The sequence below is a fragment of the Molossus molossus genome, unplaced genomic scaffold, assembly GCF_014108415.1.
Source record: "Molossus molossus isolate mMolMol1 unplaced genomic scaffold, mMolMol1.p scaffold_m16_p_15, whole genome shotgun sequence".
NCBI lineage: Eukaryota > Metazoa > Chordata > Mammalia > Chiroptera > Molossidae > Molossus > Molossus molossus.
In genome coordinates, this window is record NW_023425350.1 from 55,610,352 (window position 1) to 55,898,709 (window position 288,358).

Below are 288,358 nucleotides of genomic sequence, written 5' to 3' on the forward strand. Positions count from 1 at the left end.
TGACTTTCAAACTCTGTAAGGCATAGGTTATCTTAGTCTTCTCTCCTCGTCCTACTCCACATTAGCTAGTACCAGGCAGGTGAGTGATGCTCAGCTTCCAAGGCAGCGGCACTATGCTTTACCATCCGCCATCTACCTTTCCACTCTGCCCTGTGCCCTGGGAAGTTGACTGGCATGCACTATATCAGTGGGCTCCCTGCCATCCAGCTGCTGGTTGGATTTAGCAATAAACAGCCCCACAGGAGATGGACGGGAGAGTGAAGGCAATGTATTTATTTCTCTCTTCCTGTGGGATCGACACAGGGGACTTTACTTCTTTGACTAAAGGTCTCAGCTCTTGGCAGGTCCCCTCTTAATGTAGTCTCCTCATCTTTGGGTTCCCTTAACCCCACCTTATCTTACCCCTTCAGGCCTAAGGGTGGGATGGATGCTGTTTCTGACTTTGGGACACTGCACCATTCCTTATTGGGTCCCTGCCCCTTGCCTGCACCTTTGTAAATAATCCATTTACTAAACTACCTGCAAATTATCCATAATTGATGTGCCCTCTCAGCGTAGTCTGCTGGGGCCCTGACTGATAGAGGTACCTTGTGTTTGGCTGTATCCAGTGGGTTCTAAATAGGAAGAAAAGTGATTAAGCAGCACCCATGGCTGGTGTTAGGGCCTTCAGCTATGCCCAAGAGGGCTCACACGGAGTGGTACCAGGGCCAGTCGATCCCAAGCTGTCCCATAGAGCAGAAATGCCAAGGGCTGTGTTTTGATAATGACGGCACTTGGGACCAGGTGGAGGAAGGCTAAGGAACCTGGGAAGTGAGATGCTCCTGGGTGTGCTTTAGCCCCTGCTGACCAACAGAGCTCAGAAGGCTGTATTGGATGGTGCGCTAGGTCAGTGAGAGAGCTCTGTGCTTGAGGAAGAGTTGATCCTTCTGGGGACTTGGGAGTGAGGAGGTGAGGACTCTAGGAGGGGCGGAAATGAAGGAGGTGAGGTGGACTATGGGAGAGAAGCTGACCAGGACATTTCAGCTGCAGGAGGACTGGGCTGTGTTGTAAGTAGAGTGCATTAACTTTTTTTTTTTTATTCCTCACCTGAGAATATTTTTCCACCTATTGTCAGATAGAGTGGGAGAGAGGGAGGGAAGGAGAGAGAGAGACAGAAACATCAATGTGATACAGTCATATTGACTGGTTGCCTCCCGCACAACCTGATCAGGGCCAGGGATGAACTGCAACCGAGGTATGTGCCCTTGACCATAATCGAACCCGTGACTCATTAGTCCATAGGCTGACGCTCTAACCATTGAGCAAAACTGGCCAAGGCAGAGTGCATTAACTTTAACACCATTATTTTGGTTGTTTGGAGGCCTTGATGCTCATATTTTCTCAGATTTGGCTTTCAGCTGTATTCTAGGTCAGTGAGGTTACCAGATGGTCCACGTCCAGGGTGGGGATTTGTGCTCTACCACCGGAAGAGACGTGGCTGCGGGGGGACTGCGGGAGCGCAGACGAGAGCCCGAAGGTGGCTTCTGGCTTTGCTGACTGTGTGTTTTGTCTTGTTTGCTTCAGCACGCTCCACAGATGTCAAGCGTTTTACAAACTGAAGGCGAGACCCTCTACTAGCAAAAAACGACGACTTGCTGTACTGTGACACTCACTTTACTGTGATGGTCGGGAACTGAACCCACAGTGTCTCTGAGGTACACCTCTGTATTGGGTCCAGGATGCGACCTATGGCATGACCAAAGAGTTAAAAAGAGGCTCTATGGGCAGATGACAACCCTGGCAGGCTGAACCCCAGCCACAGTTCTATGGGGGTCCTGGGCTCCTCATTTGGAGCCCTCCTTGGTACCCAAACCACCCATCTCTGTTGTTTTTAAAATTTATTATTAAAAATTATTTATTTATTTATTTGCTATCCTCACCTGAGGATATTTTTTCTATTAGTTTTTTAGAGAGAGTGAAAGGGAGGGAGAGGGGGTGGGGGAGAGAGAAAGAGAAGAAGAGAGAGAGAGAGAGACATTGATGTGAGAGAGACACATCAATTGGCTTCCTCCCACATGCACCCCAACCAGGGCTGGGGATCGATCCTGCAACCAAGGTATCTGCCCTTGACCAGGAATTGAACCCTCAGCCTTTTGGTGCCTGGGCCAATGCTCTATCCACTGAGCCACACTGGCCAGGGCTATTTTTTAAATTTTTAATCCTTACCCGTGGATATATTTATATTAATTTTGAGAGACAGAGGAAGATGGGGGAGGGGAGAGGGGGAGAGAGAGAGAGAGAGAGAGAGAGAGAGAGAGAGAGAGAAATATTGATGTGACAGAAATATCCATCAGTTGCCTCTCATGTGTGCCCTGGCCAGGGATCAAACCCGCAACCTAGGTATGTGCCCTGACTAGGAATCAAATCCACAACTTTTCGGTGTATAGGATGACGCTCCTACTAACTGAGCCACCTGGCCAGGACACTGATCTCTGTTTTGTTTTGTTTTTATGTGCTCCATTCTTTGTCCTGCACTTTGGTTTCTTATCTGACTCTTCTATTTCTGAGTCATATACATATATATTTCAATACCTTCCTGGTTCATTATGAATCTAGCCTTCATGGTAATGCCACAAACAAATCACTACTTTGGCTCTGATGTCTTGGCACTTGCTTTGGGGATCATGAATTCACTGGGCTGGGATAAAATCACAGGGGACAGCCAGTGGTTTATAAACAGAGATATACATCCCACAGACGGTTGAGTGGTGAAGATGCAGCCAGAAGGTTGGGAGAAATATGAGGTATAATTTTTAATAAAAGGCTGGTGCTACACTAGCAACCATCCATTGTTGTCCCAAACTCAGAGCCCCAGTGAGTGAGCAGTGGAGCATTGACACCATCTTTCTTCATTCTGAGAGAAGAAAACACAAGTCTCTGGGAGGAAAGATTTATGAACTGAAGCAGCCCTGTCTGGTTTGGCTCAGCCATTAGAGCATCAGCCCGCGGACCAGAGTGAGCTGGAGCAGCTATGAGAACAGGATCGTCCTTGAGATGCTCTTTGTTTCTCCTCTAACCCTATTGGCATTGCCGATGGCCATTTAAATCCTTTAAGGAATGGGTAGGGTTGGGTGGGGGCAGCAATGCAAAGATTCTGAGAAAACTTCTGAATTTTGCATTATCTATAAAAGAAGAAGAGGTCCCTCCATTGTTTTCTTGGTAGGTTCCTTTTTAGCCACTACCCTCCTATGAGCAAGTGCTGTCCTATGGGCCAGTTCAGGGACTTTCTGGGGAGTCCTGCAAGTGGATCTGTTAGCTCCACCAGGTGAAGACCTGGCTCAGGGTCACACCACTGCATTCAGGGCCCAGGTGATGAGGGGGCCCCCATTATCTTCCACTGCCTAGATAATTTCAAACAGTCTACACCAGCGTTGTCCAGTAGAACATTATGCAATGATGAAAGATTTCTGTCTGCCCTATTATGAGTTTTTCCTAATATACCCTTATTTGGGTTGGGGACCACAGTGGGTGCTTGCTAGTGTACCATCACCCATTTTTTAGTAAACCCCATGTTTCTTAGAATCTTCTGATTCATCCATGACCACTACCTCTGGCTGAGGTCCCTAGTTGTGCCATTTGAAGCACCTGTCTCTTCTATTTCACCTCATACTTCAGTGGCCAGTGCTGCCAGGTTTCCCATCAGAATTGAACTTCTGCAGCCATGCTAAGGACTCCAGATAAACATGCTGCCTAGGAGAAGATGTTTCCAGATGCAAAGAGAAAGGAATGATCCCTGCTATCTTTAGGACTGTGCAATTGATCTGATACTCCCTTCTAAGCTTGAGAGGCCAAGGTCAATGGCAAGTCATCTACACTTGCTCATGGCAGAGGCTCAGGCTTTTCCCTTCTATCAGCCAAGATGATGACAAGGTGTGGGAGCTTCCTGGTTAGTCGAAAGCATCTAGTGATGTCAAGATGTGCTTCATGAAAAATTATGGTGCTTTATTTCTCACTTTCCACACAGTCTTTTTTTGTAACCAAGATCCTAAAGAAAGAAAGGGGTTGTGGGGTGTTGTTCTGTGGTTGCAGATTTCTGGTGGCTAAGGCAGCTGAAGACATATAGATCCTAACTAATTCTAGTTTTCCTGACCCCACTTAGGCTTGCATGGTCAAGGCCAAGCAAAGCCCTCAGCATTGCACGGGGAGCCATATTATCAAGGAAGATCCCAGGTCTGGCCATCTCCACCCTGTAGCTTCTTCTCTTGGGAACGGGTCCTGGGAGAGGTCAATTATGAGGTTTGAGGATGGGAGTTGCTCACTGTCCAACTTGCTTCCATCTTCCAGGGAGTCTGCCTTGAGGGTGCCTGGACCATGGCAATTGGGGAGCCAATCTGGATCTGGAAGTTCTGCTCAGACCAGCCATGTGAGCCATAGGGTTTAGCTTCTTGAGTTCACTCTTTATTATGTGTGTGTATGTATTTATATATATTAAATATGATATATATATATTATATATTTTGGATGGTGAGGTCATGTAGGAAGAGTGGGAACATGCAGTTAGACACTGTATATGTTACCATCTTATCTGAGGTCAGGAATATGTAATATTAATATTTTTATTTATGGATTATTTCAAACAAGTATTTATTAAAAACTTAAAAGTGCACCACACTGTGGTAAGAATGAAGGTAGGCTGTGGAGCACAGAAAGGTATAAAGGACATGTGCCCTGTCTTCTAGGAGCTCAGATTCCATGAGGGAGATAGACATGCAACTTATCACATTTTACACCTGAAAAAAAATGGTCAAAAGAGAGGTATAAACTAAGTGTTGTGGGAGTTTTGAGGAGAAAGGATCAATTCCATCTGTGGGGATGAGAGACCAGGCCCCTGAGGAAGTAACCTTTGAGGTGGCCTGGAGGGATGAATAGACTATCTCTTCAACAGTTATGGAAATAGTCTTGGCAACAACACTCTTAAGAACTTATATTTGCATGGCACTTCCCTGCTGACCCAGTAGCCTCCACACTTTGTTGTGTTTAATTGGAACAGTAGCTTTGCAAGGTTAGGGGATTTTTTTTAAGGTCACATTTTGGCTTAGAGACCTTTTATACCTTGCTTCAGGTGACCTGGAATGGGGGGAGTGTAAATATGGAATCAATACCCTCTCTCTTGTAAGTTCTCAGGGTTGTGTCTTCTCTTTTGTGGGTAAAATCCATCCCTTTGTGTTTTGAAGCAATGCATAACTTTATACCAAAGCTCCAAGAACTGAAGAACTGCAAGAACTGAAAGAGCCCCTTCCTTGCCCACCCAGGCTATCCGGAGGTGCCCTCCAGCAGACTGCCAATTGTCGGTCATTTACAACCTTACTAACTAGCCTCTGCGACCACCGGTGGTTCTCAAAGTGTGGTCTCCACACCAGCAGCAGCAACATACGAACTTGTTAGAAATATAAATTTTCAGCCCCCATCCCACACCTGCTGAGTCAGAAATGCCACAATCTGTGTTTCAAAAAGCCCCAAGTGATTCTGTTGCAGGTTCAAGTGTGAAAACCATTGACATGTATGATATAAATAATACAACTTTAAGGATTCTCTTGAATCAAAATAGATGATATGAAACCATGAGAACTGACTCTAAAAAAACAAACCCCAAAACCCTATCATAAATAAAGGTAAATTATGTTTTTATTTTCCTTGCCTGAAGGTTTTTGTCATGTAAGGTGACGTGGTATAGGGATGGAATAAATTTGTTATTAAAACTGGGTACATGTCTTTTTCATTGAGGAAACAGGTACATTCAAAGCCATGGGACTCAGCCTGAAAAAGTCAAGGTCTCCCGGAGCTTTGGTATAAAGTTATGCATTGCTTCAAAACACAAAGGGATGGATTTTACCCACAAAAGAGAAGACACAACCCTGAGAACTTACAAATCCGCTCTTGAGAAGAGGCAGTTTTGAAAGAAATTATGTTGACAAATGAGAGAGATCCCAGTGTCATGGCATTTCATTTTTTTGAATAGTTTGTGAGAAAAAAAAACAAGAGAGATGAGGGTTTTCTGTTACCATGACAACTTGGAGAGGCCCAGGCTGGCCGATGATACTGTGGAGATGACAAATCTTGGCATCCTAATTCTAGACGATAAAAATGGGGGCCTGGGGACTGGGTAGAAATGAATAATTTTTTATTTTTTTACAGTTCTGCCTCATTGCCTGATTTAAAAATGTATCCCGTTGAATTAAACGGCACGCACAGTACTGTGACTGATGAACATCTATTCGTGCGTTTCCCCTTACCTGGAAGGCACACCCTCTCCTTTGTCTAGAGTCTATCTGTGCTTCATTGAATAGCTCCAAACTCATCCTCAGGGAGGGTTTCCTCACCCACTGATCCTCAGCCAACCACAGCACTGAAGGGCTTCATCACCATCCAGTCTCGCTTCATAACATTTTTTGGTACACATAAACTATCTTCATCAGGGGAAAAAGACAATAAATGTTATTTCCTTGTGCCTTCGGGGTCTAAATAGCAAAGCTGCCCATAATCTTTTTTGTTTTCCTTCTTTCTGTAAAATAAAAACAGCAAACAGTTATTGAGTGCCTAGTGTATACCACCCCAGTGCTATTTATTTTACTTTTTATTGTTTTTTTTTTTTCAATCCTCACCTGAGGACACTTTTGCATTTATCTTTAGATATAGCAGGAGGGAGAGAGGGAGGAAGAGAGAGAGAGAAACATCAATGTGAGAGAGACACATTGAGTGGTTGCCATCCATACAACCCCAACCGGGGCCGGGGACAAACTGTAACCAAGTAGGTGCCCTTCACGGGAACCGAACTCGGGACTCTCTGGTCCACGGGCCAACACTTCAACCACTGAGCCAAACCAGCCAGGGCTCAGGTCATCTATTTAACAATTGTTTCCTGCCTATCTCTGTCACTAAACTGTAAGTTCCATGAGGGCAAGGACTATGTCTATCATGTTCATCACCGTGTTGTATGTGCCTGGCTGTGGCAAATGGTGTGTATAGCTCTTTCTTCCTCCCTGGCTACTCTACATCTTCCTTAGTGATTGAATTTCAATTCTGTTTCCAGGGTACTATGCCCATCCCCAAGGGATGAACCATAGCTGTCTAAACCAACGAGGTAATCCTGTTCTCTTTTGCCAGTGATTGGTCTACAGATGGCCATATGACCCAGTTCTGGTCTTCTGGAAAGATCTCCCCTTTTAGTGAAAACAACAATTCTGATTTTTTCCTTCCTCCTTAGAATCTTGTCATATATCTTAGTCTGCTTGCACTGCCATAACAAATGTACCATAAACTGGGTGGCTCAAACAACAAAAATGTATTTCTCATAGTTCCGAAGGCTGGAAAATCCAAGATCAAGATGCTAGTCAATTCAGTTCCTGGTTTGCAGATGGTCACCTTCTTGCTGTGTCCTCACATGGAAGACACACACACACAGAGAGATTATCTCTCTCCTGTCTCTTATTGTGAAGGCAGTAACCCACTCAAGTGGGCTTCACTCTCATGACCTAATTACTCCGCAAAGGCCCTAACTCCTAATCCTGTCACATTGTGGATTCAGCTTCAGTATATGAATTTTGAAGGAGCACAAATACTCAGTCTAGAGCATTATATAAGGTGTGATACTTGGAGCTGTGGCAGCCATTTTGAAACCATGAGGATAGACAGAGCTGCCTCATGGAAGCAGCAGAGGAAGGAGATGGAAAGATCCTACGCTCTGCTGGTTGGGTTGAACAGCACTAGTCTTAGCACTGCCTAAGTTCAGACTTCTGATTCTGTGAGATAATTGATGGTCTTCATCAGTTAAGGTACTACCCATCAGGGATTTTGTTGCCCCCAAACCAAAATATTAACTAGCACAGTGTCTCTGGGACATGGCAGGAATAAATACTTCAGTTGACAAGCATGTCCTCACCACAACCCCAGAATTCTCTTAAAAAGGGAAAACCTTACACACAGCCACACAGATCTTCTGCATTCTAGACAGAATCCCCTGAGGACTGGCAGTAGCTGAGGAAAGTCTCTATCATTTTGACTTTCATCACAAGGAGGGGAATGATTCCATTATGGATGATTTGGATCCTTCAAAGCAAATATCCTATTTAAATGTCAAACACTTCTACCCAGTTGATTAGCTTTCTCTGCCCAATTTCCACTGGAGTGTTTGCCAGCTGGGAACTGTGTGCCATCTGCTGAGTTTCAGGCAGATGCAACCAAAAAACAGATACTTTATCCTAGAAAGAGAGAGCAAGGCGACAGTCTTGGAACTGTCTTTGGAAAATTCCTCAACCCCAAACCTTTCTCCTACAACTACAGAATTGAGGACTCTGCAGGACACCTAAGCACCACAGAACCAACCAAAAAGATGCGGGGCTTCTTGGGGGCTTCAGAAGATGCAGAATGCCTGTGAGACAGGTTGGTAAGCCAGAGCAAGAGGAATAGATAAACAGACAAGATAGTTAACAGCCATCTAGTAAGTTGTAAAATCTTATCTTTCCTAACCAAGGACACTTGAGAATAAATGGTTTACACTTTTCCTCCCCAACCTGGGTAAATAACTTAAATCACCCTACTCAGGGAGATATCAGAAATCCAATTAGTGCCATTTGTGCCAACCATACCTAAGGATGGATGAAGTCAGGGGAATATATCTCATTTTGGTTTATCAGCATAAAGCTGATGAATATTCTATTGAGAGCCTACCCCTAAAACCTCCCCTAAACTCCCAACCTTTAAAAAGCCTCAAGACAAAGACCCAGTGTGGGCTATCAGGAGTATGCCCATGCCTTTCTCCCCTCTCAGGCATATATCTTTATTTTTCTCTTTTAAGCTCTAAGGTCCCCATGAGGCTTGCAACCAGGGGAGCAATGGGCAGCGGCAGCTTGTCCCATGCTAATCCCCTGAACCTGTCTCCAAGGCCCCTTTTTCTCTGACTTTCCAGTGAGCTGACAGCAGCCCTTCCTTGGCTCACTTCTTTCATTGTGCCTTTTACTTCTCAGAGAGTCCATGCAGCCCACATGTCCCACTTCTTTCCTAGGACGTTTCTAAAGAGCCAGAGAGCAATGCTTAGGCTCTTTCCTGTTGCTTCTTCTACCCTAAAACCTTCCTTTGTTTCACTGTCCCAGCTTTAATAAGCATACTCTCAAAATTACCTGCACTCATGCTGTGAAATATTTTTTGCATGAAGTCAAAAACCCTTACTCTACTGGCCAGCCCAAAGTGGATCCTCTCTGGACCCAGTTCCTGTCCGGCGACCCCTGGAAAGCCTGTTTTAGCCAGGGATGGGTGGCTCAGAGTGCAGGCCAGTTAAGATTCATCCCTACAATCACCTTTGTTGACCTGGGTCCCAACAAAAGTCTTGCCCCTCAGGGCACTGCATATGGTACCCTTCCTCTGACACTCTCAGGACATTGCTCACTTTGATCTCTGCCTGGCTCAGGCTATTCAAAGGATGGCTGTATTCATTACCAATCCAAACCTGCCCTGGAACTACAGCTTACCAAACGTCATGGTCACAGACCCTACTTGTCGTATAGGTATGTGGCCATAACCCTCTCTTGGGGGTGTGATAGCCTCCTGAAGAGGTCACACTTTCCTAGTTTCAAATCCTGTTCCACTTGACCTCCTCCACATCAGCTACAGCTGGTGCTCTTTGGTATATTTTCCCAAAGCCCCTGCTTTCAGACAGGGGTCCTTGGTTTCAATTGCAGTGGGATTCCTTTCCTCTGTGCCCCAGAGGAAGCTACTATGTTACAAATTCCCCTTGTGTCTTTATTCTGAATGTCCTTTCCACTGCATTCCAACTCTGCCATGTCCTTGTGTCCACTGCCAACACTGCCCCTGCACTACATTCACACACCAAGCAGACTCCTCACCTTGATCCTCCCTTCCCTACCTACTCATGTTTCTACTCCTCGATCTTCAACTCCCCGGTTTCTCCATCTACCAAGTTACCAAATGGGTAACTCCTACTTTCTCTCCCTCCCTTCAGACTGAATGATCCCGTTACGAACTGCTTTCTTTCTCTCAGATCCTTTTTGGAACACAACTATAACTGGTACATTATCTGCATGCTCTAGTCATTAATAAAAGTCACCACTTTGCTTGGATTTGGTTTGAGTGAATCCAACTTTCTTCTGGCCTTCCCCTTGGGCAAGATATCAGGCAAAATAGAATTTTGAGACTTGCAAGTTAAAGACTTATTCCTGGATTTTAGGGACCCCACAAAAGTGTCATCAGGTAAGGAGGCTTTGTCTACATGCCCTGTCTGTTATCTTCCATCCTCTGGATGTTACCCAGCAGAACTGAGCCTTTATTATGAGTAATAAAAGCAGCCATTAAATTGAACGCATCTTTAAAAACTTTATGCTTACATGATTGACAAGAGAGCCTACACCTGGGGATGATGAGGATTCATCAAGACTGGTCCAGAAAAGGAGGCTCTATCTAGTAATAGAGGCAAGAAGATGGGTTATCTCTGGAGAGTAGGGATTTTAGGGAAAATACTATCATATGAAAATGAAACCGTATACATGCTGCCTTCAAGTCATCTAAGGAAGGCAGCTTGGCCACATGCGTCAGGAGCTACAAAAATATTTACATTTTTTTTAGCACTAAAATTCTACTTGCAAAAATAAGTTAGGAGAAAGTAATCTCAAATAATAAGCTCAAAAGTGTTTATTGTGTCCCATTCTTATTATAGTAGAGAAATATTGAAACTAACTTAATTATTTGACTATAGGAAAATTAATTAAATCATACTATATTTTTCCTTGATAAAATATGCAGTCGTGAAAATTTTAATTATGAAGATGGCAGCAACAAAGGAACATAATGATGTGCAATTTTATACATAATGATGTCATCAAAGAATGGAAGGAAACATATAAAATGGGGAATAGTTGTGTTAAGCTTGTGGAATTATTGGTGATTTAAAAAATATTCCACCCAGGTAGAGGATGTGAAAATGGAGGCAGAGTGAATGGAAGCTACACAGATGATCTCCCAGGACCAAATGGGAATTACAACTAAAATACAGACAAATCCTCAGAAAAAAGCAACAGAAAAGCAGCAGGATAGGACCATATAACCAGGGACACTGGCAGGATCTGCAGAGGCACAAGAGGGTGGCAGGCTGGGAGCCCAGGGACAGCAGCAGTCTCAGCTGTGAGTTGCACCCTTGGGGAATAAAGACCAAGCCTGCTCCACAGTGCAGAGAGCAGGGACAGAGTGCTAACATAGCCAAAGCCACTCACCTGGGGGCTCTGGCAGAGGGAGGGAAGACTGGGCTGGAACTCTGTGGGGACACCCAGTATTTGGAGGGCACTCAGAGTTTTTGCTGAGTTGTGGCCACAAAGGATGGTGACCAGTGTGTTCCTTCCCAAAGCTGTGGGGAAAAGCAGCAGCCCCCGCCCCCTTGGAGATTCAGCCTTTCCCAGGTGAGGCAAAGAAATGCAAATTGAGGCTCATTAACAACCAGAATCTATCCCACCCTCTGGAAATCCTCTTATGCAGAACACCAGGGCTACATTCCAAGGTATGGAGTAACTGAGAATACTAGCCTCCAGGAAAAAGCTAGAGGATAACTGAACCTTTCCTGGGCTTGCAAATCTACCCAGCAAAGTAAGACTTGACAGTGGTGTTTAACGTGGGCCCACCCAGGCTCATCCAAACTCAGTAGAAGGAGCCACAAACAGTAGAACACCAACACCCACTGGGAAAATTTGGCAGGCTCCAAAACCCACTGAGATAGCCAAAATGGTGAAACAAAGAAACAAATCCCAAATGAAAGAACAAGAGAACTCTATTGAAGATGAGATCAATGAAATGAAGAATGATATAGCATACATAAAGAACACATTGGAAGGACTAAACAACAGAGGAGGAGGCTGAGGACTGGATCAGTGAATTAGAAGATAGGGTAGAAAAAATCAACCAATCAGAAAACAAAAGGAAAAACCAATTAAAAACAGGAAGATAGCTTAAGAGAACTGTGGGACAACTGGAAACATAATAACATTCGCATCATAGGGGTCCCCAAAGAGGAAGAAAATGGGAAGGGTTAGAGAATATATTTGAAGAAATAGTGACAGAAAACTTTCCTAACTTGGTGAAGGAAGAAGGCATTCAAGTTCAAGAAGCACAGAGAGCCCCAAGTAAGAAGAACCCAAACAGGTCCACACCAAGATACATAGTAATTAAAATGCCAAAAATTAAAGGCAAAGAGAGAATCCTAAAGGCAGCAAGAGATAAGAAACAGGTTACCTACAAAGGAAACCCCATAAGGCTCTCAGCTGACTTCTCAACAGAAACACCACAGGCCAGAAGGGAAGGGCATGAAGTAATCAAGGTCATAAAAAACAAGGATCTGAATCCAAGACTACTCTATCAAGCAAGGCTATCATTCAAAATAGAAGGTCAAATAAAGAGCTTCCCAGACCAAAAAAGGCAAAGGGAATATGTTAACACCAAAACCAGCACTGCAAGATACGCTAAAATAACTGCTGTAACTAGTAAAAGAAATAGGAAGAAAAATAGAACCGCATTAAACAAAAATGGTAATAAATAAGTACATATCAATTATCACCTTAAATGTGAATGGTTTGAATGCTCCAATAAAAAGACACAGAGTAGCTGACTGGGTAAGAAAGCATGACTCACACCACCTCACAACAGAAGACTCACATAGGTTGAAAGTGAAGGGATGGAAAAAAATCTTCCAAGCAAACGGAAAGGAAAAAAAGCTGCGGTAACAATACTCATATCTGATAAAGTAGATTTCAAAATTAAGACCATAAGTAGAGACAAAGAAGGCCACTACATAATATGTTGGATCTATCCAACAGGAAGATATAACCTTGGTAAACATATATGCACCCAATAGAGGAGCACCAACATATATTAAAAATCTTCTGGAGGACTTCAAAGGACAAACTGACAGCAATACAATCATAGCAGAGGACTTCAACACCCTGCTGACATCACTGGAAAGATCACGTAGATAAAAAATTAACAAGGAAACACAGATTCTAAATGAAGTGCTAGATCAAATGGATATAATAGATATCTACAGAGAATTACACCCCAAAACTGCAGAATCCACATTCTTCTCAAGTGCACATGGGTCATTCTCAAAGACAGACCACACGTTAGGGCACAAACTAAGTCTCTCAAAGTTCAAGAAGATTGAAATTATATCAAGCATTTTCTCAGATCACAATGGCATGAAACTAGAAATCAATTGAAACAAGAACATGCAAAGACATTTGAAAACATGGAAGCTGAATACCATGGTATTGAATAATGAATGGGTTACCATGGAGATCAAGGAAGAAATTAAAAGCTTCCTGGAATCCAATGAAAATGAACACACACCAACACAAAATCTGTGGGATGCAGCGAAAGCAATTCTGAGAGGGAAGTTCATAGCACTACAGGTCTACCTCAAGAAGCAAGAAAAAGTTCTAATAGACTATTTAACCTCACAACTTAAAGAACTAGAAAGCAAACAAACAAAAAAACAAAAAACTCCAGAGCAAGTAGAAGGAAAGAAATAATAAAGATCAGAGCAGAAATAAATGACATGGAAACCAAAAAAGCAATTCAAAGATCAATGAAACAAAGAGCTGGTTCTTTGAAAAGATAAATAATATTGATGGACCCTTAGCTAGACTCACCAAGAAACAAAGAGAGAGAACCCAAATGCATAAAATCAGAAATGAAAGAGGAGAAATAATAACTGACAGCACAGAAATACAAAGGATCGTTAACAAATATTATGAACAATTATGCGGCAACAAATTCGATAATCTAAGCAAAATGGACAAATTTCTAGAAATACATAGTCTCCCAAAACTGAACCAGGAAGAGATAGGAAACTTGAACAGACCAATAACAACAAAAGAAATTGAAGATGTAATCAAGACTCTCCCAGCAAACAAAAGCCCAGGCCCGGACGGCTTCACGGAGGTGTATTTTAGTGCATATTCAAAGATGAGCTAATACCCATTCTCCTCAAACTATTTCAAAAAATTCAAGAAGAATGAAGACTTCCAAATTTGTTTTATGAGGCCATCATAATTCTAATTCTGAAAACAGAAAAAGACACTACAAAGAAAAAAAGTACAGACCAAAATCCCTGCTGAACATAGATGCCAAAATTCTGAACAAAATACTAGAAAATCAAATCCAGCAATACATCAAAAAAACTATTCACCATGACCAAGTGGAATTCATCCCAATGATGCAAGGCTGGTACAATATTCGCAAATCAATAAATGTGATACACCACATAAAGAAAATGAAAGATAAAGATCATATAATCAAATCAATAGATGCTGAAAAAGCATTTCACAAAATTCAGCATCCATTTCTGATAAAAATGCTCAGCAATGTGGGAATAGAGGGATCGTATCTCGACATAGTAAAGGCCATATATGAAATACCTGCAGCCAACATCATACTCAATGGGCAACAACTAAAAGCATTTCCCTTAAGAACAGAAACAAGACAAGGATGCCCACTTCTGCCACTCTTATTTAACATAGTACTGGAAGTCTTAGCCACAGCAATCAGACATGACGAAAAAATAAAAGGGATCCAAATTGGAAAGGAGGAAGTGAAACTGATATTATTCGCAGATGACATGATACTATATGTAGAAAACCTCCAAGACTCCATCAAAAATTTACTAGACTTAATAAATGAATTTGGCAAAGTAGCAGGATACAAAATTAACATCAAGAAATCGATGGCAGACTTCCGGTCAAGATGGCGGCATATGTAAATGCGGTATCACGTCCTCCCACAACCACATCAAAGTTACAACTAAACTACAGAACAACCATCATTCAAAACCGCCTGAAATCAAGCTGAATGGAAGTCCTACAACTACGGAATTAAAGCAGCAGCCACATCCAGACTGGTAGGAGGGGCGGAGGTGCGAGGGGCGGCAGCGGCACGATGGGCTGGTCCCACACCCAAGTGTGGCAGATAAAAATCAGGAGAATACCTCAGCTGGGAAGGTCCTTCTTGAGGACTGAGGGGTCCCCGTCCCACACCAGGTGCCCTGCTCAGGATTCCAGTTCCAGGAAGAGAAGTCCCCATAACTTCTGGCTGGAAAAACCAGCGGGAACTGAGGCTAAGGGAAGGTGAAGCGGCTGGAGCCCCAGGCAGCTCCTTAAAGGGCCCGCATGAACTTATCAGACTCTTTCCCTCTAAGCTTGGAGGGGAGGCAGCTTGAGGTGAGCCAGAGACATACAGGGAAGAACTGAGCTGTTTGGCACTGGAGCGAGGGCTGGAGAGGGGGCTTTCTCCGGGACAAACGTGCTGTCAGAGGCCTTTGTTCCTTTGGTGAGCCCTTCCCTGGGGCGGCAGACAGAAGCCATATCTGGGACTCCAGCAACCTGGCTCACACTGGTAGCCCCGCTCTGGTGACTCCCTGAGACCCCGCCCCACCCCACCCAACTTTCAGTCCCACCCAACTTTCAGTCCCACCCAAGCTGTTGCCACTTGCTTAACCATAGGATTGGCCTGGCTTGGATCCTGTTTCAGGTTTTTCCTAAATCCTTTCAAATGAGCAGCATCTGGTCTCAGCTAGCCCCATACCTCTCATTAAGTAATACACTGAAACAAACACAGGGAGACAGCCAAAATGAGGAGACAAAGAAACAGGTCCTAAATGAAAGAACAGAACAAAACCCCAAGAAAAGAACTAAGCAAAATGGAGATAAGCAACCTGACAGATGCTGAGTTCAAAATACTGCTTATAAGGATGCTCAATGAACTTAGCGAGAACCTCAGTGAACTTAGTGAGGGCCTCAAGAGCATAAAAAAGGACCAGTCAGAAATCATGGATGCACAGTTAGAATTGAAGGAGGCATTAACTGAAATAAAGAATAATTTACACAGCTTCAATAATAGAGTATGTAAATCCAAGGAACATATCATCGATTTGGAATATAAGGAAGCAAAAAATGCCCAATCAGAACAGCAAAAAGAAAAAAGAATCCAAAAAAATGAGGATAGTGTACGGAGCCTCTGGGACAACTTTAAGTGTGCCAACATTCGCATCTTGGGGGTGCCAGAAGGAGAAGAGAGAGAACAAGAAATCGAAAATCTGTTTGAAACAATAATGGCAGAAAACTTTCCTAACTTGGTGAAGGAAACAGACATACAAGTCCAGGAAGCACAGAGAGTCCCAAACAAGATGAACCCCTAGAGGCCCACACCAAGACACATCATCATCAAAGTGCAAAAGGTTCAAGACAAAGAGAGAATCTTAAAAGCAGCAAGAGAAAGGCAGCTAGTTACCTACAAGGGAGTTCCCATAAGGCTGTCAGCTGATTTCTCAAAAGAAACTTTGCAGGCTAGAAGGGAGTGGCAAGAAATATTCAGAATAATGAAAAGCAAGAACCTACAACCAAGATTACTCTATCCTGCAAAGCTGTCATTTAGAATCGATGGCCCTATAAAGAGTTTCCCAGACAAGAAGAAGTTAAAGTAGTTCATCACCACTAAACCATTAGTATATGAAATGATGAAGGGTCTTTTTGAAGAAAAAGATAAAATATATGAACAAACAAAATGACAATGAATACATATCTATCAACAATGGAATCTACAAACAAAATGAACAGGTAGAACAGAAACATTCTCATAGATACAGAGAACATTTTGTTGGTTGCCAGTTGGGAGGGGGGTTGGGGGAATGAGTGAAAAAGGTGAAGAGATTAAGAAGTACAAATTCATTGCTAGACAAACCTCAAAGGGAAAGGAGTTGGGGGGTGGTGGGAAGAAATAAACCAAAGAACTCATATGCATAACCAATGGACACAGACAATATTGTGGGATAAGGTGGGAGGGGGGCGGGAGTGGGGAGGAGGGGGTCAATGGGGGAAAAATGTGAAACATCTGTAATACATTTTACATCCAACGATAAAGATAAAAAAAGAAAAAAAGAAATAGATGGCATTCTTACACTCCAATGATGAAGTCACAGAAAGAGAAACTAAAAAAAATCCCATTTACCATCGCAGCAAAAAAATTACGATACCTAGGAATAAAATTAACCAAAGAAATAAAGGACCTATTTGTAGAAAACTACAGGTGATTGAAAAAAAAGAAATAGAGGAAGATATAAAAAAGTGGAAGCACATACCTTGTTCATGTATTGGAAGAATTAACATCAGTAAAATGTCCATACTACCCCAAGCAATCCACATCAAAATACCAAAGACATACTTCACAGAACTAGAACAAATACTTCAAAAGTTCACATGGAACCAAAAGAGACCCCAAATAGCCACAGCAATTTTGAAAAAGAAGAAGAAAGTTGAAGGGATCATATTACCAGATTTCAGGTTATACTACAAAGCCACTGTAATCAAAACAGCCTGGTACTGGCACAAGAACTGGCAGATAGATCAATGGAACAGAATAGAGAACCCAGAAATGGACCCAAGACAATATGCTCAATTAATATTTGACAAAGTTGGTAAGAACATACAGTTGAGTAAAGACAGTCTCTTTAATAAATGGTGTTTGGGAAATTGAACAGCTACATGCAAAAAAACAAACAAACAAAAAAGAAACTAGACCATCAACTTATACCATACACAAAAATAAACTCAAAATGGATAAAAGACTTAAGTGTCACTCATAAATCCATAAAAATTCTAGAAGAAAATGTAGGCAACAAAATTTCGGATATCATACGCAGCAGAATTGTCACTGATGCATCACCTAAGGCAACAGAAACAAAGGAAAAAATGAACACATGGGACTACATCAAACTCAAAAGCTTCTGCACAGCAACAGAAACAACCACCAAAATAGAAAGGCAACCCACTCTATGGGAAAGCATAATTGCCAACAATACATCAGTTAAGGGGTTAATTTCTAATATATATAGAGTGCTCATACAGCTCAACAAAAGTAAGACAAAGAACCCAATTAAAAAATGGGCAGAGGAACTAAATAGACACCTCTCCAAACAGGACATATAAATAGCCAAGAGACATATGAAGAAATGCTCAACATCACTAATCATCAGAGAGATGCAAATTAAAACAACAATGAGGTATCACTTCACACCTGTCAGAATGGCTGCCATCAACAAATCATCAAACAATAAGTGTTGGCGAGGGTGTGGAGAAAAGGGGACTCTAGTACACTGCTGGTGGGAATGCAGACTGGTGCAGCCACTATGGAAAACAATATGGTGTTACCTCAAAAAATTGAAAATTGAACTGCCATTTGACCCAGTGATCCCACTTCTAGGAATATACCCTAGGAAGCCTGAAACACCAATCAGAAAGAATATATGTACCCCCATGTTTGTGGCAGCACTATTTACAACAGCTAAGATCTGGAAACAGCCCAAATGTCCATCAGTAGAAGAATGAATAAAAAAGCAGTGGTACATATACACAATGGAGTACTATGTAGCTGTAAGAAAGAAAGATCCCTTATCCTTTGAGACGACATGGAGGGACCTGGAAAGTATTATCCTGAGCAAAACAAGCCAAGCAGAGAAAGACAAATATCACATGATCTCACTTATTTGTAGAATATAATGAACATAACAGTCTGAGGAATGGGGTAGTCCCAAAGACGTGGAAGTGGGGTACAGACTGAGAATCCCCAGAAGGGGGGGTGGGGGGAAGAGATAAACCACAGAACTTATATGCATGTATGCATGAACAGTGGACATGGACAACAAAGCTGGGGACAGGGAGGGGAGGGAGGTGGAGAGGGTATCAGTGGGGGAAAAAGAAGAAACATCTGTAACAAAAATAAATAAATAAATAAATATAAAACTTAAAAAAAAAAACTAAAAAAAAATATTCCACCCAAAGTAATGTTACTATGTTCTTTTGTAATATATAAAATAAACACATACAATGCAAACACTCTGAGAATGATTAAGAAATGAGGTAAGAACTAGCATTCATTGAGGGGTTATTATGTTTCAGCTACTGGGCTAGATATTATTCTACATATATTATCTGATATAATATTCTTTTGTCTCCTAAGAGGTACTGTATCTCTTTTTACATTTTTACATATGAAAAAACTGACGCTGAGAGAAGCCGATTGAGGATGAATAGAAGGTGGGAAGCGGGCGGATGAATATTCAGCATGATTCATACCTTTCCCAGCAGCAGGACAATGGAGGAGTGTCAGGGATTAGAAAGCCTATTTTATTCACAGGCTACATTAGATGACGAGGGCTAGTTCTCTCTTTGGCTTATTTTCTTTTGCAGCTGTCCTGGCAGGGAACTAAGGGAGACACTATTGGGAGTACCTGATGACCTCTGCGTTGCTGTACATCTCTGAGTACCCTGGGGAGCCTCCATCCAGAACGGGTGGGCATCACGTCAATACTCAGAGAGACAGAATGTGGCTAAAAAGTCCCCCCATGGAGATGGCCCCAAAGTGGTGATGCAATAGGTATCTTGACATACTTAGACCCGGGGCTTATGGGGTATCAGTTGTGGGGCCCGAGAAAAGAGGAAAAAGCGAGCTGAGGAAGTGATGATAAAGAGGAAATGATGAAAGTCAGACAGTAGATGAGGTGACAGCGAGGGCACTGAGAGCTGGCAGGACAGGAAGTTATGGCTGGTGTTCCAGTTTCCAGATGATGGCATGTTCCAGGTTGTGAGCCTAGAAGTGTGTGACTGCTATGGACTGAACTGTGTCCCCCTCCCTCAATCCATATGTACCAGCTCTAACCTCCAGTGTGACTATATTTGGAGATTGGAGGGCATATGGGTGGGGTCTTAATCTAATAGGACTGGATCCTTATAAGTCCTTATAAGAAGAGGAGGAGACACCAAAGAGCTCTATCTCCTCATGCACACAGAGGAAAAGCCATTGGAAGGTCCAGCTCTCACCAGAAACTGAATTTGCCAGCACCTTGACCGTGGATTCCAGTATCCAGAACTGTGAGAAAATAAAAGTCTATCGTTTAAGCTCCAACGTTTGTGCTATCTTGTCATGCAGCCCGAGTAGACTAATACAGTCTCAGTCAGAGTGGGCTGGGGGAATCTATGTATGTAGCTAAGATGGTCAAACTGTAAGACTAATGTGTGGCGTGGTTCATCTATTTGGATAATAAAAACTGCCATGAAGATGACTAGAAAATGAGTAATAATGTGAGCTAAACTTACCGGGCACTTATGGGCCAGGAAATTGAAGCACTTTGCATCCAGGACCTCATTTAATCCTCTCTAGTCCCACGACACAGGCTCTGCTATTTCATCCCTATTATACGTGTGAAGGTGTTGAGGCACAGAGGGGTGAAGCAGCATCGAGTCACAGGGGTGCTGCTTGAGCCGCACACTTGGGCTATGGAGCCCACACTCTTAACCTGTTCTGTACAGTATGTGGGGAATGCCGTGATCCTGGGGCCAAAGAAGGGAGATGAAGGAAGAAGGTTCACCAGACTACTCTGCCAGGCCAGCTGGGCAGGAGTGGGTGACAAGAGAATGACAGATGGGAGAAGATGACCTAAAAACCTAGCGTTGAATTCAAGGGATTCAAGGCTTTTGTATGAGAATTACTATGATAAAAGGATCCCCGTAAGAAATAAGGAAACTATGTGGCACCCTAGGGCTGAGGGAGAGGACCCGAGAGAGGACAAACTTGGAAGGAATTCAGACCTCATTGAAGAAGGTGTGATTCAGCCCAGCCGAGAGCAGAGAAGTCCGAGGTTGGTCTGGCTGCTGGGTGGGCAATGAGCTACCATGCTGAATGCAGGTGTGGGAGCAGGCAATCAGCTGGTGGTGGAAAAGACAAGCTGCAGAGGCTGGACACTGACAGGGGTTGGAGGCTTTCAGAGGATGTGGGCTGCATGGGGGTTTGCAGGAGGAGTGACAGCTCTGTGTGGTTACAGGTGCAGAAGTCCTCATTACATCACCAACCAATGGAACCTGGTCAGAAATCCAGGAGCTGCGTCACTAGATGGTTTTGGCTCAGGCTCTCTCATGTGGAGAAATCAGTAAGGATGTTGGCAGGGCCTGTGGTCGTCTGAAGGGAGGAAGGTGGGGGGAGGAAGGAGAGAAGGAAAAGAATGAAGGAACAGAGGAACAAAGGAAGACAGGCAGCACTCAATAGTAGCCAAAGACCTTGTTTTTCTCCTTAAATATTTGATTTCCATAAAGTCCCTGGCTCTTCTGATAGTGTCCCTCCCATGTGTTATGGGTTGTTAAATGGTGGAAATGGATAGACTCAGAGGGGACTGTGCTCTGTGAACAAAGGCACAACTATGTAAATTTAAATCAAACTAAACCCGACTCTGAGTCCCCATCCTGCTGAATGAGAGAAATTAAACCTCATCAACACTGGGATTTTTAAATTTATTTCTTCTTTGTCCCAGAATGGTATAAAGGAGCCAGGGGCTGAAGAGATGGGGAAAAGGGAAGATGTTCAGTGGGTACAACATTTCAGCTTTGCAAGACGAAAAACTAGTGATCTGTTGCACAACAATGTGCAAATACTTAATACTACTCAACTGTTCTGTACACTTACAGATAGCTAAGATGGTAAATTTTGTGTTATGTATTTTTTTAAGCACATTTTTTTTTTTAAAGAGAAAAATACAAGGAGATGTGTTACTTAGTTGGTCTCCGAGTCTAACAAGCACACTGAATTGCTTGGTTTAATAGGACATTTTCAGTCTCCAAATAGTCTATCTGGGGGGAAAAGGGAAAAGGAATTCTCTCCCAGCTCCAACCCCGACTCTGTCTCCCACTGGTCAGTCACCCCATGGGTGTAACTCCACCATACTCCAGCGTGTGGACCTGGCCTCGCCATGCAGTGGACTGGTTTGCAGGGGCAGCCCTGTGTCTGGAACATTCCAGTCTGTGGCAGTGGGGACAGCAGCAGTGACCTGGCTCCAGAATCACCAGGACCAGGAAGCAAGGCATGTGGGTGAATCTCAGTGGCACAGAAACTGAGCCCTGTACCGTCTTCCCGTGGCCTCTGAATGTAAGCTGAAATCAGAAAAGGAGTTATATGGGGACATAATTGTTGTCGCTAGAAATGAGAAGAAAAACATAAAATGGCACATTGTATGTTTGTGTGAAAACTTTAGTTGAGGAAGCCATACATCCAAAAAGCAGACAAGTGATGGTTATCTAGGTGAAATATTTTCTGCAGAGGAGAAGCATTTTGATGGTATCCACTCAGAGTTCTAAGCAGCAAAAGAAAGGTCTGTACTATTGGTGAGTATTCTACTGTGGCTGTAGTAAACCGTTTATAAAACTCAGCTAATGAATGGAAGAAAACTGCATTTATTAAAAGGGCATGGTGTTGAGGGGAAAACATTTTAATTTTCAAAATATCACTTCGGAGAGTAAATCCATCAGTGTAAGACAGCTGACTGGAGTTGAGATTTTGTTATTCTTCACTCTTGGGAAATTGGCAATAAAAAATAGGGTCAAGTTCCTTTTATTTGTCTTGCATTTGCATTGTGCTCTGGAGAACAGATTGCCACACTAATTAAGCCAAGCCAATTCTTGTGAGAACGGCTTGCCTTTATTAGCAAGCACTTATTAATCCGGAGGCTTTCCCTCCATTTAGTCAGTTGTTACAGCGACTGCCGGGTACAGCAGTTATTTCCCTCTCTATTCCGAAGTGAAGAAATGGACTGCAGGTCATCTAAATTGAATGAGAACTAGAAGAGATAATGTCTTTTCTCAACTATGGTTTAGGGTCTTGTAACACAAGGAGTCCCTAGAAGAGTGAAGCGATTATTAAGACAATAAAATTGTCGTGAAGGTGCAATTTGTCTCCTCTGCCTTTTTTATTTCCCTGTTCACCCCCGAGATCTCCGATGTGTCCTGACTTTGAAAAAGAACCTTCTTCTTCCCCAGCTCCCATGCAGCTTTGCGGCTCCCAGACAGCAGCCGTGGGCTCAATGTTTGCTCCTTCTCCATTGCCTTTCCAGAGAATGCTTCTCTGATGATAAGGCTATAATAGATCATCAGCTCATCTAGACTAAAAACAAATCCTCTTAAAGTTTTATGTCTCCTAGAAAGCAAATGAGCTCAGAAGTAATGAGCTCCAGGCACTGTTATCAAACCCGGGTGAGACATTTATGGCTGGTTGAAGGGAAGGACACCCAGTGCCCCTGTGGCAGTTGTCAGGACACTCCTCTCTCCACACCTATCCTATCCCTTCACTCTTCCTGCTCACTTAATGTTCTGGTTTACTTTTGACTGCCAGCACCTGCATTCCTTGCCTGTGAGCTTTTCCTGTGCAAGCTGCAAGTGGCCTCAATCTCAGCAGCCCTCGCACAACCGATAGGAGTTGATGTACATATAAATACCCCAGGTCCCCTTCTCCTGGGGTGGAACAACGTTGGCTCCCATAGTTCCACAGTAGAATCGAGCTCCAATGGCCATCATGGTGACTTGTTGATAATGCCTCTTTTATTGGCGTTCTTCCTCCCTCAGCTCACTTCCCCACTCCCTAGTGTTTCCTGAGATTGTTACTCAAATAAACCACTTACTGGGAAATCTTGCGTCAGGTTGGCTTCTGGAGGAACCCAAATGAAGAGCCTGTACAATCTGAAAACAACCTTCATTTCCCAGAGAGGCCCTGTGATGCGCATTCCCTTCGGCTGAGCTCTGGTGCCTGCCTATGACTTTGATTTGCCCACAGTTGAAGAGAATCTGGGTGGTTGGGTTCCCCATACCTCATTATTTTTCAGAGTTGTTTTCCAAAGTAGTTCTCTTTGAACTTACCTGAATGAGCTCTTTTTGATATAAAGTTTAATTGCTGTATTGCCTTCTATGAGAGAAACATGAGCCTGAAATTTAATGGGTAATCTTTTTCCTGCCTTTTTTTTTTCTTCTTTCTAGTAATAGGAGTATGTTAGCATTTGGCTAAATCTCATACACTTTGATACGTCATTGAAAATATAAAGATAGATGAACTACGAACTTAACTCCCCAAATTAGAAAAGATGAGAGCAAAGCACATTCAAGGAAGCAGGAAGAAGACAGGAAAAATAAAAGCAGAAATTAATGAATAAAACACAAAATTATATAATTGATAAATCAAAGAAAAAACTATTTTTTATTTATTTTTACTTCTTAAAAATATGTTTTTATTGATTTTTTAGAGAGAGAGGAAGAGAGAGAGACGGAAACATTGATTGGCTGCCTCCTGCAGGTCCCCTACTGGGGATTGAGCCCACAACCCAGGCACGTGCCCCAACCAGGAATCAAACCCGGACCTCTCAGTGCATGGGGCGATGCTCAATCCACTGACCCACACCAGCTGGGTGAAAGCTCTTTTTTTAAAAAAACAAATAATGATGTAAACCTCTGGCAAGTTTATTCAAGAAAAAGAGAAAACACAAATAAAGTTAACTAGTACAATACATCGCATTAGTCGATCCAAGGATGCTTTTTATCACAACCATTTTCAACATTGTTTGGGAGTTGTTTTCCAGGGTTAGTCTAACGTTAATCTGTGAACACAGGTTTTACACACAGTGGTGCCTATGGGGTTTTCAGCTAGGAAAGGCTAAAAGGACACACATAGGCTTGTGGGTGGAGATAGTTGCGTCTGGGACTGCTCTTGCCCAGCATTACATCAGTGGGTGTTTTTGGTGCTCTGGGCACACTAGTGATGCTAGGTTGGATACGTGTAACTAGGTTTCTTTACCGTATAACTTTTAATGCTCTCAAGTGTAACTGTGATGAAGAACATAGCATTTTCCAAATTCATGGTGCACTAGGTTTCTGTGGACCATAGATTGGGCAATACTGTTCTAGGGCATACAATGAGGCACGAACTAAAAAGGAAAACAAAAAAAAATAGCTATAACTTTATTTACAAAAATAAATCATTTCTAGATGATGTGATTATTTCTCTATAAAATTTAGGAAAACCCAATTGAAAGACAATATGGCCAACTACAACATTAATGGTTTTACAATATATCAGCAAAACCAGTTAAAAATAAAATAAGAAAGATATATTTAAATACTATTAAATATAATATTAATAAAAAATGTACTTGATTTGTATGAAGAAAACAAAAAAGTGCACCTAAAATCAGAAAAGAACAAATTAGGAGCATTTTCAAGGAAGTGAAGATGTTAATTTCTGAAATTAATCTATGGATATAATATAAACATAAAAAATTAACAGAAATTTTAAAAGAAATTTAATACAATAATTATAAAAGTTAGCTAAGAGCCTTTTTATTTTAACATTGTAGTTTTTGAAATAAAAATGGGTATGTATCACTTTTTAAGGAGAAAAAAATATAGCTATGAAAATTAAATGAGTAGCCTGGCTGGTGTAGCTTAGTGGATTGAGTGTTGTCCCATGGACTGAGAGGTCCTGGTTCAATTACTGGTCAGGACACATGCCCAGGTTGTGGGCTCCATCTCCAGTGCAGGGCATGCAGGAGGCAGCCAATCTGTTTCCCTCTCACATCGATGTTTCTATCTCTCTTTTCCTTCCTCTCTTTCTAAAAAATCAATTAAAAATATTTATTTACTCATTTATTTTTTTAAATAAAAAATATATTAAAAATATTAAATGAGTAAATAGAGCCAAGAAATATTTAGAAAAGAAGTTATATGGGAAGGACTTACCTTACCAGATAGAAGTATAATATATAAAAAGACTATAAAGATATAACAATTAAAATTTCACAGTACTGACTCAAGACATGAATAGACTTCCTTACTTTAGAATATAACATAGCTTAAATTGTAGTAAATGAAACATTACAAATCAATAAGAAAGAGATAAATTACTTAATAACTTGTGCTGAGAAGAAGATTGGTTCTTTTCAAAAGTAATACCCTTAAAAAGCTTGAAAACAGATGGATTACCTAATCACTGAACAGGTAAGAGATTTCCAATGGAGAAAACAATGGAAGGAATTACAAAGGAAAAAACGTAGATCTGCTCACATAAAATTTTAAAATATTCCACCTTCCAAAACTATGTAAAACAGAAAACAAGTGGGGATTATAATTTTTACTCATAAGAGTGATTTAAAAAATTCCAAGGCTTCAGTTGAAAAATTAACAAAGAATATGAAGACAGGGAATTTGGAGAGGAGAAATTATAAGTGTTTAAGAAACATATAAAAATACACATTAACTTCAGCATTAATGAAAAATGCACAATAAAACAATAATAAACTGCCAACTCTTGTTAGAAATTGGGAACTGTATCCTATCTGAGACAGAGATAGCCTACGGTCACCTCCCCCATTCCAAACCCGTGTCCTTTCCCCTCCATAGTGTAGAACTGGGAAGTATTGAACAGACTGGGTCTACATATTCCAGTAACCCATGTATTTGGGTGCAGCCTTGTGGCTGGGTTCTAGTCAGTGACACATTAGTGGAAGTGATACATAAGCCTTTTCTGGGCCTGGCCCATAAAATCTCCCATGCAGAAATACATCATGCTTTTTGTTGTTCTGGCTGGCCAGAATAGAGGTAACCCCCCGAGTGACTTTGAGAGCCAAAAGTTAAAGAAAACAAAACCTTGTCAGTTTTGGGTCATGAAAGAGCTGCCAATCTATTCACATACCTACTACTGTTATGTGATCAAAAAATAAACTTCTACTGTGTCTGAGCCAGCATGCATTTTGGAGTCTATTTGTCACAGTAGTTAGCCTACCATAACCAATCTAGCATCCCAGGAAACTCTGGGCTTTTTCTACCTCAAGAGACTGTGTGCTGCCAACACATGGGGCTCAGTGGGACATATGTCTATGCAACTACTCAACGCTGCCATTGTGGAGTGAAAGCAGCCACAGACAGTACGTTAATGAATGGTTGTGGCTGTGTTCCAGTAAAACTTTATTTACAAAACAGGTATACCTGGCATGATTTGGCTCCAGGGGCTGCCAGAACACCGCTCTATCCCTTTGTCCTGTTCTATTTTCCTTCAGGGCACTTACTACATGACATATCAGATATGAAAGCTCCCTAGGAAGAGAGACACTTTCTGTCTTGTGTACTATTGCATTTTCAGTGTGTAATTACTAGCTTGTAATTGGCCCCTGATAAATATTTGTTGTAGGTTTGGTAAAATTGGTCTATTCATCTGCTGTTGCTATAATTGTTCATTTTTAGTATCATATTTCTGTAAAAAAATGTGATTTATCAAGAATCCTAAAATATTCTTGCCCTGGCCAGTTTGGCTCAGCGGTTATTGCGTCGGCCTGCGGTCCGGAGAGACCAGGGTTCGGTTCCCGCTAAGGGCACGTACTTCGGTTGCAGTTTGTCCCCGGCCCTGGTTGGTCGTGCGGGTGGCAGCACTCGATGTGTCCCCTCACATTGATGTTTCTCTCTCTCTCTTTCTTCCTCTCTCTCCCTCCCACTCTATCTGTACAAAAAATGGAAAAATATCCTCGGGTGCGGATAAAAAAAAAAGAATCCTAAAATATTCATTGAGTTTGACTTTTCTACTTCTAAGAAAAACAGAAATGCTTATCAATTCATTATTTATAATAATAAAAATTAGAAAAAGAAACCTAAATAGGCTGACGGTTAAGCAAATTAGAGTATAAACCTCTAGATAAAATATCTTGAAAATATAAAATGATTACAAAGAATTATTTTTATGATATTGAATATGTGATTTATTTTTTTCCTTTTTATTGAATTTGTGGGGTGACACTGGTTAACAAAATTATTTCAGGTGCTGCCAAAAATTTTTAATGACAAGAGAAAAAGTTTGTAACTTAATTTTAATTGAAAAAGAAAGATACAAGACTATATGTAATATTGTTCTTAAATACATATTTTAAAAGTGTATCATCAACCTGGCCAGTATGGCTCAGTTGGTTGGGCGATATCCAGTGCACTGAAAGATAGAAGTTTTGGTCTCACACTCACATTGATGTTTCTCTCTCTCTGTCCCTCTTCCTCCCCCCCTCTCTAAAAATAAATAACAATAATAAAAATGTAGCATTGGATGAGAAGAGAAAATGGTGGTTATTTTGTCTGTGTGTGACTGAGTCCTCTTCATGCTGCCCCTACTACCCAAGTAGTGGGAAAAAATTAGCATTTCTTCCTTTTCTGGTTTAGGAGGGTGCCAAATGGGACAATCCTCTCTCCTCTGAGCTAAATCTTGGGGAGGTAAAATCAGGACGAATCTCTCAATTTTCACTTTGTCTTTCTTTCTTTTCCCACAATGACTTGGGCCTGTGAGAAGTGGGCAGCTTCTTTTTTCTTCCTGCAGGAATCTCTATGGTCTACTTAAGATGCGAAGTCTAGACTTTGATCTTTAAAGAGAGAGGTAAAGAAATGCAGACTCCCTGTTCTCTGGGGACTTCCAAGGCTTTTGTTTTGCTCTGTAATCTTTTTTTTTTATGTGTTGGAAAGATTAACTCATTTTTTCCCTCCGAGTTCTCATCTGTACTAAATCTTAGATTAGGCATGTCCTGAGAAGGCAAAAGAGAAAAGTCTATTAATCATTTTCAAAACATTACCCTTCTAACAGAAGTATATGTGCTAGAAAAAGAACCTGGAAGAAAATACCCAGAAATATAACTAGAGGTTATTTCTAAAAAATGACATTATTTATTAGGAAAATAGATGCCTAAATTCTTCTTTTTTAGGTTTTTCTGCATTTTAAAATTTTCCAAAATGAATATATATATATATATTATATTAAAATAAAATAATTTTAAAAATAAAACATGGATTAGAAACGAATAAGCTATTTGATAATTTTATTGCAGTTCTTTTAAATTCTTGTGGAATTCTTCTGATACTACTATGTATACATGTTCTAAGACTTTAAAAAGTAGAATTCTCTTTCTTAAGTTAGTGATTTCATCCTTTGGAATTTCACAGACCTCCTTCTCATTCCCCCAAATAATTCAAGAAATGACCCACAGTGGTCAACATTCTATTTCCTTCAAGTAACACCCACCCCACAAAAACCCTCCAGAATCCCAAACTAAACCTTTATTTTACAAATTAATAGAAAAACAATAGACATAATCTCAGAATAGAAAATAATTAAAAAAAAAAAACTCAACCAATTTAACTTTAGGATAAACAACTACATTAAAAATTTTTAGTTTTTACTTTATCTGAGTCAGGGGCGACTTGCTCAGGAGTAATGATGGCATTTGGGAGCCCAGGGTCTGACAGCTTTGGGCAAAGCGCTGAGCATCGGAGGGAGTGAGGGTTCAGCACCCAGGGAAGGGCAGCGCCAGGTTACCATGGGCCTGGAGAGACCTGGCGCCACATTTCCTGTTTGCGCTCTTTCTGCTCACGGTTCTCTCTTTAAAACTAGTTTTTGCTGCCTTTCTCCTTTCTCTTTGTTCATCTGACCTTATTGATGTAACACACGCTGTATACCTGCTACCACACAGTAGCCACACTGCTCAGCATCGTCTCTGTGAAAAAGTACAGTTGTCACAATGATGACCGTTCTCTTGCGTCTTTACTGAACTGAACACCTGGTGTGCAGGGATTCGGCTACAAAGGGGGATATTGGACATTATTCTGCAGAACTTCAGTTTCTGTGGGGTGATCACTCTCAGGCACAAATGACAAAATGATACCATTTGAAATAAGCAAAAAAAAAGAAGTTTTTTTGGACAACCATTTTATTCCTTGTATCCCAGGCAGGATGCCTCTTCTGCACCAACAATGTGCTCACCTGGTGTGTGCTTATTTACCTTAGAGAAGGTGGAGCCCACCCTTGGCCCCCTTCACATTGTGTAAATGCCTCTCTCTTGCACTCAGACTTTTGATACGTTAGGCTCCCAAAGACCAGAGACTCTGCAGTTGTAGGAGTTGATTCTTTTTCGATGCTCATCATATCTGAGAAAGGGAAAAAAAAGTTCCTGACATCCACTGGCCTGACCCAATGAGCTTTGGTGCTGTTAGGAGATGGCTGGACACTCATTGCTGAGTCACATTCACCTGTTGGACATAAACAATCTACAGAATGCGACATCCAGACGGGGCCACTCTGTGAATGGGATGATATCAGACAGAACAAGGCCACTTCCTAATTCTATGTAAACTCAGAGAAGAACAAGGCCACCCACGTAACTGCAAACACCCCCTTATCCTCGCCCATAGAAATGACTGTTGCTTCCTTCCTAGCTGCAGCTATGTCCTAGCCTGCCCTCCCTGTAGATCAGATATGTTGAGATACACTATCACAGAATTGCCCGCACTTTCTGACTGCTCTCTAACGCTGAGTGAACCTCTGCTTCTTTAAACCCTCCCCCAAATCACCAACCAAAGCCCCAGTCCTATAATAGGTTATTTCCAACACCTTCTTACCAAGATGCCCCATGGTTCCCCGAGGAGTGCATTCTCTGTCCCCTGCAATGACATAATAAACCCAGTGTTCTACTACAGGCATGTTCCTGGCGGTCTTTGGCAGGAAGGCCAACCACCAGAGGAGACACACACCTAAAAGAGATGCAGTGCCTTACTAGAAGGGAAATGGCCAAGTTGCATTAGGCCCTGGAGCTCTCTGGAAAATTCTTAAAGCACATCTCAAATCTAATCTACCAATTTCCATCCTTGGAATTCTAACAAGCTACATAATTGCATGTCGATAGATCCACAGGCCATGTACTAGGAAATGAGGATAGTTTTACTCCTTAAGACATGTGGAACCTCAAAATAATGCTAACCATGATGGACTGTCTCCAAGCTGTCCCACGGGATCATTAGGACCTCCTTGTAAAATGATTTCAAGCAGTTTGAAGAGAAACCTCATAGACAATAATGATGCAATTGCATCCAGGTTGGTGTCTCTATTGTCAGCCACCCCATTAATGAAACATGCTTGCTGATGAGCCATAGTTGAAACAGCTAGCCCAGCAGCCACAGCACCTGTCTCTGCCCTCCCTGGTTACAGGTAGAGAGCTCAGGCTAATTATTCTGAGCAAACCTCAGCCATGAGCTAGCAGGGTTACCCCCGTCATTATTCCTAACTTTTAGTGAAAGGCTGCTGAAGGCTACAGCCTTGTGTTAGTGTTTTGGGGGTGAGGATATATGTGGGGGATGCACATGAGGTGTGAAGCAGTGGGCCCTGGGTTCTGGGCTTCGATCAGAAACACAGCTGGAGGCCTAGGTCTGTGGCTGGGGGATAGGAGAAGCAGACCTGGCTTGGCTCACCAAGGCTTGACATGAGACAAACCTCTACTTCTCACAAAGACACAGTTCTAGGAAAAAGCGAGCCTCCTAAGTATGTTGGGGAAGGTGAGCAATAGTGGGCTGATCATTTTATTGTGATATTTGATGGGGTGTCTGGGTTACACTTACTATCCGTATCTTTGCTCATGTTGTTATCCCTGCCTGGACAGTCTGTGGAGAGCTTGGATAGAATAGTACTCAGGAACCAGATTGTCTGGGTCCAGAACCCACCTCCACTACTTATACAGCTTGAACAAATCTGACTCTTCCAAGTCTCAGTATTCACATCTGTTTGTATGGGGATGGCAAATAGCTCTTACCCCACATGACTGTTGTGGGGCTAAATGCAACAATGATGTGTGTGCTTTGGGTAGAGACAGATGCAGGTGTTCACTAACTGCCAATCGCTATCATTATTATTGACATCTCCTATCTTTCTTTTCTACTTATGGATTACATCCATCCTTTAGGCTCAGCTCACATGCCAACCTCATGGTTGTCTTCTTTCTACTCTCACTTCCATGACCATATAGTCCTGTGGCTTTAAATACAGCTATAGTCGGATGCTTGTCAAGTTGATAACTTTGCTCTGACTTCTCCCTTGAAGCCTATATTCATGTAACTAACAGCCTACTGCCTATGTGATGTTTCCACTTGGATCACTATTAGGCATCTCAAATTTGATGTGTGTCTTACACAGAACTTTTGATTCTTCGTCCTAACTATGCTCCTTCTGCAGGCTTCCCCATCTCAGAGGATGGCAGCTGTGTTCTCTAGTACTCAGGCAAACTGTTTGCAGGCATCATAGTCTCCTCTCTTTCTCTCACACTAACCTCCAATCCGCCACCAAGTTCACTTGGCACTATTTTCAAAATATATCTAGAAGCAGACCACTTCTCTCCACCCCCACCACTCCCAACCTGGACCAAGCCCCTTTTTCTCTCTGGGTTTTTGCAGAAACCTCATCATTGGTCTCCCTGAGTTCACCATTGTGTCCCTACACGCTAGTTCTTTTTCTTTTTTCTATATTATTTTGGGGAAATAGTGTGTTCACAGTGCTTGTCTGGGCCCAGAATTTGGGGGGCCTTGGAGACTGGGACACAGGCTGCATGGGGTCTGGATACTTTAAGAGATGAGTCTTTAAGTAGTATTTAAAATAATTGCATTGATTTTTTTCCCCTGGTTATCAAAGCAGTTTACATCCACTGTAACGTGTTTGAAAATAACAAATACATAAAGAGGAAAATTAAAACAACCTGTTATTTTGCCTCCCAACAGCAACTGCTATGATCATTTTGCTATATTTATTCTATTGCCTTTTAGCTGTTTGCCTACATGCTAATTCTTAACATGGCAGCCGTTTCGTGACTTCTCAGGGTGTTACACCTTTGCTCAAAATATCCTGGCTTTCAGTCTTGCTTGGAATAAAAGCTCAAGTTCTTAGAATGTCTGCTCTCCAAGGCCCTACGTGTTTTAGTAGTCACATGAGTGAATCTCACAAATATAATGATGGAAAGAAGGCAAACACAAGAGAATACATATTATATGCTTTTATTTCTATGAAGTTGGAGACAGGCAGGACTTACGTATGGAATCTGAAGTCAGGATGGTGGTCCCTTTGGGAGGGGTGATGATGAGTAGCAGAGGGGCGTGCGGGGAGTTCCTGGGTGCTGGCAATGCTGTTCCTTGACCTGCTTGGCTGTTGCATGGGTGTGTTCACTCTGTGGCAGATCATCCAGCTGCAGCCTCACCATCTGTGCATTGTTCTGTGCGTTTGTTATACTTCAAAAAAGGACTTTAAAATCCTCCACCAGGTTTTCAGATCTATAGGTAGAAGGATTCTTATTCAGGGCTGTAAAACCTGTTCTGGTGACTTCTGGGTATGAGGCTAAAGGTCAGAATTGGCGAAAACACGTCACGTGACAACTCCACTTGGCGGCGGTGCCTGGAGCACTGAGCAGAGAGGGACTTGCACGCAGCTCCTGGGCTCAGCCGCAGCAGAGTGCTGAGGCGAGAAGACACGAGTGTCACGATCAAGGGAGAGAGAACTGGCTGCACATGCGCCTAGTCTGGGCCAATCCCACTGACAGTACAGTCATGTACTAGCCAATTTCTGTCTTGTGAAGCAGACCCTGACTTGTGCCAACACAGAACTGACTTGAGATTTCAGAAGCTCCACCAGGAGCCATAGACATCCCCTCGCTCTCTGTTTCTGATTTCTTGGATGATCCATCACTTTCTAAATCCTGCCCCCGCCCCCCCAAACACACCCTGTATCACTGCAGTGCTGTGAGATTCTGGCAGCGCCACCCTGAATGGCAGGCATTCAGCATTTCATCTCCCCCAGGCCCAGCCACAGCTGCCACACCTGCAGCCCACAGCAGACCCCTGACCTGCATCCAGCTGCCACCTCTGCCTGGGCAGCCAGGAGGCCCTGCAGGTGCCACCAGATAGTGGCAGATGTCCCCACCAAGGCACAAATCAGGGAGAAATGGGTGCCCATGATGCCTTTCTTTCTGTTCTTCAACACAAGGGATTGTTTGCTTCTCAGCATTTTTGCACTTGCTGTTACTTCTCCTCATTTAGGTTTAAGCCTTAAAGCTGCTTCCTCCGGAGAGGCCTCCTTTCACCTCTCTTCGTCATTCAGTTTCTCATTAATTTGTTCAACAAATAGTCATTGGGCACCTCTGCGTTGCCAGGCGCTGTTCTCAGTGCAACGATGCAGCAACGAGCAAACAGATGAAACCGTTAATTCTCTAGGAAGCAGATGTCTAGTGGAGAAGACTCAAATAATTGATCAGTAAACATAGATGTTGCATCAAGGGTGACAAATACTACGAAGATAATTCAGCAGGGAAAGGAGAGAGGAAATGAGAGCAGGGAATGGAGGCAGCTTCCTTTCAGGTAGGTTAGGGGCTGGCTCCTTAGTAAGGTGGCAGTTGAGTGGAAAAACGGATAAAGCGAGGAAATGAGCAGAGGGAGTTCTGGGAAACAGCATTCCAGGCAGAGGGAACAGAGTGCAGTGGCCTTGAGGAGGGAGGGCTGCCTCCCCTTTATTATACCCTCTACCGTGTTATCCCATTTATCTTCTTCAGAGCACCTTTTACTCTTTGAGATTATTTACTCACTGACTTATTGTTTATGTTAAGGAGGCTCTGAGAGAGCAGGGAGCTCGCTGATTGTCACTGCCTTATCCCCCGCGCCTAGAACTGAACTTGGTTTAAAAAATATGTATATATGCCCCATAAAGGGGAATGACTTGTTAACTTTATGTTGAGTTGGGCTCTCTTAGTACAGGCCACAGAAACTTCCACAGAAAAACAAAGCAAGGCAAAACCAAAAAGGAGTTTATTGGAAGGAGGTGAGAGCTCATAGAATTGTAAGCAAAGCGGGAGAGCAGGAAAACAAGGCCTTGCAAAGCACAGGGCAGCAACCACAAAGTCCCTGAGTTCTGGTGGCAGGAATGAATGAGTGTCCCCATGGAGCTCACTGAGGGCAGGGCTCAACTCTGTTTCTCTCCCCAGGACTTTCCTCTCAGGAATCCAGTGGGCAGTGGGGCTGGCCTCATGGGCATGTAACTGTGCTTTGAAGAGCCCCTGCTTGATTTAATGCCCTGCTGTTGCCATTTTGACAGTGTATTTTCATTTTACTGAGACTTTAGTTTTTTTTTTTTTTTTTGGAAGCAGTTCTAGTTTCATAGCAAAATGGCTCCATGTGCAGGTTTTCGTGTGGACATGTTTTCAACTCCTCTTGGTGAATACCAAGGAGCGCGATTGCTAAATAGTACGGTAAGGAACGGCCAGAGTGTCTTCCTCGGTGGCCGCACCATTCTGCACTCCCACCGACAATGAAAGGGAGCTCCTGGAGCTCCACATCCTCACCTGCATTTGGCGCTGTCAGTGTCCGGATAGGGACCCAGCCAATAGCTGTGTACTGGTACCTCACTGCCCTTTTTGTGTTCGCTTCCCTGATTTGTATGTTGTGCGGCATCTTCTCGTGCTTATTTACCATCTATGTCTCTTCTGAGGTGTCTTCTCAGGTCTTTGGCTCATTTAATAGGATTGTTAGTTTTTGTTTCTTATTGTTGAGTGTTAAGAGTTCTTCGTACATTTTGGGTAATCCTTTATCAAATGTGTATTTTGCACATTTTTTTTCAGCCGACCTGTGGCTTGTCTTCTCACTCTTTTGACATTGCCTTTAGAAGAGTGAAAGTTTTAGATTTTAATGAAGTATTTCTGTCATGGATCATGCCCTGGTGTTGTATCTAAAAAGTTATCGCCATACCCAAGGTCATCTAGATTTTCTCCTATGTTATCTTCTGGGAGTTTTATAGTTTTGAGTTTTACATTTAATGAACATAACAGTTTGAGGAATGGGGTAGTCCCAAAGAAGTGGGGTACAGACTGACAATCCCTAGAAGAGAGGGTGGTGGGGGAGAGATAAACCACAGAACCTATATGCATGTGTGCATGAACAATGGACATGGACAACAAAGCTGGGGACAGGGCGGAAAGGGAGGAGGGGGGATCAGTGGGGGGAAAAGGAGAAACATCTGTAACTAAAAAAAAAAAAAAAAAAAGAATGCTAGAAAGGTGCCATTTCTTTTGTCTGGATGGCAGTGATTCTTCTGCCTTTTGCTTTCATTGGTACACATGTGGAAACAAGAAAATGGTCTATGGACCCACATTTTAGTAACTACAAATGTATGTTTGAATTAAACACTTAAAAATACATTTGTGATTCATTTTGAGTTTTTGGTCAGGCTATAAGGTCTGTATCTAGACTCTTTTTTTTGCATGTGGATGTTAATTTGTTCTAGTACTTTTTGTTGAAAGGTTTGTTCCATTATCTTGCATTTGCTCCTTTGTCACAAATCAATTGATTATATTTATGGAGGTCTATATCTGGACCTTCAATTCTGTTCATTGATCCATTTGTTTATTTCTTTGGCAATACCATACTGTCTTGATTACTGTAGCTTTATAATAAATCTGTTAGTCCTCTAATTTTGTTCTTATTCAATATTATGTGAGCTATTCATGGTCTTTTGTCTCTATATAAACTTTAGAATTACTCTGTGGTTATCCACAAAAGAACTTGCTGAAATTTTAATTGAAATTAAAAGCAAGAATCTGTAGATCAATTTGGGAATAACCGACATCTTGACAATATTGGATCTTCCTATCCATGAACATAGAATATCTTTTCATCTTTCTATGTATTTAAATATTCTTTGATTTTTGTTCATTAGATTTTCATACTTTACTCACATAGATCTTGTATATTGTTAGATTTGTACTATTAAAGATAAAATCACAAGCCCCAAATGGCATAATTCATACTAAAAGTTTATGATTTGAAACCTATATTTAATACTTGATCTAATTGTATTTTCAACCTGTCTGAGAAATGTAATCTTAACCAACCAGTCTGGAATTTTCTGGCCCAGCACCAGTAAGGTAAATTTGTCACATGGGTCCAGTCTATCCTCCACAGAAAGAAGAGGCAATTTCTACGATAAATACCCTTGCCTTCCCCTACTCCACCCTACCCCCCAAGAAGATGTCCTGGGTCTAAAAAATAATCCTTTCTTTTCTTTTGTTAATAGTTCCCTTGTCCTATGCTTCTTCCTATAAAAACCCTCCATTTTTATACAACCCTTTGGGGACCACCCTTCTAGTTGCTAGCTGGGATACTGCCTGATTCATGAATTGCTTAACAAATCCAGTTAGATTTTCAAATTTATTTTGTTGAATTATTTTTCAACAAACTTAAGAATTTAATTTTGAGGGAATTTTAATATTAATGGTGTTGTGTTTTCAATGTCAAATTTCACTGTTCACTGTTGGTATATAGGAAAGTGATTGATTTGTATATTGACTTATTTCAGTGCCTTTTCATTTCTCACTGTAAATTATGTGGCCATTCTTGGGGCCAACTTGCACATGCACCTACCCCTTGGTCAGAGGAAGGCAGGGCCAATATGCCTGGCAGTTTCCCCAAGATTTCACCAAAGGCAAATGGAGAGGAGCTAGCTGGACAGGGCTGGGAGACAGGCACATGTAGCAGCCATGCTAGAATTCTGCCATGTACTTGCTTTGTTAGGAGATGAAGGGAATGGAATTGGCTATGTATTTCTAACTCAGGAGGCAAATCACATGTCTATTTCCAATCTCATCTGTAAATGCTGTTTTCTCCATGACAGGCAGTGTTTGGAAACCTGCCGTTTGTCCCTCTGTATCTGTGAATAATTTCCCCAATTGTCTCATGTTAAGATGCTATTCAGAGAGGGAGTGCCTCTGAGTTCATGTATGTCTAGTTTTTGTTTGTATATTATATATAATGTAAACATTTTTTCAATCAAATATTGCTCTTTCTATTTCATAAACACCACAAAAGAAATTTATACAAAAAAGGAAAAAAATTGGTCTTAACTGTGTATTATTTTAACTCCCCCAGTGATTGCATCACCGCTTCTCTATGATAAACTTTTCGATTTCCAAAAACATATTCCTGTGGGTCTCTTTGTCCAGTATCCCACTGATTAAGCACTTTTAAAAGAACATGCTACTGTTCTGCAAGAGGAAGCCAGCAGAGCCAGGCTAGCTGGAAAGTTAATTATATGGCTTGGAGTTCTATTACTGCATGGTTTGGGGGTATTATTGTTACATTTGATAGGTTTTAAAAAATATAACCAGCTGAGTCCTAGAGACCTAAAAAACTCTCACCCTCCTTTCATTGTTAAGTGATTCTCTCAGTTTTGGGTTCAGTATTGTCAGTGGAGCACCCGCATTGACCTCCTTGCCCTCCTCAGATCCTGTTGAAAAAGCCAAGAAAAAGAATGCATCCTCAAAGGCACTGTAAAATAAAAAATTCCTAAAAGATAGTAGGTAGACATAATCAAATGATGGAGAAACCAACCCAGAGAAAACGGCAACTCCGACCAGGCTTGGGTGTGGGTGTGCAGAGAGGTGTCAGCCATATTTCCGCAGGGAGTCTGAACACGTCTTAGCTCAGAGGCCACAGTGTTCACCACATTAGTGATGGGGAGAGGAGGGGGAGGAGGGAAGGTTGTGAGAAATACTTGCAACTTACACAAAAAAAGATACAAATCAACATACACATATATAAAGAGTTCTGCAAGAAAAAAGTCAAAATGCTTAGTAGAAAAATAGGTGAAGGTTACTAGCAGAAAAATTACCAACAAGGAAATAAAAGATGCTTAGCAAAACCACCCTATGAATGACATTGAACTTCACTAACAATCAGGAAGTTGCAAACTGAAACTAAGCTGAGACTTAATTTCTCACTAAATAGGTGTATTAGTGAAGGTTCTCTAGAGAAACAGAACCAATGGTGTGTGTGTGTGTGTGTGTGTGTGTGTGTGTGTGTGTAACAGATTTATTTTAAGGGCTAATATGTTTGTCTGGAGGCTGACAAGGCCGAATCTGCAGGGCAGCTGGCGGGCTGGAGACCCAGGGAAGAAGTGATGTTGCAGTTCTGGTTCAAAGGCAGTCTAGAGGCAGAATTCCCTTTGCCCCGGGAGACCTCAGTGTTTTCTCCTAAGGTCTCCGACTTACTGGATGACGCCTGCCCACCATATGGAGGGTAACCTGCTTTACTCAAGTTCTACCAACTTAAGTGTCAATTTCATCTAAAAAAAAATAATACCTTCAGAGTGACATCTAGACTGGCATTTGATCAAATATTTAAGTACAATGACCTACCCAAATTAACACATAAAATTAAACATCACAATAGGCAGATACTTTTTTAAAAGATTGATGTTAATATACGTTACTTATAAGAAATGAGAGAAATGGATATTCTTTTATGTTGTTGGTGGAAAAGTATATAGAACAGCCTCTAGGAACAAGTGAAACAGCAACTTGGCAGTTTCTACAGGAATTTAAAATACACAGACCTTTCCATCCAGCTTGCTGGTTGGCCTCTGCCTGGCTGTGTTGTTCCACCAGAGGTCAGCTCCTCTCTTGGCAGCCCTTGTCATACAGCCTCTCGTTCTGGGTCCAATAGCTGCTCCCTCCTTTTGTGCCTTCCATTTCCAAATAAAATGGAAATGGAAAATCAGTACAAAGACAAATAAGTGGAAACTAGTATTCTAATGATAAGACAACATCGGCCTGTGTGTGAGACCCAAAGTGGACTGCTCATTTCCTGAAATGCAGGGATAAAAGGCAAGCAAAAGACATTACACCACTCATGATCAGGAAGGAGGAAGTATACCAGTTTCCCAAAAGAGTTGAAATTTTTCTGGCAATAAACTATAAAATAAATCCGCATGCAGAGATGAAAAACAGTGTGATAATGTGGATAAATGGATTAATAATAGGCTCTTCCTCCTTAGGGAGATGTAAAGATTAAATGAAGCTAAACACCAAAGCCCTTAGAATTGTGACTGGCACAGTAAACTCAAATATTAATTATCATCGTTATGATTATATAAAAATTATATACAAATTACATAATAATAAACATTGATAATATTCACAGTGACTTGCAGCAAATGTAGAAGTGGATTTTGTTTAGTTGATTCTTGAAATAGCTCTACCAAGAGCTTGCCATTTACACAACTCAGTGAAGATGGCCAAAAGGAGCCACAGCTAAGGTGGTCCAACTGCGAGGTTGTCTGGTGTCCTCACGGCACCAAAGAACAGAACAGATGGGACTTAGAGAAAAGGCCAGATCATACACCTCCTAGACCAGTCATTCTTAGATACGGTTTTTAGTCATTGAGTAGGGAACAAATATAAAAATCCAAGTTCTTATAGGTAAACGGTGTGCAATTCCATAAATTTTTAGTAAGCTGCTTACTAGTAACTAGTATGTGAATTATTAAGAGTTACTGCAATTTGAGATCCAAACACCTCACAGTCACACTCTACTAGAATTTCCTGAGGATTCTAATTCAGCATTCTATCAAAAGGTCTGGCTTCTCCACAGTGCCAATAATGCTGTAAAGACCAGAGAGTGGGATGGCTTGTTCTTGGTTCATCATTAGCAGAAGCCCAATAGCAAAACTATTCTTGATTTTTAAAGTATTAATTTATTTTTTTCTTAGGATTGTTCATTAACCCTACAATGGGTTGTGACTTATATTTGCATCAACAATATTGCTAAAGTTAATGTCTGCACGATCCCCTCAAAATGTGCTTGTTCCAGTGTTTTATCCTCATGGCTCTTGTCTATTGGGTAGCTTTCTCTGACTAAGTGACAGTCACAAAAGTTTGAGAACCACTGCCTTAGATTCTGTTGCCTGGATATCATTCCGTCAGGACTGACCAGAGCTGAGAGGGCTATCATTGTGTGATGCTATGAAAGCCTGCAACGATGGGATGGGTTTGACTTCCTAATGTGTATGTGGATTCTGTGATGTTCCACATGACTGTAGTTAGTTGATATAATTTTATTAAAATCAGAAGCTTTTCTCTAGTATCATTCCTCGGATAGGGGTCAGCCCACCTAAGGGGATGAACTATGGAGATACTTTTAAAAAAACCAGATTTTTTTTTTTGGAAAGAAGTTTGATCTACTCTAACTCCTTAATTTAGTCACCAAATTAATTTTCCTCAGACAGCCAGTTATTAAACTTTTATTAGCATACCACTGTCTGTGGACCATGTAACGTTAAGCTATGTAGTCTCTTTGTGTCTCTTGAGAACTCAGAATGGGTTTTACCCATCTTCAGAAAGGGTAACCAATTATTTCCTCCTAATTATAGAGTCATTCCCTTGCTAGTAATGTTAAATTCCCCTACTGGCCTTACTCCAGAGACACACTTCAAGACTGAGTCTCCTAATTGAATATTGAGTATGAGGAATGAAAAGATTTTAAAGGCAGCTATAATATTATTAACCCCTATTAAACATCATTTTATCCCAATAGTTTATTCACTCATTTATTCAGTAGATATTTATTCAACATATTTAAAGTAAAATCATCCCTCTGTGCTGATAGTGTGCTAGGAAATGGGTGTATAGTCTATGACAAAACTAACATGGGCTTTTCACAGGATTTACAATCTAATAGAGATTACGAACTTGAAAAAATTATGCAAATAATTTATACTTGCAAATTGTGATAACACTGCACACACACACAAAGAACATGGTGATGTGAGAGAGAATAATAATGCAGATCTATTTTGGGGATCCATTCATGTTGGGAGTGGAGAGTGACATTTCTGATGAGGTCACAGCAAAGAAGGAAGGGAAGTCCATTAAGAAATTGACTGAAGCCAAGTGAGATCCTCAGTAGAGTTGACTGATCTGTCTTTAAGCTTCAAATTTATAGACAGAAACAATTTATGTGTCCAAAACATATGATATTGGCATAGTTACAATGCTTTTTCAAAACCTGAACCATTGTTCTTCCAAAATTAGATTGGGTAAAGTTGATTTTGATCCATCTTACTTGACATTTATAGTTAAGTATTGCATTCAGTTTTTAGATGAATTGTGTACATACTCATGTGCTGTTGTTATCTTTGGATGAGGGTCATACCTTGGAATTCTCATAGATAAATTGGGTAATAATTCTGTAATTCATGGTAATTCTGGAACTGGAAGGGTTAAGTACAGTGAGGCATGGTCCTAGGAACAAAATACAATCCTAGTTATTAGAACTAGGGCCTAAGGTCAGAATAAAAGACTAATTCAAATTAATGTTGAGTTGCCTCAGAACTGAATTCAGATTAAATTTTGTGAAGGCTCAAGAATGGCTCCTGAGTGTAGCTACTGAATTATCCACAGCAAAGGATAAAAAACAAAGATGAAAAACAAACAAACAAATGGCTCCAGAGCTGTACAGCAGTTCAGAACTGTCTCTCCAGAATGTGCTACTTTGGCATACGGATTATTTTGAAATGAAGACAGTTGAGGTCCAATAGACCCAGGGAGAGCTTTTACCTCTCCATTAACTGCATAAAATGATTAGATAGAAAGTTTAGCCCAGGAACAGAACTATCACCAGAGATGACTATGAAGAATATGAGCCAGGTGTGGTGGGACTGGGTGAAATTTAGCAAGGTCTGTTTGTTCCAAGTCCTCTCTGTGTCCTACTGTCTCTGCATGACACAACAAACATTTGTTTACCAAGCATTTATTTTTCCATTTTCCTGCAATTTTTTTTCTCCCTTTGAAGTCCTAGACTGCTAGCCCATCTTCTTACCTCAGATTAGCATATAAGTTTTGATTGACTGATGCCTATGGCCCTCATATTCTCATGAAGCCCCTATACATAAAAGTTAAACTGAATTTTCTCCTTTTAACCTGTCTTGAGTCAATTTAATTCTTAGACCAGTCATAAGAACCCTCCTAGGGGAGTGGGCCATGTGATGATCACACAGATGATCATGTACACCAGTGCCATCTCCTTGGAAACATTGCTTTTGTTCATTCTTGATGGTGAATTTCACATGGGGAGGGGAAAGGGGACATGTCCTGAAATTCTGGCCATTGTTTCTCAAAGTCTGTTTCCTGAATAACCTGTGTTAGAATTAGCTTCATTGTTTGTTAGATCTGGGCCCTGGCCAGGCGGCTCAGTTGGTTGGAGCATTGTCTTGTACACCAGAAAGGTTGCAGGTTTGATCTCCAGTTGGGGTGTGTATGGGAGGCAACTGATGATAGATGTTTCTCTTTCACATTGATGTTTCTCTCTTTCCTTCCTTCTTCTCTCTCTAAAAAAAAATCAGTAAGGGTATCCTCAGGTGAGGATTAAAAAAAAACAACACACAAAACAAATCCAAATTTGGCGGCACTGCCCCCGAACAGCTGAATCAGGGTTTCTGGGGAATCTGCAGTGATGATTTGAAATCTACATGTTCTCCCATCCACGATCGTGTAGCCTAGTTTCACAACCTCTTGCCCTATTACCAGTAGGTGACCCTGCTTTCTGCTTCTCAGAGAAAATGAAAACTATCATCTAGAGGTATTCCTCTGATCTCCAGCTTTCGAATCTCTTAATCTACCTTCATTCTTTGTCTCTCATTTTCCAGCTGTGCTCTTCACATCATCCTGTTTTCTCAGAAAATGGTTGCTCTCAACTGTCTCCTCTCTCAACTGCTCTTGCTCAAAAGGATCATTCCTGTAGGCACTGAAGTATGTGCATGTCTCTTCTATTAAACAACAAATACACATACCTTCCTTGGTCCCATATTCTCGTCTCTTTCTTGCCCTCTAAACGAGCCTTTGGGTGGAGTTCTATAGGTTTGGGTCTCTCTTTCTTCATCAAACATTTCTTCCTTAGCTCGCTGTGTTCTGCTTCTATCTCAGGACTCCACTCCAACAGCTCTTGCTAAGGTCACCATTGATCTTTTCATCACTACACCTAGTGGGCATTTCCATGTCCCCTCTTCCTTCACTTGTTTGCAGCATTCAACATCTCAGAATTCTCTCCTTGAAATATTTCCTTTCATGGGTTGCCAAAAAACCACATTTTCTGTTTCCCCCACTCTATCTCTCTAGGCACTGCCTAATTCCTCTTCTACCCAACTATTAAATATTGCAGTTGATTACCCAATGCTATCACACTTGGCAAGCTTATTTGTGCTCATTGCATCAACTACCATCTATAATTGACTTGCAAATTGATGTCCTCAGCCAGACTGCTCCCTGAGCTCTAGATCTGCATATCCAACTGCTTACTCGATATCTCCTTTCATGCCTCCAAGTTATCTCACATTCAACATGTTTAGGATCAAACTCATAATATTTCTGCCTCTCCCCTTTCCCAAGTTTGGTATCCCAGTGTTTCCTGTTTTAGTAAATTGTGTCATCATCAAACTAGTTACACAAGTAAGAAACAGCAAATCCACCCTTGAAAGCTTCTCTTTCCCCACAACCAGTGCAGCTCATTACTAAATAAATATTTATCATATGGCAGTTTCTAAAGGCTTCTCAAATCCACCCACTTGTGCCCATATCCACACCCAGCAATTTAGTCCAAGCCCCCCTCTCCTATTTGAACCATAGTAATCAGCTTCTAATTGGTCTCCCTGCAGCTGGAGCGATCTTTTCTAAAAGCGGACTGATCCTATCATTTCCTAAATCCTTGAGGGTCTTGCTTTGCTTTAAAACTAAAGACCAACATTCTTATCAAGGCTCCTATGTTCTCCAAAGTCCTCTGCCTCCCTGTTTTCCATCCTCATCTTCCACTACTTTTCCTCCCTCTTCCCTCCAGGCACATTGGTCCTGTTTTCAATACCTTAAATATACCATATTCCCGCTTGTCACGGCCTTTCTCCACCCAGTCTCAATGCTTGGAGTGATGTTCCCTCCTTCTGTCCCACTCCTCAGGGCCTCACTTTTTCAGAGAAGACTTCCCTGGTCTCAGATGCTGGGCCCAGTTCCTTTGCAATAGGCATTCACAACGCAGTGCCTCTAATCATCCTTACCTCAGTTTTTAACTGTACTCTCCTTTGTGGGATTATTTGATTCACAAGTCTTCCTATTAGCCTGGAAGCTGCTTGCAGGTGGGAACCATGTCTGTTTTCCCTCTGGGGTTTCCCTGATGCCTGGCACAGGACATGACGTACTGTAGGAGATCAAAGAGGGAATGAATGAAGAGCCAGGTACTCTCAGACCTGAAGGAAGCTTCGTATTTCTTGTCCTGAGGACCACTGGAGATGATCTCTGGAGTACCAGGGCATCAAGGTCACTTCTGTGGAAATCACTCAGCACTTGTGAGGGAACGTTTCCTGGGATTCAGTACATGTTGGTTGGAAGAGTGAGTTTCAGGGAAACTTACCATTAGCCCTGCTCTGACGATGTAACCAAGAAAGAACATCCCAAGAGGTTGTCAGCCACATCCCAACATCTAATGAAACACCACCATGTCTGTTATCTAAAGAAGGATACAATTAGAGACAGTTGTGGTTTATAGTTTCTTTACTTATTGTAAAAATAAAACATATGCAGCTCCTGCAGCTTTTGTCTTGGTTATATTTAGACCTTCTTTCCCCTTTCTCACTGTGTACATCAAACACTGCTCCAGCACACAGACTTCCTTGGCTTGGATATGAATCTGAGCTGAACATAAGAGGAAAGTTGTAAATAATTAAAGAAGGCAAAACATTTGGATTCAGTATTCAGACTGTATAAAAATAAAGTGCTTTCCCATAAAATGCTCTGGGAATTGTTTAGGAATTCAGGGAAAACAAACTATTCCATGCTAGGCTGGACGTAGTTCAACAATGGGGCCTCCCAGGAGTTGGCAGCTATGGTATATGACTAGAAATCTGGAAAGTGTAAACTTTGTACGTTAATTCTGACTTTGAAAGCTAGCATGAAGGAAGACTAAAACAGGGGCAGGGGGTGGGTAGGGAATAGTAAGCTTCTTTATGTCAGATGGAATGTTGGAAGGAAACATCGGTAATGAGGGCTCAGACAGGGCACACAAGAGGTGGATTGAGTCCTAAATCCCTCCCACATCTCTTCCCATTGTCCTGCTCACCTCTTGCAGTGCTGACCCTGGGGCCTTACTCCCAACCAGCTTCTCAAGCCCAGTTCTTTGAGAATCCACCTCAAAGCCTGTGGGTGAGAAACCTTCTCCATTCACCTGCTTATTTTTTATTTTTTAATTTATTTTTTTGTTACAGATGTTTCTCCTTTTTTACCCCATTGGCACCCCCCTCCCCACCCCCATCCCCATCTCCGGCTTTGTTGTCCATGTCCATTGGTCATGCATACATGCATATAAGTTCTGTGGTTTATCTCTTCCCACCTGATCTCACTTATATACAGAATATAATGAACATAACAGTCTGAGGAATACGGTAGACCCAGAAACATGGAAGTAGGGCACAGACTGACATCCATTCACCTGCTTATAATGCTTTTTTCTTCTTCTGTTAAAACTCCTCCTTGTTGAATTTCCAACCTGTTTTCTGTTTAGGTTTTGCCTAGTCCAGTGGTTCCATGGGTCATCTGCATTATCATCATTGATATGCTTGTTCAAATACAGATCTATTTGGTTAGGATCTCTGGAGATGAGACTATGAATCCAGGCCTGGACAAAGCCCCGATGTGATTTTTATACCCATTGGGGTTTGAAACGGTTGACTTGGTTCCTCCAGTTTTCACCTCCTTAGTTCCTTTGTGTGGGTACTGAACGCACCTTCCTTTCCTGACTCAGCAATCCTGTGGGCAGTGTTCTTCCTGGCCCTGGACACCCTCCCTTTGTCTGCAATTTTTATAAGCAGTCCAGCCATCCCCCACCATCCATCCTTGCCTCCAGTTTCTAGATGAGTCTGGCCTTATTGCCAGGACATGGACACCTAAATTGTTAGTTGTAAATATAAGGTATTCTCCTTCCCAGTAATGTTTCTGAAAGGAACTGTCAACCTCCAGAGAAATGCATATCTGGGGATTCTGTGCATCTAAGGCAAAATGTGTCAAGGTTAATTATTCTTTATAATCCATTCTTCAGATCTTAGTTAGAACCTTACCTCATGTCCTGCCTAATTGTAAGGATGATCACAGAGACTATGAAGACAACGTATCCTTTGCAATATTTTTCTGATGAGTTAATGGGACTATGAAAGTGTGCAGCTCCTGGAAGCACCACCTCTTGAACTAGCCTTTTGGTAATGTGTTTGAGGTGGTCACTCCAGCCTGGGCTGCGGCACCTTTGAGAGAAGGATAGAGGCTTAGGAATATGATGAATAAAGGAGAGAGCAGGTTTTTGCTTAAAACCTTGGGCTTTGGAATTGGGTTGCTCTGAGATTCAGTTCTGGAAATGGGATTTCAGAGAAGTTACTTTTATGTCACATTGTTCTCATATTAATTGAGGACAACAATAATATTGATTTCACACAAAGTGATTGGCACAAAAAATCCAGAGTGTGATGCTCGTCATCATTATTATCATTGTCTTCATTATAGCATTTGAGGTGGGGAAAAAGAAGAAGCAATTCTTCTATTTTTCCAAGGCTTCATATTTTTCTGGGGCACACATTATTGCCCATGAGGTTTTTATTGATTTTTTTTTTATAGAGAGGAAGGGAGAGAGCAATAGAAACAGCCATATGAGTGAGACACATTGATGGGCTGCCTCCTGTATGCCCCCTTCAGGGACCTCTCAGACCATGAGACGATGCTCAATCCACTAAGCCACACGGGTTGGGCTCCCACTCCATTTTGTATACAGATGCAATTCAAGTAACACAAAGATCCCAGGCCAAAGAGGTCTCAAGCTCTTGGGGAACAAGGGAAAAAGACAAGGGTTGTCCACTCCTCTGGCTTTGGTAATGGCTGGGAAATGCATTAATCCTGGGGTACAACCTCAGTGTTGTCTTCTTTTGGAAAATTAGCTAATAGAATTGTAATTTGTTCAGGCCTCAGGACCCTGAAACCAGTGCCATAGAGCGGCCTTCCACCCTGGCTGGTGGTAGCTCAGTTGGTTAGAGCATCGTCCTGATACACCAAGGTTGCATGTTCGATCCCCTGCAGGGCACATACCAGTGAATGCATAAATAAATGGAACAACAAATAAATGCTTCTCTTTCTAAAAAAAAAAGAGGCTTCCCAGAAAACAAATCTAGGGTGTGAGATGTGAGTCACCATCTTTTGCCTACTCCAATCATCCTTTTAAGGATTTTTTTGCTAGTTCCTCAGGAGACACAGGGACTGATTCTGTATTGGAAATCTACAAAAAGAAAAAGAAAAAATACAACAAAAACAAAACAAAGCCTATGACAATCACCTAGTAAGGTTGAGAAGCTGGAGAAATTTGGTATTCCTGAGACATGGCATACAGTTCCAAATCCAAGGCCAGTGTGGTTTAGAGCCAAGCGTGGCCCTGCTAAACCTAAAGTATCCAGCACAAAATAAATGCCTCCTGCCTCATAGGTGTTGCCCCAGATGGCAGCTGAGCCAGCCCCACCACAACCTGGCGTCAGCAGCAGCATAAGAAGCAGAGAATATTAAGTACTATGCAGCTGTAAGTACTATGTATCCTTTGAGATGACATGGAGGGACCTGGAAAGTATTATCCTAAGTGAAACAAGCCCAACAGAGAAAGACAAGTATTATATGATCTCACTTATTTGTGGAATATAATGAACATAACAGTCTGAGGAATGGGGTAGTCCCAGAGACGTGGAAGTGGGGTACAGACTGACAATCCCCAGAAAAGGCGATGGTGGGGGAGAGATAAACCACAGAACTTATATGCATGTATGCATGAACAATAGACATGGACAACAAAGCTGAGGACAGGGCGGGGAGGGAGAGGAAGGAGGGAATCAGTGGGGGGGGGGGGGAGGAGAAACATCTGTAACAAAAATAAATAAATAAATTATATAAAAAAAGAAGAAGCAGGGAATCTTGTTGTTTCTTCAAGATGGGGCCTTGCATGGCATTTCTGGGTGAGCTGTTGAGAGTCTGTGCCCCCTGCTTTGCGTATCTCCAGGTAGAGGACATGGGTCTCCACTTCTCACTCCCATTATGACAACTTGTACCAGAACATTAAGAACAGCACAGGGGCATCTGGGAGTTGACAGAATGCCCATCACAGTCAGGAATGCAGGATCTTTATATCAGAGAGAAGGGAGGGAGAAGGGCATGATGGTTCCATTGTGGAGCCCACGGCCAACTACTCCCAGGATTGGATCAGGAGTTCTTGTGGGAACAGAAGCGGAAGTGATTATATGTACATGGCGACAAGTTCCTATTTCCAGGCCCTGCAAGTTCTATTGTGTATCTTCCTTTCTCTAAACCAATAACCCAAACAACGCCCAGGCGTGAGAAAATCATGGTCATGGCACTGACTCATGGGCCATTTCCAAGTGAGTCCCCCTGCCCCAGCTGACAAAGAGCTATAGCCTCCTTGTTTGGAACTGCATTTGAATCTTTAACCTCCAGAGGGCAGCAGAGAGCAGTCCTGTGACCCTAAGGTAGAACCCAGAGAATAGTGGGAGTAGAGGTGGTGGTCACATTCTATTGGGACAGCTGAGGGACTGGATTTTAACTTGGCAGAATTAAAAATCAGCACTAGACTCAATTAAAAAAAAAAACATTAATAGGGGGATACATGGTTAAGAAATTTAGAACTTCACAAGGCTGAAAAAGCAAAGTTGTCCATCAGAGAGAAAACTTAGGAGGTTTTAGAAGTGAGGGCAATAGGCAAACATTTTCTGTTAGAGTGTGTGCATTGCCACAGAGGGAATAAGACCTGGTGGGCTTTTAACATGTGCTGGCTGTGACATCAAGAACGCTTCCTGGCATTTCTGCTTTCATATTCCTCCCACTGGGCTATGGAACATCTGTCCACCCTTTGGATTGTGAACTTTTTGAGGTCAAGTACCACGTGTTACCGAAATTTATTTTTACAAATCCCCTGAACAGTACCTGCTATATCTTGGGTGCCAGGCAAATGTTCAGGGGATGAAGTTGAATGAACAGCTGTCAAATCCTTATAGGATAAAATAACTGAAAAGTCTACATCTCTTCTTTGGAAGTGTTTGGATTATCCTCAAATTTCTGAGGTTAAAACAGAATCAGCCCCTGGCTGGTGTGGCTCAGTTGTTTGGAGCATCATCCCGTTCACTGACAGGTGGTGGGTTCAATCTCCGGTGAGGATGTGTAGGGTAGGCAACTGATCGATGTTTTTCTCTTTTTCTCTCCTCCCTCCCCTCCTAAAATCAAGGAAAAACATATCCTCAGGTAAGGATTAATCCCACCCCACAACCCAAAATAAACCAGAACCATGTTCATAATGGTCGCTAACAGCATCTGGTTTTGGCTAGATGGACTGGCTCCTGTGGCTGCCATCTTTGAGGAGTAGGTATTGCCCCTCCAGACACTTGTACCAAAACAGGTACTTCTCCAGGTGGTGGTTATGGAACAAGAGGGCAATGGGCATGGATCAATGAGTTAGCAAAGGGCAGAGGAGAAATCAAACCTAGAAAGACCTTCATGGGCAGTGAGTGTGCCCTGCCTCCTCCACTCTGTCATTGGCCTCCTCATGCACTAACGTTGTTCTTCAAATCCATGTTGGCACAGTTAGGAGACAACACCAGCACTCTGGAATTTGCTATTCTCCTTACTCAGCCTAGAGGCTGGATCTGTTGCTTCAGCTTCTTCTTATAAGTGTTTGAACAAAGTCAGGAACCCTTCTCTGAGAGCCATCTCAAGTTGGGCAAGTGGGTGAGTGTAGGAGTTGGGGATTAGGGATGAGGGGAAGTGTGGGTGGGCATACACCAGAGGTGAGCGATGAGGGCCTTGGAGAGATGAAAAAATGGGATTTGCTAGGGATGGTGGCCTCTAACGTTCATACTAAATCCTCTCTTTATGAGTGAGTGCACCAGCAAGGCATCCAGCTTAGTAGAGAGAAAACCCAGAGATCTCAGCAGGGACAATGTTGGGAGAGGCTTCCCAGAATGTGATCAAGGCTAGACTAAAGAGTGGAGGACAAAAGGAAACTGTATATAAGAAGAGGAGAGAAGAGAGAAAGGACACATGTACACACAGTACAGAGGACCTGGGTTTGAACCTGTCTAAGGAAATCCTCGAAGCCGGCAGGATGTACTGCTACCGTGCCACCCGAGAGTGATGGGGCCAGGGCAGCCCTCCCACCAGGCTCAGTGCTAATGTCCTTCAGTCACTTGTTTGTAATTAGCAGCCTTTTTCTCTGCTAGCTGCTCTGCTTGAGAGAGAAGCCGGATCAAAGGTCGCAACCACTGGATGTTGAATGTGCAGCTGGTGAGGAATGCCGATCCAGGCCCACTCCTCCTCCCTCCTTCCTGACTGGGTAGATTCACATGCGGGCGTTTCAGAACTTGGCCTGTGGGGCTCAGGAAAGCAGTTTCTGCAGTCAGATGCCGCCTTCACCTTTGAAGACGGAGGAGAGGCATATGCTTGGTGTGTTCTACCTTGTTCACCTTGGCTTGGGGCTTTGATGGAAACCCCCGCTCTGGGGTTCCAGAGCTGAGGACGTCAGGTACGCTCCATGAAAGGCATTTGCGGAACCACAAGGGGCTTTATTTCCCAAGCCAGGGTGGCTCCTGAGGCCGAGCAACCACGGTGTGTAGTCTGTGCCTACCCGGAGCTAGGGGCGCCCTTGCATTTCCACGGGAACACCCGCACCCCGCAGCTGGAATTACTTTCTGACCTATAACTCAGCCTCGTCTTTCCTCAGCTAACAAGTAGGTATCTTTCCGTGGAGAAGAGTGAGCACACCTTTTAATCACGAACTTGGTATTTTTACTGCCACAAACATCCCTAATGACATTCTGCAGCTTTAACTCCTGTGGCAGCCGGAGGTGAATTATGATTTTTTTCCAAAGCTGTTTCCCGGCAGCCACTCGGGTTCTCCTCGGGCTCATCGACCTGGCGCTGTGCTCTGCGGTCTCGGGGCTCCTCGCCCTCTTCCACAGACAGCGCAGCCTCCCTCCATCGCTGGAGGGCCAGCAGTGACGGGGTTCTGAGCAGACTCGGGCTTTGCACCCCTTGCTGCGTGTGCACATGCACGTACGGTTTTACATATGATTTGTAGGGATCTTGAAGATTTGTGGATTCATTGAGGCTTACCCAGGTACCCAGTTTAAGCTGCCTTAGTTTACATAGAAACATCTTTACTATTTGTTTCTAATACAGAGTATGTTGGGTAGCCGGATGTGTTCTCACAACTCCCTCTATCAACGCCTCTACAGTCTTTGGAGAGGCAAGTCCGCTCACAGCTGCTCGTCGCTGTTTTGAGGGAGTGGGCTTGAGAGGGGTGGTGGGACAGGGTGGCCCCAGGAAGTCGCATGAAGGTCGTCAGGGCTGACAGAGATGATCATTTAAGTTTCAAATCCTACCAAGGGTCTCCTGCCCTGGTTTCCAAACACAGGGCCCTTGACCAAAGCTCTGGTGGCAGTGGGGGGCCCCTGTCCAGGTATCCCTACAGGAGAGACCCAGCGGTGGGAGTGCAGCCAGCTGCTGTGCCTTCGGGACCCACCACGGTGTTCAAACACAGACCACTCCCTCCCCAGAGCGTGCCCGGCCGGTGTACCAGGCCAGGCCCTTTCTGTGAGCGTGGGCCTTCTCAGTGGGCACCGCCGGCAAGCTGAGGCTTTCTCAGAGCGGCACTGCACCCCAGGTTCTCCCTGCCCACTCCTCCCCTCCGCTCTCTCCACAGGTGTCAGGTCTGCACAGTGGTCTCAGCTTCCCCTGCCTACTCCAGCTTCCTCCCCACTTTGTCTTTCCCGGGTCGTCCCCTGATAAATCTCCTGCACTCCTAACTCTGCCTTGGTGTGTGTGTCAGGGAGGATCTGACCTGACACCGTTCTTCTCACAGGTGACGTCATTGTCACTTTACACAATCCCACGTTCTTTTCCCTGCCTCCCACTTGGAAACAGTCCCCACATTTTGTCAACTCATTTTGCCACAGAGTTAGGAGATTGTTGGGTGCTGGTTTCCATCCTTCCGACTATGCAAGTTATTAGGGTTCAGAGTACCACCCCATTCAGACCCCTGTAGGGTGCCGAAGGTCCCTGGAGATGAGACAGAGGCATGAGAGAGTCAAACACATACTTTATTTCTGTATGGAAATTCTTTCCAGGATCCCAGGCTGGGAAACGGAAACCTCAGGAACAGCCCTGCTCCACATACAGGATTCTTCCCAGAAGCCAAGTCCAAGGGGTCAGCTCCTGAATCGCCTTTCCCTAGAAGTTCCCTCGGTCCTTCCAAGAGAAAGGACCTTCCAGCATGTCTCAGCATTACAGTATGGTGGGGAGAGGACAAAGACTCCTCCCCTAGAGGTTCCCCTCCGCACCCTCGATTACTATGGTTTGACTGTGAGTCCGTGATGCACATCAGCTCCTCTGAAGGAATGAGGAGCAGAGGTTGGCACAATACAGAGAACACGTTGACAGCAACTGGATCCCATATTTTGGAAGTAACATAACAAAGATTGGCCCCATGATGTCTTATATTCTATTACTAGTGAACCGTACACCATGGAAAAACACTTAGGAGATAAACACAGGGTGACACATTTCTATAAGAATGAGCCCCATGCACAGTGCAAATCATGGTGTTTCTCACATGTGGGAGCTGATGACATTTTTTATAAGTTGAATAGGTGTTGGAGAGTGGGTCCGGGGAAGGCTTGCTGGGCTAGTTCAGAGGGGATGTTTTGCCATATTTGAAACTGCTCAGTACCATCCTACACTCCCTCTAAATATGTGCAGCGATGATGCTGTCCAACCATGTGTCACTAGGCCCCTGGACTGACTGGTGGCTCTCTTTAAAATGATCTCTGAAGGTCTCAGCCCTTGGCTCGATTGCACGAATTAAGTGTGGGTCTTTAAAATTATGTGGAGAATCTGCTTCTTCATGCCTGCTGGGTGGCTGTGGCCCACTAAGACTGGTAAGTTAGCCATGGCCCTTAAGAGTTGAAGGAGCTGTGTGTCCCCAGATCAGGGCAAAGTCTAGAGCAGGTACTCAATAATCCTTGTTGAATTCAATTCCAACCTCTTCCATAGAGAGGATGTCCCCAAATTCTTGACACTTTCTTCTTAAGTTCTTCTCATAAACATGCCGGTTCTTTATAGCCTTCTGAAGAGAATCACCCATACATAGCATGATTCTTTATTGGAAGCCTGACTAATGCTTTCGGCACTGACTTTTGATGCCCCCAAATTATGTCTTTCATTCATGTATCTGCACTGAGCTGGCTTTACTTAATTTATTTGATCCTTCCCAAGGGGCTTTGCACAGTATGGTTCTCGTGTACTTCTGGCTTCTACTGTTGCTATACAACCCTCCCCACACCCCTCCCTGCCATGGCCTGGCAGGGTCAGGGCAAGCTGGGCTGGTGAGGCTGTAAACCCTGGGGCAGCACTGTTCTCCTTCCATACCATGGATGCAGCACAGGTGCCTTCTTCTTCAAATGACGGGGAGGACATTCGTGGAGGTTACATGAGGCTTCTGCTCTCAGCCACGTTGGGACAAAGCACAGATCTGGGAGACAGGAAGGAACTGCATGCTCACCTGATAGAAACACCAAAGCTGTACTGGGACATGAAGCATTAAGTTTGTGGCTCTTGGTAGGTGAACTGTCCTGTAGGGTCGGTGTCTTGCCCCATGGGAGCAAGAATGGGGAGATTCGGAGAGTCTAAAGGGAAGATGCAAGGTGTCCTCTTCCCAGAGGTGCTGCTGCCGTGTGCAGTTCCTTTGTTCACTGGGCATCTAAGCACATGCTGGATGCTAGTGTAAAGGTAGTGCCTTTGTCCTAAGACCCCCAAAAGGCCAGAGCCAGGAGCTCACACATTTGTTTCCCTGATGCTATCTCCAGCTGCCAGGTCAGTCTGCTAAAACCTGGTGGAGAGATGCAGGCGTTGACACCACGTCCTCAGCTCTGTTAAAGGCTGAAACCTTGCAGGAACAGAAAGCACGCACATTTTGGGATGAATCAGAGAATGTCTGGTATGGACACATGGTCTTAGCAGTTGCTACTTCTTCAGAAGCTTGGTATTCAGTCATTAGACTCTCTTCTATTCTTTCTCAGACCACTATTGTGTGTGTGTGTGTGTGTGTGTGAAACAAACATAAAACTCATACAGTCATTGAACCATTAAATGTTAAAATATGAAGGGACACTTAGATGATCTAGTTCAGCCCCACAGTTTTACAAATACGAAGAGAGAGTCTCCGACAGATAAAGTATGGTACAGTTCTTCTGATTCTTGGTCCATGGTGGACATCGGCTGATATCAGTGGACACATTCAGCCTGCATCAGCAGCTCAGGACAGTCACTGGGGACATAATGCAGATGAATCTGAGGTTCTCTATCCCTTGAAGTTTAAATGTCCTAAAATATTGAGATGCCAAAAAGCAGATTTGTGTCTTCTTTTCACAGGTGCTTGCAAGATGGGGTTAAATCTCTCATTCAGATTTTCTGTGGTTCTTTCTTTTGTTCACCCTATCAAGTGAAGGTGTTCCCCAGCTAAAGGAGGGTAATCTGAGCATGATTAAGAATGACTTTATTGGAATAAGACAGAGGCTCCAGGCAAACAGATCAGTTGGGTCTGTTGCTGCATTGCAGAATTCATCTTGCAATGAATGCTCCACATACAACCAAAGTGTATTCTAGAACCATGAAATGGACTGTAGAGAACATTGAACCCAACCTTCCTATTTTATAGAATCAGAGAAGTTTGACAATGTGCCTTGGGTCACACAGCTTGGGGGTGGCAAGAACATGGAAGAATCCAGTTTTTTTTTTTTTTTTTTTTTTTAACTCCAGGATGGAATGTTTTTCCTAAAGCATCCTGACCCTTTCACAAGCCCCAGTGTTAGGGTGTTTCTGATGGTTTCCAGATCAAGGAATTATCCATGCATGAAATGAAGCAAGACAAAGACAATGGTGGCTGCTCCTGCTGAAGGCTCCGGGGTCTAGGAGAGCATGTTGGAGTAGAAGCTGAAGCTCTCTGTCATGGTTTTGGAGTTGCTGCGAGAGGAGCCATTGGAGGTCAGGTCCAGGGATGAGGGCGTGGCCTTGGGGCCGTCCTCCAGTTCTTCCTCGTGGTTACCCACCACTGTGGAGACAGTAGTTTCCAGACGGCTGACTTTATACACACTGCCCTGGGTCTGGAGGTACCGGGCAGATTTCATTTCGAGCCCTTCATAGTCACCTGCGCTGATGAAGGGGCAGCACCGAAAGGCATGCTTGAAACCCAGCCGGAACCTGGAGAGAGAGCAGGTAAAGAGGTGACTCTGGGGGACAGTCTGCTTTCAGAGGGTCTTCCCACCTTTGCATCAGCTCTTTAACACATAAATACACCTAAGCATGACTCTGCGTTGTTATTTTTAAAATTAATTGAGAACTGGAGACAGTAAGGTCAAAAAAATGTGAAGGTTGGTCATTAAAGTCTAATCCAGTACTAAAACCCAAGTTCAGGTGAAATATGTCTTTCCTGAAGGCAGCCACTGAACTATGCTGCCTCTACTGGTACAGGTTCAAGCAACTTTGGGTCAACTCAACATAAAAATAAAGCATCCACCAAGGGTTTCCTATGTGAATGATACTGTGCTAGTCACTGTGCAGTAAAAACATATAAAAAGAGTCAGTCCTTCCCCTCAAGTAATTCAGTGCACAAAGGATGACTTTCTGCCAATCATGTTCCTTCAGTGTGCCTCACTCGATCTGACTCCCACACTCGATCCATCTCTCTGTCTCCATGCACAGCCCTCTGTGCAATGAATCCATAGGGCAGAGTAAGAAAACTCACAGGCCACAAACTGGATCCATCCCGTGTACCTGCTTTATACACATCAACCACAGAGGTTATTTTTTCTTATCTGTACCCCAGCCCCCATTAACTTAGTTGCCAGTGTTTGAAAGTTAGAAGGTATCACACAAAAATATGGATTTCTTGTTCTTCTTGGAAAAGAAAAATATGTACCCCTCTAGGCTTATCTTCCTGCAATGGTGATAATCAGTAGGGCTTGAGTAATGTGGTGATTAGTTTGCTGCAGTCCCTACCACTCCCTCTTGTCTCACAGCCAGGTTTGCTCATTTAGGTTGGCTGCTTGGTGGTTATATAGACAGAGTCTGGGGCATGGGGTCCTCACCTGTCATTGAGGCAGCAGTAGATGATAGGGTTATACATGGTGGAGCTCATGGCCAACCACATGATGGCCAGGTAGACCTGCTGAATAAACTTCTCCAGGTAGAGATCTGGGTTGATGTAGGGCAGGAGGAAGAAGATGTGGAAAGGCAGCCAGCAGATGGCGAAAGTGCACACCACAACTATCATCATCTTGACCACCTGGTAAGAGGGCGAGACAGTGAGACACCCCAGCACATTCTTTTTTTCTTATAGTGACTTTCTCTCTTCTCCTCCCCCTCCACTGCCCACAGTGCAGGATGAGGTGGCAACTATTTATAACAACCCTATTTGAGGAGGAGGAAGGACCTTTTACATGTGGTACCAAAGGACTTGGGTTATGTCAGTGGTTCTCAGAGTGTGGCCCCAGGACCAGTGTCATCACCATCACTTGAAACCTTGTCAGAAATGCAAATTCTTGGATCCCACCCAGGCTTACCAAATAAGAAACTCTGAGGGTAGGACCCAGAATTCTGCATTTGACAAGCCCTTCCTTCCAATGATTGTGATGCCCACTCATGTTCGAGAATCACTGTGTTATATCATCCTCTGGGCAATGACTGGAGAAGCCAAGGGAGATCAAATTCATCAGCCAAGGGGAATGAGGGTTCAAGAGGGAAATACCCAGGAAGTGAGGAAGCATCAGAGGGAAGAGGCAGTGAGCGAGGGCAGGGTTCTTGCTTGGAGTCTCAGTGGGAGGGAAGGAGAAGGGACAGGATTTGAACAGCTACCACAGGGAGAATCTGATGTTTAAAAGGGATTTACAAGGTTTTCTGAACACTAGGTGATATAACCCCTTCCCTCTTTCCCCAGTAAATTGGTGCAGAACTACCTAGCCTCCACAATGAAATACTATGCAAAGCTGTACTGGAAGAAAGAAAAAAGGAGAAAGCTCTTTATATATTGATTTTTGAAGGTCTTTTGGATATTAGGTGAAAAAAGCGAAGGGCAGAAAGTATATATTTACTAATTACCAAAAAAAAAAAAACAGAGGAAAGAAGATAATTTATATTTATTTGGCTTACAAATGCATTATAATATTTGGAAGGATTAATAAGAAAAAAAATAACAGTGGCTACCATAGCAAGTGTGCATTATGTACTTGGGAGCAGGCGGATAGAGGACCTAGAAAGGTGGGATCCTTTTCATGGTAAGATTCTTTTTTTTTTAATCCTCACCTGAGGATATTTTTTCCCCCATTTATCTTCTGATAGAGTGGGAGGGAGATAGAGAGAGACATCGATGGGTTGCCTCCTGCACGACCCCGACCAGGGCTGGGGAGCGAACGGCAACCGAAGTATATGCTCTTGACCGGAATCAAACCCGCAACTCGTCGGACCGTAGGCCGACTCTCTAACCATTGACCAAACCGGTCAGGGCATGGTACCGGTCTGGGCATGGTAAGACTCTGAATATTTTTTTAACTTTTCATTTTGAAATAACTTAAGACTCCCAAGAAATAACAAAAATAGTACAGAGAGTTCCCAGTCTCCTCCAGTGGCACCGTGTAACATAACTACACCACATGATCAAAACCAGGACATCGCCCTGGCCAGTTTGGCTCAGCGGTTAGAGCGTCGGCCTGCGGTCCGGAGAGACCCGGGTTCGGTTCCCGCTAAGGGCACGTACTTTGGTTGCAGTTTGTCCCCGGTCCTGGTTGGTCGTGCGGGTGGCAGCCACTCGATGTGTCCCTTCACGTCGATGTTTCTCACTCTCTCTCCCTTCCTCTCTCTCCCTCCCATTCTATCTGTACAAAAAATGGAAAAATATCCTCGGGTGAGGATAAAAAAAAAAACAAAAAACCAGGACATCGGCGTTAATGCCGTGCTAGAAACTGAACTGCAGACGGTGCTTGGATTTTGCCTGTTTTCACACGTGCTCATTTTTCTGGTATATAGTTCTAAGAAACTGTATCACATGCACGGATGAGTGAAAACACCACCACAATCAGGATACAGAACGGCTCCATCACCACAAAGAAGCTCATGCTGTCCCTTGATAGGCAGCCCATATGAACCTGATCTGTTTTCCACCACCATAATGTTCCTTTTAATACTTGTTGATGTTTACACCAAGTAAATGCATTATTTTGCCAAACTTTAAATAAATAATAAGAGGACTAAATAATTCTTTAATGCTTTTGTAGTTAAATAATGTGTGTGTGTGTGTGTGTGTGTGTGTGTGTGGTGTTTTAATGGCTTGATAGGCTGTAATTACTCTTTTATTTTCCAATTTTTATTAATTTATTTTTGTTACAGATGTTTCTCCTTTCTCCCCCAGACACCCTTCTCCCCATCCTGCCCCCCTACCTCTCCAGCATTGTTGTCTTTGTTCATTGGTTATGCACACAGGCATATAAATTCTTTGGTTTACCCCATCCATCTCCCCACTCCCCTTCTCTGAGGTCCGTCAGTCTGAACCGTACTCCTTTCTATGTCTCTGGGTCTATTTTGTTCATCAGCTTATTTTGTTCATTATATTCCACAAATAAGTGAGATCATCTGGTATTTGTCTTTCTCTGATTGGCTTATTTTGGTTAGCATAATGCTCTCCAGGTCCCTCTAAAGCAGTGGTTCTCAACCTTCCTGATGCCACGACCCTTTAATACGGCTCCTCCTGTTGTATGTGGGCGGATCTGCATGTGGGCGGACCCGCCTGGAGACGGATAGAGGAGCGGTGTCTCGGTCCCTAAGACCATCGGAAATATGTGTTTTCCGATGGTCTTAGGCGACACCTGTGAAAGTGTCGTTGGATTCCCAAAGGGGTCACGACCCACAGGATGAGAACTGCTGTTCTATGGCAATTACTCTTAATGTGTGGGCAGACCCAGGTTGCCCATACATTGAAAAAGGATCCCCTCCCTCCCCCTCCACTCTCCTGTCCCCTCTGTTGTTCCCTAGATTCAGGGATGTTTTGTGCCTCCTGTTTCTGAGCCTCCTGAGGCCCTGGGCCCATAGGCTTGCCAACCTTTTGCCTTTGTCAGGTGGGTTCACTGCTGCCTGCCCCTTGCTCACCTTGCGCTTGGCAGAGACTTGCTCGTGGTAACGGTCAGAGGAGTCCCCAGGGATCTCACTGGCCCACAGCGTGATTCCCACAATGGTGTACGCATAGCCGATCACCAGCAGGGGGAGGAAGTAGATCAGCACAGTCACACAAATGTGGTACCTGGAACAAGGTAGATGGAAGGGGTCAGGCTCAGAAACAGCAGGGGTGATCAAGGTTTGGCAGCTACCTTTCTCAGCATTTGCCACTAATAAGTTTGGGTGACAAGACACATCCCAGGGAGGCTTGCCACCTGCATTGGACAAGTGGGTGATACATTAACGCATAAACTTGAGGAAGCAAATCTCTTCAACTTATGTTTTTCTAGTAGACTTTTCCTACAATGAAGATTCCTATTCAGATTGAAAAAACAATAAACATTGATTAAAGAGAACCAAATCCGTTATATACCTATGGCAATTTTAGTTAATGTTAAGTTCAATATTGTTGACATTCTCCCTCCAAGAAAAATAAAGAATGCAACTATAGGCATCATTAATAGAAGTATATGCTCTAGTCAGCAGTTCTCAACCTGTGGGTTGCAACCTCTTTGGAGGTCGAACGACCTTTTCACAGGGGTCGCCTAAGACCATCAGAAAACACATATTTCCGATGGTCTTAGGAACCGAGACACCGCTCCTCTATCCGTCCCCAGGCGGGTCCTCCCACATGCAGATACGCCCACATACAACATGAGGAGCTGTATTAAAGGGTCGTGGCATTAGGAAGGTTGAGAACCGCTGCTCTAGAGTGAAGGAGGTGACTGCACCACTCAGTTCATACCTTTCAGATTACACTCAGGCTTGACTTTGGTGCAGGTGGCAGACCAGCTAGTACCTTCAGATGAGAATCACTACGATGGTGATGAGCCCTAATCCATTCCAGATGACAAATGGAGTCACAGATATAAGAGTAATTAGCTTGGAGGAGAGAGATAAGATTTATTTCAGTCTATAATCAATAGGAAAAAGCCATAAAGTGTAAGCTACTTCTATGTCTGGTTCTTAAAAATAGATCTCCAGATGGGGGCTGTCTTGGTCTCTGAGTCACCACTTGGAGTTTCAATAGCAACTGACTTGAGTGTGACCGGGACTTGAGCGGTGCTTAACACTTCGCAGGGTTAAACCGTTGAGACTTTTGGGGTTTGCTAGAATCGCATAATTTATCATATTCTGTTTCAAACAAGACTCCTTCTAAGTAGGACATTCAAATATGGTTTTTGAATTTTGAGAAAGGATATCTTTCTCAGGGGGTGGTTGGCATGTCTGACTCGTTGTAGCCCTTTCCCCAGATGTGAGTTTAATGGAGAAGCTCAGCATTCTTAATGGTAATAGTAATAGTAACAGCAATAGTAATAGTAATTGTAATAGTAATAATAACAGCTAATATACTGAGGAACTCTACATCACTGTGCTAATAATGTCAATGACAGTATTCATAGTATTCACAGAAATGGGAGTCGGACCTCACTGTGTGACCAGCACAATGCCAAGCACTTTGCTAATCCTGAAAACAAATGGCTGGGTGGGTACTATCACGATCCCATTTCGTAAAGGAGAAAACCGGAGTTTAGAATTTAATTGAATTGCTTAAATTCTTAGCTGGTAAAAAGAGGAGCTGGAATTAGAATACAGACCCGAGAATCAGCTTCTTGTCACTGAAGAAAAGTCACCCAGTGATATTTTCTTCCATTCTGTTGGTGTTTATTCTCCAGAGTGAAGTTTTTTTTCCATAAGGAAAACCCCCTCATTCACTCAATTTCTCCTTTCCCAGCTCTCCATTTGTTTTCGAAGACTTCTTCACAAAGTCAGGACTCTGAATGTTAAAATTTGCAACTCGAAGACACTTCCGGTTTGTAAGTAACAGACCACAGACTGAGCCACGCAGGGAGCTGAGCGCCCTGTTCCCTGAAGACAGGCTGCTCCCGCCTCACCAGGCGTTCCGGGTCCCCCTGCGTTCTCACTTCTTTCGGGAGCCGCTTGTCTTGCTCAGATAAACTCCCTTTACAAAGAAATTACAAACATTCTATTCAGAAGATGTCTAAGTTATCAAACATTCTACATGATTGTAGGCCAAATGAATGAAATGCCATCATGGAAAAATATGAAAATGAATGCGTTTATTCCCCCTTGATACCTGTTTGAATTTTTTTTTAAAACCATATCCTTGTAGTTAATTGGAAGTAACTCTGTTCTTTTATTTCTTGCCAAAATTATTATTTTAGAGAGCTGGTCAGCGAACCCTGTGTAATCTTGTTTTGTGCGGTTCCTTGCACTTTTTGGCTCTTGAATCTAATATTTCTAGGTTCCTGCCAGGCAGAATGTTATCAGTTCTCAGTTAATACGTGTCTTGGGAGAGGAGATCGGGGTCAGGAGTGCGTCAGACATGAGCCAGAGAAAGCATCAGGAGTGACTGCAAGGGACGGCGACAGGAGAGACCGCTCGGTTCCTACCTGATGAGACGTGCCCTGATTTTGCTCATTAAATCCTGCCAGTGGACTTATCAGTACTTTCAGAAGGACGGTACGAGAAACAGCTTCATGTCTTTGTTCCCTCCAGTGGACTCCTCTGAGCAGCAAAGGGAGCTCGGCACACTTACAGGATAAACTTGCTGAATACAGACGGTGCAGCCCCAGGTCCTGCAGGCTCCCTTGTTCTTAACCCCTTAATACCTTAATGCTCACGAATCCAGGTTCACTGAGGGCTCCCTGGGCTGAAGTCACCTCACCGTCCAAGCAACAGCAGTTCTGGTTTCTGAAGCCATCCTCAGCATTTGAAATGGAGGTGGACACGTCTATTAAGCAGTGTCTAGGGTGCCTTCTAATGAACTTCGTGGAGGCTCCAGGTGCCGTGGGGTGGGGACAGAAGGAGGCCAAGAGGGCAGGGCTCTGTGTTCCCCACCTTCAGTCTAGGAGGCAGCTCTGCTTTGCTGGGTTTATAGATGGCCTTTCTGCAGATAATTTTGTTTGGTGGTGGTGGTAGTGGAAGATTTCAGCTGTTACAGAGAGGTCAAAGGGCATTGATGTAATCCCAGTCCCCGTTCAGTGTAAAAGCCTTGTCTGCAATCTCCATATGTCATAATCTTCTATCTTTTTCTTAAATACCTCCTGTGACACACTAGTCACTTGCTATAAAGTCTACTGATCCTGGACTAGGATAAGTCTTATCTCTCTCCTCTAAGCTAATTATTCTATATCTGTAACTCAATTTGTCATATGCAATGGATTAGGGCTCATCACCATTATGATGGTTTTCTGAGGGTACTAGCTGGTCTGCCTCCCTGCACGAAAGTCGAGCCTAAGTGTAATCTGAAAGGTATGAACTGAGTGGTGCAGTCACCCCCTTCATTCTAGAGCATATACTTCTATTAATGATGCCTTGTTATAGTTTATCTGTTTGACTGGATAATATTGTCCTTGGAGGCAGAGCCCCATGGCATTCCTCTTTAATCTCTTTCACAGAACCGGCACCAAGGAAATACTTCATAGAAAGACATCATCTTAGGCTCTGGCCAGTTTGCTTAGTGGTTAGAGCGTTGGCCTGTGGACCGGAGAGACCCAGGTTCGGTTCCTGCTAAGGGCACGTACCTCGGTTGCAATTTGTCCCCGGTCCCAGTTGGGGTTGTGTAGGTGGCAGCCACTCCATGTGTCTCTCTCATGTTGATGTTTCTCTCTCTCTCTTCCTCCCTCCCACTCTATCTGAAGATAAATGCAAAATGCCCTAGGGTAGGATTAAAAATAAAAAAACAAACAAACAAAAAAAGAAAGACATCATCTCAGGCTTTGAGGAACATCAGGATTCTCGCCTGGTCCATCCCCAGCCAGGAGGAAGCCTTCCTCACCCTCCTCCACAGGAGTGTGTCGGCAGCTGCTTGAACACAGGCCTGTGGGCAGAGAGCCTGGAGGCCTGAACATCTCTTATTTCTTCATTTTTTAATTAACAGTTATCTCACCACAAGTTTTATCTATTCATTGTGGATTTGAAATCATAGACACGCATTAAAAGAAAACCTTCAAAATCTTCTATAATCCCATCACTTAGAAATAAATTTTAATAAGATTGATTAATATCTTCCTATATCTTTATGTATCCAGACTTATATTTGTACATTCACAAGCACATTTTAGATTACTTTATTAATCCTCACCCAAGGATATTTCCCCATTGAATTTTAGATAGAGTGGAAGGGAGGGAGGGAGAGAGCGAGAGAGAGAAGCATCAATGTGAGAGAGACAAATCAACTAGTTGCCTCCTGCACAACCCCAACCAGGACCAGGGATCAAATCTGCAGCCCAGGTATGTGCCCTTGACCAGGAATCAAACCTGCAACCCTTCGGTCTGCAAGCTGATGCTCTCCCATCGCGCCAAACTGTCTGGGGCTTAGATTACTCTAATAACTTAACATTATGTCACAACATTTTTTAGGTCAAGAAATACATTTCTTTGACAACATTTCTAATGACTGTAATACTATTCTGTTTTATGGAGGTCATTTGGCCAATCTTCTAATTTGGACTTTTGAATTACTTACTATGTTTTGATATTTAATTCATGCTATGATTATAATATTCAAATGTATATCTTTGCTCCCATTCTTATTTGCCAAGAATTAGTTGGAATAAAGTGTCCTTAAGGGTTTGGTATATATTGTCAGTTTTCAGAAAATGTGTGTCAGTTTCTGCCACCAGCAACACTGCGTGAGGTTTCTTTTCCCTTTGCACGGCTGCTCTGGGCATCAGCGTGTCTTTTGGTCCTTCAGCAACACAGTCGTGTATGCATGGTTCCCTACTTCACGTTTAATGTTCTTGATCCACTGTAAATAGAAAATTTACAATTATGCTGTTTTGTCATTGTCATCTCTTCTTTTGTGACTTGCCTGCTTATATAATTTATGTTGGGGGGTGTTCATATTGTGCTTATTAATCGGTAAGGACTCCTTATGGCTTCTCTCATATTATACTTAGACTGCCTTTTCCATAGCCAAATCATGAAAACATTCGCCTAGACTTCCCCCACTTGTTTATTTGATTGTTTGCATTTATCTATTCCGTCTCTCAGGGATTTATTTTCATGAGTCTTATGAGAAAAGGTTCCATGTTTTTCTCTTCCACAGTTGTTTACAGTTTCCCCAGCACCATCGTGGGACCCGCCGTCCTTTCCTCGCTGATTTGAAGTTGCGCGTGTACCTTACGCACTCACGTAGGTACTTGGCTCCATTTCTGGACTTGTTCTGTTCCCTTGATCTCTCCCTTATTCCTGGGGCCAGCTCTGCACATCTCAATTTCTGTGGCTTGGTAGTACATCTTTTATCTATGGCAGTGCAAATGTTTTATTATTTTACTCAGTTACCAAAAATAAAATATCTCCGGATCTGCACATTTCAGGGTCAGGCGATAAATTCAGTTATTTGCAGCCAGGCTGCAGCTTCTCTGAAGATATCAGATGGCCAATTCAGTGGCTCAACCCAGCTTCCACGCTCATGCTGAAATTTAGTGGTGGATGCTATGGATCTGCCCAGGGCCTTATGTCCTTGTTTCAGATTCTCTCTTGATCAGCATTATCAGGCAAAGACAAAGGTCCTCAGAAGGATGTGTGGCTGGACATGGCTCCAGAATTTGAGACTTCTCGAACAAGAGGTCTTTAAACCCTGGACTCCAGCAGCAGACACGCAGCTCCCTTACCCATACCCCTGCTTCCTCAGTCTGCGGGAGGGGCAGGGCAGGGATGGAGATGAAGGCAGGTAGCTAACACTCCTGTCTGAAATGTCTATTTGGTGGACGTGTTAAAGGAAAAACAAACTCTGAGTATAAAGCTTCTGCAGGCTTTGTATTGCTGAAACATAAGAACAGATTAGATGGTGGGCTGGTTTGGCTGAGGACATTATTGTGTTTTGGGAAAAGGAAAGATAGGCTAGAAACATACTTTGCAATGGGGTGAAAAATGCTGAATTGGTCTCTGTAAGAAAAAAAATATTAAGAGTACAGGTAATAAGAAAGAGAGAAAGATGAGAGAGAGAGAGAGAGAGAGAGAGAAAGAGAGAGAGAGAGAGAGAGAACCCACAATTGAAAGCAGAGATTTGAAAGAACAGTCAATAAACAATTTCTTGTGGTGAGGACTGCCCAGTATACTGTAAAGAGGGTGGTACATGAGAGTACATTCAAAGACAGTGTGATCCTGTCCCATGTGTAATTCTCTTTCTCCAGTCACACCCAAAATCTTCTGTAAGATGTATTTCAGCTAACAGTTCCATGTCAGTGGGCTTTGAGGTCATGAAGGAGGAGGGCTGGTTTCCTGAGTGGAGCTGAGTCGCTGGCCCACTGATGGTATTGACCACAAAGTTCCCATGGTGGGTTCAAGTTCTTAACTTGGAATAGGCAATGTGGTGAAGAGGGAGATCTTGTGTTAAGAAGCAGGAAGACAGTGAGGGAACCTCTGAATCTGCACTCTGCTTCCTGATCAATCTTTCCAGTCTAGCAGATGACATCAAATCATGTAATCCCCATGGTAGTTCTGGAAGCTCCAACCAGCCACACGGCCAGATACTGAAGTCTGAAAGACAACCGCCACCAGGTGGCGCCAAACTGCAGCTGGCACCTGGCCCCATGAGAATGTACTTCATTTAGCTTACTGGCACTTCATTGACTCCACAATAAAGCAGCATGCATTTTATGTGCTTGCATACATTGTACGCTGCACCCTCCTCCCCCAGTCCCTTACTGTGTCAAGACGCTGTTTTCCAATATGTACCTTGATCCAGTCTTTACCAATGTAGCATGAGCTTTGCAAAGTTCCTTGGATTATTACAAGTTATTGAGAACAAAACTGCATTTTATCTGTGATATGTTTTCCTGATTATCAGTGGGCGCTGATGAGTGTTTTGCTGATAAAACTCACCCACCCTTAACTCCTCCAAATAGTTCTTAACTCTATTGTGTTAGGCTCTGCTTGAGGTTCAGTAGCTGATGTCACCGCAGTGGAATTCTCCTTGTGGGGTGAGCAGCCAGGGACAGAGCTGGGGTGACCTCCTGCCCTCGTTACTGCAGCCTGTGATGAACACTGAGCCGAGGAGAGCTCAGATGCACACAGAGAAGTGAAGCTTGTACTGTGTCATTCTTCTGAGCATTTACAATATGGTTGTTTTGGTGAGGCATTGTTTACAAACTGCTTCTATCGATGCCAACTGATATCAGTAAGCATTTTCTGATATAAATTGTAGCATAAATGTGTCTGCAAAATATTTAAAATAATCAAAACAATTCTAGTCACAATAGCCTGTGACTAATGACCATCCATGTCCCCCAGTCTGGATGAGGTGCCCAGACTCATGGCCCTCGTGCTGAGTGCCCAGATCGTTGCTGTGCACTGAAGGTATTTCCTCCACACAAGGCAAATCTTAGCACAACATCCACTAATAAATTGCCAGCTAGTGACCGCTCTTTTTCCTTTTGATGAACTCTTCTGATGAAATTTGGTATCAAGTGTGGTACAACATAAACAGCCACTGGCTCGTAGAAGATGTAGCAATTGCACATTTTCTATGTGCAGTAGTTTCATTGTAAATGTATTTCTAGAAAGTGGATTTGACTTCATCTCATCACCTCTGAGATTTGATATAAGAGAGAGATTGCTTACCCCATTTTAAATGGAAAAATTAAGGCACAGGGAAGGTAATTGCCTAATTGAAGTCACTCAGGGTTGAAATGGGAGCAGAAAACAGATCTGTTCTTTTCTCATTTCAACCCTTTGCATTTCTTTGTCTTTTTGCTCAGATAAGCTCAGAAAAAAGAATGGATACATGCCACTCAGAGCAGGGAAACCACAATTTTCCAAGAATGAACACATACACCAAACACAAAAATTGTCCACGGCATTCAATAATGGCAGATAATTTATTGAAAAATAGCATCGCTTAAACCATCAGACACAGAATTCAATGCCGTTGACATGTGTAACTTGGAATATGGCCAAGTCTTGGATTTCAGTTTACATCTGGATGCATGCTTGTACTTCCACAGCTTTTCACTGTCTTGAACCCTGAGCACAAAGAAACCCTCGGTTGGCTGAAATATGTGAGAAAGACAAACACCACGCTATCTGTTCCTCCGCCAACAGTTTCTCAGCATGAAAAATAGACCATTATGCTGTGAGCCACACAGGTTGCCAGTCTACAGTTTCCATTAACAAATTGAGCAATGCAATTTTGGTCTCACAAGAAATTATCGAGGAGGTTCCATTGATCAATTTGAAGTCTGCTGTGAGCTGTATGTAAGAAGACAAACATCTTTAAAGTGGAGTGTAGACATATTTTTGTACCTCCCCATGCTGGCCAAAGCGAATCTAGTAATTTCTGAACCATCTTCCGTGCAATCTTATTTTCTCACGAGAAAGAGGTCTTTATTGACAGAAGAAAAGTTAAGCTGATCCATACAATAGAGACAGAAAGTCCATGTGGACTGGATGTTTTGGTTGGGGAGGGTGGAGGGGAACGGCAGTGGGTTATGAGAGTAGGAGCTAAGCAGAGACAGGTTTTTTTGCAGTTCTGTAAACAGTTGCTCTGCGTATTTTTAATGGAGTTTCTGTTTTATTATTTTTGCCTACTTTTGCCTATTATACTAGGCTTCCTGACCTTAGATCATGAGTCATGTAGATTTCGGCTTTATAAGGGTTGCATGTGTTAGTGAAGTAAACTGTTCAGGCTGGAGGTCAGCCCGTGTTGAGATAGCACCTTCAGTGATGGGTGAGGAGCATGTGAAAGAAAGAGCCATGTAGTTGTCTCTGGGCTCCACTCATTCAGCCACCAAACCCCAACTCTGTGCTAGATTCTGAGGATATAGTGGTGAGTAAAAAAGACATAGTACCCACCTGTGAGAAGCTTAACGTTTAGTGGGGAGACAGATTAGAAACAAATACACTAGCAAATAAATATAAAATCATAAATGTGCTATGCATATAAAGCAATCAAACAGAGGTGGTGGTAGGGAATCCGGGGCTCACACTCAAAGACTCTTTGAGTGACCTGAAGGTAGAGGCAGCCACGGGAAGGGTGCAGGGTAGGTGGCCTGTGTAGAGACAACAGCAGACATAGGATCCTGAGGTCCAATTGAGCTGGGCATATAGGAGGAGCACCAATAGGATAGTGTGTGTGTGTGTGTGTGTGTGTGTGTGTGTGTGTGTGTGTGTGTAGATAGACAGATTTATTTGAAGGAGTCAACTCACACCATTGTGGTGGTTGGTGAGGCTAGAACCTGTGGGGCGGGAGGCAGACTGGAAACTCAAGTAAGTGTTGATGTTTCAGTCTTGAGGCAGAATTCTTTCGTCTTCAGAAAACCTCAACTTTTGCTCTTAAGGCCTTCAGCGGATTGGATGAGGCTCACCCACATCACAGAAGGTAGTCTGTTTTCCTTAAAGCAAACTCATTGTAAATGCTAATCACGTCTACAGAATACCTTCGGTGGCGCATCTGAACTAGTGTTTGACTAGTAGCCCAGCCAAGTGGACACATAAAGTTCACCAGCACCAGGCACAGCTTGGCTGGGGAGAGCTGGGAAAATTCAGGGTGTGATTTGGGGATAGTATAGGCAGGACAAGCAGATGGGAGTGGGTGTGAAGGTGAGGGATGCCCCAGCCACAGCCTCTGACCCAGCCTTGCTGCTCCTTCTCTTAGTAAGGACTCCCAGCCCCAACACAATAACTGTATTTAGGAAGAGAAGGGGCTTAGTGGAGCTAGCATCTAGGTTAAAATGCTAACCCAATGTGGTAATGATCCTGGTTAAAGAGGGCCCAGGCTGAATATGGTTTAAGGAGTGTATGTGTACTTTTTACTAAGTGACTAAATTTAAGTTATTAAGCCCTTTGTAGTACTTAAAGGTGTTAGGTAGATAGCTACTGATGACCTTCAAATCACCATCATCATGATCATCACTCTCTTCACCACCATCACCATCATCATCACCACCACCATCACTATATATTAACAGCTAACACTGATAGAACTATATGCCAGGCACCATTCTAAATGCTTTATTTACACACACGATTTACATCTCTCAATAGCAGTAGATGATAAAACTCAGGTACAAAGATTACACAAAGACTGAACTGAGGTACTCAGCACAACTCCAGGACACCATTCACAGAGACTGTTGACTCATCAGTTCACCCTGACAGAACACAAGCAATGGGCCCAAGAATTCCATGTTGTAGAGATTAGCATTGTCTTGGGTGGAAAGGACTGTACAACTATATGGGAAGGGATGCCATGTGTATGGTATACATACGTTTTAAATTATGAGTATATAAATATTTATTAATATAGAGTTAAAAATAACCATTTTATTTTAGAATAGTATGATATTTAAGGAATAGGTATAAAGATAATATAGAGAGTGCCCATATACTTCACAGCCAGTTTCTCTTACTATTAACATCTTATTAGTATGGTACACTTGTCATGGTTAATGAACCAATACCAATACATTATTACTAACTAAAGTCCATGTTTTATTCAGATTTTCTTAATATTTACCTAATGTCCTTACACTGTTTCAGGATCCTAACCATGGTTTCTCAGACTTTCTTTGACAGTTACAAGGCTACTGGTCAGATATTTTGCAGAGTGACCCTTAGCTGGGATTTGTCTAAAGTTTTTCTCATGATTAGACTGGGGATATGGGTGGTTTGGGTGGAGACCACAGAGGTAAAGGTAAAGTATCATTCTCATTACATCATATCAAGGGTACATGTTATCAATATGGCTCATCACTGTTGATGCTGACCTTGATCCCTGACTGCATTAGCATTGGTCAGGCTTAACCACTCTAAGACACTCCTCTCCCCCACCGCCCAGCCAGCATTCCATACGGTGCTCTTTGGAAGAAAGTCACTGTGCACAGTCCACAGTTAAGGATTTGGGAGTTATACTTTCCTCCTTGGAGGTGGAGTTTCCATAAAAATTACTTGGAATTCTTCTGCATGTGAGATTTGTCTGTTCTTCATTATTTATTTATTTATTCAATCCTCCGTGTACATCAATATGGACTCATGTATATTTATTACATAATGTGGGTCATAACTGTTTAAAAATTTTACTTTAATTACTCCTGCTTTGCCCATCAGAAGCTCTTTCAATTGCTGCGGGTGTCTATTTGAGACCAACATTGTGTGTGTGTGTGTGTGTGTGTGTGTGTGTGTATTTTGAGTTCTTTCTTCGTTTCTAGAAATATAAGGAACTCCAGGCTTATCTTGTAAATTCACTGGCTCTGACCTTGAATCAGCCATTTCCCAAGGAGCTGTGGTTCATTTATTGGAGAATATTATAAGAAATCAAGATCTAGGCAGTGGGTGATAGAAGAGCGTGTTAGTTTTTACAAGTGCAATCATATTTATGTTGTGATTTCCCTCCCACACCTAACCTACAAAGTGAGTAAAATCATTCCTACTCTACATAAGAAGAAACTGCCCTCCAGAGGTCATGCAGCAGACCTTGAACTGGACCTTAAGTCTCACAACTACATACTTCAAGTGTTTTTCCAACCACACTATTTTCTGCCTCTCACTCCTCCCTGCCTCTGCGTAAGCCTCATCAGTTCAAGAGTTCCTACTCATTTAATGCTCACAACAACCAGAGAAGATGGATGCTGCTGTCTTTATCTCCAATTTGCAAGTGAGGAAGCTGAGACACAGAGAGGTAGGTCGTTCGTGCATAGCTGCACATCCGGTGAGTGCAGGTGCTGGTGTTACACATGGACCCAGGTCCCCTGACTCCACAGGCCCCACACCAGGCACCACAAACTGTCCCCCACAGGCTAAGTCAGCTCACCACCTGTTTTTATATGCTTTATGAGTTAAGAATGTTTTTTTTTTTCATCCTCACCCAAAAACATTTTTCTATTTTTTGTACAGATAGAGTGGGAGGGAGAGAGGGAGAGAGAAAGAGAGAAACATCGATGTGAAAGGGACACATCGAGTGGCTGCCACCCACACGACCAACCAGGGCCGGGGACAAACTGCAACCGAAGTACATGCCCTTAGCGGGAACCGAACCCGGGTCTCTCTGGACCGCAGGCCGACACTCTAACCGCTGAGCCAAACCGGCCAGGACATTAAGAATGGTTTTTAAAGTTGTAAATGAATGAAAACAATCAAAAGAAGAATATTATTTCATGGTATGAGAAAATGATATGAAATTCAAATTTCAGTGTTCATAAAAGAAAATGATCTTGGAACAGCCATGCCCATTCATTTAAGTATTGTCTGTGGCTGCTTTTCTGCTTCAATAATGACTCTTGAGATTTGTGGAGCCCTGCTCCATCACACTGCCAAGGGAGGGGCTGAGTTACAACCACTGCAGAGGAGAGCAGGGCAGGCCAATGCTGTGCCTTCAGAGCACTTACTTATATCACCTGGATGCTTTCCCTTCTTCTGGCACCAGCCCAACTCCTGCCCTTCTTCCAGGTTTGTCTCTTGCTGCTGGGAGTGTCTCTGGACCAATCTGGTCTTCATAATCCTTCCTGCTGATCTCCCAGACCACTTAACATCTACTTAGTTTTTGATGACTTGGTGCCTTGTTGGTTCTTCATTTCATGCATATTAGCTTTATCTTCCAAGTCACCTGCAAGCTCCTTGAAGGCAAGGGCCGTGAGTATCTCTCTTCTCCACTCCTTCCATGATCAACCACAGATTAAGTTTTCTGAAACCCAACTCTGACCATTGATATAAATGCCCTTCCTGTTCAGGTTTCCAACTGCCTACCAGATGAAGCACAAGCTCCTTAGCATGACATGTTCAGCCCTCTAGTATATAATCCTCACCCTCCATTCTTACTAGTTACCAGTGCCCAGGTTCATGCTGGGAGCATAGTGGTTACTCAGAAACTGTTCCCTCCTGCTCCCTCACCTTGCTTTCTCTCATGCTCTTATCACATTGGAAGAGAATGAAGAACAGACAACTAGATTTGACAATGTTGCTCAATGAGGTCACTCATGAGCAATTGCAGTGTCAGGATGGGAACAAAATCCAGAAAGCAGGAACAAAAAAAATGTATCAATGAAAAAAAATAACCTCAGCAAGCATAGCATAGAGGTTTGTGCTGAGAAGGAGGGATGCATGGACTGTTTAGTCCAGGGTAGAGCACTGCATGAATCTGTGGGTGAAAGACAGAGTCAAAGCTGTAAAGAGGGGGGTAGCTAAGGGTAACTCAGAGGGAGCAGGAAGAGGGCTCAAGTACAGGGGTGGGGGGAGCGGAAAGAAAGGGTGCACTTTCTCAATGAGGCTGTCATGAGTCATCTGATGAGTCAAGGATGCAGAGCAGGATCAGAGATCTGAGGAGACTGGCCACAAGAAGGCCACTGACGACATCAGTAAGAGAAGTGCTGGAAGCTTGCCACGGAGCATGACCTAATATGGCCACACTAGCACGGTTTCCTGACTTTCACTAGCATTCTTGAAAAATCCAGGTGTGAGAGGGGAGAAAATTCAAGAGGTATATGAGGTGGGAAAGCTGGGGTTGGGCATGGGCCACAGAGACCATTGAAAGCCTCGGTGAACAAATCTATTCAGCAACCTTTGATTTGGTACCAGCTGAAGTCCAGGAAACTATTGTTTAATTTGTTAAATTATTGTTGTTAAATTGCATTGCCCTGTTTAATGCCCACACCAATTCTGGGAAGGTGGGGTTTCACTATCTCAATTTTGCAATTAAATTTGAGGTTCAAAAAAAGTTCCTTGACTGATGTGATTAGAGCTGGGATTTCAATCCAAATCTATTTTTTTCTACTCTACCATTCTGCCTCATACTATGGAAATGGTCTCCCAAGAGGTCCCGGGGTGCGACAGATTAGGGGGAGGTAAGACTTGAAGGGCCGAGAAACCGTTTAGCACCCCCATTTCTATCGAATCACATGTCCTTCCTCATAGTGACATTATTCAGGTAACCCCTTCTGGTCCACCCGATCACACGGCTGGTGCTTGTGCTCTGCTGAACATGTCTTGATTAATCGGAGGCCGAGGGTTCTAATGCCATCTGAAGGACATGGGGGTGGAGCAGGCCACTCTTTGCCTTCCCCGCTGTCCAGTCCCAGGACATCAGGACAGGAAAGGGACCATCGAGGGTCCAATCTCAAGAGCCCCTTGACTATGACTCTCCAGAGAGACCCCACATTTGTGTCTAAATTCACATGTTAAAACTCGAATCCCCAGTGGGATGGTATTAGCAGGCGGCGCCTTTGAGAAGTAATTAGGTCATTAGGGTGGGTCTCTCACGATGGGATTAGTGTCCTTATAAGAAGAGACATGAGAGATGCTCTCTCTCTGACAAGTGAGGACACAGCAAGAAGGTGGCATCTGCAAACCAAGCAGAGGTTCTCACCAGGAGCCACATGGCTGGCACCTTAATCTGGGACTTCCCAGCTTCCAGAACTGTGAGAAATAAATGTTCTGGTTCAAGCCACCCAGTCTGTGGTATTTTGTTATAGCAGCCAGAACTGATTAAGAATCAGAGTTACTTCAGACCCTGAGGACAAGTCTCTGGTGAAAACCTATTTTGTTGCCAACTTGACAATAACAACAACACATGTTTCTAAGGATAAAAAAGAAGGCAGCTTCCTGGGTCTAGAAGGAGGATGAGAGATTTTTCTCCCACCATATGAAAACCTATTTGCTGTCTTCCATTTCCATGGCAGTTGTTCTCAAACAGAACGTTAAAAAAAAAAAAAAAATCACTGTGCGCACGATGGTTCTAAAAATTAAATTATAGTTGACATACACTATTACATGATTTTTCAGGTGTGCAACAGGATGATTCAGCATCTACCATTTGATGTGAGCACCACCATAAGTCTAGGAACCATCTGCCACTGGACAAAGTTATTACGATATTATTGACTGTAGTTCCAGGCTGTACATTACATCCCCATGACTTATTTCTTTTATAACTGCAAGTTTGTATCTCTTATTCCCTTTCACCTTTTCCACCCACTCCCACCGCTCCCTTCTAACAGTAGACATACTTTTAAAATACAGATTCCGGGGCCCAACACAGAGATTCTGAGGGGGGGGCTGGGAATATGAGTTTTAACCAGTGCCTCAGTGACAATGTGACAGGTGCCCCTTCTACATGTGAAGAAGACAGTGCTCTAAGAGGGAACCCAACTTCACCCCTTAAAACAGCTTACGTGTGAATGGCAGCTCGTTTAGGGCCGTCGTCCAGATTCCTTCTCAGAGGCAGATTCGCCAGTGAATTTGCTGCAGCTTGAAAGAAAATGGGTGTCTGTGGTGCACAGAGGTGTCTCCGGGGATAGCTGGCTGTTTGGGACCCAAAAAGACCCCTCCACAGGGCATTTCCCTTATTAAGTTTTCTCCAGTGCAGGGGCTGCCCCAGTCCTTGAGCCCCAGAACCCTCCTTTGTCAGCATGCACGGCCTGGGGGGCTCTGGCATGTTAACCACGTTCCCAGGAATCTGATTTGTAAATCATTTTAAGAGAGAAATACAGCTGCTAAGCCAACTGGCTGTTGGTGCTGGTCAAATCAATAGGTTGCAGATCCAGTAATCAGATTTGGCAACTGGAGGGTTGATTGGCTAAATCCAGGGCCTCCTGACATCAAACTCTGAGATCCTGGAAGGAGGGTGCACCCCGCTCCACAGTGAGGGTGGACATGTCTGCCCCCACCCTTGCACATGCCAGGCACACAGTTGGTGCCCTGCAGATGCCTTAGCCCAGTGAGACCATCTTCAGGACTCTTTCACCCAAATCCCCAAGATCTATGATGGCCAGACTTTGCATTTCATGGACAAACAAAATTTGGGACTGATGTTTTTCTTTTCCTCCAGTTGCTTATTGTGCCAAGTAAAGATCTGATAAGCAACCAGGCTAAGCTCAACTAAGCAAAGCTATTGGTTACTGTCATTACTACCATATTCAGTAAAAGTATTTTTTATTTATTTATTTATTTATTTATTTATTTATTTATTTATTTATTTTTGCAGTTACTTATAAGGGCTTATACATAAGGGTTTATCAGGATGAACTCTTCTTTTTATTTATTTTTAATCCTCACCCGAGGATATTTTTCTATTTATCTTCAGATAAAGTGGGAGGGGGAGAGAGAGAGAAACATTGATGTGAAAGAGACACACCGATTGGTTGCCTCCCGCATGACCCTGACTAGGGCCTGGACAGAACCACAACCAAGGTACATGCCCTCGACCGGAATCGAACCTGAAACTCATTGGTCTGTGGGCCGACGTCTAACCACTGAGCAAAACTGAACTTTTTTTTTTTTAAAGAATTTTTTCTTTATTTTATTTTTTTCCATAACCATTTGCCCTCCTATTCTCTCTTCCACCTCCCTCCACATCCCTCCCCTTACAGTTACTACTCTGTTGTTTGTGTCCATGAGTTCTTCTCTCTCCTTCTCTGCTCAATCCCTCCACCCCGCCACCAACACCCAAAGTGTATTTTAACGAGAGAAAATAAGTAAGGGCAAAATTTCACCATTAAAGGCAGACCTTTTTTTTTTTTTAATCCTCATCCGAGGACATTTTTCCATTTTTTGTACAGACAGAGTGGGAGGGAGAGAGAGGAAGAGAGAGGGAAACATCGATGTGAAAGGGACACATTGAGTGGCTGCCACCCGCACGACCAACCAGGGCCGGGGACAAACTGCAACCGAGGTACATGCCCTTAGGGGGAACTGAACCCGGGCCTCTCCGGACCGCAGGCGGATGCTCTAACCGCTGAGCCAAACCGGCCAGGGCAAAGGCAGACCTTTCAATGAAAAGACCTCACCATAGTACAAGAGAAAACCTCACAACCCACAGGACTGGTGTGTGGAACCCCAGCTCTGGACCACTGTCCAAGGGAAACTATTCTGCTTCTTTGCCTACAGCCAGCCTCCCGATGAGTTTCCATCCAACTGATTTCATTTCTACCTGCTCACATTCTGGTGCAGCCCCACCCCTCAGATCGCCCTAGTTGGGGTGTTCAGGTGTTCCCAAACTCGACGGTCTCGTTTGGACAGCCCAGCCCCCGAGGTAAAGCCCACTCCTGGGTCCCCTGCATGGAAGCTCCCAGCGCAAGCCTCAGTGGGTGGCTACTTCCAAGGAGAGGAGGAGAGTGAGGGGTGAGAAGGGGGGTTGGCGATTGGCCGATGCTGGTCACCAGGGCTTGGCGCCTACATCACTGGTCTGACCTCCCCTCTGAGAAAGTGTGTGTGACAAGGGGGCCAGTAAGGTAGCAAATGGTTTGAGCCTCGTTTCCAAGTGGGACCAAGGCCGACGAGAGACGAGGAGATAAAGGAGGAGGGCATGGGAGTCGGTGAGCACCCAGGAAGCTGGACTAGCCAGGGGGGAGCTGACACAGGCTCCTCTGTTTGGAGACCAGTCACGAGGGATGTAGGGTACCAAGAAAGGCAACCTCCTGCCGCTTCTTGAGACACTCATCCTCTGACCAGTTCGTGGCATTCTAGGTAGGTTCTTTTCCGGCAGCTCCACGTAGGAGTGGCTGCCTCTCACCAGGAGACCTATGGCTAAACGAAGCAAAGCTCCCAAACCACCTGAAGAGCTCCTTGTGCTGGGCACCAGGAGGCCTTTACAGAATAGGTTCTCTTTGGCTCAGCATTGAGGCCCTTTTGTACCCAAGGGCTTTGGACCTGAAGGCAAGATTATAAGCCCTGAAACAAATAAAGGACACCTGCAGCCCCCACCCCTGCCATTCTGTGCTCCGCCCACATCAAAACCTGTCTTGGAATTAAACGGCATGTACAGTGTCTGAGCTAAACAACACATACTAGATTTTTTATTACTGATTAGCCATTATTATTATTATTATTTTACCATTTATTGTGTTATGCTATTTACCAAATGGAGGAAGGTATCAAAATATTTTCACACCAGTGCCACTGTCCCCGTGTGTTCCTGCGGATGACAGCCCAGCGCACAAGGAGCACCACGCTTATTTGCAAAGTGAGAAACCACAGACACAAGTGTTGGCCGGTGCTGCTGTAACTTGTTGCAAAGGAGAAAAATTGACAGAGAGTGGGGAGGTTCCCGTTGTCTTTGTTCCCTGAAACTCCACCTCTAGTAAGAGCTCTGTGAAGTCTAGTTTCAGACAGAGGGCTCTATCCGGAGCTCCTGGGTGTACCCTGGCCTGGCGGGGGAGGGGCCGGGCTCAGACTTGATGTTCACACAGTGTGCCTCTGCAGCACGTGGCTGATTCTCCCAGCAGACTGGCCCTGGACCCTCTATCAGTTTTGAGATGTCTTTTTGAGACATTCCATTTCCCCAGCCTGGGGAAAGAGGGGCTTTTGGAAAAACAGTTACTGAGAAATGCACTAACATAAAATGAAATGTGATCCAGATTTTTCTTTTAAAGTGAGAAATACAATTATGTCACTTCATCCATCAAGAACAGGAATGGCCTCGTGGGGCAGTGTTTTCAGGAGAATGTGGCTTCAGAGGGGCAGCCTATAAAATGCCATCTGCCAGGTCTGTTATGGGCTGTGTTTGCATATTCCAGTCCTTGCATGGAATATAATGTTTTAGGACTAACAGGGTGGGGGAGCCTCTGTGTAGGCAGTGTGCCTAAGTGACCAACTTGTCTTGGTTTGCCTGGGATTTTCCTGATTTTAAAATGAAAATCCCGCATCCAGGAAACCCCCTCAGTTCCACGCAAACCACAGTAGTTGTTTACCCTGGATGTGGGCGTGTTGTGAGCCTGTTCTTTCTTTCATTGGCCTGTGATAGTGCTGACTGTCCACTATGTCAGAGTCATGGCTCTGAGTAAGATATCGTCCCATAGTTAAAGGCAGGTATCTTGAAGAGGGGTGACCCATTAAATCATTACAGCTGGAAGCAGGAGTGTATGAAGCTGACCACTCCCTCCTGCTCATAGCAACTGTCTTTTTCCTCAGGAAAATGCAATTAAGAGCACACAAGATAATATTTTACATTCATTAGACAGGCATCAAAGAAGTCTGAGAACACTCAGTGTTGGCAAGGACATGGAACAGCAGGAACTCTTGTTTACTGCTGGTCGTTGTGTAAATTGGTACATACACTTTGGGGAACAGTTATCTTTAAAAAAATTTTTTTTCTTTATTAATTTTTAGAGAGAGAGGAAGGGAGAGGGAGAGAGAGAGAGAGATAAAAACATCGATAAGAGAGAAAGAAAGAATATCAATTGGCCGCCTCCTGCATGCTCCCTACTGGGGATTGGGCCTACAACCTGGGCATGTGCCCTGACCCGGATATCGAACTAGTGACCTCTTGGTGCATGGGTTGATGCTCAACCACTGAGCCACACTGGCCAGCTGGGTGGGAAACAGTGATCTTATCAACATTAACTTACATAATTGAACATGTGCAAACCGAAGTTAATTGCACTTTAAGCCATATGCCCTAGAGAAATTCTTCTATTTGATCTTCAGGAATTATACACAAGAAAGTTCATAACAGCAAAAAATTGGAAAGCACACAAGTGATGACAAGGTAGAGAATGAATGAATAAATTATAAAGTACTTATACATGCAATAATATGTGGCAGTTAAAACCAATAAGCCACAGCTACACCAAAACATAATGAATCTCAGTGACAAAATTTTGAGAGAAAATGTTAAATTAATCATAAAAACTACATGCAGTAGGACACCATTTGTATAAAGGTGAAAATTAAGCAAAACTAAACAATCTATTGCTTAGAAGTGCATACAGACCACCTATGGGAGAGATGCAGAGAGGGTTTCTATGGCTTAATAAAGTTCTAATTTACAAGATGGCTGTTGAATTCATGTGTTTGAAATTATTACTATGCCCCATTACTTCCATATGTGTAATCCACTTGTAAAAACAAAAGTATATAATTAATGCTTTAGGAAAATAAAAAGGTAGACATAAAATATGTCAATCATCATAATACTTGTGAAGGGACTAAATCCACTGGTTAAAAGGTAGAGATGGTAAAATTGTATTTTATTTTTTAAAAATCCTCACTCGAGGACATTTTTCCATTTATGTTCAGATAGAGTGGGAGGTATAGAGGGAGAGAGGGAGGGAGGGAGAAAAAGAGAGGGGGGGGAGAGAAATATCAATGTGAGAGAGATATATTACTGGTTGTCTTCCTTACAACCCTGACCAGGGCTGGGAGCCAAACTACCCTTAACTGGAATTAAACCCAAGACTGTTTGGTCCACAGGTTGAGGCTCTAACTGCTGAGCCAAACCAGAGAGGGCTAAACTTATATTTTAAAAACAACAACAAATCCAGCGAAATTCTCATTATAAAACACACACACCAAACATAAGGACACAGAAAGATTGGAAGTAAAGGACAGAAGATATTTTAAGCAAGAGGTATCTACATTAACATCAAACACATAGACATTAAGGCAAAAATTAGAAATATTTAATATTCTACGTCCAACAATAAGAATCAAGAGTCTCCATAAAATTCTCATAAAGTTATAACTTATTTGAATCTGTATAATACAGCTTCACTAGGTATCAAGCAAAACTCATCAGAATTACTAGGAGAAGTGGATAAATGCACAACCATGGTGGGTGGGAGATTTTAACACAGCAAGTGAGTGGTAGACGTAGGTTTGTGATTGAATCTACCTCTGCTATTTTGTCTCTCCTAATTTCCCATGTGACCTTGAGTGAGTCTTTTCCTCTTGTTAGATCTCAGTTTCTCATATCTGAAAAGAGGGGACTGGACAAGATGAGTAAGGATTCCATGAAATACCCACAACCCATGCTTGGCAGTGTCTGGGAAAAGACCTTGCTGCATGATGGATGCTTCTGAGCCCAGCGGCAGCTGCGGCTCTTCACTCAGCATGTCCCAGAAGAATCAATCACTTCACAAAATTGCCCCTTCCCATGCCAATAGCTTTATACATACAGAGGCTTCTAACACTCTTTGTCACCTGAAGGGCTAACAGAGCAAAAGCAGTCCGGTAGATTCAGCTGCTAGGAATTGCATGTCTGGTTTGCTTCTTGAAGTCCATTAGGAGGTGCCAGAGGGAGGACGTCAGTCCTAACTGACCCTGCTGGGAGGCTGGCATTAACACAGGGCACATGCCCCTGGAAACATGGAAGGGGCATCTAGGAAAGCAGGGAGTGTGGCTTTCCTAAGTGGCAATTCCAAGAGCAGCATCAAGGGACACATTGAGCAGCAGTGGTGTGGTAACAAGAGCTGGGTTTGCTGGCCTTGGCAATCAACCGTTGGTGTAATGTTGGGCTAGCTGCTGCTTGTTTCTGCGTCTCTTTCACTTTTTTTACAGTGAGGGACTGGGTTCTACCCTCTGAAGCCTCCCAGCTCTGGCAAAGACTGAGAACTCTAAATTTTGGTGAGATAATTCTTTTGTTGATTGATTCTGTAACTCAGGAGGAAGAGGGAATTAACATTTACCAGGTGTCTACAAGGTACAAGTAATTTTATATAGTTCTCACCACACTCTTATTATTCTTTTAATTTTACTGGTGAGAATTGAAGCTGAGAGAGGGAATACTTCAGACAGTAGTCTTAACAGGATTCAAACTCAGGTCTTTTGACAACAGAGACTGCTTTATCTACTACATTCGGTCTACAGTGGCTAGGACACCTCTACTAAGGGGTCAGATGGTTCTGCTGTGCATTTTTTTTCCCTATAAGGTAGAACTCTTCCAGAAGGGGCTAGAAAGAAGGAGAGGTTGTTGGTAAATGGCTGACATAGGCATAAAAACCCCTACAAATATTGCATGATTGACATGGGAACAACAGAAATACACAAACATTCTGGTAAGAGATGCTTAGTGGGCTGTCATGAGACAAAACCTTGTGGTCAACAGGTTAATATTTGCATTCATTCGTCCCTACATCCATTTATCTAATACTCTTGAGCATTTACTGTGGGGCAGGCCTGAGATGCTGGGGGTACAGTGATGCGCAACACAGACCCAGTCTCTGCTCTTTTTAGTTCTCCTGCTGAAGTCTCAGTAGCTCAAGTCTACTGGGAATTCAGAGGGTCAGTGGATAGGGCGTTACAATATGGTGAGAAGGTGTTGTGATGGGAGAGTACATGTCATCGTGGGGACGTAGAACTGGCCCTCTCCCCGGGTAAGGCTCAAGGAAGGCTTCCAGGAACATAACCCATAAATGATCTTCTCCACTTGCTTCTCTGTCCGTCTTCCCATTTTACTGAGTCCCAGCTGTGTGCTCATCTCTTTCTTCCCACGATCAAACTGGAATCTGCGAACTCCCGTTGGAAAGCTCATTCATTTCTGTTGCCTTATCTCTTCTGGAGAATCTGCATTTTAACCTGGGACTCCTGACATCGAATGAACACATTTTCACTGGTGTGACTGCTATTAGTGGAGCAGGGTGATGTTTATAGATTGGGAAGGAAGAATCGTGGCTGTCAAGTTGTGATGATCACATGAATAGAGTCCTCGATAACTGAATCGGGAGTCCAGTGTCCTTGTCCAGCTCCCACGTGGCTTCCCCATTGTCTCATTTGAACTGGGAGTAATGGATTTCATAGGTTGCATGACTGAGTAATTTTCCAAACTCTCTGAATCTCGGTTTATATAGCTGTAAAGTGGAGATTGTTCTAGTCTTCCTCACCACAGGTTGTGAGGAGCAAACGGGACCACTCATTTAACATGCAGAGCATAGCACCTGGCTCATATAAGAACGTCATGAAAACTTATTATTATTCAAAATAATAATCATTTAATTTCTGTTCGTTTCCCTTTACCTCCATTTGATCATTTCTCCTTCTTTATTAAGATCCTCTTCTAGGCAAAATGTCCAATGGCATCTTGGTTCACTTTCCCACATCCCACCGCAACCTGCTCCGCTCACACTGTCCACGCCATTTCCGACATCATGGAGCACGTCATGCGACCAGGGCCCTGGGAGGGCTGTACTCAGGAGAACTAAGGATCTTCTTTGGTCATCAGAAAGGCAGAGAGTAATTCTAAGTGGTTTTGAAACCATGAATGTTCTTGGTTCCATTTGCTCACTTTCTGATAACACGCTGTGTGCAAAGTGCTCAGCACCATGCAGGTTCTGGGTAAATGAGAGATCTTTACTTCCATCTCCTGCCTCTCCCCAGCGTCTGTTCATCGATTTTGTCACAAATCCTGGAGGAGCTCAGAATTATAAAAAGGAAAATGTGACAAAATAATTCTAAAGTGTAAAGTGAACAGACATTGAATCATGTACCTGGATGCTCTCTGACAAATGTATCAAAGCATCAAAATCCTGTGTGGGTTTGATGCCCTACCAATGCCGGGGAGCTCACCACCTCGCAAGGCCACCTATACCATTACTTCTCAGTGACAATTATTCCTGAAGTTGTCTTTATGTGGAAGCCACATGACATGCCTTCATTGGTCCTAATTTTATTCTTTGGAGTGACCCAAAGTAAGTCGCACACCCCTTTCATGTGACAGCTGTTTACTCCCTCTGTCATATACATCCTTTTCTGTCTCAACACAAGGCCACTACTGGAGTGTTGTTGTCACGGCTGAAAGGGCTATTATAACAAGTCTCCTTAGTTTGTTTCTGTGTCCCAGTCTCTCCCTTCCAAACTATCTTCCCTACTTGCCAGATTTCCCTTCCCCAAACTGGGTTACTTTCTCCTGGTTTAAGTTCAAATGTTAAATTTGCACGTGAGCCACCTGCCCTGCCCCCTGCTCTCTACGGCTGGTCCTCACCTGCCCAACCTCTTTCCCGCCTCAGCTTTCACTGCACCTTTTTACAGTGGCACCGGTCACGTCTCCAGTCACTGGACAACTTGTTGCCGAGAATACCTTGTGATTTCCTACCGCCTTGTTTTCATTGTTCCCGATTATTCTCTCTCTGGAAGGCTCCCCCACCTCACCCTCTATGTTCAAAGGAGATTCATTGACAACGTAGGAAAGTCCAGGCTGTGCTTCTAGACCTAATACATAGTTTTGGGTCTCACTTTGGAGTAAGTCGTCTTTGGAGAGATTATTCTTCAGAAAGGTGGCCCACCTGTAGAAACCTTCTGGAAGATGATCCCAGGGAGGTCTTTGGGGTTATCTGGAGGGAAGGAGACTGAATGTGGAGGAACTGCTACATTTCTGAAGCAGCTGTATCATCTCTGGCTAGTTACTACATCACAAAGTGCAGACAAGGTTGTTGGAAGCTGGTTTTGAAGTAATTAAGCTGATCTGATCTGCCTACAATTCACAGCACAGGAGGAAGTCATTACTCTCCATTTCTTGCAAAAGACTATTACTTGTCTGTTACTTAAGGACGTTAAGATTTGGACAAAGGTAATTCTTATAGAAATTAGAAATCGACGTGGAATCCGAACTTTCTAATTAAGTTGGTATAAATATTAATGAGTATAATGCACATTTCAAAGGGCTGTAACACCCAATGTCTCTTTCAGTGTGCTCAGGAGAAAGAAGTAGTGCTCAGGCACTCCATTCTGGGAAAAGGTCAAATCCCCCAAAGGCTGAACACACACAGAGCACATACATCAAACATTCACACAGATGCAACCATCCTCTCTTCCCATGAGCACCGCTGTGTGCTCAAAAATAGCTCTTCGTTTGGACTTTCAGTATTCACACAATCACTGATTTATTGAGCCAGTCACAGCTACATTTCATAGTTTTATAGCTCCTGCCTTTGGAAATATGTTGCATTACCCACCATGCAAGAGCCTTATTCGCTGGCTCTGGAAGCTGTGGTGGCGTCTCGAGCCATCACTTGGTTTAGGAAAGAAAGCACTTGCGTTTAGAGGACTAAAGACCAGAGCTTTAATTCTGGCTCTTCTAGTCCCCAAGCCCATGAGCTTGAGAAAGTATTTTATCCTCTCCTACCCCCAGACAAGGTTAATAGGAGCTCTCTCTACACTTAGGGTTGTTATGAAGATATATAGAAATAACGGATGCAAAAGTATTTGGGAAAGTGGAAAGACAACACACCCAGTTATAATTGTTGTGGATGTGATTATTGGTTCACCCTAGCAGCTGATGGGGCAGCACACGTATATGTAATACTCCCTAAGCTATAAAACCTGAATGGGGAACGTTGTAAGGAGGGAAGCCATGGGTGGGGACCGGATGTGAAAATAGGGGAGATGGCATAACAGGGTGATGTTGTCAGGAGGAGTTAGGAAAGGATCATCTTCATAAAGCCAAATGGGAGATTGCTATTATTTCGGGCCCCATGCAGACTGCGGAGAGAATAATGACACGTCCGTCAAAGCGTGGGTCCTTCAGCCCGTCATACCTCAGGTGCTAGGAGGAATACAAAAGAGCCAGGTCTTCCCTGGGAGATGTAAACTCAGGAAACAGAATAACACTGTATAATAAATGATGTGGAATTACGTAAAGAGAAAGCACATTCGTGTTTCCAACCCAACCCTTACACCCAGGCGTGAGGGGGTCACAGTCCTGTGTCCTGTGCGAAAGGGGCCCCACTTAGGCCCTTCCGTGACTAGGCCCACCCCCATAGAGTGAGGAGTCTACCTCCTTCTTGGGGCTAAGAAGGCACACCCACAGATGACCCCTCCACCCTCACTGTGCTATTATACTTGGGTTTTTCTAGAGCCACTTTTAGGGCCTGCTTGGCCCTCTTCCTTCAGGCTAGTCTCCCCAGGGTGATAATACTGCCTGTTTGCCTGTGGGGTGCCAAGGGGCAACTGCTTCTGGGGACAGGATGTGAAAAAAAAACTTGGATGTAGGGATCAGGGTGACATGTGTGAGAGCCCTCTCTGGTAAGGGGCTAGGGACAGGGATGGGAAGGAAAGTGGCCCAGGGTGAGAGCTAGGAGCTGGATTGTCCTGCAAGGTCAGATTTCCACAAAGAACTCCCAGGAGCAAAAGTTCTGCTTTTTTGTCAAGGTAAGAGGATAGAAATAAAAAAAAAAATTTTTTCTTTATTGATTTTTAGAGAGAGAAGAAGGGAGAGGGAGAGAGAGATGGAAACATCGATGAGAGAGAAAGAACATCGATTGACTACCTCCTGCATGCCCCCCACTGGGCATGTGCCCTGACCGGGAATCAAACTGGTGACTTCTTGGTACATGTGTCGATGCTCAACCACTGAGCCACACCGGCCGGGCAGGATAGAAAATTTAATTAATGGTTTATTAGCTTGACTTATACCTTTCAATATTTAGATATGACATGCAAGCTGCACTCTGGCTTGCAAATGTGAGCAACAGGCTTGAGTGCAACTATAATTTGGAGAAGAGAGACATTTCCTAAGCAGCTGCTCTACGGACACGTCTGCACCGCCAGATGCGGGGAAGGAAGGTTGTTCGGAAGTAATTCAGCTGATCTGCTCGCAGATCACAGCACTGGAGGAAGTTGTTATTCTCTAATCTTGCAAATGGTGGTTCCACATTTATTACTTACACTTCAGGATATTAAGATTGGGAGGAAATTAATTCTTACTGAAATTAACTGCCAATGTCAGGGGGGACCTCCCCTAGGAGGTGGGATATGGATTTTTGCCTCGAAGTGTCTGTCCATGTTGGAAAAGAATTCCAAGGTGCACAAAACATTGAGCAAAGCCCTGGAGGTCATGAGGGTGACCTGGCTGCAGTCAGTCATTGTTGATTCCTTCCAGCCCCAACCACTCTCTGTGCTCGCCAATGTGGCTCAATTCCTGACCTTTTGTGCACATCTTACTGAAGCTCTGCTTCCTCCATGGAGCCTTCTCAGGTTTCTTCACTCTGTAAAATTACCTCCCTTTCCTGCTCAGCTCTCTAGTTCTTTATTGACATCATCAGCTCACACGGCATTTTTTAGAAAACTATTGTACATGGACATTGCCAGTTGGCACTACCCAGTCTAGAATTTAATTACAAACTAAGTTTTGGAGAGTTTATTTTGTCTCCCTTTAGTGATACACAGGGTGACTGAACCTGGGCCGTGACAAGGTCATTCTGACAGTTCTGTGTTGTTTGGGTTGAGGAGAAAAGGCAGAGGAGGGGGAGCGATTGTCAGTCTTTCCAGATTTTTTGATCACAGCTGCTTCCTGTAGCACTGGGAATGTCACCCCGCAGGTAACCTGAGGGCATAGCCCTAAGCTATGTGTATCAAGCCTGGACATTGATGTGAAGCCTCTTGTTTTATCTTAGAACGTTTGCAGGTTTTATATTCTACTCCATGCTACGTCTTTCTGTCTGCTAAAATAAAATTTTAAATTATTCATCTCTGAGTAAAACTGACTCTGTGGGAAGATTTATAATTTATCAGGTGTATAAAGTGTGGCCTGTCCTCAGGGCCAAGCACAGCACTTGGCACATAGTGGACACTTGGGGAATATTTGCTGAATGAATAAATGAACGAGCCGTGTTGGGGAGTCTCAGACGCTGGTCAGTTGCACTGTGTTCCCAGGTGGAAGGGTGTCTGCACTGGAGTAGCTGGGGTTTCATCAGTGTTTCAACGCCCCGTGTGAGGGAAAGGGCCTGGTTGGAAGGTTGGCAGTGCAGTGGAGGGACAGATACATGAGAGGTGCTTCCAAGGAAGAATGAATGAGACCCAAACCCTGACTGCAGACGGCTGCAAAGAAGGACAATAATCAGAAAGGGGGACCTTTCCAAAGGGAGGGAGTGCTTCGTTCAGCTTTGGCACGTGAGTTTGCGATAACAGTGGCAGGTTTAGGTGCTCCTGGGTCATCTTTCTCAGGATGACAGGAAATTGTCAATTCAACATGCAACAGGTAGAATCGCTGTCAATGTGACACAAAAATGTGAAACCTCAGGTGCTAGAAGAAACCACCACTGTTAATGGGGCAGCCACCAGCCTCATGTTGTTGATGAACCTTGAGATGTGGCTAGCTGGAATCCAGCTGTGTTATAAGTGTAAAATACACACTGCCTGTTGAAGATATACACACGTCCATACCCCAACCCCCCAAATATAAAATACCTCAATAATTTTTATATTGATTTCATGTTGAAATGAGATGGATAGATTAGTTTCAACAATATAAACTATTAAAATTAATTTCACCTGCTTATACTTTTTAAAAAATGTAGCTAATAAAAAAATCTTAAATGGCCTATATGTCTTACATTTGTAATTCATGCTATATTTCTATCAGGCAGTGTTGGTCTAGACTGAGTGTGAAGATGACTTGGTCACAGGTCCAGGGAAAGAGATCTCAGTGGTTTTTCCCTAAAGACTACCAAGGACCAGCCTTTGCAAACCTCCTTTTGCAAAACAATGTTTGTCTCTCTGCGGCATTTGGAAGACACTGTTAATAGATGGCTGCCAAGCACAATGATCATTCACCACATATATTTGACAGGTTTACTGTTGAGAAAAGCCATGGAAGTATAAATTTAACTGGAAACTAATTAAAACCTTTGCTTAAAAAAGCTCCATCAGTCCCGAACAACTTCAAGCCGAAATGTGTGATTAAACTCCCTTCTGTGTTAGTCAACCCTCTCCCAGCTGTATCTCCAGGTTGTCCCTGACACCCCCCACCCCTGGCCATTTTAGACAATAAATCATTGGACTTCTGTTTAGCAGCTTGTCATTCGTAATCGCTTCTTTCCTGCTGAGACCTGATCCTTTGAGTAACTTAGTCTGTCCACCTGGAGGAACTGAAACGTTTTCGATACTGTTATTACACCTCTGTCACAGTTCCAGCAGGTTCAGGATTCTAATTGCCTAGTTGTTATTTGCAGTCTTTTCACATAGCAAAGCGCTACATGGAGCTCCAAGGAGAGCTACCCGCGGACAAGAAACCTGACCCCCAATGGCAGGCATTCGGGGATTGTTTTTGGAATCCTGCCAGGGGAAGCTGTCCTCTGTGACGGGGTGAACTTCCTTCACCTGCTGTCCCATCACACGTGGTACTTGCTTCTCCAGCTGACCACTGCCTCCTAGTTTGGCCCTGCTGCCCAAAGCTCCAATGTACCTCTTTTGTGACAGATGGTTGAATAAAGACTCAAAGTGTCTATAGAACCAGTAATGCTTCGTTTGGTCTGTCTCTGCCCCTGTCTGCGGCCACACCTCTGGTCACTCTCTCCTGCATCCTGCTCTTGCCACCGTGACTGGCTGTGGATCTTGTCCTTGACCAGGTCCTGCTGCCTCCAGACTCAGGGTCTTTCCTCGAAGTGCCCTCTGCTTGGAATAGCAGCCCTTCTCTCCCTCTTCACAACCAACTCATTGTCAGGCTTGTCTCCTCTGGGCAGCTTCCTTGAAGCCTTCAGCCTTTTGATTGGTTCTCATAGTGGCCTAAGCCTGTCTTTCAAAGTGCTCCACACAGCTGATGATATATGGTTTATGTCCTTGTGGGAATATTTGATGTCTGTCTTTGCCACTTGATTTTAAGCACCTGGAGGGTGGGGCTAATCTTTGTTTTGTTTACTGTTGTATCTCCAGGGCTAGAGACTCAATAAATATTTGCTGGACACACTCATAAATGTGCTTGCCCTGTTCCTCCCGCAGACGGCTCAGCACTGCACTGGGGGAGCGTGGACCACGTGTGGGCCACGGTGGGGGAGGTGGGTCAGTCGTAAGTCAGACCTCGAATCGCTCCTCCCTTCTTCATTCTCTTGGCCTGAGCTACTTCTCCCTGGATTTCAAACCTCTCCCTCTTCGCTACAGCTCTCCTGTTTCAGCTGCTGGTGGGTCCTTCCCTCCCTTTCCACATGCGGCCCCATCGCCTGCTCGGCTGGCAGATCCCCTTGGGGAGCATCAAGCTCTCGGGACATGTGGAGGCAATTTTCCATCTGATTAGAGTGGTTTCTAGTTTTAACACACCCTCATAAGCCAGCGTTGGTTCATCGGCTACCAGGGAGGCTCATTACCTGCTCCTCTTTGGCCTCGCACACAGGGCTGGGGGCCAGGGACTGAGTTTCAGATGAAATCACTGGTTAGAGATCACACCTGCCACAATTTATGTAGCAGGTACATCATGACTTTCCTTTTTCATAAACACAAGATTTTTCACCAGCAAAATCTGCTAGCTCTCTCTTTAAAACGGGATCAAGAATCAGACAGCCTGGCTGGTGTGGCTTAGTGGTTGAGCACTGACCCATGCACCAAGAGGTCACCGGTTCGATTCCCGGTCAGGGCACATGCCCAGGTTGTGGGCCCGATTCCCAGTGGGTGGCATGCAGGAGGCGGCCAATCAATGTTCTCTCTCATTGATGTTTCCATCTCTCTCTCCCTCTCCTTCCTCTCTCTCTAGAATCAATACAGACAAAAAACAACAACAATCAGAGCACTTCTCACCTCCTCCTCTGGCAGCACCTTGGCCCAAGTCACTGCCATCTTTCCCAGAATTACTGCCAGCGTCTCCCTGCTCTGCCTTTGTGTCCCCACTTCAACACTGCATCCTGAGTGATAGTACTGACATGTAATTCAACTGTGGCCCTTCTCAGCTTCAGATCCCACAATGGAAGGAATTCCTGCCATTTCAGACAACACGGGTAAACCTTGAGGGCATTATGCTCGGTCAAATAAGTCAGACAGAGAAAAACAAATGCTGCGTGATCTCACTTATATGTGAAATCCTAAAAAACTAAACTCAGAGAAACAGTATAGAAGGTGCATGCCAGAGGTGGGGGGTGAGGGGGTGAGGGGGTGGGGAAGTGGGTGAAGAGGGTCAAAAGGTACAAACTTCCAGTTATAAAGTAAATAAATCATGGGCATGCATTGCGCAACATGGTGACTAGAGTTGAAAATACTGTATGGTATATTTAAATGTTGCCAACTAATATGGAAGTTGCTGAGAGTCCATCTTAAAAGTTCTCATCAGAAGAAAAAAAAATTGTGACCATCATGAGGTGACAGATGTTAACTAAACTTAGGTGGTTATGGTTTTGCAATATATATGTATATCAAATTATACTCACTCAGGGTGAAGGGGAAGTCCATGTAGTTGCCTGCTCCACTCTTGTTTCTTTTTATTTTTAATTAAGGAGTTTAATTAAAGAATTTGGATATCTTATTAATTAAGCAGTAGATTTTCTTTTCTCTACTAATTCTTATACGGCAAATTGCCAATTTGGTTCTAATACATTCTTGTTTTAAAAATTTATTTTTCAATCACAGTTGCCATACAATATTATATTAGTTTCAGGTGTATAACATAGTAATTAGATATTTCTATACTGTATGAAGGAGTCACTTTGGTAAGTGTAGTATCCATCTGACACCATATATAGTTATTACAATATTATTGACTATATTCCCTATGCTGGACTTCACATCCCCATGACTGTTTTGTAACTGGCAATTTGTATTTCTTAATTTCTTTACCTTTTTCACCCACTACTCCTGGCTTGTCTCCCATCTCCCAACCTTGTCTCTCTCTTTTTTTTTTATCCTCACCTGAGGACATTCTTCCATTTTTTTTTCCTCACCCGAGGACATTTTTCCATTTTTTGTTCAGATGGAGAGGGAGGGAGAGAGAGGAACAGAGAGAGAGAGAAACATCGATGTGAAGGGACACATCGAGTGGCTGCCACCCGCACGACCAACCAGGGCCGGGGACAAACTGCAACCGAGGTACGTGCCCTTAGCGGGAACTGAACCCGGGTCTCTCGAGACCTCAGGCCGACGCTCTAACCGCTGAGCCAAACCGGCCAGGGCCATTCTTCCATTTTTTGTTCAGATAGAGTGGGAGGGAGACAGAGGAAGAGAGAGAGAGAGAGAGAGAGAGAGAGAGAGAAACATCAACATGAAAGGGACACATCAAGTGGCTGCCACTCGCACGACCAATCAGGGCCAGGGACAAACAGCAACCGAGGTACGTGCCCTTAGCAGGAACCGAACCTGGGTCTCTCTGGACCACCGGCCGATGCTCTAACCGCTGAGCCATATGGGCCAGGGCCCGACCTGTCTCTCACTACTTCCCCTTTGCTTCTCCACTCTGGCATCACTGACTTCCTTCTGGTTCCTTGAGTGCGCCAAGACTGTTCCTGCCTCTGCGGTTTGCATTACTGTTTCTTCTACCTGGAATGCCATCTCTTCTGGGTGCACGTGGCTTGCCTTCATCTCCTCCTGGACTCTCCTTGCATGATCATGTCAATGTGTGGACTTTGCATCTTTATTTAATTTTTTTCTTTATTGATTTTAGAGACAGAGGAAGGGAGAGGGAGAGGGAGAGGGAGAGAGAGAGAGAGAGAGAGAAACATCAATGAGAGAAAACATCGATTGGTGCCTCCTTGCATGCCCCCCACTGGGGATTTGGTCCACAACCTGGGCATGTGTCCTGACTGGGAATCAAACCAGTGACCTCTTGGTGCATGGGTCGATGCTCAACCACTGAGCCACACCGGCCGGGATGGACTTTGCATCTTTACCCTAACCTTTCATTTGGCTACCTCTGATTTTCCTTTTCGAAAACAGCAAGGCATAGCATTGAGATTATGGTGAAACTCCAGCTGGTTGAGACCCTTTAAAGAATCATTGCTCTTTTTTGAGAATAGCTGATGACTTAGGAGAGACCATAGACACTAGGGCAATGGTTTTGAACTTTTAAAATATAAATGGAGCCCTTTGACTCAATGTAATCATATGTCGATCTTCTTTAGCAAGTTTCAGAGGAACGAAATGTGGACCATGTGAACACATTGCTGGGGGCGGAGGCTGTCACTGCCCTAGCTGACAGATTAGAAAACAGAGGTTATATTCTTAATGTGGTAGCAGGAAGCAGAGAAGGGACAGTGGTCTTGTCACCGCCACCACTTCATGACGCCCCCATCCCCACAGTACATAACAAGGGTTTTATGAATACTAACAAAATAAACTTCTGAGAATGACAGCAAATTACTTGGTATAGAATGCACCAACTATGACAGTTTTCATCATCTTCACCTTCACCAAAAGCATCATCATTACCATTCATCGAATTGTCTATATTGCATTGTTTTAGCCACAAAAACAGTGTGAGAACTCACCACCTGCATGTGCTAAGACGAATGTACTCCCCACTCCCTTCAGGTCTGCTCAGAGGTCACTTGTCATTGACATGAACATCCGACTGCAAAGTGCAACCCAGTCTTTTCCTCCTACCTGACCCCTCCTTCGTTCCACCCTGCTTGCTTTTTTTTTTTTCACATACTACTTTTCACCTTCTAACATGCCATATACTTTATGTATTTATTGTTTTTCTGTTGTTTATTTGTTGTTCCCCTCTGCTACAATGTAAGCTCAGCATGGGCACTGCCTCTGTCTGTTGCATTCTGTTTTCCCTTCGAGTTCCAGTCAGGTTTCAACCTTCCTTTTCGGCTCTGGTTTGCACGGATTCTGCCTCCTCGTGATCGCTCATGGAGCACATTGTTTACTCTGCACGTTTCAGTGCCTGATGCAATTCTTTCTGTAACCTTCTACTTATGTGCTCAGTCGTGGAGAAATAATTTCCCACTGGGCTTCCGCTTCTAACTCTGCCATAATTCAATGGTGACCTTGGGAAATTACTCAACCACTCTGGACCTCACTCTTTTCATTTTATAATAAGGACTTGAGTTAGATGGTATTCAAGTCCTCCCCAGATCTCACATTTTAAGAGATCACAAGCAGTTTGATAGCAGGGTCTATGTCCAATAATAACAATGGCAATTCTCATTCACAATTGCCTGCTAGCTCCTTCAATTACACAATTTCTCATCCTCTTAATAATTCTATAAAGGAGACGCTATTATACCCATTTTACAGATGAGAAAACTAATACTCAGAACGGGCTGGTCTCTATCTTGAATCTGTCTAACTTCAAAGCCTGTGTTCCTTTCCCTCTTCCCAATAGTCTCTTGTCTTATATTTCTTTTATAACACTCTTGGCCATAAGTGACAGGTCTGAGGTAATCTGATCTTTGAATTGTATTCCAAAATGCAAGAAGACAAATCCAATTATATGTTCTTGCTTGGCTGTGATACCTGAATGCTGTGTGACTGGGCTGGACCCTCTGGGTGGGTGGGGGGAGGGGGCGCTCCTTGATACTGTCATTTGGGTAAAAGGCAGCCACATGGGGAAGAAGTCATTCTTCCACTCACTAATGTATAAGGAAGGCTATATACATCCTAAAAGCTTCAGTTTACAAATTATTTTCTTCAATTAAATAAGAACAATAACACCTGCCTCCTAGGCTTGTTAAGAGAAATTTAAATGAGGAAATGAGTGTAACATCAGTGTGTGGGTTTTAAAATTTTAATTGTGGTAAAATACACACAATACTTACTGCCTTAACCATTTTTAAGTGTACAGTTCAGTGGTATTAAATAACTTCATTCTGCTATGCAACCATTACCACCATCCATCTCCAAAACTGAAACTCTATACATGGTGTTTGTTTTTGTTCCAACTCAACCTGGATGCAAAACTCAGCACACCTTTCATTTCTTGCAAAGGAAAACACACACACACACACACACACCCATTAGTAAGTAGCAAGATTTCCCCAATGATCTTGGAGGGTGATACCACCAGCTTTAATCTCTAAACTCATTTTTTTCCAACTCATTATGGTGTTTAGTACACTAAGTGTCTGCTGGTTAACAGGATTCACTTTCTTTGGGCAGCTATTGGGGTTATAAATAATAGAGATTATTTTCCTTGCACATTATCATCATCAAAAACTACTGTTGATAACTTAGAAGAGTGATGCATAGAGAGGTGCTAGAAATTGGGAAATAAAGACATTTTAATCCAATTTTCAAAAGAGTGATAGATGATCAGAAGAATCCAGTGCTGGGTGAAGTAGCTCTGGAACTCAGCCTCTGTGCTCAGAAAATGCAAACCAGCTATATCCACCAACTGAAGCTCGTCTGTCACCCCACACTGAATATAGAATGAAGACCCAGAGCCTCACCCAATTCCCATACCTACCCCATCTGACAACTCCTGGGTGGGAGTGAGGGGGTCTGTAATGACCACTTAGAACTGCCTGTCCTAGGGGAACAGAACCCTACTCCCTAGGCTGACATGTGGGGTCCTCCATAATCTGGTTCATGAGACCAGTCTCACTGATCTATACCATCATGGACTGTGTGCCTAAACCTACTATGTCAGTGTGATTACCTTTGTCTGGAGGTTTTCTTCCAAGAATTAAGTGGAAATCAAATTTATCTGAAAAGGGGGAGCCTGGAAGCCACCTGGAATTGTTGAAGAATGGAGAAATGGAATTAAAGCTATCGAAGTAAAAAAATTCCTGATCAAGAGACTTTAACTACTCCTTGTCGTCTATGGGCAAATTTATTTTATTATTTTTTTTCAAAATAGGTTTTTTTTTTTTTTTTATCCTCACCCGAGGACATTTTTCTATTTTTTGTTCAGGTAGAGTGGGAGGGAGAGAGAGGAACAGAGAGAGAGAGAGAAACATCGATGTGAAAGGAACACATCGAGTGGCCGCCACCCGCACAACCGACCAGGGCCAGGGACAAACTGCAGCCGAGGTACGCGCCCTTAGCGGGAACCGAACCCGGGTCTCTCAGGACCGCAGGCCGACGCTCTAACCGCTGAGCCAAACCGGCCAGGGCTCAAAATAGGTTTTTAATGATTTTTTTAGAGAGAGAAAGGGAGAGAGAAGCATCAGTCGGCCGCCTCCTACACTCCCCCCCCCCAAATGAGGATTGAGCCCACAACCTGGGCATGTGCCCTGACATGGAATCGAACCGTGACCTCTCAGTCCATAGAATGACACCCAGTCCACTGAGCCACATCAGCCGGGCCAGGCAAATTTATTTTATATGTGGTAAATTAAAGTAGTTTCTAATACCTTCCTGAACAATAAATCATACCACCAATGGGAGGCATAGACTGTGTATCTGGGCATGGGGTCCATTAAGAGTGCAAAAAAGGAAGGAACAGAAGAAAAGATGAGTTTCATTTTTATAATTTACAAAATCCTAGGAATGTTTAATCCTGATTCTCTTCTTCCTCATAAATTAATCCTCCATTTCCTCCTGCACGACTTTCCACAGATCAGAAAAAGGATTTCCTTGAATATTGAAGATTTTAATCTGCCATCTTTGCATAGTATCCTTGCAGGAAAGATCTCACAGATCTCAGGAGTTAGATCCTGGGCAATGACAGGAACCAGATTTGTCAATGACAGCTCTAAGCTGTGCTCTCCGAGCTAGATTTTCTCCATCATTAAACTTGGAGCAGAATGAATCTTATCTACTGTTAATCCCTCTGTGGAGTTCTCAACAAACGCAAGACTGTGCTGGCTAGTGGCACTGGAAAAATGGGTTGTAAGGTTGACATTGGAGATCAAAGGCCTTAATATCTGGGATGTCTATACAGGAGACTGAAGCCATTTAGTTTGTCCACCTGGAACACCTGTCTCTGCCTTGCATTTGGTGCAATGGTAATGCTAAGTCTTTGCAGAGTCATGACTGACACTTTCTGTTCGATTTGTAACACCTCAGCAACTTACATATGGGCTATTTGGCAGATAGTAATTTATAAGTAAGAGTTAAAAATCAATGTTATTTGACATTCTAACTGGAAAAATTTTATAACTGCCTTTTCTTAGTTGGATTTACCTGTGAAATAAGAAGACGAGAACCAAGAGCTTTGCCTTAGACTCCTGGGACATTAGCTATGACTCCGTTCAAAGCTCTCTTTCTGTAGATGAGGAACAAACTTACAGAAAAGCCAAAAACGTAGGTTATACAGCATGTTAGAGGTAAAGCCAGGCCTAGAGCCCAGGCCTTTCAACTCTCTCCTGACACTGTTTTCATGGCCATGTCGAAGACACACCATCTCATGGGCAGAAAGCACTGCATGCAAATAGCTCCTGAAAGCGTATTTGTGATTGATAATGACATTGCTGTTAGTGCTGATTAATTATAGGGTGCTAGTGTTCCAAATGGAAGGAATAAGGTTGAAAAATAAGACAGTTGAAACATTATTCCAGGTCCAAACTAAGTATTACATATATACTCTTTAAAAGAAAATAAAGAGAAGTAGGCTATACATTTTATTATTTTTATCCTCACCCTAGGACATTTTTTCATTTTTGTTCAGATAGAGTGGGAGGGAGGGTGGGAGGGAGAGAGAGAGAGAGAGAGAGAGAGAGAGAGAGAGAGAGAGACATCGATGTGAAAGGGACACATTGAGTGGCTGCCACCCACACGACCAACCAGGGTCAGGGACAAACTGCAACCGAGGTACGCGCCCTTAGCTGAAACCGAACCCGGGTCTCTCTGGACCGTGCAGGCTGATGCTCTAACCACTGAGCAAACCGGCCAGGGCAAGGCTATACATTTTATTGGGTAAAATATTAAGAAAGTTGAACCAAAGCTTCCATTTTCTTAATTTTTCTGTTAGATATGGAATTCACTAATCATAAGAGACCACAATGATATCTGATGTCTCCATGAGTGGCAGCTGGCTTCTTAAAGTAAACCTTTATAGTGTGTCAAGTCTATAGTTTGTGACTTCTAAACCCTTCTGTGGGGAGGATATCCATGATGTTGCTGGTGGTGCTGGTGGTGATAATGGTAGTGGTTGTGTTGGTGCTAGTGCTGGGCAGTGATAATGTTGGTGGTGGTGATGATGGAAACATTGGTGGGGGGTGATGGTGGGGTGGTGGCAATAGTGATGGTGGTAGCTATGGTTACAGTGATGGTGGTGATGGAGGAAGAGGCAGTGGTGTAGTGGGAGAAGTTGTGGAAATGATAGTGGTGGTCATGAAGGTGAAGAAGGATTGCCATCTGTGCTCAGCTTTCGAGGAGGCAGGATTTTCAACAGGCAATGATGTGTAGAAATGGAAATTCCAAGCTGAGGAAGCAGCTTAGCTGAAGTCAGTACATTTCTCAGACTGGCTGGCATGTGGGGTGACTGGTGTGTGGTAAGAGTGTTAAAGATAGCCTCAGAAAGGTACATCTAGGGTCATCTGGCAAAGCCTTGGATACTAGGACAGGAATTCTGAACAGGTATTTTTGCCCAGGAGAACAGCTATATGATGAGAATCACTCAAACGAAAACTGGTGAGGAACTCACTCAGGACAGTAGCCTGTAGGATAGAGATGTGAGAAAAGAAAGAGTTATTTGTGGATCAACAGCACTGGAACACTGACTGGGTGTGGGGATCCAGGGAGAGTCATGCTCTGTGCAGTGACCAGCTCTGTGAGGGCTTGGGTGGAATATCTGTTACTTGGCTTTTCCATAGGGTCTGGCACTGTGTCTAGTATGTAGTAGGTGCTTTAAAAATGTCTGGGGTCTGTTTAACTGCTATGAGTCACCCTGGCTAAAGGTCTGACCAGGTGGCCGAATTTTGCTTTTTTCCTGATCCCTTTATTCTCCCTGAGAGTGCACTTTTAGGCAGTGGCACCCAGACCTACTTTCCATGGCTCTGCCCCAGCCCCCAGTTTGGTTAGGCTCCAGGTAATTGATTGGGACGATAGCATTGCATACCTCCCTCCCCCACCCCTATGAGAGAAGGGAACTTGCTGAAGGGTGGGGAGTCTGAGATAACCTCATGGAAGAGGTTACATTTGCTCTGAGTCTTGATGAAGGATGAGGGTTAGATAAGCAGCCAGGGGAGGGTATTTCAGGAGGGAAGAAAGCAGGGGCTGAAGTTTAGGCATTGGGATGAGTGGAACAGTTTTGCAGAAGTGCAGGCATGGAGCGCTGTTGGATAGCCTCACTCTGGTCAGACTAGGGGAGGCCTCGAATCCTCAGGTAAAAATGCTGGGCTTGCCCTTAGGGCAGAGGCTGCTGAGTCAGGACAACTGGTGCTCATCCTATGTCCGCATGTTCTCCTTCATGTCTTGGTCTCCCCTGCAGTCACTGAAGCCCTGTGACTGAGCTCTGGCAAACAAGCATGTGAGCAGGAGTGACACATCTCTCCTGGCCGGGTGCCCCATGCATACCCCTCTGCCCCCCTGCAGTGCCCTTGGAAATGCCCCAGGTGGTGCGGCTGCAAGAGGGCAGAACCTTAATACCCAAGATACTGACGGTAAGGAGCAGGACCCAGGATCTCTACTGTGAGTGATAAATATTTTTTTGTTGTTATAAGGACCTCGGGTTTTGGATTCACTTGTTAGGACAACTATCCTAATAGCTTCTAAGGTTTGGGGTCAAGGAGAGGGATGGTGGGAGTTGGGGGCCAGTGGAAGGATATGTACTAGCCATGTACTTGCAAAGTTTCTCTCATGTGCAATCAAATGGCACACTGTTCTTCTGGACACTGGGGAGAACAGATGGTTATGAAATCCATGAAGGCCTCTCCTTTTCACCAGGCACGGTCCTTTTGCCTGTGCTGCTCTTTGAATACCTTGGAGCAGTGGGTTGACGTGAAGAAGTGAGATGCTTGAAATGAAGGGTGAAACTCTAGTTGAAGCAGGGGGTTAGGAGGCAGTACCCTTTAGTTCTCCCTAAACATCAGCCAGCCAATGGAGGCTCTTCAGAATTCCCAATGCAACTCAGAATCCAATTTGAAAATACCTTGGTAGCATGAAAGGCACAGGATCTTGGTTTGGAAGATCTGGATTTGACTCCTGGCTCCACCAGTTACTATTATGTGAATATGGGTAAATTTCTTAATCTCTCTGGGGGGGGGGTATTCTTTACGTGAAATTGGATATAATAATTGTATTTCCCACTACATATACAGGACTATTGTGTAATTAAGAGAAAGCAAATGTTTGAATGATGCTTGATGAACTATATACGATTCTGCAAATATGTTCATCATCATGCACGCATAACTACAAAGCTGTTTCAGTTGGGGCCTCATTGCTATCTCTCACATGGCCTGTGTAGAACTTCCCAGAACCTTCTTCTTTCTTTCTGTAGGTGACTTTGCCTCCCACTTAATTGAGAACATCAAAAACTTCCAACATGGATATCTTAACTTCTCAATACCTTTGTACATCCTCTCATTCATCCTGTTCCGGAGAAAGATGGCATTCTTCTCTGCTCCAGGGCCAAACCTTCCACTTGGGTTCACAGCCCCATTCTATCACACTTCCTTCAAAACTTCCCTCCACCCATCAGCCCCTATCCTGTATCTTCCAGTATTTCCATCTTCCCAGTCAGATAATGTTCTCAAGTCTCTTGCATCCTGAAAAAATTCCCCTAGCATAGTGTCTCATAAGGTTAAATCTTATCTTTCTCTCCTCTTTACTACATATATTTCTGAAAGAATAGCCAAGTTCTTCACTTCTTCCACACTCACTTGGAGTGGGAAGAGTGGGAGGAGGTATTTTCTGGGCACAATTACAGCCAGTTAACTCTTCACGAGTACGATGAATGTGGGCAAGAAAGGGAGGTGGTTCTTCAGTTTTGTTCTGAGTAGGTACACAGCACCCCCCACCCCAAATTTCAACCAAGGAACTAGATGAAATAACTCAGGAACCTCTCTTTGATCTTTTCTTACTCTGACTTTTCAGCAAAGCCCCTGCTTTATTGATTTTTTTTTTTTAAGTTTTACCTGTAGGTGATGAAACTATTTCTGTTCTGTGAACTGTATATCTAAAGATTTGAGCCAAACATCCTCTCACTTAATAAACAGCACATTCAAGATCCCAGCCAACCTGAATCTTTTCAGATGAGTGACAAAGACCACGGAACTCAATATGTGAAAAGCAATGACAGTGACAGACCATCACACAGCGGGCAAGAGCCAAGACTGTGATGGGCTACACCGGTCTCAGGTACCAGCTGACCCCTGTTCATGCCTGGGGTCACCCAAAACGGAGTCAGTTATTATTTACTCTGTAAACCTAAGAGACAGATTTTGTTTCTTCCTATTGCTCAGCTAAGACATGAACAAGTTGTTTCTCTCCTCTCTAAGGATCTGCATCAAGGTAAAGACAAATGGAACATTCAGTCTCAAATCTTTGCTTGCTCCTGAGTGTACCCAAATTTTCATCAGACGTTTCTGATGGTGGTGCACAGCATGTGGTATGCTGCCAACACCTGGCTCTCCAAATAAAATCCCTAAATGGTAGGTATCATTCTGTGGTATAAATACTTTTGCAATGGCCAATTTCAAGCTACAACATGATGTCACTGAACAGGGTATTGAGCAGAGACATACACAATTGGTTCTTGCAAGCCGGCTCCAGTACACAGCTGAATACACCACATATTCTGTTAACAATGTTGTGCACATACCTTAGGGAACTGGAAAATCATAGAAATGCAGGGCAGAATGCAGAGAGAAAAAATACTAGGAGCTTCAACGTAAACAAAAAAGACTTAATAAATTGATAAATTCCATTTTCAAGAAAGAAAGAAAATTATATGCATAGATTGCTCTCAGTGTTTCTTTTTATACAGTCATCATCATTATATTGCAGTTATATTTCTTGACGTAACATACATCTTTTCCTGTGTTATTACAAATTCACCCTAAACATTTTGGCTGAATAATATTCTAATGCACGAGTCAACCAGTTCATCTCAGAGTCTAACGTACAGTGACATCTTGGCTCTCAGACTCCACATTTCCAGTGAGCTTTCTCTCTCTTCTGCTTCCCTGGTCACTTCATCATGTTCCACTTTTGCTCCAGATTCAGATTTCAAACATTCCCTCCATAAATACCATGTCCATCTTCCTGGCTCACTTGCCCAAGTACCTCTATGGTCATAATTCCATCTCAATCGGAACTCAAATTGATGGAGCCTGCCACTTACTTCCAGTCCCCCAGCCTCTTCAGGTTTTACTTCCCTCCTTGTCCATGAATATAATCACACCTATGCAGCTGCCTCCAATTCCCTTATTCTTTTCACCGTCTGTGATATTTAACTGACAGCATCTCAGCCCAAGATGAACCCAACAACCACCCACATCCTTGTCCACTGCTGCCCCAGGTGCTGAGATATATTCACAGAGACAGACCAACTTGACGTTAGATTCTGGGGTCATTTTCTTCCACCCTTCCGAGACTCCACTCCCATGGTTCTCCTCCTTCCCCACCGGCCACTGATTCACAGTCCCCTTCTTTGAGTCTTCCTATGCTACTGACTTCCTTAGGGCTTTGTCTAGACCGTTTTCTCCTCAGGTGATTCGTCTGTCCCCCAGGTTGTAGAATCACCTATGAGCGCATAACTCACATTTTTATATCTCTACCTCAGACTTCACTCGTCAGCTTACTTCTCTGTCCACTGGGAGGCATCTCACAGGTATCTCGTGACTGCCCTCTTTCTGCAGGCTTTTATATTCTAGCATGTGCTCCCCATTGTTGTCAGGGTCAAGTCCAAACTCCTCAACAGATCTGTAGAGTTCTTTATGATCTCTAGCCTGCTATTTCTTCACTTATTCCTGCCTCACTCACCATCACCACACACACACTGCACACACACTCACCGCCACACCACACACACACAACACATACACCGTACCATACCATACATACACATACACCACACTACACATACCGTACCATGCACACACCCCCACACACATACATAAACTATACCAGACCATACATATACCCCCCCACACACACATATGCACACACTCACTAACCACACTAAATTTCTTCACAGAAGCAGGATGATGTAGTGGCTAATGAGTGAGCTCTAAAGTTAGACTTTCCAGTTCTGGTTATGCCACTTACTTGCTAAAGAATCTTGGACAACTTATCTACCTCACTAAGTTTCTATGAGGATGAAGAGAGGTGAGGCATATAAAGTTCTTGGCAGAGTGCCTGAAACACCATAGGTGCTTAATGAATGTTGGTGATTTTCATTTTTTTAAAACTCATTTTCTTAAGCATAACATATGATCTCTCTTTCAACAGAATCTGTTGCCTCAATCTGGAATTCTTTATTCCACTGAACCCTGTATACAACTTTGCTTCTCCCCACCCATATGTTGTCTAACTCAGACTTAACCTCCAGGACTTAGCTGATTACTTACTTGGTCTGTTGAACATTTCTTTTTTTTTTTTTTTTATCCTCACCCGAGGACATTTTTCCACTTTTTGTTCAGGTAGAATAGGAGGGGGAGAGAGGAACAGAGAGAGAGAGAAACATCGACGTGAAGGGACACATCGAGTGGCTGCCACCCGCACGACTGACCAGAGCCGGGGACAAACTGCAACCGAGGCACATGCCCTTAGCGGGAACCGAACCCGGGTCTCTCGGGACCGCAGGCCGACGCTCTAACCGCTGAGCCAAACCGACCAGGGCTGTTGAACATTTCTTAACCCCAGGTTCAGGACACCCTTCTTGGCACTCTCCTGGCACAGTGGAGCACCCACCTCTGTACTTACATGCCCTTTTACCCCTCTGATTGCCCAGTAGACTCTACGAGTATTGAGGGGAGGGAATGTGTCTTGGTCACTGGTGTATCTCCAGCATAGTACCTGTCATAAGGTATGTGTTCATAAGTATTTTCTAAGTGAATGAATGAAATGATAAACCACACAAAGTAACCGTGATTCTTTTGAGAAGATTTTTTTAAAAAGTTCATGGGAATTATGAAGTAATTTTGTGGTTCAGAGGAATGCAACCTTCAATTCACTAAGAATCATTGGTGATCTGAATGTGTTCCCTGAAACAGATTACTGCCAAGAAAAAAAAAAAAAAGAATACTGTTGAAATAGCTAATTTATATTCTCAGAAATAATAAGATGCTATCCTTAAGAAATAAAAGAAAATTTCCATTAAATGAGTTCCAACATCTAAATCTGGCCAACTGTGATGAAAATTGTGCTGCTAAATTAAAAAAACACACAATAAATAACATATTGAACGAGGCAGAAAGTTATTACAGTAGTTCCCCCTTATCCATGGTTTTATTTTCCATGGTTCCAGTTTCCTGCAGTCAATTGTAGTCTGAAAATGTTAAATGGAAAACTCCAGAACCAAACAATGCATAGGTTTTAAATTGCCACTGTTCTGAGTAGTATGATGAAATTTTGTACCATCCCATCCCATTCCACCCTGGACGTGAATCATCACTCTGTTCAGTGTATACATGCTATATACACTACCCACCTGTTAGTCACTTAGTAGTGGCTCAGTTAACAGACCGACTGTCATGGTATCACAGTGCTTATGTTCAAGCAACCCAACTTTTATTTAATGGCTCCAAAGTACAAAAGTAGCAATGCTGGCAATTTGAATATGTCAAAGAGAAGCTATAAAGTGCATGCATGCATGGGGAAAAATTATAGTATTTATAGGGTTTGGTACTATCTGTGGTTTCAGGCATGCACTGAGGGTCTTTGCAAAGAACATTCCTCCAGGAATAGGGAGGACTACTGCAGTCAGGCAGAGGATGACTCAATTATTTTCTGAGAATAATTTAGAAGAAAAGAAAAGAAATAGAAGTGAGAGTCTCAGAGATCCTAGCTAGTAACAAAAATATTATTTTGATCGCATTCCAATCCAAAGTAAGATTTGCTGATCTAAACCGTTCTGTACAGGTAAGAACAAAACCTAGTTTTAAAGATCCTAAAGGAGATGTCTTGATTTAAACTATGTGTATATCTTTATTATAAGATGCTGGAGGCTAGTGAGAGAAGTAACTGAAGTTTGAAGGGCTTGGGGAAAAATTTCAGAAAGAAATAGGAACAAACAGAGCCTATTAGAAGAGTAAAACTGAGGAAATTAGAGAAACATGGAAGATAAAACTGTAATGTCTGCCTTGTCCTTAAAAAGCTGTGATCAGATCTACCCAACTCTAAAAAGCAAATCACTTGTCTTTTTTTGCAAAAAAGAGAGACCAAAAATTGGGACTTTGGGTGCTGCTGGATCCAGAAACTCAGAAAATGGCAGAGCTTTGTCTTTTGGTCTTTAACTTTGCTTTACTCTTTGTGTTAGCTTTATTCTCAAGGGGAAAAAAAGATTTTTTTGAAAGAGATCAGAGTCATAGAGATGAAGCAATAAACCAAGATGCTGTATCTTTTTTTTTTTTTTACAAGTTTTCACAGCAATGGTGCTCCAAGGTCTACCATATTTGTTACAGTAATGAAATAAAACAACTTAAGAATTAGCGGCTGTCAGCATTTATTGGATGATTACTATGTACCAGACACTAGTCTAAAGGTTTCGTATACACTATTTCATCTAATCCTCACAACAACTCATGATGTAGGAACTAGTATTATCCTCAATTTTCAGATGAGGCTCAGAAGAGTGGTAAAGTGCTTCTCTCAAAGTCACATGGCTAATGAATGGTGGCCCTACTGTGGATTACTTTGAAAGTGATCCATATTGGGCAAATCATCATCATAATTCTGGAACTGCACCTGAGAAATAAATACCAGGCTCTCTTCAGCAACTGAAAGGAAAGCCAGGTACGTATTTTCTACCATATGGCTTTTTTGGCCAATGGCACATTCATATAGGTAGGGCAAGCAGAAACTTTAAAAACACTGGTGCAAGGAAACTTGTGCTCACTGGCTGCTTTTGGAATCCAGTCACCAGTGAAGAAGCCTGAACACTCCCACTGGGTGATGACAAGCACATGGTTCAGTCATCCTGGACACCCTGGTTGGCAATCTTCCAAGTGCCATGTATGGGAGTAAGAGTTCCTAGGTTATCCAGGAGCCAGATAATCCATAGCTGACTGAAGACGTATGAGAGAGTCCAGAGTTGACACAAACTAGACCAGCCAAGTTATACACAATAGAATACTATGCAGCTGTAAGAAAGAAAGATCTCTTACCCTTTGAGACGACATGGAAGGACCTGGAGAGTATTATGCTAAGTGAAATAAGCCAGTCAGGAAAAGACAAGTACCACATGGTCTCACTTTTTTATTGAATATAATGAACAAAATAAGCTGATGATCAAAATATATCCAGAGACATAGAAGTAGGGAACAGACTGACAAACCTCAGAGGAAGGTGAGGGGGAGATAAACCAAAAAGTTTAAATGCATATATGCATGGCCAATGGACACAGACAACAGTGTAGGAAAGGCGGGGGGGGGGGGGGGCGGTTAGTGAGAGCAGGGACGAGAGGATCAATGGGGGAAAAAGGGTAGAAAAATTATTACATAAATGAATAGTTGTTACTTTAAAGCACTAGGTTTTGGAGTGGTTTGTTACTCAGCAAGAGCTAACTGATACACTCTCCACTTGGGAGAACAAGTGTATAGAAATTGTCCCAGTGCAGAAGGCTTCAGGGTGATGCTGGGAATAGGTAAGGCTAGACCTCAAAACCGCTTCCATCCCTGGCCAGGTGCCTCAGTTGGTTGGGCATCATGCCCTGCACTGAGAGGTTGTTGGTTTAATTCCTGGTCAGGGCACATGCTGGGTTGTGGGCTTGATCCCCAGTTGATGTTTCTCTCTTCCTCTCCTTCTAAAAAATCAATAAACTACCCCCCCCCCCTTTTTTTTTTGGTTAAGCCTTACCCAAGAATATTTTTTACACTGATTTTCAGAGAGTGTGAAAAGAAGAGAGGGAAGATTGAGAGAGAGAGACTGATATGAGAGAGACACATGGAATGGTTGCCTCTTATATGAGCCCTGAATGGGGCCAGGGACCCGGTACATGCCCTTGACTGGAAATCAAACCTGAGACCTTTCAATGCACTGGCTGGTGCTCTAACTACTGAATCACAATGGCCAGGTCAATAAACTATTCTTAAAAACAACAACAACAAAAACAAACTGCTTTCAATCTTGGAATGTGCAGTAGTCATCTGGGTAAGAAACTGCCAGCTCAGGTACCAATGCCCAGCTTCCCATTGGCTTGAAAAGCTAGAGACATGATCCTTAGATCTACACATGATCGCTAGGACTAGGGGTGACTACAGGAGGAGGCAGGACCCTGAATATCTCTGGGCTCCTCCCACCACGCCTCCCCCCAGGTGGAGAGGAAGTTGGAAAGAGGAATACCATGGCAAACCCATACTTCCTTCTCTTCTCATCCATCATTGAAAGAGTTGAGGGACCCCTACAACTCTGAATCCACATTAACTCTGCACCCTAGGCTACACTTCACAAGGCTGAGCAAAAAGAGAAAATGATTCGATATTTGGCAGAATCGACAATGGGAACTAATCTTGGGAAGAAGGAAGTATTTCTTTGTGTAACATCTTACTTCCAAAACCAGCTGGAGTCTGGCTGGTGTGGCTCAGTGGTTGAGTGCCGACCCATGCACCAAGAGGCTGCTGGTTCTATTCCCGGTCAGAGCACATGCCCAGGTTGTGGGCCTGATCCCCAGTGGGGTGGGGGTGGGGGAGGAGGCATGCAGGAGGCAGCCAATCAATGTTTTCTCGCATTGATGTTTTTATCTCTCTTACTTTCTCTCTTTCTAAAATCAATAAAGGAAAAACAAAACAAAACAACAAAAACAACAGCTGGAAACCTGAGGCAATCCCTTACTTGTTTCTAAAACAGGATTTGAGAGGCTGTTGCATCTAAGTCAATGGCAGGAAACACCGCTTGCAAAGGAAAACATAATTACAGAAATAAAAATGCAATGGGAGCAGCAAAGAGCAGATCATCTCTTAATCTCCCAATTTCATCAGAAATGCTTGAGAATTCACCAGAAGCCAGGAAAAAAGATGAGAGAAATGCCAAAGATTAGTAGAACAGTAAGGGGCATGGACAGCAGCCTTGAGGAAGACAATTTGTTACATAGCACTAATTCTGAAAAGAGGGGCAGAGCAGAGGGCAGGCACTTAAAAAAAGTTTAAAGAAAATTTTCCTGGACTCAAGATCTGAATTTAGATTAGAAGGTCTCAGCAATGATAGAAAAACACAAAACAAACATCTGAATATCTATCTGTTCCGGTGTTTTTTATTTTTTATTTTTGTATAAAGAATGAAGAAAAATCTTATATGTGGGTAGGCAGAAATCACAAATTATCTAAAATGGAAAAAATCAAACGGCATCAGATTTCCTCAGAAAACAAAATGCCAGAAGACCCCAGATTAATGGCTAAATAATTTACAGAGAAAATAATTCTGGAACAGAGGCTGGAGAGCAGACATCCATCCCAGGCAACAGAAGCACAGACCATCAGCTAAGACCCATCACCAAAAACTACAGCAAAAGCTGAGCAGTAGTTGAGCACCATGGGGCAGCAACACTCCCCAGCCACCAGCAGTGGGACCTGGGGCTCCACAGAGGCCTGTGTGGTTCAGCAACACAACAGCAGTGGGAAGCCAGAGCCCCAGAGAGGCTGGTACGATCCAGCTGCTTGCCCATGGGACCTGCAGTGTGCGGGGGCACTAGAGACGCCTGTGAGACCCAGCAAAGACTGTGCCATCCAACTACCCGTGGGACCTGCCGGGTGCTGAAGCACAAGAGAGGACTGTGCAACCCAGCAGGGACTGTGCCATCCAGTTACCCGCAGGACCTGTGGGATGCTGAAACACCAGAGAGGCCTGTGAGACCCAGCAGCCCATAACATAGGCATAGAGCCAGGTCCCCAAAAGGACTGTGCCATCCAGTTACCCAGGGGACCTACAGGGTGCAGGGGCACCAGAAAGGCCTGTGCGATCCAGCTGTTGACAAGATAGGCATAGAGGATGTGAAAATGGAGTGGAGTGAACAGAGGCTACACAGACAATCTCCCAGGACCAAACTGGATTACAACTAAAATAAACTCAAATCCTTGGAAAAAAGCAACAGAAAAGTAGCAGAACAGGACCACATAACCAGGGACACTGGTAGGATCTGTGGAGGCATGAGAGGGTGGTGAGCTGGGAGCCCAGGGACAGCAGCAGCTTTATCTGTGAGCAGCGCCCTTGGGGAATAAAAACCAAGCCCACTCCACAGCCTAGAGAGCCGGGACAGACCACTAAAATAGCCACAACCACTCACCTGGGGGCTATGGCAGAGGGAGGGCAGACTGGGCTGGAACTCTGTGGGGACAACTGGGATTTGGAGGGCACTCAGAGTTTTCCCTGAGTTGCGGCCACAAAGGACTATGGCCAGTATGCTCCTTCCCAGAGCTGTGGGGAAAAGCAGCAGCCTTCCCCCCCTGCCCCCAGAAGATTCAGCCTTTCCCAGATGAGGCAAAGAAATGCAAATTGAGGATCATTAACAACCAGGATCTATCCCACCCTCTGGAAATCCTCTTATGCAGAACACCAGGGCTACATTCCAAGGCACTGAGTAACTAAGACTACTAGCCTCTAGGAAAAAGCTAGAGGATAACTGAACCTTTCCTGGACTTGCAAATCTACCCAGGAAAGTAAGACTTGACAGTGGTGTTTAACGTGGGTCCTCCAACACTCATCCAAACCCAGTAGAGGGAGCCACAAACAGCAGAACACCAACACCCACAGGGAAAATTTGGCAGGCTCCAAAAACCCACTGAGATAGCCAAAATGATGAAACAAAGAAACACATCCCAAATGAAAGAACAAGAGACTCATCAAAGATGAGATCAATGAAATGCAGTTAAGCAAATTATCAGAGGTAGAGTTCAGAGCCATGATCTTGAGGAAGCTCAATAACACGAGTAAGGAAATCAGCACCATGAGTAAAGATGTAGAAACATTGAAAACCAACCAAGTGGGACTTCCGGTCAAGATGGCGGCGTAGGGAAACGCAGTATCGCGTTCTCCCACAACCACATCCAAGTTACAATAAAACTACAGAACAACCATCATCCAAAACCGCCTGAAATCAAGCTGAATGGAAGTCCTACAACTACGGAATTAAAAAAAAAAAGCAGCTACATCCAGACCGGTAGGAGGGGCGGCGGCGCGAGGGGTGGCGGCGCGGCGGCGAGACGGGCTGGTCCCACACCCAAGTGTGGCGGATAAAAATCAGGAGGCTCCCGCGGCTGGGAAGGTCCTTCCTGAGGACTGAGGGGGTCCCCGTCCCACACCAGGTGCACCGCTCAGGTTTCCAGTGCCAGGAAGAGAAGTCCCCATAACTTCTGGCTGGAAAAACCAGCAGAAACTGAGGCTCAGGGAAGCTGAAGCGGCTGGAACCCCAGGCAGCTCCCTAAAGGGCCCGCGCACGGACTGGTCGGACTCTCTCCCTCTAAGCTCGGAGGGGAGGCAGCTCGAGGGGCACCAGAGAAATACAGGGAAGAACTGAGTTGTTTGGCACTGGAGCGAGGGCTGGAGAGGGGGCTTTCTCGGGGACAAACGTGCTGTAAGAGGCCTTTGTTCCTTTGGTGAGCCCTTCCCTGGGGCGGCAGACAGTCGCCATATCTGGGACTCCAGCAACCTGGCTCACACTGGTAGCCGCGCCCTGCTGACTCCCTGAGGCCCCGCCCCGCCCCGCCCCACACAACTTTCAAGCCCACCCAAGCTGTTGCTACTTGCTTAACCATAGGATTGGCCTGTCTTGGATCCTGCTTCAGGTTTTTCCTAAATTCTTTCAAACGAGCAGCATCGGGTCTCAGCGAGCCCCTTACCTCTCATTAAGTAATACACAGAAACAAACACAGGAGGCAGCCAAAATGAGGGGACAAAGAAACAGGTCCCAAATGAAAGAACAGAACAAAACCCCAAGAAAAGAACTAAGCGAAATGGAGATAAGCAACCTAACAGATGCTGAGTTCAAAATACTGCTTATAAGGATGCTCAATGAACTCAGTGAGGGCCTCAAGAGCATAAAAAAGTACCAGTCAGAAATGATCGCTGCAAAGTTAGAAACAAAGGAGGCTTTGACTGAAATAAAGAATAATTTACATAGCTTCAATAATAGAGTATGTAAATCCAAGGAGCAAACCATCGATTTGGAATATAAGGAAGCAAAAAACGCCCAATCAGAACAGCAAAAAGAAAAAAGAATCCAAAAAAATGAGGATAGTGTAAGGAGCCTCTGGGACAACTTCAAGCGTGCCAACATTCGCATCTTGGGGGTGCCCGAAGGAGAAGAGAGAGAACAAGAAATCGAAAACCTGTTTGAAACAATAATGGCAGAAAACTTTCCTAACTTGGTGAAGGAAACAGACATACAAGTCCAGGAAGCACAGAGAGTCCCAAACAAGATGAACCCCAAGAGGCCCACACCAGGACACATCATCATCAAAATGCAAAAGGTTCAAGACAAAGAGAGAATCCTAAAAGCAGCAAGAGAAAGGCAGCTAGTTACCTACAAGGGAGTTCCCATTAGGCTGTCAGCTGATTTCTCAAAAGAAACTTTGCAGGCCAGAAGGGAGTGGCAAGAAATATTCAGAGTGATGAAAACGAAGAACCTACAACCAAAATTACTCTATCCTGCAAAGCTGTCATTTAGAATCGATGGACATATAAAAACTTTCCCAGACAAGAAAAAGTTAAAGGAGTTCATCACTACCAAACCGTTATTATATGAAATGATGAAGGGTCTTTTTAAAGAAAAAGATAAAATGTTTGAACAAACAAAATGGTAATGAATACATATCTATCAACAATGGAATCTAAAAACAAAATGAACAGGAAGAACAGGAACATTCTCATAGATACAGAGAACATTTTGTTGGTTGCCAGTTGGGAAAGGGGTTGGGGGAATGGATGAAAAAGGTGAAGGGATTAAGAAGCACAAATTCATTGCTAGACTGACAAACCTCAAAGGTAAAGGGGTTGGGGGGGTGGGAAGAAAGAAACCAAAGAACTTATATGCATAACCAATGGACACAGACAATAGTTTGGGAAAAGGTGGGAGGGGGGCGAGAGGGGGGAGGAGGGGGTCAATGGGGGAAAAATGTGGAACATCTGTAATACATTTTACATCCAACAATAAAGATGTGGAAAAAAAAAAAAAAGAAAACCAACCAAGTGGAAATGAAGAATGACATAGCAGAAATTAAGAACACATTGGAATGACTAACCAGCAGAGTAGAGGAAGCTGAGGACAGGATCAGTGAATTAGAAGACAGGGTAGAAAAAATCAAACAATCAGAAAACCAAAAGGAAAAACACAATTAAAAAACAGGAAGTTAGCTTAAGAGAACTTTGGGACAACTAAAAATGTAATAACATTTGCATCATAGGAGTCCACAAAGAGGAAGAAAATGTGCAAGCGTTAGAGAATATATTTGAAGAAATACTGACTTTCCTAACTTTCCTAACTTGGTGAAGGAATAAGGCATTCAAGTTCAAGAAGCACAGAGAGCCCCAAGTAAAAAACCCCAAACAGGCCCACACCAAGACACATAGTAATTAATATGCCAAAAATTAAAGACAAAGAGAATCCTAAAGGAAGCAAGAGGTAAGCAACAGGTTACCTACAAAAAAACCCCCATAAGGCTCTCAGCTGACTTCTCAACAGAAACGCTACAGGCCAGAAGGGAATGGCATGAAGTAATCAAGGTTATGAAAAACAAGGATCTAAATCCCAAACGACTTTATCCAGCAAGGCTATCATTCAAAATAGAAGGTCAAATAAAGAGTGTTCTAGATAAAAAAAAAAAAAGCTAAAGGAATACATTACCACTAAACCAGCACTGCAAGTTATGCTAAAAAGACTGGTGTAATTAGTAGAAGAAATAGGAAGAAAAATATAACCACACTAAACAAAAATGGTAATCAGTTATCACCTTAAATGTGAATGGTTTGAATGCTCCAATAAAAAGACACAGAGTACCTGACTGTATAAGAAAGCATGACTCACATATATGTTGTTTACAAGAGACCCACCTCACAACAAAAGACTCACATAGGTTGAAAGTGAAGGGGTGGAAAAAAATCTTTAAAGCAAATGGAAAGCAAAAGAAAAGCTGGGTTGGCAATACTCATATCTGATATAGTAGATTTCAAAATGAAGGCCATAACTAGAGACAAAGAAGGCCACTACATAACATTGAATGGATTTATGCAACAGGAAGATATAACGTTGGTAAACATATATGCATCCAATATAGGAGCACCAACATATATTAAAAATCTTTTGGAGAACTTCAAAGGAGAAATCAACAGCAATGCAAACATAGCAGGGGACTTCAATACCCAGCTGACATCACTGGATAGATCTTCTAGAGCAAACATTAACAAGGAAACATAGGGTCTAAATGAAGCGCTAGATCAAATGGATTTAATAGATATCTAGAGAGAATTACACCCCAAAACTGCAGAATTTACATTCTTCTCAAGTGCACATGGGACATTCTCAAAGACAGACCACATGTTAGGGCACAAACTAAGTCTCTACAAGTTCAAGAAGATTGAAATCATATCAAGCATCTTCTCAGATCACAATGGTATGCAACTAGAAATCAATCACAACAAGAACATGCAAAGACATTTGAAAACATGGAGGCTAAATAGCATGTTATTGAACAATAAATGGGTTACGATGGAGATCAAGGAAGAAATTAAAAACTTCCTGGAAACCAATGAAAATGAACATACACCAACACAAAAATCTGTGGGATGCGGCAAAAGCAACTCTGACAGGGAAGTTCATAGCACTACAGGTCTACCTCAAGAAGCAAGAAAAATTTCTAATAAATTATCTAAGCTCACAACTTAAAGAACTAGAAAGCAAACAGAAAGAAAACCCCAGAACAAGTAGAAGGAAGGAAATAGTAAAGATCAGAGCAGAAATAAATGACATGGAGACCAAATAAACAATTCAAAGATTCAATGAGCTGGTTCTTTGAAAGATAAACCAGATTGATGGACCCTTAGCTAGACTCACCAAGAAACAAAGAGAGAGAACCCAAATACACAAAATCTGAAATGAAAGAGGAAATATAATAACTGACACCACAGAAATACAAAGGATCGTTAACAAATATTATGAACAATTATACGGCAACAAATGTGACAATCTAAGTGACATGGACAAATTTCTAGAAACACATAGTCTCCCAAAACTGAACCAGGAAGAGATAGAAAACTTGAACAGACCAATAACAACAAAATAAATTGAAGATGTAATCAAGACTCTCCCAGCAAACAAAAACCCAGGCCCGGACAGCTTCATGGGGGAATTTTACCAAATATTCAAGGAAGAACTAGCACCCATTCTCCTCAAACTAGTTCAAAAAATTCAAGAAGAAGGAAGACTTCCATACTCATTTTATGAGGCCAGCATAATTCTAATTCCAAAACCAGAAAAAGACAGTAGAAAGAAAAAAACTACAGACCAATATCCCTGATGAACATAGATGCCAAAATCCTGAACAAAATACTAGCAAATCAGATCCAGCAATACATCAAAAAAATTATTCACCATGACCAAGTGGGATTCATCCCAGGGATGCAAGGCTGGTACAATATTCACAAAGCAATAAATGTGATACACTACATAAACAAAATGAAATATAAAAATCATATAATCATATCAATAGATGCTGAAAAAGCATTTGACAAAGTCCAGCACCCATTTCTGATGTAAACGCTCAGCAATGTGAGAATAGAGGGATCATATCTCGACATAATAAAGGCCATATATGAAAGACCTACAGCCAACATCATACTCAATAGGCAAAAATTAAAAGTGTTGCCTTTAAGAACAGGCAACAAGACAAGGATGCTCACTTTCGCCACTCTTATTTAACATAGTACTGGAAGTCTTAGCCACAGCAATCAGACTGGAAGAAAAAATATAAGGGATCCAAATTGGAAAAGAGGAAGTGAAACTGTCATTATTCACAGATGACATGATACTAATCAGTAGAAAACCCAAAGGCTCCATCAAAAATTTACTAGACTTAATAAATGATTTTGGCAAAGTAGCAGGATACAAAATTAACATCAAGAAATCGATGGCATTCTTATACACCAATAATGAAACTACAGAATATGAAACTAAAAACCAATCCTATTTACCATCGTGGCAAAAAAATTAAGATACCTAGGAATAAAGTTAAGTGAAGAAATAAAGGACCTATTTGCAGAAAACTACAGGTCATTGAAAAAGAAATAGAGGAAGATATAAAAAAGTGGAAGCACATACCTTGTTCATGGATTGGAAGAATTAACATCATTAAAATGTCCATACTACCCAAAGCAATCTATAGATTCAATGCAATCCCCATCAAAACACCAACAACATACTTCACAGAACTAGAACAAATACTTCAAAAGTTCATATGGAACCAAGAAAGACCTCGAATAGCCACGGCAATCTTGAAAAAGAAGAACAAAGTTGGAGGGATCACATGACCAGATTTCTGGTTATACTACAAAGCCATGGTAATCAAAACAGCCTGGTACTGGCACAAGAACAGGCAGATAGATCAATGGAACAGAATAGAGAACCCAGAAATGGACCCAAGACAATATGCTCAATTAATATTTGACAAAGGTGGCAAGAGCATACAGTGGAGTAAAAACAGCCTCTTTAATAAATGGTGTTGGGAAAATTGGACAGCTACATACAAAGAAATGAAACTAGACCATCAACTTTCACCATACACAAGAATTAACTCAAAATGGATAAAATACTTAAGTGTGGCTCATGAATCCATAAAAATCCTAGAAGAAAATGTAGGCAACAAAATTTCAGACATCATACGCAGCAGAATTTTCACTGATACATCACCTAAGGCACAGAAACAGAGGAGAAAATGAACACATGGGACTACATCAAACTAAAAAGCCTCTGCACAGCAAAAGATACAATCATCAAAATGGAAAGGCAACCCACTCTATGGGAGAGCATGATTGCCAATGATATATCAGATAAGGGGTTAATTTCCAAAATATATAGAGTGGTCATACAACTCAACAAAAGGAAGACAAAGAACCCAATTAAAAAATGGGCAGAGGAACTAAATAGACACCTCTCCAAACAGGACATACAAATGGCTAAGAGACATATGAAGAAATGCTTAACATCACTAATCATCAGAGAGATGCAAATTAAAACAACAATGAGGTATCACCTCACACCTGTCAGAATACCCGCCATCAACAAATCATCAAACAACAAGTGTTGGCGAGGGTGTGGAGAAAAGGGGACTCTAGTACACTCACTGCTGGTGGGAATGCAGACTGGTGCAGCCACTATGGAAAACAATATGGTGTTACCTCAAAAAACTAAAAATTGAACTTCCATTTGACCCAGTGATCCCACTTCTAGGAATATACCCTAAGAAGCCTGAAACACCAATCAGAAAGAATATATGTACTCCCATGTTTGTAGCATCACTATTTACAATAGCTAAGATCTTGAAACAGCCCAAGTGTCCATCAGTAGACGAATGGATAAAAAGGCAGTGGTACATATACACAATGGAGTACTATGCAGCTGTAAGAAAGAAAGATCTCTTATCCTTTGAGATGACATGGAGGGATCTGGAAAGTGTTATCCTAAGTGAAACAAGCCAAACAGAGAAAGACAAATATCACATGATCTCACTTATTTGTGGAATATAATGAACATAACAGTCTGAGGAATGGGGTAGTGCCAGAGATGTGGAAGTGGGGTACAGACTGACAATCCCCAGAAGAAGGGGTGGGGGGAGAGATAAACCACAGAACTTATATGCATGTATGCATGAACAATGGACATGGACAACAAAGCTGGGGACAGGGCGGGGAGGGGGAGAAGGGGGGAATTAGTGGGGGAAAAGGAGAAACATCTGTAACAAGAATAAAAAAATAATTTTTTTTAAAAAAGAAAATGATTCTGGTCTAATAACTATACAATTAGCAAACTATTTTTTAGGTGTTAAAATATTCATTTTCATTTTATCTTTTTTTCTCCAGTGATTTTTCCCCCAAGGATAATATTTTTATTCGAGAAGTGGATGCCTTAAAAATGTTACATTACTGAATTTTAAAATGTAGTCAAGATAATAATTTATATTCAATTTGAAGAAACTTAAATTGCAGATAAGCAAAGAAACAAAAATCAAATCAAATGATCTGCAATTCCATTTCCAAAATGAAAACATTAAGCATTAAGCTTTGCTGCATACCTTTCTAGGCTTTCCACCTCCGCCTAGAGTATATGTATACACTTTACAAAACACACAGGTGGTGCTGTGCTATACATGCTACCTTTAAAGCCCATTTATTTACTGACCAGAGTATCATGAATATATGTTCATGTTAATTAACAGGCTGTGCAATGTTATTTCTTTATTTTCCTTCTTATTGAATTTATTGGGGTCAAACTGGCTAACAAAGTTATACGGCTTTCAGCTGCACAATTCTACAACACATCGTCTGCACACTGTATTGTGTGTTTACCACCCCAAGTCAAGTCTCTGTCCATCACCATTTATTCCCCCATACCATTCTCCACCTCCACCCGAAAATCACTACACTGTTCATGAGTTTTATTTTGTTTTATGTTGTTCAATCCCTCCACACCCACAGCCAGCCCCCTGACAACAGTCAGCCTGCTCTCTCTGAGTCTGTCTCTACTAGATTCCACATATGAGTTGAAATCACATGGTACTTGTCTCTCTGACTGGCTTATTTCACTTGGCATAATGCTCTCCAATTCCTTTTGTGCTGTAGCAAAGGGTAAGGTTTTTTTTTTTTATGGCTAAGTAGTATTCCATTGTACCACAGCTTTTTTATCCCCTTATCTAGTGATAGACACTTGGACTGCTTCCAAAGCTTGGCTATTGTAAAGAATGCTGCAGTGAACATATGGTGAGACTATGTTCTTCTAAATCTGTGTTCCTGATTGCCTTGGATAAATTCCCCAATGTGGGATTGCTGGGTCATAAGGCAGTTCCATTTTCAGTTTTTTGAGGTAACTTCATAGTGTTTCCACAGTGGCTGCACCAATCTGCATTCCCACCGGTAGTTTCCCTTTTCTGCACATCCTGCCAACACTTGTTTGTTGATTTACTGATGGTGGCCACTCTGACAGGTGTGAGGTGATATCTCATTGTGGTTTTAATTTGCATTTCTCTGATGAGTAGTGACGTTGAGCATCTTTTCATATGTCTATTGGCCATCTGTATGTCCCGCTGTTATTTCTAATGACTGCATAGTTTTTCTTTGTGTGAATGATTCATCATTGATTTCATTAGTCCTGTGTGATTGGGCATTTGTTTTTAATTCTACAACCTTATAAACAATGTCAACATCAATGTCTTGCATTTACATTCTTGCTCTTGTGATTTTCTAAGAGTATAATTGCTGATCCATATCAAGTGTTTGATTAAAAACCTTGGTAGATATTTTCAAACTATCCTCCTGAAAACAGTGTCCACCTTCCTCATAACCTTGTTAATAGCAGATTTATCAAGTTTAACCTGGTTTAGTCAAATAAAGAGAAAATTGTATCCATTGTTGGAATACAGCTTTTTATATTCTTTTATGAGATGTTAGGTTTTTGATCGTTCCCTTATTCTTATTGACTAAGAATTAGAGCTCCTCTGTGTTAATTGTATTAATGATTTGTCTCATACATTGTATTTTTCTCAGTCTGTCATTTGCAGAACTTCCTCATGGAGTTTCCTGATACACAGAATTTAACAAATATATCTATAGCTATGTCTGTATTCAAAATCAGCAATGTGTTTTGTTTTGGTTTTGCTTTGGGTGTTATGTTTTGAAAGCCCCAACTTCACCTCAGTTTATTTGGAATTTATACTGGTTTTAACTGTGAGAAAGAAATACAGCTTCATGATTATCTCAGAGTTCTCCAGAACATGTTTTATGGACACTATTTCTGTGGGGTCTTAACAGGGGTTAATTAAAAGAAGGATGCCATGATCAAATAAGTTTGGAACAACACAAGGTTTAAGAAAAACTGTTGTGTTTCTTTACTGCAAAACTTGTCAAAGTGGAACATATTCATTGCTATATAATTTGAAATAGCTAAACACTGGGAGCAGTCCAAGTATACAGTAATATCATACTAACTAAATAAGTTATTTTTTCCCATGCTGCTTTAAGAAAAAAACAAACTAAACAAAACAAGAATGCTGGCTGTTTACTGATCGGTAAGGACATCCAAGATAAATTGTTAATAGGAAAAGCAAGAATAGGGTGCATTATATATTTTGTGTTAAGAAAGAAGACAATGAGATTATATATTTAAACTTTTCTAGATAAGCATAAAGAAACAACAAAGGTCAGAGGGAGAAATCTTTTCCTGATTGCCTTTTTATACTTCCTGGTTTGTGTACCATGTGAATATATTACCTATAAAAGCAAGTCAACGTAATATATATATATTTTAAAATGGAAAGCATTTCAGAGGTTTCAATATACTAATATATTATGTGATTCTTCAAGTTAGGGTAGTGGTTGGTTATGCAGTTATCTAGAAAGTTATTTGAGTATAGAATCCTACAGAATTTTGGGTTATCAGGTTTCTGAAAAAGTTATGGAATAATCTTTATAGAATGTAGATTTGACATGTTATCTGTAGTATATACCAAATACAAAATATTATAGTCTTGTGTGTGTGTGTGTGTGTGTGTGTGTGTGTGCATGTGTGTGATTTCTATTCTGTTTTTTACTGACCAATTCAGCCCCCATTTATTGAGTATTTCAATATCTGGAAGGGCAAGTCACTTCTTACCATTCTTTTTCATTGTTTTGGTAATATCAAAACAAATTCTTGTTCAATCTTTTCTTGAGCTATTTTTATCCACTTATTCTTCCAAATGATTTTCTTCATTAACCACCAAAACATATTCGTGGGAACAATTTGAGAAAAACAGATAGCTTCATGGACTTAAGTAAATATAGAAGAGAGACTGCTTTATACCTGCAGATATTTTGAATCATGTGAAATATATTTCTCAAATATTCTCTTATGTCATTCAGTAAAGTCTAAAGTAGCACAATCACAATGCTTTCCATTTTTATTCATATAATTCCTGACTCTTTTTAAATTATTCTGTGTTTTTGTTTCTGTTGTAAAGGAGGTCTGTTACTCATTTGATTTTCTCAAGGATTACTGCTGATATAAGCTACTTTTTTTCTTTAATAGATACAACATTTTAACAAATTTATTTTGGCATTTATTGAGATGAATATATAATTTTTCCCTTTGACCAGTTAATTTGGTGAAATATAATAACAATCTAATGACTTACTAACCTTATTTGCCAGGAAAAAATCATGCTTAAAAACAAAGCATTGCTATTTTAAGACAATTTTGAATATTTTTTGGTGCATCTTTTAATTACGATGTTTGCATCTATATTTGTAAATGGAATTAATTGGCCTAAAACTTGGTTTTTGGAGTTCTTTTTGTCAGCTTTTCACACTTAGATCATGTCTAATGTGTATAATAAATTACCGAGTTCTCCATATGGTTCTGAACTCTTGAAGAGTTTATAGGGTATTTTGAAAGAATTTCTCGGCACAAGTGTTGATCCCAGTGCCTTTAAAAAAATTTTTTTCCCTCTATTGATTTTAGAGAGAGAAGTGAGAGGGAGAGAGAGATAGAAACATTGATGAGAGAGAACATCATTTGGCCACCTCCTGCAAGCCCCCCACTGGGGATTTGGCCCATACCTGGGCATGTGTCCTGACTGGGAATCAAATGGGTGACCTCTTGGTGCATGGGTCGATGCTCAACTACTGAACCACACCAGCTGGACCCCAGTGCCTTTTATAAACAGTATTTCGCCCTGGCCGATTTGGGTCAGCAGTTAAAGCATTGGCCAATAGACCAGAGAGTCCCGGGTTCGGTTCCCACTAAGGGCACGTACCTCGGTGGCAGTTTGTCCCTGGCCCAGGTTGGGGTCGTGTGGGTGGCAACCACTCAATGTGTCTCTTTCTCATCAATGTTTCTCTCTCTTCCTTTCTCTTTCCCTCCCACTCTATCTGAAGATAAATGCAAAAATGTCCTCAGGTGAGAATAAAAAAACCAAAAAACAAAAACAAAAAATCCCAGTATTTTCATTCCTCCCCACTCAAACTGCATCAATTTGATTATCTACAGTTTTGTGGAAAATCATCCATTCTGTCTTACAGTCAATAATAATGTTGCCCGGTGTGCTGTCTCTTACCCTAAGTTTAAGGGCAGCTGCCTCTGGAAGTTGATCGTGGCAGCTCAAAGGAACCCTTAGTTGGGTGGTCCCATCTTTCTCAGGCTTATACTTTCACCTCCTCATTAGAGGTTTCCAATAAGAATTGCTCTTGACAGTCCTTGGTGGCTGCTCTAGCTATACAATATCTACCAGAAATGGAGTGAAATTTGCATGCCAACCTTCCTAATTTGTGCATTAATATAGGCTTTTCTTTCTTTCCTTCTTCCTCTTCTCCTTTGCCTCCCCTCTCCTCCCCGCCACCCCACCTTTCTTCCTTTTTACTTTGTTCTCCCTAATTTCTTTCTGAGAGTCGGGGTTAAGGGCTTATTTTATGCTACCACCTCTCCCCGAAGTGTCAACAGCACTTTTCATTCCTGGTTTAACTGTTTTTCATCCACAGTGATGACAACACGAGAGGCCCTGAGCTATATCTGTAAATGCAGTGGGTGTCAGGGGAGGAGATTAATTGCAACAGCTAGCATAATCAATCCCTGTAATACAAACACGCTGACACTCCCTTGGCCAAGGCCTGGAGCAGCTCAGCAAAGAATCTATACTTCTTCTTTTTTTTTTCTCTCATTTGTGAAATAATCAAGATAATGGAAAATTTGAGAAGTTGTGCTACAGGTACATTTTCTAATATTTACTTTTTCCCTCTCACTCCCTGTCAGTTGATTTTCAATTTTCGTTATTATTAATTAAAGACTATGTAAAAGTAAAATATTTCAGCTAATTTCTGATGATGGGCCATAACACACAAAAGACAAAATGCCATAATAGTGACAATGGCATATTTTTATAGTTTTCTATTATAACTGGTGTTTATAGAGCATTGTATTAGAGCTAATATATTCACATTCATGTACACGCCCACAAAGTTTCCAGGTAATTAAAGTCATGAATGATCCTGTTCTCTCCTATAGCTTTTTTTCCCCAGTGTATTAGTAATATTTGCAATTCCAAATAGATATATCTTCATGCAAAAACCTACCACAATGTTATGTACATAGAAGTTTAATTAGCAGAAAATGACATATGACCAATATTAATAAATGATTAAGGGAAACTGAAATTTCTAAGGCTGTTTAAATCTCATTCTTGTGGGTGTCTTTCTCATTTTGCATCCTCATTACAGACTTATTCTTGACCTTGGTGATGGGCCCCCTGATAAAGAAATGTTGACTTGTTCATCTTCCTTGTCCTCAGAGATGTTGCCCTAGAACTGTCTGGGACCCCTGTAAACTGTTAGCCTGTTACAGCATTCTCAAGAGTGGGCTTGACTATGAATAATTTTGAAAGCTACTGCACACTCCTCAGAGTTTTTATTGTATTTTTCAATTATAGTTTACATTCAATATTATTCTATATTAGTTTCAGATACAGCATAGTGGTTAGAAAATCATGTACCTTACAGAGTGGTCCCCTGCTGTTTCAGGTACCCACCTGGCCCCATACATAGTTATCACAATATTATTGACTATATTCTCTATGTTGTAATCTATTCTGTAACTGCCAATTTGTACTTCTTAAACCCTTCACCTTTTCCACCCATACCCCAACACCTCTCCCTGTTTTTATTTTGTTTACTTTGTTCTTTAGATTCTACATATAAGGGAAATCATATGATATTTGTCTTTCTCTGTCTGAGCTATTTCACTTAGCATAATACCCTCTAGGTCCATCCATGCTGTGGCAGAAGGTAAGATTTCATTCTTTTTTATGGCTGAGTAGCATTCCATTGTGTATATGTAACATAGCTTTTTTTATCCATTCATCTATTGATGAGCACTTGGGTTGCTCATGAATGCAGATTGGTTCAACCATCATGAAAAACAGTGTGGAGGTTCCTCAAAAATTAAAAATGGAATTGCTTTATGACCCAGTAATTCCACTTCTGGAAATATATCTGAAGACACTTGAAACACTAATTCAAAAGACTATATGCACATCTATGTTCATTGCAGTGTTATTTACAATAGCCAAGATAGAAAAACACTCCTCCTAGTTTTAATAGAATAGGGCGGTTGATGCATTTTGCAAAGCCAAATATTTCTTCTTTATACTTTTATGTTTCTTTTACTGCTTTTTTCTCCACAGAGAAGAGTTACTCTTGGTTACCCATGAAATTGTTCTTCTTCACCAGCCAATCAACTCTACCCTTATTGAACTTCCTGGGTTATGTCACAGTTTTGCAAGAGCAGCCATGGTTAAGCTGCCTGGTTGCTAATTATTGCGGAAATCAATTACAAAATATGATAATATGGCATTAATAATGAGTTCAAAGGTCCACTTTCATGAATATTATAATGTTAGCATAATTTTCTGTAACTGTGGACTGTAATCAAACCAGAGGATGGCAGAGGGCATTGAACCAGTCCCCGCAGGTATCTGTGGATGTAGCTAAAGGAGCCCACTTTGAAGTGTAATGTTTTATTTTACTAGTCAACTAAGAGAAACCACTGGAATAATCAATTTTCCAAGGAGGAGATTGGTTAACAAAATTATTTTCTACATACACATACACACGTATGTGTAATATATTCACATCAAGTTGAAGAAACATGTTTAATGATATAGGACATTGTTCATGATATGGTAAATGAAATAAGTAGATTATAAGACGTATATACAAATGACTCCTAATAAGTGAAATGTAAATTTTAACTATAATGGGCCAAAATGTAAGAGCTTGACAATATACTCTGGTGGTGAGGCTGTGGAGAAATAGGGCTCACACATACAGATGGGAATGTAAATTAATACAATCCCACATGGAAGGCAAATATTAAAATTAAAATGGTATATATCTTTAACTCAGGAATTTTATTTTTGGGAGCTTTATGCTTCAGTCAGCCTTGCATGACATATGTAAAAATTATTTATGGTGGCACTCTGTAATAGCAAAATGTTGGAGACAAATCAAAGTCCACCCAAAGTGGCTGGTTAAATAATATTGTACATTTATAACATGGAGCACCATGTATCTGAAATAAAGAACAGAGAAGCATTTTATGAACTGATATGGAAAGATCTCTAAGATGTATTAAGTTAAAAAAAAATAAAAACAGGGTCCAGGACAATGTACATAATATGCTGTTTTATGTTACAAAGAACGAAACAATCTGTATTAGTGTTGCTTTATATGTCTATAAGATACTTCAAAAGAAACTAGGGACAACCCTGGCCAGTGTGGCTCAGTTGGTTGGAATATCCTCCCAAGCACCAGATGTTCACAGGTTCCATTCCTGGTCAGGGCACATACCTAGGTTTTGAATTTGATCCCTGGTCAGGGCGTACAAGAGGCAACTGATAGATGTATCTCTCTCACATCAATATTTCTCTCTCTCTCTCTCTCTCTCTCTCTCTCTCTCTCTCTCTCTCTCCACCCTTTCCTTCCTCTCTAAAAAACAAAACAAAGAAAAATATTTCCTTGGAGATGGAATAAAAAATTAGAAGAATATTCATCAAAATGTTAGAGCCTTCTGTAAATAATGGGAATATGGATGATTAAAGAAATTATAGGAATTTTCATTGTACTCCATAGTGTAGTTTTAAATGCAAAAATAATGTTGTTAAGTGATTTTACAAGAATATGAACCAAGTTTATCTGTAGCATTTTGTAGCCCAAAGGTACATGCTTATAAATATAGTAGCAAGGGGTGAGGGCTGTGGAGACTGAGCCTTATTCTCTGGTTAACATTTGTCACATCCCTCCAGGGAAAAGCATTTGTTCTGTACCCCCTTGGAACAGTTGGGAAAATTCCAGGTGGAAATGGCAGGGGGCGGGGCACCCATCCACACTTTGTCTTGTTTAGAGGTGAGTACTTACGAATAATTCATCCAGGCAAAGCATCACAGAAGGTAATTTCTTATGGAGAAACTGTTGGGGCTATCCCAATGAAAGCAGTTTCCCGAGAGCTTGTATAAACAAAATTCTTTAGATAGCATTTAATTTTAAGTTTAAAAAATATGAAACATACATTCTAGAAAAAGTGCATAAATCAAATTACCCAGTATAATAAGTAACTTTTAGGCAAACGTTCATGCTACTACCACTGAACTCAAGGAATATAATGTCATGCCTCAGAAGCCCTTCTCAATGTCCCTTCTTGATCATACCCTTTCCCTCCCCCAAGAGGTCATTGTGGTCCTCACTTTCATGGTGACGACTTTTTTACTTGCATTTATAGTTTTGCCACCTACTCATGTACTTTGAAAGATATACTTTCATTTTGCCTGTTTTAAAACTTTGTTTATAAGAGCTATTCACGTTGCATGGGACTATATCGTGTTCATTCTGTTAGCTCTATGATATTCCATTACATGTTTGTACCATAATTTTTAATCTATTCAACTGATGATGGACATTTGGAATATTTTTATTTTGAAACATTAAGAACAATGCTGGTAATATGAACAATATGCTGGGTGTATTTGCGTGCATGAGTTTTTCTAAGGTAATTACCCCTGAGTGAAATTGGGAAGTTATAGGGTATAAATAGTTTCTTTTCTAGACCCTACAAAACACTTTCCAATGTGGTTTTATCAATGTACACTTCTCCTAGCAGTCTACAAAGGATTTCCTTGTTCCTTATCTTCACCAAAAGTTCTAAATGCTTAGTTTAGTCAGAATTCTTAACATTTGCTAGTCTAGTAAGTGTGCAGTAAGATCTTCTTATGGTTTTAATTTGCATTTCACTGGTGATGAGTGAAGTTGTGTGCCTCCCCATATGCTAACTGGTCATTTGGATATTTCCTTTTGTGGAGTGCATGTTCAAAACTTTTGCCTGTGCTTTTATTGGATTGCCTTTCTTTCGTAGTGCTTAATTTAATCCATGTATTACTAAAGAGTCTAAATGATGAACAATCAGGGTTGGAGGTTCACCATGCAGCCAGAGAAGGCAAATGCAGTAATTTAAGGTTTTTCAAAAATACCTATTTATGTAATAAGCTGGCACAAATTATTAGATGAATTGGGCCTAAGCATCTGCCCACAACCCTGTCTGATGCCAGTCATCTGCCCATGCACCCAGATCAATGTGTGATGCTAGCAACAGTAGTTAACATTCACCACTCTTCACACGTGCCTGGTGCTGGGATAAGCACGTGTCTTATTTATCTCTCTCAGTACCTCTGTTAGGCTTAGAGGCTTAAATAACCGTTAGGACTCAACTAGAGAGTGATGCGGCTGAAAGTGGCTCCCTCATCTGACTGCAGAGCCCGTGTTTTTATACTCATTACCATACTGCCTCAACACAGTTGCCTTCTGGTTTCAAATTTGGCATTAATATGTATTTTGTTTTGTTTTTTTTAATCCTCATCCGAGGACATTTTTCCATTTTTTGTACAGACAGAGTGGAAGGGAGAGAGAGGAAGAGAGAGAGAGGGAAACATCGATGTGAAGGGACACATCGAGTGGCTGCCACCCGCACGACCAACCAGGGCCGGGGACAAATTGCAACCGAGGTACATGCCCTTAGCGGAAACCGAACCCGGGCCTCTCCGGACCGCAGGCCGACACTCTAACCGCTGAGCCAAACCGGCCAGGGCTTAATATGTATTTTGGAAATGGCAATAATTTCTAACAGAAGATAATATAGCTCAGTTCTTAGTTTGGAGCTGGCAAAATTAAATTTTTTAAAATACGAGTTCATTGATTTTTTTAGAGATAGAGGAAGGGAGAGGGAGATAGAGACATCGATGTGGGAGAGAAACATCCATCAGCTGCCTCCTGCATGCCCCCTACTAGGGATCCAGCCCACAACCTGGACATGTACCCTGACGGGGAATTAAATGGGGACTTCTCAGTTCATGGGGCGACGCTCAATCCACTGAGCCACACCGGCCAGGCGGAGCTGGTAAAATTTAAATTCCTTAAAAATATATCATAATGAGTATGAAGGGTGCTGACACACAGAAAATGGGTTTAGCTTTCCATGCACTGGACTTATGTTCGTATCACAATCCATAAGTGAATGGCAAATATGGATTCTTTCAACTCACTACTGCATCCATAAACATTTTATACGTCTTGAATAGACTTATGTTTTTAAAATAAAAATCATGAAATAAACAATGATGGTGAATCTAACCACCCATCCGGCAGCGGCACCCCTAAATTCTCAAAGCAAGGAAAAGGACAGCCTGACATACTAAGTTGGTCACTAATAAGCATAAAACAGCAAAGTGTTCAAAAGCAAAACATTCATTTCTTGGACAGGAGCCCCAGAGATCTGTGGGAAAATAAATCTTTATTTCCAAGTTCAACTTTGAATTTGTTGGAAGATAAAACAACTGTGCATATTTGAAACCAAAGTTGTAGCCCTGGCCAGTTTTGCTCAGTGGTTAGATCAACGGCCCGCCGACCAATGAGTCGCGGATTCGATTCCGATCAAGGGCACGTACCTCATTTGCGGTTCGTCCCTGGCCCTGGTCTGGTCATGCAGGAGGCAGCCAGTCGATGTGCCTCTCATATCAATGTTTCTCTCTCTCTCCCTCCCTTCCACTCTATCTGATAATACATGAAAAAAAAAATGTCCTTGGGTGAAGATTAAAAAAAAAACAAAGAAGAAACCAAAGTTGTAAAAAGGTGATTAGACTGAAAAGATTGTGACAACTGAGAACAGAGTCGCTCTCCATGAAGTCGACAGCAGTTTCTGAAGCAGTTCATATAATATGCTTTAATTCAGAGGGTTTTTCTCCCTGTTTTGAGGGAAGCTTCTGGATTGAACATGTTCATGGGTCCTGTACAGTTTGTAAAGCTATGTTCTTTCTCCTGCTGAGACCCTGCTCAGACTTGTAGTTTTGTTTGAAAGAATAGTTTTCAATGTCTCCTTCTGAGGTTGAACATTAATCCCCCCGCTGCTGGATCGATCAGATCCCACTGTTTGTGTCTGGATGGCAAGCCTGAGCTTTATATATTGCCTCTAGTGAGCCTCATTCCACGCTCTGTGGAACAGGAGTCGCTGGATAACTGTGCGCAACAGGTTTGCGGAATCTTAAACCTCAGGGTGGCAGGGATAGTGTCTCATTTTACAATTTGATAAGTTTAAAGGCAATGCTTATATGGCAGTCTGATTAATTTGGTTCAGTAACAGTATCTTACCTTTTCTATGGCATTGAACCATTGGCAAGGACACATGTTCTTGTGTGTTCTTCACAACTGTTCATGGGAAGCAGGGCTTTTCTGTCTGCAGTTTAACAGCGAAGAGAGATCGTGGTGCCCAGCTAGTAACAGGCAATCTTGTTAAAACTGAGACCTGGTTCTAATACCAATATCTTTTTACAATTTACACAATAAACCCAAGATTGGAGAATCATAGGTGACTTTCATTATAGAGGCCCACATTATCGCCCTGGTCAGTGTGGCTCGGTTAGTTGGAGTGTCGTCCAGTGCACTGAAGGGTCTTGGGTTCAATTCCCCGTCAGGGCACATATCTGGGTTTCAGGTTTGATCCCCGGTTGGGTGTGCACGGGAGGCAACCGATCAATGTTACTCTCTCACATCAATGTTTCTCTTTCCCTCTTCATTCCTCTCTCTCTAAATTTAAAAAAAACAAAGCAGAAAACCATGTCCTTGAGTGAGGATTGAAAAAAAAGAAGACCCCCCCATTATCAAAGTGCTCGGAGTACAGAATACTGGTGGTAGTATCAATGTCACGTCGATGCTCACTTGAACAGAGCCAAACAAAGAATAAGCCATTTCAATGTTGCCGTTTGAAGAAAATCATCAGGATAGTTTTGAAAAACTCCAAGCGTCATCAGTTAGTCTCCTGGAAGAGAAGCAGGACTGTCTTGTGGGAAACTCGTAATTGCTAAGACCTCAGCACCCTGGCTTTGCCTTCCCATGCATTTTACACGTGTGTGTCTTGTTTCTTCAACTGGAAAATCCTGCAAGGTAGGCATTTTGATTTGGTTTTCCCAGAGGCAAGTCCTGAGATAAAAAGTCAAGTGTATGCGACTTACGTGGGAGGAGAGAGAAACACCAGCGGGGACTGGGGTGCTGGTACAGGGAAGAGAAGGTGGATAACAGTGGGACTATCAGCGAGCCGGCTGCCACAGGGTGACTGGTGCTTAATCCCAAGAGTAAACCATGGACACAGTGTAAAACACACTCAGAGACATCCCACATATGGGGTGAGAGGGCCGGGCTGTTCACACACCAGTGCTCATCAGTCTTTGTGGAGAGCTGCTGGGAAGAGGGGGTGATTTCTCTACCCTCCAGCACACTGTGCAAGAGGGCAGAGTGGCATTCTGTAGCTTAGGAGAAGTCCCCAAATAGACACAGACACCACAGGGTAAAATCACTGGTGAATAGGAGGAAGAATATGAAGGGCACCCAAAGGGTCTGCTAGAATAGGATCCAGATCTTTCTCAAAAATATTTTCTTTCAAAACCAGAATAGTATTTGGGATGTCATAGTCCCCTGATAACTATGGATATCAGAGTGGTATTGAAGAATTCTTACAGATACAATTTAAATCCTATCTGATGAAATAATATAGACAGAAAAAAGGAACAGGAAAGGGCAGAGGAAGCGCCAGGGAGTCGTCTCCACTCACACTTTCTCGTAGATCTTGTTGGGATGTTCTGGCCATTGGATCAAGCACACCACTCGGTTGGGCATGGTCTCCGTGGTTGAGTAGTAGCCCTGGGGGAAGGCCAGCAGCAGAGCCAGGACCCAGATGACAAAGATAACCACCTTGGTGGCTGTGGCAGACAGCCGGGGCTGGAGGGGATGAATGATGGCCATGTACCTGGAGCAGAGAAGAAAAGACAAAGTTCCCATTTAGTTAAAACCGACGTTAGGTTATGCAATTTCCTTCCAAGGAAAACTTCCCCCCAACCTTCGACTCCTGGTGATTTTCACAACTATTTTCTGATACCTTTTTCATAGTCTATCCTTAAGCTTTACAAGTCTTATGACATAAAAAAACAAAAATCCATAAGAAAAATAAGCCAGAACCCATCAAGCAATATTCCAGGAGAGGAGTTTGCCTCATAGAAATGCTCATGTGAGGGACACAGTGTCCAAGCACCGGTCAGTGGCTTACAGTGAAATTAGGAACAGACACAATATCACAAATGTATTCAATCTAAAGATGATCTTTATCCTTTTTGGATTAAAGAATAATGGTAATAGAAACAGTCGTTTTTAAAGTCCTTGTGTGGCAATTTAAACGACTAGTGATCCTCCGTCGGCCCACACAGTTTGGAGGAAGTGAAGGTGTATGTGTGAGAAATCAGTGGCCTAAACCCAGCAGAAAACAACAGCTCCTAGAAAAATCCTCACCAGTTTTGTGAGCATCTAGAAGTTAGTGTGCAGTAACAACACATGCTTCATGAGGAGAAAGACAGTCTCCACCTGCTGAGACAGACACCCGCCAGCCTATGAAAGGTCAGGGTGGATGAATCCTCCTTGAAGGAAGGGGAAGAAGGAAGCAAAGTGAATGACGACTTAGGGCCTGGGACCCTTCCTCCTTTTCCTCCCACCTGGGACCTGGCACTTAATGGTATCTTCTGAACAAATGTGTCCACACGCTTGAATTTGTGTGCAGCCTCTGAAGTACAGAGTACCTTTTAGGAATAGTAAATATATATATATATATATATATATATATATATATATATATATATATTTTTTTTTGTTAATCCTTACCCGAGGATATTTTCCCATTGATTTTTAGATAGAGTGGAAGGAAGGGAGGAAGGGAGAGAGAGAAAAACATCAAGCAAGAGAGACACATCGATTGGTTGCCTCCACATGACCCCAACTAGGGATGGGGATCGAACCTGTAACCCAGGTACGTGCCCTTGACCAGGAATCGAACCCGAGATGCTTTGGTCCGTGGACCGACACTCTAACTGCTGAGCCAAACCATCCAGGGCAGGCATAGTAAATATTTTAATCAGCATTTCATGTCAGTTATAATCACATCAATTCTGCCTCCTCCATTTTAAAAAAGGCATATTGTTTTGTGTATTTTTCTTGCAAAGTGTATGAATCCATCCCTTAAAATATGCATGCATATTTTTCAGAGTAGGAATTAGATCGTATACTGCCTTTGGGGTTTAAATGTAATCTGATAAATCTACAGAGTCGTGCATTTGATTGTCCAATGCGCAGGTGTTCCTGGCCTCCCTGGGACAGAATGGTCCATGGAGACTGAGGAAATGAGCAGACAGCAGTGCGGCTGTCAGCTGCCTCCACGTAATTCCACGCAATTCTTGCTCCACTCTGTCGGACTTCTAGATCTGGAGGCTAGAACTGGGGCCAGCGTCACAAGTAAAGCAATTTCATCAGCATGCACTCCACAGATTCACACTGGGCACCTGATGCGTGCAGAACACAGCGTTTCCTTCTGGGCTCTGAGCTTCCAATTTCTCCAGGGAGAAAAGGCACATAAATAAGCAGCCACGATGTGAAAATAGGATATTCAACCTCCAGTGTAATCTGGTAAGTGCCATAGAGCCTTAGGGAGGCTGCAGAGGTAATCAATCCTCAGAATGGCAGGTGGGCTATTGGAGGAGAGTAAGGAGGCATGCTTAGCTAGATTTGGGGTGAGTCTGCCTGAGCGTCTGGCTTGGAGGCAGGAAGCATTCAGAGCCTCCTTCCCTACTCAGTGTCATGGTTACATCTGACTTCCTTTCCAGGAAGCTTGATGCCTCAGTTTTTACAAAGGCTTTCCTGAGCTTCTCTTCAGCATCCTAAACTTTAGAATACCTTTCCCACATTTTCTTGCTAGGGACCTAGGTTTTCCTTCTCTGGTCTCTAAGAGCAATGCCATTGAAGGTGTTTGGTGTATAGAGGCTGGATATTTTGCTTTTACATAAAAATGTAATGATAACCTCCAGGAAGGAAACCCCAGAATCCTTCCTTCTGCCTCTTTTGGATATTGGGTAGGTGGTTCTGGAGTCAAGAGAGAATAGAATTAGGAAGAGACTTGAAAAATATATTGTAGTGGGGGTGAGTAGTAATTTATAAATTTCTGGGCAAGTTTCCCTGTTTAAGTTGGTGGCTATAGAGCCTATGACTCAACTGCTATCTATAGGGCATCAAAAGAGAGAGAAAAAAACAAAACCCTCAAGATACTCAGACTCAAACATTGTCTGTCTTCTTTAGGTTACTCCAAGGGGCCATAGCTACTTCCAAGGGAGGTCCAGTATCCTACAGCGTTTATGACCTCCCGTTCCTGGGGTGGTCTCCTGAAAAGAACCCTGGGAAGTCATGATTTCCCTCTTGGATCTGCCTCTTTCTGCTGAATGACAGCAAGAGGGCACTGATTTGCCCTCCAGCTGTGCGGCTGTGGTGGATGAGGGGATCGCAGACGTAGAGCCAACAAGGCAGACTAGTGCAACTACTTGTCTTCTTCCAGTTTGGCAGAAGGCTGGACCTGGAGGGTCGTGGCCAGAATCTCTTGAGTACTTGCATTAAAATCGTAAGCTTGCTTATTGGATCGTTTCCAAGCTTTTCCCCCTCCAAAGCTGGACACATGCCCACGAAGATGCCTTTCCTTTCCAGCACCGCCCAGGCGCCTGCTCTCACTGCGACCGTGTGTTCTCCGGCTTCTCGGAGAATTAAAGAGGACACGCGGGAGAATGTGGCAATTACATCGCCCCTCTTTAATGTTATCTCAAATGCAATCTTTTAATTTGCTTTTAATGTAGGATAAATGCTCAGTCTTAAATAAACATATGCTAACACCCGTCCTCATGCCCAAACTGGCAATACACTGTTCGGAATCTAACATGACTGGGCTTCAGAGGATTGCATCGGTATATTGGTGCTGTAGCTCCAAATGGGTGGCAGAGAGCCATATTTTATCTCTATTGCGAAAATTGCAATTTGGGAGGCCATTTCTGTTAACTCTCTGCTGCTGCCTGAGTGTGGGAGCCATTTCAGTGACAGACGAAAGCATTACCCACATAAAGCCGGAGAGAATAAAAAAGATTGGCTTTTAAAAATGTATATATTTGCCCTGGCCGGTTTGGCTCAGCGGTTTGAGCATCGGCCTGCAGTCCAGAGAGACCTGGGTTCGGTTCCCGCTAAGGGCATGCATCTTGGTTGCAGTTTGTCCCTGGCCCTAGTTGGGTTGTGTGAGTGGCAACCATTCTATGTGTCCCTTTCACATCGATGTTTCTCTCTCTCTCTCCCTCCCACTCTATCTGAACAAAAAATGGAAAAATGTCCTCGGGTGAGGATAAAAATTTTTTTTTAAAAAAGTATATAGTTTTACTTGTTTAAAATACAGCCACTTATAAATCCCCCTCCTTTCTTTATTGTTTTCCCTTTCTTCTTTCTCTCTCTTGCAATCTTCACTTCTGGGGCTTGTGTGACATGCTTCTTTCTTACCCCAAAGCTAGTGCTGTTTGGATACTTTGTCCACAGATGGAAACATTTTCTTTTTTCTTCCCTCTGGCCCATTCCTAGCTTGGATTCCATTATACATTTATGTGTTTGTTTGTAGCCACCCTGAACCATTGTTGTTTATTAGATTATAAGTTATCACTGAGCAAGTGCTGCGAAGCCCTAGGACAATAACATTCAATAAATATTTATTGAATGCATAGTGCTCACAGGACTGGAAGGCAGTCAATGAAACGTCTTTCTAGTTCATGCATTAATCATCCAGCTGCCAGAAAGAGGGGTCTGTAGGCTGTGCGGATGTAGATTATGTTCTCCACTTCAGGTTGTTCCAGCCCCATGGAGGGCCATGGACTCTGATTTGAATTGTATGTGGCCTCCCAGCTGAAATACCTGTGGTGCTGTCTTCCTCTTGAACAATTATGCTTTATAAAATGAACTCTCTATAGAGTCCCTTATATTTGGCCAAATATAAGGCTGTACAGTTTTTAAAAAGTCAGAGTGAAGCCCTGGCCAGTTTGGCTCAGTGGTTAGAGCGTCGGCCTGCGGTCCAGAGAGATCCGGGTTCGGTTCCCGCTAAGGGCATGTACCTCGGTTGCAGTTTGTCCCCGGCCCTGGTCGGTTGTGCAGGTGGCAGCCACTCGGTGTGTTCCTTTCACATCGATGTTTCTCTCTCTCTCTCTGTTCCTCTCTCTCCCTCCCACTCTACCTGAACAAAAAAAAAAGGAAAAATGTCCTCGGGTGAGGGAAAAAAAAAAAAGTCAGAGTGAAAAGCAATTCCGGTCTTCTGACAGGCCCAGGATCTTCACAGCTTCCTCCTGCGCTAGCCCTACCTCTTCCAGCTGTGAGGACGTTTTTCCTCTACCAGGAGATCTGTCCTACCATGCCCCTTCCACAGCCTTTTCCCTCCAATTCCAGTGCCCACCCTCCCGTAGCTCCACTCACTTCTTCCTGGGTTGGTACAAGTTTCCTTAAAGAGACCATATCTCCCTGAGTTTATTTTGTTTATTTTTATTTTTTTGGTATGTGCCCCTAGTGGGAACCGAACCCCGGACTCTCTGGTCCACAGGCCCATGCTCCAGCTGCTGAGAAAACTAGCCAGGGCTCTCCCTGAGTTTAAATGACCAGGCATGATGACAGTTGAGAGTATGGCTGCTATAGTCTAATTCAGGTGTTGGCATTTTTTTTTCTGGAAAAAGCCAGATGGTACAATTTCAAACTTTTTGGCCCCTACAGTTTCTGTCGTAGTTACTCAAGTCTGCCTTTGCACAGGCAGCCATAACAAGTCAACTATTGGGCATGACCATGTGCCAATAAAGTTTCATTTTCAAAAACAGGTGGTGGGCTGAACTTGACCCCCTGGGTCATGGTTTGCTGACCAGTGGTCTAATTTATGAGAAGTGATGAGCAGAAGGAATTAGAACCACAGGAGAACATGGCGTTCCCTTTAGAAACACTCATTACCTTTGACACATGGAGGACTCAGACAGAGGGATGAGTCTGACAGTCCAAAGCGGTCAGTGATGGGGTCAGCCACCAGTCATAACCCAGCATCTCGACTCTTGTCTGAGTACAGTGGTTACTCAGTCCAGGATGGTTTTCCTCCTATCTCTTCTTGGCTGGCTCCTACATATTGTCATGGCTTGGCCCGGCCATCATGTCTTTGTGGCTGGGTTAGATGCCCTGACTTTACTGCTGTGAAGATTTCTAACCTGGTGCCCACCACGCTTCATTTACATTCCTACCTGTCTCTTCTTTCTTCATCTTCCACAGATACTTTGAGGTCTGCAGTTGCTGTGACTTAGCATATCAATATCCTTGTCCTCCCTCAGCCTAAGGTGTAGTAAGTGCTCAATAAAAGCTTAATTGGCACATAGCAGGGGTTTAGTAAATAGTTACAGAAAGAAAATAAATGCAGCAGGAGAAATGCATATGTACTATAATTTTATTCCTTCCCATCTGAACATATGTGAGAATAATTATTGCTCAGTGTTTTCTGCTACACAGACATCCAGGATCATTCTACAGGAGTGAGCTTACTGGACCTGAGTCATCAGCATTTCCTATCTCTTGACATTAAATCCTTGAATAAATTCTCAATAAATATTAGTTGATTAAATTCTGCATTGGCCAGTACGTTGGGAACTGCACAGAATTCAGCCTTTCTTGTATCACCCTCTGGCTCTTCCTCTGGATGAAAGGTTGCTCCGTCCTCTTCCCCATTCACTCTCCACTTCCTTTCTGCCTCAGGGACCACACGGTCTTTCTGCCTGAGATCACTAACATTTCATCAGCTGGGGTTTTCTTCCAGGACATTTCTTTACTCTCCAAAATCTAGGCACTTCATTTGGCCAGATTACTTGACCAGCAACTTTGTCTATTCAACTGAGCTCAAACTCACAAGACTATAACCAAAGAGGCCCTTGAGCAGCCAGCAGAGTGGACCCAGCATTCACACACGGCCAAAGCATTCTTGGTGACGGCAGAGCCCCTCGAGTCCTTGCTGCCATGTTATCTACTATTCTAAAAGGCACGAGTTTTTGGTTTTTGCATTGTCAGGGGACTCATTTAAAAAAGTGCCAGCTGACAGCAAGGGAGCAGTCCATAAAACCATAAGAAATGAATGCAAGACAGATGGAAGCAAGAGCCTGTGACAATTTAGAATGAACTGGAGGAGGGGTGCAGCTGACAGTTGTCCAAGCGGTTCTGCTGATCAAAGGACCTGTGTGGGGCAAAGATGATTTGGATATAGGGTCTCCAGTCAGGAATGCTCATAGCTACTTTATAATTTCCAAGATCTGGAAACAGTCCAGGAGTCCACCAACAGGCACATAGATAAAAAACCACGATATATTCATACGATGGCATCTTGCTAACAATAAAATGAATGCACTACTGATATACACATAACAAGGAAAAAATATCAAGGAACATTATGCTAAGTGAAAAAGCCAGACAAAAACAGGGTATGTATTCATGATTCCTCACATGAAGTTCTAGAACAGGAAAACTTAGTTTATGGTGATAGAAATCAGAACATTCTGTGTTTTACAGGGGCACAGTTAACTTGGGTGGTACACCTTCATGAAACCTCATTGAGCTTATACTGAGGTATGTGCATTTCACAACCTGTAAGTGATACCTAAAAACACCCCAAACCCTGATGACTCAGCCTGTAAAACAGAAAACTATATCAATGGCCTAATCATTCTGCTTTTTCTGTCAACGAAGGTGAGTTATAAGAAAAGTCCAAGATACAGTCACTGTGACCATTAATAAGGACAAGCTTGCAGTCTTTCTAACCATCGCTGGGATGGTGAAAAATAGTTCGAGTGACAGATTTGACATCAAGTGAATCTTAGATGTGAGAAGTCCAGCCAAGAGTTGGTAGACCTGGGTGTAGCCAGCAGAGATGGGCCAGATTTGAGTGAGCAACTGGTTACCATAGGGAAGGAGCAACCCCAGGATCAGTCAGCTGATCATGGGAGGCTACGACTCCAATAGAAATCCTACCCCTCAGTGTTTGGAATGGGGTGGGGGTAGCTGGGGTGAAGCTGGAGGACATCTTTTCTAACTGAGAGGAGAAAGGACAGCCAGTCCACAGAACGATGGAAGGTAAGAGGAGGAACACATCTTTTCCTCCCCAACTTGAAGTCTCTTGCCAAGGATTGACTGAAGCCACTTACTAGCTTGGCACACCAATAACCATTGCTTTCTTCCTGCACAGGGTCTTCATATTTGCACTGGAGACACCAGTCCTGAGCCTGGTATGCATGGGACAGATACACACAATGCTACTGTCCCCACAAGATGATGCCACTGTCAAACTCCAGTCCTTGGAGACAGTTCCACTTTTGGCATTTGGAACTAAAACCCAAAGTGTAACGACACATGAGAGACTCAGGTTTACAGAAGTTTGATTGGGGAAGTGCTGACGGGGCCACATTAGCTCAAGCGGCGGAGTCAAAAGCAGAGAAGAGAGTTTGGAATGTAACTTAGAGATTTTAATTACTAACAAGGGGGAAGAAAAGAGTTGATTGAACTTTATGGATTTAGTGGCAACTTAATAATGAGAGGAAGTTCACCTTTAGAGCATTGTCAGCACTGTGTGTTTTGGCCTCGCTGTCACTGGAATGTTAAATAGCCCTCTCTGGTCAGCTAGGTAGGAAAATGTAGTTGGCCATCACCTGAGATGGGAATTTTCATCTTTTCATGCAGAGTAGCCTTGACACTAAGTTGATTCATGTTTTTCTTCTGACCAATTTTGAAGTATGTGTGAGTAATATCAAAGGTACATTTCCTGCAGGGCTGAACCACCCATTTCGCCAGGCCTCAGTTTCCCTGATCGTCTGCCATCCCCTTCCGCAGTGACAGGCCCGTTTTCTTGACTTTTAATCTCAACAGCAGAAAACTTAGAGCAGGGGCACCTGAGACAGTTGTGGGTGCGGGTTCCCGAGCATGGCAGCCTCTCTTCTCTCCCAGTCCTTCATTCACCCCACAAAGGAGGCTCCGTGGGATGGGATTGGGGTGAGGTGGTTGGGACACTCACCGTCAGGGCTGTGTAAGTGCAGCGTTGGATCTTGTTTTATTGAAAATTTTGGTATTTTGCTTAGCATAGATTTTTGAAATAATTTTGCTTTTAAAAAATATTGTATTAAATGATCATTTGTCTTGATTGCTGAATTTTTGTGCCCTCTTAAGTTTTGTACCCCAGGCGAGTGCCTCACTTGCTTCCCCCTACTCCTGGCCCTGGAGTATCTCTCACTCAAGTACACCAGGCAGACAGTCACTGAGAAAACGAGGTGTACTCCTACTCAGGTAGTGATGGACCATTGCTAGATGATGCTGGCCATGTCAACCACCTGATTACCAGTTACTTATGCTGTGTCCTCTGCCTGCAGCCTTGTAATGCCCCAGATCACCAGACCGTGGGTGGCAGGGTTGGCTGGAAGCCTAAAAAATGACCACTAACAGGAGCAGGATGGAGGCTGAGCAATCCTGCTCCTGAGAGAACAGAGTAATTTGTACACCTTTGCTACAGTGATTTTGCCTTTTATTGTATAGTGCAAATTGGCAAGTGTTTATTTATGAATTGATTGCTTGATAGTACCTTCTTAGTTAAAAAAATCTTTTGATAGCAATGAGTTATAAATAAACTAAAGCATATATTTAATAAAATATTAAGGGCTAAATTTCTACTTTTCATGAAAGTTAATAATGAATGTGTAACCCGCACAAAGGGATTTTAGACATTTACTTTCTATGGGGCCCAAGTGTCAAAACTGAACACATATAAACCAGGAGACACAAGTCTGCTGAAGATGCAGAAACATCTACTCCCCAAAATTTAGTAGTTATTTTAAGACTGGACCCAAAAATATTGATTTAGTATACTCAGTGCAAACTGTGTGTTTGTCCATCATTCTGAGAAGCATGACTTTTGATTTAGATTAAATGACTGGTCTAAATTAATTTCACTCTTTTTCAGTTCCAATTTTTCTTGTGCACAAACAAAAGTTCAAGTGATAGCTATGAATACTTTGGCTCAGTTCACAGAAGAAGAACTTGGCAAATTGCTACATGGTTCTAATTTTATATCAGTGTCATCAGGTTTTTAAAATAGGAAATCGGTTAATTACAATAATGGTTCAATTCTTTTTTTATTCCAATTCACGGATTCGAATTTTTGGAAGGTGAAACAACGGACATTGCTTTGAATGTTATCATAAACTCATTCTAAACTTCAATAGTGAAGATGAATTGTTTTGTTTTGGTACGAATATGAACATAATGCGGTAAAAATAATGTCCTTACTGAATTAGGAAACCTATGAAACAGAAATGTACTTGGGCGAGGTTGTGACACCTGTAATTTGCCAGTGTCCAAAGAAACTGTGATAGTTCGCCAATTGACATGGAAGCTGTAGTTGTTGAAATTTACAAAAAAATTTGTAGGTAGAGTAACTGAACTAAAACGTTTTTGATGATAAACACAAAAGCACACCTCCATGATCATGAAGACACGATGTGCTGTGTGCTCCAGCAGAGTGACAGGTGTAGGAAGCATGGAGCAGACAGGAGGCCTACACAGACAGGAAGGGCAGGAAAGTTCCGCAGTGAAGGTGATATTTGAGCCTGGCCTTGAAGGATGAGTTGGCACGTACATCTGTGGAGAGCAGCATGATACACATTTTCTATGAGAAGTCAACAGCATATACAAAGGTCTGGAGACCTGAGAAGAAATGGATTTTTCATAATCACATCTAACATTGTATTAGATGCTATCAGGAAGGAGCAAGGACTGCATCTTCTATTCTTTCGAATCTCCATGGCACCTGACCAGGCACCACATAGCCCTTAGCTATGACCTCTCATTGATTTAATGGCTCCCTCTATTGAGCAAGCAGATGTTGGCCTCTGCGTTTGCTCCCTTCACATGATAATGGGAAAACAAGGATAGAGGGTTGAGTGAGGAAGGACACAGTCTTATGGCTTCTGCTGGCAAAAGTGCCCAGAGAGAATGTTAGCCTCCAAAGGGACATATGAAAGATGCTGGGACCAGAGCTGCCAAACAGAATAAGAGCCCAGGAGAGGGAAACACACTTCCCGGAGAGTAAACACTCCCAAAGCTGTGTTTACAGACCCCCCTGCTGTGGCCCGTCCTGCTGGTGACAGAGGGCTCCCTCAGTCTGCCTTTCCCAGAACTGGAGCCTCTCTTGTCTGAGTTATGACTTTCCTCCTCCCATGGAGTTCTGGTACAGAATGTAACTTTTCCCCTCTCCCCCTTGTTCTTACTTTTCGCTTTTCAGCTACTTAATCTCTCTTGCAGTGATTTCTCAGAGTCTCAGTCTTCTCTTTGTAATGAGGGACTATTTACTGGATAGTGATGGCTGAGACAACATGTGGGAAGGGAACAGACAGGGCCAAGTGCAGTGGGCACAGGTGGCCTGGTCTGCGTCCTCTTGCATCTATGTGACGTTTCATGCCCACGCCGTCTTCTCAGAGGCTCAGTGCCTAGCTTACACGCGGGAGCCCAGGGCATCAGATGCCCATGCTGCGTAAATGGTCAGCACGGACGGCTGGAATCCAGGGCCAGGCGCCCAAAGATACTCACACAGCAAAATGTCAATGAAGCAGTGGCATCAGCTTAATAGCTGTTGTCGATGATGGAAGTTTTCAATTTACAATTTAAATAATTTTCATGGAAAAAATAGATTGAAGCAGTATTTATCCTCCTGAATTCCACGGAGACATTTAAACATGAAAAATGCTAAAATATGGTGTCACAGGCTGGTAAAGGGGTGCTAATATTTGACCAACTGCACATTGGACCTCCTCTAGGGTTGGCTGGAATAAATTGTCTCCCTGCAGGGGAACCCCAAGACCAGCTTCTGTGAAGGAGGAGTCCAATTTATTCTCTGCTGCCTCTTTTATGATTCCCCCTCTATTTACATCCTGTGTTGTTGCCTCTTTTTAAAAATAGATCTCATTTCTGAGAATGGTAGTTGGAGGCTTGCCAGCAAACTGTTGTGACACTGGGAACTAGCAGGGTGTTGTCAGAGGACCAAGCACACACATTGTGCGGCTGGGGATGCACAAGTAGAGGAAGGCACCTCCCAAGCAAGACGGAAGCACGTGTGGAGGGACCTGGGCCATGTGAAGAGGGGTCCAGACATCATCTGACAGGGCACAGCCCACCCTCCTCAAGCGTCCAGAGACCTCTGTGCAGCCTTCTCTCTGACCTTCTTTCCTGCCCTGTGTGATGGTTACTCCCCTGGGATATGGGAGTCTGAGGGTTTGGCCCCCTCTTCTCCATTTTTATAACAGCCCACAGCAGAGGATGCACCGAATCTGTGCTACTGAAGTAGTGCGACAACAAAAATGAAAACTCCTCCGACAACGAAGCAGAAGGAACTGAGTTTTAGTCTTTTCTTTTTCCACCACCAGCTGCTATGAGCTTTTGGCAAATCATCTTCTCTCCATTGGTTTTCTCATTGGTGAGTGGTTTTCTCATTGGTGAGCGGTTTCTGCAGATGTTCTGTAAGGTCTGAGTACTAGTGTTGTTGTAAGCCTCAATCCTGAAGGTGGAGCTGGGACACTTCTCCAGCTCTGGTGAGGCGTATCCCTTCCCCCACCCCCCTCCTGTCTTACAGGACCTCTCAGCCAGCATCTCTCAAAGTCCCTTAATCCCATTAGAAGTGAGCAAATTCATAAAAGACATTTTACTTTTCCCATCTCGTGTGCTTATTGTGAAAATCAAATAAGACAAAAATGAACAACTTGTAATTGTTATATGAGGCATTGGTAGGGGTATTCAGGTCAAGGAATGATAGGAAGAGAGGCAACTCATCAAGGTGCATTTTGCCACATTCAGAGCTTTAGAAAGATCATGGACAATTGGAGTGGATGCTAGCAGAGCAGAATAGTGGCCATCTGCCTAGGGGACCCATGGTGCCCACACCTGATTTGGGCAGGGGCCTGGACAGGTGAGGGTGTCCTAACTACTAATTTATATAGTCCCTTAGGAAAAGTTGTTAGGTCAAGGATAACTCACTATACTAGAAGCAACTTGGGCCAGGGAACGGGGTGAGTGTGTTTGTGTTCCTTGCATGTTGATGGTACGTGGGACCTTAGTGCTTATGCAGAATTTTTAGGATGGGGATGAGAATTAGAGGTTGATCAATCCAATCCCTTCAGTAGACACATGAAGACACTGAGGCCCGGAGACATGGCATACACAATCAAGGTCAAGAGTAAGGCCAAGTCGTGCTTAACAGCCTGTGGTGGCTCTGGGATTCCTACATTGGAAGAGCAAAGGGAAGAATTTGGGTTGAGGGGGAGGTGGTGTCCTGTCTTGAAGCTGCTTTTGTGTAAGACTTTATATAAGATTGAAAAAGTGTCAATTCTCTATATCAGAAAATAGGAGAGAATAGCTGGTACAGATGGGAGCAAACTCAGGTCATCCTCTGGTACTAATACAGCTTGATGCCCAAGGACCCTGTCCTCTGCTCTTCTCCACTAGATGTGGCCATCAGAACATTTTTAGGTGAAAGGGGAAAAGGGCAGGGCCTTCTGTGTCTACACAGCATTGACCCTCCCCCCCCCCCCTTCAGACTAGGCAGCCCCAGCCCCAGCCCTGCCAGGATCACAGGGAAGTAATGGGGAGGAGCTGAGTTGGGTCCAGCCCTGGCAATGGATGTTCGCTGCAGAGAGACATCTGTACTTCCACCTCATGCCCAGATTTAGAAGGCCAGGAAAGCGATTTCTAGCAACAAACTCATTAGTAGCAATCACTATTACCAAGAGGCAATTTGGAGGGTTGACAAAATTCATTAAAATGGGATTTTACTTATAATAATAAATGCAAACAGAAAAGATCACAATTTACACACAGCTCTGCAGGGACCCAGGTGAGGGCATGAGCCCTCCTCCCACCGTGTGTTGAAGGGCTCTGAACTTCCAGGGCCTTTTCTATGGCTTGGCGACAGACGTCTCAGACAGATTAAGGACATTTGTTCGAACAGCTTCAGTGCCTTTGTTTCTGTTTCATGGCTACTTGGCTGGCTTCGCGGCCCCTCCTCCCAATGTTCTCTTTCTTTCTTTTTACGTTCACTTATTTATTTATTTGAATCTTTACTCTGAGTGGTTACAAGTCCCCCGGGTGACTGGCCAGCTGACAGAAATGGCTATGGGCCACTTCCAGAGCTATTGTCTTAAAAATGATCTGGATCGTTTATATCCCAAGTGGCTCCTGGAATCTCACTGCAGCTCCGTCACCAAGCTGGGCACCCCATCTTAAATGAGGCAGGACAGCGTGGTCCAACAGATTTGATAGGCCTTTTTTTTTTTTAACATGGTGGGGTCAACATGCAGAAATATTTTCTGATATCAAGTAATATGCAGAAAACTACTTATCCATCCCCAAGCCTTTATCCCTACCTCCCTCAGGCTCATTACAAAGGAAGGGTTGGCAAAGATGTGGGCATAAGAGATGGGTTAGGGCCCAGGAAGGGGATGGGGGATCCTGTTAAAACACCTGGAATAGTAATCATTCAATTTATAGTAGCATCGAGACTCATCCAGTTACAACTGTTCACACCTGAGCATTCTATGAGTCAGTGACCATCCACTTTTCTTTGGGGAAAGCGGTGCCTACCCCACCCCCTTATTCTCTGAGTTTGGTGCCTTTTATATCAGATAATCCAATTCACCATCCTCAGGGATGTCACATCTCACCACTGTTGAGAGGAGAACCCGAGGGTGGCCCACCACAACTTCTGTTCTTCCTTAGTTACAAAACCCAATTTAAGTTAGGTAAGTTCTCACCAAAGAGATGTAAGTGGACGAGTGTGTAAGGATCCCAAGAGGAGGAGCACCGTTCTCCCCCCCCCCTTCTTCTTTATCCTTTTTGTTACCTAGACTTTGGATGCAATGACTGAAACCTCAGCAGCCACGTTGGACCATGGGTAACCTGAGAATAGAAGCCACATGTGAGGGACTGGAGAGACAGAAGGACCCAGGTGTCTGATGGCTTCTTGGAACCACTACACCTGTCCTTCTATGGCCACTGGCTTTCAGGTAAGTCTAGCATTTGCATGTCGCTGGCATTTTGGAAATGTCGACCTGCTTCCCTCTGGAGTTGGTTTATGCGTGTTTAAGACATAGCAGTCAGGTCTGAGGTACTTATCTAGTCTGAATTCTGACAACAGAGTTTAGCTCTTGAAAGTGGATATTGTAAGTATCCTAAAATATGGAGAAAGGGACAGCAGATATAAGAGCTCAGTGATTGCAGACTGGAAACTTGGTGACCCTCCTAATGCAGTGGCAATATATTTGGTCAATACTTGCACCTTGGAATCCAGATCTCAAGCTGCTAGAGCCTGACACATTAGGGCTGATGGTATTTATGGGCTCCTTTATTGCTGTTTTGTAAAATCCCATGAGAGTGATAAACTCAGGCTAGAGCCAGAGAGGCTGCACACAGAAATGGGCGAAAATACAGCTTTGCTATGAAAGGCTTGTAATTTGGAGCATTGCTGTGCTGAAAAGCGCCAACTGCTCTTGGACACAAGTGAAGTAATTACAAGTGGTGTTTGTATGACTGCATCTTTAGAAGGAGGTAAGGTGGCTGTCCTATCCTAGTAAGGCGGTGAGCTCAAGTCTTAGCCTGGACACCAATCCCCATGGACTACTTTGGTGTTGTGGGGGACACTGGGTCTCCCTGTGGACACTAGCTTTCCCAGCATTTGCGTATCTCTGGCATCCTTAGAATGTCAAACAACCCATCCCATGTCTTTACAGTGTTTAATAGAAAACACCAAGTTTTCCAATAGGAAGAACAGCTCATTTTAGTCCCCTAGAATTTATTTAATATGAGTATTTATAAAATAAAGCTTCTATAAGCAGAATCCTAGCTATGTAAGTAGAGTGGCCACACAGGTTGTTACTTCCAATTCCCTTCCTCTAGGTTTAAGGGGAAAATGTCCCTTAGAGATCCAGCTGCCCTTGTAGAACTTTGGCCCAAAGGAGCCTCCAATGCTTGAGATATTAGGATGCATTTTTCCTTCTTATGCACATCCACTTCTCCCACACCCTTAAATCTTTAATATGTTTGTTCATGACGGGATCTTCGAGATAAGATGCTGTAGAGTATTTAGTGCACAATGATGGGTTTCACAAGTACTGCTCAGGAGATATGTACATTGAAGAGAACTTAATAGCTTCAAATATAATGACTTCAAGCACCAGCAAAGAGGTGTATTGGGAAAGATGAACATATTTACCATCACAGATTCCCCTGACAACATGTGAGAAAACTGGGGCTCACAGAAGTTAAGTAGTAAAGACGGAACCCCTAACCATCAGTCCGCTCTGATTCCAAACCCATTCTTTGGAATGGGTATGCAGAGTCCTTCCCAGCTCAGAGGTCCTGTGAAGAGACCGGGCTGGGAGTGACCCAGTCACAGACTTTAACATCAGCATTTTTTTTATTTGAACCACCAGGTCCTAGGTGCCAGGTGCTATGTGCTTTGAGACAGTTCCACCTCAGAAAGAGCAATGAGTGAACAAGCTCATGAAATCTTTGCTTCCTACCCATGAAGCTACCTAGCCTGAAGCTTTGCCTTCTTCCCAAGGAAGGTGGTCATTACTCAAGTAGGATAGGCTACAGGGCTGGAATGGCTTCTTGCCCATGAAGGGGTGCTCCATTTTGGTGACTCATAGTTGAGGGGGTGTTTGAACAGGCCCATCCCAGGCAGGTGGGGCATGCCAACCAGTTGCTGTGGTCATGTCCCAAGAAAGCTTGGACTGTGCCACACAACCGTGGCAAACAAACTTCTGCAGTTATATCAAAGGGTCAGAAATCTGCCTCTCCTGAGCTTCGTCTCCACTGGCCACTCCTGTGGTCCTGACCCATTGCTGGATGGTAGCCTGGAAATCATTCTTCCATCTTAATACTGAGTGCCTATCAGAGCCAGGCACTATGGCAGGGGATGGGGTGTAGAGGCAGAGATTGTAAATACTACCCCTGATCTCAGGGAACTCTGGTCCTAAGAGGGTGATGGGTGATAATCAACTAATGCTACAAATAAATGTCCAATTACAGCTGTGGTCAGTGCTAGGAAGAAAGGTCATAAGATTGTGTAACAAGAGGACTGGGACAGTCTTGGGGGTCAGGGAAAGAGTGTCCGAGGAAGTGATATTTGAGTGGAGACCTACAGGTGAGTTGGATCTGGTAGGTGAAGGGTGATGGGGGATGGAGGGGTGGAATCATGCAGGGACAGAGAGGAAACGACATGTCCAGAGGCCTGTGGAGGGAGAGAGACTGGCATTTTCCAGGCACTGGAGCTCAGGGAGCCCGGGGGAGAAGGAGAATAGCTAATACCCCTGGGTAGGTGCTCTTTCAGAGCTTTACATATGTGAACTCATTTATTCTTCGTAACAACCCAAAGAGGTAAATGCTTTTGTGACCCGCATTTCACACATGAGGAAACCGAGCCACGCAGAGAATAATGCACACGTGATCATATGGCTTTGAAGCAGTTCAAACCCCTGGGTAGCCTAGCTCTAGACCAGTGAGCAGGGGGGAGTGTGTCTTCACTCAGACAGAAGCAGGGTGCCCCTGCATGTTCTCAGGGCGAGGAGTGGGCAGCCTGGTTTGCATCCTGAAGAGCCCACTCTGGCCTTGGTGAACTCTGCTCAGGGCATGATAGCTTTGGAGTCGTCTTGCATCCTCTAACTTCAGTCTCCAAGACCTGTCAGGACATGTGCTCATGTGACCATGGGCAGGTAGGAATGATGCTCAGAAAACTGAAGTCCTGCGCCCTATGTCTGCAGGGTCTCAGGAAGCACTAAAGAAGGAACTGGTGATAAGAGTCTGCACGAAGCCTTGCAGACATTAGAAAGTTCATTCACCCTGTGTCTTTGCTCTGGTGGGAGGCTCTCTGTGCCTTCCAGGTCACTCTGACGGCCTCTGACCTGGGACCAGGGGCCTGGGATGCTGCGATGGCTCTGTGCTCACTGACCGGCTTCCTGACCGTACAGTGCGAGGTGTGAACAAGATCACTGCTTCCCACACCAGGCTGGCCGTCAGTGAGCTCAGGAAACATTAACAAGAGTTATATACTGTTGCTTTTCTCCAGACCTACCAAATCAGAATTTCCGGGAGGAGGCCCAGGACTTAGTGTTTTTAAAGCGCTCCCAGACTAAAAAGGATCACCCATTAAGCTTCTACTTGCTCCAAAATAATTTTTTGTCTTTCCTTTCATTTATGGATCACAAGGGAAGTAGGAAGAACCAGACACAGTACTAAGACATTTTACATATTTTCTATTGCTTAATGCTCAACCCAGCCCTTTGAGGCTGCTAATATTATTCTCACCTGACAGATGAGGAGGCTTTGGTTCAGAAAGTCTACTTCTAGTTCGATGTCTCAAATTTAATAAACACTGGAGCCAGGACTGGAATCTCTTTCTCTAAAATACAGCTCTTTCTGCTAACCTAGGGGTGGGCTAATTTTTTCTTAAAGGGCCACACAGTCCATACTTTTGGCACTGTGGGCCGTGCGGTCTTTACTGCAACTACTGTACTCAACTGCCGCCGGAGAGGAAAAGCAGCCACGGCAGCAGTGTGCACATGTGTGCCTGTGTCCCAACGACCTCCATGAATAAGAACAGGTGGCTGGATGGGTTGGGCCACAGGCCACAGTTGGCCCACCCCTGCACGAAACAGTTAGCCTTCTAAAGGAAAGAGGAATGTAATTAACATTTGTTTATGCGGTTCATACAGGATACTTAACCAATGGGGCCATCCCTGCATCATGCTGTATTCTTCATGGCTTTGGTTTCCTATAAACTGCTCCTTCACCCAAGTAGTAGCACCCATATTTTACCCAGAAGGAAACCGAGGCACAAAGTAATTACGTTATCTGCCCAAGGTCACATTGCTAGTGAGGAATAGGGGCAGGGCAGGTGTTTAAATAGGTCCATGAAGCTGGAATTAGGGATCTGACAAGATTCTAGTCTGGGCTGTCTGACTTCAGCGCCTGTAATTTTTCTACTAAAATGAGAACAACATCTGTGTTTCCCTGCTGTGACTTCGAGACGTAACCGTGGGTCTGGTTAGCGCCGCCCAACCCACGGGCTTCGGTGTATCTGCTCGGTGAAGCCATGTGGAGCAGCTTCTTTCCACACACTCAGCCACACTGCATCCACCCCCCAAAGAGAATCAGGAACTATTGTCTGTGAAATTGAATATTTCAGAGCTTTCTTTTCCCCATATATAAACAAGTAAATCATCAGCATTCAATAGTCTGGTAACAAAGTAATCTCTTTCCTGTTGAGCTGATGATAAGGGATTTGAGAGGCTCCATTGGGAGAGAAATAAAAACCTGAATTGTACGTTTATTTGAGACACAGCCAAGATATTAACATCTCATTCAAGAGGAGGAAACAGCCCTGGCCGGTTTGGCTCAGTGGTTAAAGCATTGGCCTGTGGCCCAGAGAGACCCGGGTTCGGTTCCCGCTAAGGGCATGTACCTTGGTTGCAGTTTGTCCCCAGCCCTGGTTGGTTGTGCGGGTGGCAACCACTCGATGTGTCCCGTCAATGTTTCTGTCTCTCTCTCTCTTCCTCTCTCTCCCTCCCACTCTATCTAAACAAAAAATGAAAAAAATGTCCTCACAAAAAATGGAAAATGTCCTTGGGTAAGGATTAAAAAAAAAAAAGAGGAGGAAACAGGCGAAGAGTTAAGCACTAGAAGGATTAAACATCAGGTAATACAATAGCTCCATCAATGCCCACCAGCAAAATGGGAATAAAAATGGAGCCCATTAATTCCAGATGCATATCCAGGTTGTTAATGGGGAGAGAAGACATATAATTCAGAAATCTGCTTTCAGTCTTTTTGAATCAACATGTTTCCATTAAAATGGAAATTGAAGTCCCATTCCATGGAGCCATCATTTTCTGGATACTCTATGATCATCTCTACCTTTCCTGGCAACAGTGGAAATGAAAATACTCAATGTCACCCATTAGTCTTCGGAGGTTACAACTTTGGATTTCTCAGAATAGCCTACTTTCCTTGGTTGTGTGTAGACACTACTTATCAGGAGGATAGGGCTGGGTGGGTAGTATGTGCAGGTCTTCCTCTCATTCAAGCTAATTTGGAAAGGCCATGGGTAAATAAACATATGGGATGCTAGGAGTGACCTAAAGGGTCTTGTTTTGTTTTGTTGTTGTTTCTGTTTTAGAAAAAGAATGAAAGTAGGTAAATGCTCACCTGCAGAAATGACTTTAAAAGTTATTATAAGTTGTTTTGATTTGCATCTCTCTGACGATTAGTGACACTGAGCATTTTTTTTTCCATATGTCTCTTGGCCATTTGTATGTCCTGTTTGGAGAGGTGTCTATTTAGTTCCTCTGCCCATTTTTTAATTGGGTTCTTTGTCTTCCTTTTGTTGAGTTGCAGGAGCACTCTATATATTTTGGATATTAACCCCTTATCTGATGCATCATTGGCAATTATGGTTTCCCATATAGTGGGTTCCCTTTCCATTTTGATGGTTGTTTCTTTTGCTGTGCAGAAGCTTTTTAGTTTGATGTAGTCCCATATGTTCATTTTTTTCTTTGTTTCTTTTGCCTTAGGTGTTGTATTTGTGAAAATTCTGCTGTGTATGATGTCTGAAATTTTGTTGCCTACATTTTCTTCTAGAATTTTTATGGATTCATGAGTTACATTTAAGTATTTTATCCATTTTGAGGTTATTCTTGTGTATGGTGTAAGTTGGTCACTTCATACCTGTCAGAATGGCCGCCATCAACAAATCATCAAACAATAAGTATTGGCGAGGATGTGGAGAAAAAGGGACTCTAGTAAACTGCTGGTGGGAATGCGAACTGGTGTAGCCACTATGGAAAACACTATGGTGTTACCTCAAAAAGTGAAAAATTGAACTTCCATTTGACCCAGTGATCCTACTTCTAGGAATATACCTTAAGAAACCTGAAACAACAATCAGAAAGAATATATGTACCCCTATGTTCATAGCAGCACTATTTATAATAGCTAAGATCTGGAAACAACCCAAGTATCCATCAGTATATGAGTGGATAAAAAAGCTGTGGTACATGTACACAATGGGATACTATGCAGCTGTAAGAAAGAAAGATTTCTTATCCTTTGAGATTGGTCTTTGGAAGTTACAACTTCGGATTTCTCAGAGTAGCCTACTTTCCTTGGTTGTGTGTAGACACTACTTATCAGGAGGAGGGGACTGGGTGGGTAGTGTGTTATCCTCCTGATAAGTAGTGTCTACACACAACCAAGGAAAGTAGGCTACTCTGAGAAATCTGAAGTTGTAACTTCCAAAGACCAATCTCAAAGGATTAGTCTTTGAGGGACCTGGAAAGTATTATGCTAAGTGAAATAAGCCAAGCAGAGAAAGACAAATGTCACATGATCTCACAAACTGATGAACTAAACAAACTGATGAACAAAATTGATCCAGAAACATAGAGGTAGGGTAAAGACTGACAAATCTCAGAAGAGGGGGTATTGAGAAGGAAGAGATAAACCACAGAACTTAAATGCATGTATGCATAACAAATGGACATAGATAACAAAGCTGGGGATAGGCAGGAGGGTGTCAATGGGGGAAAAAGGAAAAACATCTGTAACAAAAACAAATTAATAAAAATAATAAAGAGAGAGAGAGAGAGAGAGAGAGAGAGAGTAATTAAAGTCATTATAAGGAAAAAGGGAGCTAACATTGGCTGCCAAATTCACACAGGCAGATCATGTGAGGGATGTGCTTAAAATGGGCAGTGGGAAGAGCTGCTTTGGTCTTCTTGGGTACTGCCTAGATGGTCTATTTTGGAAGGTTCTGACAGGGAGCTCCAGATAAGGCTGTTTCCATATCTGCCTAACCACATCCTATCATCTCCCTCCTAAGACTCAACTCAGGGTGATCCCTCAAGGCCTTTCTCTAGCCACCTCTGACACTCTCTACTGAGACTAAAATGCATCCTGAGAGTACGTTGTCTAATGTCTTTATATCTTGTCTGCACAATGAGACTGTAGGCTCCTTGAGGACAAGGACCTGGTTGCTTGTCAATGATGCATTCCCTGTGGTGTCTAGAAAGATGCCAAGTTCAGAAGATGCAGGTATGCACTTGAGACTGTTTACCCTTCAGTGGTCCAGATTCATTTGGCTGAAATTCTCAGTTCTGTAATCTTGGTCAAGTCCAAAGCCCTACTGATGATATGTGGAGATTCTCATGGTCTTTTCTCATAGTCACATTCTCATGTGACTAGTTACTAAATGTACACACTTTCTCCTTTCCCCCCTCACTCATCTGGATGCAAAATTCATTTACTGTTTTCCATATGATTTGGTGAGTCTAGTGACAACTGGGGATTTAAAAATCATAGGGTGGCAGTGTCTCTTTGGGCAACTCACATCACCTTGTTGTTTCTCTCTCTCTCTCCCATCTCCCCTTGGATTGTTTCAGAAGCCTCAAGTCATGCTCTCTATAAAATGTAAAACTCTTCAGCTCTTCCAGTTTGCAAATTCATAGTGTCTAAGCACAACACGGCCAACTCATGACAAGACTCATTCTTCTTGGGAAAAAGTTGGAGCTTTAAATAATAACCTTTCCTTGCTACATTAAACAGAACTTGCTCCAATTGTTACCTCTTCAACAAGAATGTCCTTAATAAATGTTTTGCACCACTTGTGATTGGATCTGAGAGTTGGAACCTCAAAGTTATCATGTGGGGGAAGCTGTGTGGACTGGACACCTTGAAGAACGGCACAGGAGACAGAACTCTTTCTGGGGTGGCTTAACCACATCCAGGCATGAAGGCAGAGGTATAGGCCAAAGAACACGTATGATGCTCAGTCAACATCAACTTATTCCCATTTGGCATAGTCTGGAGGATGGAGGAACTAGGAAAGAGCAAGGGAGATACAGTATCAAGCTATACCTTTGTTCTCCCACTGTTCAATTCACAAATATGTATTGGTGATGGATCTATCAAGCACTCTATTAGACATGAGGGCTACACAAATGAATGAGATATGGTCCTTTCTCCAAAGAACACTGATATGTGCAGGAATGTGTCACTCCATCTCTTGTTCAAGCAACCCCATGAGGATTCCTAGATACCCTGAGAAGGCAGCTTGCTTGGTCTATCTCAGGGGTCGGTTTTTCATGCCTCCTGGAACTGTGATCAGCTTGCTAGAATGAACTGTCTGGTTTTCTCAGCTGCTACCCCACTGTCTGCCCCAGCCCACCACGAGAGTTCACACCCAGGCCTCTGGCTGCTCAATATTGTTCTGCTGCACTTTTCCATGGCCCAAGATATGACAGAAAGGAGAGAGGGAACATTTCTTGTGTGCTTTCACATACACCATTTTATTTTATTTTCATAACAACCCTGGGACAAACCATCTTTCATCCCTCTCTTATGGATGAGGATACCAAGGCTCAGAGTGGTTAATGACGTGCCTGAAGTAGCTCAGCCAGTGGAGGCTAGTGGAGGGGAGATGGCTCAGTGCTAGAGTTCCCAGCCTTGTTCCCACATCCTGTATACCATGCCCCTAAGTCCATTTAAGGTGCTGGCTCATGCTTTTTGGGTGTTCGGATTTTTTTCATTCCTCATGCCAATCTCTGTGCCAAGCTTTAAGTTGCCAGCTAGTGAAGTCTCAGGAGAAAGCTGTTACACAATAGGCCCTCTGATCCTCTGGACTTCCTTTCTCAAGAAGATAGAGATTTACAGTAAGTTTGGCAAACAAGTCTGGTGTATGTTTGCCAAACAAGAAACAATAGTTCCTCCTTCATTTATAAACTCCTCAGTAAAGTTCCTGAAAGTCAAATGGGGGTGGGCAAAAGCAACAAACAATAAAGAACAGAAACCCCTAAGAGACTAGATGCTGAAACAGGGAAGAGGCAATTCAGTTATTTGTTCATCTGTGCAGCACATGTTTGAATGTCTGGAACTGTGTGGGGTGCTGGGGGCCTAAGACGGATAAGATGTGGTACCTGCTTGAGAGAAATTCACATTCTGTTTGAAAGAGGAGGGCACGCTAACCAGAGGGGAAGGCAAGTTAACCAGAGAGGAGGGCAGGTTAACCAGAAACAAGGTGGGGGGCAGGTTAATCTGATAGGAGGGCCTAACCAGAGAGATATATTATTAACCCAAACCTGTCTGGTCCTCAGAATCACTTTCATTGTTTTATAAATATATGGATTCCTGGGCCCCGCTCCTAACCTAATGAATCAGAATCTTCCAGAGCCCTCTTTGTGTGTGTGTGTGTGTGTGTGTGTGTGTGTGTATTTTATTCCTCACCCAAGGATATTTTTCTATTTTTTATCATTAGATTGAATAGGAGGGAAGGAGGGAGGGGGGAGAGAGAGAGAGAGAGAGAGAGAGAGAGAGAGAGAGAGAGAGAGAGAGAAACATTGATGTTATAAAGCCACATTGACTGGTTGCCTCCTGCAGACCGGCTGACCTGATCGGGTACTTGCCCTTGACTGAATCAAACCTGTGACACATTGGTTCTTGGGCTGATGCTCTAACTGCTGAGCCAAGCTGGCCAGGGCACGTCTTTTGTGTTTTTTAATAAGCTCCTTAGTGAGTCCAATAATCACGGCTTTGGGAAGAATATATCACAGGCACATTATAGAGAAACCTGCACTGGGTGCGGGGTGGACCCCAAGCAGGGTTACTGGTGCAGTTCTGGGCTATCTTAGAGGAGGTGGTATCTAAAGTGACCCTTCAGAATTGCTATAGAGCAATGAGGTGCACAGGAGTGCTGAGAAGGGGGAGGGGAGGGCTTCCGGTGGAAGGCTCCAAATAAGCAGAGGCTCTGTGGTGTGGACCACCACAGTGAGCCAGGGCCTGGGTGCAAGAGAGGACCAAGTTAAAGGAAAGGCCAGAAGGTGGGCTACATCCCAGGTGGCCTTACTGATCCCACCAAAGAGTTTTAATTTTATCGTCTTTGATATGAACAACCCTTCAAAGGTTTAAATTGGGGAGTGGCTCAGTGGTTGAGCATCAACCCATGCATCAAAAAGTCATCGGTTCCATTCTCGGTCAGGACACATGTCCAGGTTGTGGGCCTGATCCCCAGTGGGGGGCATGCAGGAGGCGGCCAATCAATGTCCTCTCTCATCGATGTTTCTGTCTTTCGCTCCCTCTCCCTTTTCCTCTCTAAAATCAATAAAAAGAATAAATAAATAAATAAATAAATAAATCAGGGAGTGAAATGATTATCTTTCATTTCAGCAAGATTACTTTAGAACTTCTAGAACATGATGGAAATTTGAGCCTGCATCTTTAACTCTTCTCTTTCTAAAATGTCTATGGAAATATGCAAAGAGATATAAAAAAAGAGCGCGTTCAGGGAAGGATGCCATCCTTGAACTAGTGCCACGTTTACACTAGTTAACATTGAGTGTTGCTGTGTGTACGCACTGTCCAGAAGGCTAGCGTCATGGTATTCCGCAAGGAAGATGCTGTCATTGTCCACCCTCATGGGCTATTCTTGTCCCCCTGTTACAGATGAAGAAACCAGGGCACAGAGAAAGCAACCAAGACCACAGGTTATGCAGCTAGTTGTAGAGCTGGCATTTGAACCCAAGGAGTGTGGCTCTAGAGACCAAGCACTTACAGCATCATACTGCTTAGCATATTGTAGAAACATTGTGCTAGAGGTCTGCACTAGCCCCCAGTTTCATGCATGTGAAGAAGTTGATCCAAGTGGTGATTCGATGGGGTATGTAGTGAAATCCCCCTAACTTCTAACCTTGGAAGGTCTTCCAACAGGGAAGGCCATGGCAGGGTGTCAAGATAGTATTCTAATGCTGGTGTACTGATGCCTATGGCAACAAGAGAAGGGCAGCCACTCCCCATCTGTGTAGCCGAGAAGCTCCTGCCTTTGGTCATAATTACTTTCCTAGTTTTCACCACAGTTGAAGAGAAGTCTAACTTGCTACACACATTCTTAACTTTGAGCACCAGAACCAGGACTCCATGGGGCCACTAATGGCCCAAAGCATCGTCTTTTATACGTGTTCAGGCAACACAGCGAGAGCTGATGGACAGAGCCCTCCTGGTTTTGAGAGGTGTGGTAAGTGAAGTGTGGGCACAGCCTGTGAGGCTCTGAGGTAACTGTGGACTATGTTGTTCACTGGAAGGAATCCTTCAGCCCAGTACGAGGTTCTCTGTGCAGGTGTCTCTGGCTGGAGCCTCGTCCCGATCCTCACAGCCAACTGTACTGCCACAAGCTACAGACTTTCCCCTTTATCTTTCCCTTGGACTTAGGATTTGAATAAGCATTTCCATGCTCTCTGACGCAAACCATCATAACTCACATCACCAGACAGTGCTCTCTCTGGAAAGTAGGGCAAACAAAAAACTCACCAGATACATAAAATGATACATTCAGCAGTTTGAAAGAAGGAAACAGATCTGAAGAGTCAGAACAAATGTTCTCCTCTGAAGGAAGTTTACCTCAGAAAAGTAAGATTAAAACCAGAAACAAAATTGATTCATATTTCCAATGAGACTTGAGATCTGGGCACCCACCCCACGTAAAAGCAACAACCTGCCATCAGGAAATATTGCTCTTAAATATTAAAACAATTAAATGTAAGTTTATGTTATGAATTTGTAAGTTCAAATTTTAAATTTCAAATTTTTTATTTGTAAGTGGTAGTTATGATTAACAGATTAGATAGTATAGAAAAATCATAACAATGACTCAAAAGTCCAGTTTGAGAAAATTGTCTAAAACTTCAGAAACAAAAGACAAAATGAATATAATAAATACAAATAAAAGTAATATGAGGGGCAGGTTTAAGAGGTAAAATATAGAAAAATAAAAATTCTAGAAGGAGAAACAATAATTAATAAATTTAGAATGTAGTCCCCTGTGCTGAGTAAAATTTTAAGTTCTTAAATTAAGTGGGTCCTTCCTAGAAAAAATTACTGCAAAGACAATTTGATATTAGAAACTCTATCATTTACGATATGACTAAATCATAGTGTAAAAAAAACTTATAATCATTTCTTTGGATAACTAAAAAACATTTAATAAAAATTGAACATCGTGCCTGGCTCATTTGGCTGAGAGGTTAGAGCATCGGCCTGCGAACCAGAGAGACCTTGGTTCAGTTCCCGTTAAGGGCATGTAATTGGGTTGCAGTTTGTCCCTGGTCCCGTGTGGGTGGCAGCTAGTTAATTTGTCTCTTTCACATCGATGTTTTTCTCTCTCTCTTTCTTCCTCTCTCCCTCCTACTCTATCTGAAGATAAATGCAAAAATGTCCTCGGGTAAGGATTAAAAAAAAAAAATTGAACATCTTTTACTAATATAAACTAGAAATAGAATGATATGCCATTAATAAAATAAAGTATATTTAATTTAATGGTTAAAGGATTTTATTTAAAAATTTTTGTTTTTCTTTATTGATTTTTAGAGAGAGAGAAAGAAAGGGAGAGGGAGAGAGAGAGAGAAACATCGATGAGAGAGAACATTGATTAGCCACTTCCTACATGCCCCCCACTGGGGATTTGGCTCACAGCTTGGGCATGTGCCCTGACTGGGAATCGAACCGGTTGCCTCTTGGTGCAGGGGTCGATGCTCAACCACTGAGCCACACCAGCCGGGCAATGGTTAAAGAATTTTAAACTTAATAATAAAAAATAGATGTGGTCTAATGACCATTGTTACCAGTGGTAATATTGTTCTAGGCATGCCAGCCAATGCAATTAAGATAAGAAAAAGACATAAGAGGCATAAATACTATGAAGTAAGAGAAAACTCTCATTCTGTGCAGATGATAGCCTATCTACCAAACCAAAGATGAACAACTGAAAACAGGTAAAACTAACAAGAGATTTCAGGAGATGTTTTTAAAATAAATGTGTAAAATCAATAGCTTTTCTATATAGCAACACAATCATTTCTACACCATAATGAAAACAAGATCATATTACAATAGTCATGAAAGTATATACTTAGAAATAAACACTTAATTGAATTATATAGGATCTATATGAAGAAAACTACTAAATATTCCTTCACTGAAAGAAATAATGGAAACTTCAGTGAAGAAATGTTATATCCTGCTGAATGGGCATATCCAATAGGGCAATGTTAGAAAATCCAGTGTGGGAATTTGAAACTCATATTGCAGACCCACATGGAGAGATGCGGAAAGCAGATAGGATAACTGTTTTAAATTCAGGTGAGAGGGCTGGGTTGGCAACAGAGATTCGGGAGTTACCACTGTTGAGTTAAGGGCTGTAGCCATGAACATGGATGAGATCCCCTAGGAGAGTGTGGAGTGTAAAGAGAAAATGCCCAACAGCCAGTGCTGGAGAACACCAACATTGGTAGGGGCACAGGGACCCAGAGCGGGAGGAGATTGGGAAGGTGGTTTAAGACAAAGGAGGAAAATCAGAAAGGAGCAGCATCCTGGAAACCAAAGAAGACAGCCTTAGGGGACAGGGAGTAGTCCACAGAGGGTCCGGCAAGATAAAAATGGCACAATATTTGGCTTCTGGAAGACTGTGGATTACAATGGCAAGACTAGTTTTTGTGGCACTGGAAAGTGCCAAAGTTAAGGTAAGGATTGTTGTGGTTCTTATGACGTTAATAACCACGGAGGGGACAGTGCGCATGGAATCGGCCAGTTACTGTGTAAAGAAGTCACCAAATCCTAATGAGTCTAAGTTTTCTTATCCATAGATGGAGTTGTAGTTGCCAGAAAAAGTGTGGTAATGACTATGAACTGTCTTATAAACAATAGACTACTATACAAACAGATGGTGTTATTTTTAGTTCTCGAGATATTCCCGGCACCACTTTAAAATGAAATATATTAAAGAGGATGTCACTGAGATAATGGCCCTGAAACATTTTCCATCGACTTCTCTGAGGTGCCAGTGTTTCATCTGCAGGTGTGTTAACACAGAAACGCGATCTGCTGTGTGCTTCTGTGGGGGGCACTAACTGATCTGTAAATGTTTCGCAATGCCCTACATTGTTTCGGCCATCAGATGGAGAAAAGGATTGCAGATCCGATCAGGTTAGGTGGCAGAATATTTTTCTGTTTGTTGAAGTAGATGCCAGCACTTAAATAAACACCATGTGCCTTCCCAGAACTTAGCTGGAAAGCACCCCCACCAGGCATAACCCTGAGATGCTTGGCACATGGCCCAAACCAGCTGACATTTCAATTGTTCTTCCCCCCTGTTGTTGGGATCTCAAATGGCCACAGGGCTGACATTTCTCCAGACCCTTAGTGGGAACATTCCAGTGACAACTGTCAAGTGGTCATAACAGAATGGGCTCAGCCCCGCATTCATTCTTTCCTTGATCCAGCCATACAAAGTAGGTTTGTTAAGCAGCTATTAAGTGTCAGGGCACTTTGCCAGGGAACAGGTACACAAAGATGAATGACACTGAGATGCCTTTGAAGAGCTGGGAGTTTCGTAAAGAAGAGAAGCAATTAATTACAACACAGTGAGAACATAACTTTAATACATGTATGTTCAAAGTGCTATGGGAACCCTGAACAGGGGCATCCAGCCTGCCAGTTCAGACAAAAGCCCAAGAAGAGTTGAAGTGTCAGAGGTCTGACTCTTAACTCTGAAAACAGCAAGCTTAGCAGTTGGTACATAGTAAGTGCTCAATTAATGCTTAAGAAACAATTGATGAATTCCACTAAACATAGGCATAGATCACAGCTCCTCTAATCACCCCAACTCTACTCACATTCGGGTAGTTCATTACCAAGGAGATAGTGGCAGGTGCTCCCTCGAGAGTGAACTACACACCACACTCCATCGTCTTCAGCAGGTGGACCAATGACTATTAATCCCAAACAAAGATGAGGCCAAGACCTCTTCCTCTAAGAGCTGTTTTAGGCAAAAGCTCAGTGGGAGAGTAGGACAGGAGTGGTACCATGGTCACAAGCACTTTGAATAAATCTAAGAAACACCACGGCATGGCTCAGAGAAGAAGTCAACAGGACTCTTCTGAAGTCATCCATACCTCCGTGGGACACTGGGAAAGATTGCCGCTAGGAGACTGTCCAGACACTGAATGGGGTGACTCACCTGGGACAGGTCTCCCTTAGGAGCATCACTGACCCCATTTGTCAAATACTGATGTTGGCTGGCTATGCTCTGTGTCTCTTCCAGATGTAAGGAAGTATAATTCATTTCTAGAGTCAGAACAAAAACTCTTTAAACAAATCTCTTAATTTGTACAGTAGTTGTGGGTCACTGGGGGAGAAGCAACAACACGAGCCCTAAAATTCATCTAACCCATTCCCCATTCCCATCTACATGGCTGCTAACCCTTGTCAGGGCAGAGGATGTAGGCAGGACAACCCGGGAAGCAAAATGGAGGAGACAATTTTAATTCCTTTGTGCAAGAATTTGACTCCCCAGCACCTCTTTTCCTCCCCATCACCTCTTTTCCTCCCCATCAGCTAATTCTACGTCATCAGCATGTGTAAATACCCTTTCAACTGTTTACTGGAGTCGCTGACTGTGGACAGCATAATTCAGCTGTATACAGAAACAGAGATTGAGGTGGTCTCTGCTGCATAAAAATGTCACCAGCCTAGGGGAGGGACTAGCCTCTCTGTATGATTTAATAAAGGCTGAGCCTGCTCACTAACTGATTGATTGAAGAGCGGGGTGGTGGGGGTGTTTGTTGTGCAGAGCACGAGCTCCCTTGGGTGCCCCCGCTAATGCCCAAAGCAGTGCTGGGCCACAGGAAGGCTGAGCTAGTGCTGCCTTCCTTTCAGGCTTCCCCCAGAATCCAAAGGATCAGGGTCACACTACTGACCCTGAGGCATGAACATCCTGTTCCTGAAAATCCCTGCACAACAACTCCCCTGAGGGAGCAGTTAGACCCTCCAGACTGAGCACGTCCGGAGGGAGGACTGCATTGCTGAAGCCACGCGCTCCGGGAGAATTCTAATTGGAAGTTTGGCCCCAGGGAGACAATCAGCCAAACAGAAAATTCGGGGGATTCAAGACCAAACCCAGCACTGCGGAGTGAGAGATGCCAGCCTGGCAGCCACACAGCCATGGTGCCCCTCTGACGGAGCTTTCCGGCTCCATCTTCACCAGCTGGAGGTAGGCCCTCACGTATCCTGCCTGCACTGTGACCGGAAGCTCCTCACTGTCCAGCGTTCTCTGACCTTTTTGCCCCAGGCTCTCCCTGTCCATCCACCCTGCATCTCTCTCCAAAGTACTGCTCAGCTCCCGTTGCATCCCCATCACTCCTGGCCCACTCTGGGCTGCTGACTTCAGAGGTCACGTATGGCCCACTCCCTGCCTCAGTCACCGGAGCCGGGAGCTGCCCTTCTCCCGGGCTGTCTGCACTGTTCCCCTCCTTTACTCGCCCAAATCCACACCCGCATGGTCCTCTCTGACCCACCCCTCCATACCAAAGGAAAGACTGGTAAACACGACTTGTTTATTTTGGGAGATCATTACACCTTGTCTCCCATCTTAAAAATAACAAAAGCAACATCCCCAAATTCAGGAACTCTCTCCAAGACCCAGCATCCTTGCCCATCTGGCCCTTGGTCCTCAGGGACACTCTCTCCATTCCCGGGATCTCATCTCCTAACCCATCTTAGTTCTCAGCTCCAAGACATCTCCAATTGCCCTCTCTCCTCCTGTGGCCCGATAAGCCTCATGCTCACTTAGCATCATCTGGATTGAACTTCCTCTCTTACCGTCAGCAACTCATTTTGACTTTCTCTCTCGTCTTCTCCCTTCTTTCTCCTGTCTCCCCTTCTCTTTGCTGACATCCCTTTCTACACCCTTTCTGTCCACCTTCTGTTTCTATCTCTCTCTCTAATTTAGTTCATCCCACCCCTGCATTACCAGCTCACCTGGCCCAGCTCACCTGTGGAAGGTTCTATCCCTTCCACAGAGTTCACCGTATGTGTTCTTACAGGTCACATAGCTCAGATACATATAAACTTCCTGCCAAGGACATTGCTGTCCTGCCCTGCCTTACACTCAGCCTGTGAAGCTACATTTACACATCATCGTATCCACACGGCTGGAGGGAGACTTTTGAAAAAGGCAGCCGAAAACTTTAGAACACTAAAGAAAGAGAAAGGATGGCTTTATTAGGAGGTTATTGGAGACCTTCAGAGAGAAACCAAGAGACCTTAAAATAGGTTCTATAATTGTAAACTGGGAACTGCAAATTATAGCCCGTGGGCCAAATTCGGCCTTCCGCTGATTTTTTATGTGGGTGTGGAAAAAGCACAGGTTTTAAATTTCTAAATGGCTGATGAAGAATAAAAAGATGGACTATTTTATAGTGTGTGAAAATTCAAGTCCCAGTGTCCCTAAATTAAATTGTCCTGGAACATGGCCACACTCATTTATTTATGTGTTGTCTGTGGCTGCTTTCAGGCTAGCTACAATGATAGAGTCGAGTCATTGGAACACAAAGTAGTTGTGACATTTATGGCCCAGAAGGCCTAAAATATTTACTGCCTGACTGTAGTGGACTGATTGGTGGCCCTCAAAAGATATGTCACTGCCTTGATACCCGGACCCTGTGCATGTGAACTTATTTGGAAAGAGTCTTTACAGATGACGTTAAGGATCCTGAGATAAGACCATCCTGGATTATTGGGGTGGCCCCCAAATCCAATGACAAGTCTTCATGAGAGAGAAGACATACACAGAGGTGAAGGCCATATTACAGCGAAGGCAGATATTGAAATTATGCAGCCATAAGCCACGGAACCCTGGGACCTGCAGAAGTTGGAAGAAGCAAGTGAGGATTCTCTCCTAGAGCCTTTGGAGGGAATGTGGCTCTGCTAACACTATGATTTTTGACATCTGACCTCAAAAACTGTGAGAGAAATAAATGTTCTATTGTTTTCAGCCACCTAGTTTCAGCCACGTAATTTGCTACTAAAGCCCTAGGAAACTAAAAACTGATCTTTTCCAGAATTTTTTCCAACCCTTATTTCCATTTGTATTTCTTCATTGTAGTCTGTTACGCTCCTTCAAATTTACTTTTTTCCTAAAAGAGGCAAAGAGATAGTACAGTGTAAGGATATGCTGCATTTCTATGAAACTAAGAGGAATAAAAAATGAGAAAGCTTGCATGTGTCCACACAGTGAAGCTGACGCCCGCCACCTCCCATGGGGGAGTGGAAAGGAGGGACTGGGTGCTCCCTCCATCGCTCCGAAGGACTCATCTCTTCAATGCATCCCAGCTGCTGCCTTGGATCAAGGGTGGTTGGAAACAGTGCCTGGAAAGAATGATCTCCTCAGATTCTATTCCAGTTTGTGGTAGTGGAAGGATGGAGTTTAAGATGATAAGAAGGAAAGTGAAGGAGAAAGGGACACTATGTTCGCGCAAACTGGTAACCAAGCGTTAGAGGAAGGCTAGACCCCACTCCACCATGTCTGAACAAATCACCGCTCCTTACATCTTCCTTTGTACCATCTTCTAACGTAGTCCTCCCTCTCCACCCATGGAAGCAAGGGCCATCCCACAAATAAGGACTAGTTCCCACAAATAAGCCTTTCATAGGCAAGGTAAAAACCTTGTGTAGGGTTTTAGATGAGAATTTAGCTTAAGTGACATCAAAATGTAAATATTGACCAAATGATGATGTTTGGAAATCAACAAAGGATAAGCAAATGCTAAAGCACAGGCAAAGGAGAGCAAATGCTAAACATTTGACGAAATTTTAAAAATAAAAGCAAATAGAACAAATGTGGAAGGAACTGCAAAGTCAATAACAACAACAACAAAAGAATTTGGCTTAGTAGGATCGCAGAGAAAGTACTGGGAAGAGCTGAAAAAAAAAGGGTGGCACCCATCTGGTTTCCTACCAGTTAATGTACAATGTGCCAAAACAAAAACAAACAAACAAAAAAACAGACAGGCAGTCCAGGCAGTTTCCAAATAGCCCAGTGGTAGGACCATACAAGTGGCCTCAGTGGGAACCCCTCCCCCACCCCAGGCAGAGACCAGGCCCAGGGAGGCACTGCCCTTATACCACAAGGAACTGTCCCTCACATATACATTTTATCCCGGAAGTGGTAGGTCTTAAACAATTGAAACATTTCATTTTGTTCTTTCAGTCTGTCTACTGGACATTATCAGGAAGATGTGGAAAGAAGCCTGAATGAAAATGTCCTCATTATTGAGAAAGAATTTATAACAGTGAAGCAATTTACAGCATTTCTGCCTAGAGACAAGGAGATAAGAGCATTCTGAGTCCAAGTTCCCATGGAAATGTTTAGTGCAGAGCTTGTTTCTCAAAGAACTTGCATATACACACATGAATTTGTGCAGTTCTCATTATAACCTCATGAATTAGGGCTAAACTTTGTTATGTATGAGAAAATGGAGCCTAGCTATTGGAAAATTTATCTGAGAGCCTAGAGATAGTTGAGGACAGAGGGAATCTGAGTCTCTATGACCCACGTTGGTTCTCTAACATTCATCTCTACTTTAGGATCCAATTCACTTCAGGTTAATGTCTGCGATTCTAAGCTGGGCAAAGGCCTGGGTAATGGGAAAAGCATTATTTCAGGTAACAGTCTAATCAGTATAATTTCAGTTAAGCAAAGTGGACATGGAGAGATTTCTAGGCTCCTTTTCCCTCTGCCTTTTTCCTGGGTGGAACATGCATATTGTACATTCCCAGGGTCCGCCTTAAGCAAGGGGATTATTATAAGAGGCAGCAACAGGATGGCTATTTTTCAAGATAAAATGCATATTTAATTAGATAAACAGCAAAAATGGGAATTATTCCAAGGGCGGAGGGGGTGGTTCTGTATTCCAGGCCTCAAAGTTCTTACCTTAGAATTTTTCCTTTTTAATGGCAGAGTTAAAAGTTGTTTTTGTCAGCTTTGGGTGACTGCCATATATTTTCATCAATTAATTTTTGTTGAAATGCCTGCTGAGTACGTGGTGTAGCCCAGGGAGACAGCTGATTGTTTGCAACATAATCTAATTTGTCAGTTGGGCCCTGAAAGCTGAGTACTCCTCAAATTAACATACCCAGGATAGCCTAGGAAGCAGCCCTGAAGAGGGATCTGTGGTCAGTGAGATGCTTGCTCTGTGGCTATTGAGTAAGAGTGGAGCCTCAACTCTTAACTTACGTGGTCCCATGTCCCAGCCCTGACTCAGCCTTCACTAGCTTGTGACTCCCAGCAAGTTATCTCAGTCTCTGAGTATCTGCTTCCTCATGTGTAAAACAGAGATAGTAATTGCACCAACCTCTACTAAGTGTTGTACAAAGTACTATGAATGTATTACCTCATTTAATTCTTACAATAACCAGGAACTGATAAAACAATTTTTATGGGTATTTCTGTTTTAGAGGGATAAGTAAAGTAGCTGCTTTGGTAGGAAAGGCCAAGAAATAGGATACTTGATTTCTAGTCCAGCTTGGCTATGAACTAAATCCAGATTTATAAGGGCTTGAAGGGTAGATCCCAAACAGAAACTTCCCTATTCCATCATTTAAAGTATTAAGGACTTGGGTCAACCGAGACACAAATCAAAGAGTTGAAATAGGAAAAGCATCTTATAAAAGGTCAGCTGGCAAAAACTGAACCCAAGTAAGCCCAAATGATTGTTCATTGTTGTATTATCTTTTTATTTTAAAAAATCGAATAAATCATTATTTTTCTCTTCTCCAACTTACTGTGAAATAATTATGGAAAAAAAGTATCCCCCCCACCCCCCCCGCCAAAATCAGTTTCTATAAAACTGGAAACTCTAAGTATTCCTTAGTGATATGCCAGGAAACAAAAAGAATTCCTGTTATTCAAAGTTCCAAGGAAGCTTACAGGAAGGAGAAAGAAAAAGGATGGTAGGGAATTTGATAAAGCTATGTCTCCTGCAGTCCCTTCCTTTGAAACATGAAGTCTTCCCACCAGAAAAAGGGAAGCCAGCCTCGATCCGAGGACTAGAATAATTGGAGCTATTTTTGCCCCTGTCATTAATTACTGTTTTTGGGTTGTTTTTTTTTTTGCATCAGTTCTGGAACTATAATTACCCACAATATCGTGTGACTGAGAGTGCTTATATCTAGGAGGTTGACAGCTAGAAGGGAGCTGAGCCTGACAGAGTTGTGGTATGTTCTGAGAGTTCTAGTGAATACTGAAGGAAACATTTACTGAGCAAACCTACCATTCACTGGGTTAGGTAAGAGGGAAAAACAAGAAAGAATGTCTGACTACCCAAGAATCACTGCCACTCATGAAAAGATATACAGGCAGTGAGACTAGATGTCTCCTCCTGACAATTCATTCACACTAAATAAAAGCCTTCAAAATAGGATTGAAGGGGCCAGGAAGTACGAATATCAAATAATACTTGATCTTAAGATCTGAAATGAGGATTCTATCAGCAATTATGTGGACAGTACAGGGCACCAGTTTTTTTTTTTGTTGTTTTGGAGAGAGAGGAAGGGAGAGGGAGAGAGAGAAACAGATGAAAGAAAATATCGATTGACTGTCTCCTGCATGCCCCCACAATGGGGATCAGGCCCACAACCTGGGCATATGCCCTGACCAGGAATTGATCCAGCAACCGACCAGGCAAGGGGAACCAGTTTTAAAAAATGATGTTTATAGTAAAACTTAGCCTGAGAAGACTTCTCTACATTAAAGGTTGAGTAAATAGAAAAAAAAAATTAACTTAAGGCCAATGAATTCTGAGTGTGTATTATAAAAGGAAGAGAACATAATCCTCAAAAGTCAAATGAAGAACAGGTTTGAAAAAAACAATTTACTACAGGTTTCAGAAATAAATTTTTATAGTACAGTTGTTTTGGGCTTTAAAAACTATTCAGGATAACACGGACATGGACTCTATTAAACAGATCAAAGATGAGATAAAGGAATAAAAGTTAAAATGAAAAAAGAGCTAGCTGGAAACAGAAGGCATGAATGCAAAAGAGTTGATTGAGATAAGAAACAATTTTGGAGTTAAAAATGCAGCGACTGAATTATTATTATTATATTTTTATTTTTTTATCCTCGCCCGAGGATATTTCTCCATTTTTTGTACAGATATAGTGAGAGGGAGAGAGAGGAAGGGAGAGAGAGAGAGAAACATCGATGTGAAGGGACACATCGAGTGGCTGCCACCCGCACGACCAACCAGGGCCGGGGACAAACTGCAACCGAAGTACGTGCCCTTAGCAGGAACCGAACCCGGGTGTCTCCGGACCGCAGGCCAACGCTCTAACCGCTGAGCCAAACTGGCCAGGGCTAAAGGAGGAAGTTTTTTTTTTGTTTTTTTTTTAATCCTCACCCGAGGATATTTTTTTCCATTTTTTTTTTTTGTACAGATAGAGTGGGAGGGAGAGAGAGGAAGGGAGAGAGAGAGAGAGAGAAACATCGACGTGAAGGGACACATCGAGTGGCTGCCACCCGCACGACCAACCAAGGCAGGGGACAAACTGCAACCGAAGTACGTGCCCTTAGCGGGAACCGAACCCGGGTCTCTCCAGACCGCAGGCCGACGCTCTAACCGCTGAGCCAAACTGGCCAGGGCGCAGCGACTGAATTAAATTCAGCCTTACAATAAGTAAATTAGAGAAAAGCCAGTTAGCAATGAATGAACCAGTTGCAGAAGTTGTTCAGAATGAAAAAGAAAAGAACAACAAGGTAAAAAAATAATGAGAAAACTGGGATTCTTGAATAGTAGAACAATTTGAACAGAAGTGATGCTTTAAAATATAATAGAAGAAAAATGTTCCTGAATTGAATACAGATCCAGGACTGCTTATTACAAACAAAATCAATGTATGTGGGACAGGGGATGCATACCTAGAGATATTCTGATATATTTTTTCTTATTTCAACAGTAAATAAATAATTCTATCAACCATTCAAGAAGATAAACATTTTGCCTATACGCAGAACAAAGTATATAAGGCTGGCTTCATAGTTTCTTCTTATTATAATGCTAGAAAATAAAGGAAACACATTTATAAAATTATGGAAAGAGAAATCTTATAGTCTGAGAATTGTCTACCTAAGTTGTTATTCATATGTTAAGGTTGCAGAAAGAACTTTTCAGGAACATAAGAGCTCAAAAAGTATACCAGCAATACCATCCCTGAAAAACAACAACAAAATCCCCCAAACAGACCACTCAAAGACATTATTTAATTGGAGAACAACAGTTCAGAACAGTAAAAAAAAAAAAAGAAGAAAAGTTGTTGATTAAAAGATTATGGCTCACACTGTAACCATTTCAATAGACAATTAAGGCTTAATAATAGTTGTGATATTATTATAAGGCTCAATACAAATGTTAAAAATAGCTGTTAAGAAAGAAAATATACTACATAATAAAAGGAGTTAGAATTTCCTACCTAGCTTTCAGGTACTGCAAGGCTAGGAACATTCCAGCCCAGCTGAAGGCTTTGGATCTCGTTGTTCTCCCAGCCCTTTGACCCGCCAACCAAGGCCCTTAATAAAAAGATTTGACCCCAGAAAATAAATAAATAAATAAATAAATAAATAAATAAATAAATAAAAAACCTGGGAGATTGGGAGTGAAAAGGGGAAATTAAAGATGCATGCTAAAATGTTAATCTTTCATAGAGATGGCCAATAAATCCAGTTTTATTCTTGGCATTGGCAGTGATAAGAATAGTTTCAAGTAGTTTTTTTAAATGTAAAATTAAGCACTAGAAAAGTAACAACAGGTCATAACTTTCAAATCACTACAGGGAGCAAAGTCTAAGAAAATGTAGTCCATGGCAAAGGGGGGGAGGGGGTTAAAAAAGAAAACAGCAAAGAGATAAGAACAAAAAATCATGCAAACCAGAAGCAGAAGCAGGTCAGGCATGTTCATTATGACAAACAAACAAACAAACAAAACAACAAAAAAAACCCCAAAACATTAATGGGTAAAACCCTTTTACTAAAAGAAAATGACCTTGAAAGATCAGCAGCATATAACAAACTATAAAGACTTCCTTAAAAAACCATTACCTAGAAAAAGTTGCAAGTTAAAAAATGGACACCCTGTGTACAAATTTAGCCTATGGAATTGAGCCATATCTCCTCAGCTGCTGCAGAGAAAAACATGGGCAGTGTTGGGTCAAGAGCAAGTGAATCAGGTAATCACTAACCCACAGTAAATATTGGATGAATATGTCAAAACTGAAGCAGAGCAGTCCAATCAGTAGAGTCTATCCCTAAAAAAAGGGGGGGGGGAGTTGGACATCTTCCCATTAATATTACTCAGGAGCATATTAGAAATCTATTTGCAGTATATGAGCCAGAGAATGTTCTGAAAGTGTACTTTAGAATAAAATGTTATTCCTTTGTGACACTTACAAATTCAGAAGACAGCCCTGATCTAAAAAGTTTATATAATCAGATTTATGAAGGTCAAAGGCATCCCAAAGTATTGCATGTTTCCATGACCCTACCTAAATATTTAAGAAAAATGACAAAATTAAAAAAAATATATGGTAGAGGCATACTGTATAGCATACCTTAACTAATCTAAATCAATGGCTAATACTTCTAAATCTCCAAATAATACCAAAAGAAAGCCAATGCCCGCATAGAAAGTATACAATACTTAGTTATTTTAGAAAAGAAAAACTTGGGACGAGAACAATAAAACATGCCAGTGGAAATGAAGAAGCTTCAGCTAGAAGTGTAAAATATATCACTGGGATAGGTTTATTTGAACTCTGTTTTAACTCAGACATATTTAATTATATTTCATGACTTCTTGCTTGGGGATACAACTTCCTTCAATTGAAGGTCAATATGAGTATATTTTTAGCATTTGGGGGGCACTATTTATGACTGACAACACTAAAGATGCTAACTTCTTTTTAATTTCCAATCATTTTGTACATTAATTTTATGGTACCATTTTTTTTAAAGATGAATGACTCAGAGAAATTTTGTTGATGTTTCAAGGTTGTTAAAATTCCATGCTAGGATTCCATTTGCAGTCTGAAGCACTATGGATTTATCGCTTGTGGAAGACTATTGTTACTCTCCCATCTCCAGTTATTTTCTCTGTTTTAATCCTGTGAAAGACTACAATTCCTAGACCTTTTGCAACTAGGCAAGGTTATGTGACTAAGTCTAGTCAACAAAATGTGAGTGCAAGTGACATGTCACTTCTAGGCTAAGTAAGTGGAGATATGTTATCTTCACTTTCCTCCTCATTCTGGCATGGAAACCTTGCAAGTCACGTGTTGAAATGATAGTATCACAAGATTGAGGGGGATGTGACTCCTGAGTCACCAGATGGAGGAGGGCCCCTTGGACTCACATCAGACTTTGGGAGAACAAGCAATCAACTATTGTGTTGCAATGAACTATTGTGCTAAATAAACTACTGAGAATTCAGGGTTTGTCTATTGCACCCGCTATTGATTACTTACCCTAACACAGGCTTTTTGTGCTTTCCTTTGGGCTCAAGTGCCTTAAGACCTTTAAATATTTACCTTGAATAAAAATGTGAATCAGTTCATCGCAGCTAACATGTACAAACTCTAAAATAAAGGCAGTTATATAAGTCCTAATAACTAATTTCATGTTCACATACCTATGTTCTATTAAATGCAATTTTACATTGATTGTTTAGTAGGAAAAAGGCACATATTGCCAGGTTTATTACTTTTTAATGAAATATTTAGCAGGTAAACAAGGAAAAAGTTGAGATAGGTGCTCTGAACTCTGGATTTCTCAATGACTTATTCTCAGAACGTTGGTGTACAAGTACACTAAAAATGTGACATTCAATTTTGTTTGTATTCAAAGAGTTTTATGATTTATTTTGAAGAAGACAGTGTATTTAGTACAAAAATGCAGATGTCTTATTAGGGAAGGGGAGAAGGGAGAGTTATACAGCTTCTGACACTGGTATTGAATTATTACTCTTCATGACTTTATTCATTCTCTTCAATGAAATTTAAAATGAATCATTTAATATTGTAATAACTCTCTATGGTGCCAGTGGGTACTGGAAATATCAGGGGGAAGGAGCAATTTGTAAAGCATATGACTGTCTAACCACTATGCTGTACACCTGAAACTAATACAAAATAATAGTGAACGTAAGCTATAATTGAAGAGAAAAAAGAAATGCACAATACAATGTAAAATAAAATAAAAAGAATCATTTAAGTTTCTTTTTATAGGTTAACCAGATTACATTTTGTATAAGATGTTCTTCTATTTCTCTGGAGTGTTTCATGTAGTGATATAAACATTGTCACCCTAGTTTTGAAATAAAAACACATGCCCTTAAAAATTAAAGAAATAACTGTACAAATCAGACAGATACAATAAAATGAACAGGAATGACTGACACGAACATTGTACAGAATAAATATAATAGAAAAAAATAATCAGAACTAATAAATTATTTTGTATGGATTAAAGACATTACCAAAAAAAAAAAAAAATTAACAATCATAAAAATTGAATGCAGCAAATGCTATAGATACTTTTCTGGGAAAACATAAATTACCAAAACCAATTGAAGCATAAACTGGCAATCTAAAAAGAAAAGTAATCTTGGAAGAAAATGAAAAAGATATCTGTTAAGACTTTGGGCCCAGGCAGTCTAATAGGTAAACTTTCTTTTTTAGAGATCATATGATTCTTATGCTATATTAACACACAAAAAAAGAAGTAAAGCCTCCAAATTCATTTAATGAAGCACAATCTTAATGAATCATCAGTCTGTACTCATGAGTTTTTCCTCAACTCAAAAAAGCTGCAATACCCTTGGCTGGTGTTGCTCAGTTGGTTGAGCATTGTCCCATGCGCCTAAAAGGTTGCTAGTTTGATTCCTGGTTAGGGCACATGCACATGTTGTAGGGTCCATTCCCACACTGATTCATTCTCTCTCTCTCTCTCTCTCTCTCTCTCTCTCTCTCTCTCTCTCTCTTTCTCCCTTTATCTCTCTCTAAAAATCAATAAAATATTTTTTAAAAATCTAAAATAAAATATTCGCAATACAAATTTATGAGTATAATGACAGATAACACATCATAATCAAAGCAGAATTATCCATGACTATTGCAAATCTGGCTCCTAGAATACTAAGAAGACCCTATCTGTTGGGGTCCTGGTCCAAAATGCTAATTCCTAATTGGTCCAGCTCAAGCCTTGACTTGGTTTCTGCAGAGGCTTTTGAAAATGCTTAGTCCCAGGCTCCATCAACACTTTTAAAAACTAGTGATAGGATGCTGTGGGGAAAGCCAGGCATGAGGTTGAGTCTATGACAATTTGATACTTAACTAGCACCAGTCCTGCTCAGGAATTTCATGGCTCTTTCCATCGTAGTACGTGTATTGAGTTGAAGGGGTGGATAGCCTGGATTCGGCATCAGATGGAACATTAGATGAATTGAATGAGCATTGCTGTTAGCCTTACTATCATCACAAAGGGACCTGACTAATCAGAAAGTAGACTAAGCTTCAGATTGGATTCCCATAAGGAGACACATTAATTTAAAATGTCTCAGCCCTGGCCGGTTTGGCTCAGCAGTAGAGCATCAGCCTGTGGTCCAGAGAAACCCGGGTTCAGTTCCCGCTAAGGGCATGTACCTTGGTTGCAGTTTGTCCCCGGCCCTGGTTGGTCGTGCGGGTGGCAACCACTCAATGTGTCCCTTTCACGTCGATGTTTTTCTCTCTCTCTCTCCCTCCCCACTCTATCTGAACAAAAAAATGGAAAAATGTCCTCGGGTGAGGATAAAAAAAAAAAAGCTTTCATAATAATAATAATAATAATAATAATATAAAATGTCTCAGCATAAATTGGCCACAACACCCACTTCTAGCCTTTCTGGAGTAAAAGACCATAAAGGAGTAAGAGGAAGAAGGCTCTATGTGCTTATTATGAACTCTTTATGAGTAGTCAAGGGACGATGTTTACTTGAGGCTGGTGTCCCACCACCATCTATTCTCTGGGTCAGAACATCAGAACAGGAGTAGCCTGGGAGGGGCCTTTGACTTCTCTGCACTAGAGAGTTCTCATGACATGCCCTAGTCAACTCTGCTGCTCACCATGGCACCTCCCTTAGTTCCAGGTCACTGTCCTTTAGCCTTTCACTTCTGATATCACAGGTGAGCAGCAGCAGAGGCAAGAAGACAGCCACATTCTGTCAGGAACTACTCCCCCACCTCACGCTTCCCTGTACCTTTGTTATATCCTGTCAAGCGCATACCTTTCAGAGTGATTGTTAAAAGGAAGAAAAACTTCACACTTTAATGAGTCAGTTCAAACAATTACCATCTATTAAGGAGCACACAAGTCTCCCTTTCTTCTTTATCCTTTAATTAGAGAGTCATGTAAATGAAACTTCCCCAAAGAGATACTTTCCCCATCACTGTGAGTAGAGAGGAATGAGACTCTGGGACAATCTAAAGCACACTGTCAAAAAGGCACACTGCTCTATAAATCAAGAATGATTTAATATTAGGACATTCATTAGTAACAAAATGTCACATTCATTAGGTTATAGGATTAAAAAAACCCATGTGGCTATCTGGATAGAGACCAGAAATAATGGATTCCATAAAATTTAATATCCATTGTTAGAAACTAGGGCAGAGCCTTCTTTTACATTATAGATAGCATAAAAAATTAGCAAACAACCTATAGAATGATAAAGTTATAAAAAATTCTTATTATAGTTAGGTTGTTTATTATTACTACTATGGTTTAATATTATAGATGCTTTGAGCAATTGAATACAATAACATAATTACCTAATTTGAAAATTCAGGAGGATTGTGATGGACAGTTACCTGGCTGTTGGCCAAGCAATCAGCATCCTCACCTCCTCCCTACCCCATATGCTATTATTGGCCCTTGGCCTCTGGGTCATCACCGACTCTTCCAGAAGTACAGACCACCGTCAACCTGGCCAATAGTCTCTCCCCAAGCTTAGAAGAGAGCAAGAGTGAGGAAATGAGAGCACAGCAAATGAGTTGACTAGAGATTGTGGGTGGCTGGAGTTGCAAAATGTAAAATGTGGATGCTATTAGCAGTTAAATCCTCTTTTATTCGGTTCAGTTATCTGAGTAGGTTGTTTGCTGGGAGAGAGAATGAAGAATGAAGCAGACATACACAGAGGTCCAAAGCCGAGAGGCAGGAAAGCCCAGTTCTAATTCATTCTGTGATGCAGCTGCAGTCCTGCCTTTGGGTTATGGGAAATGCCTTAGTGTTTTTATTTTTAAATGTGGTTTTTGCTTGTGATAGTTTGAGTTGAGATAATGCAGGGAAGTAGCTGGTTACAACATAGATACTAAATAATAGATTTTTTTTTGTATACTCACAATGATAATATGTAAGAATATATATGGTAATAATTCTTTCCACAATAGCAACAAAAAGATAACAATCCAAATACAATGTGCAGGACATTTGTATCATGAATACATTTAGTGCTTATGAGAGGGAAAATGGAACACTTAAAAATGAAAGGCTAATCATGGGAGGGAATTAATTATTTCCCAGTCATTTGTATTTTAATGCAATTCCAACAGAAGTTATAGAAAAATTTTTCTTAGACCATGACTTAGTGATTCTAAAGTGCACCTGGGAGAATAAATTGGCAATAGAATCTGGTAAGTCAGAATCACAGAGATTAGCAGGACATGTCTATAGGGTGGGTTGGGGGTGAGAAGTATCTTTCAACCTGATCAGATATTAAAATAAAGTCCTAATTAGTAAACCAGTATTGAATCAACACAAAGAGAGAAAGATAGATCAAATAACTATAATAAAGTACCTAGAAACATACTATACTTTACATAAGAATTTAGTATAAAAATACTCCTGATATTATAAATTTATGAAAAAAGGAAAGCTTGGCCAAGAAATATTTTTGGCACAAGTGGTAAATTATCTGAAAAAAAATTTTTAACTACCTCACCACACATAAAAAATACAAGATAATATAAATAAATATCTAATTTTGGGGTAACAGAGAACTTTATGAACTTAAAATCAGTATCAAAAAAATGCTTAATAGATAAACTATGTAAACTTTCTGAGTATCAAAAAGTATCTTAGAAAAATTTAAGAAGTAAATAACAGAATTGAAATATATTTGGACCTTATGCAGAAAACTACAGGGCATTGAAAAAAAGAAATAGAGGAAGATATAAAAATGTGGAAGCACATACCTTGTTCATGGATTGGAAGAATTAACATCATTAAAATGTCCATACTACCCAAAGCAATCTATAAATTCAATGCAATCCCCATCAAAATACCAATGACATACTTCACAGAACTAGAACAAATACTTCAGAACTTCGTAATTAACCAAAAAAGACCTCGAATAGCCACAGCAATCTTGAAAAAGAAGAACAAAGTTGGAGGGATCACATTACCAGATTTCAGGTTACACTACAAAGCAATGGTAATCAAAACAGCCTGGTACTGGCACACGAACAGGCAGATAGATCAATGGAACAGAATAGAGAACTCAGAAATAAACCCAAGACAATATGCTCAATTAATATCTGACATAAAGGGCAAGAGCATACAGTGGAGTAAAGACAGCCTCTTAATAAATGGTGTTGGAAAAATTGGACAGCTAAGTGCAAAAAAATGAAACTAGACCATCAACTTACACCATACACAAGAATAGACTCAAAATGAATAAAAGACTTAAGTGTGACTCATGAATCCATGCAAATCCTAGAAGAAAATGTAGGCAACAAAATTTCAGACATCATACGCAGCAGAATTTTCACTGATACATCACCTAAGGCAATAGAAACAAAGGAGAAAATGAACACATGGGACTACATCAAACTCAAAAGCCTTTGCACAGGGAAAGAAACAACCACCAAAATGGAAAGTCAACCCACTGTATGGGAGAGTATAATTGCCAATGATACATCAGATAAGGGGTTAATTTCCAAAATATATAGAGTTCTCATACAACTCTACAAAAGGAAGACAAAGAACCCAACTAAAAAATGGGCAGAGGAACTAAATAGACACCTCTCTAAACAGGACATACAAATGGCTAAGAAACATATGAAGAAATGCTCAACATCACTAATCATCAGTGAGATGCAAATTAAAACAACAATGGGTTATCACCTCACACCTGTCAGAATGGTCTTCATCAACAAATCATCAAACAACAAGTGTTGGTGAGGGTATGGAGAAAAGGGGACTCTAGTACACTGCTGGTGGGAATTCAGACTGGTGCAGCCACTATGGAAAACAATATGGTGTTACCTCAAAGGATTAAAAATTGAACCGCCATTTGATCCAGTGATCCCGCTTCTAGGAATATACCCTAAGAAGCCTAAAACACCAATCAGAAAGAATATATGTACTCCCATGTTTGTAGCAGCACTATTTACAATAGCTAAGATCTGGAAACAGCCTAAATGTCCATCAGTAGACGAATGGATAAAAAAGCAGTGGTACATATACACAAAGGAGTACTATGCAGCTGTAAGAAAGAAAGATCTCTTATCCTTTGAGATGACATGGAGGTACCTGGAAAGTATTATCCTAAGCGAAACAAGCCAAGCAGAGAAAGACAAGTATCATATCTCACTTATTTGTGGAATATAATGAACGTAACAGTCTGAGGAATGGGGTAGTCCCAGAGAAGTGGAAGTGGGGTACAGACTGACAATCCCCAGAAGAAGGGGTGGGGGGAGAGATAAACCACAGAACTTATATGCATGAACAACGGACATGGACAACAAAGCTTGGGACAGGGTGGGAAGGGGGGAATCAGTGGGGATAAAAAGGAGAAACATCTGTAACAAAAATAAATAAATTAATTAAAAAAAGAAATATATTTGGACCTTATATTAAAGAGTTAATATTGTCGATATAACAACAACTCTTACAAACCAATTTAAGAAATAAGCAAATAGACCCTAATATAAAATGGGCAAAGGGGTTAAACCAGTTTCAAAACATAAGAAATACATGTGGCCAATAGGAATATTAAAATTTTTTTTAGTTCATTAATAATCTAAGAAATGCAGTGGTTATAATAATGTGATATCATTTTTAACTCATTAATTTGTCCAATATTAAAAAGTGGATATATAGTCTCCAGTTGCCAAGGTGCAAATTCAGGCATTTTTTGTTCACCACTGGAGACAACTGAGTTTAGACCTTTCAGGAAGTAAATTCAACAACTTTGTCAAGAGCTTTGGCATTTAAAAAAATAATCTTTGACTTGGAATTCTAATTTTAGAAATTTTCCCTATGGGAATACCCAGTTTGCACAGACCTATATAGAAAACTAGTTATTATTTAAAAAATCTGGAAACAGATGTCCGACAAAAGGAAATTGGTTAAATGAATCAGTAGTGTGGTAGGCAAAATAATGCTCCCCCTACCCGCAAGATGTCCAAGTCCTAATCCCAGGAGCCTGGGAATGTGTTATCTTACTTGGCAAAAAGACATTTTTTTTTTTTTTTTGGATGTGATTAAATTAAGGGCCTTAACATTGGGAGATCATCCTGGATTATCCATTTAATAAACGGGAGTCCATTTAATCAGGTGTCCTTAAAAATGAAGAATCGGCCCTGGCCGGTTTGGCTCAGCGGTTAGAGCGTCCGCCTGCGGTCCAGAGAGACCCGGGTTCGGTTCCTGCTAAGGGCATGTACCTCGGTTGCAGTTTGTCCCCGGCCCTGGTTGGTCGTGCGGGTGGCAGCCACTCGATGTGTCCCTTTCACATCAATGTTTCCTCTCTCTCTCTTCCTCTCTCTCCCTCCCACTCTATCTGTACAAAAAATGGAAAAATGTCCTCGGATGAGGATTAAAAAAAAAAAAAAAAAAATGAAGACTCGTTCTCAGTTGTGGTCCTGAGGGGCATGACAATAAGAGAATGGTCAGAGGGAGTCAGTGTTACTGGCTTTGAAAGTGGAGGAGCGAGGCAGTGAACCAAGGGAGGCAGTCGGCCTCCAGAAGCTGGAAAAGGCAAGGAAACATTCTTCACTAGAGAGCCAGAAAAGAACAGAGCTCTTTGCTTCTAGCCTCTGTGCAACTTCTAACCTACAGAACTGTAAGGTGATGCGTTTGTATTGTTTTAAGGTATTAATTTTGTGGTAATTTGTCACAGTAGCCATAGGAACTAATACAAATGGAATACTTTGTTAAAAGTAATTAAAAATCATATTGGTTAATAATTTATTAGTTAAAGTAAAAAACAGATTACAAAATTGGTTATTTCTGGGTACTGAAATTATGAGACATTCTTCTTACTTGATTTTTTTCTAAAATATTGTTCCTTTGTACTCAGAATAAAAAAATCACACAAGTGTGAGGCAAAATACATTTTAGGCTATATTGCTTTAGTTATTAAATCAATAATAACCTAATTTACAAGGGCTTTACTTCATTTTTTTTTTCTTTAATTAATTTTTTAGAGAGAGAGAGAAAAAGAAACATCGGTCAGCTGCCTCCTACATGCCCCACACTCCCTACTGGCAACTGAGCCTGCAACCTGGGCATGTGCCCTGACTGGGAATCGAACCACAACCTCTCAGTCCATTGGACAGCAGTCAGTCCACTGAGCCACGCTAGCTGGGCACAAGGGCTTACTTCTTATGGCAAACACCTACTTCCACCTTCCAAATCCTACCTAAATCCTAGCTTTATACTACTGAAACTTATTACTGTATTATTATGTTTAATAAAATATAAATCTCTTAAGACATATTTTTCAATTTTAACTATTGCTTCCAATTTTATTACCGTATAGCAACTGGGTGGAAATCATATTTGATAGATAATTCTCATCATCACTCTTTTTGTATCAGTTCTTCCTCCTTTGAGTTTGTAATTTTGATTCATTTCTTCATTGGTTGTAATATGTCTTTGCATTTATTTAATTTTTATCTAGGAAAATGATTCAGTTGTCTTATTTTCAAAGTCCTTGCATATCTGAAAATATCATTCACACATGAATTATAATGTAAGCATATGTATTAATTATGTCATGATCTTTTCTCCTAAGAATTCTATGTAGACATGACTCAGTTGCTATTCGATATTTATTGCCATCTACCAGAATACTAGGTCAGCTTAATTCTTGTCTTATTTCAGATACATATTATTTTTTTCTGCTTGAATATGTAGAGGGATTTTTTTAAATTTAACTTAGAGTTCAATAATTTACCAAAGAGTGAAAGGAATATTAATAAGTATAGTTTTTTAGTTATTTATGTTACTTTGAATATGTGAGCTCATTCTAAGTGGATTCTGGAAAGTAGATTCTGCTCACCAAAGATTTAGTCTAAGCTAGCTTCTTTTGCAAGAATACCTGGTATGTGAAGTTGGATTTCTAGCTTGTATTTTTCATAACTAATAACTTCTCTCTCAAATTTATTTTTTCTTCTTTTACCTGTTTTTTGTTTTGTTCTAGAGCAACTTGTGTTTTTCTTCTGTGTGACTTTTCTGGGTCAGTTCAGATTTTATGACCTTCAGTGCAACTTTAATTCTGAACTTGCATTTTTAGTCTCCTTGTAGTTTTCTCCTCTGTCAGCCAGATCCTTTTTTATCTTGACCCTTTTGATTTTCTTCTCATCTGACTTCCCATTTTAGAGGCATATTTTTGTGTGTGTTCAGAGAAACTAATGTATTTATTTTCTGATTTTTTTTTCTCTTTCTTGTGCTAAATCATTAAAATAATCATTTTTTTCTTTAATTCTTCAGCGGAATGCTCTTACCATCTTGTGCTATCGAATCTTTTTATAAGCCCCATTTTGGCTACTTGAATAGAAAGCTAACCAAATCTAGACCTGACATAAAGTATTTATGTCCATTAAGTATTTGGGAACAGGTAGAATTGCTTCTAGAATCTAAATTTGGAAGACAGATTTAACAGCCCTTGCCCAAGTTTTGAAACTAGCAAGTATTCATCTTGTGTAGTTTTGCTGAACTGAGGTGGACATTTCTCTTGTCCAAAAGGCCATTTCTCTAGGAGCACATAGTTCTTTGATCTGAGAAGAAATATGAAAAACAACAGCTCCTTGAACACTCTTCCTCCAGAGCTCGCTCCCTGGCATGCCTGAACACACATCCCTGTCCCTTCTCATCTTCCCCCTGCCGCTGTATCCTGGAGTTAGCCTCCCTTGTCCTGCAAGAGGCTCTCAAGTAGGGAAGAGGTTGGAGAGAATATTGTCTGGTCACCTCAGAAAATAATGACTTGCCCTGGAGGCTGAATGCCCGTTTCTTCATGATAGCCTCAGAAAATACTTTGTATTAGTTTGCTAGGGCTGTCAGAACAAAGTACCACACACTAGATGGTTTAAACAACAAAAACGTATTATCGCTCAGTGCGTGGTAAACTTCTGGCCCTCCAGTGAAAATTGCTGCCATACATTGGCATCCATTCAGCTGCTAGACTTACTACACGCTGCTGCAGATTTCCGTAAGTTTGCCCACTTAGCTGAGTATTGTATTGCGAGCAGAAATCCCCAAGAGTCTTTGTCAGGGGTTATGAACTGCCTGCTGGGTGAACTGAAGCACCAGTCATCAGCTGTCTGTCCCATGGTACCTCCACCAGAGTTTGTTGTTGCGAATTGTCTTAATGCCCTCTTTGGGTTACTTATTGAATCCTGAATAATACCTAGGTGTCCTTTTCCACTCAGGAGGTTGGCTCTTCATCTCCTTGACAAACAAATCTGGATAAACTAAAAGAGGGCTGGGAATGACTGGGGGGATTTTGCAGCTGATTTCTCTGTAATGAACCAGACAAAAATGGAGGAAAAACAACTCCTTTCTTACCCTTCATGTAGAGGTGAGCAGCAAGCAAATCATAAGGTGAAGTTTGGTCTAATTATACAATAATTATCTACTCTTTTAACTTGAAAGAATATTTATCATACGTCCCCTTCACTGAAAAGAACATCCTCTGACTTGGTAATGATCAGACTACATTCATAAGTAGAGAGGAAAGCAGAAATTAGACCTTCTCGTTCTTATGCAGAGCCTTGTTCTGTAATTGCTGTCTTATCCTGCTGCATTCTTCCGAGCCATGCAGCCTTCCCAGAGGACAGATGCTGATGTGCTAAACAATATGCTGATGCTAGTCTCCCTGGTGAGGGTGAATTACACACTGCGCTCAGAACTCAGGAGACAGGAATGAAGCCATCATTCTCTTGCCTGACTCTGCACCCACTCCCATGCCACACTCCTACCCAAAGGACTCCTGTGTCATGGTTCCTAATCTGTACATTACTTTCTCTGAGTTATGTGGTCCTTTCTCTCCAGGTTATACTGAGAATCCCCCACTGGACCCTCCAGTCGCATGGATATTATTGCATCCACTGTAACACAGAGGTCTATCACATATCGTGTTCTAACATTTCTCTTCTGAGAGGAAGCGCTAAGTATGCATCACCTTTGCCGATAGTAACCAGTGGCTGCTGAAGGAGGAGGGGTATTATATAAAAAACTATTTTTTTCTCATAATCCATAGTAATGGAGACTGAAGGGGAAATAGCTTCTTTTCCATTTTAATTGCATTAATTCTCCCTGCTTGTGAATTTTTATAATGGTTGAGAATTTCATTAGATGCCTCCCTGGGAAATTAGAAAGTTATGGATTGCAGTGGCTTCCACAATCAAAGGGAGAGTCTGTTCTCAGCCTCAATTTCAGGGGCAGGGATGAGCAGGGATTAAACACAGGCTTTTAAGGAATCAGCCAGCAGTCTTTATTGATTGATCAGAAATCCCATAGCTTATTGACCTTTATTCTGAAAGTGTCTGCCTAGAGGCTACTGAGTGCTAAGTAACTAAAGGTCCATGAAAGCATCTTTGGAAATGGATTTCTAGTTCCAAGAAATCCTCAGCTGTGAATGCCCTCCTTGCTTCTAAGTGACAGGTACTTTCTTTTGCCAATTAAATATTTGTAGAGGTGTGTTTTAGTTGTTGTGATGACTTGGGGGAGTTGCTGGCATTTAGACGTCGGGGCCAGAGGTGCTGGGTGTCCTGCAATGAGTGGTGCAGTCCTGCACAAAGAAATGTTGTCCCACATTCCAATCAGGTTTGATCGTCCCTCCAGACAGTCATGCAGATGAAAATGTGCTTATAATTACCCAAATACAGAACCTAGTTTTGATATTTATGTAAATAAGGTGAATTCATTTGCTATTACGTAACATAACACAAATACATAATTTTATGGTCCTAGAGAAAAAGAAGTCTGAAATGGGTTTTGCTGGGCTAAAATCAAGGTGTTGGCTGCATTCCTGCTGGAGATTTTAGGGGACAATCTGTTCCTTTGCCTTTTCCAGCTCCTAGAGGCTGCTACATTGCTTGGCTCGTGACCTTTTCCTCCATTTTCAAAACCAGTGGCATAGCATCTTCAGATCAATCTCTGAAGTTGACTGTCCTGCCTCCCTCTTTCACTTATGAGGACTGTAATTGCATCGGGCCTGCCCAGATAACCCAGGACAATCTCCCCATCTCACGATCCTTAACTTAATCACATCTGCAAAGTTTCTTGTGCTGTATAAGTTAACATATCCACAGGATATGTTTGAATAATTTAAAAATTATCCAAATTTAATAACTTATGCTTTATATTAAGACACACATTTCTATTTTTCTTTAAAAGGACTCAGTTGATGAGCCCTGAGTATGCAAACCCTGAGCTACTCAGCCCTGCCTGGGCCTTGCCTGAAGCTTTGCCCAGTGTCCTCCAAAGCTCCAAGTAGCATTCTCCTCCCAGACCCACCCTTGTACCCTGCATCATGACTTGTGGCTTAGTGTGCATGGCCCTGGTGGGTCCTCGTCCCGCCTGAGTGAAGGGGGGCAGGGTTGTTTTTTCTGGAAATGGAGGTCACGCTCCACTGACCCCTCATTTTTCCTCTGGCCTCATGCTCTCTCCTGACTCCTGATATAGACATCTTTGGAAGAGCATTATAACATAATGGTATTTTTGCCTACAACGTAAAGAGTATTTTGAACCTAAAAAAATATCCTGAATTTTCTTGGAACCTAACTACCATATAAATAAGGAAAAATTGAATTGTATTCATTACCAAGAATGAATCCCCATTTCAGAATATCATGTCACTGATAAAAGCATGGCTCATGGTATTTGAGTTGCCAAAAATATACATATATACATATATAGAAAAGAAAAAGAAACTTCACTACTCTCTTTGCCCACATCTGGTTGTTGCCTTTCCATAATTCCAAATGAAGGTGCATGCCTAGCAGACTCATTCTGTATCCTCATGTATGCCTGAGCATTTCCATATTAAAATATATTTTATTTTATTAGAATTTGCTTTTATCATTTCTTTTCAATCATATAGTTAGAATATTATATTGATTTTTCATTAAAAAATATGTGTTGGCATATGAAAATATCTATGAATTTTATTTCTCTAGAGTAAATATTCATTATAAAACAGTTGGGCATTGAGTTTGATGTGTGGTCCTCAGATTCAGCTGAGATTACTTTCAGTTGAAGAAGTCTCTTTTCTCCTGGCCAGTGCTATCATCTAAGGCTAGATATTGGATTTCACCACCTTCAGTCTCCTTCAAAACCCCACTGAACCTATTCTTCCTAAAGGCATCAAGCAATGCCCCATGACACAGTCTGCCGTTCTGGTAAGCACTCCACTCCCAAGATCTTGAACTTTCCAGGAAGATTTCTGAAAGAGGACTTTGGCAAAACTGTTCTTCTCACAGCAGGATTTCAGGCAATCCCATGGAGTCTAAGTGTTCCTGATAAGACCTCTACCCTGGCCCTTTCTTACCACTATAAGACATCTTAGTGTCCAGTCCCAAGGAGGAAGCTCTAGTTAGGAACATTATGGGCCTTCCTCTTAATGACCACCAGGACCGATCCCATCTCTCCTTACTTCTTTGTGTATCCAACCCCAACTAGAGGTCTGAGCTTTTTCAGTTAACAATTACCACCCTGGCTCATATCTCCAATATGGCGCCACACATTTTGGTAGTCTGATGCATTCTTCCACCCTCCCAACCCCATGGAACACATAGTCTGTCATCAACAAAATCCTCCCCCTTTTCTTCAAAAGTTCCCTTCACCTTTTTGCCACCTGAAACTTGGCTCTTTCAGGATAATACTTCCACCACTGCATCTTCACAGGTGGTGTCTGTTCTTACTCCACAGTCCACCCACCATAGACTCTGGACCAGGGGTACATGTACTCAGTGCTCCTCACCTTCTCCTCCAGACTTCATTTCTTCTTTCACTTTGAAACCCTGAATTCTCTGAAACACATGTCTCAGACTGTACCACCTGCTGCTCTTGTTGCAGCCAGTCCCTGGCCAATCTACTCCTCATTCCCGCTCATCCGTTGTCAATTTTAGCCCGTGGCTCACTGTCTTTCTCTGCAACTGTTTTTCTCTTCCCTTCTGGTGACCATAATATCAGTCCAACTCCCTGCCTCGCTTCCTGACTTATTCACTTCCAGTTATATTTTCTTCCATTTGCCTCCTTCCTTCCACTCTCACGGTGACTCCTTACCTGGACTCTATCACTGGTAACTATATCATTTCCAAAATTTATGCTTCAAACCTCTTACTTTCTATCACCTCCCATCTTCTCAGTTCATGCCCTCTGGAACTCCAAGCCCAACAATTCTTAACACTCATCAGGATCTCCAGTCTATTGATCTTACCACTTTTTATTAGCTACTATTCCCTCATGTTCTTGCTTCTCCATTCACCCATCTTAGATTTCATGGCCCGTCCCTATAATCACTCATTGTGTATACCCTTGACTTCATTTTTCTCCCTCCCTTCATTTCACTCATCTGACAAAACCCCAATGCTAATCATCTCTGCCTTCACGAAGCCAACATTACAGAAAAACACACTTTATATTGACTCATCTCCAGATCCTCTTGTCAATTCATAAGTCCCAAGTAGCACCTCTGTGTTGCTCACACTAGTCACTTTTCTTTCCAACTCATGACATGACATGACTATTTCATGATGTGTCTTCTCTTCTCAGCTTCTAACACCTCCTTCTTCTTCACTTCAGCTGATGACCTCGCTTTTCACTTCACTGGGAATACAGGACCAATAAAAATGAACTATGTGATTTTGTCATCAAGTCTATCAGCCTCTCTTTACCTCTATCCACATGTCCATAGTTCCTCTGTAGTGTATTGTCTCATTTCTTTCTGAAAACCAAACCTGGAGTCACCCCTGTCTGTCTATTCAAAAGCTTTGCTCCTATATTCTCTGCTCATCAGTATTATACATCTCTCTCTCTCAATTGCCCCATTCTTATGACATCACAAGCATGCTGTAACTGCTTCCTCCTTAAAATAATTCTTCCTCAAACTAATGTTCTTCCTGACTACCATAGTTTTTCTCTTCTTCCATTTATAAACCCACTTCTCCCCTCATAGTCTTCTGTAAGCTTATTCCAATCATGTCCCACCACTTTATTGAATCCACTTTTGTCAAGGTCAGTATTGATCTCATCTTGTTATATCCAATGTTTCAGTCTTAGTCCTCATCTTACTTGACCTCTTAGCAGCTTATGACACTTCCAGATGACCTCACCTATTAGTTCTCTGAAATTACTAGCTATTCCTCCTTGGTCATATTTGCTAGTTCCTACTCCTCTTCCTGATTTTCTAAGTATGGAGCTCCCTAGGGCTCAGTCAATGGTAATCTCTTCTATCTCACTTTTCCTCCTAGGTGATTGTATACAGTCCTATGGTTTTAGATTTATGCTAATGATTCTTGCATTTGATTTCTAGCCTGTACCACTCTTCCTGAACCCCAGATTTAAAAATTGACTGTCAGTCCAAAGAAGACATACAGATGGCCAGTAAGTACATGAAAAGATGCTCAATACATTCATCACAAGATAAATGCAAATGAAAGCCACAGTTAGATATCACCTCACAATTATTAGAATGGCTTTTATCAAGACAATAAGAAACACCAAATGTTGGTGAGGATCTGGAGAAGGAAACCCTTGTGCACCATTGGTAGAAATGTAAATTGGTGTAGCCACCATGAAAAAGAGTATGGGAGTTCCTCAAAAAATTAAAAATAGAACAACCATATAACCCAGTAATCTCACTTTATGCAAGAAAATGAAAAATACTAATTCAAAAAGATATATGCATTGTGATGTTCATTGCAGCATCATTTACAGGTGCCAAGATACAGAAATAACCTGTGTCCATTAGTAGATGGATAAATACAAAAGATATGGTATATATGTACAATGAGATATGATTCAGCCATAAAAAATAAAATCTTGCCATTTTCAACAACATAGATGGACCTTGAGGGCAATATGCTAAGTGAAATAAGTCGGAAAGAGAAAGACAAATAGTATATGATCTCACTTATCTTTTCTTTTTTTTTTTATCCTCACCCGAGGACATTTTTCCATTTTTTGTTCAGATAGAGGGAGAGAGAGAGAGGAAGGGAGAGAGAGAGAAACATCGACGTGAAGGGACACATCGAGTGGCTGCCACCCGCACGACCCAACCAGGGCCGGGGACAAACTGCAACCGAAGTACGTGCCCTTAGCGGGAACCGAACCCGGGTCTCTACAGACCGCAGGCCGACGCTCTAACCGCTGAGCCAAACTGGCCAGGGCTGATCTCACTTTTATGTGGACTTAAAAAACAGACAAAAAAAAACAAACCCAAGCTCATGATACAAAGAAGATTAGTGCTTGCCAGAGGTGGAGTATGGGAGTTGAATGAAATAAGTAAAGGGAGTCAAAAGGTACAAACTTCTGGTTATAAAACAAACAAGTCACAAAAATGTATTGCACAGCATAGGAAATATATTCAATAACATAGTAACTTCATATGGTGACAGATGGTTACTAGACTTATTGTGGTAATCATTTCGTGAAGTATATAATGTAGAATCACTATATTATATAGCTGCAACTAACATAATATTGTATGTCAACTAAACTTTAATTTTAAAAAAATCAATTGTTGGTCCACTCAATATCTCCATTTGTCTTTTCACTGCCTGTCTCACACTTATCATTATTGGACTCCTGATTTCTGCTCCTGAAACTACTTCTTCTCTATTCTTCCCCAGCTTAGTAAATGGAATCACTTTTCTCCCACTTGCTTAGCCTGAAGCCTAGGAATGATTCTCAGTTGCTCTTTTTCTCTTCTATCCCATGTCTGTTCCATCAGCAAACCACTTGGCTTTATTTCAAAACATATGTCAAATGTGATCCTTTCCCACCACCTCTTCTATCATATCTTGATGTAAGTCACCATAATCTCTCTCCACAGAAGAGCTCGGACCTCGTCACCCTGCTTCCTCTTTTGCCTCCCTACTGCCTTCTCCACACAACAGCCAGATGATCTTGTGAAAGTGTAGATAAGATCATATCCCTTCTCTGCTCATTATCTTCTAGTAGCTTCTTATCACACACAGAATGAAAACCGGACTTATCTCGCTGTGGCAGAAACTTGTAATGCTCACTAAATATTCATTTGCCCTCTTACATTTTCCAGAGCCTTTGCAGTTGGGCCAGACCATAGGACTAGTTCTTGCTAATGGATTGTAAGGAGCAGTGATGTGTATCAACTCTGGACTGGGGCAGGGTAAAGCTCCTGTGTGAATCTCAGCTCTTTCTTCCTTTACTGTAGCAACCAAAGAGCTCAGGTTGATATGGCAGAGTCACAAGATGGAAATAACCTACAACCAAGTGATGTTTTCAGGGAACTCTCCAGGAGAAAAAAATTGATCTGCAGTAGACTTAGAGTGAGCGATGAATAAATTTCTGTGTATTAAGCCATTGAAATTTGGGGGTTTGCTTATTACTGCACCATATCATCACTTACCCTGACTAATACATATCGGTTTCATGGCTTCTTCTCTAACTCTGTTGGCTTTCTCCCCTGACTCACTGCAATCCATCCACACCCAGGTTTTACTGACAAAACCATTCATGCTTCGGGGACTTTATTCTAGCTGTTCCTTCTACCTACAAAGTACCTGCCAAAGGTTATCAAATGGCAGACTCTATTACATTATTCAGATCTTTGTTCAGATGTCACCTCTTCAGAAAGAACTTCCCTGATCTCCCTGTTTAAAATAGTTTGCTGAGACTGACAACCCTCAGAAAAGGGGATGGTGGAGGGGAGGGAAGAGATAAACCACAGAACTTACATGCATGTACGCATAACCAATGGACATGGACAACAAAGCCGGGGATGGGGTGGGAGGTATGGGGAGGAGGGTGTCAATGGGGTAATAAAAGAGAAAAATCTGTAACAAAAACAAACAAACAAACAAACAAACAAAAGCTTGTACACACATATGAGTACCCAAACACATAAAGGCAAGTTGGAAAAAAGGTGACACATTGAAAGTTGTAAAGGAGCCCTGGCTGGTGTGGCTCAGCTGGTTGGGCATTGTCCCATGTACCAAAAGGATGCCACTTTGATTCATGGTCAGGGAAGATGCCCAGGTTTTGGGTTCTATCCGTGGTGGGAGGAGGAGGTACAGGAGGCAGCCAATCAATATTTCACTCTCCCATCTCGGTTTCTCGCTCTCTCTCTCTCCCTTACTTTCTTTGTAAAAAAACCAACATAAATATCCTTATATAAAAATAAAAAAGTATGTCATTTAAAAAAAATAAAATAAATAAAATAAAATAGTCTGCTGTTACTTTCCACCGCTATCCCTTTACACTTTCAATATAGCACTTAACAGTGCTCAAAATTACATGTATTTTAGTGTATTTGTTTAGTTTATCTAATTTATTTGTTTATTATTTAGTTTATTTATTTACATATATAAAAAATAAGAGGCTTTTTATTTTATTATTTTATTTTTTGTCCTCTGCTGTATCCTCAAGAACTAGAGTGTGCCTGGCACATAGACGACATGTAGATTAATCACATTAATGGCTCCAGTTCTTATCACTCCCTATATCCTTGCCTTTTGCTGAGTGTTTGCAGCTTTTATCACTAATGAGGTGGAATCTGGTTCCCAAACTTGAATCGGGTCTATTCTGAGGACTTGTTTTGGCCAGCCAGGTTAGTAGTCGATGCGCCACAAGGATAGACTTGGAAACGTGCTTGCATCTGTCTGTCTGCCTTTTGCATCTTTGCTGTTGCCCAGAGGACATACTTTGGCTCACCTATGGAAGTATGAAAGACTCATAGGGCAGAGGTGAGCTGCTAAGGCATCTCTGCTGAAGTCAGCTTAGGCCAGTTGGCAGTTGGCCAGCCCTAGGCGTGTACAGGAGCCCAGCCATGATTCAGACAAGCCTAGTTCAAATCAGCTGAACAAACACAGCATTATTGTGGCAGTAGATAACTGATAAAACAAGCACTCGATCAATAGCTATTGGATGTCTATAGCAGATACGTCGATGTTCCATAGTGGGTGTGAAGATGTACTTTATCCTGCTATGCTCCTAATTTTACCATCCATCCATCAGTTCTTCCAAGTTAGTAACTGCAAAAAGCTTCAACAACTTCTTCTCATGCACTTCCAACACTCCCTTCCAAACAGCATATGATAAATCCTACATTTCCATCCTAAAAATCTTCAGAATCTTGTTTTTTTTCAGTCTTTTAGTTCTAATATTTTACCTCAATATTATAATAACTTTCTATTTGGAATCATTGCTATAGTTTCTTCCTTACCCTAGCACATCTATTAATGTTGTTAATTTAAAAAACAAACATAAATTTATAGCTAGATAAAACATTGAGGGGTGACTTTGAAACTTCTTTCCCAAATTCTTTTAAAAATAATTTTTTAAAAAGATGAAAAGAAATACAACCTGAACAACTTAAATAATAAAAAAAATTACAAAAAAACAACAAAAGCTAACCTAGTCCAGCTTATTGGTTCTTAACTGTCTGCGCATTTACTTTATTATTCCTCATACAATGTCAAATATTAAGATTATTAAAAATAAATTAAATTGAATTCAATACACTCCCTATAGTCATGTCACTCACTCATTTGTTCTCCCAAGTTTGAAATTAAGGATGGACTTAGTGAAAATTTCTGTTACCTCTAAGTCTGTTTTGTCTACCCCCAACTTGAGATGAAATTCTATTACCAAGGCTCCATTAATAGATGGGATGGTAATAAATAATACTATGCTTAAGAGTTATGATTTTATGTTTCTTCCATGATCTTCTTATTTCATCCATGGATATATCTTTGATGTGATAAATGACAAATACCTAGGAACAAATTTAACCAAAAAGGTAAAAGACCTGTACTCAGGAAATTATAAGACACTGAAGAAAGAAATTAAAGAAGATACAAAAAAAAAAACCAACAACACACATAAAAGCACAACAGAGAAAGACAAGTATCATATGATCTCACTTATTTGTGGAATATAATAATTATAACAGTCTGAAGAACAGGGTAGTCCCAGAGACATGGAAGTAGGGTACAGACTGACAATCCTCACAAGAGGGGGTAGTGGGGGAGGGGTGGTGGGGGAGATAAACCATGGAACTTAAATGCATGTATGCATGACCAATGGACATGGACAACAAAGCTGGGAACAGGGCAGGAAGGGAGAGGGAGGAGGGTGTCAATGGGGGGAAAAGGAGAAACATCTATAACAAACATAAAAAAAATTTTTTAAAAAGCATATACTGTGCTCATGGATAGGAAGAATTAACATTGTTAAACTGTCCATACTACCCAAAGCAATCTATAGATTCAACACAATTCCTTTCACAATACCAATGACATATTTCACAGAACTAGAACAAATAATCCAAAAATGTATATGGCACCACAAAAGACCCCAGATAGCCACAGCAATCTTGAGAAAAAAACAACAACACAAAAACAAAGCTGGAGGAGTCATGCTACCTAATATCAAACTATACTATAAGGCTATAGTAACCAAAACAGCATGGTACTGGCATAAAAACAGACATATAGATCAATGCAACAAAATAGAGAGCCCAGAAATAAACATACACTTATATGATCAATGAATATTTCACAAATGAAGTAAGAATGTACAATGGGGTAAAGATAGTTTATTCAGTAAATGGTGTTGGGAATATTGGACACATATGTACAAAAAATTAAAACTAGACCACCTTCTTACACCATATGCAGGAATAAATTCAAAATGGATTAAAGACATAAATAAGATTCAAAACCATAAAAATCCTGAAAGAAAACATAGGGAGTAAAATCTTGGGGATTCCTTATATTAATATTTTTGCTGATATATCTCTTCAGGCAAGGGAAACAAAAGATGATATAAACAAATCAGACTACATTAAACTACAGTTTTTACACAGAAAAGGAAACCATCAACAAAATGAAAAGACAGCCCACTAAACGGGAGAACATATTTGCCAGTGATATATCCGATAAGGGGTAAATATCCAAAATTTATAAAAAACTTACACAACTCAACACCAAAAACAAACAAAAACAATCCAATTAAAACATAGAAAAGGACCTGAATAAACACTTCTCCAAAGAGGACAATACTGATGGCCAACAGACATGAAAAGATATTCAGCATCACTAATTATCAGAGAAATGCAAACTAAAACTACAACATCACCTCAGACCTGTCAGAATGGTTAGCATCAATAAATCAACAAACAACCAGTGTTGGCGAGGATGTGGAGAAAATGGAACCCTTGTGCACTGTTGGTGGAAATGAAGATTGGCACAGCCACTGTGAAAAACAGCATCACGTTTCCTCAAAAAATTATAAATGGAACTGCTATTTGACACAGCAATTCCACTTCTGCAAATACATTCAAAGAAACTCAAAACATTGATTTGGAAGACTATATTCACCCCTCTGTTCATTGCAGCATTATTTACAATAGCCAAGATTTGGAGGCAGCCCAAGTGCCCATCAGTAGATGAGTGGATAAAAAAGTTGTGGTACTTTTACACAATGGAATACCACTTGGTCGTAAAAAAAGAAGGAAATCTTTTTGCAACAGCATGAATGGACCTGGAGGGCATTATGCCAAGTGAAATAAGCCAGTCAGAGAAAGACAAATACCATTTGATTTTACTTATATGTAGATTCTAATGCACAAACAAACAAACAAACAAACAAATAGAAACAGACTCACAGATACAGAGAACAGACTGACTGCTAGTTAGAGTGGAGTGGGGTTGAGGGGCTGGGTGAAATAGGTGAAGAGATTAAACCCAAAAAACAAACAATCTCATAGACACAGACAAAAGTATAGTGATTACCAGAGGGAGAGAAGGGGTGGGGGCATGCAGAAAAGGGTAAACGGGGGACAAATGGTGATGGAAGGAGACTTGAGTTTGGATAGGGAATACACAACACAATATACAAATGATGTATTATAGAATTATATACAAATGATGTATTATAGAATTATTATACACTATTATAATTAATAGAATTATACACTTATTAACCAATGTAACTCCAATACCATCAATATAATACTTGTTAATTAAAAAAAAGGAAATGTGTCTTGGAAACCTTTCAATGTCTGTCTGTACATAGAGAGCATCATCATTTTTTTTTTGTATTAGAATAGTATTCATTGTTTGCATGTGCCATACTTTTAAAAACAAATATTAAATAATAAATATAAGCATAATAAATATTCAATATAAATAATTTAAAAAACCAATATATTGGAAACCAGTAGCTTGTATGTATAACAATTTTTAAACCATAAAATGAGGTTTATTTATATTTCTTCTACAATAGTATCTACTTGCTTGCCTTATTCATATTGTTTATAGAAGGGAGAGCCTGGAAAAATTAAAACTCAGTGTTTTAAAAGTGAAGTTTAATTTTTTTAAATTGCAACATTTTAATTTTCTCTCTAAAATGTTACTTACTGAGGTCCTTAAGTAGACAGTTTTATTAATCACAGACTTGTTAAAATGTACACCCACACTGAAAAAGTCTGCTCTGCTACGTTTTGTTTATCGGCTCATTTTTGCCTGGCTTTTGTCAAAATCTGTGTCTGCCCACAAGTGTGTGTCTTTGCTGGAGCACTGTGTACTGTGGCGGAGAGAAGGAAGAGCTGGAGGCTCAGCATCCCAGTCTAGGTGAGGGGCCTCAGGGCACTGAGAACCCCTGCTGGGCTCTCCACGCTCTGCCAGGGGCTGGCTTTTGCATTGATCATTCTCACAAGTGTATGGCTGGGGTTCTACCCTTATGTTTATATCATTGGCTCATGAGGGTGCTCAACTGAGAGGGTGAAATCTGCAAACTACTGGGAGGACCTCACTCCCACTGGTTTCATGAATCAAAATTCTATTGAGTTATTTCTTTTCCTTTTTTCTTCACCCGAAGGGCCTGGGATATGCCCTGTATAGTAAATCCTCATATAACGGTGGTGAATATGTTCTACGACCTCAAACAAAACTATGTAACGTGAAACCAATTTACCAAAGGCTAACTGATACAAACAAGAGTTAAGTTCCTACGCATCTCATCAAGGTTGAAAGGACACTGACCAAGAACAATGCATTCAAGCACCTGCTCTACCTCTGTGCGCTAACTGAACAGAAAGCGGGAAGCGATACCCTGCAGGAAATTGGTTGGAAAAAAGCTTCTCATCGAAGTTCACTTATTTCAGCAAACAAAAATACGTTTCAGAAAATACTTAATCCACTTATAACTCTGAAACCAAAACTTGAAAAGAGAACAACAAAATAATAATAAAGTGGCATTTCTGTGGTGATTGGAGGGGTGTGAGGGTAGGAGGGTAGGTGGAGGTGGAGGAGGATACTGTATAGGGTGGATAAAAGGTGATGGAAAAATAAATAAAAACTAATAAAATAAATAAAAATAAATACATATAAAATACACAAATAGGTTAAAATTAAAGGATAGAAAAAGATATACCATGCAAAAATAAATTAAAATGTCAGTTATACTTTACTGCAAAGATACATAATGTAAATAAAATTAGTAAGCAAATATAGTAGTGTGCTAATAAAACAAAGCCTAAGACCAACTCCTGTTTATTCTAGGAGTTCTAGAATAGCTGAAAACTAGGAAATTAGGTGATAGAAAAAAAATGGTCTGATGGATGCCAAAAGGAGAATTGGTAATTAACTAACTAGATTTGATTAACTCTCTTAATAAACTAGGAATTGGATGATGTTATTTCAAAATGTCTGTCTTAAACTAACAGCCAATATACTTAACAATAGTAATAAGAGAAACATTCATTGAAAGTCAGGGATAAATATTACCCAAAGCAATCTATAGATTCAATGCAATCCCCACCAAATACCAATGACATACTTCACAGAATTAGAACAATTATTTCAAAAGTTCATATGGAACCAAAAAAGGCGTTGAATAGCCACAGAAATCCTGAAAAGGAAGAACAAAGTTGGAGGGATCACAATACCAGATTTCAGGTTATACTACAAAGCCATTGTAATCAAAACAGCCTGGTACTGGCACAAGGACAGGCATATAGACCAGTGGAACAGAACAGAGAACCCAGAAATGGACCCAAGGCAATATTCTCAATTAATATTTGACCAAGGTGGGAAGAGCATACAGTGGAGTAAGGACAGCCTCTTTAACAAATGGTGCTGGGAAAATTGGACAGCTACTTGCAGAAAAATGAAACTAGACCATCAACTTACACCCTACACAAGAATAAACTCAAAATGGATAAAAGACTTAAATGTAACTCATGAATCCATAAATCCTAGAAGAGACTGTAGGCAACAAAATTTCAGACATCATACACAGCAGAATTTTCACTGACACATCACCTAAGGCAATAGAAACAAAGGAGAAAATGAACACATGGGACTACATCAAACTCAAAAGCTTCTGCACAGCGAAAGATACAATCATCAAAACGGAAAGGCTACCCACTGTATGGAAGAGCATAATTGCCAATGATATATCAGATAAGGGGTTAATTTCCAACACATATAGAGTGCTCATACTACTCCACAAAAGGAAGACAAAGAATCCAATTAAAAAATGGGCAGAGGAACTAAATAGACACCTCTCCAAACAGAACATACAAATGGCTAAGAAACATATGAAGAAATGCTCATCATCACTAATCATCAGAGAGATGCAAATTAAAACAACTATGAGGCATCGCCTCATACCTGTCAGAATGGCCACCATCAACAAATCATCAATCAACAAGTGTTGGCGAGTGTGTGGAGAAAAGGGGACTCTAGTGCACTGCTGGTGGGAATGCAGACTGGTGCAGCCACTATGGAAAACAATATGGTGATACCTCAAAAAATTAAAAATTTAACTTTCATTTGACCCAGTGATCCCACTTCTAGGAATATACCCTAAGAAGCCTAAAACACTAATCAGAAAGAATATATATATATACCCCCATGTTTGTAGCAGCACTATTTACAATAGTTAAGATCTGGATAAAAAAGCAGTGGTACATATACACAATGGAGTACTACGTAGCTGTAAGAAAGAAAGATCTCTTATCCTTTGAGACTACATGGAGGGACCTTGAAAGTATCATCCTAAGTGAAACAAGCCAAACAGAGAAAGACAAATTTCATATGATCTCACTGATTTGTGGAATATAATGAACATAACAGTGTGAGGAACGGGGTAGTGCCAGAGACACGGAAGTGGGGTACAGACTGACGATTCCCTAAAGAGGGTGGTGGTGGGGGAGAGATAAACCACAGAACTTATACGCATGTGTGCATGAACAATAGACATGGACAACAAACTGGGGAAAGGGCAGGGAGGGAGAGAGAGGGGGGAATCAGTGGGGGAAAAAGGAGAAACATCTGTAACAAATATTAATTAATAAAAAAAGAAAGTCAAGGATAAGAAAAGATGTTTACTATCATCAATATTTATTAACATTGTTCTAAAAGATACAGTAAAAAAAATAAGGACACCGGATACAAAATAAAAAAGATAATGACTTATAAACTGGTATATGATTATTGGGGAAATATGAGAAAAAATAGGGAAAGCATTAGCATTTTATCTATACAGCATTCATGAGATAACTGTTTTCAAGATGATTTTAAAAATTATCAATAGCTTTCTAATGCACCAATAATAACACACTAGAAAACAGTCATGGGGAAATAATTGCATTTTCACTAGTAAACAAAAATGTTAAATTGTTAAAAATTTAAAGAAATGTGAGGGACTATATGAAGAAACATACAAAAATATATATAAGAATATATATAGGCTTAAATACACAGAAAATAAACCATGTTCATATATAAAAAACAAAACAAAAACACCCCACAAAAGTTTATATGCTAACAATTCCTCCTAAAGTTAAGCTCTAAATTTAACACATACATTTCCAATAAAAATTGCAACAGGATTTTTCAATAGGGGAACTTTTAGTAATGAATCTGAAATTTATCAGGATGGAAAAATCCATGTCTGTACTATTAAAAGAATAGTTAGTCAGCAAAACAGATTAAAAAAAAAAAAAACACAGCCCAAGTACTAATAAAATCAATGTACAACAAAGGAAATATCTCAAATCAGTAAGAAATGACCATTCAATAAATGGTGTTTGGACAACAGTATAAACATATATAGCATTAAAAAACTCAGAGGTAATCTAAATTAAATTACTGATGAATTAAAGATTTAAGTAAAACTTCTAAACTATAAAAGCAAATTAAATTGTGCATATTTACTTACTTGAGTTGAGGAAGGCCTTGCTAAGTATAACACCAAAGGGAGAAACCATAAAAGAAAAGGTGGATAGATGTAACTATAAAAAATAATTAAAGTTAAGATAATCACTGAAAAGGAAATTAAAATTTTAACCAGAAACATGGAAAATATTTGTAGCATGTTATAATCAAAAGGTTATAACCTTAATATACAATTTCTGCAATTCAGTATACAACTTAAAAATAAAGATTTAATTTAAAAATCTTTTAGGGTCATGAATAGGTAATTCACACACAAAATAGTGAACTATAAAGAAATAGTAAATACACAAAAATATTCAATCTCCCTAGTAAGAACTGCAAATATAAATAACATTTTAAATCTTTTAAATTAGAAAAGGTGTTTCTGAAATTGCAGGAATGCGGGGAGAATATATAATGAGTCTGTATATTCTGATTCATGCTGCTAAATTGCTAAAGCTTTCTGAAGACCAATTTAGCAGAATGAAACCAAAGCCTTAAAATGTCCACTACCAAACAGTCTTTTGTTCTAAGATTTACTCAGAGTCATGCAAGTGGGCAAGTTAAGGTAAAACATGTTGATCACAAACTCCACATTGTAGAAAAAGTGAGAAACACCTGCAAGATCCCAGGATGAATGGTTATTTAAATTATGATACTCTGTAACTATTTTTTAAATATTTTTTAAATTGATTTTAGAGAGAGGAAGGGAGAGGGAGAGAGAGAGATAGAAACACTGATGAAAGAGAACATTGATTGGCCACCTCCAGCATGCCCCCCACTAGAGATCAGGCCCACAACCTGGAAATATGTGCTGACTGGGAATCAAACCAGTGACCTCTTGGTGCATGGGTCAACCCTCAACCACTGAGCCACAATGGCTGAGCGATACTTTGTAACTATTAAGAATAACCATACAGAGCATTTAATTACAGTAAATGTTTCAACTTTCTTGTGTTACATTTTTAAAATTGTATCTTATGTGGGGCATTGGGTAGAAGATGGTGGCTGGCAGGACTGGAGGGAAGGTGAGTGTGTGAGAGAGTGAGCTAGTGTGTGAGAGAATGTGAGTGGACATGAAGGTGGACGACCAAACCCGAGCAGTGCAGAGAGGCGGAGCAGAAGGTTCCTGTGCTGTGGACGGGAGCAACCGGCTACCGTGGTAAGCAACCTTTCAGGGCGCTTCTCCCTTTGCTGCGGGGAGGTCCCACCATTTTGGAAGATCCCGGGTCTTCCTTGGGAGGAGGCAGTGGGAGCGGCTAGGGCCCAGCAACCTGAGCCACCAGCACACCTGGCACCATCGGACCAGTGGACACTCTGTGTCAACACAGACCAGTGCACAGTAGTGGAGCTGCCAAGATGCCAGTTGTGGAAGCCACGAACAGCCGGGAGCCTAGCACCATCCACAACAGTAGCAGCCCAATCAGAGTCCAGATATACAACCAGCAACAGAGGCTGGGGAGCAGACATCCATCCCCAGGCAAAAGAAGCACAGACCAACAGCTGTGACCCATCCCCCAAAACTACAGCAAAAGCTGAGCAGGAGTTGAGCCCCATGGGGCAGCAGCACTCCCCAGCCGCCAGCAGTCGGACCTGGGGTTCCACAGAGACCTGTTCGGTCCAGCAGCTCACAGGAGCTGTAGGAAGCCGGAGCCCAAGAGGGACTGGTACAATCCAGCGGCCCGTGGGTCCTCCGGAGTGCTGGGGCACCAGAAAGGCCTGTGCGACCCAGTAGCCCAAAAGAGCAGTGGGAAGCCTGAGCCCGAGAGGGACTGGTGCGACCCAGCTGCCTGCCCTCCAGCTGCCTGCACATGGGACCTGCAGGGTGCTGGGGCAAAAGAGAGGCCTGTGCTACCCAGCAGGGACTGGGCGATCCAGTTACCCGCAGGATCTGCGGGGTGCTGAAGCACCAGAGAGGCCTGCGTGACCCAACGGTCCATAACATAGGCATAGAGCTGGGTCACCAAGGGGACTGTGTGATCCAGTTACCCACAAGACCTGTAGGGTGCGGGGGCACCAAGATGCCTGTGCAACCCAGCTGCGCACAAGATAGGCATAGAGGATGTAAAAATGGAGGGAGAGTGAATTTAAGCTACACAGACAATCTCCCTGGACCAAACGGGATTACAACTAAAATAAAGACAAATCCTTGGAAAAAAGCAGTAGAAAACCAACAGGACAGGACCATATAACCAGGGACATTGGTAGGATCTGTGGAGGTGCCAGAGGGTGAGGGGCAGGGAGCCCAGGGACAATAGCAGTCTTAGCTGTGAGCAGGGCCCTTGGTGAATAAAGACCAAGCCCACTACACAGCTCAGAGAGCCCTGACAGAGCACTAAAATAGCCACAGCCACTCACCTGGGGGCTACTGCAGAGGGAGGGAAGACGGGCTGGAACTCTGTGGGGACAACTGGGATTTGGAGGGCACTCAAAGTTCTCCCTGAGTTGTGGCCACAAAGGACTGTGGCCAGTGTGCTCCTTCCCAGAGCTGTGGGGAAAAGCAGCAGCCCCTCCCTCCGCCCCAGGAAATTCAGCCTTTCCCAGGTGAGGCAAAGAAATGCGAATTGAGGCTCATTAACCACCAGCATCTATCTGACCCTCTAGAAATCCTCTTATGCAGAACATGAGGGGTACATTCCAAGACACTGAGTAACTGAGACTACTAGCCTCCAGTAGAAAGCTAGAGGATAACTGACCCTTTCTTGGGCTAGGAAATCTACCCAGGAAAGTAAGACCTGACAGTGGTGTTTAACGTGGGTCCTCCAACCCTCATCCAAACCCAGTAGAGGGAGCCACAAACAGCAGAACACCAGCACCCACAGAGAATATTCAGCAGGCTCCAAAACCCACTGAGAGAGCCAAAATGGTGAAACAAAGAAACAAATCCCAAATGAAAGAACAAGAGAACTCTGTCGAAGATTAGATAAATGAAATGCAGCTAAGCAAATGAACAGAAGTAGAGTTCAAGGCCATGATTTTGAGGAAGCTCAACAGCATGAGTAAGGACATCAGAACCATGAGCAAAGATATAGAAAAATTGAAAACTAACCAAGTGGAAATTAATAATGACATAGCAGAAATAAAGAACACAATGGAATGACTAACCAGCAGAGTGGAGGAAGCTGGGGACCAGATCAGTGAGTTAGAAGACAGGGTAGAAAAAAATCAACCAATCAGAAAACCAAAAAAAACCCACAAAAACAAAACAATTAAAAAACAGGAAGTTAGCTTAAGAGAACTGTGGGACAACTGGAAACATAATAACATTCACATCATAAGAGTCCCCGAAGAGAAAGAAAATAGGCAAGGGTTAGAGAATATATTTGAAGAAATAGTGACAGAAAACTTCCCTAATTTGGTGAAGAAAGAAGGCATTCAAGTTCAAGAAGCACAGAGAGCCCCAAGTAAAAAAAAAACCCAAACAGGCACACACCAAGACACATAGTAATTAAAATGCTAAAAATTAAAGACAGAGAGAATCCTAAAGGCAGAAAGAGATAAGAAACAGGTTACCTACAAAGGAAAGGCTCTCAGCTGACTTCTCAACAGACGGGAGTGGCATGAAACAATCAAGGTCATGAAAATCAAGGATCTGAATTCAAGACTACTCTATCCAGCAAGGCTATCATTCAAAATAGAAGGTCAAATAAAGAGCTTCCCAGACAAAAAAAGGCTAAGGGAATATGTTAACACCAAACCAGCACTGCAAGATACGCTAAAAGGACTGCTGTAATTAGTAGAAGAAATAGGAAGAAAAATAGAACCACATTAAACAAAAATGGCAATAAATAAGTACATATCAATTATCACCTTAAATGTGAATGGTTTGAATGCTCCGATAAAAAGACACAGAGTAGCTGACTGGGTAAGGAAGCATGACTCACACCACCTCACAACAGAAGACTCACATAGGTTGAAAGTGAAGGGATGGAAAAATATCATCCAAGAAAATGGAAAGGAAAAAAAAGCTGGGGTAGCAATACTCATATCTGATAAAGTAAATTTCAAAATGAAGACTTTAACTAGAGACAACGAAGGCCACTACATAACATTGAAAGGATCTATGCAACAGGAAGATATAACCTTGGTAAACATATATGCACCCAATATGGGAGCACCAATATATATTAAAAACCTTTTGGAGGACTTCAAAGGAGAAATCAACAGCAATACAATCATAGTAGGAAACATCAATACCCCGATGACATCACTGGATACATCTTCTAGACAAAAAATTAACAAGGAAACACAGACTCTAATTGAAGCGCTAGATCAAATGGATTTATAGATATCTACAGAGAATTACACCCCAAAACTGCAGAATTCACATTCTTCTCAAGTGCACATGGGACATTCTCAAAGATATATCACTTGTTAGGGCACAAACTAAGTCTCTACAAGTTCAAGAAGATTGAAATCATATCAAGCAGCCTCTCAGGTCACAATGGCATGCAACTAGAAATCAATTGCAAGAGAAACAGGCTGAGACATTTGAACACATGGAGACTAAATAGCTGTTATTGACAATGAATGGGATACCATGGAAATCAAGGAAGAAATTAAAAACTTCCTGGAAACCAATGAAAATGAACACACAACAACACAAAATCTATGGAATGCAGCAAAAGCAGTTCTGAGAGGGAAGTTCATAGCACTAGAGGCCTAACTCAAGAAACAAGAAAAATTTCTAATAGACTATCTAACCTCACAACTTAAAGAACTAGAAAGCAAACAAACAAACAAAAAAAACCCAGAGCAAGTAGGAGGAAGGAAATAGTAAAGATCAGAGCAGAAATAAATGACAAGGAGACCAAAAAAAACAATTCAAAGGATCAATGAAACAAAGAGCTGGTTCTTTAAAAAGATAAACAAGATTGATGGGCCTTTAGCTATACTCACCAAGAAACAAAGAGAGAGAACCCAAATACACAAAATCAGAAATGAGAGAGGACACCACAGAAATACAAAGAATTGTTAACAAATATTATGAACAATTACATGGCAAAAAATTGGACAACCTAAGAGAAATGGACAAATTTCTAGAAACACATAGCCTCCCCACACTGAATGGGAAGAGATAGAAAACTTGAACAAACCAATAACAACAAAGAAATTGAAGATGTAATTAAGACTCTCCCAGCAAACAAAAGGCCAGGCCCAGATGGCTCCACGGGGGAATTTTACCAAACATTCAAGGAAGAACTAACACCCATTCTCCTCAAACTATTTCAAAAATTCAAGAAGCAGGAAGACTCCCAAACTCATTTTATGAGGCCAGCATAATTCTAATTCCAAAACCAGAAAAAGACACTACAAATAAAGAAAACTACAGATCAATATACCTGATGAACATAGATGCCAAAATCCTGAATTAAATACTAGCAAATCGAATCCAGCAATACATCAAGAAAAATTATTCACTATGACCAAGTGGGATTCATCCCAGAGATGCAAGGCTGGTACAATATTCGCCAATCAATAAATGTGATACACCACATAAATAAAATGAATAAAAACCACATGATCATATCAATAGATGCTGAAAAATCCAGCACCCATTTCTGATAAAAACGCTCAGCAATGTGGGAATGGAGGGATCATATATCGACATAATAAAAGCCATATATGAAAGACCTACAGCCAACATCATACTCAATGGGCAAAAACTAAAAGCATTTCCCTTAAGAACAAGAACAAGGCAAGGATGCCCACTTTAACCACTCTTATTTAACATAGTACTGGAAGTCTTAGCCACAGCAATCAGACAGGAAGAAAAAATAAAAGGGATCCAAATTAGAAAGGAGAAAGTGAAACTATCATTATTTGCAGATGACCTGATACTATATGTAGAAAAACTTAAAAACTCCATCAAAAATTTACTATACTAAATAAATAAATTTGGCAAAGTAGCAGGATACAAAATTAACGTCAAGAAATCGATTGCATTCTTATACACCAATGATGAAGTCAGAGAAAGAGAAACTAAAAAAACAATCCCATTTACCATTGCAGCAAAAAATTAAGATGCCTAGGAATAAACTTAACCAAATAAATAAAGGATCTATTTGCAGAAAACTACAGGACATTGAAAAAAATAATATAGGAAGATATAAAAAAGTGGAAGCACATACCTTGTTCATGGAATGGAAGAATTAATATCATTAAAATGTCCATACGACCCAAAGCAATCTATAGATTCAATGCAATCCCCATCAAAACACCAACAACATACTTCACAGAACTAGAACAAATACTTCAAAAGTTCACATGGAACCAAAAAAGACCTTGAATAGCCACAGAAATCTTGAAAAAGAAGAACAAAGTTGGAGGGATCACATTACCAGATTTCAGGTTATACTATAAAGCCACTGTAATCAAAACAGCCTGGTACTGGCACAAGAACAGGCAGATAGACCAGTGGAACAGAACTGAAAACTCAGAAATGGACCCAAGACAATATGCTCAATTAATATTTAACAAAGTTAGCAAGAGCATACAGTGGAGTAAAGACAGCCTCTTTAATAAATGGTGTTGGGAAAATTGGACAGCTACGTGCAAAAAAAATGAAACTAGACCATCAACTTACACCCTACACAAGAATTAACTCAAAATGGATAAAAGACTTAAGTGTGACTCATGAATCCATAAAAATTCTAGAAGAAAATGTAGGCAACAAAATTTCAGACATTATATGCAGCAGAATTTTTACTGATACATCACCTAAGGCAACAGAAGCAAAGGAGAAAATGAATACATGGGACTACATCAAACTCAAAAGCTTCTGCACAGTAGAAACAACCACCAAAATGGAAAGGCAACCCACTGTATGGGAGAGCATAATTGCCAATGATACATCAAATAAAGGGTTAATTTCCAATATATATAGAGTGCTCATGCTGTTCAACAAAAGGAAGACAAAGAACCCAATTTAAAAATGGGCAGAGAGCCCTGGCCGGTTTGGCTCAGCGGTTGGATTGTTGGCCTGCGGACCAGAGTGTCCCGGGTTCAGTTTTCACTAGGGGGACATACCAAACAAACAAAAAAAGTCCTCAGTTGAGGATGAAAAAAATAAAATAAAATGGAACCATTTAAAAAAAAATGTGCAGAGGAACGAAATAGACACCTCTGCAAACAGGACATACAAAAAATGGCTAAGAGACATGTGAAGAAATGCTCAACATCACTAATCATCAGAGAAATACAAATTAAAACAACAGTGAGGTATCACCTCACACCTGTCCAAAAGGCTGCCATTGACAAATTATCAAACAAGTGTTGGCGAGGGTGTGGAGAAAAGGGGACTCTAGTACACTGCTGGTGGGAATGCAGACTGGTGCAGCCACTATGGAAAACAATATGGTGTTACCTCAAAAAATTAAAAATTAAACTGCCATTTGACCCAGTGATCCTGCTTCTATATACCCTAAGAAGCCTGAAACACCAATCAGAAAAAATATATGTCCCTCCATGTTCATAGCAGCACTATTTATAATAACTAAGATCTCAAAACAGCCGAAATGTCCATCAGTAGACAAATGGATAAAAAAGCTGTGGTACATTTACACAATGGAGTACTATGCAGCTGTAAGAAAGAAAGATTTCTTATCCTTTGAGATGACATGGAGGGACCTGGAGAGTATTATCTTAAGTGAAACAAGCCAAGCAGAGATAGACAAATATCGCATGATCTCACTTATTTGTGGAATAGAATGAAATAACAGTCTGAGGAACTGGGTCATTCCAGAGACGTGGAAGTGGGGTACAGACTGACAATCCCCAAAAGAGGGAGTGGTGGGGGAGGGAATAACCACAGAACTTATATGCATGTGCATGAACAATGGACATGGACAACATAGCTGGGGACAGGGCGGGGAGGGGGGAATCAGTGGGGGGAAAAGGAGAAATATCTATAACAAAAATAAATAAATAAAATTAAAAAAAAGTGATAGTTTGCAGAAAAATAAGAATTGATAGTAGTGGTGTTTGTGCAGTGAGATGAAGATGATTTTACTTTTTTTTCATCGTACAATTTTTTTTTAAAGATCTTAATTCTCCTTAATGAAAACGACTTTATAGTTTTAAAAATATGTACATTAATAATTATCTGCAGGGAATTTGCAGTTGTGCAGATAATATCGATGGTAAGGTGTTTTTCTTAAGAAAGTAGCTTAGATACACCTTAAATTTACCCAGTGCTAAATGTCAAATAGATTCAATGTTTTTACACAGTAGCTTTAGTTCATATCTAAATAAAGAGCCTTAAAGAATCTTTTCAGGATCCATCTGGACTCATCTTCTTAATCAGAATCATAGTACTTTACATTTTTAATATGTGTAAATGTATTCTTCAATTGTTTTATACACAACAGCTTTTGGGTTTTCTCTGCTCCAACTCCAATTTTTTGTCAGTGACATTTATTGAAGCTGTACTATTTTCAAAATTCTGAGGAGAGTAGGGAGAAAAGGGAGCCCAGAATTTTTGATTCCAGTGTAGAAAGAAAGGGAGAAAGGAAAGTCTTGAACAAAGAAAAAGACACGCAAGCTTCTCAATGAAGTGTGGGTCCAGAAAGACCCTGGCAGAAAGCCCAGCTTTTGTAACCTGGCCCTAGGATCTGCAAACAGCACAAATCCATTGACAAAGATGCTGAAGGCACGCAGAATCAGCTGGGGTCATCTAAACAGAACTGCACTGCAACCTACCAGACCCTTAGGACGGGCTGGGACTGTGACCCACAGTCCTTTCTGATGACAGTACCCTTCCAACCTATACAAATAATACATATTTGTCAGAGAATTCGTGACTTACAAAGAAGTATGAAGAGCATTAGCAAATTCAAGCTTCTTTCATTGCTCAGACACAAATGCAGATTTCACAGGCTCTTCGGGGCTGAGACATTTCTAATTATGCCAGAAGAAGGTCTTTCAGCAGCAATCTGGGCCCCTGAGGACAGCTTCTCATGTTTCCCAGCAGTCTCCATGGTACATACATACCTGGGGCCAGGTTGTAAAAGTCAAACTCTGGACACTTCTGCCATACCTAAATCCCAGGACCCTGGGCTAAGTTTGTCTTGATTCTCTAAACTCCTGCTCAAGGAGTAGGTAACTAGAATGGACACATTTCTATTTTAAAACACAAATGAGATTATTCCCACCACCTTAGTGTGATTTCCATCAGTGACTCTCTTCTTGGTTCAACTTAATTTACCGAATTGGGCTGGGCCACCAAGAGTACTGAGCATCACGTTGAGACCATGCATTTGTGAGGCATGATTGGGGAGGACCTTCATGCAGGCTTGAGCTGGTTCGAGTATTACTGGAGGGAAATGGCCAGAAAGGGAAGAAGATAGTACATCTGCCCCGCCACCCTCCCCACCCCTGCCCACCATGCAGGATGTAGAAAGTGAATGTGTGGCTTTGGAAATGGTATAAGAGAAAGTGATTTGAATTTTCTGGACCATGGTATATCCACATCATGGTATATCCTCCTCGTTAGCGCATGTGCATCTACACCAAGGGGAAGGATGCTGGGCAGCATTTAGCACAGAGACTTCTGACCTACTTAGGAGGACTTTAAACCACAATCTTGGGGGGAAGAATATAAATGTTTTACCCTGTTGCTGTCATGCTGAATCCAAGGGGAAGCTGAGACAAGGATGGATGTGAATAATGGATATAATGGTGAGTCAGGGTTTATTAGCAATCATAATATTACTCTTAATTGAGCTTTTACTGGATGTCAAGTAATGAATCAGAAATTTGCCATTTCTTTCTGTTTCCTTCAAACAATACCCTACAGGACAGGTTTTATTATATCTCTATTATCTGGTGGGAAAACTGAGGCCCAGAGAGGTTAAGTATCTTGCCTGTGTTCACACAGCTAGTAAGTGATAGAACCATTGCTGGAACCCACTACCCATGCTCTTTCTTACCCTGAACTCCATTGTCAAAGGCTAGACACGAGGTTATTAAAAGGCACTCTTTTTTACTGAAATTATTGGGGTGATATTGGTTAATAAAATTATATAAGTTTCACGTGTACAATTCTATTATACACCACCTGTATATTGTACTGTGTATTCATCACCCCAAGTCAAGTCTCCTTCTATCACCATTTAACTCCCCCATTACCCTCTTCTATCTCCCCCCACCTCCCTTCTTCTCTGGTAATCAATCACCATACTGTTGTCTATCTATGAGTTGTTTTTTGCATTTTGCATTTTGCATTTTGTAGAGTTTTAGGCCAGCATTGCCTTAACGGGGCCACTGAAGACACCTGCTGGCTGTGGTTTGGCTCATAGTCTAGCTGAGTCTTCAACATACTTCCAGGCCCCCATCATCCCAGCTGGGAAGAGAAAGGAACTGGTCATCTTTGAGAACAAATTTAAATGACACCCCCACTGAGGATTCAGCCACAAGGTTTTCTAGGTTATCATCCAACTCCTTTTTTGAAGAAGCCAGTTAAATTGTTGAGCAAACTAGTTGTATTTCACCCTCACGGCTATTTCCATTTTCGTTCCTGTCATGAATTACAGAGAGGGCACTTTTAAGCCCCTCTAGCTCCCTGGGACTATTTAGGAGGGTATTTCATCTGTTTGCAGGATTTTCTTTCATTTAAACATTTTCAGAATCAGACAAATCCTCTTAGGAAAGTATATTAATTATTCAAGAGGACCTTTCTCCACAGGAAAATAAAATTAATGAATAAATCACACAAGGTGGCTATTTAAGCTTATGCTCCTAATCTCCCCACATGCCACTAAATGTGCACATGAAAATTTGAAAGATCAGGGTCAATTATATTTTCTGATAGAGAGAGCAGAGGGGTAGATAGTGTGACTGTTCATCGCCCACCCTGCGTGGTTCCAGGCTGCCGTGTGATTGGTGAAGGCAGCCGCTCACCAGTTCTCATGCGGCTTAGGGCACTGGGTTGAGCTGTTAGAACAAAGCATCACTTGTTTTGTATTATCTGCAATCCACTGACCAGGGAGGGAAGGTAAGGGACTTAGCGCTCCTAGAGCTATGAAAAAGCCATGAGACTCTGTCCTTTTAGGGGAAACCCAGCTGATCTGAAGAAAGAACATCTCATGACCCAGTGGGAAGACTCAAGGGTGCCAGGTAGGCTCCATGCTCCAAGAGAAAGTCCTGGCCACTGAAGACGTCACACCAAGGGGATGGAAGCTGCTGTGTAGACCTTCTACGTAAGAGGCACATATGTCTCTTGGCACATATCTAAAACATGCTGAGATCCAAACCAACAGGTACTACCTCTCCATTTTTGATGATTAATGTGAAGAAACAGGATATACCCAGAAAAATTCTTGTACATGTGTTCTTGACTTTAAAGTCTCAGAAAAGACTTTGAGTCTGAAGGACCCAGAAGAGATGGTGATTTGGGGGGATCATTTTATCCATGTCCATGATCAAGCCTGACATGGAGGTTCGTAAGAAAGTAAAATGTAAGAGGCTATGGTGTGTAGCTAATTTTATTCAGGCAGTAAAACAGTTAGAGAGGAAGTAGGGGTGGGGTGAGGCTCTGCATGATTCCATCTATGTGATTCAAATGATAAAATGTTAAGATGAGAAGTGAGACATGGTAAACTGTGAAGGAAGCCAAGGAGATGCATACAGAGCACATTGGGAAGACTCGATTCCGATGGCAAGGTGTGGGTGGGTCCTGTGGACACTGGGCAAGCAGAGTTCTACCACTGGGCATTGGGCCACAGCTCTGGGCAAGACCCCTGAAAGGCACACCCAGTTCAGATCTCCCAGTCAACCCTGATTATAGAACCAGGGGGCCCCTTACAGAGACAGATCGGCCACCTCTGCTTATGTAACTTTGTAACCCTGGGAAGGGATTTTTTAAAAAGTAAATAGACAATGGTCTGGCCTGTGTGGCTCAGTGGATGAGCATCGACCCATACACCAAGAGGTCACTGGTTTGATTCCCGGTCAAGACACATGCCCAGACTGTAGGCCCAATCCCCAGTGGGGAGCATTAAGAAGGTGGCCAATCAATGTTCTCTCTCATTGATGTTTCTATCTCTCTCTCCTTTTTACTTCCTCTCTCTCTAAAATCAATAAAGAAAAAAAATTTTTTTTTTTTAAAGTAAATGACAATTAAGAGATGGTACTTCTATGTAGGAAATGTGTGTATAGTCACGAAAAGAGTCTTGACTTGGGGTGGTGAACACACAATACCATGCACCATATACAGATGATGTATTATAGAATTGTACCCCTGAAACCTACATAATTTTATTAACTGAAGTCACCTCAATGAATTTTGATGGATATATGTTACTTTGTGTGTGATTTGTTTTTAATATGTTGGAAATGAGAATCTGATACATTAGGAAATTTGATTTACTGTATTTGTAATTTGAATCAAAAAATTTAGGAGAATTTAATTAATTTTAATTTTGTAATCAATGTTTAGATGCTCATGAGAACCTCATTTACTGAACTTGTAAGTTTAGTTCTTAGAAGGTTGAAATGCTTTAAGAGAACTCATAGGCTAAATTTAGAGTTTTTAATTTATTAGAGTCACCAGAACTATGTAAGTCCTGAGGAAAACTTGTTTCTCCTATTTATAAGTCATCCTGTTAGGCATTTAAAGTTTAAAAAAAAAAACCCCCAAAAACCCAGATGTATTACATTTATGATTATAATTTAAAATATTTAGGAGAATTGAATTAATCAAGTTTATAGGCACTGTTTACATTTTTTAGATTATTTGATTTGTTAAGTTTATAAAAATTTGTGACTAATTGGAAATATGTAAAATCATTTGATTGATTAAGTCTGAAAATATTAAAATATTTAGAAGAAAGGACTCCATCTCATGTTAAGAGCTAACTGGGCATCAGTCAAAGGATAAGGAAAGGTGAATGTTTAACAGTTTAACACACACAAACTAGATTTATAAGAGAACGTCCAAGATTTATAAGATGTGTTCAAAGGTGAAAGAAACAATTTTAACAAACTGAATATCAACTAAAACACATGCAGCTGTAAAAGTTTCTGCTATGGTCAAGTTCTCCTTCCAACATTAAGCATGCAAATGATGGTCCTGGCCGGTTTGGCTCAGTGGTTAGAATGTCGGCCTATGGGGTTAGATTCCTGGTCAAGGGCACATTATTTGGGTTACAACCAATAGATGTGTTTCTCTCACATCTATGTTTCTCTCTCTCTCTCTCTCTCTCTCTCTCTCTCTCTCTCCCTCCCTCCTTCCCACTCTCTCTAAAAGTGAATGGAAAAAATATCCTCCAGTGAGAATTAAATAATGTTTGGCTTTGGAGATGGTATAAGAGAAAGTGATTTGAATTTTCTGGACCATGATATATCCACATTATGATCTTCTGGTAAGGGCGTGTGCATCTAAACAAAAGGGAAGGATGCTGGGCAGCATTTAGCCTGTTTGCTGACCCACTTAGGAGGACTTTAAACCATAATCTTAGTGGGGAAGGATATAAATGTCTTACCCTGTTTCTGTCATACTGAAATCTAAGAGGATCCTGAGACAGGGATGGACATAAATAATGGATATAATGGTATGTGAAGGTTTATTAGAGAACATAATATTGCTCTTAATTGGGCTTTTACTGGATGTCAAGTAATGAATCAGGAACTTTCCATCTCTTTCCATTTCCGTCTCTCCTCCAAACAATACCCTACATGACAAGTTTTATTATATCCCTGTAATCCTATCCAATGGAAAAACTGAGGCCCAGAGAGGTTATCTCACCTATGTTCACACAGCTAGTAAGTGATAGAAGCATTGCTGGAACCCACTGCCCATGCTCTTTCCTACAATGAACACCATTGTCAAAGGCTTGATGTGAGGTTATTCAAGGGCACTCTTACACATGACATGAAAGGCACTCTGTGGAGAATCCCAAGTATTAAATATAGTGATAGAGCTGAACTGGAAAGTAGATCAAGTGAAGAATTTTATGAGAAGGGCGAGGAACAAGGCTCAGGGCTGCCTGGACAGATTTCCTAGAGCAGTTCACATGCTGCATTACTTCTCATGCTGAGATTTATGTCTTGAGGACATCATTAAGTCATCTATTCATCCCCGGGGTTCCTTACCCATAGCACGTCATATTTCCCCTTCGAAGGGGTGGAATCACAGCTTAAAGATGGCAAGAGGAGAGGTTTGGGCAGTGTAAGCCAGTCCCCAGTCTGTCCTCCAGGTCCATGACGTTCTCAAACCACTCTGCCAGGATTTTCCTGGGTCTGTAATGTTTTAATATGGCATGAACTAGGTGTTCAGATCATTATTGTGGGTACAGGACTTGGAGGGATGGGTTATGGGTAGGCTTCTGTTAGTCCTACCTCAGGAAGGACAAGTAAAGCAGAGAGTTCACTTCCTGTGGTTAGCAGGGGTGTTGGAGAAAAAGCCAGGGTGTGACAACAGTGGGGCCAGAAAAGGGTCTATGAAATGTCTCAGCTTCTGTAGCCTGGATAGACTGCAGTAACGTGGGAATGATAAACCCCTCCCCAATTAGGAGTGTCCCCCTAGGGTGTCACACCTATTCCGGGAAGGATGTGGATCAGGAATCCAATGGGGCCAGTCAAGTGGAGGGTGGAATAGGCAAGTGTGAATTAGAACATGCACTTTTTCTAAAACAGGGGTTCTGAACTAAAAGTGTTCTACATTGTAGCAGAACTCCAGGGTAGGCATAAATTTGGCCCGATTTTCTTTGGCTTCAGGGCATAGTATCACAGGCGTGTTCTTCAGTCTGCCTGATTCTCTGGTTCTGGTTTTCAGACTTGGGTTGATGCGTGCAGGAGAGAGGTACATCAATTCAACCACTGTGCACACATTGAAATGAGTACCTACTCTGTGTTAGGCAACTGGATAGCTTCTGGGAACAGGAAACCAAATAAAGTTTTCCTGTTTTCATTGCTTGCAACCTAGTGGGCAGGGAGGTGTAGGAGAAACCAACACATTACAGACCATTACAATGTCATTGGTAAATGACATGGGAATAGATAAGAAGACATCTTATCTAGACTTGCAGGTTAAGGTTAGCTTCTTAGTGGAGGTGGCACTTGAGCTGATTCTAAAAGGACAACAAAGTCACCAGGTAGGTTGCCAACCCTACAGTAGGTTGAGCGAGACAAAGCAATAATATTAGGGTAATACTCAGTCCCGGGCATTAGTTAACCTCTCAGCTGAGAGGACCATTAACAAATGAGAATAGCTAGTAGAGACAAACAAGGATGGAAAGATGAAGGAACCAGGGACAGTTAACCAGGGATAGAGAAACTTTAGGAGGGATGTATCAGGAAGACTACCACACAGAAGTATTTATATTAGGAGGAGCAGCCCAAAATCAGAGGCAGATTTCAGTTCAACAAAAATAATACTTTGGTAATGACTCAAAACTGAGTGATTTTAACAAGTGAGACATATTGAGAAAAATATTTAAGTAGAATTTGACACTCTTACAATGGCCCTGTCCACGTTGTGTTCGTTGGGTTGAATTTTTCTTTGAGTAGAAAATTGTCAAAAGGGTTTCTAACATCTTCTCTGCACAGTAGGTCCCTTGCATTGCTTTTCTGCTTTCCATGACAGCTTTCCTTAGATGACATAGCAGCCAAAAGCCACTTGGAGCAGGATATGTAGGCAGCTGTCTAAGGCACACGAAAGCAAATTGCACAGGTCTCCAAGCTCCGGGGGAGTAGAGAGTGGGAGGTCAATGCTAAAAGAAATTGTCTATAATCTTTCCAAGGTAGAAACAGAATCCCTGTTGGTATTGAGGATTAGGTGAGACAGTGGATTGGCGAGCATGCAAAGATATAAGGCATCATTATCAATCTTATTAACACGAAATCTTCTGTCTAGTTTTCAAGTCACAAACACGAACAAATCATTATGAGAATTCCCAATCCAGTGTTCTTGGAGTTAATTAAAAAAAACAAAAACAAAAAACACAACAACAACCCACATTCCACATTGTTTTCTCTATACTTTGCTGTTTCTTTTTCCCCCCTCCTCCTTCTCCTCCTCTTCCTCCATCTCGTCCCCCTTTTCTTTATTTTACCAGTAAGTTTTTCCTACATTCCCAAAGTACTTCTCTGCTCTGTCTCCAAGCTCCCACAGCAAGGCATTAATTGCACTGGGTTATAATGATGTTCATGACTGTCAATCCCTAAAGACTGAGAGCACAAGGCAAAGGCAGTGTTTTACAGCCTCAGCATCTGGCACATAGTAAGTGCTCAGTAATAATCAGAGGGATGGATAGATGGATAGATGAGCAAGAGCCATTCCCCTCATTGCTACCTAATTTTATCCCACCTTTCTATACTTTGCTGACACTATCTCTCACGGGTCATCAATGTTCTTTAATTGCCAAATCCAGTCTCATCATCCTTGGGTCCTAATGATGCTAATAAATATAACCAACCGCAAGTCAACTCTCTCAACATTTGTCACTCCACAGATCCTGATTTCTCCACTACATCTTTATCTGTTTCTTCTTTCTGCTTTATCTGTTTCTGCTAGGACATTCCTGGGAATCATTAGCCTCTTGTCTGGAAACATGTATGTAGATGAAAATGATATTCTCTGCTTTCCAAACTCCAATAGCCCTTCTGTTTGGAAAGCTCCTAAATCTATGTTTTGATTCCTGGCTTCTTATTCTATAGCCCTACCTCTCAAGTCGCTTGTTGGGCATTTCCAACTAATTGTTACATTTACACATTAAATCCAACAAAAACTGTACTCATTTTCTTCCCACCAACTCCTCCATTCATTCCCTAATTCACTTGTGAGTTTACTACAATTGAACCAGCCCGTCTCCCTCCCCAAACACTTTGCGACATTTTACCTCTTTATTATCCTCTCTAAATATCTTATCTAATCTTCAAGGCCCGACTCGATTGCCATCTTTGGAGTTCTTCCTTGATCATCACTGCTGAACATGACTTCCTCTCTCCTTTCCTGTAGAATTTGTCAGTACAACCCATATAAAAAGTATTGCCGGACACCTTATATTGTAGTTATTTCTCAATTCATCTTCTTTGCCCCAATGTGTGGCACAAGCTCCCTGCAGAAAGTCGTGCCGCCCAGAGTTAGGAAATATCACCTTACCTGGTAGCATTATCCTTTGATAGACTGAAGATCTTTGTCCAAGTTTAACAGTGTGTGTTTCTACCTCATTCTATCATTTGCTAATTCAATAATAATAATAATAATAATAATAGTTAAAAAGTCTTGTGTACCTAGAATGTGATTTCATATTGAGAATTACTCTTCATTTCCCTACAAGTGAACTTTTGTTTCTGACAGTTTAAAAAAAAGAAGTAGGGCCTTGAGCATTCAGGACACTGGGAACTCCTATGAATAGAGAGGATGTGGCAAGTGCAGCGGGGCAGCTCCAGGGAGTGGGGGCATTGGACCTCTCCAGGAAAAGGCCTGCAGCCTAAATGAGCCACCCAAGGTGAAACAAACTTGAGTTATATTCCCGTCAACCTGGACATTCGAGGTTTCTGATTTGAGAAGACAATAGTTGTGGTGGACAAGCTTCCAGGGAATGACCATTCTCAGGGGTGTTTGGTCATGGGTTGTAAGTCCCATCCAAATTAGTGCAAAGGATCCTAGAATCTAAGTACAGTCTCCGAGTTATACAGACTGTACTTAGTAACAGTAACTAAGTTACTGTTATACAATGAGTTATACAATGGGATACAATGGGATCCAAGTCTAGTCAACAGGTGAGGTTCAAGGACAGAATGCATCAGGCTGCTTAAACTTGTAGCTGAGTATGACTGGGGCAGAGTGGGATGAACACCTGGGACCAGTGGACAGAGTGTTAGTTATTTATGCATTCTTTGCTCTTGGTTTCCCTTTAACTCTCTCAGAGAATTCATTCCTTCTTTTGTCTTCACCATTACCTCTATATGAGCAACTATATTTTTGGTCCTGACCACATTTCATATTGTCCAGAAACTGTCATCATTTGGATGTTTTCTGACCACATTTCATATTGTCTAGAAACTGTCATCATTTGGTTGTTTGCTTTCACTGAAACACAACATATCCAGAATCAGTCTGAGTAATGAGTTGACTTCCCCTTTCATCCCATTGAAATTATACTTGCCCCTACCAGATAGAGAAGCAGAGTTACCAGGCTGGTGCTTTTCTGAGCCCCTTATTGCTGCATTCTTGGTGCCAAGTCAGATTACCCTTAGTCCCTATACTTCCTCTTAAGGGGCTTAGGGATTGGTCCCCCTCCTCTTTCCTTAGGTGCTGCCCCACAATACTGAAACTGGCTACTACCGCCAGCCCCTGCAAAATGTCACCTCTCAGTGTACTCTGACTTCTAATTTCATGAAACATCACACACACCTTTTGGTTTTTACAATAAGAAGAAAAGTTAAATTTAATTTTAAGTGGGAGAATTACAGAGTTTCAAAAAGTAAAATCCCAAATGTTAGAGTTTAATTAGAGGTAGACCTAATCTTATTTTGTGTATTTGTCTCTGCAACTTTTTTTTTATTCTAAATAACCATTGCCTTCAATAAATATGTGTTCTTCTCAAGGGGTCTCTCTCTCTCTCTTTCTCTCTTTTTCCATTCTATAAAAATATTGTAAAAAAGTTTTAAATTAATACTAAAATCTGCCGCTAATGTGTTTTTTTTTCTGTGCACATGTTTTGGTTCTAGAAGGAATTTGGCAAAATTTATCAAGACAGTTTGACCCAGCAATTCCACTTCACGAGATTCTTCTAAGGAAAGAACAAGGAATGTTCTCAAAGATTTATGTCCAAGATATTCATTTCAAAGTTACTTGTAATCATTACAAATGGAAACAATTTACCTCCAAAAATAGAGGAATAGTTAAATACATGATGATAACCATGCAATATAATGCATCCATTAAAAATCCAATTTTTAAAACAATTTCACAACATGAAAAATACCCAGAATATGTTGTTAAGGAAGAAAAGAAAAAAACCAAAAGAGCAGCTATTGAAACTGTTTTTATTATGGCCCCAAATTGATCCTTACAAGTGTGAGTGGCCGTGGCATAAACAATACAGAAAAAGTAAGTGCAATCTAGCCTTCCAGAATTTTGACTGGTTATCTGTCAGAGTGGGATTGCAGATCACTTTTACATTTTAAAAATTATTTTATGCACTTTTTAAATGTTCTTCTAGAAACCTGTATTATTTGATTCATTCATTCACTTATTCAATAAACATGCAATGACTGTGAGGTGCCAAGTACTCTGCTTTGTGCTGAGGAGATAAAGTAAACAAGAGAGAACAGACGTGTTCCTTACTTTGCTGAGAATTTATAATCCTTTAAAATTAGGAGAAAAATTTTTAAAAAATTCACTTTATCTGACCCAGTGATTCCACTTCTGAGAATCTATCCTAAGAAAATAATCAAGAAAACAAAACAATATTATCATGCACAAATGTATAGGTGTGCATTAATCATAATAGCAATAAAATCTAGAAATCACCTAAATACTCAATAGTAGAGGGATGCTTAAAGTAATGATAGTGCATTCATATAATGGAATAACAGGGAGTCATTGAAATTATGTTACTGAGCACTTTTTAATAATATGGGGAAATGTTATTAATATTTTCCATTAATATCAACAGAAAAAAAGTAAGCTACAGTATTATATAGAATCTGACCTCAGTTATGTAGTGTAATCATCATAAGAGAGAAATTGAAATGTTAACGAGTGTTAGTTTTGCTTAAGGAAGTAATGGTTGATCTGTGTCTGTGCTCTTCATACTCCTCCAGTTTTCTGCAGCGAACAAGGTTTAATTTTATAGTCAGAAAAAACATGTTGCTTTTATTTTTCCAGACTTGATTCAAAGACTACCTGTGAAAGATTCAAAGAACATATACAACGTAGCTTCACAATTTCTCACAGCCTGCATTGCCATGCTGGAGAAGGGAGAGATCATTCCTATGGAGAGAGCTTCAGTCCCCTTCCTTTCTAAAACATTCTGGGCAGGGAATGGATGACCACAAAAGCAGGGGAACTACATTCTTCAGAGGGTCTGAGGGATTAATTTGCTGTGTGCTCAAGAGGTGAACAAAGAAAAATAGAAGAAACACTGGGGGGACTTGGAGACACAGCCCTGACACCTCATCCCTAACTCTACCTGGAACTCTAACCTTGAGCACATCATTGGTAATCTCCCTGGGCAGTATCTGCACATTAGGGACATGGAGACATTCCTCCATGCTGTCATTTCCCTGAGCTTTGGCACCAGAGATCCTCTGACCTTACTGAATGGGGATCACACAGGGTCAGGGTCCTGTCTGTGATTCACCTAGAAAAAAACGAATTTGAGATGCCAGAGTCAAGGTATCACCCTGCCCAAGCCGCTGTGAGGACTTTGACCCTGACTCCTGCCCATAACCTTCTAAGGGAAAGAGCAGGGCTGTGGAACATGCCATTTCTGTGGCAGTCAAAGCAGAAGAGCTGTCCACTGGTGCTTATGCTGATTGACAGGTCTGAGCTCTCACAAAGTCCCAACACGGTAAAAATACCAACTTCCCTCTAATTCTCAGAAAGCGTGTGTAAGGTACCAGTTTTCATTGCACTTATATGCAGTTATATACGATGCTATGGGTTTTTTTTTTTAGTTTAAGGAGGCTGTTGTGAGGGAAGAGCAAATCAGTGCAGAAAGATTTACAAGTGTACCTCACTTTCAGCAAACTGAATATTTGAACACCAGAGTAGCATAAAAGATACATTCACAAAAGAATTCATTTTACTACCACTTTGAGTAATTGGTGTGCCTTCCACATTTAAAAGATAATTGATTCTCCACAACCTGTCTTACACACAACATAGAGCTGCATCAAGGGGTGTGTGTGGAAGTTAGAAATCGGCATTTGGATGCCGCTGCAAAGGAAACAGCCTTCTCTGATCTCAGAGGTGTTTATTCACTATAGAAACAGAAAAAGACTCCAAACTGATTGCCCATCGTAAGCAATCTTTACACAAAAGGATTTCATAGTTTGGGATTTTTTATTTTTGAAGTTTTTCTCCTAGCTCCTTCTTTGGGTTTCTCACATTCACTTGTCTCACCAAGGCCATCAAAACAACTCCCTTTAAAATCACAGTAGCGGGTGTTTGAAAGACACCTCCACATTCCCTGTAAACATTGAACACGGATGCACACATAGCTATAGGCGGGAGCTACCTAAGACCCCCACAAAAATGTCAACACAAATAGAGCTGTGCTCGATCAATTTCTCGCCCGCCTCCGGAGGGGCCATTCCTTGCACAGTGCTAGTCCCTGTGTTGGAAAATGCTAGCCTTTTCACTTCCAATCAGCTTCTGAGACTCTATCTAACCTGTTGGTTGCAGGAAAGAAAGACTTCTCAATTGCCTTTGCCAAGCACGTTTTTCTGAGGAGACAGACAGGCTGAAAACATTGACCTCGCATTACAGGAGAGATTTAGAAACGCCGGGGTCAGCTCCCTATCTGAGGAGTGCTTTAAGAATAGCCTAGCTGCCTCTCATTTCTGAATGAGAACTCCTAGCAACGTGGAGGAAACGGAATTAGAATTCCGAGTATTTCTGATTCTACTAAAATGCTCTTCACATCCAAATAACATTGGAAAGTTGAGGTGGGAGCAGCAAGTTCTGAATCTTCAGGAAAAAGGGACAAATGAGAAATTCTGGCCAGGCATACTTAAAACTGGAAGACCATGAAGCTGCCCGACAGAAGCAGGACTGCAAAGGTTTATAAAGTCCCTGGCAGGAACCCACACCTTGGCCAAGCCCTGCGTATCCATCCCCTTCAGGCTTTCGGGGCAAAGGAGAAAAGTAATATCTGGAAAGAAGCAAAGCAGAACTTGAGAGTGTTGGGGAGATGAGTGGCAAAGGGATGAAGAAAAGAGGGTTAAAGGAAGGAAAAAGGGAGTTTTGTGAAGAAAGGAGGAGAGACTGGTAATGGGTGAAAGAAGGAAACAAGGAAAGAGGAAATAGAGAAGAAAATGGTGAGATAAGACAAAGTCCCTCCATCAACAACTGGCTGACAGTAAAAATCCCAGAGTACAGGTGATCACCCTCCACCTTGAACCAGCCACAGCGCAACCGGACAGCCCCATAGCAAGGCCATCGTCCTCTGTGGACACTTTCTCCCCTTTCCACAAAGGGCAAGCTCACCTATCCAAGGCCACGGCTGTCATGGAGTAGATACTGGCAAAGACCGCAGCTATGGGGAAGAAGTTGTGGAACTTGCAGTAGAACAGGCCGTAGTACCACTCGTTGTGGATAGCGTAGGTGAAGTTCACCACAGTGTTGAACGCGGCCATGGAGGCCTCCGCGAAGGCCAGGTTCACCAAGAAATAATTGGTGACTGTCCTCATTCTCTTGTGGGCCAAGATGATCCACATCACCACCACGTTGCCCACAACGGAGGTCACCACGATGACGGTGTAGGCAGCTGCCCAAAGGACAATTTGCCAGGCCGGCTGCAGGAACTGGTTGGGCTCTGAGGTGTTGGTGGAGATGTTTGGGGAGAGGTCTGAGTCAACCGAGAGGACGTTATCCATCCCTCTGTACAGGCACCCACTTCGCAGGGTCCGAGGCTGGCGCCTGGGGTCAGGGTCCTGCCTGAGCAAGCCGGGAGGGTTGCAGGCTCTTCCTGGCAAAACTCTTCCTTGCAAGCAAGAGACTTGGCCCTCTGAAGATGAATGCCCCTGGTGGCACTGAATTCCTCCACTTTCAAGCTTCAGGAAGCATTTCAGTTCAGAAATCTGGAGGCAGTCTATCTTCCGCGTTGGAATGGAAATGGAAAAGAAATTCCGTGGGTCGCGGCTCCAGGAAGCGGGAGACCCCTGCCTTTAGGCACCTGCTGCTGCTTACAACTCCTATTCCCCCTCCCTGAAGCGGGGAAGCAAAGCTCTATGCTTCAGGAGCACTTGGGGCACAGGGTGTGCTCGTCACACTGTAACCCATAAAAGTTCTGAGTCTGTGGCCGATATCCTGGAGCTCGGTGTCCAGCTGGAAATTTTTCCTTTGCTTTTGCTGCGGCTGCCGCCGCCGCCTCTGCCGCCTCCGCCACCACCCCTTGCAGCTTCGCAGGCGCCTCTTGGCTCGGGTCCTGTTGTGCTTGGGAGTTAGCAGAATCTCGGCAGACTGCGCGCGAGGATTTTATAGCCCGCTGCAGAGACGTCACTGGGAAGGGGCAGTACCTGGGCTGTGTACTCACCAGTCCCCGTGCGCAGCGCGGCAGCTGCACCAGCTGTTAGCAACTGTCTCACTCCAGCGTCGCAGCCACCACGCCTTTTGCAGCTACCTGCTGTGGGAGTCTGCAAGCCCGGCGCCCCACGCACTCCATCAGGGGGCGCTAGGTGTCATCAGAATGATTGCGCCAGCTGGGGTCTGTAGCTGGACCCAAGGGGGAAAAGGAAGGGTTTTCGACAGAGCTTGCTGCGGTGATTGACACTCAACTTCCAGGGAGGGCAGCCTGGAGCGCTGCGACACTCTGCAGAGGCGTCTGCCTCTGGCTGTGGGAGTTGGGCAAGTGTGGGGGCGACATGCCAACGCTGAGCTCCGGGCGGTGCTCCAGCCCGCGCACCAGCCAGAGTGCACCCCGCGCTGGCTCTGGCAGCTACGGAGAAACCAGAGGGGAGGCTGTCTGATTTCGGTTGTCTGGAAAATAACTTTCCTGAGATAGTGTTTAGAAAACACCTTCAAAATATCTATTTCTTTTCCTTGGCAGGCTGATTCTCCGGGAAGCAGGGATAGGCTGTAAGGTTTAGGGACCCCCTCCCCCTGCGTCCTGGGTAGCTTGACTCCTCGACCCATGAAGAACTCCATCTGAGCTCTCCAGATGAGCACCCACACGCAAGCAATGGAGACTTGGTTTAGTTCCCTGCGAAGCTTGGTGAGCGCAGGAGCCATCCATAAGCAGCGTGTCGCCCAGACGCGCGCGGCTCTGGGCTCTCTGCCAGCACCCAATTTGGCCTCGCGTTCGCCGCCTGGGGACCTGGCAGCCTCTGCCTCCACGCCTCTGGGCTTGCAGGCCACAGCGGAGTCCTGGGTGGCGTGGAGGTGTGTGAGGAGTCTCTTCCCTTCCCCGCTCCCAGGTTTGCACAGGGACTAAAGGCAGGTCTGCCCGCCTTTTCTCCCCTCCCACCAACCTCTTCCACCCTCACCACCCTTCCCTGGTGGGCGTCTAGCCTGGTCTCCCTGTACAAGGCCATTTTAAACAGCCAAGCTGGTACTGGGCACTGGGAGGAGGTGGGAAGGGCTCGCCAGTCGGTGCGAACCGTTTTGGAGAAGCCGAGATAGGCTGAGGTTCAGAGCGCTTTCCAGCCAGACTGCCAGAGATATGCGGTTCCGTGGGAACTCGAACCTTCGGAGTCTTTCTAGGGGCCATCTACCTCTCTGCTCGCGATCCCGCCTCCATTCGGGGGACTCGGGACTGTGGGACGCCCGCATGCCGGTTGCCGCAAGCCCACACTCTCTCGGGGGCGGCGTTTGCGCACTTGTCCTGCCTTCTTGCGCGCATCTCCAGCGAGTGCGCAAAGTGTGTCTTCAGAAGCTTTTTAAAGCTTAGAAATGTATTGCCAAGATTTATGCCGAGCTAAAATCGGATCCTCTCTCGGGGCGGGAAATCTGCTAGTTCACTCTGGTTTTGTTGAAGTCTGGAATTTCAGCATTATAAGAACTACACCTGAAACTGCTAGGTCCTTCAAAAAAATCCCCAAATCCTGAAGGAAAACTCCACTGGGGCCTTGAAGAAAACAGCGCCCCTTTATTTAGGGGACCAGCCTCCTCTATCACCCTGGATCATTCACAGTTGCTCCCACCACCTGGAAGAGAGAGGGTGCGTGTGTCCACCTTTAATGTTTCCTCCCAAGCTGTATAAAGCTGCCTATCTCTTTTTCTCCCTATTCATTGGGGGCATGATTGTATTTCTAAAGGAATTATACTCAGTGCTTGGGGGGAGGGGGGAGAGTAAAGAAAATTAAGCTAAAAATTATAGCATTTATCCTCCATCGGTAGAGCACGTTAGTATCTTGAACCAGGTACGGTGCTGGAGATACAGTCGGACAAGCACTTACAGTCTAGTGAAAGAGAGAGACAGCTACACAGCGGACAGTACTGCTGAGGCAGGATAGTAAAAGTTAGGAAAATTCCCTGGCAAATAGAATGAGGGAAACAGACAAATGAAACAAGGTAGAGCAATTAACAACCCGCTAATAAATCGCAAGATATCCTACCCAGCCAAGGACACTTGCCGTACATCTTTCCTCCCCTCCCAAACCAGAAAGTGAGTGAATGAAATCTAGGGGGTGGGGGTGGGGGGTGGGGGTGCGGCAGCGGCGACGACCCAGTTAGTGCCAATAGTGCCCAGCCAAACCCCAGAATGAAGTCAGGGAATAAATAACAAAAACCTGATTAGAGCCAGACAAACCCAAGATGAAAGTAAAACAGTGAAACTGACTAAGAATGACCCCAAACCCCCTCTACACTCATTTTGATGTTTCAGCAAATTAAAGGACACACCTGGAAAACTATTGACTATTCTGTTGACACCTTCTCCAGTCCTTCCCTAAACTCCTACTTTTAAAAAACAGCTAAGAACCCTTTAGACAAAGAACCCAGTGCATGTCTCTTTTGAGCTCATCCTTGCCTGTTCTCTACTCCAGCACATACTTTTACTTTCTCTTAAGCTCCAAGGGTCCCCATGAGACTTGCTACCAGGGGATCAGTGGGCAGCAGCAGCTTGTTGCCCCCCCCCCCCAAACCTATTTCTAAGGACTCTCCTTTTGCCTCTGTAACTTGTTCCCAGTGTGGCTCACTTCTTTTGCCTCTATCACTTTCTTTCCTGAGTCTAGACAGCCCAGTCTAGGCTCACTCCTGTTGTTGTGATCTTGTCTCTTCTATCTTAAAACTTTCCTTTGCTTTACTGTCGCAGCTTTAATAAATGTGCTCTCAAAAAACCTGGACGCATGTGGTGAAATCTTTCCTACACAAAGTCAAGAACCCACACATTCTAGACTCTGTCCTGGGGCAGACCCACCTCAGTCCCAGTCCCTTTCTGGTGACATTACAATGAGTAAAGGTACTAGGCTCTGCATGGGAGGAGATGGGGTGGGGGAATCTAACCTTGACAATGAAGGGAATCCGAGAAGAGGGTAGAAAACTATGTCTGAGGAGAAGCCTAGAGAATGTGTTAAGGCTGAGGGTGAAAAGGAGAATATTTCAGGTATGTTTTAGTTATAAAACCATGTCACTCTGCTTAGCATCCTAGGGACTGCCCAGCTCACTTTGAGGAGCACCTACATTTCTTACTCTAACCTTCATGGGTCTGCATGCCCCACCCTGCCATGTAAATCAGGCTAGCCTGGGTAACTCTCCTTCTCGCTCCTGGTTCTGTACAGTAGGTAGCCATGTCCTAAAAATATGTATGACTTGCTAGAGTTCATTTCTTTCACATATGTACACACACACACACACACACACACACACACAACAAGGCATAATTATGATGGGTTCACATTAAGAAAAAGCCTCTGCCATACAGTAGCAGAAGGTATCCCTTGGTTTAGACACATGCTCTGAGGATGGACCTTCTCTACATTGTCCCTTCTATAAAGTAGTGACTTTCTTCCCCTTATAGGGATAACTTTGCATAAATGTATAGATCAGAAACTATATATATTTTTTTCCCAACAAGAGTTAATTTTTTTTCCTTATGCTTTTTCCTCCTCTCTCCTTTCCACTAACCTCCCTCCTTGGCACACAACACAGACCTACTGGTCTCAAAGGAAATCATGTTGATAGGCTAGTATAAATCCTTCCTAATTTGTTCAGGATCTTTCATACTATATAAAAGAAATACCAGCATACACAATACCCAGACATGTAGGCGTAAACAAATATAGGACTTTCACTATTGTCTGAATTTTGTTTTTCTCACTCAAAATGTTGTCTGGATGCTTCAGAGTCAACAAATATAGATTACAGTCATTCTTTTCAATGGCTAAATATTATTATATTGTGAATGTACGATATACTCCCATGTCCTAATCATGAAGATTCACTTGGCTTCCAGTTTTTGCTACTAAAGACAATGCTGCAATAAACACTTCACAGTCTGATGTTTTGTTTATATGGGATAGATTCCAAATGGAATTGCTAGGTGATAGATTATGTTTATATTTATATTCATATGCATATATATGTATGTTGTACATTTCTATTTCTATTTAATGGTGCCAGATTGCCTTCCAAAAGGGTGTAACATGGTTACATTTCACTAGCAATTAAATCACCACTTTTGAAGCATCTATTCCAGTGGTAAATATTAAAGGTCTTTTCAGTTTTGTCAGTCTAAAAATGTAAAATATGATAACATTTCTAATACATATTGTTTATTTTACTGACTGCTAGAGAATTTGAATTTCTTTTAAGATTTTTTTTTGGCTATGTGTATTTTCCCTTCTATAAATTGCCTATTAACATCTCTTGCCCCCTTTTCCGTTGGATATGTTCCAGTCATTTTTTAAAAATCAGTGCTCTTTGTATATTATGGGTACAAACACTTTATTCATCATGAGTATTTCAAATATTTTTCTAATGCCATTATTTTTTTTCCTTTATTGATTTTTTTTTTTTTTTATGAGAGAGAGGAAGTGAGAGGGAGAGAGAGATAGAAAAGTCGATGAGAGAGAACATCGACTGGCCGCCTCCTGCATGCTCCCCACTGGGGATCTGGCCCCAACCTGGGCATGTGTCCTGATGGGGAATTGAATTGGTGACCTTTTGGGCATGGGTCAACACTCAAACACTGAGCCACACCAGCCGGACTCTAATGCCATTATTTGTCTCTTGTGTATTTGCCTAAAAATGTAAATAATTTTTATGTTTAGCACTTGGATTTTAGTAGCATTTTGGTTTTAAAATGTCTCCCCAAATCCTGCTTCTTTCACGTAGTCTCCTAGATTTTCTTGGCAGCTTTTTATTGTTTCATTTGTTTGCCTTTAGTTCTTTAATTCACTTAGAGTTTGTTATTCTATATCATGCAAATTTTACTTTCATTTTTTTTTAGTTAGCTAGTTTTCACAGCTTCATCCATTTTCGCAGGTAAGTAAATTATTATCCTTGTCATAGATTAAAATTTTAAATATATGTGATCTAATATTTATATTCTCCAGTATTTCCCACTACTCCATTTGTCTATTCCTATAGCAACGCTACATGTATATGTATTAAAAACCTTACTTTTCTAGACCCCTTGCAATTAGGCTGAGGCTTGTGACTAGTTCAGCCAATAAGTTGTGAATGAAAAATGTGTCACTTCCAGGATGAAGCATCGAAGTGTGTGTGTGTGTGCATGTGCGTGTGCATGAGAGAGAGAGAGAGAGAAAGAGAGAGAGAGAGAGAAAGGGAGACTTTTCTATGTATTCTTTCCTGCTGAATTCCAAATGATGCAGCTAACACAATGACCTTGATTACTTTGAATTCCTGAATGGCTGCATAACATAAGCCCTAGCTAAATCATTATGGACACATAACATGAGCAAAAAGTAAATTTGTGTTGTATCAAGGCACTAGGATTTGAGGTTAATAAGTTACCTACCACGATATAGCTTATTTTGACTAATACAAGAATGAAGTATTCTAATACCTGGTAAGGCAAGTTCACCTGAGTGTTCATTTCATGTCTTTCTTATCTATTTTGAGACATCACATTTAAACTTTAATTAAAATTTTTAAAACCCAAACTGCATTAGTATTCTAATTGAAGCTGACTGGAATTTAATTTTCACAAAACTGACATTTTTTTATATTAAGTTTTTAAAATCCAAGAACGTGGTATGACTTTCCATTTCTTCAAATCTTGTTTTATGCATTTCAAAAATATTTTATGATTTTGGTTAAAATAGATTATGTTTGGGTATATTTATTTCCATGTATTTTGTAGTTTTTGTTTCTATTATAAGTAAAACGTATTTCCTTTTATATCCTAGGTCAAAGAAAAGCTATTCACTTCTGTGTTTATGAGTTTGTGTGTATGTCTCTGTATTTGTGTGTGTGTGTGTTCTAGCCATTTCTCTAAATTTCTTATTTATTCTAGTGTTTTTTACTTAAACACTTAGTTTTCAATCCCATCATTAGCATTTTCTTCTCTCATTGAATTTCCTTTACTTTCCAAGACAATATTAAATTTAAGATGATGATAACAGGTATTTCCATATAGTTTCTGAATTTAGTTAAGATGGTTTTGGTTTTTTACCATTTAGGGTAATATTGGTTGTTAAATGTGCTAAAGAGCCTTTTATGTTTAAATAGTTTCCTCCTACTTATTTTGTCTTGAAGCTTTAGTAGGAATGTCTTGTAATTTTTCTCAGTTTTTAAATGCCCCCCCCCTTTTTTTTTATGATTTGTTGATATGCTTGTGTAATTTTTTTCCCACTAATTTGTTGACATAGTACATTAAGTGGATAGACTTACCAACACTGACCAAAACATTGACCCACACTAGCATTCCTAACATACATGTTGCTGGGTCAGAGGCAATGATATTCCTTTGACATATTGCTGTATTCAATTTGCTAATGTTTTATTTAACATTTTTACAATTACTTTCCTAAGTGAGATCGATATATAGATTTTTTTTCCTTTTCTATCTTGATCATGTTTTGTTATTGGTGTTATGCATCAGAAATGAATTTGGAAGCATCTCATCTTTAACTATGACCAGAAATATTAGTTCTGGACTCTGAACAGTAGCATTAACATCACCCAGTACTTAGTTGAAAATGCAAACTCATGGGCCAATACAGAACTACTAAACAAGAATCTGCATTTTAATAAGACCCAAGGTGACTTGTATGCACATGAAAGTTTAGAAGCTTAAAGTAAGTCCAGTGTTTTCCAAATTTCTCAGATGATAAGAATCTCTTGATTTGCTAGTTTTATAAACATATTATCATGTTCCTCTGAAAATCCTGATTTGGTAGGTTTGGGTTGGGGCTCAGTGATCTGTGTTTTTACCAAGTATTCTGGGGTCAGTCTACTCTTCAAGCAAAAATGTGGGTTTTAAAATTTTAATTTCATCATGAAACTAGATGAGTAATTTGTGTCTAGTATTTTTTGAAATTATTACCTCTTCTTCATTAGTCTTTTATTCTCCTTTTGGAACTCTTATTGTTGACATGCTAGGTCTACTGGATCCATCCTCTGAATATTTTAAAAATGATTCCTGGCCCCTTGGAGGTTGCTACTATTTTGAAAATTAAAATAACAGAATAGAAAATGTCAGAGTGCGTAGCACATAGAGCAAAGGTAAGTATTGTTTTATTTCCATTACAAGTTTGCATAAAATAGGTTTTCATAGTAAAATCCTCACCCCTCTCCCCATAGATTGTAGTTTTTTTTTAAAAAATGTTCAGAATAAGTTCTACAAGCTTCTTAAATTTTTTCCTCATGGTTTCTATCTTTTTTGTATTTTTGCTTTGTGTTCAGAGATATTTCTTGCACTTGATCTTCTAAGCCAGTGATGTTCAACCTTTTCCATCTCATGGCACACAAACTAATTACTACAATTCTGCCACACACCAAAACAGGTATTTTTTGCCAATCTGACAAAAAAAAAAGTTTTAATTTTGATTCATTCACAGTGGATGGCTGTTGTTGTGTTGGCTGTTGTCATTTTTTTCACTTGACAATCTAAGGGAAAAGAGGTCAGTGCCCTGACTAGATAGTCGGGCATTGCATGTTTTAAAAATTCTTGCGGCACACTGGTTGAAAATCACTGTTCTAAGCCATTCCTTTGGGTCTTTTCATATCGATGCTGAATTTTAGGCAAAATGTTTTTGTTTAGCTTCTGAAGATCATGTTTTCCTCTTTTAGCACCCAAGTCTCCTTAAGGGAATGTACTGTTATTGTGATTTTTTTCAGGTCTGTCAGCTTCTCTCTTACCTGAGCATGTTTTCTGATTGTCCAGCTTCATATGTTCTGGCTACTGGGCACCTTTGAATAGGTTGCCATTTTCTTTATTGGTTTTTCAGGGCTAGGGCATGGGGGTTGGGACATCCTAAAGAATGTGTGGGGATGCCCCAGGTCATGAAGTAGGGAGGTTAGGGTGGCTGCCCTCGCCCCACATGCTGAACCAATCTGGGGGGGTCCTGCTGTAGTACATTCAGGAAGAGTCTTGCCTTCCACTCTCCTTGCCCTTTTGCACCTCAGGGGCAGGAGACCTAGCTCATCCTTTCTGTCTCCCCTGAGCCTCTGGGGCAGCAGAGGACCCCCGGTACACCAGCCAAGGACAGACATCAGCCCGTTCTCAGATGTCTGAGCGCTCAGACTCCTGTGCTTTGGTCCTCCCTCTGGGTTCCCATGTTGATCTCCAGCAAAACCTGACCTGCTAGAGAAACTCTGCCCAGTCCTATTGTCCTCTCAGCTCAACCCCCAACAGAGCCCCAGCTCATGTGTGTCCAGCTGTCCTTAAGTCCAGAAGCCATTTGGCTGATGAGAGAGGACATTGGAATTGGGTGGAAAAGGGAGGGGACTGAGTTCAGGTCCCCATAATCCCCCATCAACTGTGTGAAAGCACCCCTACCCCCACCCCAGTGATGAGCTCTTCTCAGTCACTGGCTCCCTTTCTCACCAGTCTTTTTACAAAGGCAAATTATCTGCACATTAAATAATAATTTGAAATTAGACAGTTAGTTCTTTGACGGCAGGAACTATGTTATGCTACTTTCATATTCTAGCACTTCCTTCCATACAGCGTTTTGCCCAGAGTGAGTGACCAGTACATCTGTATTAAATTGGATTGAATTGCCTAAAAATGGTTGAGTTTAGAAATGTGGTGTGAGACAGGGAGGCAGCAACAGACGGGAAATCATCAAACTGTAAATCTTCCCAACACAAAACGACAATAAACATTGATGATAATAACAGGAAGCAGAGGAGGAAGAGAGGGTAGCTGGCCCTTACACACTGCTTACATGCTTTACACATCATCACTCTATCTGACCTTTTGTCACCCCTTCCAACAACACGAGTACTACAGTTATCACTGCACGCAAATGAATCCCCCTCCCACTGCTCCAGGTGCAGGAAGCATTTATGTCAATCCAGCCATTTTCCAGGCAGCCCCCGCTCCTCACGGTGTTTATTTATTGAGCTGTGAGACCCCTCTGAACTGAACTGAAGGGGTGGAGATAGGCAGTTGGTCCCTCAGCCAGAGTAGGGAAAGAGGCTGTGGCCTGTCTGAGAAACTCCAGTGCAAAGACTTTCTTCAGGGGAGACAGACATCAGCACGCCTTTATGGAGGTAGTGACACAGGGGCGGTCTGGGGTGGCTTTAGAGAAAGAAGTCGGTCATAAATAGCCTTGAAACAAATTATTTTGTTTTCGTTTTAGCTGAACTGGTTGAGAGTTGTCATTTAGATGAGAATTGCAAGAAAAAGGCTATCTTCGGGGGGAGAGAAAGAGAGAAAGAGAGAGAGAGAGAGAGAGAGCGAGCGCGCGCTCTCACTCCAGGTGCACTGACATCCATGGAAACAATATAATCGTGAATTCCTGAGATGGAAACGAATATCAGCATTGGCAGGGCTTGGTAGTATTTTAGTGTATCTATCTGAAAAAAAAATATTTTTAGACTTTTATTTTTTCCAATTTTTATTAATTTATTTCTGTTACAGATGTTTCTGCTTTTTCCCCCTAGACACCCTTCTCCCCATCCTGCCTCCCCAAATCCCCTAGCATTGTTGTCTATGTCCACTGGTTATGCATACATGTATATAAGTTCTTTAGTTCATTTCATCCATCTTCCCCACCTCCCTACTCTTAGGTTTGTCAGTCTGAACCATACTCATTTCTATGTCTCTGGGTCTATTTCCTTCATCACCCCACTTTATTCATTATATTCCACGAATAAGTGAGATCATATGGTATTTGTCTTTCTCTGAATGGCTTATTTCACTTAGCACGATGCTTTCAAGTTTCCTCCATGTTGTCTCAAAGGATAAGAGATCTTTCTTTCTTACAGCTGCATAGTACTCCATTGTGTGTATGTACCACTGCTTTTTTATCCACTCATCTATTGATGGACACTTGTGCTGTTTCCAGATCTTAGCGATTGTAAATAGTGCTGCAGTACATACATTCTTTCTGAGTGATGTTTCAGGCTTCTTAGGGTATATTACTAGAAGTGGGATTACTGGGTCAAATGGCAGATCAATTTTTAATTTTTTGAGGAAACACCATACTGTTTTCCATAGTGGCTGCACCAGTCTACATTCCCACCAGCAGTGTACTAGAGTCCCCTTTTCTCTACACCCTTGCCAGCACTTGTTGTTTGATGATTTGTTGATGGGAGCCATTCTGGCAGGTGTGAGGTGATACCTCATAGGTGTTTTAATTTTCATCTCTCTGATGATTAGTAATGTTGAGCATTTACTCATATGTCTCTTGGCCATTTGTATGCCCTTTTTGGAGGTGTGTCTATTTAGATGCTCTGCCCATTTTTTAAATTGGGTTATTAGTCTTCCTTTTGTTGAGATGTATGAGCACACTACATATTTTGGAAATCAACCCCTTATCTGTTGTATCATTGGCGATGCTCTCCCATACAGTGAGTTTCCATTTTGATGGTTGTTTCTTTTGCTGTGCAGAAGCTTTTGAGTTTGATGTACTCCCATGTGTTCATTTTTTTTCTTTGTTTCTGTTGCCTTAGGTGATCTATCAGTGAAAATTCTGCTGCATATGATGTTGAAATTTTCTTGCCTACATTTTCTTCTAGGATTTTTATGGAGTCACAGGTCACATTTAAGTCTTTTATCCATTTTGAGTTAATTCTTGTGTATCGTGTAAGTTGATGGTCTAGTTTCATTTTTTTTTGCATGTAGATGTCAAATTTTTCCAACACTGTTTATTAAAGAGGCTGTCTTTACACCATTGTATGCTCTTGCCACCTTTGTAAAATATTAATTGACCATAATGTCTTGGGTCAATTTCTGGGTTCTCTGTTCTGTTCCATTGATCTATATGTCTGTTCTTGTGCCAGTATCTGCCTGTTTTGATTACAGTGGCTTTGTAGTATAATCTGATATCTGGTATTGTGATCCACCTACTCTGTCCTTCTTTTTCAAGACTGCTGTGGCTATTCGGGGTCTTTTTTGGTTCCATATGAACTTTTGAAGTATTTGTTCTAGTTCTGTGAAGTATGTCATTGGTATTTTGATGGGGATTGCATTGAATCTATAGATTGCTTTGGGTAGTATGGACATTTTAATGATATTAATTCTTCCATTTCATGAACAAGGTATGTGCTTCCACTTTTTGATATCTTTCTCTATTTCTTTTTTCAATGTCCTGTAGTTTTCTGAAAATAGGTACTTTATTTCTTTGGTTAAGTTTATTCCTAGGTATCTTAATTTTTTTTGCTGCAATGGTAAATGGGATTTTTTAAAGTTTCTCTTTCTCTTCATTGGTGTATAAGTTCATCATTGGTGTATAAGAATGCCGTCGATTTCTTGACGTTAATTTTGTATCCTGCTACTTTGCCAAATTTATTTATTAAGTCTAGTAGATTTTTGATGGAATTTCTTTAGTGTTTTCTATATATAATATCATGTCATCTGCGAATAATGACAGTTTCACTTCCTCATTTCCAATTTGGATCCCTTTTATTTTTTTTTCCAGTCTGATTGCTGTGGCTAAGACTTCCAGTACTATGTTAAATAAGAGTGGCGAAAGTGGGTATCACTGTCTTGTTCCTGCTTTTAAGGGCAATGCTTTTAGTTTTTGCCCATTGACTATGATGTTGGCTGAAGAGCTTTCATATATGGCCTTTATTATGTTGAGATATGATATCTCTATTTTCACATTGCTGAGCATTTGTATCAGAAATTGTTGCTGGATTTTGTTGAATGGTTTTTCAGCATCTATTGATATGATCATATGGTTTTTATCTTTCATTTTGTTTATGTGGTGTATCACATTTATTGATTTGAAAATATTGTACCAGCCTTGCATCCCGGGATGAATCCCACTTGGTCATGGTGAATAATTTTTTTGATGTATTGCTGGATCCGATTTGCTAGTATTTTGTTCAGGATTTTGGCATCTATGTTCATCAGGGATATTGGCCTGTAGTTTTCTTTCTTTGTAGTGTCTTTTTCTGATTTTGGAATTAGAATTATGCTGGTCTCATGAAACGAGTTTGGAAGTCTTTTTTTTCTTGAATTTTTTGGAATAGTTTAAGGAGAATGGGTGTTAGTTCTTGGTAAAACTCCCCCATGAAGCCATCTTGGTCTTGGCTTTTGTTTGCTGGGAGAGTCTTGATTACATGTTCAATACCTTCATTGTTATCTGTTGAAATTTTCTATATCTTCCAGGTTCAGTTTTGGGAGACTATGTGTTTCTAGAAATTTGTCCATTTCACTTAGATTGTTGAATTTGTTGCCATATAATTGTTCATAGTAGCTGTTAACAATCTTTTGTATTTCTGTGGTGTTCGTTGTTACTTCTCCTCTTTCATTTCTGATTTTGTGTGGTTGGGTTCTCTCTCTTTGTTTCTTGGTGAGTCTAGCTAAGGGTCCATTAGTATTGTTTATCTTTTCGAAAAACCAGCTCTTTGTTTCATTGATCCTTTGAATTGTTTTTTGATCTCTATGTCATTTATATCTGCTCTGATCTTTACTATTTCCTTCCTTCTACTTGCTCTAGGGTTTTATTTTTGTTTGCTTTCTAATTCTTTAAGTTGTGAGGTTAGACAGTCAATTAGAAATTTTTCTTGTTTCTTGAGGTAGGCCGGTAGTGCTATGAACTTCCCTCTCAGAACTGCTTTCGCTGCATCCCATAGATTTTGCGTTGTTGTGTGTTCATTTTCATTGGTTTCCAGGAAGTTTTTAATTTCTTCCTTGATCTCCTCAGTAACCCATTCATTGTTTAATAACATGCTATTTAGCCTCCATGTGTTCAAAATTTTTTGCTGCAATTGATTTCTAGTTTCATGCCATTGTGATCTGAGAAGATGCTTGATATGATTTCAATCTTCTTGAACTTGTAGAGATTTAGTTCGTGTCCTATCATGTGGACTATCTTTGAAAATGTTTTATGTGCACTTGAGAAGAATGTGAATTCTGTAGTTTTGGGGTGTAATTCTCTGCAGATATCTATTAAATCCATTTGGTCTAGTGCTTCATTTAGAGTTTCTGTTTCCTTGCTAATTTTTTGTCTAGAGATCTATCCAGTGGTGTAAACGGGGTGTTGAATTTTCCTGCTATGATTGCATTACTGTTGATTTCTCCTTTGAAGTCCTCCAGAAGATTTTTAATATATTTTGGTGCTCCTATATTGGGTGCATATATGTTTATCAAGGTTATGGCTTCCTGTTGGATAGATCCTTTCAATATTATGTAGTGGCCTACTTTGTCTGTAGTTATGGCCTTCATTTTGAAATCTATTTTTATCAGACATAAGTATTGCTACCCTAGCTATTTTTTCCTTTTTGTTTGTTTGAAAGATTTTTTTTCCATCCCTTCACTTTTAACCTATGTGAGTCTTTTGTTGTGAGGTGGGTCTCTTGTAAACAATATATAGATGAGTCATGCTTTCTTATCCAATCAGCTACTCTGTGTCTTTTTATCGAAGCATTCAGTCCATTTACATTTAAGGTGATTATTGATATGTACTTCTTTATTGCCATTTTTGTTTAGTGTGGTTGTATTTTCTTCCTATTTCCTCTACTAATTACAGCAGGCCTTTTAACATTTCTTGCAGTGCTGGTTTGGTGCTAACGTATTCCCTTAGCCTTTTTTTTTTTTTTTTTTTGTCTAGGAAGCTCTTTATTTGACCTTCTATTTTGAATGATAGCCTTGCTGGGTAGAGTAGCCTTAGATTTAGATCCTTGTTTTTCATGACCTTGATTACTTCATGCCATTCCCTTCTGGCTGTAGTGTTTCTGTTGAGAAGTCAGCTGAGAGCTTTTTTTTTTTGGGGGGGGGTTCTTTTGTAGTTAACCTGTTGCTTATATCTTGCCGCCTTTAGGATTTTCTTTGTCTTTAATTTTTGGCATTTTAATTACTATGTGTCTTGGTGTGGGCCTGTTTGGGTTCTTCTTACTTGGGGCTCTCTGTGCTTCTTGAACTTGAATGCCTTCTTCCTTCAACAAGTTAGGGAAGTTTCTGTCACTATTTCTTCAAATATGTTTTCTTACCCATGCTCATTTTCTTCTTATTCTGGAACTCCTATGATGTGAATGTTGTTATGTTTCCAGTTGTCCCACAGTCTTCTTAAGCTGTCTTCCTGTTATTTAATTGTTTTTTTTCGTTTGTTTTTTTGATTGGTTGTTTTTTTTCTACTCTCTCTTCTAATTCACTGATCCAGTCCTCAGCTTCCTCTACTCTGCTTGTTATTTCTTCCCATGTGTTCTTTATTTCTGCTATGTCATTCTTTATTTTCACTTGGTTGGTTTTCAATGTTTTGATATCTTTACTCATGCTGTTGAGCTTCCTCATGATCATGGCTCTGAACTCTACCTCTGATAACTTGCTTAACTGAATTTCATTTATCTCAACTTTAGTAGAGTTCTCTTGTTCTTTCATTTGAAATGTGTTTCTTTGTTTCACCATTTTGGCTATTTTAGTGGGTTTTCGAGCCTGCCAAATTTTCCCTGTGGGTGTTGGTGTTCTGCTGTTTGTGGCTCCCTCTACTGGGAGCGTGGGAGGATCCACATTAAACACCACTGTCAAGTCTTACTTTCCTGGGTAGATTTGCAAGCCCAGGAATGGTTCAGTTATCCTCTAGCTCTTTGCCTGGAGGCTATTAGTCTCAGTTACTTGATGAGCCTTGAGTTGTAGCCCTCCGTGAATGAAAAACTCTCTCAAATGTTCAGCATACTAGGATTTCCAGAGGGTGGGGCAGATGCTAGTTGTTAATGAGTCTCAATTTGCAGTTCTTTGGCCCAGCTGGTTAAATCTCCAAGGGAGAGGCTGCTGTTCCTCAGAGCTCTGAGAAGTGGATCCCCGAGCAAGATGGCCACCATCCTGTGTGGCTGTGACTTGAAAAAACTCTGAGTGTTCTCTAAATCCCAGGTGTTTCCACAGAGCTCCATCAGTCGCCCTCCCTCTGCCAGAGCCCAAGGTGAGTGGCTCTTGCTAATTTAATGCTCTGTACCAGCCCTCTGTGCTGTGGAGTGAGCTTGGGATTTTAACCCTGGGTGTGCGGTTCACAGGTAAAAGAGCTGCTGTCTGTGGGCTCCCAGCCCATCCTCTGGTGCCTCTGCAGACAAGTCTCAATTGAGTGTCCTTTTTTCCTGTCCCTGGTTCTATGATCCTCTCCAGCTGCTTTTCTGTTGCTTTTCCCCAATGATTTGTCTTTATTTTAGTTGTAAGTCCAGTTTGATCCTGGGATATGGTTAGTGTAGCTTCAATTCACTCCATTGCTATTTCTTTATTTTTCTATTTTTAGATTTTTAAATTAATTTTTAGAGAGAGAAGAAGAGAGAGAAAGAAACACCCATAGGCTGTCTTTTGCCTACCTCCTACAGGGGATGGAGCCTGAAACCCTAGCATATTCTCTTACCTGGAATCAAACCAGTGACCCTTTTGTCTACGGCTGATGCTCAACCAACAGAGCCACACCAGCCAGGCCTAGAAAATTATTTATTTATTTATTTATTTATTTATTTATTTATTTATTATTTATTTATTTTTCCTTTATTGATGTTAGAGAGAGAGAAAGTGAGAGGAATAGAGAGATAGAAACATTGATGAGAGAGAACATTGATTGGCCACTTCCTGCATGCTCCCCACTGGGGATCAGGCCCACAACCTGAGCATGGGTCCTGACCGGAAATTGAACCAGTGACCTCTTGGTGCATGGGTCACTGCTCAACCACTGAACCACACTGGATGGACAGGCCTGGAAAAATTTTAGATGATACTATATATCAACAGCTGAAGAAGATGCAAGGTACCATGAGTATCTAAATGTTTGCAAAGCAAAAAGAAAGGAGGAATAAAATTAAAAAACAGACATTTCTCTCTAAAGACTAAAATTTTAGTTAATGTATACAGGGTAGATAAAAATTAATAAATTAAGATGCTCCTCAACTATGTCCCAATAAACCCATTGTAAATTGAAAATATCATAAATGAAAAATGCATTTAATACTACTCTGTAGAGTATCTGTTGTTTACCTTTGTGATCACATAGCTGACTGGGGCTATGGCTCTCATGGCAGCTTCCCAGCTTCATGAGAGTGTTATACCACATACCACTAGCCTAGGAAAAGACAAAATTCAAACTTCCAAGTATGGTTTTTACTGAACACATATTGCTTTTGCACTACCATAAAGTCAAACTATCGTCACTCCACCATTGTCTAAGTTGGGAACCATCTGTATATTAATTATGGTTCTGTTTTTACTTCTGTTGTCCAGGATTCATGGCTTCTGAATTATGTCCTTTCTAGATGAGAACTATGAATATGTAAAAATGTGTCATCTGGTTTCACACACATTGTGTTGAACAGAAAGAACTCAGGCTCACAGACAGAAAAAGACAAGTATCACATGATCTCATTTATTTAGGGTTTATCATGAATAAAATAAGCTGTCAATAAAAATAGATCCAGAGTCATGGAAGTAGGGAATGGACTGACAAACCTCAGAGGGATGGGGGGTGGGGGGATGGGAAGAGATAAACCAAAGACTTATATGCATGACCAATGGACACAGACATTAGTTTGGGGAAAGCAGGAGAGGGGTGGGAGAGGGAAGGTGAGGGTCAATGGGGGAAAAGGAAGGTCATCTGTAATACTTTCAACAATAAAAAATAAATTAAAAATAAAAGGACTCAGGATCAGGTCTGGTGAACATTTTCATATACTATCACATCTTTCTAAAATATAGGGTATTCAATAGGCTCAATTAGAAAATGTTTGTAATCATATTTTATTAACTCAAAAATTAGTCTTCCTTCAATAGGACGTTAAAATTCACACCCAAAATGATTCTTTTGGAATATATAATTGCTTATATAGAGAACTAAAGTTTCTGATTAAAACTTCAAGAAATAAGTGAAATAGAAAATAGACATAAAACTGCAACATGTAGAGATTTAAAAAAATGAGAGAAGACTGTGTAATGCCAATTATAACTTATGCTGATAGATTTCAGACACTTTGTTGTTGATCTCGCCTCCTTGTCTTTGGTCTCCTGATACATATAAATTGATAGTTATAATCCAAAATCTTCAAATCCTGAATCACCCTTCTATTTCATCCTATGGAATTGAACATTCTTTATTACTAGAGCTTTGGTAGGATATCCTTGTGGGTAAAAGTACAAATTGATATAGTCTGTCTGGAGGACAATTTGGAGTAGGTTTTAATAGCCTTAAAACAATATTTATACTTTTGGTCCAATGATTTTAGTTCTAAGTTTCTAATCTAAAGAAATGAGGATTTTGCTTAGGATGGTTTGCTGCAACTTTATATATAAAAGCAAATAGTGTAACCAAATTAAATGTTCAATGCCAAAAGTGTGGTTAAATAATTCGTGACACATCCATATGTGATCCAGAAGTTAAAATCGTATTCTCAGCATTACTTTAACAACATGGAAAAGGGCTTATAATAGACTTTTTTTTGAAAGCAACAAGATACCAAACAATGTCTACAATTTATTTGATGCTAAATCTGTAAACATTATATATATGACATATGAAAAGACTGGAAAGTGACCCATCAAAATATTCACAGTGGTAGCATAGAGACAATTAAGTTTTTCTTTCTCTATTATTTTGTATTTTCCAAATTTTTCTATTTTAAATAGATTTTCCTTTAATGCTAACTAAAAATAAATGTTTAAAAAGGAAACTCTCTAAAATTGGGAAATCAGGGGTACTTCTAAAGACCTGTACTCGAACATCAATGTGGTTGAAATGATTCCCTTAAATTGTGAAAACTAGCTTTTCCTGGAAAATAACAAAACTATCATGTTTCAAAACTGTTGATGGAAGAGGTATTGGGAGGCCATGACAGCCCATTGACCCTTAAGCGCGACCCAGGCAGTCAGAGGCTCCTTACCCACTTCCCTGTCCTTGGAATGTATGTTCTGCCCATTATTTTGACTTTAGGAGCTGTTTCAAGGATGTAGCCTTGAGAGAGTAATGTTTTGTTTAGAACATCTGGACTGATATGTGACTAAACCAAACTAAGCCCCCTGTGTAAACTCTTACGTTTCCGGTTAGTGTGTGTGGAGATCTACTCATCTTGGGCGCACTCATTACAAGCCTTGTAAGTGAGTTCCCTTGCTTATTAAACCTGCCGCCCACCAATCTGGAGTGGTCTGCCTCTTTCTTTGGTCTCTCCTTGCCCTCCATCTACAGGGGCCAGTTTTGAATTTCAGTTGGGATTCTCCTGAAGTTGCAAACCAGTAAGCTTTCTGGACAACATTGTGGTTTTTTTTTTTTTTTGATAATTGTTTGTTTGTGTTGGTTCCTGAACATACCTACAAACATGCCAACCTAAGCATCATGGCTTCCTACCTTCTCTGGGCCAAATTATGTTTTGTGCAATTAGAAACTCAAGGAAGTGGTTTATCTTGTCACATGGAGCCTGCTCCTCAGCTTTTCCCAGTCAGAATGGTTTCTCAGTTCTGGGGGTTAGCAGGACTCTTCTGGATGGCTGGTTGTTTGGGAGCTTTGCTATCTCTTCAAATTCTGCATATGTAGCTATTTATAGGGCATTGCTGTGAAACCCATTCATCTCTCAGCACTGAAACCAACCAGACAGCATTAGCACCTGCTCAGGAACAATTATGAAGTCTCTACTTACACATCTACTCATTCTGGGCACCCATTTTTCATCAGGAAGAATGGTGATTAGGTTCACCTGGTTCAGCTGTGGCTCCATAACATAACCTGGAAGGATATCTAATTTAAAATTTCTATCCACTTTGTTTATATCAAAGTAATTTATAATAATTTTAAGAAGTTAGAAATATAGAAAAGTAGGATAGAGGGAGAAATAATCATGCTACTGACAGCATTTCTTATGGATGGCTGTCCAGCGGTTGCTAGGGCTCACCCTTTGTTCCTCCGTGCATGCTCCTCTACCCCAGGGGAAGTATACCTGATGGAGTTCATGCACATTTTGCATGTCCAACCCAGACCTACTGTATTAATTAGCTAGGGCTGCCATAATGAAATACCACAGATATGTGACTTAAACAACAAACATTTATTTTGCGCAGTTCCAGAAGTTAGAGGTCCAAAATCAAGGTGTGGCCAGGTTTGGTTTCTTCCGAGACTTCTCTCTTTGGCTTGAAGACAACCACCTTCTTATTGTGTCCTCTTGTGGTCTCACCTCTATAAGCACACATCCTCATGGTCTCCTTGTTCTAATCTCCTTTTCTAATAAGGACAGCAGTCAGATTGGATTGAAGCCCACCCAACCAGCCTCGTTTTAACTATATCTCCTCTTTAAAGGCCCTGTCTCCAAATATTAGGTAGAATCCATGGGTGAAACTGTCTGGTTCTGGGCTTTTCTTTGTTGGGAGGTTTTTATTACTTTTCAATCTCCTTGCTCGCTATTGATCTGTTCAAATTTGTGTGTGTGTGTGTGTGTTTATGATTTACTCTTGGTAGATTGTGTGTTTCTTGAAATTTATCCATTTCTTGTATCCAGTTTTTTGGTGTAGTCTCTTATGATCTTTGTATTTATGCGCTGTCAGTTGTAATGCCTTATCTTTTTTTTTTTTTTTTACTTATTTGAGTCTTCTCTCTTTTTATCTTTAGCTAAAGGTTTGCTAATATTGTTTATGAGTTCAAAAAAAAGCTCTTAGTTTTGTTGATTTTTTCTGTAGTTTTTGTGGTTTTTATTTTATTTATTTCTGCCGTGGTCTTTGTTATGTCCTTGTTTATGCTAACTTTGGGGTTAATTTATTCGTCTTTTTCTTTTTTTGAAGTGTAAAGTTAGGTTGTTTGAGATCTTTCTTCTTAATGTAGGTGTTTATTGCTATAAATGTCACTTTTGGAACTGCTTTTGCAGCATCTCATAAATTTTGATATGTTTTGTTCCCATTTTTATTTGTTTCAAGATATTTTTTTATTTCCTTTATGATTTCTTCTTTGACACATTGCTTGTTCAGGAGTGTGCTGTTTAATTGTTATTTCTTTTCTTCTGCTTCATTTTGATTTACCTTGTTGTTCCCATTCTTTCATTTTTAGTTGGGGATTTGATCGTTCTTTCACTTTTAAGGAATTAATTTAAAGTATTCCATACCACGAATTTTTCTCTGATCATTGCTTTAATTATATTCAATAGATTTTGTTTTATTTATCATTATATTTTAGAAATTCTGTAATTTGATTTACCCTTTCACCCATAGATAATTTTTATTAAGTTTTTAAAAATAGTTTTCAGGTGGAAGAAACTTAAATTTTATCATTAACTTCTAATGTTTTTAAACTATGATCAGATAATTTTTAAAATTATTTCTACTTTATTGAGGATTCTATGTGATCTAATATGAAGCCCTTTTAACAAATGTTCTATGTGCATTTGAGAAAGTATATTTTCTACTATTGAGGTATGCATTTTGGTATAAATATATAAGCTCTCCATAACTGATTATATTATGTAGGTCTTCCACATACTTTCTTATTCTGTGCCCACTTTCCTGCCTTGAACTCAGAGTGGTTTCTCTATTTCTCCTATCTTCTGTTTATGAGAATAGTTGCTGTGTCATTTTGCTACACAGATATTTATAACTCTTGAGTCTTCATAGTTAATGATATCCTTTAACATTATAAAACATCCTTCTTTGTCTCATTTAATGCTTTTTGATGTGAATTCTGCCTTGCCTCCTATCAGGATCTCAGCTCCTGCTTCCTTTTTATTTGCATTTGTCTGAAATAGCTCTGCCTATACTGTTAGCTTTCTGAATCACCTTGCTCTATGTGTGCCTCAAGCATAGAATTGGGTTTCTCTTCATGAGCCAGCATGACAATCATTTTCATTTAATAATTTCTTAAGTGAGTTAAACCTATTTATAGCTGATGATATGACTAATAATGTTTCATCTTAAGTTACATTATTTTATGTTATATTCCCGAGTATATCTTTTTATACTTATGAGCAAACGTATGATGAGTTATTTTTATGGTTTGTTTTTAAAATCATTTTGTTTTTTAGAAACATTTGTGTATTCTTTTTTCTAGTAGCTAACTTCATACTAGTACCTTTTATAAAGCTATTAGTATATATTTTTTCATATAGGCTTCTATCATAACAGGCCCTCAAATAACATCATTTTGTTCAGTGTAGTTTTATTATAATGTTGGTGAGAAAAAAAAATTGATTCCTGTCCAGGGCCACTGACTGTGTGGGGCTTGCATGCTCTCCCCTTAGGTTTTCCCCAGGAGCTCTGGCTGCCTTCCACGTCCGAAATGTGTGCACATGAGATGAAATGGTGTGTTTAAACTGTCCCAGTCTGAGTGTGTGTGTGTGTGTGTGTGTGTGCACACACCCAGTGATGGAAGGATGTCCTTCCCAGGGTGGCTTTCAACCTTGTGCCCTGAGCGGTCTAGAAACGCTCCAGCTAGCCAAGACCTTGAACTGGAATCATGGTGTTGGAAAAGAATTATCTTACTTGTTTTTATTAATCCTTCTTAAAAGTATATGTGGCTCACATCTGTTTCAATGTTTAATATTAGAAGTGTTTGGGGTCTTTATTTAGAAGTTTAATGATGTTTTTGTGACCAGAAATATGCATTAGAAACTTAACTCTTGTTTATATCAATTAGCTTATGGTAAAATTGGTTTTCTTTACACTGTTTTGCTTAAAGTTACAGCTTTCAAGAACCTATTGATGACCTTAAGTGAGGGTTTACTGGCTTTAAATGATATCCTGAGTCTTCCGCCTATTATTACTCAATAGCAATCTATATGCTTTTCCTGTTAAATTTAACCGTACTAAAATGTTGTCTTTGTAGGTCAAAAATGGCTGATTATCAGTCATTTTATTTGGTTTAATCTGGTAATACTTTCCCCTTTTCATTTCTTGCTTTCTCCCATTTTAATAATTGTGTTATTTCTATTTGGACAAATTATTGAACTCATTATTCTTTCACATGTATTTTGTGTTGGTCTTAGATCTGTAATAAAATATATTTAATGGTTACCATTAGTCCTTTTGCTGAACTTTCTGCAATGATCTTTTGGTTAAAAGAAGCTCATTCTGTAGTAGATTCTCAGGCAGTGCTCATGTGGAGAGCTTTGCATTGTTAAGGCTGTTTTCTGTAGGCTTTATACTAGAAGGTTAGCTTCAGCATATATTTATATTCTTTTATTTTAAAAATAAAGTTTAGAAACTACATATACTATTTGGTATCTTTTATAGACTTTTATGATGTTACAGACGACATTTTTTATGAGGTTTTGTATACCTCTCATTTCTTAAAGAAAACCACTATTTTTAATTATGAAGAATATCTTTAGACCTTTTAAATTGTTTTAAATATTTCAGTTGTATTACTGGAAAATATTTTAGGAGAAAAGTTAATGACCATCTCTAACTGATGTATATGAAATGAAAATGGGTATATACATTTTAAATAAAATTTTATTGAAGTATGATATCTATACAGAAAAGGGTGCACATCATAAGTATATAATGGAATAAATCACAGAGATTAAACATATCTCTGTAAACACAGCTTTGGAAAATAAAAGAGAGTATTCCCAGAATTCCAGAGACCCCTTTGAGCCCTCTCTCAGGCATCTCCAAAGATAACCACTACCTTAGCTTCTGAAACTTTAGATTCCACTTGCATGTTTTTGAACTTTAAATCAATTGAATTATACCCATCTAGTTTCTTTCACCTCATATTACAATTATGTGATTCATTTGTGGTGTTTGTAACTGGAGTTTGTTCATTTTCATTGCCATATAACATTCCATTATTCAAAAATACTAGCTTATTCATTTGTTGTTGATGAACAGTTGATCAGTTTTTATTTTTAACAATAAGAAAAATGTTACTATTTTTAATCACATTGTTTACACATTTTTGCCTAAGAATACAATTACTGGTTCATAGGGTTGCAAATGCTCAGCTTTCAGAGGTATTTACAAGCATGTCGTTCTTTGTGACAATTACATCCCATAACAACACACAACACTTAATGTTTTCAAACCGTTCCACATCCTTACTAATGAGTGGTTTGTTAATCTTCTGCCATTCTGACAAGTGAGATATGCATGATGGATATCCCATCGTGTTTCACTGATGAATGAAAGAATGTGGTGGACCATCTTTTCATGTAATTTTTGTCAAGTGTCTGTTCCAGTTGTTTGATTATTTTTTTAAAAAAGAAAGATTCATTTTCCCTATTGATTTGTAAGAGTTACTTATATGTTATGGATATGTGTCTTTTGTTAGTTACATATATTAAAATTTTTTTCATGTGATTTATCTTTATCTTTTGATAATCAGAAATTTTTAATTTTAATGCATCTCAATTTATTACCTTTTTTTCCTTATTTTGCAATGCTTATTGTGCTTTAAGAAATCTTTGCTTACCCTGAGATCATAAAGAGGTTCTCATGTCATCTTCCATTAACTTAGTCATTTTAACTTTTACATCTAGATCTACAATCTATTAGAAATGAGTGGTAAGGATCCCCCAAAACTACAGCAAAAGCTGAGCAGGAGTTGAGCCCCACGAGGCAGCAGTACTCCCCAGTTGCCTGCTGCAGGACCTGGGGCTCCACAGAGGCCCGTTCAGTCCAGCAGCACACAAGAGCAGTGGGAAGCTGGAGCCCAAGAGAGACTGGTGCTATCCAGCTGCCCCTTCTGGGACCTGTAAGGTGCAGGGGCACCAGAGAAGCCTGTGTGACCCAGCAGGGACTGTGCCATCCTGTTACCCTCAGGACCTGCAGGGTGCTGAAACACCAGAGAGGCCTGTGCAACCCAGCAGGGACTGTGCCATCCAGTTACCTGTGGGACCTGCAGTGTGCTAAAGCACCAGAGAGGCCTGTGTGACTCAGCAGCCCATAACATAGGCATAGAGCCGGGTCACCAAAGGGACTGTGCCATCCAGTTACCCATGGGACCTGCAGGGTGCTGGGGCGCCAGAGAGGCCTGTGTGACCCAGCTACACACAAGATAGGCATAGAGGATATGAAAATGGAGGCAGAATGAATGGAAGCTACGCAGATGATCTCCCAGGACAAAACAGGAAGTACAACTAAAATAAAGACAAATCCTCCACAGAAAAAAGCAACAGAAAAACAGCAGGACAGGACCATATAACCAGGGACACTGGTAGGATGTGCGGAGGCGAGAGAGGGTGACGGGCTAGGAGCCCATGGACAAAAGCAGTCTTAGCTGTGAGCAGCACCCTTGGGGAATAAAGGCCAATTCTGCTCCACAGCTCAGAGAGCCTGGAAAGAGCACTAAAATAGCCATAGCCACTCACCTGGAGGCTACCACAGAGGGAGGGCTGACTGGGCTGTAACTCTGTGGGGACAACTGGGATTTGGAGGGCACTCAGAGTTTTTGCTGAGTTGCGGCCACAAAGCACAGTGGCCAGTGTGCTCCTTCCCAGAGCAGTGGGGAAAAGCAGCAGCCCCTCCCCCCACCCCAGGAGATTCAGCCTTTCCCAGGTGAGGCAGAAATGAAAATTGAGGATCATTAAGAACCAGCATCTATCACACCCTCTGGAAATCCTCTTATGCAGAACACCAGGGCTACATTCTAAGGCACTGAATAACTCAGACTATGAGCCTCCAGGAAAAAGCTAGAGATAACTGAACCTTTCCTGGGCTTTCAAATCTACCCAGGAAAGTAAGACTTGACAGTGGTGTTTAACGTGGTCCTCCCACACTCATCCAAACCCAGTAGAGGGAGCCACAAACAGCAGAACACCAACACCCACAGGGAAAATTGGGCAGGCTCCAAAACTCACTGAGATAGCCAAAATGGTGAAACAAAGAAACAAATCCCAAATGAAAGAACAAGAGAACATTATCAAAGATGAGATAAATGAAATGCGGTTAACAAATTATCAGAGATACAGTTCAGAGCCATGATCTTGAGGAAGCTCAACAACATAAATAAAGACATAAGCACCATGAGTAAAGATATAGAAACATTGAAAACCAACCAAGTGGAAATGAAGAATGACATAGCAGAAATTAAGAACACATTGGAAGAACTAACCAGCAGAGTACAGGAAGCTGAGGACTGGATCAGTGAATTAGAATACAGGGTAGCCCTGGATGGTTTGGCTCAGTGGTTAGAGTGTTGGCATGCGGTCCAGAGAGATTTGGGTTTGGTTCCTACTAAGGGCGCATACCTCGGGTGCAGTTTGTCCCCGGCCCTAGTTGGTCATGTGGGTGGCAGCCACTCGATGTGTCCCTTTCACGTTGATGTTTCTCTCTCTCTCCCCCTCCCACTCTATTGGAACAAAAAATAAAAAAAAAAAAGAATGTCCTCGGGTGAGGATAAAAAAAAAAAGAAGACAGGGTAGAAAAAATTTACCAATCAGAAAACCAAAAGGAAAAAACAATTAAAAAACAGGAAGATAGTTTAAGAGAACTGTTGGACAACTGGAAAAGTAATAACATTCACATCATAGGAGTCCCCGAAGAGGAAGAAAATGAGCAAGGGTTAGAGAATATATTCGAAGAAATAGTGACAGAACTTTCCTAAATTGGTGAAGGAAGAAGGCATTCAAGTTCAAGAAGCACAGAGAGCCCCAAGTAAAAAGAACCCAAACAGGTCCACATCAAGACAGATAGCAATTAAAATGCCACAAATTAAAGACAAAGAGAGAATCCTAAAAGCAGCAAGAGAGAAGCAACAGGTTACCTACAAAGGAAACCCCATAAGGCTCTCTGCTGACTTCTCAACAGAAACACTACAGGCCAGAAGGGAGTGGCATGAAGTAATCAACGTCATGAAAAACAAGGATCTGAATCCAAGACTACTTTATCCAGCAAGGCTATCTTTCAAAATAGAAGGTCAAATAAAGAGCTTTCCAGACAAAAAAAAAAAAAAAAAAATTCAAAGGGAATATATTAACACCAAACCAGCACTGCAAAATATGCTAAAAGGCCTGCTGTAATTAGTAGAGGAAATTGGAAGAAAAATAGAATCACACTAAACAGAAATGGCAATAAATAAGTACATATCAATTATGACCTTAAATGTGAATGGTTTGAATGCTCTGATAAAATGACACAGAGTAGCAGCCTGGATAAGAAAGCATGACTCACAGATATGTTGTTTACAAGAGACTCACAACAAAAGACTCACATAGATTGAAAGTGAAGGGATAAAAAAAAATCCTTCAAGCAAACGAAAAGGAAAGGAAAAAAAAGCTGGGATAGCAATACTCATACCTGATAAAGTAGATTTCAAAATGAAGACCCTACTAGAGACAAAGAACACCACTACATAATATTGAAAAAATCTATCCAACAGGAAGATATAACCTTAGTAAACATATATGCACCCAATATAGGAGCACCAAAATATATTAAAAATCTTTTGGAGGACTTCAAAGGAGAAATCAACAGCAATACAATCATAGCAGGGGACTTCAATACCCAGCTGACAAAACTGGATAGATACACTAGACAAAAAATTAACAAGAAAACACAGACTCTAAATGAAGTGCATTTATGGATATCTACAGAGAATTACATCCCAAAACTGCAGAATTCACATTCTTCCCAAGTGCACATGGGACATTCTCAAAGATAGACCACATGTTAGGGCACAAACTAAGTCCCTACAAGTTCAAGAAGATTGAAATCATGTCAAGCATCCTCTCAGATCACAATGGCATGCAACTAGAAATTGATTGCAACAAGAACATGCAAAGACACTTGAACATATGGAGGCTAAATAGCGTGTTATTAAACAATTAATGGGTTACTGAGGAGATCAATGAAGAAATTAAAACTTCCTGGAAACCAATGAAAATGAACACACAACAACACAAAATCTATGGAATGCAGCAAAAGCTGTTCTGAGAGGGAAGTTCATAGCACTACAGGCCTACCTCAAAAAAAAAACAAGAAAAATCTCTAATAGACTATCTAACCTCACAACTTAAAGAACTAGAGAGCAAACAAAAAGAAAACCCCAGAGTGAGTAGAAGGAAGGAAATAGTAAAGATCAGAGCAGAAATAAACGACATGGAGACCAAAAAAAACAAAACAAAACAAAAAAAACAATTCAAAGGATCAATGAAACAAAGAGCTGGTTGTTTAAAAAGATAAAAAAGATTGATGGACCCTTAGCTAGACTCACCAAGAAACAAAGAGAGAGAACCCAATACACAAAATCAGAAATGAAGAGGAAAAATAATAACTGATACCACAGAAATACAGAAGATTGCTAACAAATATTATGAACAATTACATGGCAACAAATTTGACAATCTAAGCGAAATGGACACATTTCTAGAAACACATAGTCTCCCAAAACTGAACTGGGAAGAGATAGAAAACTTGAACAGACCAATAACACAAAAGAAATAAAAAATGGAATCAAGACTCTCCCAGCAAACAAAAGCCCAGGCCCGGACGGCTTCATGGAGGAATTTTACCAAACATTTAAAGAACTAATACCCATTCTCCTCAAACCATTTCAAAAAAAATCTAGAATAAGAAGGACTTCCAAACTCACTTTATGAGGTCAGCATAATTCTAATTCCAAAACCAGAAAAAGACACTACAAAGAAAGAAAACTACAGGGCAATATCTCTGATGAACATAGATGCCATAATCCTGAACAAAATACTAGCAAATCAGATCCAGCAATACATCAAAAAAATTATTCACCATGACCAAGTGGGATTCATCTCAGGGATGCAAGGTTGGTACAATATTTGTAAATCAATAAATGTGATACACCACATAAACACAATGAAAGATAAAAATCATATGATGATATCAATAGACACTGAAAAAGCATTTGACAAAATCCAGCACCCATTTCTGATAAAAATCCTCAACAATATGGGAATATAGGGATCATATCTTGACATAATAAAGGCCATATATGAAAGACCTACAGCCAATATCATACACAATGGGCAAAAACTAAAAGCATTGCACCTAAGAACAGGAACAAGACAAGGATGCCCACTTTCACCACTCTTATTTAACATAGTACTGGAAGTCTTAGCCACAGCAATCAGACAGGAAGAAAAAATAAAAGGGATCCTAATTGGAAAGGAGGAAGTGAAACTGTCATTATTTGCAGATGACATGATACTATACATAGAAAACCCCAAAGACTCCATCAAAAATTTACTAGACTTAATAAATGAATTTGGCAAAATATCAGGATACAAAATTAACATCAAGAAATTGATGGCATTCTTATACAACAATGATGAACTCACAGAAAGAGAAACTAAAAAAGCAATCCCATTTACCAATGTGGCAAAAAAATTAAGATACCTAGGAATAAACTTAACCAAAGAAATAAAGGACTTATTTGCAGAAAACTACAGGTCATTGAAAAATGAAATAGTGGAAGATATAAAAAGTGGAAGCACATACCTTGTTCATGGGTTGGAAGAATTAACATCATTAAAATGTCCATACTACCCAAAGCAATCTATAGATTCAATGCAATCCCCATCAAAATACCAACGACATACTTCACAGAACTAGAACTTCAAAAGTTTATATGGAGCCAAAGAAGACCCCAATAGCCACATCAATCTTGAAAAAGAAGAACAAAGTTGGAGGGATCACATTACTAGATTTCAGGTTATACTACAAAGCCACTCTAATCAAAACAGCCTGGTACTGGCACAAGAACAGGCAGATAGATCAATGGAACAGAATAGAGAACCCAGAAATGGACCCAAGGCAATATGCAGAATTAATATTTGACAAAGGAGGCAAGAGCATATAGTGGAGTAAAGACAGCCTCTTTAATAAATAGTATTTGGATAATTGGACAGCTACATGCAAAAAGAAAGAAAGAAAGAAAAAGAAAGAAAGAAAGAAAGAAAGAAAGAAAGAAAGAAAGAAAGAAAGAAAGAAAGAAAGAAAGAAAGAAAGAAACTAGACCATCATCTTACACCATACACAGAAATAAACTCAAAATGGATAAAAGAATAAAATGTGGCTTATGAGTCCATAAAAATTTAGAAGAGAATGTAGGCAACAAAATTTCAGCCATCATACGCAGCAGAATTTTCACTGATACATCACCTAAGGCAACAGAAACAAAGGAAAAATGAACACATGGGACTACATCAAACTCAAAAGCTTCTGCACAGTAAAAGAAACAACAATCAAAATTGTAAGGCAACCCACTGTATGGGAGAGCATATTTGCCAATGATACATCAGATAAAGGGTTAATTTCCAATATATATAGAGTGCTCATGCAGCTCAACAAAAGGAATACAAAGAACCAAATTAAAAATTTGGTAGAGAAACTAAATAGACACCTCTCCAACCAGGACATACAAATGGCTAAGAGACCTATGAAGAAATGCTCAACATCACTAATCATTGGAGAGATGCAAATTAAAACAACAATGAGATATCACCTCACACCTGTCAGAATGGCCACCATCAACAAATCATCAAACAAGTGTTGGCGAGGGTGTGGAGAAATGGGACTCTAGTATAGTGCTGGTGGGAATGCAGACTGGTGCATCTACTATGGAAAACAATATGATGTTACCTCAAAAAATTAAAAATTGAACTTCCATTTGAACTTCCAGTGATTCCACTTCTAGGAATATACCCTAAGAAGCCTGAAACACCAATCGGAAAGAATATATGTACCCCCATGTTTATAGCAGCACTATTTACAATAGGTAAGATCTGGAAATAGCCCAAATGTCCATCAGTAGACGAATGGATTAAAAAAAACTGTGGTACTTATACACAATGGAGTACTATGAAGGTGTAAGAAAGAAAGATCTCTTATCCTTTGAGACGACATGGAGGGACCTGGAGAGTATTATCCTAAGCAAAACAAGCCAAGCAGAGAAAGACAAATATTACATAATCTCACTTATTTGTGGAATATAATGAACATAACAGTGTGAGGAATGAGATAGTTCCAGGGACGTGGAAGTGGGGTACAGACTGACAATCCCCAGAAGAGGGTGTGTGTGGGGGGAGATAAACCACAGAACTTATATGTATGTATGCATGAACAATGGACATGGACAACAAAGCTGGGGACAGGGCAGTGAGGGATGGGGTTGTGTTATCAATGGGAGGAAAAGGAGAAACATCTGTAACAAAAATAAATTAATTAATTAAATTTAAAAACATAAAGAAATGAGTGGTGTGAACTATGTGGTTTAGATTCATTTTCATCTTCATTGGTATTCAATTATCCTGGAACAATTTACTTAAAAGAATGTTCTTCTTCTATTTTCTTCAATGCCACCTCTGCCATAAATCAAGTATCCCTGTATGTGAAAGTCTATATTTAGGTTCTCTATTCTGTTCAATTGGCTTTTTTAATATCCTTGACCCAGTACCACTACAGCTCTCTAAAATCAGCTGTTTTATAATCTAGCAGTACAAATTCTCCATTTTTTTTTCTTCAATGTTACCTTGGCTAATCTTTGCATTTCAGTACAGATTTTAGAATTTGTGGTTTTTTATCAAAAACACAACTCTGCTGCAATTTATATTAGGATTGTTTTCGATCTACAGATTAATTTGAGAAAGATTTACATCTTTACAATATTGAACATTTCAATCCAAGAATGTGGCATGTCTCTACTTATTTAGATCTTAATGTTTCTCAATTAAGTTTTGTAATTTTTAGTATGAAAGGTTTACAGTCTTTCATTAGCTATATTATTGCTAGGTGTTTGATCATTTCCATGCTATTTTAAGTAGTGGTTTTTCTAATTCTACTTTCTAAATGTTGCTATATAAAATATACAATTGATCTTTATATTTTGACCTTGTGTTTGTGACTTTGGTAAATTCACCCATTAATTTTTGTTATTTAATTTTAGATTCCTCTGATTTTCTATGCATACAATTATTGGAATGACTAAAGATAGGGTTTGCTTTATATATGGTCATGTTATTAGTTGTATATTCATTTAATATAGGTATCTATAGATTTCTATTAATGTCACTTTTTTATCCTTATGAAATACACTTCTTTGCCTCCAGTAACATTTTCTACCTTCAACTTTATATTGTCTAATATTGGTATTGCTACTCCAGGTTTGTTTTGGTTAGTATTTGCAAAGCATGTTTTATCTTTTAGTTCTTTTATATAGTTTTTAGTTATCCACTGAAGTTTTCTAACTTATTTAATTTCTTAAACAATTTATCATGGCTTCTTTATTATTCACATTTGGTAATTCCAATATCTGGATATCCTCTGGGTCTGTTTGCATTGGCTATTTTTCTTTTGATTTTTGGTCAATTCTTGACTTTTTGCACACTTAATTATTTTCATTGACAGAAAACGTGTCTGAAAAGTTATGGAGATAATTTGAGACATTGGATGATATTTTATTCCCTCAGAAGGGGTTACTCCTGCTCCTGGCGTTTGGTTAGGATGACTTTTTACCCATCAGGACTTGAGCTAACTGGAAATGACAGTTTAGCCTTTGTGAGCGCTGGTCTATTTTCAATTCATCGTTACTTCTAGGGTAACGTTCTTTAGGAATCCAAACTGAACCTTGGACATCGACAAAAACCCATCTTTCTTTGTGGGCACTGAACTTCTTTTTTTGTCTTTTCAGCCCCATGAAACTACTAAGACTCTGCTCATTTTCTCAGCCTCTTAACCACTGCTTAAGAAAAGGCAAAAGCCTTGAAGGGAGAGGCATCAAGGTGATTGGCTGGAGTGGGTGGCAGCTACTGGGCAGTGGACTGTGCCTATTTATTAATAAGTATGGTAGTATTTCAATTTTTAGAATTCATAGACTTTATTTTTCAGAGAAAATTTAAGTTGATATAAAAACTGAACATTAAGTACATATAGTACCTATATACCACCTCCTGCCACCAGTTTTATTAGCTAGCCTTACCAGTGCATACTGGCTGAATAACTGTTCAAATCTACTGCCAGCCACACCCCCGCCCCCACCTCATGGAAGACGAGCCCAGAGGAGCATAAAGTTTAATGGTCTTGATCTATTTCTACCCTGATGACCTTTAGACTCTAACAGGCTCTCTGAGGTGACAAGCTGGCATCACTAAGCACATAGGTAAGAAATATTTTGTCAGTGAACATTGATAAAGAGAACTGATCACCCACTTCAGAGCCAAAATTTCTGTCCTATAGACAAAGTGTCAAGTCATGCTATCAGACACCTGCTGGCAAAACCCAGAGCTTTTTACTCTTTTCATCTTCCTAATACAGTTTTACCAAAAAAAAGAGAGAGGTTTCTGAGCCAGCAAAGCATGGGGAAACCCCTCAGATTCCTCCCCCTACCCACTTTCACAGGGGTAAAAAATATTTCTGACTTCCTTTCCTAACTAACTATTTATTTGGACCTGATACCTCTGCCTCAGATTTAGAAAGAACTTTGTCATGTTGAAATATTGCCTCACAAATCTTAGAGTTAAAATTCCACAAAGCCTTTTAATTCTCTCATAGAACTTACAAGAGGCCTTTAATTCTCAGCAGTCCTTCTGACATGGCCAGAAGGTAACAGCAGACATCTTTTCTGGACCATTTCCCATTCTCACCTGGACTGCTATACACCTAATATATTTTTTAAAGTCTAGATAAAACTGACATTGGCCAAAGATATTTCAAAAGAGGTTCAGCCAAGGTGATTTAGAAGTTTTGCCTGTCTAATGATTTCTGTGTTTGAGTGTCTTCAAGTAGTCTTTTTCATCTACCACCTTCTCCTTTGGGCATGAAAATTAAGAGGGGCCATGGAAATCTTGAGACATCTTATGAAATGGATAAAAGACTTACAGGCAAATAAAAGTTATTTTGTTCTTATCTTCAAGAACCATATGCATCTGGTATATCTACTCTGAAGGAGTAACACAATAAACTGCTGCCTTCTTATCAAATAATTTGATATGTCTTGTACACAGGGCACTGTGTAATCATCAATTTAATCAGATCATTAAGAGTGTGGTACTCCACACATATTCACATATATCTAGACTTCTTTCTCACAACCACAATTGGGAAAGTATATGGTCTATGGGTTTCGGTAATGATCCAGTTAAATTTCATTTTTTAAATATGATTCCTCAGATCATTAATTGTCTTTTAATGCTCTTGAGTCATTTAGCTTTATGGTGTGCAGATTGACTTCAACACACCCCATATCACATCCTCCAGCCCAGAGCACTTTCTCTCACCTCTCCGTCATGTCTCAGAAGCTGAAAGGTCATCCAAGTTAAACCTGTCTGAACTCAGATCATGGGAATTTTTAGAACAGTGGTTGGGATGAAAGGGATGTGGGTGTTATTTCCTCCTTGCCTCCATCTTCCAGTAGGAAGACTACTGTGACTGATAGAGAATATAATGAATTACCTGTCACCTGCCACAACCTTTAAAGAGGTTAATGTTTGTGCCAATCAAGGCTTTTTATCTCCTACTATTTCCATAAATATGAACACTTAAAACAATGGGCTTTACCTGTGTAAAATTTACTCACCAACCTAAGATTAGTAACCATACTAATATGCGTGGGGTAAATAAAATAAATGTGGTCCCTGTTCTCAACAAAAAAGACAAATAAATAAGCAAACGGAGTAGCACCTCTGCTAGCTAGACCATGCTACAGTAACAGCCCCCACATTCCAGTGGCTTAACCCAATAAATGCTTATCTCATGCTTTCCCAAGAAGCATTTCTAACCACACTGATCAAAAGTAATCATATGGTTCTGCCAAACTGCAAGGAGGTGGAGAAGGGTAGTAAGCATGTGCTCAGGAAGGAGTAATGTGAAACATAATTTTTGAATGCACAGTATTGTTTCAGCCACAGTTGATCCTTTGGTACCAGATATTCATTTATTCTTCTTTCCACACATATAATACACTCCCAGGGGCTGTTAATTTAGTATTTCATCCAGTTACAGCATCACACTCAAGAGTCCAGGAACTCTGGGTACATTAAGTATACATGTGGATTCTTTCAGTCTGAAGACATATAAACTAAAAGTAGGCAAGTGTCTGTAGTGTCACCCTATGTATTAACGTGTATTTAATTGTAAAATAGGATGGAGAAATATTCCTAGAAGTGGAATCACTGGGTCAGATGGCAGTTTAATTTTAATATTTTGAGGAAACACCATATTGTTTTCCATAGTAACTAGAGTCCCCTTTTTGCCACACCCTTGCCAGCACTTGTTTGGTGATTTGTTGATGGCAGCCATTCTGTCAGGTGTGAGGTGATACCACATAGAAAGTCTGAAACACCAATCAGAAAGAATTTACGTACCCCTATGTTCATAGCAGTGCTATTTATAATAGCTAAGATATGGAAACAGCCTGTGTCCATCAGTAGATGAGTGGATAAAAAAGCTGTGGTACATTTACACATTGGAATACTATGCAGCTGTAAGAAAGAAAGATTTCTTATCCTTTGAGACAACATGGAGGAACCTGGAGAGTATTATGCTAAGCGAAATACAATCAGAGAAAGACAAGTATCTCATGATCTCACTTATTTGTGGATTATAATGAACAAAATAAACTGATGAACAAAATAGATTCAGGGACATGAAAGTAGGGAACAGACTGGGAAACCTCAGAGGAAAGGGGGTTGTGGGGACAGGAAGAGAGAAAGCTAAGAACTTATAGGCATATATGCATAACCAATGGACACAGAGAACAGTGCAGTGAAGACAGAGAAGGTGGGGTGTTGATGGGGGAAGGGGTATGGACACCTGTAATTAAAAATTTAATTAATTAAAAATTAGAATGGAGAAACCAAAATCACAACATTCTCATTTGGAAAGGAGATGAATAGGAAACACACAACAGTCATCAATCCATGGCAATTCTGAAATCCTGCTGGGCAGACCTATGGGATTCCCTTAACCTAGGGCAGTTCTCAACCAGGGGCAATTTTGCCCCTAGGCGACATTTGGCAATATCCGGAGACATTTTTGGTTGTCACAACTGGGGAAGAGATGCTAGTGGCATCTAGTGGGTAGAGCTCAAGGATGCTGCACAGGACATCTCCCCATAACAAAAAAATTAAGAGTGCAAGAGATTAGTAGTGCTAAGGCTGAGAAACCCAGACCCAAGGATAAGGAGGATTCTTCAATGAAACTCTATTCCTGCTCCATGATTTGTTGCATCCTGTGACTCCTAGTTCCTACCTTCTGGAAGCTTCTCTCCTTTTTCATTTACCTCTGTTGCCACATCTGAACTGAGCATTGAGGAGTATGTGTTCCTTGAGCACTCCACAGTTGTCACTCCCGTAAGATAGGGACTCAAGTGTCATTTTAAGCCTTGAACGTTCACCATTTCCTTTTTTGTCGATCATGGGTTTCTTTGACAGTCCATGTCTTTCAAAAACATCTCTTTGATTCTAATCAGTTTCTTGTGTCTGTACCTATACTCACAGTTTTTCAATACTCACAGAGTTTTCATGTCTGCTCTTTTTCTTTATCATCCCCCAAACTCTCTTTTTTTCCCCTTTATTGATTTGAGAAAGAGAGGAAGGGAGAGGGAGAGATAGAAACATCGATGAGAGAGAACATCAACTGGCCGCCTCCTGCATGCCCCCCACTGAGGATTGGGCTCACAACCTGGGCATGTGCCCCAACCGGGAATCAAACTGGCTACCTCTTGGTGCATGGGTTGATGCTCAACCACTGAGCCACACTGGCTGGGCAACCCCCAAACTCTCTTAGTGGATACTGTCTTGAGCCTCTGTGGAAAGTCTTCAACTTAATCTGATTTTTGACAAGACTGAATTTTAATGGGCTTTTGCCACTCAAAGACTTTCTTTTTTTTTTCTTTTAGTTTTTTTTATTCTTTTTTAAAAATTTATTTATTTATTTTTGTTACAGATGTTTCTCCTTTTTCCCCTATTGACACCTCCCCCCTCTCCTCCCCCTGTCCCCAGCTTTGTTGTTCATGTCCATTGGTCATGCATACATGCATATAAATTCTGTGGTTTACCCCCCCCCTCCCCCCGGGGATTGTCAGTCTGTACCCTCCTTCCATGTCTCTGGGACTACACTGTTCTTCAGAGTGTTATGTTCATCAAAGACTTTCTTAACATTATCTATTCCTGTTTTGGGGAGCCATGATTTTTTTAGCTATCTATTCTCTTCAATTACTAAGTCTTTCCTGACTTCATCTCCTCCTACAATCTTTGCCAAGGGCAGCCAAATAATAAAGACCATATATTACCAAGTTTCTTTTCTTTTCAACATTTTCCGTGAGAGTCAAAACTTCATTAGGGGAGTTGTTACCAAGTAACCACAGATAAGTTTTACTAAACATGTTCCTACTTTATAACAGAGATGAACATTTCCAGCCTTAAAAGTCAATTTTCTTACGTTTGCCACCATCTGCTAAGTCAGTGCCACATATATCAAGTTTTTGCTGTGGTAGTACCTACACCTGATACCATTTTCTGTATTAGACAGAGGATGCTTGACCATGCTGTGATGACAAAAATCTCTCAAACTTAGTGTGTAATAAAATCTCTCTCTCTTTCTTTCTTTTTGCTCACAAAGCCTGCTGAGGGTTTGGGTAACTTCCTTATGGCCACTGAAGAGATCCTGCTTCTTCAGTCATTGGATCTGCCCTCTCAACATGAGGACTCTGAGTTTGGTAAGACAGGAGAAACCAAGAGATGTGAGAACTGGACAGAATTTACTGCTTCAGGCTGGAAATGACACCTATCCCTTCTGATCACATTTTATTGGTAAAAGCTAGCAATTTGGCTCCTTCTAATATCACTAGGACTGAGAAGTTTATTTTTCAATGTGCCCAAGAAGATGGAGTATGCAACTGAACTTGAGGAATACAAAGTATTGTCTCTGCTTAGCTGAGAACTTGAAGGATGAGGAGGAATCAAGTCAGATGAAGAGGATGCAGAGAGAGAGGATTTTTCCAGGTAGAGAGAATTCCTTGTGTGGAAGCCTGGAGGCTAGAAACAATGCAAACCATTGGCAATATGAACAAAGTGTTCTGTGGTTGAACCTTTGTGAGGGCAACATGCGAAGAAGGAGGTAGTAGAAGGTGATAAAGAAAAACCAGGTAGAGGTTGTCATCGTGCTAAACCTTGCAAACCATATTTTGGAGGAAAGATTTATACTATGTCAAAGTGGAGTATTTAAGTAGGAAACTGATCATTTAATAGATATTTATTAGAAATTATTCTGGCTTCAGAGCCCAGGATGGGTTGGATTGGGTAAGACCGGTGGCGGGGTCCAGTTAGGACGTTCTTGCAGTAGCCTAGGCAAAGGAGTGCCTGAACTTGTGTAGTTTCAGAGAGACGAGAGTGCATGGATGTGTCTGAGAGAGTCACAGGAGGCAAAGTCAACAAGAATTAATGATTAGTTGGGTATAAACAGGGGGCGGAGTCAAGGATAAAAGGTTTCTAATCGGGCAGTTGTGTGGACTGTGGTCTCATTCACTATGGGAAACACAGATAGAAACACCAGCACTCAGCCACGAGTACCTCATTCTGTCATGTTTTATAGTAGGAGCCTGGCCTGATGTTGGTGGCTAGAAAGACTTGAAAATTACATTAGACACCGAGTGTCAGGAGGCAAGGCCTTCTTTTAATCTAGTTTTCACTTCTCTGGGCGGTGTGTGTGTGTGTGTGTGTGTGTGCGCGCGAGTGTGTGTGTGAGGCTGTTCATCTTAGAGGAAAAAAACTAGCAGCTTATCAATATCAACTCTATCTTTTTTGTTGTTGTTGATCCTCACCTGAGGATATTTTTTTCATTAATTTTTACATAGAGTGGAAGGGGTGAGAGAGAGAGAGAGAGAGAGAGAGAGAGAGAGAGAGAGAGATGAATTGGTTGCCTCTTGCACAACCCTCACCAGAGCCGGGGATCAAACCTGCAATCCAGGTATGTGCCCTTGATGGGGAATTGAACCCTTGGACTTTCGATCCGAGGGCCGACACTCTGACCACCGAGCCAAACTGGCCAAGGCTCAAATCTATCTTAACAAGAAGCTGAAGGCCTCCATCCATAATGATCATGTGTTAGTACAGCCACTTTGGAAACAGTTTAGTTTTACCTACAAAAGTTGAATATATACTTGGTTGTGCCACGGTACCCAGATATGTGGTTAAACATTATTCTGGATGTTTCTGGGTGAGATTTATTTAAATCAGTGGACTTTGAGTAGAGCTGATGGTCCTCCAATGTGGGTGGGCCTCATCCAATCAGCTGAAGGCAATAGAATATAAGCCCGATCTCTCCTAAGCAAGGGGAATTCCCTAGCTGGTGGCCTTTGGCCTTGAATTGCAACATCATCTCTTTTCTGGATGTCTAACCTATGCTAGTGTGTGCGTTTGCATGTGTGTGTGTGTATATTTGGGGGGGCTCCTTATTAATAAAGATGAATTTGATTGATCATATTCTCTAAAAAGAATAATAACCCCAATGTGATCTCAAATTGCTGGACATATTCACTCTAACATCTACCACTGAAGCCTGAAGCAGGGCTTCTGTGTTCTTAGAATTTTCCATCTACGTATTCATTTGTTCTTCCTAATTAACAGTGACAGTGAGAATCTTACGCGGCCTCCAGACTTTAATAGAATCTTGGTGTCCACAATAGCACACCACCATTGATAGCCTCTGTTGTCACAGGTTCCACATAAACGTGCTTTAGCCAGTCGCCAATTACTGGCTTTTCTTCACTGATTTCTTCTTCTTCTTCTTCTTCTTTTAGCACTTTTTCCATAGAACTAGTTGGTGGGTGGTTTTGCCTGCATCTTGGTGCAGTGTTAAATCTCCACATGCTTTTTCTTTTTTCATATGCTTTTTTAACAACCACGTAAAGGCTGTTGTAAACTTGAAGCTATGCATGACCTCTAGTGCAGAAAACTTTGACTTTCTATACTTTTTCTTCTCCTCCATGCCTCAGGGACCTGCCACGAGGCACCCTCTTGGTGGTGTATTGTAGCCACAACTCCAGAATCTTCTGTAGGGACTGGGCATCAGAATCCCCAAATGTGCACGTTTGGTGTGACATTTGCTTGTCTCCCAGGCTTTCCTGCTGTCCCTCCTGCCTCTCCCAGAGGGTCATCCAGGATTCTGCCCAGAGAGACAGAGCAGGGGATTCGGCTCCATCTAAACTTAGTTGCTCTTATGTGTCTTTCCTTTGGTTCCAGGAAAAACTCCATTGAAAAACTGAACAAAATTGGTTTCTATTAATGCTGGCTTACACATAGCTTCTAGGACCTCTCTTTATTGGACACTTCTCTCACCTAAAGCCATTCACCTAAATTTGGGAGTTCCCCGCTCTAACTTGGCTATATGAAGATATGAACAGTGTTTGTCCCCAGGAAGCTAACTAGCTTCCACATTGTTTCTCTTTCTTGAGTGGAACTAGCCCAAACCTCGGGAACTGGCACGCAGTTGGAGGCATGACTGTGCCAGTGGCTGGGCAGTCATGACGTAGATGCCTTCCCGGCTCTATTCTCTGGATGATGATTATTTTGTTATACAGATGAACATTACATCAGAATCCAATAACCATGGACTAGATCCTCCAAAATACAACCTCTGTTTACAGAGGCCACACTTGAACGCACGGTTGTATTAATTATAATAAACCTTATTACAGTGGTTCTTGGCCTCATCTGTTATTAAAAAAGACCTCTGGGCCCTGCCAACTCTCCTACAATTATTTCTAGAAACTTCCAGAGACTATCTCATGGGTGCTTATTAACAAATCCTGTCAGCTACCACACAGTGTTTGCTGTGTCTTTCTTTGCTCCTGCCCTCCTCAATGAGGCTTGCCACAGTCCTCGGTCTCTGCTGCCCAGCCGTGAGCAGCCACCCTCAAAGGTGCTTAACTCCAACATGCCACATTGACTGCAAGTCTAAGCAGAAACTGGGGCATTGTCCATCCCTCCCTTCGAGTGATCCCCTTGGCACCCCAATACCTCACAGTGTTTCAGGGAAAATAGCTCCTCCTACTTCTGTTTTTAGTCACTCTTTCCTCAGACATGAATATCCACAGAAGTAATTTTTCTTTTTCCTTAATGCTTTCTGCTTTTTCATCATTCACGTATCCCCAGGAGTTCTAAAATCAGCCCTTTGGATGCAGATTTATGTTTCATTGTAACGCTGTTTCTACATGAACATACTTCTTCATAAGTGGAAGAAATCAAAAGACTATGCAATAATAAAAGAAGACGTAGAAAAATCTCTAAGATCCAGCTAATCCTTCAGAAAGAAATAAGTAATCGTGTCTGGTCATTTGAAAGTTTGAGTCCTGGCTTGAGAAGGATTTTTGCTGAATAATTTAAGAAAAATAGTTGACAGGCTTAATTATCATATTCTCTTTAGATACTAAGTTACTCCGACATGGAGCTGTGTTCTGGAGGAAAAGGGGCAAGAACCCTAGTCATAATTGGTGGACACAGAAAAGGACTCTGAGGAAGGATGCAAGTAATGTAAGAATAGAAAACACAAGATAGCACTGCCGGTGACTGGACTGGAGTCTCTACTTGCCAGCACGAAGAGAGGGCCATCGGAGGAAAAGGCGGCCAAAGGGGCACAAGCTGCAGGGCTTTCTGGAAGGTGAGAAGTGAGTGAAGACATTGAAGTCTAGATGCCATGAAGGTTTGGTTTGGGTGGGGGTGAGGATGCCTGTGGAGTGACAGTCTGGTTCTCCTGGTCAGCAATCCAGAGCAGGGGCTGAGCACACAGGGCACTTGCTCTGCCAATGGGGCTGACCTGTGGGCTTGCACTGGCCCCTGTGTCAGAGTAGGTGGAGTGAATGAGGTCAGACTAGAAGGTCCTTGGCCTTCCCCACACTGAGGTGGCCTGTTGTGGGCTAGCAGCAGGTCTTCTAGTTTTCTAGATGCATCATCTCCCACACTCATGAGAAACACATACTTCGCTGTTTGGGTTTCTCTCTCTCTTCTTTCACTGTTAGCCAACCCTATTTCTGTTTATCCAACTTGCTGCCCCTCAATGCCCCGACTTTGGGCCAGAACCTAAGAGAATGTGTGATTGCTTTGGCAATGGCTGGCACCATGACATCGAGCATAATTTTCAAAAGCAGCAAACATCCTGTAAGGCCTCTTGGTCACTGTAGAAATATAGAGCTTCTGCTCTGCTGGACAGAAGGTTAGAGGCTGAAGGAATCTCAGAGATCATCTTCCTCTGCTTGATGCCCTGTCATTTACAGTTTATTTACCCAACCATTATTGATTGACCATCCACTATGTGCCAAGCACTATGCTCGAAGCTGGGGTACATAGACTAATGGGATTTACAGACAGACAGGGGCAGCAGAGTGGAATGGGATTTCATCAGAGCAGCCCCTAACCTTCTCTTGGGGGATCTGGAAAGGTTTCTTAGAACCAATGACATACGAGACCTGAAGGGTGAGAAGGAGCTGGCTGTTTCAGGACACGGAGATCAGAGAAATTAAGTGGCTTTTTAAGGGAAAGCCGGGTCTGTTTCCAAACCCTCAAGCTCCCAGTTCCTATTCTCATGAAATCTAGAATGGGTATATCCTAAGCAGTACAATTACAAAGAAGAAATTGCACCTCTTTCTTCAATAATTCCATGGTCTAGTAGAGAAGTACATAAATAATTGCAACATGATGAGGTAAATGTTTTGGTAGCTGCAAGCACAGGGGATTTATGATGCATGCAAAGGTGACATTTCATTCAAGCTAGGGTAGAGAAGGGGATTAGAAACAGCTTTCCTGAAGAGATGATTCTGGAGCTGAACTTTGAATGAAAATTTAGGGATCACCAGGTAAAGGGTCTAAGAGGAGCAGTCCAGGTGAAAAGGGTAGCCTGGATGGAAAGCTCAAAAACACCCAATCCTGTGGCATATTTGAGGAATTGTGAGTCATTCAATATGACTGTAGGATGCGTGTGGGGAAGGGAAGGAGACCAAGAAACGGGACTGGAGAGGCAGCCAGGAGCCACATTCTGGAGAGATTTGCAGTGGATTGTGTTTAAAAGTTACACATTATCCTTGAGACAGTGTGAGCCAGTGGATGACCTAATTTGAGACTAATCAGATTTATCCCTAAAAGACCATTTTATCACAAATATGGAGAAGGTATGGGCAAGGCTGAGAGAAGAGGCAGGGAGCGGAGAGGAAGAGCACCTGAAGGAACCCTGGTGTTTGAGGCTGCCTGCGTGGAAGCAGTGGACACAGGAGAAGTGAATGGTTTTGAGAAATGCTTGAGAGTAAAATTAAGGTGAGCAGCGTGTCTAGGTTGGCCTGGGGCCTTCCTGATTTTAGCACTGAGAGTCCAAAGTGCTGGGAGCCCCATGCAGGGAGAGAGAGTAGAAGGAGAAGCCAAAGATGACGTCCAGGGTTTTCGGTTGGGCACCTTGACCGGAGGCGGTGTCACTTGTTAAGCTAGGGAAATGCAGAGAAGAAGTGCAGAGCTGGGACCTGGGGGTATAAACAGTCACTTGGTGAGTATGCTGTGTCCAGGCGGAGATTTGCAGGTGGTGGGATGTGGTTCTAGAGCTCAGACAGCAGATCTGGGTTAGAAACAGAAACTTGGGGGTCAGCACAGATAAGTGATATTTGCAGACTTCTGGTCAATATGGCAAACAAAGCAGACACAAGAAGATCTCTGTTTCTATCTATCTATCTATCTATCTATCTATCTATCTATCTATCTATCTATCTATTTGTCTATCTACCTATCTAATCTATCTATCATCTATCTAACATCTACCTATCTATATGTATCTATGTTAGCTCACTTGGAATATGTTTATTTCAAACACAGTCGAGTTTTAAACAAGAAAGGCAAAATTTCAGGGATCAATAATGCAAAGAAAACCCTAAAACCACTGTGCTGAGCTAACAATGCCAAAGGGCCGAGAGAGGACAAAGGGATCTGCAGGAGGCTAATTTTCAATCTAAGGTCTAAGGTATAGGTCGCAGGCTGAAATGGGACCCTGCATAAAATTGGACGTCAGGAAGGGGTTACCATATCTCTGAAAGAGCATGAAGCAGGACCTCTTTTCTAAACTGCGCTGAGAAAAGATTAATCCTTAAGAAATCAGAACCTCAGGCCAATGCTGCATAGGTTTCCCGCGACTGACGTCCTGTGGGAAACATCCCTGTCGAAAACCGCAGCACAGGGGATGACCACATGCGGGTGGGCAGTCCCTACGGGAGAATCAGACAGGACAAGGAAGGACAGAATTCACAGGTGGCAGAGTGCTCTGAAAAGGCTTTAAAATAAATCTGTTTAGAAATCTAAAGAAAGAAAGGAAGGAAGGAAACGCTAAGGTTAGTGTAGAACATTATGAACAAGGAACAAGATGATAAAATAAACATTAAGACCAGGAAAAGTTTATTAAAATAAGATAACGTGAATAAGTAGTTTAAACGTGAGACTAGATAGCTAAATAGAGAGTTGTAAACTGAGTATCTGAAGACATGACTCAGAATGCAGCACAGAGAGGTAAAGAGACAGGAAATCCGAAAGAGAAATGAAGAGCTATGAAAACCTAATGAGAAGCTTCAGTATTATCCGAAGGGAATTCCAAGAAGGACTGAAGACGGAGGAGGAGATCATGTTGAAAGGAACTGTGGTGAACAATTTTTCAAAGTGTGTGAGTCTTGAGAAAGAAACGACACACCAAATCCTCATCAGGAAGTCAGAGAAATCTATACTTAGACAATTTGTAATACAATTGCAGACATCATGGATATTGAAAAACCCTTAAAAGCTACCAAAGAGAAAACACAGACTATAAAGAAATGACAATCAGACTGTCAGATTGACAGCAGATTTCTCATCAACAATAGATGCCAGGGACAAAAAAAAAGTCTTCCAAGTACTGAGGGTAAAAAGAAAACCCAAAACTCTGTGTTAAATGATCCCTCAAGAGGAAGGGCTAAATCCAGATGTTTACTGCCCGCAGGCCATTCTGAAATAATTACTGAAGGGTGCATTTCAGCAAGAAGTAAACTGAACAAGAAGTTATCATTGAACAAAAATATGTAAAATGCCGTAGGACATCTGGTAATGACTGACTAGAAAATATAATAAAAATGGTGAGTGTTTGAAAACAAAGTAAAATTATATTTTGATTGTGTGGAAGTAATGTGGAAGCTGGAGAGTTTTCTTAGGTTGTTAAAATGTTCTAAGGTACTTGTGCAGGAGGTGATAGGCACACTGACTGACTTTGGAGTAGAGAATGCACTATAAATTCATGGATGGCAACAAAAAGAATATAAACAAAACAGCAAAGGAAAGGAGAAAGACAAGAATTCAATAAATTTAACAGATGACAGGGAGAAAAAAGAAAAAGATTCATCATAGACAACACAAAGTGAAATGGTAGAAATTAGCTTACATACAGCAACAATCTAAGAAATGTAAATTTAAACATGCCTATTAGAAAATACAGGTATGCAGAACGTACAGCCAATTTTGCTATAATCCTTGTTTTAGACATTGGAATGTATTTCGACATGATTGACACATTAGGGGACATTTGGAGCATCACACAAGTTTCACACTTGCTTTTGTGTGATTTTATCTGTGAGAAACACTAGAAAACTCTACCCAGCTGGGCCAAGCTGTGTAGGAGCACAGAATACACAGGCATCAAACACTTGTCAGCTCCTTGGTTCACCGCATGTGTCCTGAGCATACCCATCCACAGTGAGTTTACACCTTTCCTTCTGCTCACAAGTAACTCTCCTTTCTCCACTTCACACTAACTAGCACACTGCAACCCTTCTGACCGCCAATTCCACAAGCAAACTTTAGGTGCTTTTTGAGTTAAAATGCCAAATCTAGCCCAACTGGTGTGGTTCAGTGGTTGAGCATCGATCCATGCACCAAGAGGTTGCTGGTTCAATTCCCAGTCAGGGCACATGCCCAGATTGTGGGCTGATCCCCAGTAGGGGGCGTGCAGGAGGCGGCCAATCAATGTTCTCTCTCATCGATGTTTCTATCTCTCTCTCCCTCTCCCTTCCTCTCTCTAAAATTAATTTAAAAAAAAAAGCCAAATTTATTTCAGTATTTCTGTATTTCCTAACTGTTTAAAATGTATCAAACTGTGCTACTCTTTTTTTCTGTCTTTTTAAAAAATATGCTACTGATTGAGTTTTTGAGTATTTGCACCTTCAAACCCATTGTTCTCATAAGCCCTGTGATTTTTACTGCCCAGTTTTGCACAGTGTGGTGATTTTTAGGGGAGCCTATGGCATCTGATAGAAGAACTTACTATATTTTTAACATCCAGGTATTTACAGAATCAACCACTACTGCAAAAAGATATAAAAAGTTTAATATTAAAAGCATGAGCTGCATTAGCAAAAACTAAACCAGCCCTGGCTGGTTTGGCTCAGAGGTTGGAGCATCAGCCTGTGGACCAGAGAGGCCTGGGTTTGGTTCCCGCTAGGGGCACGTACCTCAGTTTCAGTTTGTCCCCGGCCCTGGTTGGGGTCATGTGGGTGGCAACCACTCAATGTGTCTTTCTCACATCGATGTTTTTCTCTCTCTCTCTTCCTCCCTCTCTCCCTAAAGATAAATGTAAAAATGTGCTCGGGTGAGGATAAAAAAAATAATAAACCAAAAGAAAGCCGAGGTAGCTATATTAATATCAAACAAGAAAGAATTTAAAGTGAAAAACATTAATAGGGCAAAGAAATTTGGGTTACAGAAAAAGATTGGGAGGTCAGCCTCTGATGGGAAGAACACCTTCTCCACTAAACCTGGAAAGAGAGATGTCAGGATGAGTATGAAAATAAAAGAATGTGTCCCCAGGGACGGGGGAATGATATTGGGGAAACTCCTCCCTGATGTATTCTGTCTGTGAAATAGGAGGAAAGGTCACTGTGGTAGGCTAAATATAGTAAAGGCCCCCCCAAAATGTCCATGTCAAACCCCTGGAATCTGTGATTGTTACCCTATGTGGCAAAAAGACTTTGCAAATATGATTACGTTAAGGATCTTCAGATGGGGAAATTACCTGGGATTATTCACTTGGGTCCAGTGTAATCACAGGGCCCTCATATAACAGAAAGGAAGAGGGGACAAAGTCAGATTAAGAGATGTGACCACAGAAACAAACATTGTAATGAATCGAGAAACAGGTGAGAAAGGGGCCAGGAAGGCAGGTGGCCTCCAGAAGCTACAAAGGTAAAGAAGCAGATTCTCCTCTGAAGTCTCCAGAATGAATGCAGCCCTCCTGATACCTTGACTTTAGACTTCTGACCTGCAGAGAGGTGAGAGAATATAGTCATGTTGTTTTAAGTCACTAGATTTGTGGTAACTTGTTATAGCAGCAGTAGGAAACTAATACCATCAACTCCTGGATATAAGGGGAGAGGGAAATAGTCCTTGTGCAGAAGTGGAGAAGGAGCGGGGCGAGGAACACTCAGGATTTCCAGGCAACAGCGAAGCCCAGCAGATACTGGCAACCTTGAGTGTGTCCCGAGCTCAGCCACCCATGTGTAGTAAAAGAAAAAGCAGGAGACTGGGCTCATCCAGACTTGGAGTATTTTTCATTTAACTGTGGCAAGGAATTAATAGTCAGGAGAGAAATGCAGTCTCAGCTAGCTACAGCATTTGTTTGAAAACTCAAAATATGGATGGGGGTAAGTGGATAAAGGGCTTTATTTTTGCCCACAAATAAATTTACCTGGACTTAGGGAGTGAGAGGGATATGTGGATAAGAGGTGGTTGTTAGAGGACCAAGATTAAAATGTCATAGGGAATAGGTTTGGGTGATGCTAAGGTCTAGGATATGGTGTGTGGTAGAAACTGCTATGAGTAGCTTAGTATACTTTCTATCCCTTTCTCTTTAGCAATAGAATTTTTAGCTAGATTCATGGACACCACAAATAAATAATGTGCTTCTAGCCTCCCTTACAGCTCCACATGGCCATATGACAATGACCTACCTGTCAGTGGTAATTGAGAAGTGACCTGTGCAATCCTGGCCATGTTCCTGGAAAACGCAGAATGCTCTCTATTGTCTTTCTTACCTGAAAAAGTACCGATGAAATGTGGACATGGTGGTAAGCCATCATGGCCCAGGCAGACAAGAGTGATAACCTATCGGTGGTAGAGCCACAAGGGAAGAGCCCGGGCCCTTAAAGATTTCATAGGGCATCGCCAACATACCAGCTTGAAGTGGTTTAAGCCACTGTCATGTTAGAAATCTGTTCCATGCAATTGAAACCTTTATCTTAATCATAAGTGTGTTCAGCAGCAGTGAAATGGAGATGAACTTGAATGACATCAGTTGGATCAAAGAACTTTCATGTCATTCAGGGTAATGATGGGAGAGAATAATTTTGACTTAAACGGCAATATTCTTAAAGAATAAAGGGATGGGTAAAGGTGAAGGAAAATGAGCTATTACAGGACTGCAGAGAGTCTTAAAGTACAATTATTTTTATATGAAGGTGTGGGGGTATTGGTTTAAAAACAGCTGTGGGGAGAAAGAAGTAATTGGGAATCCTGTCTTTGAATGTCAGGTGTGGGGTGATGATCTGTTTCCCACAAGAAAGCTGCAGGTACAGAAGTACCATCAGAGGACATATCATTTTCAATTAAGAGGGGTGTGTGTGTGTGAAGATGCATTCTGTGATAAATATGAAGCTAGAGAAAAGTTTGTTAACCATTGCATGATTCTCCAGCGTGGACAGTGGAAAGTATCAAGAGTGAGGTAAATGGTGAAAAATAAATATCATGTACAGGACATTGAACATGGTATGGTTTGACAGTAAAGAAAAGAAAAGATGACCAATCTATCAGCCAGGGTCTTGACAGGCAACAGAATCTGATTCAAATCATTCCATTGAAGAGACTTAAGTAAAAGAACTATTCACTGAGGTGTGGGCAGGATTATGGGGACCAACAAAGAATGTCAAGGTATCCCCAAACCAGCAACAGAACCCACTGCACTCCTGGGTTTAAAGGACCATGAGGAGGGTGGTGGGTTGGCACTATGGATGTAGGGGTGGGGGTGCCTAATGGGCACTGTAGCTGTGGAAGGATGATGCTTCTGCCCAAAAATGCAACTCTAAGTATGGAGCTAGTGGGAAATAAATACCCAGAGCTCTTCTCCCTTCTTTCTTTCAGTGTCTCCACTGTCCAAACCCACTGAAAGCCAGTGGGCAAAGGACACCAGCTGATACAATTCATAGATGTAGCCTTCCTTGCTATCAGGGCAGGGCACATATGAGTAGACAATTCACTTTCAAAAAGGAGGTAACTATCACTAGTCAGACAGGAGGGTGATGGAATCATCCAATTTTGAGACTCAAAATGGAATTTTGGTTAAAGTTGTTCTGATGCTGAAATGGGACGAGGTCCTGAATGGTATCTGAGGTCCACGCATATCAGCAGGGATATTAGACTTTTTAGTTGGCAAGAGACTATAAACTGAAAAATGATTCTATACCTCAAGCTACTAAAAACTCATGATCACCCTCATTCTGAAGGGCAGAGCTATTTTTCTTTAGCTCTTAACTAAGAGAAAAAGCTACCAATATAAACACTTAAAAGCATTTGTCCCTCTAAAGGATAGCTGGATTGTAGCAAATATTTAATGTCAATAGCACAAAATAAACTAATATTCACATTGATGTATTTCTCCCTGGATCTCATTAAAGAAAGCAATGAGTAAAATTCAGAATTTACAAACAAAATTTTGGTTAAGTATCCATTGAAACAATGTACTATAGATCTTTTATTTCCCAAAATTTTGCATTTTAAAAGGTTTAAACCTATAGAAATGCAGAAAAATTGTGTAATAAGCACCCATAATCTTTTAGATTCATCAGCTGTCAATATGTTGTTATTTGCTATTTCTCGATCTGTCTATATGTCATCTATTTATAGACATACATCTCCTTTGTCTAAACTGAAAGTCAGGTGCAGACATCGGGACATGTCACACCTAAATACTTCAACTTGTATCTCACAAGAACAAAGATATTCTCACACATATGCTATCTCTGCTAGCTATATTTCAAGATAGTTCAAAGAATAAAATGAGATGATATATTAAAAAAACAACAACACTTTTTACTGGTTAGGAGCTTGACCATTGCAAATAACATTATTATGAACTTTGGATGCTTCAGTTTATATCATCTCTAAAATATGTTTAATCTCAGTTATAATTTCCTTATAGCTTGATTATTTTATTTTTAACTTTTCAAACATCATGGAATTCATTTTGGAGTATAGTGTGACAGATATAAAATGTTGCTTTATTCCAGATAAGTTATCACTTGTTCCAACATCTCTCATACAATTTTCCTCTTTTCTTCCCATCCTGAATTGCGATGATCACACAGACACTGGAAGCCCTCAATTTGCATAGTTCTGATGTACATGGATTTCATCTACTAGTTTTAGGTAAATTACACCAATCTTTTAACAACACGATTCATAGTCCGGCTCTACGGTATTTGAAGTGTTAGTCATTGTATGAAGTACAAGCTACCTCTTCAGTTGATAAATTACTAGGTAAAACACACAGGCGCATCATGATCAGTGACTGACCGAATTCCTTCAAAGCCCGTCCACAGCTGGTCACCGTGCACCTGTTATTCAGTTCGTGCACAGGCTGTCAAGTGCATAGTTATAGTGCCTCCTTAACCGAATGATAAGCACATGTGCTATTTGATCAAACTAGACAGCCAGAAGAGAGAATTAACCAACAAAGATGAAAGTGCAACAAATAAATAAAAAGTGATACCACTAGAAGTGGAATTCGAATGGAATATAACGAAGTTCTAAAACAAATCACGGGAATGTTGACACAGCTGCCATTGGAGAAACTCTAGATAAGCAGACAGAAGGAGCTTAGTGAAAGTCAATGTAGTGGCATAAAGGAGGAAAAGGGTTCTGACAAAAAGATGAAGATGTCCTGGAGACAGTGATGCCAGCAACAAAACTCTACATTCCATCAGCTCTCAGAGATATTTAACAACACTGAAAGCACAAAGGATAAAGTAATGTTAACGGATCCAAACTTAGAAGAATGAAAAGTTGGCAAGGTATAGAAAAGAAGCTTGCTTGGTATCGCAGGATGAACATGAGAAGATGGCAAGCACTGTGCAAATAACTTTTGATATGATTTTTACAGAGACATTAAACACTTTAATTCTCAATATTTCTAATGTTCTAAGATTCAGTGTGCTACATAAATGTGTTATTTTCCTCCCTGTTTCTCTTTATTTACATTTATATTTACATGTATAACTGACAAGAGAGTTTTTCATGTTTTGACAAAAATTTTTAGACTTTATAGAAAAAATTATAATTTTTCCCACTGATAATTGAGATTGCTTTGCATAATTTCAGCTTGCATGGGTATTTTCGGTTTCTATTCTGTTTAATACAGACACCTGATTTTTGGCCAGAAGCATACGTTCTCAAATATGACAGTGTATAAAATCTGTTTTCCTGTACGACAGAGCACATTTCCCTCTCCCCATCACTATTATTTTCTAAAAGTTGTTGCTATTCTCATTGTTTAGGTAAATTTTAACCTAATTTTTTAAAATTCCACCTTCCATAGAGTTTTGATTAGAATTATGTTGAACACAACACTTTGGGAAAAATTAGCATCTTTATAATAATACCTCCTCCCTTCAAGACCATAACTGTCCCGTTATTCTCTGTTCAAGTTATTCTTTATGTAATTTCAGTAATTTCTTTGTAATTTTCTTCATATAGGACTCCCACACTTCTTATTAAGGTTATTACTGAGAAGTTTATATGTGTACTTATTGCTTTAATTGGAAGACATTTTCTTCTATTTTTAAATTGGTCAGAGATACTAAAAAACATTTAGAATAAAACATAATAACTGCCCAGACAGTGTAGCTTAGTGGTTGAGCACCAAACTATGCACCAAGAGGTCACTGGTTTGATTCCCGGTCAGGGCACGTGTCCATGTTATGGTCCCCATCCCCAGTGGGGGGCATGCCGGAGGCAGCCAATCGATGTTCTCTCTCATTGACTTTTCTATCTCTCTCTCTCTCCTTCTGCCTTCCTCTCTCTCTGAAACCAATAAAGAGAAAATATTTTTAAAAACCAAACAAACACATAATCACTGTTGTGCACTATAGATCAGGGGTTGGCAAAGTACAATCTGGAGACAAATACAATGCTTTTTGTCTGTACAAATACAGTTTTTGTAAGTAAAGTTTTATCAAAACATAGCCATGCCCATTGTTTACATCCTGTCTATGGCTGATTTTGTGCAACAAAGACAGAATTGAGAAGTTGTGGCAGAGATGGTCCGGCTGGCAAGCCCAGGATATTTGCTGTCTGTGCCTTTACAGAACAAGTTTGCTGACCTCTGCTGTACAGTATATAACAGACCAACTAAATGCTGATCAATTCAAAGGGGTTTTTGAAGTTGATGTTCTATGTGTTTTCAGGGTAATGCTTACACACTATCTAATAATAATAATATTTTGTTTCCTTCCTAATTATGCACTTAACTTTGTCATGCCTTAATTTATGCATCTGAATGTCCATAATTCTGTTAAATAATTCTAGAGATTATTTTCAATGGAAAAAAATCTGGTGTGTTTTTCATTTACTCACAAAGGAGATTGGAAAGAAAATACATCAGAATTTTTATATATTATTAGGTGAATTTTTAATATACATATACATATAAGTTATATGTATTAATATACATATGCATATATAAATATAAATGAATGTATATATAATATGTAGTAAATGTTCAAATAATTGTATATTCATATGTGATATGGAATTTTTTTAACATGCTAAAGAAATGATTTCTAGCTTACTAAAGTTTTGTCATTAAGTGTATATAGAATTACCCTGGCCAGTTTAGCTCCATGGTTAGAGCATTGGCCCTATGACCAAAAGGTCTCGGGTTTGATTCCGGACAAGGGCACGTATCTGGGCTGCAGTTTCAATCCTCAGCCCAGTTGGGGTCGTCCAGGAGGCAACCAATTGATGTGTCTCTCTCACATAGATGTTTCTCTCTCTTTCCCGCCCTCCCACTCTCTCTAAAAATCAATGGAAAAATATCCTTGGGTGTGAATTAACAATAACAACAACAAAAAGATTATATGGAATATTATCTTTCATTGGCCTTTTGCTATCACAATATTACATTAATATATTTTAAAATTTGAAGCTACCCTTGAACTGCTAGAATAAACATACCTACAAATTTTACTTTATTTGATTTACAAGTATTTATTTTGGATTTTGTTATCTATATTTGGAATTATTCTTTAAGTTTTATTTTAGTCTTACTTTTGTGCTAAGGTTATATAAATATCACTGACAAATTATCCTTTTTTTTTTTTTTATCCTCACCCGAGGACATTTTTCCATTTTTTGTTCAGGTAGAGTGGGAGGGAGAGAGAGGAACAGAGAGAGAGAGTAACATCGATGTGAAAGGAACACATCGAGTGGCTGCCACCCGCACGACCGACCAGGGCCGGGGACAAACTGCAACCGAGGTACATGCCCTTAGCGGGAACCGAACCCGGGTCTCTCCAGACTGCAGGCCGACGCTCTAACCGCTGAGCCAAACCGGCCAGGGCAGAAATTATCCTTTTTAAAAAATGTTCTTGGAATTGTTTCGGAGACAAGGTGATTTTCTGATCCTTAGACTTTCAAGTTTACCTTTAGGATTTTTTTTTTTAATCCTCACCCGAGGACATTTTTCCATAGTTTGTTCAGATAGAGTGAGAGGGAGAGAGAGAGAGAAACATCGACGTGAAAGGGACACATTCAGTGGCTGTCACCCGCACGACCCAACCAGGGACGGGGACAAACTGCAACCGAGGTACTTGCCCTTAGCGGGAACCTAACCCAGGTCTCTCTGGACTGCAGGCCAGCGCTCTAACCGCTGAGCCAAACCGGCCAGGGTTCAAGCTTACCTTTAAAAAAGCAGCTTTTTTTTTTTTTTTGAGATAATTACCTGACAGCTTAAACATATTTATAAATGATTCCATGTATATTAGTCAATTTAGATTTTTCCTTTCTTAATTAGCAAATTATTATAATTATATTTGTTCTAGAAGCACATTAATGGTTTAAGACATATTATAGAGCAGCACTTACACTTTTCTATAAATTTCATCTGTGGCCATTATTAATATTGTTTATTGACTTTTTTGTCTCATTTTTATTGATTAGACATGCTGGAATCTTTTATTTTTATTGACTTTCTGAGAGCCAACTCTATTTATCTATCTACCTAATAAAATGTTTTATTATCTTTTGATAAATTATTTTCTAGGTTGTGTCTTTATTAATTTGTTTCCCATATTTTCTTAATTTTGAGTTTATTTTCTAACATGTTGATTTAAAGGCTTATTTCATTTCATTTTTTATGTTAACCAATTAAAGCAAAGTTTTGACTTATTGAAGTTCTTACTGCACATCTCACTTTATAATAAAGTATTCTTATTGTAGTCTTCCAAATGACCTATAATGACAATTTCAGACCACCTCTTTATATTTCATAATATAGTATTTGGCTACCTTTTTGTATTTATTTTACATTTTTATTTATTGTTGAGAGAGAGAGAGAGAGAGAGAGAGAGAGAGATAAACATTGATTTGTTGCTTCATTTATTTATTCATTCATTGGCTGCTTCTTGTATGTTCCCTGACTGACTGGGGATCAAACCTGTGACCTTGAAATACAGGGATGATGCTCTAACCAACTGAGCTACTTTTTTTTTTTTCATTCTATTGCTCTGTGATCAAAGAAGATGATCTATACATTTTTATTTTCTGAAATATACATAAGAGTTATTTATTTTAAATAGAAAAATATAATTTTTAAATGTTTTAATAATTTATTTTGCCTTTAGTTAATATTAAGTCACTTAACATGGTACTTTACTCATAACATTGTTATGAGGATTAAATAAACTAACATATATATAGATTTTAGTTTCTTAAATATAATAAATCTCAATAAAGCTGGTTACTATTAATATTATTATCTGTCATATTTCATGCTATTTTCCTCCTGAATTTCCTTTTACATTGACTCTATTTTATTTATTTTTTGTCTTTTCTATAAATAGTTAAAAATATTCATCTACTTTTGTTATTTATTAATGAATACCTTGAAGTTAAAAATATTGAGCCTCATATTATTTTATTTTAAACAAAAATATATTAAATCTATATTTTATTCATGTGAAATATAGAAAGTTTAATATTCTTATTTCCATTTACCCTTCTCTCAAGTACAAAGTTTTCATTTATGTTCTCTGAAATATTAACCCAAAGTATTATTATTAACTTTAAACTATTATATCTAGTTTTTTAATAATTTTTTTCATTTACATTTTATCAAAATATAAAATTATTATGTATAATTATTTAACTGACTTTCTAGTCATCATTAGCGTCTTAGTAATATGACACCATTATTGCATTGTTCATTTTGTTCCATCTAATTTAATCAAAGTGTCTTACAGAAAGATAGAGAAGTCTTGTAGTCTCCGATTTATTTCATAAGTGAGAATTTAAAACATTTTTCTCATCCCTTATTAAGAATTTGACTGAGTGAAAAGTTACTGGGTCACACTGTTTGTTTTTTTTTCAAAGCTCCTTTTCCCTTTTGTATGGCAAAGGATAAGACTCAATGCTAGCCCAACTTTTCCTCTTTAGTCCTGAGAAGAGGAAGTAATTCTGTTGTTAAATTCCCAATTTACATTAATTTTTGATGTTGCTAATTAAAGAAATATAAGCTTAAATAAATGTTCACGAGTATCAAAAAGTATCATTCATATATTAAAAATAGGATGGGTAAATTCCATTATCTATTTGAACTGACTTTGTCATTACATAGAGAAACCATTGCTCATTCATTTATTAGCAGATAAGAGTCTTCACCAGCCACGCGCTAGTTCCTGTGCTTGTCTCTAGGGATTCAGAAGTCAACAAGGTGTACTTAGTCCCTGCTCTGATGACGTGTGCACACAAGTGAGCATAGTTTCGTGTTCATTTTGTAAGTGGCCTCTTCACCGTACTCTCACAAAAAAATGTATCTTATGGCCAACATTAAAAGGATTAGACAATCAATTATGGTACACCAATATCACAGCACACAGTCAATGAAATTGTGTCATAGAAAAAATTTAATAATACGGGGAAATGTCTGGCTCAAAAATCAGGCTAAAAAGTGCTAAGTATAACCTCAATAATTTAGTAAATGCATAAGGAAAAAAAAATAAGAAGGAACTGTAAAGGGGTAGCATTGCTTGCCTCTAGGTGATCGGTTCTAGGTGGTCATTTTCATGCTTCATCTTTTTCTGTACTTTAAATGTTTTCTCTCACCAACAGATACTATTCTGTAATATAAAAATGTCAAAAAGCCTGTTTATATTTCCTTGGTCCTGGTTTTTCTTCTGACAAAGAAGTGAATTACCCTGTTTAAAAGTAGCTTTATTACTTTTCAGTTATTTAACTTAATTAATTAAATTTGATTTCTAGTTTTCCCTTCTGGCTATTCTTTTTAAAATTTGGTTTTAAAAAATTACGCTGTCCAATGATGTATCAGATAAGGGGTTAATTTCCAATATATACAGAGTGCTCATACAACTCCACAAAAGGAAGACAAAGAACCCAATTAAAAAATGGGCAGAGGAGCTGAATAGACACCTCTCCAAACAGGACATACAAATGGCCAAGAGACATATGAAGAAAGGCTCAACATCACTAATCATCAGAGAGATGCAAATTAAAACAACAATGAGGTATCACCTCACACCTGTCAGAATGGCCGCCATCAACAAATCATCAAACAACAAGTGTTGGCGAGGGTGTGGAGAAAAGGGGACTCTAATACACTGCTGGTGGGAATGCAGACTGGTGCAGCCGCTATGGAAAACAATATGGTGCTACCTCAAAAAATTAAAAATTGAACTTCCATTTGACCCAGTGATCCCACTGCTGGGAATATACCCTAAGAAGCCTGAAACACCAATCAGGAAGAATATATGTACCCCCATGTTCATAGCAGCACTATTTACAATAGCTAAGATCTGGAAACAGCCCAAGTGTCCACCAGTAGACTAATGGATCAAAAAGCTGTGGTACATATACACAATGGAATACTATGCGGCGGTAAGAAAGAAAGATCTCTTATCCTTTGAGACGACATGGAGGGACCTGGAAAGTATTATCCTAAGTGAAAGAAGCCAAGCAGAAAAAGACAAATACCACATGATCTCACTTATATACGGAATATAATGAACATAACAGTCTGAGGAATACAGTAGACCCAGACACATGGAAGTAGGGCACAGACTGACATCCCTCAGAAGAGGGGATGAGGGGTGGGGGTGGGGGGTGGGAAGAGATAAACCACAGAACTTATATGCATGTATGCATGACCAATGGACATGGACAACTAAGCCGGGGACAGGGTGGAGGGGGGGTGGGGTGGGGGGTGCCAATGGGGTAAAAAGGTAAAATATCTGTAACAAAAAAATAAATAAATAAATAAAAAATTCAAAAAAATAAAAAATAAATAAAAAATAAAAAATTACGCTGTCCTCATAACATGAAAGTCAATGTTTTCTATAATTTTATACAATCTAGAAGAGTTGAAAAGGAGGTATCAACTGGATCAGGGGTCCCCAAGACCACCCCCCAATTTTTTTTTTTATCCTCACCCGAGGACATTTTTCTATTTTTTGTTCAGATAGAGTGGGAGGGAGAGAGAGGAAGAGAGAGAGAGAGAGAGAGAGAGAGAAACATCGACGTGAAAGGGATACATCGAGTGGCTGCCACCCGCACAACCAACCAGGGCCGGGGACAAACTGCAACCGAGGTACGTGCCCTTAGCGGGAACCAAACCCAGGTCTCTCTGGACCACAGGCCGACGTTCTAACCACTGAGCCAAATCGGCCTGGGCGACCACCCCCAGATTTGATGATTTGCTAGATTGTACTCATGACTATGACTTATTACAGCAAAAAGGATAAAAGTAAAATCAGGAAAAGGAAAAGATGCATGGGGGGGGATGGGGAGTGGAGAGGAAACAAGCTTCTAGAACTCTCTCAGTGGAGTCATACAGGATGTACTTAATTCCCCGCAAAAGTTGTGATAACACATATGAAATGTTGTCTACTGGGGAGGCTCAGAGACTCAGCACACAGGGTTTTTACTGGGTACTGGTCATGTAGTCACCCTCTGCTAGCACCCACCAAAATTCTAGATTTCCAGAAAAAAACAGGTGTTCAGCATAAACCAGATAATTTGTACAGTTTCTAAACAGTGAGACACTCTTATTAGTAAGGGTAACAGGAACCCTTCTGAAATCCAAGTGATTAGATGCCCCCAGGGGACATTTTGTAAGCCTGCCTTTTAAAGGATAGCAGTCAGACTTGCTATATTAACTCCCTCCTGCACACCAATTATTCCCTCCACCCAAATGCCCATGTGTCCTATCAAGATGTTCACTCTCTTCCACGTAACTTAAACAACATGAAGTATTTTAAATACTTTTACTTCTTCCCCTAGTCTCCTACTTCTAATCTTTCCTTAGATAAATCATTTAGAATACTTCTGCTGGTCCTACTCTCTTTCTACATCCACCCCCAACTTTGAGGTTTACTGATATTATTTAATATTTATTTATTAGATTTCTCTATTGATTTAAGAGTCCTTATTTAGCACTCATATTACAGAGGTCCACCCTTACCTGTGACAGATGAGATGAGATGAAATGGAGGGAGGAAGAGAGTGAAGGAGAGAAGGGACGAGAGGGATGGAGAGAGATTTATGGTTAATTAGTGTTTCTGGTCCTGTTTTTCTTTTCTTTTGTACTGTTTATTTTCTTTTGGACTTTTATGTCAAATAGTTTCCATATGTGGCATACATGGATACTTAGATGATACATTCTTTCAATTCTTACATATTCTCCTTCCCCATAACAGGCTTTAGATATCTCCCTTGTCCCCAAAAGATCCATAATGCCTTGGCTGTTTAACGATTCTCATATTAAATTTATTTTCTCTCAGTATTAATCTACTATATTCTAGCATGGGGAACGTCTGCCTCTTCCTGAACTTGGCCAACGACCCCACGTGAGTCCTCTCCGGGAGCCCATGCTCCCCTCAGGCAGCAGGCCTGTCCCCTTCCGAGACCCAGCGGACCGGGGCTCAGGGAATCCCCAGAGCCACAGCCATGGCCAGGGCTGGGAGGACAACCCCTTGTTGTGCAGATGGGGAAACTGAGGGTGATAAAGGGTCAGAATAACCCACAAAGAGACAGGGAGCCGGACCACCACCCTGCCTGCTGCCTGCAGCCCCTCTGCTGCCCCACCACCTGCGTCCAACCACCCCCAAGTCAGGGCTCCTCATCCTTGAGTCACTTCCACGAAGTCACCACTGATGGGATATTTCCCTAAACGATTTGTTTGGGAAAACTGCTATTTAAAGTTTTAAAAATGTGAGTTTAAAGCAAGTGGATAGAAAATGGAAACGTGGTGCTGAGCAAAACAAGCGTGACGCCGGCCTTTAAGGAAGAGCGTGGGAAAGCAGACATTAAAGAAATGTTCCCTTAAACAGATTCATAATTATGAATCTCGGTAACTGCTTTGAAGGAAACATCTGGGGTGAGCATCCGAGAGAGCACAATGGGGAGCTGCCTTAGTCACACACACTCTCAGGAGCTGATTAATGCCTAAATTGCACAGGCCTGCCATTCTAATTCCTCTCTGAGAAAATTTCTGAATCTGCTCTCAGCGGCAATTTCCTCCTGGAAGCATCCTCTGCCCTGGCCATGTTCGCCTAGGACATGATATATTAATATTTACAACTAGTGACAAGCCAAGTGAAGCTAAACCTTTCAGAAACATCTGGCTCTCCACTCCAAAGTGATCCCAGGCTGAAGCTATGTAATCCTGAATTACTAAGCAGAACAAAAGTGAAAAGACTGTTTATCACTTATAAAACATTTACATCACTGAACAAGCACAGGGAGGGTGGTTGGGATGGGGGAGGGGTAGTGAATAAAGGTGAGGGCTTCTGAACTAATTTTCTGGGGAATTGAAGTTCAGAAGCAAATGACTGTGACAAAGCATCATTTATTCATTAAATTGAAATAAACTAAAGTGAAGGTGATGTTTCCTCTTTTATAATTTTTTTTTGGTACATGCCCCTAGCGGGAACCGAATCCAGGACTCTCTGGTCCACAAGCCAACACTCCAACAGCTGAGCCAAACTGGCCAGGGCTTTTTTTTTGTTGTTTTTCTTCATTTTTTTTAATTGACTTTAGAAAGAGAGAAAGCGAGAGTGAGAGAGAGAAATAGAAACATCCATGAGAGAGACCAATGATTGGCCGCCTTCTGCGTGCTCCCCACTGGGGATCTAGCCCACAACCTGGGCAGGTGCCCTGACCGGGAATCCAATCGGTGATCTCTTGGTGCATGGGTCATTGCTCAACCACTGAGCCACACCGACCAGGCTTTAATTTTTTTTAAATCTTCACCCAAGACATATGTTTTTATTGACTTGTAGAGAGACAGGAAGGGTGTGTGAGAGAGAGACATTGATGTGAGAGAGAAATATCAACCCATTTTCTCCCATATGCCCCCTGACCGGGGATTGAACCCACAACCATTTGGTGTCCAGGAGGATACTCCAAACAGCTGAACTACCTGGCCAAGGCAAGGTGATGTTTCTTGACCCAATGATTCTTACAGCGTTTGCTTATTTATTACTGGGAGAAATTGTGACATACAACCTTTTTTTTTATTGTGAAAAACTGAGTGAGACCTGAGGAAGCAAGCAGATTAGTAGTGAACACAGCCCTGGATCAGAGTGAGGTTATTTTAAGTCCTATGTTCTTTCATTTGTTTCTGAATCCCAGATGCTCGGTCCTGAGACAAAGTTGTGTTGATCTGTAGCCATGGCTTAGCTGAACTGTATCACCTTATGAAACTGCTATTCCCAAGAAATGTTAGTAGAGAAAGAATTCCTTTGAAAGGAGTTCGAGATAAAAATTTCTATGAGGCAAAATTACCATGTTTTATTATTTATAGGGAAACTTACAACCTATTTTAGACTTTCTTTTTTAAATTTAGGTTTATTTTATCTACCTAGGACAAATGGAAAATGAACACCATACTCAGAAACAAGAGGGTTATTTGAAATTGATCCATTTCTTGTGGGAAAGACCAACGTGATTTGCTAATAGTTGTATTTATTAGTACCAGGGCAGTCTCATTTAATAATTAAGAAATATTTGATATATGCATGCTTTTTCACAATTTTTATTTTGTATAGTATGTTAAATAGTCTTATTGCTTTGTGTTTTATATGTCACATATTTTACATGTATATTATATATACATACAAATTATAGATATGTAAGCACTAGGCAGTAAAAACTTAGGCAAATATCTGCCTTATGTTACACACACACACAGACACACACATATACCAAGGAGTAAGACTGATTTACAAAACCAATAGGAACATAGAAACATCAACACTACCACTTTATAGTCATCTTTATCTTATCATTATTTCACAAATAGTCAAATTACCTATTTGACATATTGAAAAACAGATATGAATTGTATATATAATAACAGTAGTAAAAAAATCAAATGCATTGAAGAAATTATGAAAAGAGATATTTTCAAATTATACATATGTACACATTGCATATAATTTCTTTTTACCATTCTCCCCATGTACAGTCATTTTGAGTAAAAAAAATATATATATTATATAGTGTTGTATATTTATTATTATGTATAATAGTATGTATAACATATAATTACATATATTCACCCACAGTGACTGCACATGGGGTAGAATGGTGAAAACAGAAGGCAAAGTCTAACAATACTCCACAACTTATAATTTTTAAAATAGTTTTAATTGGCATTATTTTTTTTTTAATTTTTTATTTATTTTTTTGTTACAGATATTTCACCATTTTTACCCCATTGGCACCCCCCTCCCCAATCCACCCCCGCCCCATCCCCGGCATAGTTGTCCATGTCCATTGGTCATGCATACATGCATATAAGTTCTGTGGTTTATCTCTTCCCACCCCCCCCAACCCCTCTTCTGAGGGATGTCAGTCTGTGCCCTACTTCCATGTGTCTGGGTCTACTGTATTCCTCAGACTGTTATGTTCATTATATTCCATATATAAGTGAGATCCTGTGGTATTTGTCTTTTTCTGCTTGGCTTCTTTCACTTAGGATAATACTTTCCAGGACCCTTCATGTCGTCTCAAAGGATAAGAGATCTTTCTTTCTTACTGCTGCGTAGTACTCCATTGTGTATATGTACCGCGGCTTTTTTATCCATTCGTCTACTGATGGACACTTGAGCTGTTTCCAGATCTTAGCTATTGTAAATAGTGCTGCTACAAACATGGGGGTACATATATTCTTTCTGATTGGTGTTTCAGGCTTCTTAGGGTATATTCCTAGAAGTGGGATCACTGGGTCAAATGGCAATTCAATTTTTAATTTTTTGAGGTAGCACCATATTGTTTTCCATAGTGGCTGCACCAGTCTGCATTCCCACCAGCAGTAGTATTAGAGTCCCCTTTTCTTCACACCCTCGCCAACACTTGTTGTTTGATGATTTGTTGATGGCGGCCATTCTGACAGGTGTGAGGTGATGCCTCATTGTTGTTTTAATTTGCATCTCTCTGATGATTAGTGATGTTCAGCCTTTCTTCATATGTCTTTTGGCCATTTGTATGTCCTGTTTGGAGAGGTGTCTATTCAGCTCCTCTGCCCATTTTTTAATTGGGTTCTTTGTCTTCCTTTTGTTGAGTTGTATGAGCACTCTATATATATTGGAAATTAACCCCTTATCTGATACATCATTGGCAATGATGTTCTCCCATACAGTGGATTGCCTTTCCATTTTCATGATTGTTTCTTTTGCTGTGCAGAAGCTTTTTAGTTTGATGTAGTCCCATGTGTTCATTTTTTCCTTTGTTTCTGTTGCCTTAGGTGATGTATCAGTGAAAATTCTGCTCCGTATGATGTCCGAAATTTTGTTGCCTACATTTTCTTCTAGAATTTTTATGGATTCACAGGTCACATTTAAGTCTTTTATCCATTTTGAGTTTATTTTTGTGTATGGTGTAAGTTGATGGTCTAGTTTCATTTTATTGCATGTAGCTGTCCAATTTTTCCAACACCATTTATTAAAGAGGCTCCCTTTACTCCACTGTATGCTCTTGCCACCTTTGTCAAATATTAATTCTGCATATTGCCTTGGGTCCATTTCTGGGTTTTCAGTTCTGTTCCACTGGTCTATATGCCTATTCTTGTGCCAGTACCAGGCTGTTTTGGTTACAGTCGCTTTGTAGTATAACCTGATATCTGGTATTGTGATCCCAACTACTTTGTCCTTCTTTTTCAAGATTGCTGTGGCTATTCAGGGTCTTTTTTGGTTCCATATGAACTTTTGAAGTATTTGTTCTAGTTCTATGAAATATGTCGTTGGTATTTTGATGGGGATTGCATTGAATCTATAGATTGCTTTGGGTAGTATGGACATTTGAATGATGTTAATTCTTCCAATCCATGAACAGGGTATGTGCTTCCACTTTTTTATATCTTCCTCTATTTCGTTTTTCAATGACCTGTAGTTTTCTGCAAATAGGTCCTTTACTTCTTTGGTTAAGTTTATTCCTAGGTATCTTAATTTTTTTGGTGCGATGGTAAATGGGATTGTTTTTTCAGTTTCTCTTTCTGTGAGTTCATCATTGGTGTACAAGAATGCCGTCGATTTCTTGACATTAATTTTGTATCCTGCTACTTTGCCAAATTCATTTATTAAGTCTAGTAGATTTTTGATGGACTCTTTAGGGTTTTCTATGTATAATATCATGTCATCTGCAAATAATGACAGTTTCACTTCCTCTTTTCCAATTTGGATCCCTTTTATTGTTTTTTTCATGTCTGATTGCTGTGGCTAAGACTTCCAGTACAATGTTAAATAAGAGTGGCCAAAGTGGACATCCCTGTCTTGTTCCTGTTCTTAATGGAAATGTTTTTAGTTTCTGTCCATTGAGTATGATGTTGGCTGTAGGTCTTTCATATATAGCCTTTATTATGTCGAGATATGATCCCTCTATTCCCACATTGCTGAGCGTTTTTATAAGAAATGGATGCTGGATTTTGTCGAATGCTTTTTCAGCATCTATTGATATGATCATGTGGTTTTTATTCTTCATCTTATTTATGTGGTGTATCACATTTATTGATTTGCAAATATTGTACCAGCCTTGCATCCCTGAAATGAATCCCACTTGGTCATGGTGAATAATTTTTTTGATCTATTTCTGGATCCGATTTGCTGATATTTTGTTCAGGATTTTGGCGTCTATGTTCATCAGGGATATTGGCCTGTAGTTTTCTTTCTCCGTAGTGTCTTTTTCTGGTTTTTGAATTAGAATTATGCTGGCCTCATAGAACGTGTTTGGAAGTCTTCCTTCTTCTTGAATTTTTTTGAAATAGTTTGAGGAGAATGGGTGTTAGTTCTTTTTTGAATGTTTGGTAAAACTGCCCCGTGAAGCCATGTGGGCCAGGGCTTTTGTTTGCTGGGAGAGTCTTGATTACCTCTTCAATTTCCTTAGTTGTTATTGGTCTGTTCAAGTTTTCTCTCTCTTCCCAGTCCAGTTTTGGGAGACTGTGTGTTTTTAGAAATGTGTACATTTCACTTAGATTGTCGAATTTGTTGCCACATAGTTGTTCATAGTAGTTGTTAACAATCTTTTGTATTTCCATGGTGTTCGTTGTTACTTCTCCTCTTTCATTTCTGATTTTGTGTATTTGGGTTCTCTCTCTGTTTCTTGGTGAGTCTAGCTAAGGGTCCATCAATCTTGTTTATCTTTTCGAAAAACCAGCTCTTTGTTTCATTGATCCTTTGAATTGATTTTTGGTCTCTATGTCATTTATTTGTGCCCTGATCTTTACTATTTCCTTCCTTCTACTTGCTCTGGGGTTTTCTTTTTGTTTGCTTTCTGATTCTTTAAGTTGTGAAGTTAGACAGTCAATTAGAAATTTTTCTTGTTTTTTGAGGTAGGCTTGTAGTGCTATGAACTTCCCTCTCAGAGTTGCTTTCGCTGCATTCCATAGATTTTGTGTTGTTGTGTGTTCATTTTCATTGGTTTCCAGGAAGTTTTTAATTTCTTCCTTGATCTCCTCGGTGACCCATTCATTGTTTAATAACATGCTATTTTAGCCTCCATGTGTTGAAATGTCTTTGCATGTTCTTGTTGCAATTGATTTCTAGTTTCATGTCATTGTGATCTGAGAAGATGCTTCATATGATTTCAATCTTCTTGAACTTGTAGAGATTTAGTTTGTGTCCTATCATGTGGTCTGTCTTTGAGAATGTCCCATGTGCACTTGCGAAGAATGTGTATTCTGTAGTTTTGGGGTGTAATTCTCTGTAGATATCTATTAAATCCATTTGGTCTAGTGATTCATTTAGAGTCTCTGTTTCCTTGCTAATTTTTTGCCTAGAGGATCTATCCAGTGCTGTCAACGGGGCGTTGAAGTCCCCTGCTATGATTGTATTGTTGTCGATTTCTCCTTGGAAGTCCTCCAGAAGATTTTTAATATATTTTGGTGCTCCTATATTGGGTGCATATATGTTTATCAAGGTTATATCTTCCTGTTGGATAGATCCTTTCAATATTATGTAGTGGCCTTCTTTGTCTCTAATTATGGTCTTCATTTTGAAATCTATTTTATCAGATATGAGAATTGCTACCCCAGCTATTTTTTGCTTTCCATTTACTTGGAAAATTTTTTCCATTCCTTCACTTTCAACCTACGTGAGTCTTGTGTTGTGAGGTGGGGTCTCTTGTAAACAACATATAGATGAGTCAGCTTTCTTATCCAATCAGCTACTCTGTGTCTTTTTGTGGGAGCATTCAATCCATTTACATTTAAGGTGATTACTGATATGTACTTATTTATTGCCATTTTTGTTTAGTGTGGTTCTATTTTTCTTCCCATTTCTACTGCTAATTACAGCAGTCCTTTTAACATTTCTTGAAGTGCTGGTTTGGTGCTAATGTATTCCCTTAGCCTTTTATTTTTTGTCTGGGAAGCTCTTTATTTGACCTTCTATTTTGAATGATAGCCTTGCTGGGTAGAGTAGTCTTGGATTCAGATTCTTGTTTTTCATGACCTGGTTACTTCATGCCATTCCCTTCTGGCCTGTAGTGTTTCTTGTGAGAAGTCAGCTGAGAGCCTTATGGGGTTCCCTTTGTAGGTAACCTGTTGCTTATCTCTTGCTGCTTTTAGGATTCTCTCTTTGTCTTTAATTTGTGGCATTTTAATTACTATGTGTCTTGGTGTGGGCCTGTTTGGGTTCTTCTTACTTGGGACTCTCTGTGCTTCTTGAACTTGAATGCCTTCTTCCTTCACCAAATTAGGGAAGTTTTCTGTCACTATTTTTTTGAATATATTCTCTATCCCTTGCTCCTTTTCTTCTTCTTCGGGGACTCCTATGATGCGAATATTATTACGTTTCCAGGTGTCCCATAGTTCTCTTAAGCTGTCTTCCTGTTTTTTAATCGTTTTTTCCTTTTGTTTTTCTGATTGGTTGATTTTTTCTACCCTGTCTTCTAATTCACTGATCTGGTCCTCAGCTTCCCCTACTCTGCTTTTTAAACCTTCCAATGTGTTTTTCATTTCTGATATGTCATTTTTTATCTCTTCTTGATGGTTTTTAATTTCCAATTGGCTTATTTTTAGTCTCTATGTCCTTACTCATGCTGTTCAGCTTCCTCAAGATCATGGCTCTGAATTCTAGCTCTGTTAACATGCCTAATTGCTCCACATTGATCTCATCTTCGGTGGAGGTGTCTTGCTCTTTCATTTGTCTTCTGTTTCTGTGTTTCACCATTTTGGCTATCACTGTGGGCTTTGGAGCCTGTCAAGTTTTCCCTGTGGGTGTTGGTGTTCTGCTGTTTGTGGCTCCCTCTCCTGGGTTTAGATGAGTGAGGGAGGACCCACGTTAAACACCACTGGCAAGTCTTACTTTCCTGGTTAAAGTTTCTAGCCCAGGAAAGGTACTGTTATCCTCTAGCTCTTTGCCTGGAGGCTAGCAGTTGAGGTTACTTGATGAGTTTTGGGTTGTCAGTTGATTGAAAAACTCCCTCAGGTGCTCGGCACACGGGGATTTCACGAGGGTGGGGCAGATGCTGGTTGTTAATGAGCTTCAATTAGGACTTCAATGTCCCACAGGGTGGGGTTGGATCTCCAAGGGAGGGCTGCTGCCTCTCCTCAGAGCTCTGGGAAGGAGCTATATGGCCACCTTCCTGCATGGCTGTACTCAGCAAAAGCTCTGAGCGCCCTCCAATTCCCGAGTGTCCTGACACAGTTCCAGTCCAGTCTTCCCTCCCTCTGCCGGAGCCCAAGGTGAGTGGCTGTGGCTGTTTCAGCCTCTGTCCCAGCTCTGCGCTGTGGCGCCACCTGGGAGTGTAACCCAAGGGTGCTGCTCCCAGCTAAGGCCGCTGCAGAGCTGCCGACTGTGGGCTCCCAGCCCCCCTCTCACGCCTTTGCAAGCCTACCAGGATGGAGTCAGTGTCCCTGGTTACATGGTCTTCGCAAGCTGCTTTTCTGTTGCTTTTTCCCATCAATTTGTCTGTCTTATAGTTGTAATTCCAGTTTGGTTCTGGGAGACGGTCTGTGTAGCTTCCATTCACTCCGCCGCCATTTTTCCTTTTAATTGGCATTATTGATTACAAGTTAAGATCATTTATTTCATATATATGTATATATGAGAGAGATTTTTTTTTTTTTTTTATCACTTTGGGTGTTAAATCACAAGTTTATGTCACTTGTGCATATTCTACTAGAGCTTTCCTGTTTTTCTTGCTCCCTTATGTTAACTAATCAAAGATAAATATGTAGATATAGATACATTTATAGATGTGCATGCAATGATATAGCATATTTTTATTGCAGTCAAAAACACATAACATAAAATTCACTATCTTAGCAATTTAAGTGTACAGTACAGTAATGTTAACTATAAGCACATTATTGCACAACAAATATCTAGAACTTTTTTCTATTTCAAAGCTAAAATTCTATATTTGTTGAGCAGTTCTCCTTTTTTTTTTCCCTCCCACAAAGTTCTGGCAACCACCGTTCTACTTTGTTCCTAGGAGTTTGACTATTTTAGTTGTCTCTTATGAGTGGAATCATGCAGTATCTGTCTTTTTATGACTTGCTTATTTCACTTTCTATCATATGCCCAAAGTTTATCCATGTTATAGCATGCAACAGGATTTACTCCTTTGTAAAGTATGAATAATAATTCCATTGTGTGTGTGTATTCCACATTTTCTCTATCCATTCACATGCTGATGAACATTGAGGTTGCTTCCATGTTTTGGCTTTTGCAAACAATGCTGCTGTAAATATGATTGTATAAATATCTCCTCAAGATTCTGTTTTCAACTATTTTCAATAAATACCCAGAAATGGGATTGCTAGATCATATGTTAATTCTATTTTACAATTTTTAAGGAAACTCCATATTGTTTTTTGTAGCAGTTGCATCATTTTACATTTCCAGCAATCGTGTGCAGGGTTTCAGTTTTTTCACAGCTTTGTCAACACTTCTGTTTTTAATAATTGCCATGCGAATGGGTATAAGGTGATAATCCATTGTGGTTTTGATTTGCATTTCCCCTATGATCAGTGATGTTGAGCATCTTTTCATATGCTTCTCGGTCATTTGTGTATCTTCTTTGGAGAAGTGTCTATTCAAGTCCTTTGCCTATTTTTTAAATTGGATTGTTTTTTGTTGTTGTTGTTTAATTGTAGGACTTCTTTAGATATTCTGGATATTAACCCCTTAGCAGTTATAGTTTTGCAAATATTTTCTCCTGTTCTATACATTGCTTTGTCACTCTTCTCATCATTCTCTTTGCTGCACAGAAGATGAAAAGTTTGATGTAGTCTCATTTGTCTATTTTTGCTTTTTTCCCCCCCCATGTTTTGATGTTCTATCCAAGAAATTATTGTCAAATTCAGTGTTATGAAGCTTTCCCCCTATGTTTTCTTCTAAGAGTTTAATAGTTTCAGGTCTCACATTTAGATTTTTAATCTATTTTGAGTTAATTTTTATATAAGGTATGAAGTAAGTGTCCGGGTTTTTTCTTTTTCGTGTGAATATCCCATTTTTTTTGTCTTCATTTGTTGGAAAGAGTGTCCTTTCCTCACTGGGTAGCCTTGGCTCTTTTGTCAAAGATCATTTGCCCATTAATGTGAGAGTTTATTTCTGGGTTCTCTGTTCTGTTCCATTGGTCTATATGTCTATCTTTATGCTAGTATATACATTATAAATTACTGTATCTTTGTAACATGTTTTGAAATCAAGATGTTTGAGGCCTCCAGTTTTGCTTTTCTTTGTCTAAATTATTTTTGATGTTATAAATAATTTAAAATTTTTTTCTTTCCAGATGGTTCATTGTTAGTTAACAGAAATGCAACTGATTTTTTATGTTGATTTTGTATCCTGCAATTTTGCTGACTTTTTTTTATTAGTTCTAACGGGGTTTTTTTTTATGTGTAATATAAAGTACTTTCTACATACATACAAAATTATGTAATCTATAAATAGACATATTACTTCCTTTCCTATTTGAATGTATTTATTTATTTTTCTTGACTGATTGCTCTGGCTAGAACTTCCAGTACTATGTTGCATGGAGGCGGCAAGAAGGAGAATCCTTGCCTTGTTTGTGATCTTAGAGGAAAAGTTTTCACTTTTTCACCATTGTGTTTGATATTAGCTGTGAGTTTTTTATATACAGCTTCATATGTTGAGGTAATTTCTCTTTACTCTTAGTTTGTTGAACGTTTTTATCATGAAAGGGTGTTGAATTTTGTCAAATGACTTTTTTGTTGTTGTATTACTTTAGATGATCATGTGTATTTTTTTCCCTTCATTCTGTTAATGTGGTATATTACATCAATTGATTGATTCTCATATGTTGAACCATCTTTGCATTCCAGGAACAAATCCCACTTGGTCATGATGTATACAATACTTTTAACGTGTTGTTATTTTGGTTTGCAAGTATTTTGTTGAATCTATTTGCATCAATATTCATCAAAGATGTTGGTCTCTGCCCTGGCCAGTTTGGCTCAGCAGTTGGAGCATTGGCCTGTGGACCAGAGAGTCCCAGGTTCAGTTCCCACTGGGCCCTAGTGGCTAAGGGTACATACCCAAAAGAAAAAGATATTGGTCTCTACGTGTTGGTTTCTTGTTTTTTGTTTTCTTCTTTGTAGTATTTTTGTCTGACTTTAGTATCAGGGTAATACTGGTGTCATATGATGAGTTTGGAAATGATACTTCCTCTTCCATTTTTAAAAAAGAGTTTCAGATAATAGCTTCACTGCTGAATTCTACCAACATTTAAAGAAAAATTAACACTCATCATTGCAAACTCTTAAAAAATGCATAAGTGTGTCACATATTATAAATTTCTTCATGATTCAGTCTTGGTAAGTTTTATGTTTCTAGAAATGTATTACTTTCTTTTTAGGTTATCCAAATTGTTAACATACAATTGTGAATAGTTGACTCTTATGGCCTTTTTATTTCTATAGCATCATTTGTAATGTTTTCTCTTTAATTTCTGGTTTCTGTTATGAGTCTTTTCTCTTTTTTCCTTGATGTCTAGCTAAAGTTTTGCTGATATTGTTTATAGTTTTTTTTTTAATTAACTTCATGTCATTGATTTTTTTCATTTTTTTCTCAATTTCATTTATTTCTGCCCTAATATTTATTATTTCCTGCCTTCTGCTAACTTTGGATTTAGTTTGTTCTTCTTTTTCTAGTTCATTGTGAAAGAAAATTTTATAGTAGCAGGTAAGATGTAACGAAGGAGGGTTTGTTTGATAATTTTTCTTGTCTGTGAGAAGTGAGAATGATACAAGTTAAATCACAAATTAGTGAAAAAGGGAAGGATAATTCAATAAATGGCTCTGGGGCAATGGATTAACTATTAGGAAAAATCAACTTGTACCTTTACCTAATATCATAGAACAAAACAAATCCCAAATGGATTAAAGCATCCAGCACAAAATATAACTTCTAAAGAAAAATTTTTATTAAAAGCAT

The 288,358-nt window shown here is 41.1% G+C and overlaps 1 protein-coding gene across 1 annotated transcript; it reads right to left on the reverse strand.

The window, feature by feature from the left end:
• Positions 1-55,348: 55,348 nt before the first annotated feature.
• TACR1 (tachykinin receptor 1) lies at positions 55,349-217,618 on the reverse strand. The gene is made up of 5 exons (XM_036263131.1): positions 217,230-217,618; positions 129,081-129,275; positions 59,792-59,942; positions 56,743-56,939; positions 55,349-55,855 (listed from the first exon to the last, which is right to left on the reverse strand). The coding sequence occupies exons 1-5, from the start codon at positions 217,616-217,618 to the stop codon at positions 55,564-55,566; spliced, it is 1,224 nt and encodes a 407-aa protein (XP_036119024.1). The 3' UTR covers positions 55,349-55,563.
• Between the last annotated feature and the right edge of the window lie 70,740 nt (positions 217,619-288,358).

Coding starts and splice junctions, on each gene's coding strand:
- TACR1 (XM_036263131.1), bottom strand. CDS start 217,618: ATGGATAACGTCCTCTCGGTTGACTCAGACCTCTCCCCAAACATCTCC. Junction 129,276..217,229: donor ACAGCCGTGGCCTTGGATAG/GTGAGCTTGCCC, acceptor TCTCTGCTCCAG/GTACATGGCCATCATTCATC. Junction 55,856..56,742: donor TACTGCTGCCTCAATGACAG/GTGAGGACCCCA, acceptor CTCTCTCTCCAG/GTTCCGGCTGGGTTTCAAGC.